Below are 249,078 nucleotides of genomic sequence, written 5' to 3'. Positions count from 1 at the left end.
TAGTTTATTGCATCCCAAAACAAACCAGCAACCCCTGGGTAATAAAAATGTACTATCTGTCACAGTAAATTACAAATATTGGTCTTTGCCTTGCTGCAGTCTCCTGATTATGCTCAATGGTCTGCCTCCGACAATTATGAAGCCATTAACACTGTATGTGTGTGTGTGTGAGAGAGAAAGAGAGAGAGACTGTATGGCTGCTCATTTATTTCATGAAATATGCTATCAGTTTTTTTATGGCCTTGAAGGCTCCAGTGCCTTACAGAATCAGCCTTGTGGGCTCTCAAACATCCAATTTACATGTTTGCTGTGTGTCTGTCTCTAAGTGCCGCACAAAGCCTGCGCCTGCCGCTCTGCTCCTGATGTGCAGCAGCGGAATAAAGACAGCGAGGAAAAGACAGGAGAGACTAAATGAGGAAAAAATGAAGATAAGTTGCTGTGGAGCAAAGAATGTTGACAAAAGCCAGTTTAGCTCCTGTGTGGATCATTACTGAGCATTGAGACAATAACAGACACACACACACACACACACACACACATACACAAACACACCGAACACACACACACACACACACACATTTTGGGTTTAGAGGGGCAGCTCCTTTTCAGGGACCAGATGAGGAGAGGATTATGAAAGGCCTAACCACCAATCCCATCCAGCATGGCATGTCCGCTAAGGAAGACCATCAACCGGATACAGAGGTCCCAGGAGACTGGATTAGGAGTCGCAACACACACACACACACACACATACACACACACACACAAACACACACACAAACACACACACACACACACACACACACACCCATTCACACACACTAACGCACCTTTGTTGAAACCCTGCAGGGAACACCACTCAAAACACACAATCTGGGCCTCATCTTCTATTATGATTTCGGCGCTAATGACTGACAGAGCAGTGGCTTTATCTAACATGATGTTCCTCTATTTCTGTGTTTGTGCTCAACAGTCTTTATTTATATCTCAGTAGATATATCAAAATATAAAAACGATCATTGTTTATAAAACGCAACACAATCTAACACGACAATTGTGAGTTTAGAACGTAACTGTGTTGTTGTATTATGTACTGTTGTGTCATATTTATAGCGCTATATACTGTCAGCGTTTTTTCTTGTTTTCTGAATAACTCTAATGGTGAATGAATAGCACGAAGTAATGCAATGACCATGGAGTTGAGGCAAATATGTTATAGCAGTGTAAGCTTGGAAAAGGTAGGTAGCAAGCTTTGGTTACTTCTTGCATGGATGTTGCACAAGCTTGCATTGGATTTTACTGGTCTGTCCACCCTGGAGAATTCAAACAAGTGACTGAAGGAGTGACAAAATACCACAGAGGTTTAATTAATGCAGCGTGTTTTTAACATGTTCTATTGTGACCACACACTGGGAAATAAAATGACAAATTAATTCTCTAATACAACATGACGTAGACACTTTATTGCTCAAGATTCAGCTGTAACCAACGGCACAAAACGTTCTGTCGGCTCTGTGGGTGCAGGGATATCAGTGAGTCATCCACTCTCACACGTGCATAGAGCGTAACAGTGACCGCCCACTTCGTCTCTGGTTCCGGAAGTAAATTTCCCTTTCATTTTGTCCTTTGACATTTCCGAACATCCTCATTAAAAAAGTCTGGAACCAGGCAGACCAGCTAAGGGATTTATTGTGACCATAAAACATTTGATTCAGGGCAAAACAAGTAGAAAAATGGACCAAAGGCAAAGGTAAAATACTGTGTACAGGATTATTTTTAGAGTGATTGAACTACACATCCCATAAACCTTTGCAAATTATCCCTGTCCAGTGACTTCCATCATGCTTCTTGTTGAATTGAACCTTGTTGCAGAGATTTTCACCCCTTTGGACCGCAGCATGTTAGACAGACAGTGACGCTGAACCATCTTATCTGTCAACAGGATTTTCACCGCTGTGGTAAACATTTCCATGGTAACAGTGAGCTCCACCAATCGGAGACGTCGCCATTGCACCTAAAGATTAAGGGCAGTGTAGTAATTCTCCTTGACATCGCTAATAAAGCAGTATTTTCTTAGAAATGCAGTTGATGTGATACAAATTTGCAGCTTCTAGCTTGTGGTAAGTCTACATTGGACGGGTACAGTTCTATGGCTTATGATCAAAATCTCTATTTAGAAAATGAATGGGATTTTGACCTCTGGAAGCTGTTGAGCCCAAAAAAGCAAAACAATGACCTCCAGCTTTTCAAACAGTTCTGGATTTTATTAATTTTTGACCATGGTCTCAAGAATCCTTTCTAATATTTTATCCTCCATCATTTTTTGCGCTTGTGGTAAACATTTCCATGGTAACAGCGGGCTCCACCAAATACAGATTTTTCTCTTAAGACATTAAGACTTGTGGCTTCTAATGGAGCTTAAAACATCATTGTGTTGATCTACCTTGGACAGTCACATCTATTGACCGTCCCCTATTCAGATAATGAATGAGATTTTTACTTTAGAACCCAGGTTGTACAGCTCTATACCCCAAACCATTTATTTCCATGTTAGCAGAGCTCCATCAACCATTGGTCCCCTCAATGGTCCCCGGACCCTCGATTGGATAACGCTGCACTATAAGGGCATGCTCTTTGACGGCAGGTCTGGGAGGAGGCATGGACAAAACGAGAAGAAGAGGAGGAGGAGGAGGAAGAGGAGGAGGCGAGGAGGAGAGGAGGAGAAAAGCAGAAGAGGAGGAGGAGAGGTGAGAGGTTGCAGCTGAGTTGCATGGGATGCTGCTGCTGATGCTGATGCTGCTGCTGCATCGGCTCCATCGCTCCATCCCTCCATCCCTCCCCGGGTGAGAGTGGAAAAACAAGGAGTGGTTATGTGATTCCCATACGAGCAGGAGGAGAAGCGCACAGGAGAGAAAGGAGGAGAGGCGGGGGGCGTTTCCCTGCACAGTGTGGTCGGTTGTCACACTTCAGCATGGATACAATGTGCGGCGTGTGGAGCGGCTTCCTGCAGGAGGACACACAATCAAAAACAAGGTGCACAAGCGGTAAGTTGAATCTTTTTTCTTTAAATATATATATTTCACCACGAAAAGCGACGTGGACACAGTTCAGTGCGCGGCGCCGCTCCTGCTCCCATCACTTTACACTCTCCTCTTATTCACACATATTTGTTGACTATCCCTAAAGTGAAAAATTAAAAAAAAAACAAGATTTTAATCAGAGAGATCCGGGTTATTATTTGTGGAGCAGTGCGCATGGCACGGGATGGACGACCCGATCCATCTCTGGGCTTTGTGATTTGAGAACTGAACAGGTTGGTCCCATCAGCATCACCACCAATAAGTGCCTGCTTAACCCCGGGATGGAGAATTGCACCTGCACTTCGAGCCCACAGCGTGTCCGTCCGCCTCCTTTGTACAATAAAGACCCAACCTCCCTCCTTCCTGCTCCCTGCAAAGGGTTAAAGGCTCGATCCCCTCTGAACTGGGTCCTTGTCAGTGGCAGCGGATGTATTTACAAACAAAGAAAAGCTTCATATCCAAGCCTGTCACGTAGAGGACAGGTGGTGGCTATCTGCAATTTTACAGTGCCTGTCTGCTGTTATCTGGGCTATAGTAGGCCAACGAGCCTAAATGCATTTAATTGCAGCAAACATTAAGAAAGACAAAGTGGCTGTGTTAAGTTTATCACTAAAAGTTTGGCTCCAAAATGCAGGAGGGGGTTTTCTTTATTCTGCAACTTTAGGCAGAATTTGATGCCACCACTATCTTGTTGGGTTTTTTTTGCCTGGGTAGTGATTATTCGACTCCACAGTGTGGCCAGAAAGACTGGAAAGATTTGCTGTGGCAGGCATAAGCATAAGCATCCTCATAACAGCATCTTTAGTTCCAAGCAATTAGGCGGTAATGTGCAGGAGGCAGCCCCAGCGTCCGCTCGCTCTCCTGTCTCCATCTCAGTGTCTTGTCTTTCGCCACTTGCATTCTAGCTGACATTAGGTCTGAGGATTGATAAAGTCCGCGTGCGTCACGCATAACCACGGAACACAGACTGATTTTCCTTCATTAGGCCCTCCAGCTGGAGCCAGCTCACTTTCAATCAAGTCAATTCAGGAAATGGATTTTCTTATAAATGCAAACCAGATGTCCTGTGGCACCAGATAAACTTCTTATCCAATCTAAAGAAAGTATCGGGAACGAAGGTTTGATCATATATGTGAAGATGTGGACCAGTTTGGGAAAAGTATAAACTGTGGTGACCAGAAGAAAAAAAAAAGGAGAAGGCGGCTGGTGCACACAGTCGAGTCTGCAGCCGCAGGCACACCCATATGTGAGTGTCATGCTATCATAGCTCGGCTTCCACATACACAGGCAGAACCACACCGAAGCATGTCTTCAAATTAGACGGAGGCCTCCCAGTGACACCGAGCAGACACACACCGGCCCTGTGTGGTGAAGGAGGGCAGCAGCCGGGTGTATTTTTACACCAGATCTCTGACACCTACGTACATCTCTTCACAGCTCTCGGTGAGAACAGAAGACACGTCCACTTGAGTTGTCATCATCAGCGGCCCCAGACGTGGACAGGAGAGAGGGAGGAGGCCGAGGTGAGGAGAGGAGAGAGAGATGAGGAGAGGAGGATTGGAGGAGTGAAGGTAATGAGGACAGACCAGTGTCAGGATATCGTTTGACGTGAAGGTCCTCGGCTTCAGGTTTGCGTTACAACGGCAACGGGTAGTGAAGTGGACTAACCACGTTTGGGGCGTTAGTGAGTCAAATGGGAACTTTCCTGTGAGTGTAGGGTTTCAGGGTGAGCAGGTTTGCTAAGTGAGGGTGGGGGGGTTTACGTGTGTGATAACAATGCTAATCGGAGGATGACAAAGTAGGAAGGAGCGGCCGTAAACACACAGGGCGAGAGTGGGAAACAACCAGGGCAGGGATCACAAGCATCAGAGAGGAAAGGTTACGAGGAGAAGGCAGACAGTCAAGTCATGCTTGTACATGTCTGTGGTGCTGATGCAAACGCACCCCCACCCACTAACGCCCCCACCAACACCACCACCACCACCACCACCACCAACACCACTTCCCCAATGAATATCCCTCGCTCTCGTTCTCTCCTCCTCCTCCTCTTGTTCCTGATTGACAACTACTTGTCTCTAATTGGCAAGTGTGGATGGTGAAGAGTTGGGCTTATTCTCCATGGGACGGACCAAGAAAGAGATAAAGAGGGAGAGAGAGAGAGAGAGAGAGAGTGTTTGTGTGTAGAGGGAGAGGAGATGGGGGAAGGCCGTGCCAGGGAGTCAGTGAGACAAGGGAGAGGAGGAAGGAGATGGATGGGGAAAAGGAGGTGGAAAATGCATTGGGAGAAGGTTGGGAGTTGAGGAGGAGGGGATGGAGGTGAGGGCTGAACATCTGTTTGGTAACCGGGCTCTCTCCCCTCCGTGCAGCAGAACACACACTGACACCTATTTGATAATTGGTGAGCCGGCCCTCTCCCTCAGCGCTCGGCTAAATGGTTGCTTGATACTGGGGGGAGCGATGGGACTGGCTGTTGGCAGTGTAATCTGTTTACTTGGTGCAGCTCAGGTATACACGCTGCCTGTGTGTGTCTGTGTGTGTCTATGTTTGTGTGGCTGTGGTTGTAAAAGCTTACAATTGGGTTATTAGTCCAACAATGTGCTCAAGATGTGACTTGAAGCGCGCGTGAAATGTGCATTAAAACCTCCGAGCCACGCCGCCGGATTGCTATTGAAGGGTAAATATGATCTCTTTTGTCTGTCTTGTCCCAGGTGCTGTCCTTTAAGATTTGCCTCCACACAGACCTCCTCCTCTTCCACGCTGCAATCTCATTGTGCCGGAGCCGAGCGGATGCAGCGCAGAGGAAGGAAAGGGGGGCGAATGAGCTCCAGTACCGAGAGCAGTGGGATGGAGGGGAGGAGGTGGGCCTCTTTGCTCCGGTCTCGACCACGGGTATTCTTGGGTTGATAATACAGATGTGGATGTTATTGCTTGAGAATACGCGTAGTCGAGTGGAAGCTTTGTCATCTACACTGGACCAAAAGCAGAGCACTATTCAGTAGACGACAATGGCAGACACAGATAGATGTATAGCAAAAGCTGAGGAGGTGACACACACACACACACACACACACACACACACACACACACACACACACACACACACACACACACACACACACACACACTCACACACACACGGGGTGCATTTTAATTAAGCAACCAGAGGTGGTGTTTTATGGGAAAAGGCTTATTTTGTCCAATCAGAGAGGTGTTATTTCTTTAATAGAAGGCAATCAGGGCTAGCCAGGAGCCCAAATCAAATCAAGTCCCCGAAAAGGTTTTATCATTGTAGGTTTATCAACCATGTCACTCCTCACACCTGTGGAGGAAATGAGTTTTTACGTGGCCCGGCCATGTTCAGCGTCTCCTGCAGAGGCGCTGGTGGGGAAGATCTGCACCATGCCACTAAGCTAAACCCTCCCAGGAATTAGTTCAGGGAGCTTAACACAAAAGTCTCCCGACTCAGACGTTAATTTCAAACCTTCTTGATTGCATACCCTTGTCTGTCACTCGTACACACACACGTGAGCCCATAATCTTATCACTTCTTTCACAGTCCTTCACACTCGGCAGCCAACGGACATTTTATAGTTTGCAAAATCTGTGGCAGAAATGGCTTTTTTGTGGTTTTCCTTGGACGTAAATGGTTGCAATTCTACCTCTGCTACGGTATGTTAATACCGTGCATAACCATCATCCATTTTTTGCACTACAAACTACCCGTGCATTCCTATTTTTGACTCCCTGGCTCATGCTAAAAATATGTGAGAGTTCGGTGCCTGTAGCTGCAGCAACAGGAGACAGTAACACATGAGGACAAGTCAAGGCTTGCACCCGTGGCTGACATTTCAGCATTCGGCTCAGCTGACTGGCTGCCGTGATGGAGAATCAGAAGCACACACACACACAGTATATATATATATATATTTATATATATGTATATATGTGTGTGTTTGTATATATTGCATGAGAGTTAAAATGATCTACATGCCAGTCGAGAGTCGGGGGATTGATGGAGCTTATGAAAACAAGCAGGTCCCCGTATGTATAAAGCTGGGTTCACTGGGTCCATGTGCCGGTGGGGAAATAAGGGGCTGATTGATTTTATGGGTAACTATTTTTAGTCAGAGTGATGGATGTTTATGTCTTTTATTGATCAAGTTTAGGTGTGGGTTTGAAGAATTCTTGGACGTCAGGGCATGCTGATTAATCAGGCAGCGAACGAGCGAGAATAAAACATCCTGAGTTACATTTTTGGCACATTAGCATTATTGCTAAGTATTATAAATTAGAAAATCAACATTTCATTGCACATTCAGCAGTATATTAGCATCTGTTTGCAAATGTGCCCATGATAAATTACTCTCTTACAATTTATTATTCCATGATTTCTTGCAACTGAGTAAGCAAATCTCATATTTATTAGCACGCTGTATAATTGTAATTTATATGAATTTCACTCGAAGGCTGTGTAAACTTGTTGATCGGGCAAAGCCATTTCTGTGGCTTTGTGTGTATTTGTGTATGCATGTGTGTGTGTGCGCGCTTCTAAGCAACAAAATGACTATTGTGAGCACAGCTCCAGGTGCCTAGCAACCAAATCGCTCTGTTTCCTTGGCAACAGTTGCCTCGCACTCACTGTGTGGGTGATTGGCAGCCTTGACAACAGAGACGGAGTGACACTTGACCTCGCGTGCTGAATGGGAAGAGGAGAAAGAATGAGCGAGAAATAGAAGAGAGGGGGAGGCAGTGGGAGGGGACGTGCAGAGACAGAGGAGAGGCGAAGTGATAATCATTCTCCATTGTAATCATCCTCCAGCATGTTTCATAAGGCTTCGTCAATACCTCTCCAGCTGGGGTCCATCATCAAACACAATACGCGGTGCGGTGCGCGCATGCACGGACACACTCTTCCTGGGTGGAGAGCCCAGGCAGCACTCCACATCTCATCTATTATCACTCAGCGCTGCCTGGTGCACAGCCTCGCCACACTGTGTCTTCTTTCATTTGGGATCTGCTACATCCTGCACTCTGCGGGGATAAATGGACACTGGACTCCTAAAGATGTGTCACAGTCACAGATGCCACAGGAGAGCAGATCAGAAGCTGCACCCAGAGACGTTTCACCTTTGAGTTTAAAGTGCTGTAATTATTCAAATGGAGTTTAGTGGTTCTCCATATGAAGTCACCAGCTGGAGGTATTCCATTGTACTGGGGTTTTTATCAAAAAGAGTGTGCTTCTCTTCTGTATAGTGATAAATATAAACAGTACAAATAATAGCTTTTATTGTTGCATTGTCATTAAGATGGAATCCAATAAAAGCACGTTTGTAATCTGTTCTTTCATCTTGTTCCACCTTATATCTATTCCACACACCTCCTGTTCGAGAACTTTGGACGTGAAGTTAAATCATCTGTGAATATCAATGTTCTGCCTTTTCTTCTTCATTCAATCTCTGCATCTTTGACAGGTCATCTAAATCCCAACTGTAATATCTTTACCCTGAGGTTGCCCCTCCATTTGTCATCAGCTGGTGGTGCTCAGTGCTACACAGGACTTTTGTCAAGTAGGATATAATCATCACCTTTTGCTTCCTGTTCCCTCGTTTAAAAGAGAGAAAAAACTATTACATTTACAAACCAAATCAAGGACAGACATCGTGATCACAAAAATACAAAGCGAGTCATCTTTTGCTCACGATGGTGCAAGATTTATTTGGGATCATCTACTCAAACATGGTATTAAACACATAATAAAATAAACAATCAACTTTTACTAGTATCAAGTATTATTGCTCATTTATTTCCAACGTCACACCTTTGAATGTTTTTATTTCATAAAAAAAAACAAAAGAAAAAACAGCTTCCTCCTTTTTGGCCTTTGCATATGAAAATAAACTATATCACAGCTCGATTATGGGATAAGATTACTGTTATTTTTTTGTTTTTGTTTTTTTTTACATACTTGCTCTATAACAAAAGATGATTTGTACGTGTTGGACTTTTTAAATTTCTTTCTACGTGTAAGCAAAACACAATACCACATGAAATTCTGAATGGATTAAGAAGTTTTTCAAAGTGAATTCAGCAGCTAAGCTTACACCCTTCACATTTCCGTCCCTCTCTCTCCAGTGGAATGACCTAATGCTGTGACACGGCCGTCTGCATGAGGATGAGGAGATCTTTGTGATTGTTTATGACTGAACCCGTAACATCAATGCTACCTGAGGGCGATCAACAAGGATTACAGATCTGCCAATGACATAATACGTAAGATCAACTGGTGCATTCAGCCGTGTGACCGATGGCCTGAAATGTCTTCAGAGAAACACCAAGACACACTTCACCTGGTTAAAGATGATTGCTTTAAACAGTGTATGATGGACAATTTGTGTAATGGACTGTTTTCATCTTACTCTCACATCGAGCGGTCTCCTGTATAAAATTGCATTTACACAGCAAACAAAAGCAACTAAAACTAATTTTTTTCACAATCTTCAACATAAAATGTTTTTTAAAGGGTTGTCTACAAACGATCTAAAGGGTCTTTTAGATAATTCCAAAGAATAAAATCAAACAAAAGCCGTGCTCAATAATGACACACTGCAAATAAAGTACTAAATCAAGAGTAAAGGCAACACTTGGGCTGAACCATTCCTCTGAACCTCACTCTGCAGGGACAAATCACAGCTCGTTTGTGCTGAAGACCTCATACTGTAAATAAGACTGCTGTACATTTCAAGTGACCATACAGAAATATCCTCAGGGGAGCTTGATCCTACAGGGCACAGACCCGCCCGCCGCAACCTCGTCTTGGCTTGCAACTCCACTCGGGCTACTGATTGGCTGCTTCACAGGCATCTATCCAATCACTGTACACGTCAACGGCCTCTGACAGATCTGAGGAGCAGTGGGTTAAGGATAAACATGGTTCCGTTTCTTCAGGATTAAGAATTCAAATGAAGGCAGGATGATATACAATTGTAAAATCTACATACAGCAGAAAAGAAGAGAGTTTCCAAGTAAAGCTGCCATTTGCTGTGACACTGAGGCTAAGCAGTATTCTCCAAGTACAATCCAGTGATCACCCTTTTTGAAGTCCCTTTACAATCCAGCTTCTGTTTGACTAGCCTCCGTAATACATTTCGTTAACTGAAAGCACTAAAACTGATGTAATTTGAGCACCTCCTTCATTTTATAAATGACAATTCTTGTTAGAAGTAAAGCAGTAATATTTGCAATAAGTCTTGCATAATAATGGGGAAATAGTCTCATAGGAGCTGCAGCTATTGGAACAGTTTGACAGTATAATGATAACTATGGGATCACTTACTAGTTTATCCTGACACTGAAAACCCATTTCACAGGGAAGGAAGTCTGTGTAGGGACATGTGTGTGTAGAGAGGAGGAACCTTTACCCCTGTCGCTATTCAAAGATGAGAATTGGGATCAGTTGTGAATGTTCTCTATTAGTGCAGACTTTCCCAAAGCCGAGTACAAATCTTGGTAGAACCCCAACATACTCAAAGCTAGTCACACCTTCAACCACAGACATGGTCAGATTCATCCACCCGGGCGTCTGTGGTGAGAGAGCCATTCGCATTTGATACCAAATGCTGAGAGCACGCTCACATTACATTTCAATTTCAGGAAATCAACCAGCACTCTGTCCAGGGGAGTGGTTTCATCTTTCGGATGTTGGTAATAAATGCACGTTGATCAGAGCGATCACAGATAGAAAAGTGTTGAAGAGCCATGTTTTGATTTGAATTCAGTCAGTGTGAAACTGTATTAAATATAGTGATAAAAAACCCTGTGCCTCAGTGCCTCTATTGATCAAATTTGTGCATCTGCTGGGATCAAGATGATTGTAGGTGAACCCTGACCTTTCAATCTGTTGAACCAATCGTTTGTCTGTATTCAATGATTTCAATCAAAGGTTGATTAGTTGGGCGGCTGGGGCTCAGGAGGTAAAGGCGGACCGTCCACTAACGAGAGGGTTGGTGGCTGAATCCCAGTCTTCCCCATTGCGCATGACAAAGCGTCCCAGGATACCGAACCCTGATCTGCTCCAGACTGTGTGGACTGGGTGATAGAGAAAGTGCTGCACATGGATACACTGTTTAAATGTGTGTGTGTGAAAGGGAATGACCAAACTGTATTGTAAAGCCCATTGAGTGGTCATCAGGACTAGAGAAGTGTTATATAAATACAGACCATTTACCGTTTGTTCAAATGAGTGCAGGATTATTAACTGCTGTATGACAAACAGATGGTGAAATGAAAGGATACAGGTGATGGGCGTCTGGAACTCCTCCAAACACACCGTGCAGGAGATGATCCCAGTGTTTCTGCTTCTCTCCCTGTGGACAAAGAAGAGGAAAGAAAGAGTGGGCAACACCGATCTCACAAGTCCACCAGTGAAGAGCAGATCCTTGAATCGTGTGTTGATATTCCGCTAGTTACAATTTGACATCACACGACTTCTCGTGGTTGCAGAAGGGACAAGTGAACTGATTGTCCAGGTCCCCCGTCAGCTTCTTCTTAGTAGGAGGCTTTCTTTTGGACTTGCGACGACCCATTGCACCCGAACTGAATCTCAAGTCTGCGAATGAAGACACGCACACACACAGAGAAGTCACTCGGCTTGACTGGGAGGAAACGGGAGAAGACACCAGAGGACACTGGAGGAGAACACGACTCCAGTCCGCTTCGCCACTATCTTGGTAAGTTAGCATGCTAACGTTAGCTTGTTTGTTGTTGATCTTAAAGCCTCGCGATAAAAAAACACAAGTTACACACACTCCACGAGGAGAACCACTTTAGTTATAACACCGAGACGGTTCATTGAATGCATCGTCACTGTTGTCGACTCTAACTTTCTTGTTTACCTTTGATCGACGAAAACACACGTTGCTGTAATGAGGAAGATGGTTTCCTGCAAGGCCCGGCACCGGCAGCCAGGCGCCTTATATGATTGGAGGAGAGCGAGCCGGGGCGCGGTCAGCCATTGGCCGCCTCAGATGTCAGTTAGGTCGACGGGTGGTGACGTCAGCGCGTCCGCAACACTCAGCCTCTTCCCGCGCGGTGGCGACAGAAGCAGGTGAGCGACCCGAGCTTCTTCTTCTCCAACTCTCATGTTTCTGCTCGCTCCTTCCGCCCCGGACCCTTCAGACTCCATCTCTGAACACGCGTCCACAGGCGGAGGGATTCCGAACCGGCCTCTGTGTCGTGGTGTGTCTCTTGTCTCCAGGGTTCGTGGTGCACACGACGTGGAAACTCACAGAGCAACACGCAGACCGCTGCTCATCAATGTCCATTCACCTGAAGTGTCACGTCAGGGTTGGTTGTTGAACCACAACTTTATTAGATTTATTCTATCAGGTTTCACTCAGTTATACTTGTTCTGTATTGCAGTGTGCAGCATACATGTGCACAGTCTAATGGAACTCCCTCTGATATTCTTTCATTCATCACAAACAGTGATGAGGGAAAAAAAGGATTAATGTATATATTCGTAAAGGAGTGAGAAGTGCAAACTCATTTAATCTCACCTCTTCTCCATAAATCATTCATAATTGGGTCATTGACGTGACGCCTATATTTTCTGTCCGACTGCATTTTCTTCTGTTAAAAAAAGGTTTAACTACATAAAGAAATACCATATGTAGTACCTCTCCCGTACATGTACACACTTTAAATTTCCCAAAAACCATTAGTTATTTCAATATCATGTCGTGCGACCATCAAGAAATGACCCAAATTACAAGAAATGTTGAAATCCATTCAAAGACAGGAAGTGGCATCATAAACCATTTTGCCAAGGACCCGCGGAAGCAACAACAGGTTTGTAACCCTCTCAAATTTGGAAAAAAATTACCTTTTTCACAGCCTGTATGTAGCTGCCACATTTGCATATCATGTGGTATGACCTCAAAAAAACTATGAATTTTAAGTTATTTCTGAAAATATATATTTATACAGTCCTAGTTTGTTTTCTTTAGGTGGCCAATTCTGTGGCTGTGAATTTTGACTGAACTAGAAAAATATTGTGTGGTGCGACCACGTGTTTTACATGATAGATTTATGTCCTAGATTGAGAGTTTGTGGGCTTTTTTTATATTCAATTAATGATTTAAATACATAAAGTACTTTATTTTAGTATTATTTGGAAAATATTTCAATGCAATTGGAGTTTTTTTTCTAATATTTCAGAAACAATGGTTTATGCTTGATTTCTGTACAATTTCATGAATAAATACCACCCCAACATGTAACATGTTATTTTATCTCGGTTTTTATTAATTTAGTATTAATTTATTCTTTTTCTTATGTTTTTATTAATGTATAACATTCCACCAGTTCTGGTTGATGTGGATGTAGCACAAGAGACAGTTTAATGAAATGTTTGTTCACAACAATGTGTGCTGCACTTAAATGTTCTTGATGAGATTTTTCTTTAAAAAAATGAGATTGAGATGAGATTTTTTGCTCATGAAAATTCTATTTATATTTAAATAAAATCTCGTTTAAGTAACATTTTTGTATGGAATTTATTGTTTATTGATTTCTGTGGTTTTCATATCATTTGGAGCGACCACTCATCATTTGGTGGGACCAATAATACCAAGACCTGTATTAAATTTAAAGGAAAATATAATATTTCTGTGGCTGAAATATAAATGACTGATACAGTATGCTTAAATGAATGGTATTTTTTTTAACATTTTTATAAATTTTATGCACTTTCCTGGAAAAATAAGTCTGTTAACTACATTTAATAAGGGGACGGTTACATTATAGAACAAAAATATGAGATCATTATTTACAAAAACTCAAAAGAAATCCAACTACTTTGTTACTAATGACTATATTATTGAGAAATTGTAAAAGAAATATAAGCATATTAAGGAAATAGATAAATTACCGTTGCACCACATGACATTTGTTAAGGCCACGGCCAAGTTATCTGGATAAAAAACACTAAAATCAAATAATTAAATTTTTTTATATCATTTTATGTGTACAAAATAATCCTAATGTTTGAATAATTATGATAGATATTCTTTTTTTTTTGTATGTTAAAATTGGCCTGTTGAAAATCCTTATACGTCATTGACCCAATTATCTTATACCTAACTAGCCTCCTACGTATCTATACATATTTTGTTTACCGTTGCTCTATATTGTATATAATGTACAAACAATATATGTAATAATAAATACAAATAATAATAATAATAATCCTTACAATTTCAATAGTGTCTCATCTGACCTTTGATGTCAGTGCTCGGGCCCTAATAATAATTAGGATAGACATCTTATATAAACCCAATATTTAATATAAACAAATCTGCATTCTTATTTATAGCAAAAAGAGAGGAAGATAAACTAAGAAACAATAAGTAACCAAATAAAGAAACACCTAGTGATTGTCCAATCCCCTCTTCACCTCTGTGCCTCGTGAACAACACATCTTTGTACTTTATTTAAAACTGGGTTATGTTTGGACATTGTTTAAGCTCCACATTCAAACTGTTCCTCATTCACACAGATAGAGATACAAAAATATGCATGAGTATTACCACAACCTTCACTCAGGAGCAGAGGCATGAAGTTGAATTCAAGCATTTCTAATAAAAGTACACAGGACTTTGCATGATACCATTTGTTATCTTTGATCGTGCATGACATTAATTTGCTTTCTGTCTTTGAAGTTTTGTATGCTTGTTTTTATTTGTCCTTTTTGGTGAAGAGCTGTGTAGCAGCTGTTTTGAAATGTTCTATATACATATAGTATTCTCATTATTTTTATCCAATACTGATCATTACAAACTTCAGAAAAGTAGAATTATTGTATTTGTGGACTGGAATTTCAATACAGATGTTGAACAGGTACATTACAGTGATCTGCTTATAGTTTTTTACATTTAGTTTATCATTTTTGTGAGACAGACATGCATGTAAGCTCCCAAATGGACGACTAAACGGATTAACAAATTTCTTTGAGCACTAGAGCACACGTAGACAAAACAGAGAGTGTAATCCTAATTTTGCATGATACTGCCGTGTAAATGGACATAATCATGTGAGACAAAATCAATCAAAAGCATTTTCTGATCACACATAAAGATAAGTAAGTGCACATTGTTTTCAACTTGGTCCTTCAGCACTCATTTTGTCATGTGATAGATATCGATGATGTGGACAGTGAAGGCAGTTGGCCTCGGGGTGGTGGGCCTCTCTCTGAGCTGGGAGCTGTTTGCCTGGTTCCGCCGGCGCCTCAAGCCGAGACGAACCCTCCATGAGGTCCTCTTCTTCCCCTCAGAAACGGCCTGTTTGCAGCACATCTTCGTTCCCTCTTCACAGTGAGTGAAACACAACATTGAGTTTACGGAGTTATATTTTCTCAGTATCACTGTACATTTTCTTGTTATACGGCAACTAATGCAATTTCACTTGGAATAAGTGGATTTAATCAGTGCATTTGTTATTATTAATCCCCACTACTTACTCAGCATGAATATACTGCACAGCACTGAAGTAATTTCACCAGATGAAATTTATCCTACAAACCAAACCGTGATAGAATTAAGGCATTAACGGGATCATCTTCTTATTGCTCTTTTCTAGTCTTGATGACCACTCAAAGCGCTTTTCAGTGCAGTTTATTTCCATTCTCCCATTCCCACACACATTCATACAGTCTATGTGCAGCCCTTTTGCTATTAGGGGTTATTCAGGGTTCAGTATCAGAAGCTCTACCCCCTCAGCCACAGCCTTGGAGGCTTTGTTACACATGTTATTCAAAACTAGAATGACTGTTGGTAGACTGCATATCTCCGAATAGGCCAAATAATAATCCTTCATTGTGCAGTTCTTGTAGTAAATGTAGATATTTTTTCCATTTGCATTCATCTGCTAACAGACAAACAAACGACAATGAAAACATAACATTGGCGAAAGTAAAGAATTGATGCAGGAGGAATAATAAGTTTAACACATGAAAGACCATATGGATAACACAAATCTGTTTTCTGCTCCTCTAGCTCCTGTATGTGCCCATTGCCTCATGGCGTTGAGACCTCTTTCTCCCGTCTTCTCTGCCACATCCTCTCTGCCAAGTCTTCTTTGGACGTGTGCGTTTTTTGCTTTTCTAACATGGCTCTATGCAGCGCTTTGTTAGCGCTGCAGAGCAAGGGCGTAACCATCCAAGTCCTCACTGACAATGACTACACTGCCATCCCTGGCTCCCAGATAGGGGTCCTCCGCAAGGCCGGTAAGGGAAACAGATCTGTTGATTTATTTGTTTTTATCTTTGCGAGGTATATGTCGTCATGCAATGTGACTCAAGCCCTCACTGTGACAAAGCATCTTTCTGTTAAGAAGTTTCACAAATAGAGACCTAGGCGGCCCTATTTAGCTCATATGTTTTTTTTAAATGTCACACCAACCCAAATGGAATTATTATGGACAATACTACTTGAAATACGGGAAGGATGACTCAGGGGGTTCTCAACAAAAGGTGCTCACTCTGTGTTCTCGACACTGCCGGTGTCACTGTCATTAAGTCTGTCAGAGTGAAAAGGAAGACGATAGGAACTGTCTGGGTGAAAGGAGGTTTCCACTACAAGCTCTCCCTTGAGTCAAAGTAATCATTCTCTGAAAGCTCGGAAAGATTTTGTGTCATATGTCTGACTCACACTGTCTCACTTTCTCTCTCGACCCCCTCTGCATTTAATATATTACTGTCGGAGCATATTGTTAAGTAAGAATTAAGTAAGTAAGAACTTGGCAACCAGACAACAAATTTCATTAGGCAAAGTGTTTCTTGTGCGTGTGCGTGCATGTGTGTGTGTGTGTGTGTTGGTGTGTGTGTGCGTGTGTGTGTGTGTGTTGCAAGTAGAGTGCCTCTTTGATTCAAGGGACAGTCGCCTCCTCTTTTCATACAGAATCTTTTGTGTTCAGGTATTTAGTCATTGTTCTGCAAAAACATTTTGTAACGAAGCAGCTGAATGTGATTGGGGTGGTTGGTCCAGAGTTTGTTCATTCCTAAGTTTTGTTTTCAGTTTTTCACTTCACTCACTGCTTACAGGCAACATACACATCACTACATGAGACTCTTAAAGCTCAATTCATGCTTCTACGTCGAAGCTACGCAGTATCCTGACTACACCTCCCAAAAATATAACTACGCATCAAGGCGACACAGACCGCAAGAGCTGTGATTGGTCCGCTTGGTAGCATCACACCTGACCTGACGGCATTTTGAATTGAGTTGAAGGAACGAACGTGGACAGCGTCTTACTTTTCTACTCAACACCAGCATAGAAACTCTACTGCCACTAGCGTTTTGGCGGTTTAATTGCAGCGCGACTCACACACACCTACACACAACTAGGAATGCTCGGCCATGTGTGTAGGCCACGTGCATACCTACAGCGTAGCTTCAACACAGAAGCATGAATTGAGCTTAACTCTGGTGGCAACACACTCTCTACATGACTCTGGCAGCTCTTAACGTTAGCCTACAGTTGGCTAGTAGCTGCCTTACTTGAGTCAACACAACAACAAAAGGCCTAAAGCTAAACAGTCTGTCAGTGTAACTGTATTTCATGTGAGAGGATGCTGACACTGGAAAGTGCAGATCAGTTTAACATCGAGACCTAATGCATTGACAATGTTTCCAAGTATATCATTGCACTGAAACATGAAAGCATTTGGTGACTGTAGTGACAGTAAAGTCAATGACAGAGTCAAGAATGACTGAGACTGAAACTCGCCGGTTTTGGCAGAAATTGACTCATTCTGAGACAGACGGCTCAGGTAGGCGGCGCAGCCCACCTGGTTTCTCATGTGTTCATGGAGCAGAGAATCATACTGGACCAGCAGCTTCAAGCCATTCCCCTTGTACGAGAAGGGGCACCCCACTAGATGTCTCGTCTGCGTTGCCGGCCAACGGAGCCGGACGTCACCAGTCACCATATCTACATCTCTGACGTTTACAACAAACCAGACCGTTTCAAAATCGGTTGAAAATTGAGCAAGTTATTGTTATTTATCACTACCAACACAATGTTATGGGTAACAGCAACCTCTGGCAAGATGGCCGCTATGTAGTGAAGTCCGGCTCCGTCGAACGAGACATCTACACCCTACCTCCACTGTCATGCTAAAAACTTTTACTTTAAAACTCTGTGTTAGGTGGAGCCCATTACCGTTCTGCGCGTAAATTTGTTTGATCAAACACGCAGCAATGAAAGCAATTGAAGTGATTCCATGTCCTATAGCGCGCTTGCCACTCAGAAGTGAAGCGTCTCTTATTCTCATCGTATTAGAATCCCTGCTTGCTGTCTTTCATTGCAAGCTGGCATACGCAATTAGTGCTCTGCTTTGCTCAGGTGTGAGGGGTTTCTCTTTGGAAAAAGAAAGCCTCCACTGGATAATGCTCTTCAGTATTAGAGATTGATAAAGGTCGGTTGCCCACCTGCAGCTCTGCCTGAGACCGAGGCACATTGATCAGGGCAGTAATTGGAGGAAAAGGAAGATGCCTGTGCTCTCAACAGCAGTTGTTCATTGGCCAACCATCATGATCATCACGTTCATCACCAACACTATCATCATTTTCAAATCCAATAATAACTGCAGCTTTGATTTCCTTTATCTCGTCCTCACTGCCATCATCACGGTTTCCGCCTGCAGGTTGACCACAGGTAGGCAGCTGGGAGCGGGAACATGTGAGGCCACCAGATTGTTCCTGTTCTCTTGCTCTCTACACTTTTCACTTGTTATGCCCAGCTTGTTCTTTCCCCTATTTTAGTGAACACAGACAAAATAGTGATCTTTCACATTAAAGACTTCACTTCAAAGAAGTCACGTTCTATCAATGACGCACACACACGGAATGCCTAGAGGAGGAGAGATGATGTCACTTCACCTCTTTTTAAAGAGTTGTCAGAAACGCTCTGATCTGGACCTTTTCTTTCTTTCACGTTTATGGTAACAAAAAACAGCAAGGGAAATCGTGATGCAGCAGCCAAATCAACTCGGAGCAGCTGGGGGGGGGGGCGGGGGGGCACTATCAAGGGGGTGGCAACAACGACAGTCCAAAAAGGCCACAGGGCCCCCCCGCTGGTGATGTTTGCTATATACACCGCGTTCCACATTATTATGCAAATTGGATATAAGGGTCAAAAACATTCATTTTTTAGTTTTTGAATTAAACTCATGGATGGTATTGTGTCTCAGGGCTATTTGGATGATTGAAATCAATGTCAGACACATGTGATAATTAGTTTGCCAGGTGAGCCCAATCAAAGGAAAACTACTTAAGAAGGATGTTCCACATTATTAAGCAAGCTACATGTTTCAGGCAAAATAGGGAAGAAAAAGGATCTCTCTGCTGCTGAAAAGCAGCAAATAGTGCAATTCCTTGGTCAAGGTATCACAACATTGGATATTTCCAAAAGAATTGCGCGTGATCATCGGACGGTGAAGAAATTTGTCACTGATTCACAGCACAAGCGGGTTCGTTCAGACAAAGGCAAAATAAGGAAGATTTCTGCCAAACAAATGCGTAGGGTTAGGAGGGCAGCCACTAAAATGCCATTGAATAGCAGCAAACAGGTGTTTGAAGCCGCTGGTGCCTCTGGAGTCTTGCAAACTTCAAGATGAAGGATGCTCAAGAGGTTTGCAAGTGTCCTTAAACCTGTTATTCGTTCCTCTAAACCAAGCTCACAAGCAAAAAAGGTTGCAGTGGGCTCAGGACTACATGAAGACTAAGTTCCAAACTGTTTTGTTTACGGATGAGTGCCGTGCAACCCTTGATGGTCCTGATGGATGGAGTAAAGGATGGTTGGTGAATGGCCACCATGTCCCAACAAGGCTGAGACATCAACAAGGAGGTGGCAGAGTCATGTTTTGGGCCGGAATCAATGGGGAGAGAGCTGGTCGGCCCCTTCAGGGTCCCTGACGGTGTGAAAGTACGTAGAGTTTCTGACTGACCACTTTCTTCCGTGGTACAAAAAGAAGAACCGTGCCTTCCAAAGCAAAATCATATTCATGCATGACAATGCACCATCTCATGCTGCAAAGAATACCTCTGGGGCATTGGCTGCTATGGGCATAAAAGGAGAGAAACTCATGGTGTGGCCCCCATCTTCCCCTGACCTTAACACTATTGAGAACCTTTGGAGCATCATCAAGCAAAATATCTATGTGGGTGGAAGGCAGTTCACATCCAAGCAGGTGCTCTGGGAGGCTATTATGGCATCCTGCAAAGACATTAAAGCAGAAACTATCAAAGAACTCACAAGTTCAATGGATGCAAGAATTGTGAAGGTGATATCAAAGAAGGGGTCCTATGTTGACATGTAACTTGACCTGTTAAGATGTTTTTGATTAAAACCTTTTTTTGATTTCAGTAAATATGACCTCTTAATGCTGCAAATTCAACAAATGACAATTTTTAGTTCTTTACAACCTATAAAATATCTTGAAACTCAGAAACTCAGAGACTGCATAATAATTTGGAACACTGCATTTTGAGTTCTTTATTTTAAAAAAAAATACTGTTATCATTGGGAGGTTTGTTCAATAAAATTTGAATTATACTCTAACAGTTGATGACTTGAAAAATATACTGACTGGCTGTGCATTACTATTTAGGAAAATCTGAGCAAAGTGTAATCTGCATAATAATGTGGAACGCGGTGTAAGACGAGAACCCCTCAGCAGTGTGCAGGCTCATCTATGCTCTGCAGAACACATTGGTCGGACTTTCAGTTTTTTGCTGCAGTCAAGACACAAACAAACACTTTAAAACATTCAACTAAGCAACAACATCGTCTGTTCATTCAGGCAGATTCCAAGGTGAACCCAGGACAGCCGCACTCTCCACCTCAGCCCTTAGGGCCCAGTTGGGTCATGATCCTTGGAAGAGAAATACTCAGAAAATATATTCTTTAGAGCACCCTTCTGGTGATTGTTTATTGCTTCTTTTATACAGACGCGCACTTAGCTTTACAAGAGAGAACTTGTAAGTCATATATCTATCTGAGATCAGTCTGTAGTCGTGTATATAAAAACTACTGGAAACTCAAATCAGACACTCTAGCAAAGCAATTCTTCTGTCCAACGTGGTTAGAGAAATGTTATTCAAAAACATTTTATGTTTATGTTAACGTTTATGTGGTATAAAGTGTGAAGCATACGTATGCTCTACATTTTCATCCTTCTGATTACAACTCATCAGGAATTGTATTGTCCATTTAGAAATTCTGGTTGGGGTCTTAAAAAGTCTCAAATGTAATAATATAAAATAAAAGTCTTATGTGCATTAAGATAACACATACTAGTTCTTAACCATCTTAACTCTCATTTATCTCTAGCACCGTCACACTTTTAAATTAGCATCTGCCTGTAGTTTGTGGGATAACATGGCGTTTCGAAGGTTACTCTCTTCCAGGTTATGTCAACTTATCTTCCATCATGAGGACGTGTGAGTCACCTCATATCTGTAGCATTTGACCTAGGTCTTAGAACCTCTAGGAAAAGTAGGTCTAAGCTCTAGAACTTGTTGGTAGGTACTACCTCTATGTACGAGGTATTTCAGAGTTTCCCCTCTTCCCTCACTCCGTCTACCCTCTGCTCTCCAGGGATCTGTGTGCGCTGTGACGCGACCCCTGTGTACATGCACCACAAATTTGTAGTGGTGGACGGTCGGCTGCTCATCACTGGCTCCCTCAACTGGACGCTGTCAGCAGTGCAGAGCAACATGGAGAACGTCCTCATCACGGAAGAGCCCAAGCTGGTGCAACCCTTCGTCGCAGAGTTCAGCAGGTTATGGGCGTTCAACGATCCGGCTCACAACCATCCCTCAGTCGAACGAGAACCTGCTCGCTTTGTCTCTAGAACCTGTGACTAATAAGCTGTGATGGGTGTTTAATCAGAGTAAGTGAGGTTAAAGGTGTTAATGTAAAAACCTTGCAGTCAGCTTACCTCCAGAATCTCTATTGTCTTGTTATAGACTTGTTACTTTAAGTTCATGAAGATTTGTTCAATTGAAGATGTTGCTGTGGATGTTGACAGGAGTTGAAAGCCTTTAATATGTATATAAGAAGACAGGCCTGATTTTGAAAAATCTTTCAGGCAGAATCTGGTTTATTTTTTTATAAATTTTACATCACTGTGGACAAAAGCACTGCTGTAATCGTCCGCTTGCCACAAACCTAAGACGAGGATATTATCTCAGATATAATTTGGCCTGTTTAAAAAAATGTAATCCCATGTTCTGGTTAGTTGAGAAGTTTTAAAACCTTGTTTGTATTTGTAAATACTCTGTCACAAATTGAAAATATGTTGAAACAGCTGAAACAGTTTATTTTTTTTGATTTTCACTGGTGATTACATTGATCTTGTTCCTTCGTAGCCGTTACATGATCAATAATCTATTATTTCATATACACAGACTTGTCAGTTGTCGAGTTTTAATCATTTTTTGAAATTAGTCCACAATTCAGTTGGTTTACATTAGCTCTAGACCACACAGGCTGTAAAAACCCAGGATGTGCTATACTGCTGTGTCAGATATATATGCCAAAAAACCAACCTCTTTCACACTGCAGTTTTGGCAGGTCGGTTGCATCAATGCCCCACAGCAGCAGTTTTTCTCCTGCTCCAACATGATTCACTTAGTTTCATAGTCACCGAGAAGCCTCACAGCACAAATACGTGCTGGTACTCTCAGTGTTTAACAATACCAGCCTTTGTGGTTTGCCTGTGGAGTTGATCTGGTCTGGACATGATAAATGTGCCTGGGTGCATGACTGCAATACTCACAGTCAGGCCGATGCTTGTCAATAAAGACCATAACTGGTTTATCTAACTTCAGACTTGTAATATTTCTGCAGTTTGAATCTCGAAGTAAAGTGTACTAAATGGGGATTTTAGACTTCACAAATCAGCTGCTATACTTTATCCACGGTACACAAGTGATCAATTTAACTGAGAGGTCATGAGTTTGTGCATGTGCGTAATGGTGCGTAAATCCTGCACCAATAACAAATAACAGTAACCCCAGTTGAAGTTTACTACTGGAATTGTGTCAAGCAGCCAGCGATGAAGTGGAAATTCTTAGAAACGTGGTTATTTTTACTTAGAAAGAATTGTAGCACAGCTGGTAAAGCTGGGGTTGAACCGAATGACCTGCCTTGCGGGGATGAGCGGTGAAATCAATTTACAATTACAATTTAGCAAATAACGCTTTCATCTGCATTGTTTAACTCTGCAAATTTTACAAAACCTGGTAGAAGGATGCAAATTTTGTACATAGTATAAGGCATTTTCAGCATTTTCCTTGATTCTTAATTTTTTTGTCAGAGAAGAATTCATGGATCTTGATCAAAAAAAAATCAGGCATGTTTACTGCATTGATATTTATGATTATGTCCTTTTTTTTGTAGATCCAAATAAAAATCTGGATCTAGTTAATTTAAATGTAGTTTCACAAGGGAAATGTTGGGCCTTGCCAGAGGGATACGTTACACTGAGAATCAGACTTTGGGGTCAGGGAATTTTGGTGCAGATTTGAATCAGGGGGCAAATCCAGGGATCTTTCTTCAATTTCTTTAACATTGCAAGATAGTTTTTTTTTTAACATTTTCATTGAGAATGATAAATGGATCTAGATGCAAAAGACAGAGTGATTCATGAGTGTAATTCGGTGCAAAATAAGAATCAAGATCTATGTATGTACAGTAATGTAATATACGATGGTGCCATTACTTAATTACTAAAGAGGACGTTGAGAAGAGGAAGGACAAAAAGTAAGATGGAGTAAGAGTAAAATTCTGGTTTCGCAAGCCTTCGACTTTATTTTGAAAGTCCCTGCCGGATGTGTGCTGTATGCACGCCGTGTAAATTGACTGTCTGCACGGTGGATCTCTCAGTGACCGGCACATGCCCGACCTGTGGATCCGGGAGAGGAGCGTCCTGAGCGCAGATCACAGCCACCGGCTCCGAGGTCCAGGGGACAGACCGCGGGGGGGACGCGGACCAGGGACAGAGACACCGGAAGGGTAAGAAGACACAGACACAAGTTCACCGTGGAGAAGAGCGCTTGTTTAACTCTCACCAGGTTAGGTGGCTTGTCGTGTGGTGGGGCGGTGCACTGAGCAAATACAGCTGTTCAAACTGTCACTTTACATCTGGATTGAACAACTAGTACAACGTCACCAGAACACGTGTCCCTAAGTTAACAGCCATATGAAGTGCACACCCTTATTCTTTCGTAAGTCACTTGAGTTTAATATCCCTTATGTACTTTAAAACTTTAAAACCAGATGTCAACATCTGCTCTTTAGTCATAATTTGTATTTCGGGTTGTGTATTATATATGCAACTTGGGGTTTCTTCTGCAAGAGTCAATCCATCAGTTTTTTGGAGGGTGTTTTCATTTCTTTTGTGCAGGCGCATGCGTGTGAATGAGTGTTTTGATGAGTGTGTACAGCAGCATCCCCCCCCCCCCCCCCTCTTAATGATCATGGAAGTGCAATGCTCACCAGAGACGCCCAGCTCAGCATCTCTCTCTCTCTCTCTCTAAAAGAGGGCGTGTGGGGGGGTGATGTGTGGATAAATGGATGGCTCAGCCCCTTGATGATGCAGAGAGAGAGAGAGGAGGAGGAGGAGGAGGAGGAGGAGGGAGGAGGGAGGAGAGGTATGATATATGGATGGTTGACAGATGGGTATGCATAGATGGATGAATATGAGGGAGAGTGAGAAGAGGAAGATAAATGGGTCCGTGGGAGTGTGTGTGTGTTTAGGTGGGAGTGTCAGCGGGTGAATGAATGGTCAGACGCATGATGGATGAAATGTACAGGGAGGGTGGGGGGGGGGAGGAGAATCTATTGCCCCTTGCCCACCACTCAGCGTCCACTGATCCCATAAGTTTAACAACTCGAGTCCATGTGACAAATGTGCAGAGAGAGAGAGATGGTGAGAGAGAGAGAGAGAGAGAGAGAGAGAGATGGTGAATGATGGAGGGAGAAACAGTGGAGGGAGCACACCCTGGTCGGATTCATAGAGCATAGAGATGAGAGGGAGGAAGGATACAACAGTTTAAAAAGAAGAGTTTAGAGCAACATTAAAAGCTGCTTGGCTGAGGTTTGCACCTGTTACTTTCAAATTAGTTCTAGAAATATTAACCTCTGGGTCCATGTATTTATAATTTGGTACAAAACCCCATTTCTACTTTCATTGATAGATTGAGCTTCTGTGGAAATCCGTAGCTTTCTTACTACTTTCACTCTATAAGCTAAAAATGCCAAAACTCTTGGAGGGGATTGAGTCCTTGGGCCTGGAGGAACAGAGCCTTCAACTTAACTTGGTCCCATGACACACAGCCCTTCAAAATAATGTCACCGATCCAGTACTGTCCAAACTGAATTATAGCAAGAAAAGTGTTGGTGCGTACCTTCCTGTTCCCTTTGAATCCTCCCTATATGCATGACATTATTCCATAACCACTTTAAACATTGATACATCCTTCCGTTATGTCAGACCCTGTCTTTTCTCACGAATACTTTACATATTGTTATTTTGTTAATGTGCTCTGATACACTATTCTGTCAATTCAGGGACCAGGTTCCCTCTATAGGTATCTACCTACTAACCCTGTTAAAAGGGCTTTTCATTACCTCTACCAAACCTCTACCAAGGTGTTAGGTTTTCACCTTGGTAGAAGGATATGATACGGGTCAGGGAAGAACCCAGTACATTTCAGTGTTGATCCATGTATCTTTTGATATATTTTTACTAATTTTCCACAGAAAACTTCTCTGATCATATTTAGGGAACTGATTTCTATAGGGTTGCACTTTTTTGGCGCAGCTTGATGATATGCCATGCGTCTATTGGGCCTTGGTGGAGTCCTTATGTACTCTACTTCTGGTTTTTGTAGTTTTTTCTCCCCCTAGTTGAGGATTAAGAACAGAGGATGTCGCACCTTGTACAGATTAAGCCCCACAAGGCAAATTATGATTCGTCAATATGGGCTAAACAAATACAATTTGATTTGAATGATCCAACCTCTTGTTAGGGTGGATATACGTGTCTTGAAAAAAATCCTATAATTCTTCATTCTTAGAGGCTCACTATGGCCCCGCCCTCAGAGGGAACACCAGGTTAGCAGCACTCAGGAAAATCTTATTTGCAAGTTTGAGTGCTGCCAAGAAAACTCTAATTCACTCAAGGTTCTCCCTCTGAGCCTCCATCGATTATAGAATGGCTACATCATTTTAGCGATGTTGCTCTCAGTGCAGACTTCCTCTGTGGAGCTCAGGATGTCCTCAGTGTCTCAAATATTCATCCATAGGTAAAATGTGCCACCTCAGTAGAAGACCTGCACACATATTATCTAGTGTTAGGCTTTTCGATTTAATTCTTGTTTATCTAGTTAATAATGATTAATTTCTGGACTTTTTTCCATTTTCACAAGGCAGTGGTGATATGTATGTATGTAGTTGTGTGGGTTAAATGCTGTCAGTAGGCAGCAGAATCCTGAATGTCAGCAGATCTTCCTCCTGCCCTGATGAGTGAAAGACTTCAAACTTGAGCTGATCTCTCCGTCTGTTGTGTGACGCAACATCATTTCATTTGTGTAATGCATCAACATTTCTTGGACTAAGCTCTGTGCTCGTTTGCACTTGTTCCAACACAAGTTTTAGAGACATTTTTCAACATGAAAAACAGTGATAGTAAATCTGCTGTTGTCATTCTTTCTTTACATACCAGTAAACCACAGCACATAACACACAACAGGTTCAGCCTTGCATTTCTACTGAAGACATCCAAGTATCAGCCCAGTATCAAACGAGAGGACTCATTACTTGTAGAAAATGCTATCTCCAGGACATACCATCCATCCATCCCATATCTATCATGGGCGGAGGTGGGTCCCAGTCGGCATTGGGCGAGAGGCGGGGGTGCACCCTCAGGTCCCCAGTCCATCACAGGGGCTGACACATAGAGACAAACAACCATTCACACCACAAGGAATTTAGAGTCTCTAATTAAGTTAAGTTGCATGTCTTTGAAAACCAAACAGGCACAGGGACAATATGAAAAAAGCATTTTAAAGAGGTTTACGTTTTCATTACCACAAAATATTGGTGGAGGGCTGAGGTGTTTGTCAGAGGAGATCGCATTAAATCCTGGGGTGAATCCATGGTTTTTATTTTCATATAGATTTTTATAGCATTTTTCAACATTTCCTGAAAAAATCCGGACCTAGAATTTGAATGTGGTTTGATCAGGGCGCTGTTGGGCCTCGGCGGAGGTCAGCTCTCTGAGTAGTTGTTACTGTTCTCAGACTTTTCAACTCCACTGGGTATGTGTGTATACTTCATATATATTTACTCTTGTCGTCTTGAGTTGAATGTTCTCAGTAGCATTGATGATTCATCAGCTAAACAAATAGTCAACATACTTGTTGCGTTTAATAGTTCTATGACAAACTGGTTCTCTGTAGATGTAACCCCGTCCTGTGTGAGATTAGTCCTCTTGTCCTTTGCATGATAGACTACTGTTCTCAGATGGAGAGCAAATTGCATTTTTTTTTCATCCCTTCTCGCCCTGCTGCCTGCAGCTCCACATTGCAATAAGATTTTACCCAGTTGAAATAGTAAAAAGAAGAAAATCAATATGTGGTGGTCAATGTTGATATTGTGGCAGGCTGCCTCAGATAAATCAATGTAGGCCTCGGGGGAACGCTGTGATTACATCACATAATTTCAGCTGCTCATTCATGCTGTGACTCTAGTTGTACCACATCCCAGTGGTGTTACCACTGGATTCAGCCGTGGAGACTGGGGAGGTCACTGAAGTGCACTGAACTCATTTTGTCCCTGAAGTCAGCGTGAGAGGATTTCTGCTTTGTGATGTATCGCAGTAAAATGCAAGTAGCCATTAGAAGATGTTGCTCTGAGCCTTAAAGGGGGAACGTGATCAAACACATCAGAGAGGCCGCAGCATTCAAACCATGATTGACTGATATTAAAGGGCCCAAATGTTGTCAAGAAAACATCCCCCACACCACCACTAGCTGCCTGAACTGGGTCATTGGATTCATGCTGTTGAATCAAGCTACCATCTGAAAAACATCGAGGTTCATCGGACAAGGATACGTTTCCACTTCATGGCCGGTGTCCACTGCAGCCTCTGGTTTTTGTTGTCAACGGACAGCAGTGGAACCTTGATGTGGTTTTCTGCTGTTTTTGTTCATCCACCTCAAGGTTTGAAGGTTCACTGTGACCTTACAAATCCTTTAAATTCGCCAGAAATGTTTACTTAGGTTTGGGCCTCTTGAGCATGATATCTCTGCCTTCAGGGAATTTCTTCAAATTTTGACAAGGTCATGGTAACCTCATATGAGTCTGATCGACTGAAACTGCACTGGGACGCAGAGGCGTACAACTGTAGGACAGGTTTTCTAGTTTGTTTCGCTTGAGAACTGAAACTTTTATTTTCATCATCAGTGTGTTACTCGTTTTGTCATTGTCAATGAACTTACTAATTAGTTAGTCTGTGTAGTATCAGAAAATGTTCTGACCAACAGTACAAAACCAAAATAGTTTAATATTGTATCAAATACAGACAATCACCAAATACTAGAGAAGCTGGAATCAAATAGTATTTGGCATTTTCCAGATAAGTTATGATTGAGTCTCACAATGTCTTCATCAACTTTTCCTCTGTTTGATAGATGGCGTCAGCCAGAGATCATGGGGCAAGCCCGGAGCAAAAAGATGCAGCCGACCAAAACTTTGACTACATGTTCAAGCTGCTGATAATCGGAAACAGCAGCGTGGGAAAGACTTCCTTCCTGTTCCGCTACGCAGACGACTCCTTCACTTCAGCCTTTGTCAGCACAGTGGGCATCGATTTCAAGGTCAAAACCATCTACAGGAACGACAAGAGGGTCAAACTGCAGATCTGGGTAAGAAGGAAAAATAACCTTTGCATGCTGAATTTAATTCAAACCCTGAAGGAAGGTTAATCATATGTGTAGATGACTTAATATGGATAGAATCGAATATAATGGGTCTCTCTGTCTCACACAGTCAGACTATCAGTGATAAGTGTGTCTTTATGGCTCTGGACGGCCTCGATGTTTTCCGGTTGTTTGCACGTCTATCCGCTCATTACATCTGGCACAACTCACATGAGCTCATAGATGACCTGATTAGACCGAGCTGGTCTTTGGTTTCAGATTTGGCACACATGTTCACTTGCTCTCACTGATTAGCTTATTTTTGGCCACTTGATTGTGATATCTCTCGACCGCCGACCATCATTTGTCACTTGGACGCAAAGATGAAGTGATTTTTCTGGTCAAAGGTAAAGGTCCCAGTGACCTTATGTGAATACGGAAAAAAATTTAATAATGTAGAAATATGTAGACAGACCCTGCACTGGTTGGCTGAGGCATGAAACCTTGATTTTCTTTTCATGGATCAGTTTTTATTCAGCAAAAAGAAAAAAAAGCAGTGACTCTTGTTTTTAGATGTAATTTTGCAAAATCCAACATCATGAAAATAATCTTAAACCAGTCCTTTATTTTCCTTGACCTTCCTGCCTTGACGCTGCTTATCATCTTAGACACACAGTCCGGACTCCTGTCTACAGCAGGACGAACGGGTGGCGGGCTGGCAGATAAGGATCAGGGCGCACGGCGACTCCTCTTGACTTAAGCAAAGATGTTTGATCAGTGCAGAAGTCGATTGGCTGAACGCCAGACAAGAAAAACAAACCGTGTCCCTGTTTGACCCGATTTAATTCAAATTAATCTGCCGCGCAAATGTTTGTTGCTGTTTGTGAAAACCTGATGTCTGTATAGCAGGAGTTGTGTGTTTGTTTCCAGTGTGTAACAGTAGAGAGAGACAGGAAGGGAGGAGGAGAATGACCTGCAGTAGATGATCAGGAGTCAAACCTGCTGCTTGAGGACACGTGTGCCCGTGTTACACCTTAATTAATTCATCACCAGGTCGTCCTGAATCTTATGGTTTTTCACTTACCTTGCTCTTGCAGACGTGCTTTTTCAAGCCTTATTTCTTTCTGAACCATAGCCCAGTGCCGAGTCTGTTTGACCAAAGCAAAAAAAGTCATATAATAATAACCTACAGCAATCCTGTTTGCTTTAGATTATTAATACACTAATATTTTTGCAGCAAACATAGAAGCCATTATGGACCCTTTATTAAATTCAGCAAAATGAATATGGTGGGTAAGCGGACGTGACGTTGGCCCGAAGGAAGAACTCATTACATTTGGTCAGATTCCAGGAATAATTGTTTCACTATTTTGCATGACGCCCTGTTTTAAAAAGTTTTTTTTTATTTCTCTGAGAAAAATTCATGGATCTTCGTGCTCCCTGGTTAAATGTAAGGGAACTGTTGGGCCCTGGTTGAGATATGTTCTCCACTGAGTGCATTTCTAGTTTCTCATGTTTTCTTGAAATGAAAGGGTTATTAAACCACACACTGATGCATATATGATCATTCAATTCAACCAAGAGGGAAACAAAACCAAAAATCTTTGTGCTTGATATCTGGACAGAATCCTGACTGAGAAGAGTCAAACCTTTCCTAAGTTAGCTTCCCAGGATGAATAGTCTCGCTAGCTTGTTAGTCAAAGGTGACATATTAGAACGAGCTGTGACTCACTGAGGTCTGAAATGCTCCTAATTATCTCTGATAGACCGCCTAAGAGTCTTATTCCACCCTAATGACAGATTAAAACATTTATAGTTGTACAGTAAAGAGCAAACGGGCCTGACAGACAGTACATCAGCAGAATGGTGCAGTCTCTTTAATGTACTCTAATCTACTGGAGATAATTAAAGGCATTTATCTGAGGTGGACAGCTTCGAAACCCCAGCTTTAACTGGAGGCAGAGTCGAGTGGTGCTTTTGAAATCACTGTTGCACAACGCACACTGTTTATCCTCTCCCCCCCCCCCACACACCCCGTTCCCCAGATTGCCCTCTTACATGCTGCTGCCTGTCAGGGATGTGGCATAAACTGATTTCTCACACTCCGGAGTTAATGACAGTTGATGTTTAACATGGTCCCCAGACGGCAGGGTTCATGAAAGATGCATGGGCTGGAGCTGCCGGGGCTGAATGTGCTTACTGCGCAGACTGACACCAGGACAGATCTATTACTGAATGTTAGTGGAAGGCGAGGACTCACCCACAGATTATTATTAGAGGGATGTAATACGCTGATGTTCTTTTAGCTTAATGAATCTATTCAGCATAGTGTGGTTTCTGTGCGCAGCTAAACAATGATACAGTTGCTTAATTTTACACGAGGAAGGTGCCAAGTAAAATACTGGCTGCTTAGCAGAATGGGTTTCACGGGGGCGTTAAAACAAATTCCACTCATTTTATAAAGCCCTGCACCAAACCAGCGAATGGTGGTAACATCTCCGCTATAATTTACCGACAAGACCTGGATCTCCAACTTTAACGTACCTGAAGTTAATATAATAGGCTCCGTGTCAGCAGCTGACATTTAATCCTGTTTGTTTATTGATGCAGTTTTATTGGATCACCGTCATCCCTAAATATTCTAAGCAGATTTCATAATAAGGAAAGAGGAATAATTATTAAAGAACTTATTCCTGTCCCTGGAGGCTTCACAAAAAGCAGAGGCACATCCTGGAGTATTTACAGGGTGTGGCAGCATCAAGACAAGACATGAGGCGTGAAGACATTGGATGATTCACCCTCCTTTCTCAGTGCAGACTAGTTAACTCTTTCTTTTCCCATCTCAGCACTAATGTGATTGCAAGTGTACGTCTGTAATATGAATTTGAAGGATTTTACTATGTTTGTTGGACTTTAATTTCAGATCATTTGCCAGCAATGTTTTTTTTCCTTTTGACCCACTCATAATGTGGCTACTGTGAATTCCCAATTTCCTTTTAGGTTCTTGTGTTGTACCGAGTATAAGTAACTGAATCCTGAAAAATCTGAATCCAGATTGTGTCAGACGCTGTGTGTGTGTGTGTGTGTTCGTTTACAGGACACAGCGGGACAGGAGCGCTATCGGACCATCACCACAGCCTATTACAGAGGAGCCATGGGATTTCTGCTCATGTATGACATCACGAGCGAGGACTCATTCTGCGCTGTTCAGGACTGGTGGGTAGAACGACCTATATAAATCTATAGTGTCACACTGTTAAATCTGCTGTGTATATCAAAGTAGCAATACTACCCTCAAAAATCGTCTCTTAAATTTGATAGTAAATCATGAAAATGTTATCAGCAAAAAAGTAGCAAAGTAAAAGTATGTGTTATTACAAAATACAGTATAAAAATGTAATATGTTTAATAAATTGATCGTTTGTTTTGTGTGTAAAGTTGTACTTTCCAAAGTAACTAGTGTCTGAACCTTTCAGATGAATGGAGTGGAATAGAAAATAGTATTTGCTGTGTTAAATAGTGTGGAGCAGAAGTATAAAGTAGAATGAATAACTATTGAAACAATTGAATAACTCAATTACATGTATTTTAAAATGTTTTTAAAACGTTAATGTACCTTGTTGGTTACTACAACTGTCTCTAAACACTGCTTGATGCACCAATGTCAGAAATACATACGACACTGGTGCATTTATATACATTTTAAATGTATGTTTTGAATAAATAATTTATATTGTGAAGAGACACAATGTCAGTGCAGCACAGACGCTTGTAATAATGTGCGGTTGGTGTTTCCCAGGGCAACGCAGATCAAGACGTACTCGTGGGACAACGCTCAGGTCGTGCTGGTGGGAAATAAGCTGGACCTGGAGGAAGAGAGGCAGGTTCAAACTGAAGACGCCCACAGACTGTCTTCAGAGCTCGGTCAGCACGCAAACACACACACACAGGCACACACACACGCAAACACGCACTTGAATCTATTATCACATGTTCAGCAAGAACAAACAAACCAGCATTATTACTCATAAGTCATACTGTGTTCTCTCTCTCTCTCTCTCTCCCCCTCTCTCTCTCACTCCAGGCTTTCAGTTCTTCGAAGCCAGCGCCAAAGACAATGTCAACGTGAAGCAGGTCTTCGAGAAGCTGGTGGACGTCATCTGTGAGAAGATGAACGAGAGCGTGAACGGCGATGCCAGCCCGGCAGGCGGCTCCCAGGGAGACGGCCTGAAGGACACGTCCCCCGGCAGCCAGGGGGGCTGCTCATGCTGATAGCTGACAGTGGGAATCATTGACTGCGGTTTCATGGCTTCACACACACACTTAGAAACACACACAGAGAAAAAAAAGAAAAAAAAAATGCCAAAAATCTACCATTGTGAATGTACCGTATGATACATTACTGCAATACTATCATGGATGCTTGGCTCCCTTCTTTATTTCTTGTTCTCAACTTGACGCCGGCGCTTCCTCATGATTTGAATGTGACTGATGCCAAAGAGCTGTGTGTGCTGGAGCTGCTGTGCCTTCTGCCTGCTTGTAGGTTTTTTTGTTGAATGGGTTAGGAACACCTGTTGCAGGTGAGGCTGTGAACAAAAGGCATGAACCAAATCAGCATGGCATGGTGGGTAATTTACTTGCCTTATGCTACCCCCTTGTGGGTAACTTGTGAAATTGCATCGCTGTGACTCCCTGCCCCACACTTCACAGCATATCCTGTCTGTCACTGTGGATTCACGTGCACCTCGGAAAGTACCATTTGCCAAGCTGAGAGGTCGTTACCCTGACTTTTATGTGTTCATTTGCTTTGAAGTAGGAATGTGGAAAAATCATGAACGCTGAGAACAAAATCTTTCCAATATTTACATGATTAGAAAGAGCAAAGAAAAAAGGAATAGGTGTGACAGGCATATAAAGATATAAAATATGCACGTTAATCAGAAAAACAGCTTTATTGGCTAAAATAAATCTGGTGTCAGGTGCTTGTAAGAGATGAACATACAGTGTCTAAAGTTCAACTGTTGACAAGTTCACATCTAAAGTTTATATTTAAGTTGCATTAAGTTTTTCGGTTATAACCGATTACGTCAGCAACTTGTGTACCAGCATTGTCACCGACTTCTTTTTCCATCTTGAGGTGGCGGTGACGTAAATCTTCCCAGCAGCAGTTCAAATTTTTCCGATTATTCCATCAGCACACTATCTTTATAGGTCAAACACACCTGGAATGTGCTGTGTCATTTCAGCTGAATGCGTCTCATTCCGTCAGTCTTGTTATTACTGTTTTGTAGGGATTTTATTTTAATTTATACTTTTCTTATTGTACTTGTATGTTAATGCCAGTCCAATATTTCATTTGCCAGGTTTATTCTGTTGTTCTAAAAGTTGAGATTAAAAGATATGGATGAATACGATATCTGTGTTTGAGTTTTTGTGTGTGTGAAGTCATTCATTTTTTGAAACATTGTAAAATATGGATTTTAGGAAAAGTTCCCACAATTTTCCTCTCAGTTTTGGCATTTACTGTTTAATCATTATAAAATTAAGTTTTTCTTTTCCATCTATTAGAAAGTAAAAGATTCATTAGGTATTAATAATTTATTGATAATAGAATTCCACAGATCGGTTCCTCTTCTGTGCTCTCTCTGAAAAAGTCCCAAATCCTGAGCTTTGGGTTTGATATAAGAAATCATTGATGAAACATCAATATTTTATCTTGACCGTATGATGGTTGTAAAGTTTCAGGTCATAAAAGTTCCTATTTTCGAAGGGACTTTGGACACTGGGAAAGGCTTCCCTGGAAGCAGAGTCAGTGACGTGTAGGGTATGAACTCTCTTTTCCATATATGTGTGTGTGTGTGTGTGTGTGCGTGTGAGAGAGAGGGAGAGACCTGTGAGAAGATAAAGGGGCATGTGAGAGCCTCGTTGAGCACACTCCTCATCGATCAGACCTCGGACAGACGTCCCTGCAGTACAGGTAAGGGGTTTCCTGTTTTCTCACACTTTTTTAAATGTACACATCCAAAAATCTATATGTTCAAAAACTATAGACTTTCTATTTAATTATTATTCATTTATTTTTAATCTAAAGTCTTATTGTCGCAAGTGAACATCCAGGATGTTTATATTCCAAAATTAATCTGTGTAGTAAAAATATGAAAATAGATTTAAAAAAGTTGAGAATAGATTATTGAACAATCATAAATGATATTCTTACCCTTTTGGAATCAGATATTTATCTTTCCAAGTGAGGTTAAGGTTACCATTGATTATATTTTGTTTTGTATCAGTGGTTGTCATAGATAACCTCTCACTTGTTATAGTAACACTATAGAATCACCACTAACAGACTGAGTAAAGTATTGTTAAGTAAAGTATTGCTAATTTCTCACTTCTCTTTAACAGTATATATACAAAATAAAACACGCTCACTCTTTGAGTTCGGCCCTGAATGTTCTCACTGACTGTTTTTAAAGGCGCATTAAACATTGTTATTTGTCCTGTTTTGCTGCCTCAAGCCTGTCGTCTAGTTTATTAAGATAAGCAACATGTGATATCGCCTTGAAATTGTATCGCCTCTTGGAAACAACGTGACTGCTGCCAAGCAGCTTCCTAATTTCTATTATCGTCAAAGCTGCAATAAGGAATAAAAAAAAGGTCAATAACTGTAAAGCTGATCTCACTGCGCGGATACACAGAGACCTTGGTGTTTGGGTGTGTTTTACGAGTCTGAGCTCATGACACTGTGGCTTCACCATAAATGATGAGACTCATCAGCGGAGTTAGTAACAGACTCATTTAACCTGTATTTCATAGATTTTATGGCCCAGATAAAGCCATTTGAACACAGGAACAGTCTGGGAACGTCACTTTTATTCTCTGCTGACACACATGTGGGTTATAGCCTGTAATGCAACATTGATAAGGAGTTCCAAAGTATGACCAACCTGATTCTGCACTTTGACAATGAAGAGAACAGAAGATACTTCATGATCCTTTAAATAAAAAGTTTAGTTTGAAACTAAAGAGAGGACACAAATCAGAAGCATAACATTCTTCAACCGAAACCTCTGGTTACGGCAGCAAACATTTGGAGAGGATCAAGCCCTCTTCCCTGCCATTTACTGTGGTTAATGTTTAACCTAAGCAAATGCTGGTTGACCCTGGTTGGTGCATGATTGTTGGAATCAGACGCACGCATCTACTTTTACCTATCGGTGAAATGTTTTCCATCCAAAAGTCCTTAACAATAAAAGAGGGAGTGTGATTAATTATAGTTCTTCTTCAGTTTTCAGTTACACTAACACACACTTTTCTGATCTTTTTCCAACAGTGTGAAGAGGAAAAAAAAAAGAAACGCCAAGATGTGTTGCTCCAGCTTTCTCAAAATGATGATGTTTATCTTCAATGGCGGCATCTTCGTAAGTAAAAAATGATTCTGACTTTCCTGTTTCAGAGAGCAGAGTCTAATCTTATAACATTACAGATAAAAGTGGAACATGTTACAGCTGTGACCTTCCTTTATTCAGTGATGGCTTAGAGGAATAGTTGGACATTTTGGGAAAATACACGTGTCAAGGGCTCGATGAGAGGATTTATTATCATTCTCATACGTGTAAGTTCAATATAACACTAGAGCCAGGAGACTTAACTTAGCTTAGCTTAGCATAGAGACTGGAAACAGAGGGGAAGTGTAAGCACAGCTCCATCCTGAAGGTAACAAAGCACTAATGGAGTCTTTGCTGGAAAACTCACCATGGCAACGAGGCACCAGGAAGTCACTTCGCCCACACACTGAATATATTCAGAGATATAAACCTGTTTAAATCACAGTGTAACAGTGACCACCCACTTTTAGATCAACTCTGGTTCTGGAAGTCAATTTCTTATTCATTTTCTCCACGGACAATATTATTGAAAAATGGAAAAAAACGTAAAAGGATAGAGAATGTGTAAATAAGTATATCAAGAGGGCATGAACTACATATCCCATAAACCATCGGCAATGATCCCTACCTGCATCACGCTTCCTCTTGAGCTTAACCTGGTTGTAGTCCTTTTGGACTCACTATTACACCTGAGGATTGTGGGTAGTTTGTTCTTTAAAACGCAGTTGACATCCTGCAGACATTTCACAATCTCATAGCTTGTGGTAAATCTACCTTGGATGGTTGTGTGGCGGTTGAAGGGACGTGGAGAATGTTGAGGATCTGGTTGAGATTAGGGGAGGCCACTGGGGAGAAGGAGGAGGGTCACAGCGAATCACTGACATGACAGCTGAGGAGAACAGATTTAAAGTTTGGCAGGGTGAACTTGATTGGCTGATTGAGATCCTGGCAAAGATCTGATTGGATTGCCATAAACACTTTGCTTAGAGGAGGCGGTGAGAGTGGGAGAGAAGAGCTTCATGGCCCAGCAAAGGAATGAAGATGTTAGAGTTTTTCCATTAGATTCCATAACACTATGCAATTCCTCATTTGAACATTTATTTTCTTAGTCTCTTAAAAATAATATAATATTTCTGAGGGTAAGTGTCCATATTCTAGGACAAACTGATGTCCACTGCAGCTCCTGCCTTAGGACAAATTAAAACCTTACATCATCATAACCTGGTTTAGATTGACAGACTCTCTTCTCAAGTTCTTTCCCTAAATTTCTAGTTGTGGTCTCTGCCGTATAAAAGCTTTTTGTTCGTTAGAGAGTTCACTTGTAACGTGTCAGAAGAAACCATGACTCTTCATCTCCCGAGTGGACCTTCCTCTTCTCTCAGGCTATTCTGCCATTGATGTTCTGTTATTTCTAATGTCACTCCTGTCTATTCTCTATCTTCTCAATACTGTTAAATCGCTGCTCTCCTTTCTTGTCCTTCCCGTCATGCAGGTAGCAGGTGCAGCCATCATGGGTGTGGGAATCTGGGTGAAGGTGGACAGCAGCTCTCTGCTGGGTATACTGGACAACCTGCCTGATGCACCAGATGGGTTATCGCAGCTGGTCTATGTCAGCTACCTGCTCATAGCCGTGGGGGCTGTGCTGCTGGTCATTGGCTTCCTGGGCTGCTGCGGAGCCATAAAGGAGAGCAGGTGCATGCTGCTGACGGTGAGCCATGTTTGATCAATCTATGGAGTATACACTGAGTTTAAGTATAAAAATTTTTTAAAAAAGGCTTTCATTCTTCCGAAGAGTTGGCTCAGTAATAGTGATTATTCTTTTCAAGCAGTAAGTTCTGTGTGTTTGAAATGGTGCCACAATGTTGCACCATTGTAGTAGGATAAAAACACTTCTTGGAATGGGATTCAGTGGAGCACGTATCGCATCTTAAATTCAATCAAGCTGCTCCAAATTGCAAACACTTATAGATATCAGTCCCCTTAATAAGTCTGTTTCTTTTCATCAAGATCCATGAATTATTCCCTGTGAAATTGGTTAAAAAGTCAAAAAAAAGTCACTCTATCTCACAATGTAAAAGAAAGTAAAAAAAACAAAAATCCTGGATGTGGATCCACGCCAAAATGTAATAGGTAATTTCTTGGCCCATGTCTGAATTTGTTCATTAGATTTTGTGTAATTCTGCTGACAAACAAATCAACCAACAAACTAGAAGTGGAGCACTTACCTCCGCTAAGTCTCAGGGTGATGTCACATTGTTTCTAGCTCTGAAAAAGTCAACCCCCGTATGAAATCACTTTCAATTCCACTAGATCAAGATTTAAAAGTAGATTTTTATTTAGATCGGCACAGAATGATCAAAAATCAATTAAAACATGTAAATTCACAATGTTAGAAAAGGAAAAAAGAACCTCCCTCTAAAGCCCAGGGTCAAATAAATTAAAGTCATCGGATTTAGGTTTTTAAGTAAAGTGAAACTTTAAACCTAAGAGATCAGATGATATGACAGTTAATGTCCAACTTTTTTATGACGTCCTGATGAGAAGCTGTGTTAATCACTTAGCTTTTGGTTTGATCTTTCAGTCTATGGTTTGACTTTGATCCCAGCGGTGTTGCCTGTCTTTTTACATTTACAGCCTGTTTCTGACTCTGTTGGTGAGACTTGATTTTACAGCTATACAGTGCAACTCCCAATCAAATATTTTACAGTGAAAGTCATTATTTATCATTTCCTCTCCCCGTAGTTCTTCATTATTGTGCTGATTATCTTCATCATCGAGGTTGCAGGAGCTGTGGTGCTGCTTGTCTTCAAGGATGTGGTGAGTGGCCTCTTGAAAAAGATCGATCTTGGCTGAAGCTTCCAGTGTACACATTTAATATCACAAATATCACAATGGCTTATTGTCCTTCTCAGGCTAAAGAACTTCTCCAGGATGTGGGGACGGCAGTTGAAACGAGCATTGAAGAAAATTACGGAAAAGATGACGGTTTTACCTCGATTTGGGACACTACCATGACGGAGGTACTGTGTTTCTCACTTGAAGTTCGAGTTTTTAGATGTGACGCAACGTTTTAGATGAAAGTAGTGGTTCTGTGAGTACAACAAACAATTCTTAGATTTCATGAACACAAACACTTTGGATCAACTCACTCACCTCTGTATGATTGTTGGTGTAATTATTTCCAAAATGTCTTCTTCTACCATACGTCTCACGAATAGACCATTTTCCTCCACATCACGCTCAGGGAGGGAAACTCAAACGTTCTTATGAAGTGAATAATGTTCTACTGCTGTGATCCAGGTTTATAAGTCACTAGATTTAATTTGGTTTTACATTTCCGTAACTGAACAGCCTGCACCGCGCCACACACTGTAGCATCATTCTGCGCAGAGCGAGACGACTGAATTGTTTTTGTTGAGATGTGACGTTAAAACTCTGTGGTTTCCTTCCAGTTCAAGTGCTGCGGATTCAACAACTACACAGACTTCTACGGCTCCCCTTTTAACAGCGATGGAAATGCGTTCCCAATCACATGTTGTAATTCAACCAAGGGGAACTGCACTGAATACCAAGTGGAATTCTCGGTACGAGACCAAGCTCACTTGTGGTTTGACCTCACACATCACCATTAGTAGCAGCGATGAGGTGCCTCTGTTCAAACCTGTGCTCTCTCTCCCAGGAGGTGGATGGCTGCTTTAACAAGCTGCTGGCGCTGATCGAGAATAACGCTGTGGTCATCGCAGGTGTGGCTCTAGGAATTGTCGCTATCGAGGTACAGAAAACTCCACACGTTATTCACATCCTTCTCCAGCAGCTCTGTGCTGCAGTGTCTTCTTTGGTCGAAGTTAGTTTTATAAAATAGGATAAAACTGACACGTGTTACGTTTTACTAAATGTCGCATATTATTCCCACTCACTTATTTTATCAGCATATGTAGACATGCTCATAAATGACCCTAAATCAAATCTAAACCAATAAAACAAACAATATGTCATAGTTTTCCACAAAGCCAATAGTGTACTGTAACACCATCCTACCATCTAAAGTGTCTGCATATGTATCTGTGGACACATATGAGTTAAGACTTGTTGTATTTTGGAAAACAAATTCCTATTTTATGGAGCAGAATATATCAAATGTAATTCAAGTGAATATATTTTAATCATAGAAGGTAATTTTATTTCACACTGTTGATGATGCTTCACCAGGGAAACTTGAGTTATTCTACTTCCTCGTAGTCTTCAGATTCTTCTTCTGTGAAGTTGGCTTTCAAGTTTTCAATTCATGGTTTTATGTGGCAGGACTAAAACTCTAGTCAGTGAAGTCATTTAATAACCATAATCCACCCTGTTGCCACAAGACACAGTAGAACTTGATCAAGGAGGTTTTTAATTTTACTTGATATAATGGATTTTGTAATCTGAGCCTGTGTTTTTCATCAAACCAGTTTTGACAGTGCATGTCTTTTTCAACAGGTGTATAATTCTACAGATTTTTTATCAACTTGTCTTCAGTCTATAATCTGCATCTCAGCTGCTTTACACTGTATTTTGCCAAATACTGAAGTGCTGGTGTGTTTACAGATCGCTGCCATGGTGGTTTCCATGGTTCTCTACAAGGACATCGGCAGCAAGTGATGTTTCCCGTTTGAGATGAAATGCTGACTTTGTAATTGGTTGGAGAAATTTGACTTGTAAGCAGTTTTCTTTGTATAAAGTTTTCCCTCTTTTCTTTAAAAACAATCATCACAGTCAGATAAACTAAGGCGGGTGTGCATTATAGGCATGTAGGGCATTAAAACCAAAGATGGAGAGGCAGTCGGTTGAACTACTGTGTTCTTCATCTATACTGAGCACATTTATACTGTGATTTATTTATATATAAAGAAAGGGCTGTTCAAGTGATGTGGCATGTGCTGAAACATACATCTGGTGATTTGTAATGATGCACAGTGCAGAGAATGATCTGCACAGGCCGTGTCAGTTGTTTCTGTCCCACATATTCACTGCAATGAAACAATGAATTTATTTTTGTATGTTTGATCATATATAGATAATAAATATCGCAATCTTGCCCTTTGAACATTATTAACAAGTTGATCTTTGTTGTTTTATTATCCACATAAAATTCATTATATCCTGAAAAAAACATTCAAGACACTAAAGCGCTGTCGGACTGTAAAATGATGAAATATATGACAAATTGATCCTTCAACAAAAAGTTACTTTCAATTAAATACATAAACATTTTTCATCAGTGCTGTTTGCTGCAGTTTTCCTGAGCACACGGAGGAGAAGTGATTTGGTTAATATTATTCCTTAAGATAAGAGCACAATAAGACATTGTTATCACACCAGTGGAAAATGTACTTGACCTCAACAAGAATGGCCCTGACACTGTCTTTATCACCAGTTATATTAGTGTCATATTAGCTCATATACTTTATTGAATGAACTGCTAATGACTGGATGGTCAAACATTCAACAACCTACAGCTTTGGAAAATGCGTATATAAGTGAGTAGTAAAAATTCTAATTTAATCTTCAGCAGAATACATCTTCTTTCCTCAGGGTCATAAAATGTTCAGGAACAAGTAAATACGTTTAGAAATAATTTCTACACAAAATATCAGATATATTAAATCATGTCTCTTTAACCATATTGAATCTGTTTAATTGACAAGCATGTCCGCCTTAAATAAATTGGCGGAATTGTATCTTAATTTGAAGCCACTGCCTTCATCAAATGAATGCAATGCACTGCTTTAAATAGGAAATGGGTTTATTCGTCAGCGTTGCAGCTTATTTCCGTCAGAAAGCTAATTTAACACAGGTTTAAAGGAGGAAGGAGAAAGAGTCACTCATAAATGATAAATGCTCTGTATTGGTATAGAGCTTTTCTAGTCTTGATGACAACTCAAAGCACTTTACACTACAGTTTCTTTTTGCCATTCACACAGTGGTTTTAAAAACCTCAAAACTTCAACACGTGATCACAGACAGACTGTTTGTTGTGTTTTGGGGGTATTTCGTTGTATTTGCATAGAGTTCTGCATGTGTGTGATATAATAGAGCGTACTAATAAATACTATCAATGAACACCTATTTAGTTCTGCCTGGGGAACAGAAAGTTCTAATGATTATTCCTATGGTCATAAATACTTTACTTCAGTGGGTTAGGGTTAGGGTTAGCCGTGTACTTTACACAGGGTTGATTTTAGTGTGCGTGTGCGTGTGTCAACCGCTTATTAACACACACAACCGCACAGCACTTCTATACGCAGCACTTATTCTATCACAATATTCCTACACAATTTGAGGTTCAGTGTCTTGCCCAGGGACACTACAGAATGCAGACTGAAGGAGCTGGGTATCAATAAATTAATTCATTAATTAATGTGGAAATATATTTAAGACATTTATTAAGACATTTCTGTTATTAACTTATTTATTAATGTATTTCTGTATTAATTTATTTATGTATTTATTTATGTATTTATTTATAAATTTATTTATTTATTTATACTTAAGTCATGTATGGTCCTCTATACTCGATGGCAGAGCACAGTCGATGAGACTGGTTCCTTTTTTTAAAGTTCCACCTTCATGGGTCACTTTCCTGAGACGATCCAGAATCTGCACATATTGTTCCCTGACCAGCTCCTCATAACCAGTGAGTAACTGTTCAGGGAACAATATGTGCAGTCAAACGTCTTTTTATTTGGTTTTATTGACACAGTTTCTCTTGGCTACATTACCAGCAAAAGCAGGAAGCGGAATAAAGTCAACAGCTGGGATAAAAAGGTTTCCCGCCTGTTTCAGCTCATTGCAGAAGACATGACGGACTAAATGGTTTCTTAATTGATTTTCTCATGTCGGCAAATTGGATTCATCATCATTTTGAAGGCCTCGACAACTGCCACATTAAACTCTGTTTCACCCCACTGAGGAGCTGCAGCAGTTTATACAAATCACTGAGGATTTGCAATTAATTAAAAATGCAAAGAATCCCTTCAACACAGCGGACCTGTCCTGTAACGTATCAGTGTGTGGAAGAAACAAAGTGGAAATGCAACAATACCGATTTTGAATTGTAACAGGCCTCCTTATTGTAAATAATGAGAGAACAGTGGTGTTTGCAGAGACAGTGCTTTGTAAACTGTGCCCCCTGGTGGACAAAGCTTATTCTGCAGCTGTAGAATGGGATTTTCCCACAAAAATACTGAACACACAGTCAACATAACACACTAATATTTCAAAAGCTCAGTGAAAATGGCACTGCAGAACTCCCCCCTACTGTGTGAATGTCCCAGGTTAGTGTAGGTGAGAAAGTCTTCAGGTTAAACCTCCGCGGGTCATTTACTCTGCTCAGACTTTCATCTGTGGACCCTGTTTAGTGGCGTATGGGAAACAAGACGTATACAAGTTCAAATAGAGAAAGGTTCCTCTTAATACCAATGTCTCTGTGAGGAAGTCAAACAGCCTGTTACAGCACATGATCACACAGTCAGGCCTTCAGCAGTAAGTGTTTGATCAGGTCACGGGTGACGGAGCGCAGTGAAGTCTAATGGTGTTATGATGGGATGTCGAGGGAGAGACTGACGAGCTGCTTCATAAACTCATTATTACTTTACAGCCAAAGGTTACACAGAGACACCTACTTAAAAAGACAGGATTTATTGACCACAGCAGACGTCCTTTTACTGTGGGATCCAGGAAAGTGTTTCTTAAGTGTAACGTGGTTTTCCTGCTGAGGTTTGGTCTGAGCTGCAAATTGTGAATCTATGACTGTGCTGAAAACTAGTTTCTTATATCTCCATTTCTAAGATGACGAATGTAACAAAAAATAAATACTAGATAATAGATTATAGAAATAATGTTTTGTATTGATTGTGGTTATAAATAAATATAAGAGAGGATAACTCTTTGAGTACCATTTCAAAATTATATGATGATAAAAAGTCCTGTGGCTGAAACCAGATCTCAACCAATTGAGCACCTACGGGAGGTTTCGGACGGACGTGTTTGGCAGCACTTTCCACCACAGTCATCAAAATAATATAATGAATAAATAAAAGGAAAATGAGCAAATATCTGTCGGAAGAATTGAGTTCCTACTTACGGCTATGATAATAACAATAAGCACATTGACTGTGAAGAGCACATTTCATAACAAAGTCACAAAGTGCTTCACAAGAGGAAAAAACGACAGTAAAACAATAAGATTAAATACAGGTTAAAGTTGAAAAATGCAAATAAAAGTGAATAAAATAAATTCAAATTCACCCAAAGCAGAAGCAGATGTAACATTTCTGATCTCAGCTTGTGCGTCACTGCAGAGTTTACTGTAAAAAGCACACAGCATCCCCAGGTAACTGAAGAACATCACTATCAGCTGATCTCAGATGCTGTGCAGGCTCATTCAGAGGCAATAAATCCTTGATGGTCTTGGTTGTGTAAAGCCTAAAATGTCATCAATCAAATCTTAATATCAGAGCAAAACCAAAGAGGACGCTGTTGTGTCGTCATATTTCTGAGAACCAGGAATAATACTGGCAGCAGACTTTTGTAGGAATAAAGGCCATGCAAGGCGGCCTGAGTTAAACCCGTGTAGAGGGTGTTACAGAATCTCGCTGAAAAAGTTCAAATCCTCAAATGTTAAGAAGGATTTAATCTTTGAAATAAGCTTGATTTGGAAACAAAAACAGGATTAGACACATTTATTTCCTTGATCCACAAAACAAAGGCCAGAGTCAAATATAACTTCCAGGTTTGATTTCAGCTCATTTAGTATATTTTCTTGGTGCTCCCTTCGTTCCTATTTCTCTGTTTATGCTAAGATTCAAGTTCTTACAGATTAAAGTTAAATGTTCTGGTGGCTCATGGTTGTTTTTACTATAATTTTCCATCCAAAGAGAATTACACTAAATTAAATCTCCATGGTTAAACTTGTTAAGTAGAAGATTGTCTGGAATCAACCTCCACTATTTTGAAACTCAAAGATCACAGAGATCCCTTCAGACGTGATGTTTTTATGACCATGGCTTTAACGTTCACCTTGAAACTGAAATCCTCTCCGGCTGGCGACCATCCACGACCTGGAGCTTTAAGCTTGGTGTGATGTCTGGTCTGGTGTGGGAATTGTGACACCTTCTATGCATTGAGACCCAGGCGAGAACTGGCAGCTGCCTATATAAAAGACTCCCTCCATCACACTGACAAAGTCCCGACAGCAAGGTTGCCATTTGGAACCTTGAACCACAAAACCAGACAACTTCTTGTTTAACTTTTTTCTTGTTTTTCGTCAGTTTTTGAAACTAATTGCATAGATTTTATTTCTTTAATCATCGATTGGTCTTGAAGCAGCATCTCTCTGTGAGTCAAACCATGGCTTCCCTCGTCACTTTCGTCATTTTGTCCAGTTTGACGACTCTGGCTTTTACTTTTCCTCCTAACACGTTTGAGAACATGTTGAAAAGGTCACGGGTGGATTTTGAATCCTCCGGCAGCGGACCCGAGGAGCCGATCAGAGGAGTAGTCCGGGTGGTTCAGCTGGACCAGCGCGCTCTGGCCCAGTCCGGGTTCTTTAGAAAGGGAATGAGCCCCAGGACAGCCCCCTCCTTCCGCAAGAGGTTGCCCTTCCCTGCCTTCTTGTCTCAGGGAAGACCAGGTCCGGCCCCGGCCTCCAAGGCTCCAGTGAGTCCCCTGCACCACCTGCACCCAAAAGGCCCCACCGAAAGGGACCTGAAGAAGAAACAGGGGCTTCAAATGTGGCAAAGAGCCATGGATAAAGGAGGCAAGTTGTCCCTGCCGGTCAACCTGAAGGACATGAAACAGACGTGCACTGCGGTGCCTTTCACTCAGGTAAGAGGCAAAGATTTAAATGTGTTTAATCTGCTAAATGGTGAATAGAATTGACTGATTGTTTATACAGTAAAACAGAAATAGAGGAATTGTTGATTGTTCGTTAGATTTACAGAAACACGATGTAGTTTTTTACATGGTAAGAGGTAAATCATCATCTAATCTTCTCCTCCTTTCCCAGCGTGTGAGCGCAGACGGATGCGAGACAGTGACGGTGCACAACAAGCTGTGTTTCGGTCAGTGCAGCTCTCTGTTTGTGCCGTCCGAAGGAGAGTTTGCCGGGTTGGGCACCGGGACGGGGGCCCTTCACCGCCGGGCCCCCTGCTCGCGCTGCGCTCCGTCCAAAACCCAAACCGTGACTGTGCCCCTGCGCTGTCGAGGAGAGGTCCGGGAGAAGCGAGTGATGGTGGTGGAGGAGTGCAAGTGTGAGACGGGCATCGAGGAGAGAAGTGCAGAGGCCGCAGCGTCCATGCAGCTGTAGCTGTGGGGACAAAACTACATGACGTGACTGCTGTGATTATTCACTGACAGTTGAAATAGAGGAACAAGGAGACATGAACTTTTCACTTCAATTGACACCTGTAAATCTCTGTCAAATCACTTTGTATCTGTAACTGTAAGTGTACTTTATTTGTATATATGAGTCTGAATGTGATTTTCAGAGAAAAATAACCTGGTGGCGTATTCCACCTCTAGATTGTTGACAAAATGACCTGTTTCTTCTGGTCATGCAGTTTTCTGTTGCAACAGATGAAGCTGTCCATACTGGACGTGTGTAAATGCATCAAACCGTGTTTAGATTCTTCTAAACTGAAATATTGTGATGTTTGACACTTTCATTAAAACTGTCCCATTTGTTCAAATCCCTTTTCCTGCCTGCCTGCCTCCTTGGTCTCCTGCCAACACTGTTAGATTTACAAGTGCAATTTAGTTTGCATGCAAAGCTCAAGTAAAAACATGAGGAGCATTTGTTGTTTTTTTTCCACCCACTCTCGTATTCAGGCGCTCGAGTGTCAGCTCCTATATTTTATTAAAAAGCTGTGTTCCCGCCGACTTTTAGCACACACCACTTACATCTGAAAGCACCAAACTAGAGAGCAAACGAGCTATTGAGCGCGGGTACTTAGCGGTAAGCAAACATAATTGTTTCAGCATGGACCCCTGAATTATGTATAGGACCCACCTATTCTCATGCCCAATCTCTTTTCAGAGTAGTTGTGGGAATTTGAGCATCATTCACTACAGATGCACTTGAGGGAGCGGGGTATGTGTGATTATGTGTGCATGTGCTTTTTTTTCAGTTAGGGCCCATAAAACCTATTATTCATTTATATCCTGGCACCTGGGCCTGGTAAAGTGAACTCATCCCACACATCCTTACATACATTCCCAGAGGAGCATAAAGAAGGGGGCTCTTTACGTTGCCTTGGCATGTTGTCAAAATGACTGTTTAGACAGCCATTTGCATTCACTCGAGCTTTTGGAAATAGTGAAAGCGTTCATTGCACTACGGGGGTGCATTGAGTCCCTCGGATTCCATTAGCATGTGATTAACATCTTGGTTTGATGGCTATATTTTCCAAGATTGATGGGACAAATATTTGCCCGTGTCTTAACTATGAGGAATTAAGGGCCACTTTTAATCAGGCACTTGTTTTCTCTAAAAATGCAAAAAGTGGAGAGGGTGCTGCGGGCTCGTACAGCTGTGCCAACACTTATGTGCTCGTTCGACTCCACCAGTCGAGATGAAGGTTGCTCATAATCCGCAGAATCCTATCAATTAATAACCGAACCATCTTGTTTAGGCATCCGTCATTAGGCATGGGTGCGTTTGATCTCTACATGAATCTCCCCACTGCCCTGCTGCTGGAGGAGCGGGGACACTCGCGGTGTTTTCGAACTTTGCACCAACTCTTCTTCGTCTTCTTCTTCGTCTCCCATCTTTTTGCCCTTTCTTCTTGGAAATAAAAAAGAATGAGAGAGATAAAAAAAAGAAGAAGAAAATGGGCACAGCGGGGGGAGGGGTGGGAGGAGGGAGCAGTTGTTGATTGAACAAACAAGGTGCACAAGAGAGTGCGCCACTTAGCAAGACAGATGTCAGCCCCCTTTGCATTGTGGGAGCCGGCGGAGCACTCCTGCGTCATTAAGGATGGCCTGGTTCCCATGGCGAGGGGGGGTGGAAGGAAGGAGCGAAAAGGAGGAGGGCCCGCTGCCAAGTTCAGAGCCTCGGGGATCAGATCAGCGTCACGGGGTGCTAAGTGGCCTAGTTAGCGGTTTAAAACGCACAATGAGCTGCCTGCTCTTTCTCTCTCTCTGTGTGTGAGTGTAGGCCTTTTAACTGTCAGACATGGAAGTGGTTGGGAGGTGTGTGCGATGGACGGGGGGGTCCGAACGATATCGGTGTGATCCAGGTGTATTAAGGTGAAACTGAGAAATTTAGGCCTATTTTTTGCCCAAACTTTTATTTTGAAAAAGTTTTTCTAGACCAGTACAACTAGTACTGACACCACGTCTGTATGTGGAACAAATAACTCGTGAAATGTTCAACTTGTCAGCTTCACACTTGGTATGTGTATTTCTAATGTCCCAGGGAAGTGCAGTGTTGAATTTGGTGCGGTTTACACACTCATACTTTCAATATTCAAAAAGTTGGGCCAGGGCAGTGTGTCTCAGTCTGTGGACAGGTCGTCTTCTACGTAACAAATTAAAAAGCATAAACATTTGTTTTGTTTATGTAAAGCTTTATATCAAGCTAGATTACTGAGCTTTTATTTGGAAAAGTTGTGACTGTGGGTCTGAAGATTGTGTCGCTTTCCTAAAAGACCTCTGAAACAGCCGACATGCAATGTATGAGAAACACCAGTCAAGTAAGTAATTCAAACTTACATCCGTGCTACACATGTGAACAGAAATGAAGCAAATTCTGTTCGATTTTTTTAAAACCCTGACTGTAAAATCTTCATTGCAGATAAACCAGGTAGGATGAACACAACGATGTCTTACTTCACTCTGTAGACTGTTTATAAAGACCGTCATGTTTAGAACGGGCACTGCACTAGTCCAGTTCATTACCAGTGAGGTGCTCATCGTGGTTGGGCCTTATGGGTTTTGGCGAGAAGACAAATATTCCCTGGGTTGATTCCTCTCATCCCTCCCGTCCTGTGTGGTGTTCTGAGTCTCTTGCTGTGGCTTCGTAGACCAAACAGTGCTAAGCTAGTGAGGTAGCTGAATGCTGCTGGAAGTGGAAGGTCTGCAGGATTTTCTTCAGCCACTCTGGGCTCTGCAGCGGTCGTGGTAGATTTGATCAGGCTCCGAGATCTGGCTCCAGCGTGTGAGAATGAACAGAGATGCCTCCTCATGCGCCCTCTGGAAGTGAATCAGGACGATGGCAGGAGGAATACTCTGAAACAACGGGATGACCTGTTAAGTCATAGACCAGACCGAGTTCTTTCACCTCAGTCCCACCAGTATGTGTCAGACTCTGGGTGTGAGGGTGTCTGGACCACGGCTAACATTTACCTCCCCACAGATACATGCCCGCTCTGTAGTGGTGTTAGTCTGGACCAGCTGGTCAGAGCTGGCTTTGCTGGAGCTGATGCCCCCGGGCTATGCCTGCCAGCCCACTGCCACGCTGCCCGGCTGCCAGCCCGCCTGCCAGGCTGTCTGCTGGGGGCTGAGAAGGACAGAGGAAGGTGTAGCCTGCGGATCCTAACAACATCAAAGTTGTGTTTGGATAAGATCCGGCTGTGGTTTCAGTATCTTACACTGCTGCTGCCTCCTCTGCTGCTGCTCAAAGCAGATCGGAATTTTATTTGGATCTGCACCAAATTTCACACAGTCATAGATATCAGTTCCCTAAATATAAATGAACAAAGGTTGAGCCTCCTCTCACAAATCTGGCTCAACAGGACTCGACTTGATGATGATTAACTAAGACTTTGTCTAAAAGTAAAGATGTTTATAAAGTTTGACTCTTGTATAGAGGTGACATCAGGATCTGCACCAAATGTCTTAGATAACCGTTCCCTAACTATGCCAGATTTTCTTTATATTTTTCTCTGAGAAATAAATTAAAATTTTGCAAGACCCTCTATCTTTCAATGTCAAAGAAAGTTACAACATATTCCTGGATCCACACCAACATTTAGTGGGTTCTGGGATCCTCCCTGACCCATAGCAACTACTAGCTTTTGCGCAATCCTGCTAAATAACAGACAACATTGAAAACACAACCTCCCAAGGCCCAACAGTCCCTTCAAATTCATTCAAGCTGCACCGAGGTCCACACACACATATCAGTTCAGTAAATGTGCCGGATTTTCATGATCCATGAAATATTCCCTGGGGGGAAGGTGAAAATGATGGAAAGGCCCTGTATCAGAATGTTAAAGAAAATGAAAAACAAATTCCTCGATCCGACCCTTGATCCAGATCCAAAATGTTGTGGGTTCTTATTTTACACATACCACATCCTTCCACCAAGTTTTGTGGTAATCCCTTTAGTTGTTTTTGTGTAATCCCCCTGCTTACAACCAACCAACAAAGAGGTGAAAACAGAACCTCCTTGGGTTACTCTTTATTCATATGTGTACAGTAATCATCTGCATGTGTTTCTGTTCCGAGCTTTTTAAAGTCAGGTTCATCGGTTGGGGTTGATTTTTTTTCCCATAACACAGGGATATAAATAAAAAGCACAGATTGGTCCTCCTGTCAAAAAATCTGGCTCAACTCCACTCAACGATGATTAACTAAGACTTTTGAAGTTTGACTCCGATAAAGCGGTGACATCAGCTCTCAATCGGCTTTTTGTGTTAGAAAGTGTTGAACTAATCTGAGCAGGTTGTTAAAAACTGCTGCTGAGGTGTAGAATCAAACATTAGTTCATATAGTGCACTCAGCGCAGCAGGAGATCACATGACATACAAACATAAAAGCTCAATAACACATTAAAGCTGAAGTGATTGCATCATGTTTCATATTCACACTGCCTGATGCATCCAGAGGAACGACTTGTGCATTTGTCGTGTTTTCGTCTCTTCTCTCCGAGTCTTGCCGTTGTGACCATTAGGCTGCACATTACAAGTGACTATATGAAAATGTTTGTGTGTCTGCTGTGTATTTGTTTGCGCTGATTGCAGCCTCGGAGTGGCAGCGTTAGTGCGTTGGAGTGTGGAGCTGTCAGAAGCCCCTCGGCTGGAGTGTGATGATGATAGCAATGTGTCTGTGGCAGGTGCGGTCCTGCGTGCTATGCAGGTGATGTCTCTCATGCTCACTCAGCTAATGACTCCAATTAAAGTAATTAAGAGCTGGCACGGTGAAACCCTTCTAACCCTCCCACTGCCAACCCATCCATTCCCCTTCCTCTCCACTGTAGCACACACCAGCGCCCACCTCGCACCGCTGTACATGCCATCGTGTGTTGCACTTCTTCTGCTCTCCTGCCCTCCCTCCAGGCCTCCCTCACGGACGCCGCACCCTCCGCTGCACGCCACGGCCATTCTGCGCCTCTGTGCCTGCACGGGCCTTTAAAAGAAACATGACGACGCTTCAAAATCAGCTAAACGCTCCACTTCAGAAACACTTAAGAGACTCAGTCCAACTTATTGTCACACACAAGAGAAGAGTGAAGGCTGGGTCCGGCAGGAGGAAGGGGGGGAGCTGGGGAGGGAGAGGGGAGGCGAGCCAGGTCCTAACGAGGGAAGAGATAATTGTTTTGTTTCGTTCTGGGCCCTTCTTCAGCGTGGAGGGAGTTGAAATGACATGCTGCACATGGTTCTTTGGACGGAGAGGGCGAAAGGGAGGGGTGGAGGGGTGGAGGGGTGCAGACTTGGTGAAAGTGAGTAGGAGAGGATTGCGGCACAGGAAAGGAAATCGTATAGAAAAGGTTTGGCCACAACGCAACGTCGGAATCTGCTAAGTGTTTTCTCATATACCCACAGATTCACACACTTACATGAAACTTTGATGACGTCTGTGCACGTTGTTGTCTTCCACTCGCAGGAAGATTTCCAAGTCAAAATACAGACGAATCGCAGAGTGGTTCAATATCACAGCTCGCACATTCCTAAATATTGGGAAAGACCAGAGCTTCGCTGGAGACGCAGCCCTGGCCTCCAGGTCTGGTCAGATTTATCCAAATTTACGATACGGAAAAAAAATATGAATCCCTGGTGTCTTGGTGTTCTTTCAACACTTGGATTCCCAGACTGACAGACGATGTGCGTGGATTTATAGCTGGCGTGGCAGAACAAATGCTTTTCCAGGATCTCATCACATTTTCTGTGAGAAAAAAAAGACTTTGATGTGAACCCGGGTTTTCACCTCGTCCTTTTCCCTCTCATGTGTGCATCTACAGGAACCATTTCCTTTTCCTTTTCTATTGCTATTATTATTATATATACTGTTGCTGCCATTATTACTATATACTGCTATTATATTGGTATAATTACTATATTATATATACTGTACTATTTTTATATACTGTCTAACAATAACATTACCATCATATCATCAGCACTATTACCATCATCTTGCCACTGCACCTTATCTACCTATTTTATTTTATTTTATCTTGTGCTTCTGTTTTTTATTCTTTCTACCTCAATATTTTTTATTTTATTCTATTGTATTGTATTTTATTGTATTCAAATATACCGGCTGCTATGACAACTTAATTTCCCTTCGGGGATGAATAAAGTAATCTATCTATCTATCTATCTATCTTTTTAGTCGTCTGTAGCATCTGACCAAGGAGAAAGTAAGAAATGTGGTGCATGAAATATGCAACAATACAAAGATAAGCTGCATCAATTTCACCCTCCCGCCCCCAGCATAGTGATACACCAAGACGAATCGCCGGTGACATTCGAAACAGATTTTCCTGGTGAGCTGAAAATCCGAAGTCTACCATCATCAAAATTACAGCTGAGCACACTTTGGTGATCTGGCGACTCACGGCATCAAGCAAATTATCCTGGTGGACGCTCTCTGTGAGCCAGGCTGAGCAGATCACCTCCAGGAGCCTGTCACCACTTCCATGAAGATAAATGGTGTCATTACACAGTCTGATCTGGAATCTACTCCCTGCTCGAAAGTGGAAATAGCTGTGGATTATTCTCTCGGTTATCGGATCTCGGACAGAATGCGCGACAAAACGTTGCTCATCAGGACGCTGTGCGGGACGATTTAGTGACCACACAGTTTGTTAATTTCTCCCTTTGGTGAATCGCGATTACGAAAACGCTAACTCCTGCTCTGTCTGTTTACAGGATCAATACCAACACAGATGCAATTTATCCGACTCATTCTGCCAGTGTCATGGATATCTGTCCACAAACAGTCATCCTCGCAGTGGGCAGAGGAGGAAGAGGAGCATGCCAGTGTGTGTGTGTGTGTGTGTGTGTTTGTGTGTGTGCGAAAGAGAGGAAGAGCGACTGAGAAAGAGACATGCAGATAGGAGGTGGGGGCAAATGGGGGTGTGGGTGGATGGTGGTGGGGGGCAGTGCGCCAGTGCTGGAGAGAGATAGGCCAAGAGAGAAAGCGAGGGAGTGTGTGCGTGTTTGAGTTTGTGTGGAGGGGTACAGAGGGGGGGGGTGCAGGTGGCATGGAGCTGGCGCCGGCCCGGCCCACTGTCCCCTGGCAGTGCCCGGCTCCATCTGTCATCAGCAGGAACATCTGCAGCCCAAGGTGCCCTTGTCACCCAGCGTTAGAGTAACGAGTTTGGCGTTTCCATTAGTCCAGGGCCCTCGCCCGCCTGGCCCGGCGCTCGCCAAAACCATGGCATTTTGGGTGTGAGCTTGTGTGTGTGTGTGTGTGTGTGTGTGTGTGTGTGTGTGTGTGTGTGTGTGTGTGAGCTTGTGTGCATCTAGATATGAAGCGGAGAGATGGAGAATGAGGGAGCAGGCCGGGGGTAACTGGATTGGTTTGTTGGTTTGTGTGTTTGAGCGTGGGTACGTGTGTGTGTGTGTGTGTGTGTGTGTGTGTGTGTGTGTGTGTGTGTGTTTGGAGAAGCGAGTGCCAAGCCAAAGCAACATGGCAGCGCCGAGCGTTGACCCAGCTGGGCTGAGCCGGCATGTCGAGTCATGTCCCCCCCCCCGCCTGATGTGAGCGTGCCCAGTGCGCTCCAACCACTGCCAGGCCCAATCTCTGCCCCCCCTCTCCTCTTCCTCCTCCTCCACTCTCCATCACTCTTTCTCCCTCTCTCATCTTCCTGTCTTCCATCTGTGCGCCTCCCACTTATCGGCCCTCTCTCCCCGTGCCCCTTGTAGTCCCCCCCCCCTGTACCCGGCGTCCTCTCACACCCTCGGTCTACACACACATTCTGCCTCAGAGCGCCTCTCACAGTTTTATCTTCCTTGTCCCTAAAAAACAGATGGTTACCGGCTCCCTCTTTTCATCCCTCTCTCTGAGTCTCCCCCTCCCTCTTGTCCTGTTCCTTTCCATCCAGTCGACGAATCACTGATCCTGACTGGCACTCCACCTGTTTACCCCCCCTCCCCTCTTCAGTTTTAATACCTGAATCATCTCTTATGTCTCTCAAGGGCAATAACAGGATTTCATTATTACTTATTGCACTTACTTTGACAGACTGAACACGGCCCACACAGCTTCCACCTCCACTCTCAGGGACATGGCTGCTGTTTGAGTTTGCACCACATGGTGGCTCTAACGAGCAGCAATCTGTCTTCACATTAATGAACCGAGCTTTGGCTGCGATCGTGTCAATTACCCACAGAATACTAATCAGACAAACATGAGCACATCAGAATGAGATAAGATTGATTATTCCTTCTCGTTTTTTTTCATCTTATGTATCACATGTAGGCGTGCATCATAAATCAGATCTGACGGCATCTGTGAAGTCAGTGTTTACGCCTGAAGGTCCGAGAGGAAATTAGACACCACTTAATAAAAAGCCCCTCGTCCAGGCCTCCAGCTCAGTTGGGCTCTTCCACAGAGTTTCTGACACACACTCAGATGTTATGATGATGGCTCTTCGTAAAAAATATCTAAATTAAAGCTGCAGCTCTCCCATTTGCCATCCATTCAGTTCCTGCAAGAGTGAGAGAGAGTAGATAGGTTTTCCTCTATAGTTAAGATTTGTTTTGCCATCTTCTGTATTGTTGGCCTGTCCTACAAAGGTTCCTCATCCCCCCTGTCAACACATAAAAGTGAGAGGAGATAGAGTAAATGAGGCAGTAAAGGAGAGCCATAGTGAGATAAAGAAAAGGGAAGCGACAACTGCTAATCAATAAGATTTCTCCAACCTAGTTTTTTTTTTTTTTTTCTTCTCTCCCCCCCCTGAGGCCTGCGGCATTCAAGACGAGCCAAGACGAGCTTGGCATTGTCGAGCATGCCTTAAAAAGAAACACCTGCGAGGTGGAAGACTTAAAAAAAAAAAAAAAAAAATCCTGCTTTTCGCAGCTCTTAAAAATGTTGGCAAATGTTCCATGGGTTTTCTGGGAACAAAACAGTAAAAAAAGAAAGCGCTCCCATGCAAGTGAAGACAAAAGAGGATGGTTTTCCATAGAGATGGAGGTGTCATTACACTTGAGACGGTTGCCAGATTTGGACTTATCTTCTCCACACCTCCCCACCCCCCACACGTGTCCTTCTATCTATACCATCTGAGTTTATTATCGGCGCCCGAGCAGCGTGGAAAAACAAACGATGAATGGTAATATTGACAAAATATGTATGTGGCTTTAGAGGGGAGCTGGGAAACGCGGGAATGTGAGGGGAGACAAAGATGGAGACAGACGAAGAGGCATGGGAGAGCGGGAGAGGAGAGGAGAGGAAACTGGAAAGGGGGGTAACTCAAACAGATGGCACTCTTGGCATCCACCTCTCTCTTAAATCTGTTTCTGCTGTTTTTCTCATGTGCACGAGGCTTTAACCCTGTGGTAACCTGTGTCCCAGCCTGACCCCGAACCTAGCTGCTGTATGTAACAAGCCTGTAGTGTGTGTTTGTGTGTGCGTGTGTGTGTGTGTGTTTGTGTGTTTATCTCCGGTACGTCTCAGTCCACACACTCATGTAATCGGCACCCAGTGGAAGTGAGCATCAGCAGCTACACTCTCAGTTACTCCACCTGAGACGGGTGTTCTCCAGTTTGGAGCGAAGGTGGTTTTCAATGATCCCACTGTTATCTGCAGCTCTCAGATTAAAGTCGACCCCAACACGCTGAGATTCTCACACTTATTATCTCCACTATTTCATCAATTGGGCTCATTTCTGCTCTTTTGCACATGTGCAGAATCAGTTTTATGATTTATAATCTAGTGAATGTATAAATACTATACTTAACTGCAGTTTTGAGTTATTTATACTCTATTTATACTCCTGCACATGAAGTAACTGCAGTTATTTTTCATATGAAGCCATAGAAAGCCTCCATGTTCATCAGGAGAAATGCATTTATAATTGTTTAATTAAACCAAATATTGAAAAGACATTTATCTATACCAGCTGAAATGTATAACTATGCTCACACACTAATTAATCTATGTTAATAGTATCTACATAATAAATACGTTATATGCATGTAATACTTAGACATATAACACTGACCACTGACAGGAGCCATTCTTTTGTGCATATCTTTTATTATTATTTTGCCACATATTATTGTGGATATTTGGTAGGCTACTTTTGCTGAATAACATGTTTGGACACAAGAGTTTTACTTGCAAATCATTATTTTATGTTTTATTACCTTTCTTCATGAGGTCCAGTTTTCACCCCTGCCAGTTTGATTGTTGGTTTGTTTGTATTTTTTGGATTGTTTGTTATCGAGATTACAAAAACCTGACTGGACAGATCATTAAGACACTTGGTGGAAGGATGTCTTCTGGGTCAGGGAGGAATCTACTCCTTTTTTTATTATTTTTTTACAAATTTTACTGATTTCCCAGAGAATAATGAATGGATGATGAAAATTCTGGCATAATGAGAATATAAGTAAAATGTAGTGCAGCTTGTTGGGCCTTGGTATTGTATGAGCTCCACTGAGCTTTTCTAGCTACTACTTTTACTTAAGTAAAAGGTCAGATTACGATACTTGCTTAAGTACATTTACTTTATACTTCTACTCTATGGAATTTATGCACGTTGTGATGTATTTTTTGACTCTACTACATTTATCATATTCTTAGTTCCTTCTCTTAAAATATCTTTTGGAAAAAAATAATGCAAAGATCACTTGTTAGAACACACTGCATTATTTAGATTCGTTATAGATTCACATGAAGTAGTTGTTGATTGTGTCCACACGTTATACTATGGTGTTGCTACTTTTACTTGAATCCTTCTTCCTCTGCTGAAATGAACAGTCCTTGTGATATGCCGCACATTTTTCGAATTTACTTGCTCGGTAAATTTGTTCCAAGCAACATATTGTAAGTGAGCTTCCATCAGTCCATTCACAGCTGCTGCGGATCAGATAATCTTTTATTTTCTCAGCAGCGAGTCCAGAGATCCGCCTGCAAGCATGGGACATATTTTTGCTGGTGTAAGCAGAAATCTTTCAAAACATATTTGAGGTGAAAGACATTTTTTACTAGTAGGGAACAATAAAGCACTGAAGCTCGGAACTAACAGGGAGAAAATACTCTGGTTCCAACACCTGGGACGTGGACTGTGTATTTAGGCCACATCCGTCTCTCAGTGAGAGGAAACATTCATGCGCTGACTCCCATGCATGCTCCCATAGACATGACTGCGGATTGCTGAATGCACATCACTTATATGTGGGGTGCCGCTGTGGTGTGAGCTCATTTGCATAATCTCCCATTTAAAGAGGGATGTGCTGGAAGCCGGTGGGGGGTTGATGGTAAGGGCTGGGGCGGGGAGGTGGGAGGGTGTACAAAGTGCCCATTGTGCAGTCCCAGGATAGGGAAAATGCCCTGTAGGGCCTGGTGTGTGTGAGCGCATGTGAGAGAGTGTGAATGTGTTTGTGATTGTTTATCTATGTGTGTCTGTGTGTGGGAGCCACACCTGTCGGGAGAGCCTGAGGGAAGCAGTGAGACCACTATAATGAGTGTGTGTGTGTGTGTGTGTGTGTGTGTGTGTGTGTGTGTGTGTGTGTGTGTGTGTGTGTGTGTGTGTGTGTGTGTGTGTGTGTGTGTGTGTGTGTGTGTGTGAGAGAGTGTGTGTGTGTGGGGGTGTGTGAAGCAGATATAGTTGAGAGGGTTTCATTAAGACAGACAAGAGCATTAAAATATGTGAACCATATCAATCTTTTATGTCCTAATTGTTTCCCTTTATTAACTTGGCTTGTTATCATGCCATTTTCTCTTTCTTGTCACCGACACACACACACACACACACACACACACACACACACACACACTCACACAAACACACATGGTGACACATTCTCCCACTCCCACTTTCTCCCACACTCAGCAGTAACCAGCGGCAGCAGAATGATTCGATTACGTCTCTCCATCATGCCAAATCATAATCTACCCAAGACGCAGCAGGCCGATAGGATCAGACTGGAGGAATAATGGTAAAATCAGATTTTTTTTATTTTTTTTTGTGGGAGAGGGGGGGGGCTTTTGAGGAAAAGCGCCCAGAAGTGCTGAAATAGCTGGTGGCTGCGTCTCTAATGGTAAAACGTAAATGCTCAGCAATCTGCTTAATATCCCCTGCCACGCTCATTAGATTAGTGAACATTAAGGAGATTGGAAGATTTGCACTCTATTGTTTTACTACGGCTGCACAGGGACACAGAGCTCCACGGCTAACGATGAGGAGCAGGAGGGCACACGGGGGCCGGGAGGTAGACGAGGAACTGTCTGGAAGCTCGGAAGGATGCTGGAAGTGAAAATGTCTCACATTCAAATCCTCAAAACGAGCCATAGGGAGAGATTTTAAGAATTCCAAACACATGCACCTACTGAAACGTTTCTAAACTCACCCCCCCACAACATCACAAAGATCATTGTACAATTATATTCTTTCTTCATCAGCATGGGAAACAGTAGCCGCCTGAATTTGTCCCCCTATTAGGGACTAATTCCTCGGCTTGGTTTGGCTCAGGGCAAGACAGAAAGCAGTGTGTGACCACCACCAGTAAAAGCAGCGTCGTGCTGGGATTCAGGAACGTTATCGGAGCTCAAAGTCCTAATTCCACACTGGGAATTCTGCCATCAGTAACATAATAAGTCCACTTTGGCTGTGAGGGAGAGAAAGGTCTCCTTTTTTTTTTTCTTCTTTTTTTTTGCTCTGTAGTCTTGGCTCCTTCGGTGGTAAAGTTCCTCAGGCAGGCGTAAACAGATCAACAGAGAAACAGCTATTTTATTTTGCAGGCTCCCAGCAGTTGTACAAGCTAATAAGAATAACTATTAAACTCATGCTCAGGGGCCTGAGGCAGGGTTTTCTTCAAATTATATGACCTGAGCTCTGCAGGGTGTTTCAAACTGCTCGGGTGTGTTGTGCACAACATATTTAAGATTGCGACTGCAGAATTTTGTTAGAGGCTTATTTCCAAAGCCTTTAAAATCCTCTGTTCCCCTATTACCGGCCTGATCTCTGCTCACATCTCACCCAGAAAACAGAATTTGTCTCATTCGCAGGAAAGTTTTACACCAACATTTTGTTTTTGGATCATTATTAAATATATGAAAGATTATTTTATCCCGGCTTATTTTTGTAACGCAGTGTTTTCTTATGTTTTGGTGGGGACTGAGGCAAACTTTGGCAGAGCCTGAGATGGTCCACATTCCTTTTCGCTTGGAAAAGGTCACACAAAGCTTCGAAAGAGCACAAGAGGGACAGTGAGCTCAACGGACGCAGGACAGATGGCACCGGTTCTGTGGAAAACACAAGATTATATGAACATTTGCTTAAAATTTAATGAAGGTGCTTCTCTTTATTTCCTCAGTATTTTAAAACTGATTCGGTAAATCCTCTGTTACCTCGCGGGTGTTTACAAAGACCATCAGGACCTTTTCCTCTGGAATAAGCAACATAAACTCTGGCTGTTAGGCCGCATTTGGAGCTTTTGGTTTGAAAAACACGATCTGAATTTATTTAGGGATTTAATGTGGTCTGTTGGTGTTCTTTAAAAAAAAAAAACTAATTACAAAAGTACTTTCTCTCTAAGAGTTTCAGCAGGAAGCAGATTTCAGGCAGAGTTCTTTCTTCATTTCTTTTGAGAATGATTTAAGGATATGACTTTCTTGTTGGATGATGATGAAAACAGGATTTTTGTGGCAGATTTTGGTATTAATAGAGCGTAGGATTGAAGCTACGGTTCTGGTTTGTAAATGTGTAATGTGATGTGCCTACTCCACCACTGTAGTTTGTGCTCTATGAATCAGGAGAGCATTTGTGTTTTCTTTGCAGAATAAATCATATTTTTGAATGTTGTTGTTCAGTGTGCATAGATCTATATGTAGCCCATGCCAGGTGGGATGTTTGAAGAAGCAAAATTCTGCATTCACTCTAATTACAAAACATATACTGGCTCTAAGCATAATCAATACACTGACAAAATGTAATTGTTCACCACTTTTCAATAATACTTAATTGGATACACACAAATAAATGAGTTTGAAATTTAATATGAAATACTTTAGTGACATTAATTTTTGTGTTGCCAAGCAAAGTATTTTTTTGAGAAACTTAGGCTCCCGGCTGATTAAGTGAATCAATTGTACAAATATTGAGGAAACAAATTTGAAGCCTTTTTCTAAAGTTTGATTCATTTAATTTTTCTTATAAAATGGTTCATTGGGTTTATATATTGTCTGTGATGATTAGCATGTACTACAGAACGTATAGTATTCGTATGTAAGTGCATTTTGGATACAGTTGTGTACAGGGTCCAAAGAATATCGTATGACATGTATTTTCACAGCAACATCATATATAAACCACTAGAGGCCACTAGAGGCCCTGTCCATAGGATTGCATGGCTCTACTGAGCTTATGAAGGCATGTTGTCCCGAAGAGGTGTTCTACAATATTTCCTGTTTTAAGACATGATCGTGACGGATGATTTAAATTTAATTGACTGGATATTTGAGCAAAGAACACATTTTTACCACTTTTGTTGGAGTTGCAGTTTATATCCACGTCAGTCCAGACTCATATAATTTATGAAATGAAGACTTTGAAGAAAAAGAATGAAGAAGAAGTAGGACATTAAGTATATTGGGTCAAATTCAGTTAGTCACAGTGACCTTTGACCCTTGACCACCAATTTCTCATAATTTCATCATTGAGTCCACGTGGATGTTTGTGTGAGATGTAATGTAATTCCCTCCAGAGGTTCCAGTTATAAACCTCAGAGACGGACGTGAGGTCATTGTCTCTCTTTGACCTTTGACTAATCAGTTTATCCTTTAGTCCAGAACTGTGATAGAGTCAAACACATGTTCTTGACTAAACCCTTTTCCCTGTTCTCCTTGCACAACTCAGTGAGATCAAGAACAGATATAAACTGAGAATTCATGAGAATTAAGGAAAAGATACCCAAGTGATAAAATAAGCCTGCTGCACTTTGACTAACTTGTGTAAATATGCCAGATTTTATTGACATGGAAGTAATTCCATGTAACTGAATAGTGAGGTGACATTGCCTCCTTTCCTTTAATAAAGTATGGTTCAGTTTGCATTATGCTGAAGGAGATAAGACAGGAAGCAATGAAGCACCTTTCCTCAGCGTTTAGAGACTTCAGCCAGCTCTCTTCATCGCTGCAACTCAGATAAATCCTGTTCATTTCATCCAGTTAGACCCCTTCTGTAGCAATAAAGCCCCCCCAACACATCCCCCAGAAGGAAATTCACACACACACACACACACACACACACACACTCACAATGCATCGTAGAGTAGGAAACACATACAAACTTTGTTAAATCGCTGCCCTTAAAAAGAAGGAAATAAAATTCTAAAACCAAATTTTCAAATAAATAAAACAAACCTCAATAAAACCTCAATGTATAAAATGTATGGATAATCAGTTGCATGTGTGGGGCAATAATCAGCAGTGATTATCAGCAGCAGTGACCCACTAAAGTACATAAGTCCGGTTTTGGCTGTCATCAGACAGAGGGCTTTAGTTATTACACAATTTAGAAAAGGGATAATTTTAATTAAGATCAGAAATGTGTTGCAGTCGCTCACAGCTCCCATTCATTTCATATGCATGGAGGTTGAATTTGGCTGAAGTTTGCAACGACAACAAAAGTCAGAACCACAAAGTTGTGTCTTTTCATTCTAAGCAAATACAACTTTAATGTTGAGGAATCATTTAACCAATTTGGTATAAATTCCTTAAATACATAAACACACACTAGGATTATTATTATCATATAGTCATTATGATCCTAATTATTATCGTCATAGTTGCTGCAGCTCAGACCTTTATATTCCTCTATGCTGAATTAAACACAGTCAGTCTTGTTTATTTCTGTTTGGGAATTTCAGGTTGTGTCTGCACTCACTGTTAATTATTTTGGATGGTTGATTATGAAAAGAAAGACGCTCACTCACACACACACACACACACACACACACACACACACACACACACACACACACACACACACACACACACTCAAACATTAGCAGAATTAAAGAGAGATGCCAGAATGAAAACATTAAGCATCCGTGCAAATCCAGAGCCAATTTTAAAGTTAGCTCTTGGATTTGAGACTCTCTGGAGTAAGTTTAACCAAAACAAACACAGAATGTACTTGAAGAAAATGCATGTACGCTATTTGCGCTCAGCCAGTACTTCTGTTGTTGAGTTTATTAATCAATAATGTGTCAAAGCCACAAAGATGTTGTGCTATTTTAATTTCAGATTCACAGATATACATTTTGAAAAGAGCCGAAACATTAGTGCAAATGCAAACTTACAACCTGGATATTTTAATGTAGTAATCTGCCTTACCATCAATAGAACGGACTGGAATGCAGTAGGATAACAGTGTGTGTTGTGTGCATGTGTCCGTTAGCATCCACAGGGAAAGTTGAACTCTGTCGCTAGCGTTCCTGCAGTCCTGGGTTTCCGCCCAGCCACTGTCTGAGCATTTAGCTGAGATGGACACAAGATGCCCATCACACACACACACACGTACACAATTGTATGCTTTATAAGGTGCCCACCGATGTCATGGCAACCCCATATCCTCAGCAAGAGGGAAGATGCCGTGTGCCAAAAAAATGCCATGGTAACTTTTTTTTTTCTTTTTTTTTTGTGAAAGCCACGTTGCCCAGAAACATTTGAAGCCTATTAAGTGAAACCAGTAGGGAGACAAATGGAGAGAGAGAGAGAGAGAGAGAGAGAGAGAGAGAGAGAGAGAGAGAGAGAGAGAGAGAGAGAGAGAGAGAGAGAGATGGAGATGGAGTGCATGCGTCCTGTTCTAGGGCCAAAGTGGGTCTTTGTTTTGGGAAAGGGAACGTTGTGAACCTGCAGTGAGGAGCGGCGGCTAGCTTGCTAACGGTGCCTTCAGTTAGATTTACTATAGAGATGTGACCCTTACTTATTGTTGCTATGACGATGCAGTGAAACCCGCTTATCAACAACATAGATGTTGAGCTCACTCGGTTTTATCTACTTTAAAAAGTTGCTCCGGTGTGCGAGCTGTCATTACGTGGTGTTGGCAAGAAGTAGCTGAAGTAGTGCTGCTGGTGTGTGTGTGTGTGTGTTTATGTGCATGTGTGTGTGTGTGTGTGCCTATGCTTATGCTTTCCAACATTTGGCGTATTGCACTTTTGCACATGGGTTATGTAGGTGAATGCAAAGACGGTATATGTGCATGTATGTCATCTTCCCGCCCATGAGTGTGCAAGTGTGTGTGTTTGTGTTTGTGTGTGTACATGTGCCCTCTCTGTGTAATTAAATCAGTCCATTTCTCCTTGAGTTAGCTCGCGGCGCCAGCGGTGCTGCCCAGTGAGACAGTGTCAGGGTCTGCCAGTTTCATTAGCCCTGATGGATGACCTCATGACAAGCACTACACACACCTTCACTTCAAAGAGAGCAAACGCAAACCAACTTTGGGCGAGTGGAAAAGGATGTGTGTGTGTGTGTGTGTCTGTGTGTGCATGCTGGCATGTGCCAACAGGGACAGCAGCAGGAGTATTTCATTTCATGCCCCTGTGACCCTGCAAAACACCTATGTGTGTATCTCACTGGTGTAATTATGTGCACATGTGAACAGGCTGCATTTTCGTTCTCATGTTTGTAATCATACAAACATGCGAGTGTGTGTGAGCATGTGCGTGTGTGATTACAGTGTGCAAATCACCATTGTGAGTCGAGTGTTGCTCCTCTGGTATCAGTGTGTGTGTGTGTGTGTGTGTGTGTGTGTGTGTGTGTGTGAGCATGCATGTGTTTGATAGCATCTCTTTGCACATGTCTTGTGTGCACGGGCTACACCGTGCACCAGGGGCAGGGCTCGGCGCTCAGTTGGGATTTTTTGGTGGCGATTTCCATATTGCCTGGGGTCATGTGGGCACCGTGCCCACTCCTGGTGCTGTGGGTGCCCGCTGAGGCGTGGGGAGATTAAAGCGGGCGCACGGTGCCACAAAAGGGCCTGTCTAGTGCTTTTTAATTCCCCTAAATTAGGGCACGGTGCCAAGGCAGCTCCCTGCTATGGCAAACACTCCATAACTGGAACCACAACTACTGCTCAGCAAGACACAGAGAGAGAGAGAGAGAGAGAGAGAGAGAGAGAGAGAGAGAGAGAGAGAGAGAGAGAGAGAGAGAGAGAGAGAGAGAGAGAGAGAGCGACGCTGAACTCTCTCTTTTTCACACACTTGAACACACACGCTTGTATACTTGTAATTAGCAGTCTGTAGCCTCTCTTAGCTTGCAGGGGACTATATCCTAGAAGTTCCCTATCACTCACATCCCCTCGGTCCTGATGGTTGCTTACAGGTGAAATGATTCACCAGTGGAATGTCCATGCTGATGTGTGTGTGTGTGTGTGTGTGTGTGTGTGTGTGTGTGTGTGTGTGTGTGTGTGTGTGTGTGTGTGTGTGTGTGTGTGTGTGTGTGTGTGTGTGTGTGTGTGAGTGTGTGTGTAGATCTGCAAACCCTAAGGGCAGTGGCATGCTACTAAAGAAACAGTAGGTGGACGCTTGGTGGGTATTTGTGTGTGTCTTTGCATATTTGTGTGCGTGTGTGTGTGTGTTTGTGTGTAAGTGCGTGCATGTGTGTGTGTGTGTGTGTGTGTGTGTGTGTGTGTGCGTGTGTGTGTGTCTGCCCTCAGGGTAGTGGCATGCTGCTAAAGGCCTAGTGTACGGACACTGGGGTTTGTGTGTATGTCAGGTCTCCCAGGTCCTGTTCTCTGTCTGCCTAATCCAAATCCACTCTCTGAGGTGCAGCGTTGGCATCAGTGCATCATCTCCGAGCACTGCCAGGTTGTGTTGGTTTGCCATAGCATCTCTGGTACCTTTGTATCCCATCTCATACATTTCGGTGTCTGATCCAGCAATTTATTAATGTCATAAAAGAGCGTTCGTGGGTTAAGAGTGATGGAAGCTGATACGGTGGCGCTTTGTGAATTTGTTTTGATGAAACTGAAGCAGTAAACTATTTTCTATGTCTGTATCGTACTTTATGTGTGTGTCTAAGAGTCGCTGACTGTTTGGTCAAAACATACGACAGAAAATTTGATTTTGAAGTATGATGCAATATATGGGCCCGCAGACTGTTTTGTGTGTGTTTGTTTGAGCGTGTATGTCTGCATACAAACGCTTGTGTTAATCTGAGTCTGTCCCAGCATCTGGAGCCTTGACACAGTTTAAAGGGCTGGCTTTGTCCGCACAGAGCTGGGCCAGTGCTCTCACACACACACACACACACACACACACACACACACACACACACCCAGCCCCACCTCATGATGCCAAAGTGGGCAGCCTCTGCCTTGGCGTTGCCTGGGCCTTCTGGTGCCCTAGATAGCTGCATGAGTGTGTGTGTGTGTGTGTGTGTGTGTGTGTGTGTGTGTGAGTGTGTGTGTGTGTGTGTGTGTGTGTGTGTGTGTGTGTGTGTGTGTGTGTGTGTGTGTGTGTGTGTGTGTGTGTGTGTGTGTTTGTGTGCGAGCGCTGGCGCTTTGGGGGTAGAGAGAAATGGCATGGGTGCGTGGTAGGTGCTGGGAGAGAGGAGGGGAGAGGAGCGAGCAAAAAAGATGGGTGGGGGTGAGATATATGTGTGCGTCTGTGTATGTGTATATGAAGCCTGCAGGGTGGGGCCTTTGGCGGCCGGGGGGGCACCTGGCATGTGATAATAACCCTGGGAAAATGCCCACTCCCTCTGAAGGGAAAGGTGCAGAGCAGAGGGAGGTTGGGTGTCGTCTCTTCGTCTGTGTGTGTGTGTGTGTGTGTGCGTGTGTGTGTGTGTGTGTGTGTGTGTGTGTGTGTGTGTGTGTGTGTGAGTATGTGATATAGATATTGGAGGCTCTAACATAGAGGCCTCCATCGTTGTGTTCTCATGCTAATGTCGTTTCTGTCGCAGCCCGGAGGACAGGTGTCACTCCTCTACCTCTGCTGCCCGTACAGACAGGATAAGAAGTGATGCCTCCTCTTTTGGATTCACAATTTTTCTCTTGTCTGTCCCCAAAATACCTCTCCACACTTCCCCATAGACCCAATATTAACCTCTGAAACTGTACAACACACTCAGACACGAGCACATATGTACCCATGCAGAGACAGGACACCATCTCTATCTCTTGACGCCGTCTCCACCTCCTGAAAAACACTCCCCACACCCTATCTCGTCTCCGCAGCACCACAGATGCCCATGTTGCCCTGCAACAGCTGTCTCACCATGTGCCCTACCAAGTGTTGCCACCCAATGGAGGGGAGAGGAAGTGAGGAGGAGGGAGGATTTGGGTGGGAAGGGAGGGAGGGTTCCGAATTTGGATGGGAGGGACAGGGTCATGAATATTCATTGTTTTCTTTCTTTTTTTTTTCAAAGCAGAGTTCTCATGGTTGATATGGCCATGGTGATTTTTTGTTTTGTTTTCATTATCAATATACATTATCATAATTCTTCATTGTATTCTCACTGATTCATTATTTGTTTCTGTTTCTGTCTCCTTCTGTCTGTCTTTCTGTCTCTGTCGGTTTCACTCCCTCATTTAGGTTCTGGATTCGGTTAAGGTGATGGCCAGCGCCCATGTCCCCCCCCCCCCCCCCCATCCCCTGGAAGCAGAGAGGAGAAGGAGGGAACGTCAGTCAGAGGGCAGCGCTCCGATTGGTGCGGCGGGTTAACGACACTTGTGGTGACCAGTAACCGGAGGAGAGGCGCATAGTAACAGCGGGGTACGTTGAGAGGGTATTTTCAAATGCTAACACTGGTCCAACAAGTCAGGTGCAGGATCCAGACTCCATCCAGCGAGACGACAAAATGGAGGGCCGGGATGGTGCGCCGCCATTTTGGGGCAAAATATTTTCAGCATGTGTGCCATGTCTCATAATTGAGTAGAAATAGGCGATTTCAGACTGCAGTGCAAAGCCGTGGCAACGAAATGACCTCGAGCGTTCATGTTAATTTGCTGAAAATGTATTTAGCACATAAACAATGAATGAATAATAAACAATACATTTTCGCCTTGTTTGGAACACAATGTGATTTAATGTAGCCACAGTCAAGACTCTCTAAATACACAACAAATTATACATTTCATTCAATGACAGATATCTGTGGCAGAGAAAGCCAAACTCGGATTTTCATTTTCATTTTGAAACTGGAAAAGTGAAGCAAAGGGTTTAAAAGATGCCAGTTTGGATGGACCTCGTGTTGGGTACCATCCGAGAAATTGATGCCGCATATACTTCGCCATAAATGAATGCATTTGGGGGTTTGAGGCGCCCATTACAACAAAAAAGAATGAGAAACAAGAACACAAAAAAAGTAGGAGAGGAGTTGTGAGTGAGTGTGGCACACCCGACTTGTGTATTTGTTCATTTAATTTTGAAGGGATGAAAGCAGACAGGCATAAAGAGGGGCAGACGTAGAGAGATCACAGCATCGTGTACCGTATTGGTGGGTAGCGTGCCACACAGTCTGCCTCCTAAAGCAATAAATCTGAAACAGCATAATAGATAAACACAATTCAGAACACAAAATACCCTGTGAGGGAAAACTAATAAAAAACGGAGTGATTAAGTGGAATCAGAGCTCTTAGGCAGTATCTGGAGATGGGGGCTGTCGCCATACAAAGACCAACGCGGGCCAACACAACAGATGAGAGAGCATAGGGACAGGGGGCCGAGAAAAACGAGGGCTAAAAGCAGAGGGAGCGAGAGACAGATGATGGGAGTGAGGAAAAGGAGAGATGGAGGAGAGAGAGAGAGAGGGAAAGTGAGGGATGGATGGGGCAGCAGATCAGAGGGAGCCTCTAGTGTGTCTTGCTCTTCCTTTAAAGAAGAGCCAGGAAAACAGATTAGGAGTCCTCTTTTCTCCTGGGGGAGCACACACACACACACACACACACACACACACACACACACACAACCTCCATTCAAACCCCCTCTTCAGAAAAACATAAAACTAACTTTTACAGTGGACCCGTCGCTGACCTGCCCGGCCCAGAACAAATCCACCCGGTTCTGAAGCTGTCCGCTCACATGGAGTGGGTGGAGATGTGGAGACCTCACATCAGTTCACGTGGATGTGTAACTGTGTGCGACACAAAGAAGAAAGATGTGAGGGATGATCTGTTCTCACAGGGAATCTTCACAGGGACTTCACAAGGATACACAATCCTTATAACTGCAGCCGGTCCCGCGTCATTGCGCGTCCTTGAGAGTATGTGTGTTCCTAAAGACAACAACTCTTATCATTATTACATGTCTTGATATTATAATTATTTTAATCATTATAATTATTGTAATTATTATTGTTGTTGTTATTATTAGCATTCTTATTCTTATTATATTGCTGCAACAAAGGTTATGTTAATTTATGAATGAATCATCAATTATATCATCAATTATTTTTTCATTAATGAATTATCTCTTAAATTTTATAATATTCTTATATTTTTATAGTAAAATGTGCAAACAACTTTAAAACCACCAACCATAATTTATCAATGTCGTCAAAAAGTTTGATTTTCCCCATCAGCAGTTAAAAATCCAAAGATTAAAAAGCAAATATTTAGCATTTGTACACACAAAAGAAGATATGAAATTATTTTAAGAATGTTAAAATATATCATATTAATTTTCTGTTGATCAACTAATCAACCAATCATTTCAGCTCTGATTTATCTGATTAATATTATCATTGTTGTCGTGTGACTAATCAACGTTTTTTCTCGTACAAACTATTTGATTCATAACTTAGCTCATGCCTCATGAGTAAAACTGTGTGTGTGTGTATTTATTTGTGTGTCTGTGTGTGTTATCAAAGTTGAGCCTTATGCCAGCGACTGATAAACCATTGCACCCGCTGAAACACAAAGACACACACACACACACACGCACACATCCATCACAGCAGAATACTTGGAAAGATGAGATCTCTGTTGAGAAACACAAACAGCTCGTCACGTTCCTCACGTCTGATCAACTCCGGCTCGTGACCTCTGTCACTGACCTCTCACTGTCAAAGGCAGTGAATCAATATAAATATCTTAACTTAAGGGTAAAAGTAATAAAGAGACAATATAAATGTAGCAAAATGTAAATTATCAAAAGTAAAATTACTCAAAGGGAGGACCTGGGTTAAATTATTAAATATTTCTGAATTATTATTATAGGTCCAAGGTAATATGTATGAGCAGCAGTTTAACAGAGCCATCCAATGACTGCAGCAAAATATCATTTGTTTCATCTTGTCAGTCTTTTATTAAAGTCTTCTATTAAATGATTAGTTTAACTAGCTAGTTTTAACTATTACCTATGAGCTGCAACAAAGGATCATATTCATCTGAAATATTGTGGAGTAGACGTGTAGAGCAGCGTACAATAGAAATACTCAGGCAGTGTACAAGTACCTTAAAAGTGTACTTGAGTAAAGCACTTGGGAACTTTTGTTACACATAATTCGCTCAAGTAGACGAGGGACATGAGAAGATTAGTATTAATATATTAATTGTTGTCAAATTAAAGAAACTGAGGAGTTTTAATGACATTGTCAGATCCTCAAGGCTCATGAAAATAGACGTGACCACCCACACGTCCTTAGTACCTCATGACATCACAAATGTTTCATTGTTAGCTAATAGAAGGCAGTTCATGTGACGTGATGTGTGTGAGCGGTGGCTGGTTCATCCTTCCACAAACACGATGCAACACCATATATTTAAAGCACCTTGCTTGATTTGCTGGCTTTCTCTGCTTTCAAGTGACAAAATCAAAAAATATCATCTTCTAAAAAAGGCCTGAGCAGATTATTTCAGCACCTGTTAGAAAGTTCAAAGCCCCTTCTGGAAATGAAAACACATTTCAGAAACTACGTTGTTGTTCCGCAGTGGGAAAACTCTCCCGAAGGAAACTTTTTTCAATATCTGTAGGTTAAAAAGTCTCCATGACTCTGCAGAGGGAATGTGCTCGGCTGGCAGCAGCAGCAGCGATGTGAACATACTCCACCCTCCGTCCCATTCTCCTGTGCCAGGGCCGGGCATTCCTCACCCCTCCAAAGGCCGCTTAGTACTCCCTCCTTTTCTCCTCCCTTCTTGCACACAAACACACACAGACTTCTCTTCTTTTTTGTCCCTATGCAACTCCTTCAGACCAACCATTTCCTTCCTCCCGTATACTTGCCACATACATTTCTTCATTACCCCTTCACAGCCGTCCTCATCCCTTCATTCTTCCTTTAATTTCCCTTCCTTCCTACCCTCTTTTCCCCCCCTCCTTCAACAACCCTCCATCTCCAGCCCTCTCTCTCTCTCTCTCATTTGGGTTTATTTGCATGGCAGAGCGTAAAGGCAGGAGGCAGACAGAGCGAGGCAGGGCCAGCATGCAGAGCCCTCCTGCATGTGTCCATCCAGGCCAGGGCTGCAGAGATTTGTAATGCTAGACAACGCTCGGCAATGCTGGGGATAAAAACCCTCGGCCGCCGCAGACAAAAAGAGCCTTGTGTTTTTCTCCTTTCCACTGCTTATTGCACTTCTCGCATGGAGACGCAGAATTCTGCGGGCCATTTCTCTCAGCGGGGGGAGGTATGAAGATTGTAGAGAGGGGGAAAAAATAGTTCAACAGAGTTTGATCTATGGTTTTGGTATAGAATACATTTTGTGTAGGCCAAGGGACCGTTTCATTTCCCTCTGACGTCAGTGCAGCACAGCCACAGTGGGACTGCGGCCTTTTATTTGTGTGTTTTTTTGTTGCACTTTGTTGCTCTGCAGTCTGGTTTCTAGCTTCTTTTGCTTTTCTTTTATTTCCACATCTACTCCACTGCTCCGCTGTCGCTTTTGTGTATAACTTTGCTTATTGCCAGTGTTTGTGTGTGTGATTTTTCCTTAAGTTGCAGCGTGAGCTATAGGGGAGCCAGGGTTGAGGATATACGTTTTCATAGATGTCATGATTTTGCAACAATAGATCATCACTTCACACACAATTAGAGAGCTGTGATTTATGGAGCACACATTAACTTCACAGCACGATTAGACAGGTGTAGCTTGTGTGTGACTGGTTTCTAAATTCCTCACAGCCATGATCGTTCTTTGTGGTTGCACGATATTGACTCAAGATGTTTCTTTTATATTCTTTATTATAATTTGTATTATTTGTGGTCGTTATTTATGGTTTTTGATGAAATGTTTCTTTTGTGTTTATTATGAGGAACTCTTTTCGGCGTAGTTCAGGATTCACAGCTAAATACTTTCTGTGCGGTGGTGTTCTCTTGAAGCCTGAAAACTATTTAGTTTTTTTTTAATGTTATTTTCCTTGTTATTAACCTGAATATTCACTGATATCTTTCAAATATAAACCTGTTGATTTAAGCTTGCACTTTGTCTGCAGACTCAATTTCTGCACTGTTTGTACTTTTTTTCCTCTTTTGAGCCTTTTGTAAACACGTGTTGGGGTCATGTCCATGTTTGAGAAGGGAACATTTATTTATCTGCCGCAGCTTAACTCAGTGCCATCCACTGACCGCAGCAGTTTAGAGCATTATCTCTCCCCACCATCATTTGTTTCATCTCGTCCGTCATGGCTTCTTGCAGTCTTATCCCTGCCTGCTATGGACAACTTGTAATTTGGGGTGATTCATATTGGGGGGGGTTTCACAGACAAGAATGTGGGTCCTTGCATGTTGTGTGAACTTTGTCTGCCCGAGCCCACAGTGTTCATTTCTCCTCTCTCCGTGAGGTTTGGGGAACTTAGTGCCCACATGATGCTGGGTCTTTATAACAGCGTGGTATCAGAGCCACTGTGGTGTGCAGTAATGACGGGTTCAGGGGTGTGTGGTGAGACTCAGCGCTCAGGGCTTTCATTCACCCACACTTCAGCCTAATTGACGCTCATAGGTTGCCTTACATGATCAGGGTCATGCCAGTTCCTTCAGTTTTTTTTTTTTAACTTTTAAAACAAATTATTTGTCTTATTTTTTTCAGAATGACTCAGAACGTTAACTTTTCTGTGGGTGGCTGATTTCATACATCTTGCTTTAATATGTAGAAGGTTTGTGACAAAATGATACGGATTATTTTATTTCTGTCAATAATTTAACAGTTGTGTTGATTTTGATTTATCAAACCAAATAGTTCACGGAGCATGAACTTAGACCACATTTCATTTGCATTTTTTTTTTTAAAGAAATACATGAGAATGATTGTGTGATTTAAATGAGGTCATGCTGCTACAAGCATATGGTGCATCAGCATCAGAAGGAGGGAGTGTACATTATTATTTCAACCACATTAATAGACAAATGCAAGTGGGTTTCTTCTAGTGATTCAATGAGAATACGATGAGTATAGATTTGTGATTGGTGAAGAATTCAGTTGATTCTTAATTAAGTTAAACAACTTTTATTAACAACATTTATTCCATATACTTTGAAAATAAAGACCACTGTTGCTGTTTTATTCTATATTTGTATAATTTGTTGCTTTTTGTTGTATACTAAAATATGTAAATGCTCTTCAACAGTGTAATTTTAGTTTAGTTTAGTGTATTTTGCTATATAGACCCTTTTTTTCCCTAAAAAAAATGCAATCTTTAAGTAAACTCCATGCATTATTACTTTTTAAATGACTTGACAACATGTTTGTCTTTCTTTTTTCCAGCAATGTTGAATTACAAAGGTGTGTTGCTGAGAAAATGTATTTCAAATTTTTTTCTGCAGTATTTAGATTTTACAAATATTCTGTTTCAGGGCCATTTTACAACAAAAAAATATTATTTACCTGAAAAAGCTTTTTCACTGCTTTGGTTGGTGCTGAGTCTATTTTCGAATACACAATCTGTTTGTGTGACAAAGCATAAAGAATGTCTAGTTGTACTAATAAACATTTTTTCTCGGTTGTAAGCAGAATGTTGTAAAATCCAGGTGTAGATTATTTTTTTCGTTTTGCAAGCACGTTTTTCTCGATTGCATTGACATGTTTCAGGAGCAGGTTTCCAAAGAATCAGTTTGGCCTGCACCAATCTTCGGACACATGGTGGTCTCACTCAACTGTTCTACTTGTAAATTGAATGAAGGGGGTTAAGACGTGGAAAAGTCGTGTAGTGGGATTATTCGAGGGTTTAGAGGCAGTTTTTTTTTTTTTCCAATCGTCTGGTCATTCTCCAAACAGGCTGTCAGGCGTGTGTGGGCTCCAAGCAGCATCTGTACAAAAAAAAAGACACCGGAATTAATATTCAACCAAACGAAAAAACACATTTTAGAAGATTGTTGTATAAACTTTGAAAATTATATACCAGGCAGGTCATTTAATCTATGAATCAACAAAACCTGTAGAAATATGAATGTGGCTATTATTATTGTCATTATTACTGTTGTTGTTAATATCATATTGTTGATATTGTTATTATTATAACTGTTCATGTTATTATCACAGTGTTTTACAATTAACATTTTAAAGTTAATGTGACATTTTTCTTTTTCTTTTCTTATATTCCATCCAGCCTTGCGCCAGTTCATATTTCATGGTAGTCTTGTGAGTGCCAGCATTGTTAACGAGTCACTGCAGCAACATGTACTTTGTATTTATTTTACATTTAATATTACAATATCAATAGCCTGGTAAAATAATAATAATAATTTGGGAAGATGGGTTCAAGTTTTTTTTCACCACACGTGTCACAGAAAAAAGCACGTGTGACAAAATAGTCATATTTAAGCACGTGAACATTTATTTACCCACTTTTTTCAAAGTAAAATGAAATTGGCAAAGTAAGTTTTTTTATGTATTCAAAAAAAATCGAAATATTGAAGAAAATGTATTAATCCATTACAAAACATGTCTTATAGCAGTCACTGGCCATGTGTCACTATAGGATTAAATTGACTTAAATTGAGGGAAAGTACATTATATTTGAAGTAGGCTACTGCAAATTACTTGTATTTTTCTAATGTCCAATTTACAAAACTAGGGTTCATCAGAAGAGTCGCTGTTGATTTCTACGTTAAACAAAAACTAGAAATCATCGTTGAGTAAAAGGCCAAATGCGGCCTCCCGTATATTAAAATATTTGAATTAATGAAAAAGATAATAGTAATAAAATACACTTCCAAAAGCCATCGTCTCGTTAAACCGAATCTCCCGAATTGGACTGAAACAAACAAATCACAAATTCAATTACAACTGAATAATGGATGAGGCCAAATGTGTGGGGAGGTCAACATTTAATTATTGATAAACCGTCATGTTGGAGGAATGTCATTAGACGTCTGATTTAAAAAAAAAAGACAGATAACGACACACGGAACGAGATTTTACAGGCAGAAATAAATCTGGTGCTGGTTTGGTGTCCGGACAATGAGGACCAGCGCGGGCACAGTCACATGAGGCGGCAGCAGATGTATTTATCATATGCAAATCAAATGATTATATTTGTTTAGGAAAGTCTGAGGTTTGACACGTTGGTTATGAAAGAAGAGAAGAAACAGAGGAGGACTTTTACATGGGATTATATCGTAAAGGTGCAGAGCCAAGAGTTGCGCACACGCCTTTCAAAGCCTTTCCTTTTGTCAATTTCTAAAATGTTTGGTTTGATGAAAACATTTTGATTTGCTCCTATTGTTTTTCTTTTCCCTCTTGCTCTTATTGGTGTCTCTCCTCACGTCATTCCAGGACACGTTGTCTCCCTAGTCGTCAATATCTTAAAATGAAAACACCGCCGACTTCTTCAACTTCCCTTTGGGCCATTTGTCTAAATAATCGCATCATGTCCACATGTGTTTTACTCGTGTCTGTCTCTTGTCTCATGTTGGATGTGTTGGACCTGACTTCTCCTGCTGCTGCTGCTGCTCAGGCCTCCGCTCCCAACCCCAATCAACACTTACTTCAAAAAAAAGTATTTGCTGTGTGTGTGTGTGTGTGTGTGTGTATGTGTGTGTGTGTGTGTGTGTGTGTGTGTGTGTGTGTGTGTGTGTATGTGTGTGTGTGTGTGTGTGTGTGTGTGCGTGTGTGTGTGTGTGTGCGTGTGTGTGTGTTTGGAGTTAGTTCCCCACAGTCAGATTCTTTATGGCTCACAATATGTCGGCACTGTGTGGCATCTCAGACACATTTAATCCTGTTGCTTCCCTGCGTCATTCTGTTGCGAGACTCAGAGCCTTAACGTTAAGACTCCTTAACTATACCATTATAATGAATAGCATTATTAACAGAAGGCATTTAACCTCATACACGCACAAAATACACGATGTATAAGCCCTGCTCTCATGAACCATCTGAGACTCATGCAGCAACATACCTTTGGATCCAATGACAGTTTTACATCTATATAATCAACTGCACCACAACCCAAGAGTTCACCGGTGCTATTACTGACTCCTCTCTCTTCAAATGGACCCATTGACCTTTGCGTGTCTTTATCTCTGCTGCACATTGCAACGTCAAAATCGAGGCTGCAGGTCCGAGGGTCGCGCAGTGTCCACGCACGGTGCCATGCAGTCCGCGGAGCCGTCAGTACACGCAGGCGGAAGGTAGGAGCCAGTGCAGACCTAATCCCCGCCATCCGTGATCCAGCCCCTGGTCCTCCTAATGCTCCTAAAGCCGCAGCTGCTCCCGTGGCCGCTGCGCTGTCCCCGCGACAGACTGCACACCGTTCGCTTTATTAATAATTCACCTTAATAATTCACCAGCATCGGCCCCCCCACCGCCACTGCGAACAAGTGCCCTAATTCCCCGTCTATCACTGTGTGTGTGCGTGTGTGTGTGTGTGTGTGTGTGTGTGTGTGTGTGTGTGTGTGTGTGTGTGTGTGTGTGTGTGTGTGTGTGTGTGTATGTGTGTGTGTGTAAACAGGGCGCACTCTGGTGAGGTGAGCTATTTAGTGGCTGATATTTTTGGGGAGCGGAAGTGTTACAGGCGATCTGCCGGAGCGCACGGAGAGCTTCCATTTTTACGCACGGAGCGAGGTAAACCCGCGGAGCCTCGGTGCAGCTCCGGGACCTTCAGGGTCGCTGTGCCGGCATTCTGCATTCTGCATTCTGCATTCTGCATTCTGCATTCTGCTGCCCGGGCTGGAGAGAGGCTGGAGAGGCTGCAGCCATCTGAAGCAGGAGCGAGAGAGAAGCGCATGAAGCCTTCTCTTTCATCTCGTCAGCTCTGAGGAAGAGGAGGAGGAGGAGGAGGGCGGCGGCGGCGGCGAGGGACCCCGGGTGTCCCCCCGTTTGTGTGCGTAACTCCCCGCGTTTGTGTGTGTGTGTGTGTGCGTGCGCGTCGTGTGTGCGTGTGTCTGCGTGCGTTTGGAACAAGAGAGAGGAGAGAGAGTGGAAGAGAGAGAGAGAGAGATACGAGGGGTAAAACAGATCGGACGCGCGGGGCGCAGGAGACGCTTGTGGACACGTTTTGGAGACAGAAGCTGCCCGAGTGAAGGCTCACTACGGAGAAGAAGAACAGAAAGAGAACTTACTCTGCATCGCGCCCTCCCGTCCACTGATTTCAGCGAGTTGTAAATATTATATCGGGGAGTTTTTTTTTTTTTTTTCCGTAGCAGTCAAAGTGGAGAAGTTGAGCCGCTGAAGGACGCACCTCGGGACTTTTGACGCAGACGTCTCCCCGCTGGACATGGACGCGTCTGAGGCCGAGCAGCCGTAGACGCAGGGCTCGGAGCTGCTGCTGTCCTCCTGTCCTCCTGTCCTCCTCCTGTCCTCCTGTCCTCTAGCACTTGCAGAGTGGACCCACGTTTCAAAGAGCGTGTGTGTTTTTTTCTATCTGGGCCTAAGGCCGACTTGTTTAAAGGTCCCGTTTTTTTTTTTGCTTCCGGCAACAGCGAAGAGACCAAGTCTTCCTCCCTCTGCCCTCACTCCCTCTCTCACTTTTTTTGGAAGGCGAACTTTTAAAGGAAAATGGGGCATTGAGAGGGTTGGCAGATCTCCCCACGCTATAATGGTACGTGCTGTGTAACTCAATAGTTCCCCTCTGTCGGGTCTATAAGGGGGTGAAGTCTGAAAATACACTGTGCTTAACCACATCCCTGTAGTTTTAGGTTTTTTATAATGACTTTGTAAAAGATCTAAAGTTTTGATTTGGCCGCTGCAGTGAGAGGCCACATGATGACGAGACGGCAACACGCCTACGTGCGCGGGCGTGTGTGTGCGTGTGTGTGAAGCACATTGACCTTGCTTTCATGCCAAATTTGATAATTAGGGATATTGTAAACTCACCCTAATTAATTAAATTCGTATCCATTATTTAAGCATTAAATCTAAACTAACCTGTTTATCGTGAACCATATGCTACTTTATGCTTTCCCTTGCTAAAATATTTATTTTTCTTGCATAATATGAAGAAAAATCTGTTTCCTATTTCACCTCAGTGTTCCCTCCGTGATGGGTTAACAACGTCTGACGTATACTGGACAGATATACATTATAGCCCAGTATTCACTCATTGATAAAATGGAGCCTGATCTTCCTGCAAACAGAATAAAACGCGTGGACACAGAATGAGACGATCTAAGAGGCCAGTGTATATATTTGTATTTATTTATATATTTATTTATGAATGAGAGAGAGTATTTATTGACTTATTATTATAACTTTATAACTAAATATCAGGGGGATAATATTCTTCATCACATACAGATCTGCTGCACCGTCCTTTGGTTTATACCCGGTCTGTCTGTGCTGCTGTTTTCTTTTTTTATCAATGGGTACTTCAGTTGCGTAGTTGATGACACTTTAGCGACTGTAAGAGGTTGGAGAGGTGAGGTGAGGTGACACTGTGCGTCTTGTGCCCGAGAGCAAGTGCTGTGAGAGCTCGTAGCGCACGAAGCACGAATAAGAGAGACAAGAACCATGGTCCCCTGTGATAATCAACTCATAATCTTTTTTTAAATTGGTATAATTTACCATAAGCTCCTATTAAAAACAGATTTGTTTAAGGTAATTTAGTTGCAACTCAATTATATTTTGCACATAGTATCAGAGAATAAACTTTTATTAACAATATGCATATTGCAGTAACAATGCAGCTCTTTAACTGCAGCTGATCAGAAGCTTCACTCTGTTACACGGACAAGCTTTTCATCGGCTCTCGGCATTTCTGAGCTTCGGACATTTGAGACGCTACAAAATAAAACACAAATATTTCATAAAGACTGAAACATTTGGAAGTAATTTGGAAATGTCTGTCTGTGACACGTAAAGACCATGTCTCGCCAATACAACAGAAAAAGCAAAGGCAAAAAGAAAATATGTGCTCAACAGTTGAAACATATGTTTGTTGCAAAGCATTTTGTTTCTTGTATTTAAAAGTGCAATACAATTAAAGTTAATAATATTTATGACTTATATAATTGAAAACTTAAATCCTGATATTTAAGAGCTATTTATACATTTTTTGAAATGACACATTACCCATGTTACACAAGTTACACAAGTTACCCAAAGGATTTATTTTCATTTGTTTTGCCAGAGGTGTAGTGTGGTGACATTCAGAGGGTTTTAATTCCACTTCAGGGTGGTTGTGAAATGTCTGTAACAATAAGAGTTGTTTTGTTTGTGTGTTTTTTTTACTGCATTAATATTTAGAGCATTAGTGACAAACTTAAAATGTGCAACTATGTGAATGAGTAAGATTTGAGAACCTATTTTCAAGTGTGTGTGTGTGTGTGTGTGTGTGTGTGTGTGTGTGTGTGTGTGTGTGTGTGTGTGTGTGTGTGTGTGTGTGTGTGTGTGTGTGTGTGTGTGTGTGTGGGACAGCAGATGTGACACCTCACATCATGTACCTGCACAACAGCCCAGATATCAGCTCCAACACCCTGACTGCAGCTCCCATGTGATTTGCGATGTCAGCTGTTCAATTACGTGTCTTTAGTTCTTAAGGTGAACGCATCAACAGACAATGCTTGGTAATTGGCAGTGATATTACTATCTTCATTTTGTTTTTATAGCCGGCCTATAATTTCACAGTCAGTTGCACGATGGTTGTTGCCGAGAAAAAACCTGCCAACCACAGAACCTGTCAGTCAAACCCAAGCCAAGGCCGTTATTGGTGCCAAGCAAAGGGGAGGGGGCGGGAACCTTAGCATGCCTTTTAAGTAAATTTTGAGGGGTATCATTTCAGTTGAGTTGGAAGTGGGTGAGATGTTTGAAATGAGCTCAACGCGCTACCCCTACTGAGTCATAATGAGTGTGTGTGTGTTTTGTAATGACACTCCATGCTTCCTGGTCTTTGTGGTGAACTCTGCTGTAGTAGAACCATAACCGCAAGAAAATCTCCCCATGGATCAGTCCTTGTGTGACACAAAGGGCTGATTGTACCAGCCCAAACCTCATTGTTAGAAGCACTTAGCCGGTGAGGAGGCTGGGTCTTAGCTGAGAGAGTGCGGTTTGGCTGTTTCAAAAAAAAGAAACTACAGTATAGGGATCCATGTCGGAGGGGACGGGCTGCCAGTGGCTTTGGGTTACCTGTAGGCCTCATTGCAGCGTGGCATGCAGGGAAAATACCGCTGCCCGGGAAGTTCTGTGTTACAGTTGGCAGGGCCCTGTCTGAAGGCCGCAATCCAGAGCCGAGCCTGTCGAGCAGGATCGCTAGTCGACAGGCGAGGTGCGAGGCCAAAGGAGTGTTGGGGTGTGTCCCCCTGTGTGTGTGTGCTCTGTTCATACTTGTTTCATTGTAACTGTTGCGGTTGTAGGGATGTATTTTTATTCATCTTTTTTTCGATAGGCTACATAGAGCTAGGACAGGTATTGTCAGGGCTGACATAGTTTCACACCTATTACTCAGGCATTTCAAAGTTTCATCTCACCCAGCTCATTTGCATATTCAGCAGGAACCTTTGATTTGAGCTACACACACACACACACACACACACGGTAACGCACACACGCACGATTGACTTTCTGGCAAAAGTCAAATGACTTTCTGCTGAAGTCATCTGAAATTATTTTTACACTCTCGCCTCCTGCAGTCAGGCCTCCTTAACAGAAACTGTTCACACCGTGCGCCTCACGCCGTCTCCACAATCCCACCGTTTACTATTGTGTTAAAACTCAACTGCACAATTAAGCCAAATGCAATCTTCAGCACTGCGTGTTGGCTGTGCTTCAGACCCAACAAAACCTTCAGGACTCACAAGTGGAGTGAAATAATTAGCCCCACTCTGCTCAGCCATCCATCCATCCTTCTTTTTATAATGCAGCCCTTCGGTTTCTCATCTCCTTTCTTATTCTCCCCCCGTTTTGCTCTCGCCCTCCTGAGATAGCTGTGTGAAAAATCACATTTTTCCAACATTTTTTCCCTGAGGTAGCTTTGGCAGGGACTCACACAGCGGCCATCTCTTCCTTTCATACACCCCTCACACACCGTGGAACAGATCGCCGGTGCGGCCCGGCATCTTTGAAGTGGTTGCCATCTCACGCAGGTTGGCTGGACTCTCTCTGTCTCTCTCTCTCTCTCCCCATCCCCCCATTTTCATCCCGCGCCTTAAACTTGGCAATGTTATTTTCCGCCACCGAACCATGATGATGAAAACACTTTAAAGACACAATAGCGGTGGTAATAATCATGGTTTTTGAAAAGATATAATGACAACGATGATAATAGTTGTGTTTGATGATTTTGCAGCCGCCAAAATAAAATCATTTTTTGAAACAAGGATAGCGCTGCACAATGTGTGTGTATGTGTGTGAGCAGAGTACGTTTTTGTGTGTAGGTGGCAAATTTGTGTGTGTGTGACTGCTAATGTGAGACACAGGGAGACAGAAAGACAGAGAGAAGCATCATTGATATGTTGCCATTCATGTGCTTTAAAATGGAGCCATCTGAGAGCAAATTCCACCATCAGGGCCTTTCATACACAAAGCTCTATGGAGGTGTGTGTGTGGACGTGTGTGTGTGTGTATGTGTGTGTGTGTGTGGACGTGTGTGTGTGTGTGTGTGTGTGTGTGTGTGTGTGTGTGTGTGTGTGTGTGTGTGTGTGTGTGTGAGCAGGTTTTGGAGATCTCACCTCCAAAGAATTTGGCCATATGGTCGTCAACACATATAGCCAGAGAGATAGAGCGACAGATAGAGAGCGAGCCAAGGAAAGACTTTGTGAGCTATAGTGAGGGAGAAAAGTGAAAGAGAAGTGTCCTCTTTTGTCGGTGGATGCAACAAGAAATTCAGATTAAAAGAGATCCTATAGCCCTACCTTAGATCAGATGGCTCGGACAAAAAAAAAGAAAAGAAAAGAAAAAAAAAAAACCTCCATCACATCCCCTATGCCACATATTTGTGGAGTGGGAAAATCTGTCTCAATTAACACATTTGCACTGGGCGATGATGGACTCCAAATAGGTCACTGACTCAGTCTCCCGCCTCCGAATCTTCCCTCTAAAATGTTAATTAAGAAGGGCTTTGAGATTTTTTTGCTCAGGGCTGGCCATATGGGCTGGGCATATGTTCTGTATATATAGTACAATATATAATTCATACACTGCTGCAGGAGAGAGCGTTCAGGGGCCTGGAGTTTTTTTGGGATTTACTACAAAGGGAGTCAGCATGGCCTCCCCAGTGGCAGGTACAGAGCTTAGCCTATTCATTAGCTTCGTGTTATTCGCCCTAGCACAATGGGATGGCGGTTCATCAACACTTGTTTCTGTGGCTGACAACATAAAGAGGACGGTTACACTCCTCTTTGTTGGCTGGTTAATATGAAATGAGAGCAAATGATCTATTGTTGGAGGGTGGTTGATATTTTTCTGTTTTTACATTGTTCCAACGAGCTCCTCGGGTCAAGTTAGTAACACAGAGATTTGCCTTATGTGAAGGGCTACATATGTACAAAAGATACTCTCAAATACTCACTATGTTGTCTCGCACAGTCTCAGTTGAACCAGTTGTCCCCGTGCCATCCACTCAGACACCCATTCACCAGCAGAATGAGGCAGTGGCAGCCAATGAAAACAGCCCTTTCCCACCCGCAGCTTTTTGGGCCCGACTCAACCAATCAGAGGGGGTTTGCTCGTGCACCTGATCCTGTTTCTGGCCGGGGACAGCCAATCACAGAGGCTCCAGCACACCTGATGCATTGTGGTCTGCTCGCTGGTAAAGTCGGCAGACTCTGCCATGGTGCGGACCCCCACACAGGTGCGGTGGATCCTGGCCATTATTCCCTCCGCCGGCCAATCGGATGCATCGTCTCATTATCAGACACATGTGGCCTGGCAGACTTAGAGTGTTTGCATTTTGGTTTGTATGTGTGTGTATGTGTTTGTGTGTGTGTGTTTGTGTGTGTGAGGATGGCAACGCATGCATGCATCTGAGGAACTCCGCTACCCGATTCCCATAATGCTTTGCTGTCTTATCAGCAGGCCTCTCTCACTCCGTTCCTGGCCTCATCCTCTTCTCGAAACTTAACAATAGGCACTGTGTTGCCCCCTCAAGGAGCCGAGGGCCCGGGCTATAAAGTGAGACTAAAAGTAAAAAAATAAACATGTTTATGGACTAATAAAGATGATTAGAAATCGCACAATTGCAGGAAAATGGAAGGTTTGCGAGTGCAGATTATCTGTAATAAAAAGCTGAGGGGAGAGACGGTGGAGAGAGGGAGAAGGAGAGTTAGCTGTACAGACCTCTCATTGCGAAGGATATGAATAGCCTTTGTTTTCACCACAACTCAGGGCTGTGTGGTCTGCCAACGTCTGGCTCTTATTATGGGGTTTGTGTCTGTGTGTCTGCGTAAGTGGCATGCACGTGTGCGCTGGTGTGTGCGTGCGCTGGTGTGTTGTCGCTGTGTGTTTGTGTGCGAGGCAGAGAGCACATGGAAAAAAATGTATATACTGTACATGCAGGTGATTATATTTCCAAGAGGGTGAGACTATGTGTGCGCGTGCATTTAAACGTTTCCACACAACCTCCATGCACTGCTTTCTCTCTGCTCCCGTTCGGGCTAAATAAATGTGGCATGGGGTCTCGGGGCTGGCACATGCATGTACGTGCACGCTTTTTTATCCGTTAAAGTTGTGAAATGAAATAGGATTTCACAGAACGGCACAGCGGCTAGGGGATTTGGGCTCCCTTCGGCTAAGTAGAGTGGGATAGGTTGATCCAATCAATGGCAGAACTGCAAGGAGAGCCCATTTCACAGCTCCGGGCCCTGCCAGAACCCTGCCTGCCTGCCTGCCTGCTTGACTTAGAATACAAATGAAGCTCCCTGAATGCACACTTACAGACACACACATGCATGCACACTGGTACTTACAGACAGTCTGGCTGTGGATGTATAGTGCAAGAGTTGTAAGCAGGTGCTGTGCTCTCTGTGGAGAAATGAAACAGGCAGGGGTTATGAGGTTGTCTCACACAACACAGGTACATTTTAGTCATGTTGTCTTTCAAAGAGGAAGCAAGAAAGAGACGTGGGGGATTTCAGGACATGACAAATGTTTCTCCAGAATTTTATTTGTGTTTTTTTTAATTGTGTTATTTATTGAGGCTCGTTTTTGCAGTCAAAGAACAGCAAATGTCACTGTCTGTTAAATTTAGGAAATGTAATTTGTCAATTGTCAATGTCCATCGTGAGTTTATTCTTGTAATAGGAGCCTAAAAGGTTCAAGTAGCCATTCAATTAACAAACTGGTGACTTGCCGTTGCTAATATTATGGCAAAAAAGGGATAAGAACCAAGGATGTTGCATCTTCTACAGATTGATAAGATGCAAATTGTTATTTGTGAATATGTGTTATACAAATAACTGTTGAATGAATGATTAATTGTAAATCCTTTCCCTGTTTTTTTAGGCAACTGACACCTACCTGGTAAACGACGATCCTGCTAGAGGCCCAGGGATGCCTGAATGTTTCCTCGTCTCCGATACATACAGGGTATAAACACACACACACAAACACACACACACTCACTACAACAGCTCTACATCTGTCCTCCTGATTGTATCAATGTCCCAAACTTTGTTTCCTGGACACACAAACAAACCCCGCTCCATTAGGAACAATCTCCTCGTTCCCCCTGTAAAAGTTTTACTGCGGCTGAGAGGAGGAGGGAATTCAGAGCACAAAAGACTCAGCGGAGCATGCAGCACAATCATTTTTTACACGGTCACACTTCACCATGGGGACGTTAACCACAAAATGATGTTCATTCTCTGACATCTTGAATCAGAGGTTCTGGGGTTAATGTGTCCAGGAAATACATCAACATTTTTGAGTGTCGACATTCCGCTTCTAGCATGCTTTTATATCCACTTCCTGTAGAAATCTCCCACATATCATCATGGATGTCCTGAACTCATCTGTCAACTGCGCTCATGTGCGGTAACACTGCTCCGAGAAAACACTGTGTGATGCATTCCACTTTTCTGTGACATGTATTTTTCTCACACAAGGTATTATTTGCTCTTGTCAGAAGTTTGGCTTTGCTGCAGAGTCCGGACAAGTTTTATTTACATGGAGGACGAGGCCAGCAGCCAGTTAAAACAACATGAAATGCAAAACATTACCAGATTGGAGATTTTTTTTTTTCCAGCACACTCTCTGTTCATGATGTGTACTGCGTTAGGTCACTTTGACGACTTTGGAAAAACATTGATTTTCAGGTTGAGTTTAGAGATAACTGTTGGACTGCCTGCACAATGGTTCTTTTGGCCCGTGTGCTGTAATATGACATGTTGCATTTACAGCTAAAATTAAAGAATGAAAACACCAAGACTAGGAAAATAAGTCTATATGTTTTCTTCCTGTTAAATACAAACATGGCAGAGACGCAGTAATCCGAACCAGTCGGAGTAAAAACGTACGAGCAGCGACTGCACACAGTTAATACACACACACACACAAAAAGCAGCAGGCGTAACACATTGCTCAGCACACACACACACTCAGATTGCTAACAGATCCATAGAGTCTCTGGGATCCACACACTGTGTATGATATGCTTGTCAGCCATAACAGCCAGTCAGCCATTTCTTTCTGCTTGCATATGCCTGTGTGCATTTGACTGGCGTGCTCTCTCCCAGAGCACACATAAACAACTCACCCGAACAATATTGACACTGTACGGTGTAGTAAACGGTACGGCAACGCACAGTTTTCCATTTCACATTTTTGCAGCCTTTAGAAAGGCGGCCTCGACCACCTGTCTCACACATTTAGCATGCTAATGGCAGTATCAGTATGCTACATCACTTTCAATATTTAATGGCCTAGCCACAGGCGATGGTAAACAGCAAGTATATGGGCAGTGCTGCGTTTGTCAATGGAAGACCACAACAGGCTAAGTTTAGACACACCATATGGTTTTCTCATGTGCGTTCTAATGGCAGACACGGACTCGGAAACCACCAGAGTCCTGCAGTGTGCTCCAGGGGATTTCTTAGGTGATGGTCAGGCTGGCGTGTTCGTTCATGGGCAGAGAGAGAGAGAGATTGAGAGAGAGAGAGAGAGAGAGAGAGAGAGAGAGAGAGAGAGAGAGAGAGAGAGAGAGAGAGACAGAGAGAGAGAGAGAGAGAGAGAGAGAGAGAGAGAGAGAGAGAGAGAGAGAGAGAGAGAGAGAGAGAGAGAGAGAGAGAGAGCGAGAGAGAGAGAGAGAGAGAGAGAGAGAGAGAGAGAGAGAGAGAGAGAAAAGTATGAAAAGGAAACCTGGGCGTCAGTGTTTTGCAACTCCTGCCGTTGCTATAGTTTGTTTGTTACGGCCAAGCCGAGCGCCGGTGTTGAATGCTGAGATGGACGACTCAGGCCACGGCTGAAACCCGGGGACAAAGACGAAAAAGTCTGCGATTAAGACGGTTAAAGCAAAAGATTATAAGATATAAAAGGGGCGAAAGGGGGTCACCAAAAAGAACCACTGAGAAATAGGAAAAAAAGGGGTATAGACAAAAAGAGAAAGAGGGAAAAGCTAGGCAGCATACAAAGGCTTTAGGGTTTGGGCCTGTGCCGTGGTGGGGTGTGGTTTGGAAAGAGGAGAGACTTTGGGAAAGGAATAGACTACACCTCAATATGCCTCACTTTCTTTCACTTTTATTTAGTGCGTTCCTTCTTTTTTTTCACTCTAATTCGTTTTTATAGGTGCTTTTGCCAGCATATCTTTGACCACAGGACATTTGAGGCTGTGTGTGTGCGTGTGTGTGTGTGTGTGTATGTGTATGTGTGTGTGTATATACTTGCACTTTATATGCACGTGCGTCTGTGGTGTGAGTATCTAAGTATCCTACACAGGCTGAGGTCTCGTAAAGCTGCACAGCTTCATATCCCCCTGAAAAACTTGGCATTCAAGCACTGGGGTGACTTCAACCCCTGAAACCGCACCCTTGCTTACACACACACACACACACACACACACACACACACACACACACACGCACACACACACACACACACACACAAACACACACACACACACGCATACACACACACACACACACACACACACATTTCGTAAGACTCAAACACACATTCTCAGGAATATGCACACACACACACACACACACACACACGCACACACACACACACACACACACAAACACACACACACACGCATACACACACACACACACACACACACACACACACACACACACACACACACACACACACACACACACACACACACACACACATGCACAAGGCAGGGGCTTATGTATAATTGCAGGCACTCTGCCTGCATATATGAGTTTGATTAGGCTGAGGAGCAGGCAGCGGGCGAGGATAAAGCCAAGCCTGATTAGAAACAGAGTGTATCACTTCCATACAATAGGAGTCACAATGAGACTGGTTTAGACCACTTCCCCCAAGTTCAGGTATCCTTTGTCTGCATATGCACTCACCATATACACCAGTATATGACTTGGGTTTGGTTGAAAAGGAGAGGAAGAGGAGTCCAAAAGGTATCACGGCTGAATAAATACGTCAGATTGTGAACTTACAACTTGCTGAAATAACTTTAGACTTGTTTCGTTCCTTAAAGCCCCGCTCATATGCAGAGGGGCCCACAGAAATATGAAAAATACCTGAATGATCTTGCTCTTGTAAATATTTAAACTTTCAGATGAGGAGCTCCTCGTTATGAAGTGAGCAGAGCTGAAAAGTTGAAAAAAATATATACTAGCATATTTTGCAGATATCTGACCCTGACTGTGTAAACATAGGAATATAGCAAGGTCTTTTTTTAATATAATAGATAGATAGATAGATAGATAGATAGATAGATAGATAGATAGATAGATAGATAGATAGATAGATAGATAGATAGATAGATAGATAGATAGATAGATAGATAGATAGATAGATAGATAGATAGATAGATAGATAGATACAAATATTCACTAGTAATACTTGTAACACAATAATACTTAATTGTAAGGAATATAAAATATATATATATATACAAGAATAATAATTGAATTAAACTAATACATACAGCATAAAGACAAGAAAAATAGCTTGAGAATATAATAGCACAGTGAATATTGCACAGTTAAGATAAATGCATGTTAATAATTAACAAAAAACAGGAATAATATAAATGAAAATATAATACAATACTCATACTTAATACTTAGAATTACAAAAAAAAAAGCTTTACTTTAAAAATACAACGTGGTGACTGAGCTCCGCACTTTAGTACCACTGCAAACCACCAGTGCTTCAGGAACACGAGCCAAGCCCAGAACAAGTCACAGCGATAGAGAGACGATCATTTGAAAAAAAATATAAACACATGAGTTTGTGTCGATGTGAGGAAAAAAAAAAAAGGTAGCGGGTAGAGGAAGAGAGAGAGTGGGGTGGGGGGGTAAGCAGAGAGAGAGAGAGAGAGAGAGAGAGAGAGAGAGAGAGAGAGAGAGAGAGAGAGAGAGAGAGAGAGAGAGAGAGAGAGAGAGAGAGAGAGAGAGAGAGAGAGAAGGGAGGGGAGGGAGAGAGAGAGAGAGAGAGAGAGCAGCAGAAACTTTCTCCTAAAGTTAGTGCGGAGCTTCCAGCGTGTGAGTGAGAGAGTGAGGCGGGGTTAGAGCTGGACTGAGCCACCGCGGCTTTGCAATGCGGCACCGCAGCGAACCTCCATCCAACTTGATCACCGGCCGCTCATCTCTTCACCTCTAGACACCAACATGTACTCTCCGTACTGCCTGACTCAGGTAAGCCGAGCCGAGCCGAGCCGGGCCGAGCCGGGTGTTTCCACGCTGCTCTTCGCTGCAGCTTTTCTATTTTTCCGGTGTCGTGCGCCCCCGGTCAGTGTGCGTGTTGCCCACCGCTTGTCATTTGTTGCGTTTTAGGGACCTCTCTCTCTCTCTCTCTCTCTCTCTCTCTCTTTTTGTTTCTTCCACCAGCTCCCCCCCCCCTCTCCCTCTCTCGCGCGCTCTCTCTCCCTCTCTCTCTCTCTCTCCCCCTTTCTCTTTAGTGGCACTCCTCCAGCGGGCTTTTTCTTGTGCGTCTCATTGCGCATGGGTTTGGAGAGAAAATGGCGCTTCTCCCAAATCTATTTGATATAAAACGGGACGCTGGGAGAATGTAAGGGGGGGGAGAGGGGGCTTCGGATCCCGGACAGTTGTCGGAAACTTAATTGCGATCACCCAGAGGCAATGGGTGTCGACAAATATAATAAAGCAACACACCGGGTTCATGAGTTGTGGAACAGTTTGGGGTTGGGGGGTTTTTTTTACACCCGGGGAGAGAGAGGGGAGGGGGCTTTGACTCGCGGAGGGTGCGGAGGGTGCCGGTGCTCCGCCACGGGCCTGTAGTGTCCCCCCACCGCGGACCCATTCACAACCGACCCTCCGTTATCTGCCTCCACGTCTGGAAATAAGAAGCGAGTTTGTGGGCACAGTGTTTGTGTGTGTGTGTGTCCGAGCTGCTGCACTGGATTAATGACTAAATACAGCTGACCTTTAAAGAAGCGACTCTGCCACTAACACTCGGGTTATTCACACAAGCTGTTGGTTACATTAAAGACCACGTGGGGGGGGAGTTTTTTAACACGTTCGCTTGGTTATTGTTGATAATTATAATGATAAAAAATGAGTCAGTTTCCCCCGGTGCGTAATTTCCAGAGGCCGTTCGGGGCCATGGTTCGGTTAGAGGTGACTTCACTGATTTGACTTGTTGTAAATTAAAAACATGATTATTCGTAAATATATAGTATAGAATATAATCACAAAAGTATTGATTTTGAATATTCAGCCCATGTTTTTGTGTTTAAATGCAACATTGCAGACTCGGTTTTGACCTTTCAGGCCTCGACTCCGTGCGCACGTCTGTTGCCATATACACAGAAAAAAGTATTTTCCTCAGCCCCTCTTAAAATTGTTATATTTATATTAAAAGAATATAAACTAATGATAATATGTCATTAATTAAAGCCTCCACGTTGAATATCCACAGCAAATGAACCTTTAAGCCAATTTGAGAAGAATGAGATTAACCCTATACCAGTTCATTCTTTCTTTTTTCCTTTGTCTTTATATCAATATATTTGTGTGTGTTGAATTTGCGTTATCGTTTTAACACGAGTTGTCGACTTGTATGTACAGATCACTTCTCAGGATTGCAAAGGTCAAACTATACATGACCCTTTTTTTTTTTTTAAGGTTCCCTCTCTGATCATATATATATATATAAACATAAACGTGTTCCCATGATGTGTTTGTAAAGCAGCAGTGCTCCTCCCGGTCGGAACCCGGTGCAGTCACTGCGGAGTTAACAGTGCAGAGCCGCAGCTCCGGGCCGCCGTGTGTCCGTGTGTCCCTCCGCCGCTCGACTCATCACATTAAAACACATTAGAGTCATTTGAACGTTTCAGTATTTTCACTAATCAAGTCCTCATTTAAAGATCAGGTTGAATATGAAGGTTTTCTACCAGTATTGTTTCTTTCTTTTCCGTCTTTTTTCGAATGTGAGGTCAAAACGTTCAGTGAGTCGGGACTTGTGTGAAATGCATGACATTGAATCATCAAGCGTTAGGATTAGAAACATAAAGTACAACGTGAGGTAATTTTGCTTTAGAAACTCACAGCTGCTCGGCCTCATGTCGTGGGTTAAAACTTCCGTGGATCCAGAGAGGTCACGGCCTCTCTCCCTACATGTGGCTGCTTGAAGGATTTATAAACCTTGCACCAGACATGTAATACGTAGCCTATATATTTTTCCAGAAATGTATTTGAGCTCATCCCAGAGCTGCACAGCAACAGCAGCGATGTAGCAGAGGAATTAGAATCATTCCTTTCCTTAAACAGCACAGTGGAGCTCCGTGGAAAACACGCAGTGTTATTTCAGGCCTTTTCTGAGCAGACCTCAGTGTAGCCTGTGTTTCCTCCCACTCCGTTCACTTCCACAAACAAGAGGACAGAGCTGATCAGATGCAAAAGTAAAATTTCATCACATTTTATTATGTTCTTTTTTTTTCTTCTGTATTACAGTAACAAAGCAGGAGGCCGCGTCTGTGCCACTCCCGTCACTTTAAATGCGTATTCTCCCTGTTCGCCTCCTGCTCATTTCTTCCGTTGACCTCTCTGACAGACATGCTCTATAATCAACGTGCTCGATTTGATTTCGCTGCGTAAAATAAGTCCAACGTGTCCTGCTCTTCCTCCTGCTCCGGCGGCCGCTGCTGCATATTTAGTAGGCTCCAGATAATTTTCCGAGCCTGGTGGTATGAGGCAGAGGTCCGCATCGAGTTTCCTATTTTCTTTCCATTAATTAAAATTAATTGGCAGCAGATCCTCTCGTACGAGCGCCGCATGGACGCGTGTTGCCCATATGCGCGATCCATATTGATCTGCTCAGGCTGCTGTTAGACTAGTGCGTCTCCACTGATGCATATCAAGCGGGGCTGATTTGTTTGTGTTTCCCCTCATATCTCCGTGTGTTTGTGTTGCTGTGTCTGGTGGATATCAAGATAACACCCCGCAGCCAGGAAGCAACTTGGAGAGGGGGGGGGGGGGGGGGGAAACGCATCCTGACGTGACACCTGCCAGTTTCACACCTGTAATTAAAAGTAGATCTAAACGCTAATGTGTTTTAATTTGTCTGTGATGATCTGCGATGAGAGGCGTGCGTGATCCTGTGACCCCCATCCAGTCGCCGGTCCTCGATCTTCGGTCACGTAAATAATTCACCGACCACTGAAAACACGCAAAACTCGTGTAAACAATCCACGATGTATTATTAATGCTGGTAAAAGCTTTGCTGGAATGGCCGCGCACGGTGAGGTGACGGACCCGAGCAGCCAAAGTGAAGTGGCGCACCGCAGCTTCCGTAGCCAAACTTGCACCGTGCGCATTGTTTCACAGCCCTGCGACGGAAACGCATTTGCATAAACTTTTAATGTGCTTTGAAGGTCGCGGAGGCGTCGTTAATTAAAACTTTTATGCGCTGCGTTTTTTGGATTCAATTATTTCAGACTCCCAGTTAAGTCCCGCTTATCCAAATGAGATGTGGGCCGCTAATATACGCAGCGTGTCTCACAAACACTGCCAACTTTTTCCTTTTTTTTTTTTCTTCCCTCTGCGAACTCAGAGATCTTTTAACACATCATGTGCGGGAGATTGTTTAACTCTTTCCCACCGCACAGTTCACTGCACACGCAAAGAAAAAAGAAGTTTTATTTGCTTTTCGACTCTCGCTCACAAGCGCTTCGTGTCTGATTATTTGCAGATCTAAAGTGGTTTTTAGATTTGGAGATCAAATGAGTCCTTGAAATTCACTCAGCCGTGCAGATTGGCAAAGCACTTGACAGCTTCACTACATACTGTAGCCATGCCACAGAGCCATAGCAATAGAACATAAATAAAAAGCGTGGAGATTGTGCAGACAGTATCTTTGGTGATGGAGATAAAGGCCTCTCTTCTGTGGCAGTAGCGGCTGTTTGTGGAGTCCAGTATGCACAGAAAATGGTCTTGATGACATTTCTAATGAGATATTGTGAGTAGCTTTCCATTCCACATCTTGTGTGTTCCTTCTTGTAGTCCATTTTTTGTGTTTTTTCTTCTTTGTGCTGTTTGATATTGTGTTGTTTTTTTTGTTATAATCTGCCACAAGACTAAAAGGAATACGATTAAGATTGAAGATCTAATCTGTCAACAAATGTTGGCTTTTTATGTTTGAACGGCATGTACAGTCCCTTATAAATATACAAACATACAGAAAGAAAGAAGGATACAAAAATATATTGTCTTAAATATCTTCTAAATAAGAGCTTAGTTCATTAAAACTCTGAATTTCAAGACTTGAATCCACACCATTCCTTGTAGCTTTCCGTGTGTGTCTGTGTTTGTGTGTGTACGTGCATACAGTGTTTGTGTGCTTCTACTCCTTCCCCTGTGATGGGTCGATGGCTCTCCTGTGTCAGCCCTGGGTTCTGGTTTCACTGGGACCGGACAGTGACGGCCGTGGTACGGGTGTAAGCTGAGGTGGGCCTGCATGATCTGGTAACATACCAAACCTCACTGGTGTCGCTTTGTACCACACGTATACACACACACACACTAATCCTGCTCACGCTGAGTTTGTTGGTAGGCCCTGCACAGGCAGCGGAGAATAGGTTTGCTGTAGTGGACGATAGGCAGAGTAAAAGTGGCCTGCCAACTGTGCCAGGACGGCAGGCAGCTAGGCAGAACCCAGGGGTACATTGTGTTCCTTTTACTTATTCATCCTTTCTGCTGGAGGCAGACCAGTTCCACCTTACACTGCTGGGCCCGGAGCGAGAGCTGGTAGGCAAGGACGGAGAGAGGAGATGGAGGGAAGAGTGCAAGGAAGTGTTAAATGGCACAACTTGTCCATGCCCATCAAACAGTGTCTGAATAAAATCAGATTATGTGGAAAGAAAAAAAAATAAAGTGTATTTGATATTTGCGAGGGACAATAAAGTTATATCTTTGCTTTTTGAATTTTAAATATCGGCTGTCGGAGCGGCTGTGAGGCCCGGAGCTCAACATTGAGGTTTCCTCCGGACACGTCCTCCTGTGCATTAGTGTGTGAATCTGTCTGGGGGGGGGGTTAAATCCAGTGTGGCTCTGCTCATCCCTTATCTGTGCACTCTTCCTGACTGCCCATAGAAAATGGATTTTTCATGCTTAACTGAGGCAATTGGCACAACAGGGTAATAGGTGGCTGTACCCTGGGTGGATGGGCCTTTGTGTGTGTGTGTGCGTCCAATATATGTGTGTTAATACATGCAGCCTCCCGCCTGTCCTCTTCTGCCTCCTAGTGTGGATTAGGTTTAGGCTGATCTGTGGCCAGCAGAAGCAGGCGGCCCCTATAGCGGTCTCATGTTGGTCTGTGATATAGTTGTGTTTACCAGGCCATACGGTGTGCACTTGGATGTGCACACACACAAACACAGTTACACACTAATCTGAAATCAGTGTGAACACTCGTGCAGATAGACAGAGAGATATGTGGCAGAGGAGCGGCCGAGTCGAAATCACTCCAGTGCCGATAGCGGGAACATCTCCCTCAGTTTGGCCTTTCCAGCTTTTTTCATGAGAGTAGAGAGCACCCCCAAACTGGAATGTAGTGCATACCTCCGTAAAGGCCCAATAATACTCCCCTTTAATTCAATGAAGCTTTCCACACACTCACAGATATCAGTCCCATAAATAAGCCGTCTTTTTCTCTCAAGATTGATCATTTATTTCTTGTGAAATCAGTGAACATTTCCCAGAATGCCTTCTCACCATGTGTAATAAAGAGATTCAATTAAATCCTGGATCTACAAAATTGTATGTTTTTTCCCCTGAACCATTCCACCAGGTTTCATGTTAATTCATAAAATAGTTTTTGCGTAACCTTGCTTACAAGAAAAAAACACAAACCAACCAACCAACAAACAAACGGTGGAAAAACAATCTCCTTGGCCGAGGGAACTATTTTCAATTATACTGCAGAACCTTTGTGCCCGCTGCCTCGTATAGTTGTATTTGGGGTTGGGGGCTTAGACTAAGGTTCATAATATGAATGTGTGATTGATTAATAAAAGCACATCCCTCCTGTGCAGCACTGTTTTTCTCAGGATTGAGAATCAAATGTGCACCAGCCGTTCATCTTTATTTAAAGTGAAAAGGCTTTGGCTTTGGCCGCGAGTGATGACATGATCTAAGAGTGGAAACGTGAGTAACTCTGAAGGAATGGAGAGACAAGAAGGTACAATAGCCGACGCGCTGCACTTTTCTAGCAGCTGCCTGGGAGCGACTCCCCTTCACCTTCACCCTACTCCTCTACCTCCACCCCCACCGCCTCCTTAATTAGCTCCCTTTAAAAGAGAAGTAACGGTTAGTGAGAGATGTGCATTGTTCAAGGATGAGCTTCAGTTGTTGTTGTTGTTGTTGTTGTTTGTCCCCACCCCCCCTTCCCTCTCCCTCTCTCTGTCTTTCTCAACCCTCCCTCCTCCGTCACCCCTCGGTGTGGTTTTCGCTCTTTTTGATTTTCTCAGAGGCTTTTTTGTGGGGGTAACCCCACTGAATGGGACAATGCAGCCTAGCGTGAAATTAAAGCTCTTAGTTAGTTTGGAGTTGCTCAAAAGAGGATTTTACACATGCATGCATTCATACACTCTCCCATACGCTATAGATATAGCTAATTAGAGGAAGTACACCCTATGTCGAGCATCAAGAGCCCAATTAAAAGAGTAGGGGAAACCTCTGTGTGGAAGATCTAGGCCAAACCAGCGCCGTGAATGCATTTCTCTGCCTTGTGTGTGAACAGTATGTCTGCCTTCCTAATCCAGGCGGGAGAATATGGACACGGCCGATATGAAGTTTCATTAACATATGCATGTCACGTACTCTGTAAGTAAACCAAGAAAACAGTGGGATTGATCATCCTGACAGGCGAGCGTCTGATTCAAAACAGATTGGGCCGCTCTCGCCGACTCTTCCAAGTCTCAGTTTGGAAGTAGTCTCCAATGAAATGTCTGTCATGCATGCACATTAGAGTTTCTGTTGTTCATGTCAAAGGCATGGGTTTGTGCAATTTCCCGTACAACGCTGGAGTCTGATGACAGTTTGTCAGATAAGTTTGCATGCTCGCAGAACCATAGAGCATTTAAAAAAGTTTAGTTTTACAATAAACACTAACTAATTAGACTGTGGTGCATGAAGTTAGATGAATCCTTAAATTGTTGATGGAAATACATATGAGTTAGCGTTAGCCTCCCTAATATGTTGAATGACTACCCAAGGCAATTTATTATTTGTGTGTGGATGTGTGTGTGTGTGTGTGTTTGTGTGAGTGCGCCAAGGGAGCCAACAAATATATCTAATACTTGATGCAAATGCTGTAACAATCTCATGATCGGCAATCACCAACAATCTTTGACTCCCATTAGGATTTAATAACTCAGACACACACGCACACACACACACACAAACTCACACACACGAAGTGTAACTACCGGTCAAAGAGGCCTGCCGTCAGAGAAGCAGCCAGTGAATCCAGTTAGTGAGTCAGACTTTGTGGAACAAAGTGTGCTGCTCTCTGATCAGCCCCCCCCCCCCCCCCCCCCCCTCTCTCTCTCTGCGTGTGTGTGTGTGGTGTGTGTTTGCCTGTGCATGTGCGTGTATCTCAGTAACTCTCTCTCTCTCCCATTGAGAGCACTGGCAGCCTGCCAGGGGTGGAAAAATCTATAAGCCATTGCGTAATATACCATATCTTTACCTTGGTTGAACCCTGCACAAGATCCACAGCTGTGTGAGCACGCAAACAGAAATGAATGTGTTCATGCCTCAGTGTGTGTGTGTGTGTGTGTGTGTGTGTGTGTGTGTGTGTGTGTGTGTGAGAGAGAGAGAGATAGAAAGACACAGACAGTAATAGACAGAGACACAGAGTGGCCTCTTTGTGGCTAGTTTTCCATGTGTACCCTCATATAAACAGTATCACACCATTTTGATCAAACGCTGCTGACCAAATATTTTTCAAAGTGGATTGAGCAGGGCGTTCCGATCACTTTCTGGAGCCTTGCGCCAAGAGGGAAGTTAAACTTCGGCCAATATAAAATGTATCTGCCTCTGAGGCGGTAGGTGTTAAAAGTGGAAATCAAATAAACCTAATGTTTTAGCCTTTAATGACACATAGAGCCCATGGCAACACCTCTGTATATATCCAGAGCCAGTGGCGTAGGTAACATCCTCTACTGGAGTTACTTGTTCTCCATGCATGTCTTTAGAAATGGAAATGAATGTACAAGGCCGTAGGCAGGGCAGCGAACAGGCCCTTCATGTTTGGCGCTCGTCTTTTTATTTGCAGATTCAAAAAATTGCGTTGCGTTGTTTTCGATGTGGTTGGTCGGTGCAGAGCCTGTCTGCACCTGAAGCTTCTCCGGGAGCTGTGCAGAGTTTGAGCTCCCGAGGGAGGGAATGTCATGTTTTTATTGGAAGCCTTTCTATAACAGGCCTTAGTCCCTGGCTTTCATACTTTTCTGCTGAGTGTTTTGGTCCTGTAAGTTCAAAGGTGTTGTCGCTTATCTCGCATACAAACAGACACACGGAGAAACACACACACACACACACACACACACACACTAAAGACAACAGTAGTCTGCAGCTCACAAACTGTTGTGAATCCCTCTCTGTGATAATTGAATTGAGATGAAACGCCAAACATTCTCTAATCAGTTCCCATCTTCACTAATATGATCCACTCAGCCAGTGATATTGGCCGTCCCAGTGTCACATGCTCGGACTGATTCCTTTTTGATGGCTGTGATTATTATTAAATGGTCTCTAATGACTGCTGATAATCCCCATATGCAGCCGAGTGTGCTGGATTCTCCGGGAGGCGGCGGTTTGTTAATGCACTGCTGCTGCTTAAAACACATACAGATGTGTCAGTGTGGGACCAAACCGCAAACCCCACTGAGATCCAGCCCATTGTTTCGGTGCATGCTCGTGCTTAATTTTTACCGACTTGCTTATGGAAATTGTTCAACAGTCTTGTAACTTTTCAGCACAGGGCCACTCAAATGAAACCCACTGTACTTTCCTCCCCTGCAGCTACACAGTGTGAAGGGTCAAACTGTTTTTGTGTGGTGACGGTGGTTATGGGTGGGGGGGGGTGACAGCTGTATGAGGGTGGCAGCTTCAGTCGAGTGGGAGAGGAACACAGCATCATTTTTCACCTCACGCACTGTAGCCTATGTATTTGTGCGCGCCTGCGAACGTGTGTGAGGCGGACTGCTGATACGTTTAGTGTTTATTGACTCAGAGAGACGGGCCGTGGCGGCGCACACAGTGTTGTACGGGTGGCAGGGGTCCAGGCGGGGGGGGAAACGTGTGTGTTTAAAGTACACACAGGCCTAATTATGCTGATTTAAGCATTCTTGCGGTCCTCCCTCTGGCTTGCGGTGAGTTAACTGGCACAGGGGGCGTCCAGCAGAGAGAGAGAGAGGGTGAGAGAGAGCTAGGGTAAATATTAAGAGGAGACGACAGAGATAGAAAGTAAGGACATTCATTTTAAAGAAGAAGATAGTGAGCCAGGTTGGAAGAGAAAAGGTGGTGGGGAGGTGCGGCGCACTGAGGGTGACTACAGTGAAAAACTATGTTGCCCCAGACACGAGGGAAACAGAGGGAAAACATACACGGCCGTCAAACTTCCCAGCAGGTTTTTTTCCTCCTCACATTTGGGTTTTTAAGAGCGCGCCCCGCTCTTCGTATTTATTTTTATATTCAGATGTTATGGATTGCTCCGGGAAAAGGCTGTACCTTTTCCCAGCAAGAGGAATTAATACTGTTTGAATTGTGAAAAAAAAACCTGACCACTGCTTAATAAACAAACTAGGCATGATTAAAAAACGGACCCTTGTTTGTTGACTCTCTGCTTGTTTCTGTGTGTGTACGCACCTGCCCCCTGTCTTTCTATGCACATGCATGAACCAGACTGTCAACTGAGTATGAATGCAGAAAAGTGGGGAACGAACAGTGTGGGATGTAATATTTACTAGTTACTAGTTACTTTTCTATGCATTCATGTGTATCTGTACTTATTTCTTGTGCACTTTTACTCCACCTTAAATATATATTTGGAAGAGGCCAGTCCAGAAACTCAGCCATCAATTTGCATTTATTAATATAACTGTATTATTCTTAACTAAATATACAGTGTAGGTACAGTTAATGATGTGGTTGATCGTTGCTTTACATTACATTACATTACATTTAGCTGACGCTTTTATCCAAAGCGACTTACAATAAGTGCATTCAACCCTGAGGGTACAAACCAAGAACAACAAGAATCAAGACAGTAAAATTTCTTCGAAATAAAGCAAAACTACAGAGTGCTATAAGTAAGTGCCATTTTAGTGCTACCAAAGTGTTAGTTTTCAAAAGTGGTTAGTTTTTTTTTTTTTTTTTTTTTTTATTATTCAAGGTACAGTCGGAAGAGGTGTGTTTTTAGTTTTCGGCGAAAGATGTGTAAACTTTCAGATGTCCGGATGTCGAATGGGAGCTCATTCCACCATTTAGGAGCTAGGACAGCAAACAGTCGTGATTTTGATGAGTGTTTAGCTCGCAGTGAAGGAGGAACGAGTCGTTTAGCTGAAGCAGAGCGGAGAGAACGTGCTGGTGTGTAGTGTTTGACCATGTCCTGGATGTAAACTGGACCTGATCTGTTTACAGCATGGTATGCGAGTACTAGTGTTTTGAACCGGATGCGGGCAGCCACTGGTAGCCAGTGTAGGGAGCGGAGGAGCGGAGTAGTTTTAGGGAATAGACACCTCTCATCAAGTATTTTTAATATTTATACTTAAGAACAAATACAAATTAACAGGTAGAAAACTGAGTGTGGTTTATTTGTGTCAATATATTTGTACTTTAACACATGCAAAAATTTTCCTCCCCCACTGGGGCCGAACACATCAAACAAAGTAAAATACTGGTTAAAAAAAAATTAGATTTACAGGCGAGCTTATGTGTGTGTGTGTGTGCGTGTGTGCGTGTGTCCTGCACCTCATCACGACTTTGCTGCCTAAACAATATCCCAAACAAAAAGCCCATACGGTTTCTCCCTTCGACACAGCAGAGCAGAGATTGATGATCGGCTCGTGTGTATTCAAGCCGACTTTCACTCAGGTGATAAAATCCTGTCGGCCCGGGCCGCTCTGTGTCGTCAGGTTCATTTCTCCTCTTCCTCTGTACGAGACGGGATCACCCAACACCAAAGCTCACGTGTGACCTCATCTGAGAATATGCTTGTCACTTTCCTTGCACTTCATTTCTGTCTTTATTTCCTCCCTTTTCCTGAGCGCCTCCCTCCTTCTTTTGCTCACTTATCTCTGTTTTCTCCATCATCCCTCGCCTCCTCCTACTCTTTGTCTCATTACATCTTTTTTAACTTCAACTGTCTCCCCCTCCATTTTTTTTACCTCATTCTTTCCAGCCCCCCTCTGCTACTCCTCTCTCCTTGGCTCCCTGAGGAAAGAGCCTCGGTCTTATCTGGGATATGTTGGATTTGGTGAGCTTAAAAGCCACTTCACTGACTCCCTGTCTGCCTCTCCTGAGAGCAGCCTGGACTATCTTAAACAGTTTGAGCGGTCACCAGGCTTTGTCCGCGGGAATTCCTCTCATCAGGCAACTTTTTACTCCCCACCACCTCCTCAATGCTAATCGTTTACCTGACTCCAACTCCAACCCCCCCACCCCCCTCTCCCTTCCCTCTGTCTCGCTCTGCTTCTTTTCTCCTCTTCTACTGACTGAAATGCTAGATACACACATATTGGGTTTCTTTGGTGATGTGAAGGAATGCTAATGTATCATAACCATATTACAGTACTTAGAGGAGGCAAACGGTGCCAAGTGCTATCTGCAGAATCAAATCTCTGCACAAGAGCCTTTCTCTAGGCTTCAGATTGAAAAACACTGTCCCCATTTTGATTTTCCTCGCTGGAAATACATAAAGCTGAAAGCCCCTCTAAAATGTGCAGAAACAATGGCGTTGTTGTATTCAATAATGCAATTTCTGCAGGAATTGGAAAGCCAGCCTAAATAAAGATGAGGCCAAATCCTATTTTGCATCGGATTCTTCTTTTTTTCTCTTTTTTGAGGCAGCGGAAGAACTTGAATTTCCCCCCGCAATGTTTCCCTGTGTAGTTGTGTGAAACAGCGGTCGGAGGACACTGTATATTGCACAGTTGTCACAGTTTGAAATACATCGATTTCTTAGGAATAGCAATCAAATACTGTTTAGAAATGTGGAAGAAGAATTATTTATTCCAATGCTTCCGGAGAAAGAGTGTAACCAGATGACAAGTGCAAACCCAGAAGCAATCCTAACATGATATAATCAGATGCAGGGCAGAGTGGTAACACAGTGGAGTGATGGATTTTTATTTAGGGGGCGTGTGTTGATTGATTGAGCGCTGCCGTCCGTGTTGACTCACAGACAAAGAACTGACGAGTGGCTGGTCTGAGCAGGGGCGTCATGACTCCAACTCCCCTAAACGCCACTGCAAAGGCAAACCCTTCTCTGTGTGTGTGTGTGTGCATGGATATGTGTTTGTGCAGGTTTGTGAATCGCCGCATGTGCAGTCCATTTTGCGTCTGCATGTGTTTGCGTGTCTCCACTGTGTGTAAGAGTGTGTGTGTGTGTGTGTGTGTGTTTCAGTCCTGACGGCCAAGAAGCCTCAGCAGCATCTGACGTGGCAGCTCTTGCTGCTTTCAGTCCAGCTCTTTTCCTCCTGGCTCACTTCTCTGTGATACTATCTCTTCATACAATCACATGTTTATAAATGGAGGCTGACTGGTATGTCATACAACACCGGTTTCACTGAGAGTTGATAAACACTGCACGTTTTGCCGCAGAATGACTTGGCGAAGATTTATTGCAGTTTAAAGAAAGAAAAAATTTCAGCGGATATCGAGTACAGGAGGAAAAGTAAAAAAAGAAATCTGGCATGATTCAAGCGGAGGCCAGCGAGGGCACGGTTACACGTATACAGTATTTCACATACATGCTATTCCATCTCTCAGCACAAATGGGAGGGATTTCAAGGTAACTAAGGGCCAATAGAAAATAAATATAAACATACCAGATGTATGTCACTAAGAAGTGTGGAGCATATGCTATTCTTCTATTTTTAACAAATTTGTGTATATATTCACATTTTCTGATAATGTTTTGAATGAAAAACATTCACATATTTGATTTTAAATGCAACACTAACCAAATGTGAAGGTTTGATTATAGATGCAGCACAAAAATTCGACTTTTCCCTCGCTGTCCTGTTTGTGAGATGCCTTTTTATCGAGGTGGGTTTCCTCCATTTTACGTCCCCTCTGAGGACATGTACTTATGGCTGTCTGCCTGTGGTCCTGTGGTGCTCCTGAGGTCTGTGTGAGGTGGTAGTTTGGGCCGGGGAAGCCAGCGAGCGTGGTCACAGAGGAGATAACTGCACACACACTTGCCCAGAGGCGCCCATCGTGCATCTGTCTGTCGGTCCTCCGCCCCCTCGCTTTGTCGGAGGATTCTTCTTTAAAAATGGAAAGCGCTAGTTTGCGACGATAAAAGTTTCAAAAATGATTTAGCTGTGGTGTGTCTGCGCACGCGTCTCCATGTGTTTTTGTGTGTGTGCGTGCGGTTGTGAAGGATCTTTGTTTTCTCGCCTTGCATGTGTTTGTGTGCGCCCTCGGTTTCTTCCACCCTGGCATTGTGTCTGCCCTACAGGGAATGCCACTCAAAATGGGCAGAGCGACCTTTAACCCTCACGCTGCCAGCTCAGCGTCAGGCATAACTCTCCGTTGTGTGCATGGGCCCGTCTCCCTTTAACCCAAACTCTGTCAGGCATAGCAGAGATTAAGACCCAGGTCTCAGGAAGCCATTTGGAACAGACACCTTTTAACCCTAATGGGATCAGAGTTGCATAGGAGGCCACTTGGAGCAGCCACCCACTCTTAACCCCTATAATGCTACCAACTCAGCACAGACAAGGCAGAGTGCACAGGCAAAAGCCCAGCTCATATCATGCCACAGGGAGCGGGCAACGTTTAACCCTCGCGGCGCCAACCAAGCGCAGGCAAAAGTCCAGCTCACATGATAAGCAGAATTAAATCCGCAAGCTTCAGTGTCCCTGATAGGGAGCTCACTGGTGCAGAAATAGGATAGTAATGTAACAGGGTTGGTTTCCCATCTGCAAAGAAGCATGCCGCAGACGTTTGAGATGTTCCAACTGCAAATGACAAAGTGTGATCAGTTTTGTGCTTTTATTTAGAGAAAACAATACATTAATTGATTTGGAAAATTATTTAATGAATTATATACTACATATTTTGAATTATTCAGGAACACAACATCCAAAAAGTATTTTCTATATCAAACCCCCCTTGTTTATGTTATTTCTCCACAAATGTTAAGTTTTCAGGAACAAATTATTTACCGCCGCGATGAGTTCTGAGTCACAGTTTTAAAAGTTTTTCACAAAGCCAGGTTTTTATCGAGCCTCATCTCACGGTTTAATGATTCTTCAATCCCAAAGTTTGGAATCAACAAGATTGAATACTTATCCTACCGTGCTTTTCAAAATAAAACTGGCTGCGGTCAAAGCGTGTAAACATGACCCAACACATGTCGAAACCACTGCACTTCTTGTGTTTCTTTCCTGTGTGAAGGTTAGACTGTTTGTGTGCTCTGCCAGGGCCCGGTTCAACAATCTAGGAAGCGATCGGTCACACAAAAGAAGGGAATACGTTTACAGGGAAGTTATGGAGAAACGTGCCAAGTGGCCCCTTGCAAATGATAAATGTAATACTAAAGGATGGTTCCGAATATAATTGTCACACAAACTGTAGCCCAGTGAGAAACTTTCCGTTCAATTTAAGTACCAGGGTATGGGCTGCAGCATGTGTGTGTGAGAGATTGAAAGAGCTAGAAGAAGTAGAGAGAGAGAGGGAAAAGGGAGTTTCTACACTTGCCTGTCTGGCACCGGCCGAGTGAACGAGTGCACAAGTTTCAGTCTGGGTGAGTCAAGCTGTGTGAGAGAGAGGCAGCGTGAAAAGGAGGGGAGAGGGAGTTCCATGGTGAAGGGAGCGCGGGGGGGGGAGGCGAAGCGAGGGATGCTAGAAGATGGATAGCAATTGAGAAAGAGAGAGCACAGGCGATTGGTAAAAGCAGAGGGGGGACGCAGCAAAAGGCAGAGGGAGGGATGGTTGAAGTTCAACAGCATCACAGGCCACAGGAAGCGGAAACCCAAGTGTTAGTGCGGGAGAGAGGGAAGTGGTGCAGAGTAAGAGGTGAAAGAACTAAATGAAGGATAAGGAGGAATAGGTGATGGTGGGGGGCACAGAATGAATGTGCGAGCCGGGCTTGTGGTGAAGAATTTGCATAAAGGGTGAGGGCACTCTGCCCGGCTTTTGGGGAGAGGTTGGCATCTCGCCTCGCCGACTGGCAGAACGAGGATCGGGGAGAAATAAAAGAATGAGGGGGAGCGAAAGAGTGAGAGAGAAAGTCTCTCAATAGTGCATCTCTTGTGTGGGGAGAAGCAGGCCTTGGCTGCTGCCGGCGCAGGGCATGGAGTGGGGGGGTGGGGTGGATATCGGGTTTCATTATCTGCTTGATTCCTGCTGTATTTGCTAACCATGTGCTTCAAAGCCCTCGCTGCAGCTGTAGGCACGGCAACCGTGGCCAGTGTGCGCCGCTGGCATGTGGCGACTGGAGCGCGGCTGGAGGTGTGTGCAACGTGCGCTTCGGTTATAAGGGTGAGACAGGAAACGTGAGACAGGAAGCAAGAGACAGAAAGTGTGAGACAGGTGCTGTACTTCTCTGTGGCTGCAGCACAAAGCTGCCAAACTGCCATCACCCCTCTCTCCCACACACACACACGCACAAACACACATACACTAACACACACACTCTCTCTCGTTGTGTATCACACTGCCCACTTGACCTTATCAGGAATGGCTGCCCTGGTCGAGGGCAAATGCTTTACTCTCTTTTACTGTCGGAAAATGCCACGCCACCAGTGTGTGTGCGTGTTGTTGTTTGTGAGGTTTAAGTGTGTTTATGTGGCTGTGTGCTTGTGTGTGTGCTTGTGTGTGTGTGTGTGTGTATGTGTGTGTGTGTGTGTGTGTGTGTGTGTGTGTGTGTGTGTGTGTGTGTGTGTGTGTGTGTGTGTGTGTGCATGCCATGGTAACGCTACACCAACCGTTGTAATCTAAACACACATATGAAGTCGTCTCCATGTATTCACTTAGTGTATTCCTGCATGAAATCCTATACGGCCCCATCTCGCTGCGGCCACATGTTGAAACGTTTTTTATTAAATCATCGTTTGTTACATGCTGCGCCAGAATCTCCTAATTTAGTTTGAAAATCCATAATTTTGCCCAGTTTTATTTATACTCTGATAAGATCATCCCTGGGAGAAACATTCTTTCTAATTGACAGCACCGTTATCTAGATTAACAGTCAGTTTCGCATCATCTTAAATAAGAGTCAGTATTATATTTCTCTTCAGCTCTCTTTGCAGTTCCCACAACACATTTTTGTGTATAAGAGTTAAAGTTTTGAATGCCGTCCACCCAATCTATGCCAATAAACCTCAACTGTATTCAACAACAAATGATCATCCTAAAATGTTTTCTCAGTAGTCCAAATTGAATTTGGTTCTCCAAATATTTGAAGTATTTTCAGGACATGAAATGGGAATCCTACTCACTTGTGGGGTTACAGTTATGTTTATAATTAAGTGTATAAGGTGGAATTCATGCAGACGAGCCCGAGTCGTTGAAATACCACACAAACCTCAAGAAAATCCTGGCTGAATTCATTTTGGATGCCTGAAAAAACCCCAGAACGGGCTCTCGATCTGATCCTTGTTGTGCTTACATCTGAAGCTGCAGCAGTCTGCCCAGACAAATCCATTGCACAATCTTGGAAGTATATTTGAGTGTAATATTACCCAGGTCTGCAGTCATGTCAGAAGCCCCGGCTTGCTATCAGTCCCCGTGTCTCTGGAGCTGTTTAAAGCTCGCTCGCTCTGTCTTTCCCTCCCAGCCTCATGCCACAAATGGCTTCCAGACTTTCACACATAGTAATGCTTCAGTGTGTAAACAGGCGTAATTACAAACGATGCACAGACACACTTTAAACATCAATCTGTGCTGATGGGAGAAAGAGGGCAGAAAGAGGGAAAGGAGTTTTTTCTCTTCCTCTTCCAGGGAGGAGACTGGATTGAAAAGGTTTTTGAGCTGGATGGAAACGGAGAGACTGGCGGTGATGAGAAGTTAAGGAGGAAATTTTAAAGAGGAATAATGTGGGTCTGTTTGTGAATGCATGTGTGTGGGCTGAAATAAGAGAATAAGTGAATGAAAGAAGGAGAAATAGGACACTTTCCCCCCCTATTTCCTGCGAGTTTCCAGGGAAATAGTAGTTTATATTAACTTAACCGTGATTATTTTATATCCCTGAGGCTCGTGAGGTTACAACCCATCACCTCTTAATGGCAGGGTGTTACTCACCACTACTCAGGCCGGCTCAGTCCTCACCTTACCTCTCTATTTTTCCTGTGCTTCGAACGGAAAGAAAACATGGAAACTTCGCTGTGCAGCCCATATAAAATTATTCCTCTTCCACTTCCCTTCTCTTTTGTAATGTGGACATAAATAACATCGTGGCCATGCTGCGTAAAAAAAATCCAAGCTCCCTGTTTAATATAAAGTTACAAAATATTTAATACATAAATACATATATTTTTTTCACATCTTTTTAAGTGCAAAGTAAACTATAACGCACAATATTTCTTTCCAGCTCAAGAGATCAGAGTACACACACACACACACACACACACACACACACACACACACACACACACACACACACACACACACACACACACACACACACACACACACAGTCAGAGGAAACATTATTTAGATCTCTCACAGTCTTTCCCTTACATCATCATGTCAATAAGTGATTTTACACAGCAGATGTCAATGACGAATGACTCACCCTTACACACAGTGTCATTCATAAGCTTGGTGTGTGTGTGTGTGTGTGTGTGTGTGTGTGTGTGTGTCTGTGTGTGTCTGTGTCCCACCCTTAAAGAACATCTTGATCCACCTGACAAAAAACTTGACAGTCAGAAAAATAAAAATGACTCCACACGTATCTGGCCTTCAATGTCACACTTATAGCAGTGTCTAAAATGAAGAGTCTTATTTCGGTAGAATAAAAATATTCACAGGGCAAAAGGCTCATATGTCGATGGTTTTCCTGTTGTTCCAGCAAATAATAATGATGATAATTAAAAGGATTAAAATTAGTAACAATTATTATAATTATTAAAAAACATTTGAAATATGTATAACATTAGGTATAATTCATAAACATATATTTTAAAGCGATATGAAATTATTATTATTTCAAAAACGTTGAATTTTCAGATTAAACAGCAAAATGAAATGTTGCTAATTATTTAAGAATGGCATTTATAGTTTTAATAAATTTACATTTGCAATTCTTTATAGGCTTCAAAATGTAACGGATTTTATGTAATGAATTTATGTTTGAAAAAAATCAAAATTTTTAAACCACCAAGTAATATCTTTTCGAATGTTTTGTTATTTAGGTCATGTTGGTGGTACATATATATAACATAATATACTGTAATATTAACAATAAATAAAAACAAGGTGCATTTTTTATATAATTTAAACGAGATTTTAAGACTGCCTGGACATTTTGATGAGGATGGATATTAATTAATTTTAAATGTGTGTGTGGTTGTTTTTTTTTGCTCTAAAGCTTTTTTAAAAAAATATGATTTTGTGTTTTATTAAAATGAGAATGGAAAAATAAAAGAAGAAACCAAATAATTAGCCTTCATGTGTGTAAATAATATAATATTAGAACTCTGGTTGCCTGCAGCAGTCCCACATGTAATGGCAGGTGACTCATCAGGATGTGGCATCAAACCACCTTATCTTTTTCGTGCCTCATGTGTACGTGAACACTGACATTTATTTGAACACATAACATTATTAACCACACACTCATCTCAGGTAATTGCTCATTCTATCTTGTGGGGATAAAGGCCCAATAGGTCACAGGCAAAAATTACAGTTTGCGTATATAATCAACCAACAGGAACAACTAGATATATTTCTTTAAACACACATGAAGGTGTTGTTAATAGTCAATTTATAACGTTCACATGTTAAGTAGGCGACATGAATAAATATGCTTTCACTTCAGGAGGAAAAGCTGCTTTTGTGCGGTTGATCGTGTTTACTCTGGTGGATGTTTGCCTTTGAACAGATATGAACAGAGGTCGCTTTCTAACGCTGCTCTGTGTGGGTCAGCTCCACCTGTTCTCCACATCCACCTGCTTGTTCTTTTTTCACTTTGACTTTTTTTAAGGGATGAATTTTGACCCTTCTTGTTTGACGTAGCGTGAGGGACTGGCGGCGGAGCGCAAGCTGGAGGAAGAGGAGGAGAAGCCTCGTTAGATTTGAACTTATCTCATATTCACAACGGGTTTTACGCTGTTATTTTTAAATGTATAAATAGAAGAGTTACTGGGAGATGGACGAGTGAAGCGTGAGCTCACCGTACGTAAAGGTGAACGGACGTAATGGCGGCCGGTGTCCGAGCGAGTGACGGAGCTCCCCGGTGTCCGAGCGAGTGACGGAGGTGGGTTCATATCTTAGTTCTCATCTCCTGGTTAATATCCGTATTTTAAACGCGTAGACACACAGTGTGGAGGCCGCTGTGAGCCGAAGGGCAAGCAAAGCGGAGGAAAAAGACTTTTACCCAAATGATAATATAATTCAGGTTAATTATTGTTGTTTGATGAGTCGTTTAACTATCTGGAAAGCTGGCATCACCTGCCCCGGGCTTGAATCATAAATTCTAGGCCTCCATCTTACAGGCATCTTGTGTCCTCCACGTCCGGGTTGCTCCCTCACCAGGTGGAGTTACACTGGCTCAACACACAGTTTATGGTTTAACCAGTGGTGTATAAAGTACTTGAAAGCAATACTTGAGTAAAAGTACAGATATCTTACCTGAAAGTGACTTCGGTAAAAGTAGAAGTCACCCGTCAGAAAATGACTTGAGTAAAAGTCTTAAATTAGCTCATATTAAAAGTACTTAAGTATCAAAAGTATCTGGTGTTGAAATGTACTTAAGTATCAAAAGTAAAAGTACAAGTACCACAATTAAAAATGCAAAGTGCTTTTTATAGTAGGCCTATACAGACACATAACAACCCAAAATGTTTCTCCTCAAGATTTATCTCAACTGACTGAAAAATTATAACAACGCTATGAATATAATGTATATAATGTAGAATTTTACAAATTTTGAACCCTAGATGAGAGAGAGAGAGAGAGAGAGAGAGAGAGAGAGAGAGAGAGAGAGAGAGAGAGAGGTGCGCCGTGCGTAGAGGAGTGCTGCGCCAACCTCCGCTGCTCAAGTAACGAGCCAGTTTGAGAATGTAAGAATTAGAAAGTACACATATTGGTGCTCGTCAGGAAAAGAAGTACTCAAGTAAAGTACAGATATGTGAAAAATCTACTTAAGTACAGTAACAAAGTATTTCTACTTCGTTACTTCCCACCACTGGGTTTAACACCACCAAGCTCCTTACAAACAGCACTCTCAGTATTTTTTAAAGTGTTTCCCCTCTTTGTCTTGTGTTTTTGGCAGTGGCCGCTGCTCCCAGCTTTTGGCCCTGTTAATAAAAACCTGAGGTGGTGTCTGTAGTGTCTGTGCTGCTCTCTGAGTTGTGGCCTGTAAGGGGGCAGGAGTGTGTGTGTGTGGGGGGGGGGGCACACTTGTCCTGCCCAGTCTGCTGAACAAAGGTTGTAGTTCCTATTTTTCTTTTCCCTGGAAGAAGGAGATAAGCTGAGGTGTTGCTCAGATGATTCTACCTGCAGAGTCCAGTGGCAGAGACCTGAGGGGGGGGGGAACTGCCCCACAGCCCTGGCCTTGCCCCCCCGAGGAGCTCTGGGCAAATATGGGTTTGAAAAGGTCAACAAATATATATATATAAAATATTAGTCTGGAACAAAGACTCGTTTGTTTTCCAACGTCATAAAAGAACTTGCCGTAACTGGATGCTGTGCCCGGACGTCAGTGCCCTGGTTAGTGTTTGCTGCAGTATGTGATCATCATAGGCCTCGCGGTGAGTTTGAAGTTATTTTTATTTATGGACTTCATGTTTCGTAGAATATTATAAAATGAGGTCTTGCTCAAATTATTGCAAAGCGGATTCCCACACAGTGGCAGAGGCCGGAGCCCAAGACACTTTGTTCTGTCTGCCATGAGCTAAAGGAAGTGTGGATTTGAAAATGTAATATAAAAAATTGGATATTAAATATCAGGACACAGTGAGTTTAAAATTATATTTATTTTCATGTTTTCAAGGATATTATAAGATTAGGTCTTTCTGAAATTATTGAAGATCAAAAACCTGCCTTCGTTTTGCCCTGAGGAGAACCCCCCCCCCCCCTCCACTTACAATGAGCTGAATGAAGTGTAGGTTTGAAAATGTCAAAATAGGGACATTAAATATTATTATGATATAATAAACATATAATATACATATAATATATAATAAATATAAGACACAGACCTATCTCTTTTCCAAAATGATACAAAATATTGTCTTAAATGGATATTATACACCAATGTCAAAGTGTTATGTGCAATTTTGTATTAAGTCCAGTTTATGATCATATTAGGCCAGACAATGAATTTAACTAAGTGTGATTTCTTTATGGATTTGAATGTTTCATATAATATTGTAAGCTGAGATCAGAGCAGATACCGGCAGAGTCCAGAGGCCTTAGAAACGGACCTAATAACCTTCACTCTTTCAAGAGGAGAACCCCCCCCCCCTCTCCAATGAGCTGACTGAAATGTGGGTTTGAGAATATGAATAAAAAATGGATATTAAATATTAGGATGCAAGACAGACATTTTTTTTCAAAAATCATAAAACATCTGGCCTTACCAACGTCATGCCCGTGTTACGCTCTTGTCTATGATTTGGTATTTGGTCCGGTTTATGATCATCTTACGCCTGGCAGTGGATTAAATTGAGGTTCTTTTTACAGAGTTCATGTTTCATATAAATATTATATTGTTTAGTAACACAGATTAATTTGTAGTCTCATGATAGGTTTCTTTCACATTTCATTTTGTTGTGCAAAAGAGATGATAAGAATTAGGTTACTGAGAAAATGTTGCAAGACAAGAACAACAAAAGCAAATGTGTTGCTGGTTCAAATAGACAAAGAAGTGGTTTGGATTTCCCTGATAGTGCTCTCCTGATTATTATCATTGTGTCAGTAATGATATGATAGTGTTACAGGAAGTGACAGTAATACCTGTCATATATGACTCCTTCTCTTTGTCAGTGGCCCATTAATCAAAAGGTCCAGTGATAAACACACCTCCATTATTATTCTTCATAAACACACACGTCTCTTAATTCCATTTCCTCATTCTTCATCTCCACCCATTCCTACATTTTCAGTGCTGCGTATGTTAGCGTGAACAATCGGCACCAGGCCCGGCCCGGCCCGGCCTGGTCCAGATGGGGTCGGCAACCCCCCCCAGCACTAGCAGTGATGAGCCAGTCGGCCAGCCAGGCAGCCATCTAGCCAGCAAGCTACCCACCCAGGTAGCCAAGCAGTTATTCACCCTGCCAGTCATGCAGCACTTTCAGCCAACCTAACAGCCAGGTTGCCAGCCAGTCAGTGGAGCAGCCAGTCAGTGGAGCAGCCAGTCATCCAGGCTGCGGACTCACTGTCAGACGCTGACAGGGGGAAGAGGCCAGGCTAAATCTGATGCTCCTGAAAGCCAACCAGAGGACTCTGGCCTTTGTAGGCCGTTCACAGACAGCCTGTCCCGTTGCACAGCAGGGGGCTTCATCCCACAATCAAATGGCCAGGCCCTCAACTTTGCCACATGACAAGTTAGCTTTTTGTGGCTGCCCGTTGCCGAGATTCCAGATTTGACAATGTCTTCGTGATTCCTGTGAGCCTCGTCGTTTATTTTCTATTTAACTTGGACGGCGTGAACGAGCAAATGTCGTCTTTTTTATGTAATCTGGAAGCAGGGCATTTAAATACCCTTCTAATGGGTATGTATACGTATGTTGTTCAGGCCATTAAGGACATTATTTTACTTACAAATACATCAGATTATAGTGAATTGATCCTCAGTGGGAGCCTTTGTCTCTCACACATTTCTCCCATGGTGCACTGGGCACAGCCTGTCCCTCCGAGGTCATGCGGGTCAGCCAATGAGGACGAGACAATGTGCTTGCCAGGGCAGCTATACTGCCTGGTGCCCGCTCGCGTTCTGCTGCAGTTCAATTACGTGTCATTGTGTCCTTTTCCATAATGTAACGAGTGACAATTTAGTGACTGCAGGAGGAGACGATAATTCTTTTCACCAGCACAAAGATTACCATATCTGAATCTGAGAGCATTAGACTAAGCTTTCTGAATTACAGAGAAGCGGAATAGTCTGTTTTTGACAGATTTGATATCCGCTTGCCCTCGGTGAACAGCTTTACGTGAACACGCGTCTTACATGGAGCCGTCCGCCGCAGCACTCTGCAGCCGGCACTGTCCGCCGAATCACACACAAACGGGATTGCTCTCGAATTTGGTAACAGAAACTTTTAATGTGTTTCTGTGTCTGTGCGCGGCCGGTGCCATTAAAGCAAAGTGGAAAAAAAAAAAAAAAAAAAAAAAATAGAGAGAGGGAACGAAGGGGCCAGTTTGGATTGGAGAGTACATTTTGAAACAAGAGAGCATTTTTTTTTTTTGGATGGTATTTTTTTTGTTAGGGGGGCTAATGGGCATTTTCTCCCCCCTCCTCTCTTTGTTTGTGTGGTAAATCCAGGAGCAGCTGCTGGTCCCAGGGTCTAGTGGGATTTTGGGCCTGTGTTTTCTCATGCCATCCCATGCCAAGGTGGTGTAACGCGAGTAGCGAGAGAGGGAGAAAGAGAGAGAGAGAGGGGTGTTTTCTGTAGGGGAGGGTGTGTGTGTGTGTCTGTGGAGGGGGGGGGGGTTGCAGTTGGAGAGCTGGTTTGTTGGTAGCGCTGTGACCACGCCGGTGACGAAGGCGATGTGGAGGGGGGGGGGGGCAAGGCGATGTGGAGGGGGGGGGGGGCTGGGGGGGATTTAGGAGGCGGGCGCTGTCTGGATTGGATGCATGTAAAATTAATATCCTCTGGACTTTGCCTTTGCACTAGATTGGAAGTCGTCTATTTGGCTAATGACGTGCCTTCTGCCTGCACCACACACAACCCCCCCTCCCGCCTCTGCCTCTCTCCCGCTCTCTCTCTCTCACCATCTCTCTCTCTCTCTCTCCCCCCCTCCACTACCAGCCACCAACCAACCAACAAACCACCCCCCCCACCCCCCCACCTCTTTGCTTCTCCCTCTGCCATCGCTCTCTCTCTCTCTCCCCTCCCTTTCAGTGTTGGGAGCGCGCGTATTGGCTGGGCTGTTTGAGACTCGGTGCCAAATAGGTGGGCCCTCTGCGTGTTGGCACAGACTCAGTCAATGGTTAGAGAAGGAAAGTGGAGAGGAAGAGAGAAAGAGAGGGACAGAGTTGGAGAGAAAGAGGGGGAAAAAAGAAGCTGCACTCGGGTTTGCCAGCGGTCGTGCACACTCTTCCAACATTGATTCGGTCCTCTTGTTTTTTTTGTTTTTTTTTTCCTCTCCTTCTCCTCTGTCTGCACCCCCCTTCTCCAGCTCTCTCTATCCCTCTCCGTGAGTCTTATGCAGATCCTACAGAACTGAACCAATAGCTCACGCTGCTTTGCCAAGCTTTTTTTTTTTTTTATTTTGTTTTTCATCAAGATCTTTTTTTTTCAACATATTTTTGCAAACAAACAAAGAGGCTTGTTGAAGTTTTTGACAGTTTTATCCTTTTGTTACGGCCATATCTGTTTTATTTTGGTTTTGCACGGTCAGCGCTTCAAAAAAAAATCCTTTTAGAAAGAGAGATTGCTGAACTTCTACACTCTCCTTCTGTTGTGCTCTTGAACAGCACCTCTCCTGCAGCTCCTGCTACAGTACCTCCTGTGTTCCTGTGCTGGTATTACACTGCGCCCCTTTGGCCTGCCTCCTCTTTCTCAGCTTTTCCCCCCCGCTGCTTTTGTTGGACAGTTTCTCAGCATCTCTTTTTGCTTCATTTTTTCGCCCTCCTCAGCCTTTTGTTTTCTAAATTACGCTGCATTACCCCAGCAACTTTTGACTCTTCACTCCAGTTTTCTAAACTGGTGGTGCATTTTTAGTTTCTTTGCAATCGGCGGGTGAATTTAGGATGAGAGAGCAAAATGGTAACTACCATGTTATTCTTGTTTTAATTACATGTGTTTTGCTATAAGGACTTTTCAATACAAAATGCAGTTATGTTATAAATGCACAAATATTTAATGTTGTGGCCTTTCAATGTAACGCTTTGTTTTTTCAATATTGAGATATTTTTATTTTGACTTTTCAAGATTATTTCAGCATTGTATTAAATATATTTCAAATTATAGTTTTTACAAAATGTAGATATAACATTTTATTGGTTAATAGTTTTTCCAGAATTAAAAATGTTTTTGTTGTAGTTTTGTAATTGATAGAGGCAGAGATATTTTTCATTCTTGGCACATTTAAAATTTTGATATTTATTTATTAGCAGGCTCATGATTTTTTGCAGCAATATAATTTTAAGAAAACCCTCACAGTAAATACTCGAGATATTTTTTCCTCATCTGTTAATTTAGTCTTTCATTGTGTTATGTGTTTTGTAAAATGTGTTCAATGTGATGCGTGTCAGGTGTAGAGTATCTCTTTCTCTGTCTCTGTCTCTGTCTCTCTGTCTCTCTCTCTCTCTCTCGCTCTCTCTCTGTCTCTCTCTCTCTCTCTCTCTCTCTCTCTCTCTCTCTCTCTCTCTCTCTCTCTCTCTCTCTCTCTCTCTCTCTCTGCCTGTCTCTCTCTCTCTGAACCCCTCGCTCATTCTCTCCCTCCGCTCACACAGAGCAGGCGCTGCTCCTCCATGCTGCGCGCCGGTGCTAACTGCCTCTCTTCTCTCTTCCCTTCCTCACCCCCACTCCCTCTCTCCCCATCCTTCTCTCCCCCATTCTCCCCCTCTCTCTCCACTGCCTCCTCCTGCTTCCCCCCACCCTCTCTCTCCTCCACCCTCCCACCTTCTTCCTCCCTCATCCAGGATGAATTCCACCCCTTCATCGAGGCCCTGCTGCCCCACGTCCGCGCCTTCGCCTACACCTGGTTCAACCTGCAGGCCCGTAAGCGCAAGTACTTCAAGAAGCATGAGAAGCGCATGTCCAAGGAGGAAGAACGCGCAGTGAAGGATGAGCTGCTGGGGGAGAAGCCAGAGATCAAACAGAAGTGGGCCTCGCGCCTGCTGGCCAAGCTCCGTAAGGACATCCGGCCTGAGTTCCGTGAGGACTTTGTGCTCACCATCACGGGGAAAAAGCCCCCCTGCTGCGTGCTGTCCAACCCCGACCAGAAGGGCAAGATCCGTCGAATCGACTGCCTCCGCCAAGCCGACAAGGTGTGGCGACTGGACCTGGTGATGGTCATCCTGTTCAAGGGCAGCCCCCTGGAGAGCACGGACGGGGAACGGCTGGTGAAGTCACCACAGTGCACCAACCCTGGCTTGTGCGTCCAGCCGCACCACATCGGAGTGTCCGTCAAGGAGCTCGACCTCTACCTGGCCTACTTCGTCCACACGCCAGGTATGTGGCAAAACTTACACTCATAGAGAGGGATGCCAACACATATAGACTCCATACATATGCACATACTTGTACACACACATTTACATAGTCATACGCATGTACACACAGAAACACAATTACACACTCGTGTGTGTGGTATGTAATTAGATAGAGGGAATAGCAGAAAGAAAAAATCAATAAAAACTGGCTTGTTTTTTTAACTTTAAAGTTTCAGAAATATTCTAAAAAGGTATGTTAATAATAAGTAAATACTTGAAATAATAACAAAGATACCTGATAAGGATAAATGCAAATATTTGAAATAATAACAAAGATACCTGATAAGAATAAATGCAAATTGAAAATTCGAAAAGTGTTAATTTAATAATATGCATTTTTTTGGAGAACCAAAATATAAATCACCTCTTGCTCTTTATTTCCTAACAATCAGCAAATATTTTTGCTTTATGCATGTTTTTATATTTTTTACAAAAAAAGAATATGTTAGTGTCTGTCAACGACATTCATCCAGCGTGCCCTGGCAAGTACATATTCATTTCTTCTGAACGAGGAATTTGCGGCTTCATATGGACATATAGTTTGTGTTTTTTTATAGGAAGTAATTTGCATGCCTGTGTTTGTATATATGTGTGTGTTTTTATGAGATGATGACCACTGTCAAATTGTGTATTTTTTGTGCGACGAGTGAGAGTCACTATTTATAAGATTGTACTCAGTCGGTTGAAGTGTGTGTGCCATTGTAGCCAAAGAACGCCATTTGGCCAAAGCCCAGGTTGTCTGAGTGTGTGTCTGCGTGCGTCTGCCAGTGTGTGTGAGTGTGTTTTGAGGAGAGAAGCAGCAGAGTCGCGAGTCTCCTGCTCTCAGGCCGCAGGCTGCTGTCGCCTTCACCGTCTGCCTGAACGCTAGCACCCCGTCGGACCTGGCTGCCAAACACACACTCGCACACAAAATGCCAGTGCTTACAGACAGCCAGTACTATTGCAGCCACCTTCACACCCATACACACATATACAAACACAGCTAAATAAAGATGCACACATCCGGTAAGAAAAACAACAAAAAAAGAATAACAACTCTGTCATCTTTGTAGCACACTTTCACACGTAGAGCCAAACATGGTTTTAGTCACGATTACGTACACACACCCACACAACACACACACTCGGCCAAGCAGTATCATAGATACAGTTTGATACAGCCAAACATTGTTGTATCTCAGCCACCATCATGGATACACATACTCACACCCGGCCAAACATTGCTGTAGCCTCCAGTGCACATACTCTACACACATCGCCAAAACACTGGCTGTGTAGTAGTTTTTCCCCCCGCATTGCAAAAAAATAACTGTTACAGCAAACACACGCACACAAACACACACACACATGAAAGACATTTCACAGCCAAATCCTGCAAATACACACTACCTCACCATTCGCTGGCTACGTATACAAACACATGCTCATGACCTAATATTATCTCAGCTGGAATTTTCGGGAAATTTCAAACAGTGACTCAACCAGCTTCACACACACATATATGTATATACAGCAAACCTCTGCCCAAATACACACACACTCTCTGCTCAGACACAACTCTTATGGTAGACGCTAACAGGAGTATAGCCAAATGCTATCACAACCGCCTCAACCTCTCTCTCCCTCCCTCTCTCTCTCTTGCCGACACACACACAAACACACACACACGCTCTCAAAGTCTCGGTCCAGGCCAAGCACCTCACACGGCCTGAGCCAAACCCTGGCAGTGGCTCGGTCTGTCTGTGTCTGTGGCAGTGACAAAGCGGAGGGAGCAGGTTCTCCTGACGTCGACTGAGATAATCTCTTTGACTGTTTAAGTTGTGATTTTTTTTTTCTGTGAATTTGTTTCTCAAATATAATTGATTTTATCAGTTCAATGGCTTGGAATTGATTAAAACTGAGACTGTGCTGCAGAAAAAGAAGAATCTCGGTCAGCGATTTAATCACTTTTAACATTTAGCACATAATAATATTTGTACATGATGCTCTACAAAATTATAGTTTTTTAGTTTTCTTACCTCGGTGTGAACAATTTAAATGTGAATGAAAGAATAATGTTAGTAAGATAATACCTTACCTTTTCACTTTTGTTTTATAATAAATTATAAATAAGTAGTTTTAAATTATGTAATTAAAACAATTACCAAATTTCCATATTTTCACAATTTGAAGGCACAATGGTCCATGAACAAAATCATCATTAAATATTTATTTGTGATATCATATAAGTAATTTAAAGGTTCTCAAAAAACTGCTGGTGGTGATTGAAATAGATTATTATGTTGACAATTTCATTTATGCGATTGAGGTAGGATGTTGAAATGGGGAAGAATTTGTTTTCTAACATTTAGTCTCAAACTGAACGCATAAGATGTGTCATGAAATATTTTTTCTTCCTCACTCTGACATCGTTAGCCGTCCAGTTGTTGGATTTTTGTTATGCTCAGTTATTTACTTCACAGCACTTTAGTAAAACACACAACTGCTTGGAGGGGCTTCCCAGTGCCGCTATTCATAATGTGGAATCACTCTCTTATCTTAACTGGCTAATACAGAGCGCCTCTGTACTTCTATCTGCCTGCAAAGAGCCAACGCTCAGTTTAAGCCCTGGTTGGGGCCTAGCGGGAATAACGGAGGGCAAACCACTGTCTACAAACCTCTGAGGGTCACCTCTGTGACCTCTCTTGGCTCTCATTTACTTTTAATTTACAAATGGATATATGTGAGCAAACAGATGCTGTTACAATGATTGTGTGGTTGTGTATTTTTTCAGTCACGTAATGAATGACAAGATTCTCTCATTGTTTGTTTTTGTTTGGTTTGCATTTTGTCAGTCTTTAGCATCTCTGTCTTCCTCGCTCCTCTTTGATCCCGTGCACACTTTTGTTTTGTCTCCTTAAACATCGCCCTCATTGTTGCTCTCACAGAGGTAAAGCCTCCGCTGATCTCTTTTGTTTATATTGTAGGAGACACAGAGAGAGGCAGAGAGAGAGGGAGAGTGTGTTGGAACGGAGGAGAGGCTGCGATAGTGATTGTTCTGTTTGGCAGCGCCCGGGCCCCGTTGGTGTGGGAAGAAGAGAAAGACGTCTTGTGTTTTGTTTATGACAGAGTGGCAAAAGCTGCCATGGGGAATCTCTGGGCTTGCCGTCAGGCTTTCTCAGGCTGTTCTGCAGCCAGCCAGCCTTTGAGATCATCTCTGTTACGGGGCATAACGCACACCGGAGCCGAAGCAGAGCAATCCATGCTGCTACTACACACAACCTCCCTGTTTCTCAGGCACCTTCGATAAATAGCAACAAAACAGACAGGGCAAATGTATCTTGGACTCTTGTCACTGAAATACTGGCAAAGAACAAAGAAGAGGAGACGAGTGGTTGAACACTGGCTAGTGCATTATTTTTAGTGTTTTATTAAGAGTGAATGGCTGGTATTATATTGGAGATAGTGATCTTTTGGCCCTGAAGTGCCAAAGGTCTGCCAGAGAACCACAAACTGGCAAAGCGCCTTTAATAACCAACCAATGGAGTTTGTTTTAATAGACTTATTCCACAGCTCAAGTTTAGATATAGTTGTCACTTCTGTTAGTCTGACTACCACTTCGGTGGGTCCACATATAAACCATCTGAGGAGAAATCATTGAGCTGCTTCTCATAGTGTTCAGTGGACTATTTGATTTATAATCTTTGTGCTGTTTGAGCTTAAACTCCTCACATTTCTGATTTATTTAAGGTTGGAAAAAATAGAAAGTTTAAAAAAAAAAAAAAAAACACATTTGTCAGGTCCAAAGTTAGCTCACTGCACTTAGTCAGACTTTGGACCTCCTTCTTACTGCTTTTCTTTTCTCTCTCTCTCTCTCTTCTCTCTTTTGTAAGCTGTAAGTGCGATCATGAAAAGATCTTTTAAATGTGTTTCCAATCAAAAGTGCAGTACAGGAAATTTGCAGTCACTCCGAGGGAGGTGTGAAATGTGCTCGCCGTGCCATTTCTGCCATGACCGCTCCACACACCACGCTCTGCTCTGCCAGATCCCGCCTCCCTCTCGCTGTAGCAGTAGTCATGTCTTGGACGACGCTGTGAGAAAGCCCAGAGAAACCCTAGTGTGCTGCGGCCAGCTCCCCCCCCTCACTGACCACGGGAAGGATTCACAAATAAAAATCCCACTTGTGTTCATCACTACGGAAAATTCCCTGAGTATCCTGGATTTATGAGGGAAAAAAAGAGCTGAAATGTGGGAGAAAGAGAATAGAAATAGTGCAACAGAGAAAAAGAGAAGCATCCCGACAGCCACGGCTGACATGATGAATGGCTTGCAACGTATTAAAAGTTGACAGGGTACTGATGGATTCCACAGGTTCCCACTGCTCCGCGGCTCAGCACTTTTTTTTGTTTTCCTGTGAAAATAATCTGTTGTTAATTACTTCCTGGATCTCTTCTCAGGCTCCCATGACATCACAAGGGCCGGGTGGACTGTCCTTGTAAGTGTTTTTGTTTGTGTCTGTGTGCGCGCACAGCTTATAGGACGACCCTCAGCGGTGAAGTGAGCATTGAGTTTTGATTAAATTACATCTCGACTTCTGAGGGGGGGGTCAGTCAGGTCTGTGTTTTTTTTTTTTATTGTGTGCGGTGGGAACGGGGCCCACAATGGCTAAGAAAAGCTCTCCACATGCAGAGCGGGTTTGGCATCAGTACATGTTCGCTGAAGGCTCTCGTTTAGCCGTGTCCGCATCTTCCTCTGTCTGTCTGTCTGTCTGTCTGGTGTCGTGGGCACACTGAGGTGGCTACGTATCAAATCTGAAGGGTTAAGATAGAGGGAGACCCCCATCACATTAGAGAGGCAGAGCGAGCGGGTGTCTTCTCACACTATTCTTGGCTTCGGGAAAAAGTCTGTGTATTTGGATTGCTAATGGTATCGGGCTAGCCAAAGCCCTGTTGTGTGCTCATTTGCTCCAAAACACACACACGCACGCACACACACACACACGCACAAACACAAACAAAAACATGAGGCAAACATTGGGATGTCACAGACTTACGTAGATTGATCCAAAACCGCAGGGTCTGCATTTATCTCAGGAGACCATGATGACACAAGCAGACTTGAGGGAAAATAGAAAAAAAGAGCAAGGCAAGTCAAAGGCAATGTTGTTGTTTGGTCTTCTCTTAAAATGACCAGTGAAATCTGGCCTTATTCGTGATGCAATGCCTTTGTCCTAGAAACACCTCCCTGCTTCTCTGGTTTTCACACAGCGATCATAAGCCTCAGTTTTTTTGGCTGCGACTGACTAGGGAGAAAGTGAAAACCCCCTGAACATTTCTGGTCGTCCCGCATCTGTTCCCTTTTGTGTGGAGAGTTTCAGTGTGGTAAATAAATTATTCCAGTGAAATCGAGAGACCCTCATTGTCGCGGAACAGACAAAATGAGGCAGTTTGTGTTATTTGGCTCTCTTATCAGTTTTTTTCTCATACTCTTTGTCTTTTCTTTTCTTTTTTTCGAATGAACTCAGCCATCAGATTTGTTCTGTTTCCCCTCAGGTGAAGCTCTCAATTGTAAAGACACAGCTGATAGAAAAGCAGCTTTGTATTTTCTTTTTTTATGGAACACAGAAATCTCATTGTTAAATTAGCGATCGCATGTTATTCTTTTCTTTTGGTATTCCACTTTGATACAGAATGTATTATTTTGAATGACAATTTCCTTTGTGAAGTAATTTTAATTTCCCGAAAAATTATGGTTTTATCAATCACTGTAAGATTTAAAAATTTCAAAATGAATTATAACTTTATTAAAGAAATCCTAATTTATATTATTATATAAAAAAGTATACAGTTAAAATTATAGCAAATTAATACATTAATAAAATAATTTAATAATTTATATAATATATACATACATATATTTGTATGTGACTATTCTGTCTAATTATTGAGCTTTACAGGAAGGTATTTACAAATTTGCTTAGTATTTTTTCCATTTTGTTTGAAGGAAAAAAGGGCGTTTTCACACACCGCTGAACACAGCATAATGCCTACTGTTGAGATTTAATTACACATTAAAACACACTAACGATTGTCATATAAAAATGGGTGTGGGCTTAGCTAAGCACGCAGTGATAAAAACTTTATTCTTTACTTGAGCTGAGTTGGCTTTTTTAACATTTTTTTATTTGGAAAGAAAACCTCGAGAGAACAAGATGAGGGGAGAGAAAGAAGAAGAAGAAGAAAATAAAAGAAAGGGGTTATTGAGAAAGGAGAGAGTCAGAAGCAGCGAGGGGGTGGTATTGTCTGTATTAATACTGTGTCATCCCAGTGCCGGGTCTCTTTTCAGGCTTTTGTAGAGGCGCCAACCATGAAATGTGTCTGTCCCCAAAAACCATATACCCACTCAGGAGGGTTTCCCGACCTCAGAGAGACAGAGAGGAGGAGGAGGAGAATAAGGAGCAAGAAAAAGAGTGCAGTGGCCAATGCTCACTATCAGGCACGCCAGCCAGAAAGGAGGGCGAGCCAAGGAGCATGGCTTATTCACCGGGCTGCACTCACAGCGAGGCTCTGGCATCAGCTGCTTAGTCTGGCTAACAGTGCTATTCAGCACCATGCAGCCATAGTCATGCAAGAATGAGAGTCACAACATCTTAAATCCAAAGCATCATTGCTTCTCTTCTTCTTTATTTTAATTCGGTTTTTCCGTTAGTTTTCCTTGTGGCTTTGTTTCTTTTTTGTAGCTGCCAAGAAAGTGACGTAAAGTCCGATTTGGAATAAACAGGTACAAAAAAACCTGTTTCTTTTTATTTTTCACATGCTGGTGGAAGAAGACATTTATGTGGGTGAAATTTACTGAGTGAAGGGGTCTGATGTTCAGAAAGTGAGGGGAGGTGTGAGAGGAGTTGTGTCGGTGGCTGATTTTGGCACGATGCTATCTCTCTGTATGGAAGACGCCAAATTTTCATACACAGCTCCTGCCAACCTCCTCCCTCTGATCCTCGCTTTCTTCTCTTTTCTTTTCTTCCTTTCACTTGTTCCCCTTTTCTTTTCTTCCTCTTTAGGGTTCAAATGAATACCCTCCCCTAGCCTCATTAGCACCCCGGACTCCTGTTTGCAGCTACAGAAAAATGTATAATAACTTGTAAGCACAAACATTTTAGCGCTCAATAGGACCATTATCCTTGGTTTTCATGAAAGCAGGCCATCATGGGCTGTGAGCCTTGACTGTGAGTTTTTTTTCTTCTTTTTTTTTCATTAAGTATGCATAGACGCTTTGCCACTAACCATTCGGTTGATAAATCTTTACAAAGACTGACATTCGGTCTTTTTAACGGTATCTTTGCATTTAATTTTTTGCACTAAGTTGATAAATTTAGATTTATTTTAGTAGCATACATGGGAACACGGTGGACTTGACCAGGTCATGAATGTCCATGCCTCAGTTAAAATGTCTTCCCAGTGCCGCAGCCGACCAGTCGTCCTCCTTGAGAGACAACCTTCACAAGGGCATTGTTTGGGGTGTGTTACACCATGAGAAGAAGAGCAGTTCAGAGAATTCAGAAAGCGGGATGGGGGGCTGGCGGTGGGGGGGTGAATGAGGGAGCTCGCTGAGAAGCACAACAGAATGCAGAGAATCAAATTTGGCATGCGTCTGTGTAAGCGAGTAAGCTTCAAATCAGTTTGGACACAGATCTAGGACACTAGACGGAGAGAAGAAAGCAGGATGAAACGGGATAGGGAACGACATGGGATTGAGAGGGGGATAGTGTGTATATGTGTATGTGTCTTTAGCGGACGGGGGGTGTAGATAAGTAGAGGATGAGATGGGGGTAGGTGCGTGAGTTGGGGGGTGGGGGGGGGTGTTTGTGATTGTCCCTCAATGACGACTTGAAAAACAGGCCGGTAAATAAATGGAGTGGCAGTAAACAAGGCTCGGCGCTTCATCAAAAGACTCCATTCATCTGTGAACAGGAGAGTCTCTCTTTTCTCTGAGGAGACAGAGAAAGGAACCCACTGACGCTTGTTTAGATAACAGGATGAGTTTGGAGTGGAATGGTTTGGAGGGGGCGCTTAGCAGGTGGGAGGTGGACACAGTCTTAACGAGTGGGGTAAGGTGGGGGAAGAGATAGTGTGTTTTTGTTTGTTTTTTATCACCAACGCGGATTCAGGGAAGGATTGCGTTTCTTTGGTGTTAGAAGTGCGAGATAGGCCGATGACGGTATGTGTTTTTGTGTTTAGTACAAAGCGGCGTAGGGAGTAGTGCGCTCTTTGGCAAGGCTTATGTGCCTGTATGAGCAGTTTTGCATGTGTATATTAGAGTGAATATGAGCATATGTTTCAGTTTGCAGACCATGTTGTGCTGTATTCTGCATTATTTATTTCCTAAGAGCCATACAGTGTGTCTTTTATTTAATACGACTTTTAGTTTGGAAGGAGCAGAAACTTGGGGTCTCAGGGACACTGTGGTGAACTGGCCACAGCACGGTAGTGTGCACTGCTTACTCCATCAGCTGCTCCATAATTCAGCCTGTCAGCCGTCGACCGAGGGATCCAAGTGTGGTCTAAGTGCTAAAAAGTAATTTTGTGCATTTCCATCATACAAACTTTTTAATTAAGAGGAGATGATTTTATGAATAAAGAGATCAGGATGAAGTCACCTCCAACCACTTAGTGGATTATGACTGACAGAGAAGCCAAATGCCACCTTTCAAATGCTTTAAATTAGCTTATATAATGTAACTCGATCGTGAACGTTAACAATTCTTAGCCCATTTTAACTGTCTACTAATTGTTTGAAAGCATATCTTGTTTGTCGACGTGGCCTTGCACTGTAAGCTGTTCATCAGACTGCCGCTTTAACTCCACTCATTTGTCAGACAAACTCAACACTTTTCTGTTTCAATTTCAGAGTTACATTGACCTTTTAACACATTTTCTCATGAGCCTCTTTTAAAAAGCCCTTTGTGCAGATTGTCAGCTGCATTCGGCAAATACACTCTTCATTTTTCTGTTTTAATTTCCTTCTATTGTAATATCTTTATCTGAGCATACATTTTTAATTTGACTCCTCTAAAACAACAGGCTTGATTTTTAGATTACAATAGCGCTCAGAAACCCCCCTTTTCTTCTCTCAAGCCTCTGTCTTGCCACCCCAAAGTCCCCCTCCTCTACCCGCCGCCTGTTCGCCTCACGTTTATTGGACCCAAATTCGGCTGGAACCATGGCAACCAAGGCTCCCTGGGAACCTTGCCTGGGTAGAATCCAAGGTGGCTCCAGGGTGGCACTGACTGGCGACGTCGGCGGGCTGTCGCCGCTGCAGGTTGCCACGACGAGGCCGACCTTGCTCTGGCGTGTCACAGCAGCGACGGGAGTGGTAGCCCGCTAACCTCCGTTAACTAACTACCAGCTAACATGACCCGCCGTATCTGGTGACATTAGCCACCACTTCCACTGCTTCAGGCCTCGGCAACTGCAGCACGGGGGAGAAGCAGGGGAAGCGTTTCACCAGTACGCATATTGATGTGGCATGGCTGGGTGCCCAGTGCTGCCTCCCACATGAGAGAGACAGAGAGAGAGAGAGAGTGAGAAACACAGAGAGAGAGAGACAGGAGAATGAGAGGGAGAAAGACAGCATAGAGATGCATTTTCGATGTATAATGTATGAGCATATACGTATTTTTTTTTACAATGCCTTTCTCCTGTGTAAATATTCAGCTGCACATATTTGGCTCAATGTTTCTTGCTGTAACGGGTAAGATATTTAAATGCATGATTATGATGTCCACAGCACTGTGCATCTGTTGAGGCAATATGGTTTTGTGACTGAAAGTGGAAACCATCAGTGAGCCGAGGCTGTGAACGTGAGAATTCATTCACAAGATTTTGATTGTTTAACTGTATTTTTCTACAGATTCGCCTTTTTTTTTCTCTGCATAGCCGAGTGTGAGAGTGTATGGTTTCCTGTGTGAAAGTGAATGTATGGTCAACTGCCTCAACCTGTTTATTTGGAAATGAAACAAGCAGGTGACACACAGACTCCTCATACATACTGTGATGATTATGTTTGTGTGATACTGATTGTATCCTAAATAGAAAATACACTTTATTCACCTCCTCTGGATACTGTAGAAACCCTGCAACACTTTAAGGTAATGGATTAACATGTGGTTCATCCATCCACCTTTCTCCACCCACACACATAAAACGGAAACATGGCTAGCCCCTGGTTGGGCTGGTAGTGGTGACCATGTGGCACTCATTGGGCTTTCCCTGCTGTGGCACAGAGAACTCAGGAGAGTGGAGCTTGCCGGGTTCGGCTGACTTGGAGCATCTTTATTCTATGTTGTTTCAATTTTCTCCTGCCCTGATATTTGACGATTTAACTGACCATACTTGGCCAAATCGGAGTGGTTTTGGTTTTGATACGGCACATCATTTGGGTTTGAACATCAATAGTGTTGTCATTATGGTAATAGATAGATACTGTAGCAGACTGCCATTGTTATAAAGTGTTATATAGCTATGAAAAGTAAATAGAGCAGGTTATCAAATGGTGATTGACATTGTGGGTGAAATTCTTAAAAGGCCCGTGATTCAGTTTTTCTTACTGTCAGTAAAGAAGTGCAGTTTAGGCAGCCCTCTTCCTCCCTCCGACAGAGACTTGACGCTGTAGCGTAGCCTGACTAAAAGTCTGCTGCTCCCCGTTCAGTGCATTCCAGATTGTAACTGCACAGAGGGTGGGTTGGGCAACACATTCACTCTGCAGGGAAGGAATGGATATCTCATCACCCTGCTTTCTTAAGCTATGAGTCAGTATCCGTAATTGGTCACGGGCCAATCACTGCTACAGTAGGTTTCCACTTGATTAAAGTAGCAGTATGCAATATGCCTGAGCCTAGGTTCAGATCGACGAGGTAGTTTGTAAAGGGATTTATGGACAGTTTAATCCGAATCTAGGGTTGTGAGTGTCCTTTTTTTAAACCACTCATTTGCCTCTGTGTTTTTTTTTTCCTCTCCCTCTTTGTGAGGACAGAGTCTGTGTTTCTTCCTCTCTCCTGTAAGCGAGTTCAGCCAGTGGCAGGTAAACCGTGGATTCGTCATGCGAGGTGTGTAAGGAGATATGGTGTGTGATCCATGACGCTGCTGGCGGCAGTGTGCACGCTGAGCGCTGCCAGCCAGTGTAAAGAGGCCAGAGGTAGAAAGTTGAACACAGGGAGAAAAGTTTGAAACTACTGTGTGAACAAGAGATGGAGGATTATTAAGCTGCTCCATGCTTGTTTGTCTCTTCTTTTTTTTTCTGCTCCAGTCCCTTTCTCTGTTCCTCCTGACCTGAAATTGGGGGTTAGATTGAGGATAGTGACGGACTAATGAGCCCCCTTTCCTGCAATTACCCTCCTCTCTCCTATTCTCTCTGTCTCTGTTTCCATCTCTCTCTCATATTCTGTTTCTGTCAGCCCCTCTCTCCCTCTTTCTTCTGTTTCTCCTTTTTTTCCCGCTGTCGTCGTTAAGAGAGTAGTCGTAAGGCAAGGTGGCACTTTTTCTTTAAAAACAATGTGATGGTCAATTAAAAAAATCTGGTCCTAATTTGTGGAAGATTGCTATCTGAGATGTTGGATGGGAATGCAGCTTTTTTATTAAAGAAAACATGGAGAGCTGTGCTCCCTTTCTCTCTGTTCCCTCCTTTATTTTCATTTGATCAGGGTTTTTATTTTGGCTTTCTCTATACATGAGTTTAAAATAGTTTAATCACAGTTTTCTCAGAATCAAGCGTACAGTTTTCATTATGTGTAATGAGGTTTGGAAAGTGTATTTTGCTTTATACTGTACATGAGTCTTGGTTATTGGGTCGTTGGCAGTGGCTCCTGGTATACAGGCTAATTATTTCTTTCCATTCACTCACTTTGTGGTCTAAACTGCTTCTTGAACACAGGACTTTTGTGCATGCGTACCAGTGTGTTTAACTAGAGGTGTGCATGAAAAAGAACATGATTTTTTTTCCTTTCATGGTGTCTGGCTGCTGTTTGTGTTTAGTTTGGTTGCTAGCCTTCAGTGTCTTCCTCCCCACTGTGTGCTGGACATGAAATGGAGCAGATTCGTCAAGGGTTTGGTTGCCCTTGATACTTTTTATTTCTTTTGGCTTGATGTATTCGTATGGACTGAATACCCCCCAGCCCTCAATGAGGATATACAGTAGATAGGTGCAACGGGTGTAAAGTTTCCTACACACTCTTTTAGCAAAGTCTGATTATTACGTTAAAATGTTTTTCATTTCCTTTATTTCCTTTTCCTTTTTGTCGGTTTAAAAATATATATTTTTGTCCCTTTCAAAACTTAAAGCTAGTGTTGGTAAGCCTTGAAAATCTTGTAAGAGCAGGCTGCACTTTGAAAAAATGCAATCGATATATATCGATATATCCCAGCCTTTCCCATTGGCCCTCTTGTCAAGCTACGCCCACAAAACACATGACCGGCACTACCTGACAACTGCTAGAAGCCAACTTTTTTGTCAGTCAGCTCCTGAATTCTGGCTATCGTCTCTGATTCAGCGGTGTATATGTCTCTTCTAGTTTGTGAAGGATTTTATTTTCAATCAACAACTTTTCGACAACTTTATTTACTGATGGTTATCGGGACATATTTAAAGAAACAAGTTTAAATGTGTCACAGAAACAACATACCAACCCTAGCGTTAATGATTTTTGTTACTCAACATTTTCACTCTCACCTTTCAGCTTCATTGGCTCTCGGGGTTTAAATAACGACAGGGTGACTTAGTGAGTCAGGCTGAAGCTCTGGTGGTTGACATGTTCCAGATCTGATTAATTGGCCTTGAACAAGACATAGAAACCCCACCAGCACCAGAGGTGCGAATCTGTAACCAGCCCTAACCTTTGACCCCCCTGAGCATGTTAACTAGAGTAAAGAATTTTTACAGGGCATCAATGAGGTATCACATTATGAGTAACTCCTATGGTAAATGCTTTGCACAGGTGCTAATGGGATGCAACCTTCTGTTCTAGCACCAACTGCTTCACATCCTATCTGCCTGCCTTGTGCCAAGTAAAAGTCAGTCTGGATGCTAAATCCCCGCCTATAGTGCACAGTGCTAACAAGTCCCAATCCAGGCTAACTAGCACACAGCTGCCCTCCATGTGGCCTGGTGTTACTGTAAGGTCAGCCCCGTGCCCGCCTGGGAGAGAGGAAGATGAGGAAGATGACGGATGAGTTCTGACTGTATGTGAAGCATGTGTGGCTGTTGTTGATTAAAAGTTGTTGTTGTAATTGCGGGGCTTAACATGCCAGGTGGCGGATGTGTCCTGTTAATCCCCTATCTAATTTCGAGGTCCAGGGGTGAAGCTCTTAATCCGAAACACACGCACAAATGCGCTCGCTCTTAGTCTTGCACACACATAAACACACATATGCACTTTCACAGATCCTCCCCATAACACACATATGCCTGTACACATGTTCTCAGTCTTCTCTGTTCAGCTCACTTTTTTTGAAATGCTCCAAACATAACATTGCACATAATACAGTGTGTAAAGGTATAGCAACACAATGCATTACACACATGAACATGTAGCTTCACGAGTTTGACCTCACCCCACGTATGCATTTTGAACTGTTTGTTTGTCTTAATGGACTAAGCATACACTGTATGGCTGTTTTCATATAAGATAGCTTTAATTTCTGAAGCATGCTGTCCTCATGTCGGATAACTACATGCACACACACACACACACACACACACACACACACACACACACACACACACACACACACACACACACACACACACACACGCAGAACTATTTAAGTCTAGGTGATTATTTTTCTCTCTTTCTCAGTTTTTCTCTATCCTTTGTTTATTTGTATGACTTCAGCAGTTTAGTGTGGTTGCTGCCTCTCACTCAGGCCATGTACAGGTACACTTAAGATAAACGAAAGTGTCACAGTGACTGGGAGATAAGAGGTCTGACTGGCTGCTCCACCCTTTACCTCAGTTCACCCCTGCTCTTCTGCGCGCTACTGTATGTGGGTCAAGCACACATAACTGCACACAGTAGATAGCTACAGTATAACATGGGGAGGCCCTTATTTAGGAGGGGGGTGGGCGTTAGAGGTTTGATGACTTTGACATTTATTTTAGCTTACTTCATAATGGCTTCTGTTTTACTCAGGCTTTTGTTAGGCTGTCTTTTTGTCCTTTAAGGTCTGAGGTTATGTAAACCTACAGATCTTTTTCACCATGCAGTGACAGATAGCTTTCCTTTTCGTACTTAATAGGCAGTATATGATTTGATTATCACCAGCTCTTCTCCACTAGTCTCCTACTTTCCATGTCTTTGTCTTTCTTATAGCCTTCTGCCTCTTAGTGGCAGGTGTGGCGGCCATGTGCTTTAAGTATGTGTTGTAGTTTACAGCCTAAGTTAAGAAGGGTAGGAAAGAGGGAGGGAGGAGGAACCGCCTTGCCCTGGGCGTAGGGTCATCTCAGGTGAAATGTCTCTCTGGGTATGTGGGCATGGCCTCAGAGAAAGGGGAGGAGTCATAGGAGGAGTCATATGACTAATAACAAGATATAGAAAGTTTGTTGCAGGGGCAGAGATCAGTACAATAACCAATTATCTCAGTACACACTTCCTGGACTGTGTATGCAGAAGCAGCTCCTAATAAAGGAAAAATATGCTTCTGAGTTATACATTCAGCGACACAGACAGCATGAAATGTTGTGAGTTCTCAGTTACAGCAGCGAGATGTGTGTTCGAAAAAAGGTACCTCATCAGGGGACCTCTGTCAGGGAAAAAAGGGGGGAGCGTTGAGAAGAAACTTTCAGAGAGAAGGAAGGAGAGAAAATATAGTTGGGGAGGGGGTGACAGATGACTTCCAAAGTTCAGATATGAAAAGAGGGTGGAGAGAAAAATAGAAAGGGAGGGAGGGAGTGAAAGAGAGAGACGGGGAGAGAAGTGGGGAGGTGGCAAGAGAGAAGGAAACAGAGTCGGCAGAGAGAGAGAGAGAAAGAGAGAACGAGAGGAGAAGAGGAACGTAGGAGAGAGAGAGAAAGCGAGAGAGCGAGAGAGGGAGAGAGTGAGCTCTGCAGGGCGGGTTTCCTGAGGTCACAGTGTGGAATGCTGAATCGCTGCCAAACCAAACACACCGGCCCCACCACCGCCGCCCCCAATGGCTGTCAAGGGCTGCTTTATGTACACACAAAGACACACAAGCATGCAGTCATATATGTGCATGAGCATATACTGTATACAGTGGAGTCACACAAACTGCCCAGCACACACTGAGTTGGCATATTCCTGCACAGCCCACTGACACTGACCATACAGACACTTGTAGAAACATCCACGCTGTCAGCACCTGCAGAAGATGTTATTTTTTGTAAGTGTAGTTGACGGCACAGACCTTTAGTGATCAGAGACCAAGTGCGGGTACATTTCTCTGATTACTCGACTGGGATATTCTTGTTCTCAAACGAGTGTTCTTCAGAAATATTTTCATTAGTCTGTGTGTGTGGAGGGAATATCATAATCGACCATGACAGCATAGCTGAAATGCAGGGAACTGTAAGTTATTACAGCTGTGACACACACACACACACACACAAAAAACCACACACACATATAGACACGTGCATGTGCATTTGCACACAGAGTGAATGACTCATTCACCGCAGGCTGGACAAACATGTTAAAACACAATCACACATAAACTGCTCCTGTGACTCATACGTCGTGCACACACATGCTCAACCAGCATTTGATATTTTGTCAAGGACTTAGGTTATATCCGCCTTCGGCTAAAAATAAATGCAGCAAAGATTTAGAGGGGAGATCACCTTTGAAGAATTTCGCACAAGTGATGAAAAGAGAGAAATAGATAAAGTGCTCATCCGAGGGCCAAGAAACTCGTCCGATTGTCCTCAGTTTTTGTGCAAAGTCGAATGAGAATCATTCCGAACATTTGCAATTGATTAAGTCGAGCTGAGATGCTGGGATACAGACGTTCAGACTCAGACAGGTTGAACAGGATGGAGGATGGGCTGCGCCGGAGGCGAGCGAAGGGAGAAGACAGGATTATCTGTGTGGCTGTTTTTAGTATTCATATATGAGTCTTCATGATTTACTTGTGTGTTCCTGCTCACACGTCCCTATAAAAGTTAACAAGATAAATTGCTGCATCTCACATTCAAGTTGTTTTTCTAGCTGTTGTAAATTTAGAGGCTGTAGTGTGTATCCCACCCTTTTCCTTGTATGTGCTTGTGTGTGTGTGAGTATGTCTTTCCTCCTCCTCCCCAGCCCTCCCTCTGTCTCGGAGCATGCCAGGGTCAGAGGTCATAACAACTGAGTCACTCTGTCGTGCTTTGATGTGGTTCACCACACAGATGGCGTATGTGCACATACACATGCACACACACAGAGACACACGTGCGCACGCAGGCACCGAGGTCAAGTCAAGACAAACAGCACTCACACTTTGGGCCCTTGTGCCTCCGTTTGCTCTCTCTCAAGGCGCTGACAGCCCAGGAGTAAAAACAAGGCTGTGGTTTCTACAGCGCTTGTGTTTGTGCTTTGATGTGCTCTCATGTTTTCACATGCACATGAGCAGCTTTTGACAACAGCCCCTTAGGCACAGGAAGAGGAACATGCTTGCAAAGCTGATGCACAATGTGTCTGCATTAAGAACTGGGATATTTTGCCTGTAAAGAGAGAGAATGTGATATAGTCAGATAGGAAATAATTACACAGATCTTAGATTTATGGAAAACCCCCTTCCCTCATTTTCTGTCTGTGAGATCAGGCCATGATACTTCATCATAGGCAAGGTACCAATCGTCAATAGCTAAACATAATTATCTAACTTTTTACTATAGGGATGAGTATATCATTAAACAGTCTGATCAGTGGATTTAAAAAAAAAATAAAAGTAAACCTAAAATGAACATCGTTATGCAAAATTCATTCTGAAAAATAAGTTCATTATATATGCGCACATCGGCTAACATCAACTGTAGTACCAATATGTCTGTGAAAGGCTCATATCGGCTGATATTAACGCCCAACCGATATGTTGGTTGGCTCTACTTTCTTTTTACCAGTAGCGCAGGTGTATTTTTGTATAAAACTGTAGTGCTGGAAAAATGGGACGCCCCACTTGAGGTCTGCAAACAGACAGCAGTCCAGATGTTATCACACGTCTAGGATTAAAAAGGTAGAGTGAAGATGTGATTTTTTAATCAGCAAAAAAACTCTTCAGGAACATAGAATTTTTGTCCCTCGTTAGTTGCGATCAGTCGTTTTCTAAAAGAAGGAAGGTTCTGTGCGGGTTTGTGTGCTTTTGTTTACACCACAGGAGTTAAAATGAGCTCATTTAATTTGCACAAGTGTTTGTATGCACACATATGTATTTGTTTATGTGGTTGCTCACACATGTACAGCCAGCGGCCATGTGTGTGTTTTTCATTCTGTCCACACCCTGTCATCTCCCTCCTTCTCTCCCTCTGTCCCTCTGTTCTTCCCCTCCTTCGTTCGTAGCTGTGCAGTTGGGAGAGGCAGGCCTGGAGTCAAAAGTGCAAGTGTGCCGCTTGGCTGATGAATCACAGAGAGGCAGCTGTCCCCCCACTGTTTGTAAATATGTGGTTACCCTAATTGAACGCAGCTCCAGTTCCCAACAACTTTCATTTGTCCTTTTTCTTTGGTGCGTGTGTGTGTATCTGTGTATGTAAATGTGTGTGAGAGCATGGCCACAGCTGGAGCAGCAGGAGACACATGGCACTGGTACATTCAAAAAAATCACACACACAAAATCACACATTACAAAGGCACACACATACAAATATTCACACACCTTGGATTCAGTTGATTGTGAGGAAAAGGATGTAACACAGACACACACACACACACACACACACACACACACACTGAGCGACTTTAACTCCTCTCCATAATTACAGGCTTTGAGATCCCAGTCTAGAGGCTGTGGTTTGGCTGGCCCTCCTCTCCCTCCATTAAGACACTAAGCAGCGTGTGTCACTCAACACTTGGACGGCTCCTCCCCAGAGGTGGCAGCAGGGGGCCAATAAATGTACACTCTCACTCTCACACACACAAATACACACACGTTCCTTCCCTTTTTCTCACACACACACACTCACCCACGCAGAGGTGTTAGTAAAGGGCCAGTAAATGTTTTCCCTGAGGGCCCTGGCTGGGTGGTACTGGCATCGCCACTGCCAACAACCACAACTCATCTATGTCCATTTAATCTGAGCTTTGATGCATTTTATTTAAATATGTAAACTTCACTTCAATTCAGAAAGCGCCAACTTCATTAAATTAATGTATTATCGATGTAACCAAAGTAACCTCAGTTAAGCTTGCATAATCTGCCCAAATATATGGATTCCATGTCGGCCTTATACTGTTTCCTTATCAAAAATATAAATTATGTAATTATTTCACATTTTACTTTGCACAAAACTTGAAACAAATTCCTAAAAAGTATGAAGACAACAAGTTTAGGTAATGAACACCACCAAATGCAGTAAACTGCTATTTTGACCCTTCGACCCAAATCAAGCCCATAACTAATCTGTTTACGTTATCACTGCAGACCCAGAAGTACCCTTTGCTAAATTCATCTCACCAACTCAACACAGATTTAGAAAATTAACACATTTGGGCTCATAAATGGTTTTAATAGAACTAATTAGATTATGTCCGCCTCTACAAGCCCAGCAGCTCCCTGTACAGAATTAGACTTTATTTTAAACTATTTTGGACTTTTCTACCTGTTTTTTTTTCTCTGTAGTCTTGACTTAAGTTAATGATTCATGAGCCTTCCAGTAAACAAACATGACAAGTTTTTTTCTCCCAGATTAAACACACACAAATCTAGAAGGTGGTGACGCGTGGTTACAAATCTATATATTTCACTCTCACATTACCTGGAACTATAAATCCTGGCTTTAGTGGGAGCTGAGTGCTTATGGGAAATATACTATCTGTACCTTTATTGAGTGAACTGTGAAATCGTCACCAGGTTGTTTTCTCCCTGTTACCCACAGAATATTTTTTTTTCTAAATCTGAGGGATATTATTTGAAGTTTTGTCATCAGACCACAGTTTTTCGGCTGTGAGAATCAGCCTCAGTCTTCATCAATTTAAGCTGCAGTTAAATAAACAGAATGCATACATCCCTAAAGACCCCCACCCCCACCCAAAAAAAAACATTAAAAGTTCTCTTAACTGTTTTTTTCAGAACAATTAACTTAATTAATAACATAAGGTAACATCCACATATGAAGTACAGAACATAAGAACATAAGCTCTTAAAGATGTAATTCTATGACTTCCTCACCCCTTCATGACCCCATTAGCCTTAAGTGCTTTGACGGTCACCTGCTGCTCCCTCTGTGCACATCATTTAACTTGTTTAGTTCCTTAGTAACCTAAGTCGAATTTGATTTGATTGACCTTAGTTGACTTTTGCCTCAACCAAACATTTAGGTTCACAGCACATCCAGTCCCAGCAGTGGTCTGATCTCCTTTGACCCTGCATGCTGCCTGACTTACCAGTGTGTGTGTGTCAGAGCCATATTAGCATTAGTCTCTCAGGCCTGGCGCAGTAATGGCCGATTAATCGACTGGTGACAGTATCAGAGCTCCCCTCAGTTCCAAAGCAGCTTAGCCTCTTTGCCCAGGACAGAACACCCTGTCTTGCACATGTGTGGGTGTGTTTGTGTAGATTTTCCCCATCACAAAGTACACAAGGGAAATAGTTTACCTACCTCATTACATTTATAATACATTGTGCTTCAGCCTGCAATATGATCAGTGGTATGAAATCGAGAAAGAGTGAGGAGAGTTTGTGGCTGAGGGAAACCGATGCAGCTGTGCAGAGACACTTGAATCAGCATGCATGCACACACACACAATGGCACAGTGACAGTTAACACAGTTTAAATCCACTCAGGGATTACAAATCCACTTATAGTGGGTCAACTTGAGCTTGTCAGCTGCAGATTCCACAGTGATCCCGCTGCCCTTCCACACCACTGCATTTCATATACTGCATTTGAAAGAACAAATATGAATATGACAAAAGTTGGTTAGCTGCAGCACATGAGGTATGTAAGAGAAACACAAATAAACACGGCACTGACTGTAGTGCCTGATGGCATCGTACTCTTTGTTGGTGTCTCAGTGTTCAGACCTCACAGTTCGTTAAGTCCCAGAACTGTTTGAATTCTGGGTTAAGGTCTTTGCACACAAAGTCTATATTATTCATCTGAAGTTGTGCACGTTCAAAAAGAAAAACAACTTCAGGTTGTGACAATCCTATTTACACACTGACTCCAAAACTTTCATCGGACATGACATTTTTAGCTTTAAAAGTCTACCTACATGGCCGATAAGGACGACCAAATGAATGAGTAGCAGCAAGGAGCAAGAGCTTTTGTGCGTGTCTGCTTTTGTATAAGTGTGGAAGACGGGAAGGAGTACAACATCTGAATGAGTAATGACACTTTTGATATTCACTTTAATCACATCTGTTAATATGATTTCATCTCCCTCCATTCCCATTGGACCTCCCCAGGTTCTTGGAATGAGCCCTGGACTGGTCTGCCAAAAATAATAGCTTGTTTGCTGCTATTTACTTAAATCTGTCAAAGAGGCCCTGTTGGAGCCCGTGCTGTTATGGTTCCCTCTTGTGCTGTGTGTGTGTGTGTGTGTGTGTGTGTGTCTGCAGAGTAAACAAGGATCTACCAATGTGGGTAATGTCCTATACTGTTCTCTTTGTTGTGTGTGAGAGTCTGATGTACCCAAGCATCCATGGCCAGTGGATGCACTCTCCTTCTTTTCCCTTCGCTTTTTCTCTCTCTCACATAAACACACACACATACACTCGCACCAAAGCCAGCCAGCCAGAGAGGACGAGACGCCTCAATATCTCTCAGTGTGTAGAAACCTGGCAGAGGCACTGGGTTCATCTCAACGTCTCTCTGTGTGAGACCAGAGGCCTGTGAAAAAAAAATACACCCTCAGAATATAACACACACACACACACACACACACATATATGCATAAACACAGCACCACTGAGAAGTGTCAGACAGTGGTATTGGGGGGGTTTGTGTGGTTTGGATCTTTGCCTTCGTCAGATGAGCGATGTCATTTTTCCTCCTACTTTATGAAATACGAGGGGGGGGGGGGTGAATGGTCAAAGAGCATGCAAGGTGAAAAGGATGCCAGGCAGATGTCAGCTCACACCTTCCCTCCCCTTTTCTTCATCTTAGGTGCTGTCTTCAGCCTCTGTCTCTGTCCCTCGTCATCAGTTCTCCTAACCCTCTCTCTCTCTCTCTCTCTCTCTCTCTCTCTCTCTCTCTCTCTCTCTCTCTCTCTCTCTCTCTCTCTCTCTCTCTCTCTCTCTCTCTCATCTTTTCTCTTCTACTCTGGGGTCTGGAAGCATCACAGACCGCTCCCAGCTGGAACGGGGTCTGAAAGCATCCAGGGATATATCAGTTATTATTAAACCTGCTCTCCGATTGCCAAATACCTCATCACTCATGTGTACACACAAAACGTATGCACACACGCCACCTGGCAGAGTGAAGCAACCGCTCTTCTCACAGAAGATAGACATAAAAAAAAAAAAACGAAGAACAAAAAATACCCTTCTGATTAGAAGTTGAGGAGATTGTCGTAAATCTTCTTCTGTGTGATGGCAAAATGGTAAACACATGTCAGAGCTGTCTTCCCAGAATGCAAAGCTCGCAGTGTCTCTTTGGAAGTCTTACAATAATGATTCCACCACACCCAAGGGCCCGCGATCCTTATCCAAACTAGACATTTACAATCAATCACAAATTGATTAAATGCCAATACTGACTTCTTTGATTAAGACATTACAAAATTGGGTGTTACATGGACTTTTTTAGACTAGTTGAGTCAAAAATAGCATCATGGAAGTGAACTCTTGATTGCAATAATCCACCATCTATTTTTTCATTCTGTTTTTAGGCTGTTGAGGTAACTGTCAAGATTAATAAAAGACAGCAGATGTTCATATAAGAAACCATAACTCAAATACGCTGTTCTGAAATATTTTAATTCGGTCCAGATCTGTCTGTCATAACCCTTTTTTGGTTATAGACTTGCACTGCTTCCACCTCATCCCCCCACCATTCGTAATCATGTCTGCACACACTCTGTTAAGTTGTTTTTCTTCTCTTCACAAGAAGACATTTTGCTGCCATCTTATCTTGAGCAGGATGAAAAACAACTTTCACAGAACAAGATAGAAATACATCTGTAATGGTGGACATGAAGCCAAGCTGTCTGTTGTATTTTCTCAGACATTATCATTGCACCATTATGTTGTGGCGCATCTCCCTTTTTACTGGGTGTTGATTCTTAAGATGTTGATATTGAAAACCTGTGACGAAGAAATAACCCAGATATAGAAAGCCCTGCCTGCTGCACCTTTAGACTGTGATCTTTACATAGAAGTTCATTCTTTACCATGAAATGTGGTCCACTGTGGTCTACCCTACTGAGACCCATTCTGTTTCAAAATTGGATTACCATTGTAGTATTTAGTACTTCCCTAAATATACTATTTACAAATACACATTTCTAAAAAAATGTAAGCAGCCCTCACATTTATATACTTTTTATTGGTCACACGATTGGAAAATCTTACATTCCCCAAGAGAATCATTTCAACTAAAAGTTCAAGTTCTTCCATTGAACTTGAACATGAACTTGAACTTGATCCTGAGCTTGAACATGAGCCTGGAAAGGCCCTCTCTCTTGATTTGTTGCTCTAACTCTCCCTTCCTCTCTTTCTCTCTCTGCCCCCTCTTTCCCGCCCCCTTCCCTCTGTGTTGGGATTAAGGTGCGGTGGCGGCATCAAAGGCCTGTCACCACTAAAGTTAATGGAGCATCACACGTGTTCACTAACACACACAGACAGACAGGTCCTGCAACTGGAGATGGGGGTATTTGGAGATTTAGAATGTGGGTATTAACAGCAAAGAAAGGCAGGAGCAAATGTTACAGTAAGGTTTATAAGGCAGGGTTAAAAAAAAGCATGTGTGAAAATGAAATGTCTGGTTTTGAATAAGTCCGGCTGTGTGTGCGAGTGAAAAACCTGGAGCAAACAGAGGTCGTGTTTAGAGGTTAAATCCTTTAAGAGACCACGGGTGAAGTTTGTAGTCATAAGGAGCAGTGAAGAGAGGCACTTGTTCAACATAAAGCTGAATGTCATGCTTGCTTTAACTTCAAACAGAGAGCTTGCACGCCCGCTGGAGAGAAATGAATACGGTTATCAGACACGCACACGCTGCAGGCAGCCATACATTATATACATTGTCACACACAATGATGTGCAACTTCCTGAAATATATAGTTTCACACACATACAGCAGAATCTGGCTAGCAGGGTGCTGTTCATGTTGCTTCCCCTGATCAAACAATGGCAGCTCTATTACAGGCCTAACAAGCTACATTGTGCCAAGGGAGAGAGAGAGGCGGACGAAAAAAAGAGAGGGACTAGGACAGGGAGCAGACAGAGAGATAGAAGGGGCAGCAGACTGAAGAAAAGTAGTCAACAAAACAGGCTTGGCTGAAAAAAAAAAAACTAGGCTGAGAAGGAGAAAGAGGGTGATCCTCTTACATACAATCCTCCAGGGTTTTGCCTCCATAGAAGTTGCGACACAGAAACTGTATTTTATTACCTGAATCCAAACTGCCACCTGCAAGGAAAACCCAAGACGTGCGTGTAATTGCATGTCTGCATTTGCATTTGTGTTTTGCGCATGAATATGAGAACAATTTGGTTTGTGCTTGTCTGTGCATAAGTCCTTGCCTTGTGTGTGTATGTGTGTGTGCGTGTCTGTGTGTGTGCGTGTGTGTGCGTGTGTGTGTGTGTGTGTGTGTATGCGCGCTTCTCTCCAGGGTGTTGTACATCAGGAAGTGTCCAGCTAGTGTTTTGTCCCCCTCTGTTTGACACTAGCGTGTACAGAGCCCCTGTAAGGACACAACCTCTGCTTGGAACAAGCCACCCCTGTGTTTCCCCTCCTCCTTCTCCTCCTCCTTCTCCTTCTGCATATCCTGCTGGCCCCGTCTCTCCAGGAAATGCTCCTCCTCCTCCCTTCCTTCCTCCCTCTCTCCCTCCTAACCCCCCTTCAGTGCTGTCTGGGCCTTTATCACTCCTTTGCCTCCTTCCTCTTTCTATCTATCTGCTAGGATGAAAGAGTCAGTGAGGGAGCACTTGTGAAAGAATGTTCCTTATGTGTATAATTTTCTGTGTTTGTATGTGTGTGCACCTATCTGGCTTTGTGTGTACATGTGTCTTTGTCTGTGCAAGTGTGTCTTTGTATATGTGATTAAAATTCTGTTGACACTAGCAAGCTAGCTGTGTGAGGGCTTCCATTGAGTCAGAGCAGGTGGGCTCCTGCCACTACAGTCCTGCTAATCACTCCTTCCTCTTGGTGAGGACTGGGTCAGGCAAAGGGCAGAGGACATACAGACAGCCCACTGTTGATGCCAGATTAAGTGAGGAGATGTCAATTGCTCATGATGAGACACCTTGTATAATTGTTTGATTAGATTGAAAGGCTGCAGCCAGTGAATTTGTTTTGTGGTGCTTCTGTTGCCTTATAGTCTTCTGTTGACAGAAGATAGCATTCTGGATTTTAAAAGCAAAGCAAATGGCTTTACAATATTGTGTATGCAATACACATACAATTAGTGCAATATTAAAGCAGTAGGATGTATTATTCACCACAACCAAGAGACTGCAAGAGTCTTATTCCAGCACTGGATTTATCCTGATTGATACTGAAGTATGGGGTGTTGCTGCTAAAATTAAGTTCAAACTTCTGAACCCAAAGCAGCATAAAAAATGCACAGATTGTAAAAGCTAGTCTGGACAACGTGTCGGACTTAATCTCTTAAATTGAGGATTTTAATACATCTGTCTTGCATTGACACCACAGATATGACATTGCCACGTATCCTACTCCATAGCCTGAAATGCACCTCCCTTTAAATGTAAATGCACGTTGCAGATACGCAGACTGCAACGTCAGTGATTCGTTCCCTTGGTAGCTTGTGTTCTCCATATGTTCACCGGACACGCATTCAAAACTCACCCTCCTCCTTTTGGCCAAAGGTCAGATAAGCTTCTGTCGTGTAGTGATAGCCAGACAGTCAGCCAGTCAGCCAGTCAGCTTATTATCCCTGTGGGAAGACTGACTGCATCTGATAGCTGGTCACTCGGTCAGGTGGTTTATTGGAATCTGTGGAATGGTCAGACTTGACGATAGATTTTTAGGAAGGAGTTATAGGAGTGACCAGGAGTTTTTGTTTAAGGTCTCAACCTTACTGTGCAAAATGCTTTGAATTAATGTATGAAGTGAATTGAATATAATATAATTTAATTATTTATTTGCTCAATAAGCAAATGAAACCTTGTGTGGAGCATCCAATTTAATGCTATGAATGAAAACTTCTTTCACGCCATCGACTTTTCTTGGTTAACCTTGCGTGTGTGTAAATATAGTGAATGAGAGTGCATGGTGAGATGAGTTTAGCAGGCATCACATCGAGGGCCGTCCAACACAGCTGCAGAAAGACACACTGAGACACACTGATGGCCCAGAGCCTCTTGATGGAAGAGAGAGCGAGTAAGAAAGAGAGAGAAGCTGCATTTACTTTTGTCCTTGATCAGTCAAAGGTCTGAACAAGTGCGTGGGAGCTGCAAACCGAGGCTGGTGAATAAAGTGTGTGGTTGTTTCAAAGATGGGGAGCCCTTATGTGGTTTTTGTGGGCATGTCTTTCTTTCTGTCATCTATGCCTATGCTCTTCTGCCCCCTTAGGTTTTTATTTCTTAACAAGTGGCAAGTAAATTAATGTATTTTTAGACAAGCCTCATGGAAAGCAAATGTAACATTTAGAGAAATATTTAAAACAAATAGCTTAATTTGTGTCATGGTATGTGCTTAAATCCTTCAGTTTTCATTAATATTTGAAGGGTGATTAAGATGAAACATACTTGTGAAAACATCAATAGGATTATTTTATATCAAATTTCTGTCACTAGATCCCTTTCCCCTAAATCTTACACTTTGGACCCTTAAGACTTGAAGATTAAAAGTCTACATGTGCATAAATTGAAATATCTGATAAAATGCAAAAAAAGCTGAGGCAGAGCCATTTAAAACAAAGATAATCTCTTGCGTGACTTATAATGTATATACTGAGATAATGGAAGTTTAAAACATTGGTCAAGTGGAGGCTTAGGTCAGATGTGTATCTATGTCTGAAGTATGCAGCCATATATTTCTAAGCTGGACTGCTGCCCAGTCCTGCCCATGGTTCCTTTCCTGGCCTGCATCCAGTGTAAACTACAGATGCACCAATAAGACTGGTCGGAGCATTAACAGTGAAAGGAGATCACCTCTAATCTCTGATTTTCAAAAAAGTTACATAAAGTATTGTGAGCTCTGGAGTATCAGCTACCTTGGCTAACGACCAATACGTTCTTAAATCTGGCAAGGATTGCGGTGGAATTCTTCTTTTCTTTGCGTGTCCCTAGTGTAGAAAGTACAGAGGATTCATTGTGTCTTTTTCTGTCTGGGTGAGGAGGGGGAGCATTTGTGTGTGCGCAAACCAGACAGCGTGTACCTTCCCCAAAAAAACCTGCCTAAGTATGTTGTAAAGCGGAGATGAAAGTCAGAGTGTTAAATAAAATCCACCTCCTGTTTCTTCGCTTCTTCCCCTCCCTCTCTCCCTACTTTTCTCCATCCATCTCCTCTTTTTCTCCAGCATTGGTATTTTTTTTCCCTCCTCCCTTTCTCCCCGTCAGGCTTAATGCCTGCTTACAGCTCCATTTAGGCTGCATGCGTGGAAATTGGGTAGGGGATCTTATGGTTTTGTGTCCTTGGAGATAACCAGTGTGTGGGAGGTGACAAAGGTAGCGTAAGCCGTTAGAGTGTGTGCAAGTATGTGCCTTCATGTATGTGTGTGTGTTAGAGAGAGAGAGAGAGTCTGCTTTAAATGCAGGAATAGATCTCTGACAAATGGGAGTGCGGAGGGGTATGCATCTGTCAGCGTTGTTTGAAAAGCCAGAGGAGAGTTAATCTGAGCGAGTCACTCCACCTTGTGTTTGATCAGCTCGCCGTCTCAGCTCGGCCTGCGTGTCGCTGCTGTGTTCTGACTCGAGTCGTCAGTCGCTCCTCTCCTTCACTGAGCATAATTATATATTTGGCTTGTGCAGACATAACAATGTCTATAATTAATCAGTGATAAATATAATTTTGCACCTAAAACATTCAAACTTCTACATAAAATATTGTCTAATTTAAACTTTATTTAAATCAATAAATATCAGATCAAAGAATAAATTAACAAGACAAAAAATTGAATGATCAATCACATCAACAGACAACAGCAACAGCAATTGATCATCTAGTTTTAATAAACGGCTGAACAGCTCTTTGTGCAGCAGAAGCAGTCCAGTAGCCATTCTTTGGCTGTGGCTTTATTACTGCAGGTCACGGTTACAGTAGTGTATTATGGTTTAGCATGATGCCCAGCCCTAACAGAAAGATACTAGAATTAAGAACTAAATGCTTTAAACCCCATACTGTATTTCTTTCCCTCTGCATCATTCTCTCTCCAGAGTGTAAATCTCTATCCTCTCTCCTGTTTTCTATCCCAGCGATGATCAGCTTGGCTCCATCATCAGTATCACTCCCGCCATCGTCATGGTCTCCACATCCCCACGAGTTCAGTCAGTAATCCTCTCTGAACAATCCCTCATAACCCTGAATCACCATTAGCTTGTCAGGAAAGCCCAAATAATCACCATCAACTATTGAGGAGCCAAAGCAGGATCTGCTGCTGTTAAAGCAACTCTAGAGCTAATGATAATAATAATAATAATGATAATGATAATAAGGTTCTACTGTGCCTCATGCTCCAAGTTGAGCTGTGTGATTTCCCGGCTGAGCACTGACCACCAGCCAGCCTGAGCTAAAACAGTCTGACACAGGCTTATTGATCACGCACATCGATTAGAGCAACTATGACTACTGATGTACTAACACTGTGAGAATGAACCCTTCTCTGACAAACACTGTATGTCATAAACTTCTTTCCTTCTTTTACATTGACCATGCTTCCTTCCTCCTCCTCCTCCTCCTGTCTCCTTCTCTGCCGGCTGTCTCCCATGAGAGAGCCAATCAGCGAGGGCGTCAGTAGTTTCGCTATAAAGCCCCCGAGTGGATTACATCACCACCTCTGTTAACGGTGCTGTGTGTCACAGGCCATCAGCACGCTGTTGACTTCATGCAGTTCTCCACTTAACTTTATTGTAATATTGGAACCAGTTGTAACCGGTCATCAAAAGACACAGGCTTGACCTGTTATGTCAAGACCCACTCCTCACCGAGATACTTGGGTTGGATTGTGATCGTTTGCAGTGGTTTTCGGAAAGTCACTGAAGTTTTCAAGTTTCTTTCTTTCTTATGCTCTCTTTCTCTCTTTTTTTTCTTCTTTTAATATTTTTTTTTCTTTCTTTCTGTCTTTTTTATTCTGGATGTAAACAGCACACATCTGCAGGATTGTGAAACAGGATGTGGAATTTCATAATCTATCTATGGAAACCATGGGACACTTGTATTTTCATTGCTTGAGTCAGCCAGACTTTAGGCTTGAAGAGAAAGGGTGAGCCGGCTTGATATTTATAAAAAATAAATAGTGAGTATTCATATCACATATAAGGAGTTTCTGTTAATGTTTGCGTGTAGCTGAAAGAAGGAGTGGAAAGTCCCTTTTCTAGACATGGTATTTGGAAAGGATACAGTACATGGCATTGGCTCTAAGGTCAAATGACTCTGTATAGACACAGGTTTTTATCGGCTCGGCCATGAACGGTTGTGTATTTATTGTTGTTTACATCTATTTTTTTCGTCAAAGGAAATAAACCGAGGAATTGAGTGAGAGGAAAAGAGGAGTAGACAAAGCTGAGCGGTGATTGAAGGGGAAAGAAAAGACTTAAGAGAGAGCGAGAGAATGATGGAGAGGAAGGGGGAGGATAATTGCAGGAAAGGGGGGATATTAGTTCGTCACTATCCCCAGCCTAGAGACTCTCCGACCAAGGCCGTGGATAAGTGAAATCATATGGCTGTCTCATCACAGAACACAGGCAGAGAGTGTTGATAAGTGCACACGGTTCCATTGTGGCGGTAAACATCCATTCAACAGCACTCATTTAAACAGCCAACTTATTTATCCTATGGCCCATATGGCTCTGTGAAGACGTGTGGAAGACTGTATGTGTGTCTTCTCTCTGATGCATGATCTTTTCTTGCACAGTTTTTTTTTATTGAAATCAAGTGGAAATGTTGTGGTTTGGAAAGAAGTCGCAACATTCAGTAATGTCTTTGTGAAATAATTGGTATCAGTGTTTGATAATGGCAGTCGCTCTGTTGCATGTTGCCAGAAGAATACACCTCTTGCTGTGGTGAACTTCAATGTGCATGCAGAGTTAAGAACCAATCATGTAGGTAGTTTCATGATTTGGGTTTGGAAAAAATGAAAGTCTGAGATAAAAATGACAATCAATCCTTCATTAAACAACGAATCCCCCACAAATATGTCAAGTGCAAAGGAGGTCATGTTTTCACCTATGTTTTTTTTTTTGTTGGCAGGATTACAACAAAAAAACTACTGCAAATGTATCTGACTTTGCGGGTGTAGTAAATATGATGAGCATGATACAGGAGGGGTTATATTTTGACTTGGTGCAAACATTCATCTTTGCCTGGTACAGGAAGAACACGCAGTCAAGATTAAATTAAATGATGAAGCAAAACAGCAAAAACAATAATAAATCTGACTACAAAGGTTTCGTCTTGGTCTTGACAAATTTCTGCTGGCGAACCCTGATTTATTGGCCTTGACAAATTAATGAAAAATACAGAAAATGTTGGATACTGTTTGTTCAGGCTCAACCTCCAGCTGTGCTCTTGTGAAGTCGCTTCTTTATCGCCGTCTGTGATCATCTCCTCTTTACTCAATGTGAAGGTCCTCATCTATAAATCGCCAGAAGAGCAGCACAGCCGAAGATAACACTAATGCACTTGTAAGCTCGAACCAGTCACTTAGCTGGAATATTTACAGCTTTCTAAAGAAAGCTTCGCCTGAGGGAGACACTTCAAAAACAGAGCTAGCTGAATGGAAGAGAGTAATGATGTGTTTGATAGAGATAGCTTGAGCCGCCCCAGCGTTTGAGGCGATGCAGAATGTTGCATCTGCAGTGGTTTTCCTCAGCCCTTATTTAAGTGGGCAGGTTGACTGATGATGTGTTTTTCTTTTGAGGCACTGGCCCGGACGAGTATGTACAAGTGGAGGGAGCGTTTAACACACCTGAGAGCTGTCCAGCACAACCACAGCCTTGTACTTGTTGATTGATGTGTGGGGCGTTGTGGTGAATGAGTGCCATGCTAAGAGGACAAAGCTGGTGACAGTCTGTACTTTTCTTACTTTCAACACAGCCTACGATTAGTTTATTCTATGGAAAAGTATTGTCTGTGTAGCGAAAGCATGATATACAGTAACAGTATCATACTGTTCTCTTTCATTATTTAACAAAAGTTATTGAAAACATGAATGGACCACACTGGCAAACTATGTCCCTTCATTATGGCTCATTCTCACATAAACCAATCTGCTATTGTAAATACAATCTCCAGGAAGAATAGATAAATTTTTATCCTGCGGAACTCTTAACGTGACCTTGTTGTTATCATGTAAGAACAAGAGATTTCTGTAATTAAATAATAGAATTATAACCGCAAACTTTTGATAACTTTTAAAAGATTTGCATCCTCAGTAAGGACCAAGGGACTTGTCACAGAAAGAGCAGGAAAGTGAAAAAATCAGAAAATCTTCGTTCATTGGATTTGTTGATAATTGGAAAAGTAAAAATAATTAGTATTCTTAGATGAGTATTTTACAATAGAGAAATGCACATCAAGGCATCATTGAGAACAAAGTCTTTTCTCTAAATTGACCATAATCCTCGACTTGGTTGAATGTGATTATGCATTATTTCCCAAATTAACTGCTGGTAAAAGTTTTATATTGGCTCACCCGGTGCAAAACCACAGTAAAACCTCAACACTTACGCCATACACACAAAAGGGAAAAAAACAGCTGGACCTCGCATCAATCCGAAAACTTTTCCACATTCATTTCAGTCACAAGACTTTCAAGGCCTCTGGTCATCTCACACCTCCCCACAACCGTCTCTCTGTCTTCCTCCGTCTCTGTCTGTCTGGCTGTCTCTCTCTCCATGTCCTCAGCCAACCCCAAACAGCTTTATGTGAGGGTTTGGTGGTTTTGGGAGCCGCTTTGCACAACATCAATCCAGGCTGGACAAGTGAAATGCCTTAAAATGACTGAAATCCCCCTCAAAGCTGATAGTACAGGGATAGTACAGGCTTATGTGTTCCAGTGGGATCTAGAGGGAGTTACATGGAGTGTGAGACGAGAGGGGAGTTGTTCCACTGGAGGGCTCGATTGAAATGAATGCAGAAGAATCACATGTGTTTTACTACATGTGCACTACATGACTTGAGGCATATGATAAATGACAGTAAAGCCATGCTGTTGTGGATGAAAGCAGGAGAGACAGAAGGAAGGACAAAGGACAGGAAAGAGTAATATGGACTTAGAGAAAGAGAGAGGGTGGTGGTGAGGTATCAAGAAATGAAAAGCACATTTTCATTATTTAATTCCGTCACACTGACGCACCATTCTCTCTTTCTCCCCCGTTCCCTCCATCTGTCTCCATGCTCTAACTCCCCTGTATGTTTATTTTCTTCCCTTCCAGCTTCCCTCACTCGTCCATCCATCTCTCCTTCCTCTTCTCCCTCCCTCCCTCCCTCGCTCTGTCAATTAGCTCATGTAAACTTTGCTTTCCCTCATTGTTTTTCCAGGGGAAAGTGCCTCTGCTTTTGATTAAGCTCAGGGCCTTACTTTAATACCATGCCCCCCTCTCCTCACCCCTTGCCAAACACACACACACACACACACACACACACACACACACACACACAGTACCAACATCATACATCACATCTTGCTTTGCTGATGAGGAGCATAAGATTCAGGCTTTTCTAGTCAGATACCGATTGACTGTGTGTATGTCTCTGTCTCTGCAGAAGAAGAAGCTCTCTCATATCGTTGACTTTTGTTTCTCCATATTGACACTGAGCGTTAAAGGAATACACAGTTACCATGTACCAGTGTGCACCTTCACACAAACACACACAGAGGCACACACCGGCGCTGGTTTGGGAGTTGGACTGTAGCACCTGTCTGGCAGCTGTTTGTTATCCCTTGGGGGTGTCAACCGTCTGACTGACAGGTGAGGAGGCCCCGGGCTGAGAGCTACAACACAGCTGGCCTGGCCCAGATGCTGAGGAGGGACAAAAATCCTGTGTGCGTGCGTTGATGTGTGTGTGTGTGTGCGTGCATGTTTTCCTTTTTTTTGTAGAGCCTCATTATTCCTGTATCCCCTCTTTTTGGAGTTTTGAATAAGTAGGGGTTGTTGGAGTGTGGTTGACCAAGGATTGTGAACAGGTGAAATTGACAGATGAAAGCACGGCCCTTCATTTCCTCCATTTGGTTTATGGCTTTTTTTTGGCTTTTTCACTTTTTTAATATCTCCGAAGCCACCACACTTTGTCATTCCTCGTCTTCCTCTTACTCAGACTACACTTATAATTTCAACTCTACCCCACATGTCACTCCTTTCTTCTTCCCACTTTCTCTCTTCTTCCTCTCGGTCTCTCTTCCTCCCCTCCTTCCTCTGACTCCTGCTCTCCTTCCTTCCCTTGTTGCCTCTCTTTCTCCGGTTCCCTCCATCTCCCCTTTTCCACATAAAGCTGTTTTTCATAGAAGCCCATGCAGCCTGGAATAGCATTCCCCCGGGCGCTGCAGGGTGAAACACTAGACTTTTCTGAGCCCCAGCCAAACAGATGCTGGCTCTTGGAGTCCCACCAGAAACAAGCCATCATGCTTCTCTCTCGCTCTCTTTCGCTCTCTCTCTTCTCTCACTTCCATGCTTTTTGTCTCTTTCATTTCGTCTTCCCAGTCTTTCTTTCTGGTCTATCGTTCTCCTGACACTCTCACTCCCTCTCCCCTCCTCTCTGTCAAGGGCAACATCTTAGTGTCCTAATCTCTTCATGGGAATGTCGTCCAAACAGCCCGTTGTCTGGCCCTCGAAAGTCTGCTCAACCTCTGCTTGGTCAAACTTCCTCAATCAACATCGCTTTGTCAGGTGCCTGTTGCTTTGTGCCTCCTTTTTTGAAGACCAGCCCTGTACTTGGAACCAAGTGAACTATAGTGGAAAATGGTCTTTTATCCCGCCTAAAGTATATATTTTCCTTCCTGGCTCTTTGCTGCCTTTCCTTACAAATCTCAACCCACCTCATCCCTACCGTTTTTTTTTTTCATTCTGGCAGAACTTGCTAGCCTGCCCCCCTCTTTCACCCGCCCCATATAGGTCCTTCCTCCACTCTTTTCTTCCTTGCTTGCTCAGTCTTTAAATTTCCCTGAACCCAGGGACCCCGTCTGTTACGTAAATGGGTTAAACACAGACACACATGTGCTCACATACTGTATGTACACACTCATGCCTGCACATACAAACCCTCTTTTCACCGCACATGCACACATCCGCACGCACACACACACACACACACACACACACACACACACACACACACACACACACACACACACACACACACACACACACACACAAGTGCTATAGGGCCAAACTTGGCTTTGCAGCTTTTGGCAGCCGCTCAACTCTCTCTCGGTCTCCACTATCGCTCGCTAGCTGATGCAGTGTTTACATGAGCTGCCAGTCACAACCAAATCAAAAGCTTTTCCCTCTGAGCTAAGAACAGTTGGGGGCCGAGGAGGTATGCTGTTGTGAGTGGGTATGTTAATACTGATTTGACTATAGCCATTTTGGCGGCTGAATGTAGCTGTTTGTTTCAGTGCTGCTGCTCTGCATCTACTCAACCTTAGTTAAGTCAGGTCCTCTTCAAAGTGGAGGTGCATAATGACTCTTGACACGTTTTGAATATACTCCATGCTGACTGGAGGTACTTGAGTTTTCTTTCTCATAATCAAAATAGCAGTGAATGGTGTGAAATCTTCAGAGCCAACAACCTGAAAAAGTTTGTTTGAGTAGTTCATCAGTGATTCATGAGTTTTTTTTATTGTTTTATTGTACATCTGGTCATGACAACACATCCATTCATGCTCAGAATAAACCCTGTGAACCCTAGGGTACGTAAGCCTGTTACAGGGTTATATAACATATTATAGTGGCTGCACCAGGCATTACATCACTGGTGAGATTACTGGGGATCAGGTCTGCTCCCACACAAACTCTGCCCTGGTATACACACACACATCACTTCCCTTTTAATATCTCTATATAGGCCTAGTGTTGATAATAGCTCATATGTCTGTTAAATGAATTTAACTAATTTTGGGATGAGAATAATAAACAGTGGAATGAAATTTGTGTTTGGGTTTACGTTCTTGTGTCATAATATCAGGTTTCAGAGGATCAGGTTTGTCCTCGGGGAGGCCTCACCTGTATATTTTGGCAGGGTTTGGATGTGACGTTACACGAAATTCAATTGGTCAGGGTCCTAGTCTGAAGCAAAGCAAAGCACTATTTATATGGATTAACTATACAGCACAGTGAAGTACCGCGGTCCACTTGCCATGTGGTCAGTCAGATATTTTGTGTGTGTCTGTAGCTTAGCTGGGGCCGAGTACAGGGATGATGTGTGGAGTGATTGCGATAAGGAGGTGAATTAGATTTAGAATTAGAATTAGAGCAGAGACGTTAAGCGGGATGGGCTTACAGGCTAAGCGTTACGAGGTGGTGGGCGGACGTGATCCTTACATAAACGCACGGGCGCATACACGCACACACATACACAGAGCAAGATCAATCAATAGATGTGTGCCGATCTGATCTGATTGGATGGAGGTGTGTCTAGAGGACTAGTGAAAAGTAAAGGGGGGGGGGGGGACTGAGAAGAACAGACAGACGTGGAGAGAGAGACCCACACACACATATGCAAGCAGTTTAGTGTGTGATGTTTTGAAGTCTTGTGTTCTGTAGGTACACACATGCTTTGTCTAAGATCCAAACTCTTAAAACACTGTCGGCCTCTGTTGTCTGGCGGAAGCCTTGGAGTTGCCTGCTGTCTTCTGCCCAGACAGAATGCTAGACAGAGGGTGACAAAAGGTCATAAGAAGAAAACAGATCTGGTCAAACTAGTCATGGACACAAATCTCAGGTGTGTTTCATCTTCATCCCTCTTTTTCGCCGTCTCTCTCAGACACACATTGACCATATGTGGAAGCGATGTGGCTCCCCAGTGAGTTCCTATACCGCCAGACAGATGGTGGTCTGCTTTAGCGCACATCTACGTCCTGATTGATTTATCTGCCTGTCTGTGTTGGTGCCATCACTTGTTTGTTCGGAGTCCAAGCTGTTCTGATCTATCCTAGCAGTGAGGGTTACCACCATCGCCGTTTGTTGAATTAGCTCATTGACATTGTTTTTTTAATTGTCTTTCCCGCAGAGTTTTAAAGTATTTTTTTATGTATGGTCCCTTTTAATTCCCTGCTCAATTAGCAATCCTCTCTTTCATCTAATTTCTACTGGCAAGTGCAGTGCCCGTTCTAAACATTGTTTGGAATGGGTTGTTTGCTTGGCCGGTGATAATGCAGGTTGCAGCTTTTCTTTTTGAAACTGTAAAAGTGACTTGCAGTAATTGAGCCGCTGCAAATGAAGACTCACACGTGTCGCATACATTGAAGTGTCCCAGCTCCTGATGCTACATGTGTCCAAATCACACCAAATTTGACGCTTGACTTCCTCAGGGCCTTAACGATACACATGCCATGTGTGACGCCACTCAACATCAGCATATGCTGCACATGTGCAAATGAATACCCTCCCCTCACCCACTCTGAATGATTTTGTTATCGGCAATTTTTTAATTTATTTTTACCCCGCGTTTAATGGCGTTTTCATCAACACCTGTGTTTGGGTGATGTAGTAATGAGGCATTTCCTGGTTGAATGTTTTGCTGTGAATGGTTCTGCCAGCTGTTCATTTACAGACCTGTTTCTTTCCTTTTTTTTCTACATACATCCAAGGTTTAGAAATGAACCCCTGTTATCTGTGCTGGTGGCCATCAGCTGCATCAAAAATCAACTCCAAAGACACTCAGACACATCCTCGCAGGGCCCCCCCCCCCCCCACTTGTGATACTGACTACTGGGTTTACTTGCGGCTGACCATCGCGCCTGGCTCCAGCTCCCTCACATGACCTCACCCTTCGCCTCGTGGCACTCTCTCCATCTGCCCTTAGGAGGCCACACAATGGACAATGAGGGCCTCGAGAGTGTTTGTGCTTATGTGAAAGCCTATGAATATGACCAAGCAACATGACAGCCATTCATCTCTTACAGTATATTGTTTGGTTGAGCCAGATATCTTCCTCTCCTCTCCGTTGCACACAGCATCCAACGCAAACTCATATTGACAGGGCTCAGAATGAGTGAGCATCAGCCCTTTCTTAACCTCGACAAACTTTGCTTTCATTTGCTCATGCGATCTGACTTCGTGGCTATGATTGGCCAATGCTCACCCACACCCCTGTGTACACTCAAACACACTCACGTACACACAGGCATAAGGGCGTTCAAACACACTGTTTGCTCTATTTCCTGCGTTGAGCCGTCTGGCTGGCATCATCTCCTGCTACAGTGCCAAAGGGTCAAAGGTGACCACCACTTGGCAGCGCAGGCTCCATGTCCTTCCGCTCCTCTGTGGGCATGTGCCTTTCTGTGTGTTTGTGTGTGTGTGTGTGTGTGTGTGGTTGTCAATGTGACAGCGTGGCCTCTTTGATCAAGCTTGCTCTCCTGGAGTTTTCTTCCATGTATATATACAATATAATATACACAGCCTTTATTTGTTTTTACTCTCCCCCTCTTCTTGCCAGCAGCTTCTTTCCTCTTCTCCTGCTAGCATCCCTGCTCCTCCTTTTCTTTTGATTCCCTCCCTCCCATCTCCCACAGCCCTCTTACTTTCTGCCTCCCACCCTCCCTCTGTCCTCTTGGCACGGATTGACAGGATTGAGTCACTTGGATTGTCCGCACTTCACAGTGAGACACACATTGTGTCAGTGTCCAACCCACTGAGTGCTGCACTGTATGTGTACAACACAGCAGGGAGCCACACTGTCCAATACCCTCTGTAAATACCTGCCTGTGTCACTGTGGAACCCGAAGAGCCACAGACTTAAACACAGTCTTTATTATATGTTTACACTTAACTAAAATGACACAGATCCAAGATGAATTACTTTTGATAAATGACTTTATCATATTATACCGCAAAGTTTTTTCCCCAACTAAAACATTTTGATAATAACTTTCCTACATTCCCAGCAGAACAATCATTATTTTCAGATTCATTCAAATGGATGGATTCTCTCTGTACTTTAATCATCTCGGCTCTCAGGGGCAAAGAACTTACGAGTTCCTCTGTAATTGGGTCTCTTGCTTTCCAGTTCAGCACATTCACCCAACTGACTTATTGAGGTATTGTTATGTTCATAAAGTGGCACATTTGTACAGAATTTTCATTGAAGTGTTCCTCGGGAGAAAAAGACTTGGCTGTAGGAAGAATGTTTGTTATCACTGTTATCTCAGCGGTGCTTTTGGAGGAGTTGGCAACCTTGCTCAGTATCACTTTGTGGGTGTGTTTGCGTGTGGATGTGTCTGTGTTGAGGATGTTTTCTCGCGCTTATCAATGTGTCCTTGGCTGTGCAAGTGCACTAGCTTTCTATTAGTGTAATTTACTTTCTTTTATGTATCTTGTAAAGAAATGCAGAGAGCTGGGGGAGATAAGTGAGCAAAAGTAAGCACCAGAGTAAGGGTCCGGAAAAATGAACTCTCAGAAAACTATAATGTTAAATAGGGTGGAATAGGACAGGACCTTTGTGGCCAGAAAACAAAAGTAAAGATACGTTGGAACCGGATAGATTAATACAGGTAAAGAGAAAATTAAAGGTAGAAAAAGAGAATGGAGAGAATGACAGTTGCAGCTCTCCAACATGGAAGAGGCTTACCTTAAAAAACCCCACTGCTGGCCAGACAGGAAGTGTATGTAACAGCCTCAGCACAAAGACCCACAGTGTGTATCTGGGCCAGCAGGAAGAGGGACCGAGGGAGGAGAAATCCAAGTCTTAACACAGGCCTTCCCCTCGCTTCGCACTTTCACAGTTCTGTATTATACTTTCTCTGCAACATTTGCAAAGCTGCGCCCCAACTGCAACGGGACGACTTTACTCCAAGTCTCTCAAGCTTTTTTCTGTCTTTAAAATGTCCTTGGTATACCCTTGACCGGTCTTGTAAAGCTCAAAAGTGTATCTGTTATAGATACTGCAAATCTTAACTCGGAACGAGGCACACTAATGTACTGTTTTATCTGCTGTCCCTCATACTCTTTCCCAAATTCCATGTGCTTCTTAGTTTTTTCAACTTTTTCTCATTCTTTTATTTTACTGCTGTTTTCACTCCATGCTTTATTTTTATTTTTTCTGACTACACTGTTCCCTTTTGCAAATGCACATTCCATTTCAGTTTTCATATCTTTGCACTCCCGGGTTCGCGCCTCTCTAACGGCCTCTTTGTCTTAATAGCGCTCTGCTCCCGATGTTGCGAAGTGTAAGGCATTTTGATTTGCAACACTTTCTTTTGAGCATAATGGTGTGTACACTATGTGTTGGATCCTGATATCTGAGGGCAGACTTGCAGAAGGGATAAGCTCCTACTCACATCTCAATAATATTCACAGCTCCATATTTCACTTTGATTTTATTCACATCACATCTCTCTCCCTTTTCATCTCTTTGTCTGCCTTTCTCCGCGCTCCTGGCCTGCTTCTCTCTACAGTCTAGAGAGTGAAGTCTGAGCTAGCTGAGACGCTTGGCCCAAGGCCTTGTTGCTTTATTTGCATTTCACCATGCTCCTTGTGTGCCAGGAAAATGCCACCTTGTGGTGATAACCCTCTACTGCAGCAACCCCTTAAGCAAGTGTGTCTGTTTGTGTCTTGTGAAAGCGGCATTGGTAGCGGATAGAGTAAGAGTAGCCCCCCCTCACTGCTCCCCTCCTTCTTCCTCCTTCCTCCTCACTCCCCTGTGTTCCCCATCTCTTTCCCCTTCCGGCCTTTGTGCAGCTGTATTTATTTGGGCTGGAGCAGGGCTATGCAGAGACACTGGTCCTTAACACGCTGGGGCCCCCGCCCCGGTTGACTCCTTTAAGCTGACTAGAGATGGAGGTTGACAGGGTAATAATGCCGGTGTCAACACCACTTACAGGACAGTTATATCAGTATCAGCTCGGCGGGGGGACGTTCACACTCTGTTAGGCTGGGTCGTGAACCGTGCTGGGGGCCCCCTCAGCCACACACACACACACACAGACACACACACATACACACAAATCAAGCTAGATCCTCTGCTAATAAAGCAGCTCAAATGTGTATGCATGCAAAATACTCAAACTCATGCAGTTAAAACAGATTTATCAACATGTACAAAAGTGAAACTTCTTTTTCATTATGTGTAAGTGCACAATTTAAGCAAATTCTTCTGCTCATATTTAAGTCTGTACATTTAAATATAATCAACTAATTCAGTGACTTTATCAAAACCATTTGTCCTTCTCTCGCTACCACGTGTTCGCTTAAAGAATACAATTGTAGGCGTATGTATGTGTGTGTTTGGTTCGAGACTGTGTACGTCTCGTCTGATTAAGTAGGATTCTCGCTCCTTGAGCCCTTGTCGTCCTTCTGGACTTTTTGAGCTGCTGTCCAAAAGCAAATCTTGTAAGCGTGACTCAAAAGCACAGAATCCCATTTACACTTGACCATCCATAATATTTATGGAAATGAGTTGTGTTGGAAGCCTCTGTGACCGCACTGCATAACAATGATCACAGTAACCAAATGGAACACTCCTTCTGCCAGGGTTTATTGTTGGAAAAGCTCCATATGCTTTAAAGGAAATAAGAACATGTATAACACCGTAAGATCTTATTTATGTTTCGCTTAGGGGTCCTGAATTAATTCTAGGTTTGTTTTTCGTCCCGGATGCACTCAAGTTTTTAACATACATTACCACCAAACAGAGAAAACCCAAAGCATGGATCACTAATGTTTTTAACAGTAGCAAATAGATGGTTTCCAGACTCATTTTCAGACTCATTATCACATTTGTAAATCAAAATTAATACTTTATGATAAGAACTATATGGATCGGATTATATCAGTGTTGCAACAGCAGAGAGTTTTATATTTTCATTCAAACATATGTGTACAGGATGTGTAAGTTTACACATCCTGTACTTCAGGTCACAATCTCATGGGAAGTTATTTTACACCCCTAAGCTTTTGGCATTTGGCTCAGTTTAAATGCCACGAGTGAATGAGTTACGTCTTGATGTACAGAATATATCCTTTCCCTTTGAACTCTTTCAACACAAAAATCAGAAATTCTTTTTATTTGTCATTTTTACTGCACACAGTAATGAATGACTTAAAATAGGGGTAATTGGTATAACTTGGCTGAATCCAAGGGCTCAATTTTAACGATCTAAACGCATGGTCTAGCACAAGTACATTTCAGGAGTCTAAGGTCATTTTTGTTAGTTTAACAGTGGAAAAAAGGGCACCATGCCAGGCTGGTTCAAAAGGGTTACACTTAGTCTTTTAATTAATCATGGGTGTGTTTTGGGTGTAACATGCAATAAACAAATCAGAGTTCCATCTCCCATTTCCTTTACAAGCCAGGTGTGCTTGCATTTTGGTGGGTTGCTATTATAAGGGTAGATTTTCCAGGTAGTAAAAAAGAAGGCTTCTCTGCAGAGGAAAGTTTGGAGCATACCATCTGTGTGTGTAACAAGCAGAGCAACAAGCATTGTTAATATAATAATATATAACAATAATAGCAATAAGATACTGCAAACCGACGTCTTACCAGTTGGACAAAAGTGCCATTGCTTTCCAATACATCAAATAGCAACACGCCAACAATATAAACAACGTGGGCATTGGATGGGAAAATCAAAACTGCGTCAGTTTAAAACTAAGAAGATGAAGATAAGACTCTTTCACCTTCCAGATTTATTCCTCACTTAATTTACAAACACTGTGATGTGTTTACCATCATCTAATCAAGTCTACAAAGGCAGGATTTCATAAACCTCAAGTTGCTTTCAGTTGTTTTTGTGAAAACGTTTGATCACTGCTACACATTCTTCTGATCATCATATATCAGCGCCTGTTGTCATTTTTCCGCAATTTTGCTTGGCACTTCCATTGAGGACTTCAAGAAGAAAAAGCATTTGATTACCTTTATTTCCTGCAATTCTCTAGATTTCTATATCAGGATGTAATTTACAAGTAAGAGTAATTAAATCAGTGAAGTGTGGTGAAGACGGCACCCCAAGATGACTGTTTGGAAGTCTGCAGAAAGTCTTCCTGAGGCTCCTTGTAGTCTAGATGAATTGTGGGTTTGGACAGACTTCAGCACTTTCCAGGAACACACCAACTAAGCCAAGGAGTCTGCAAGTATGGTGGACATTCAGCCCTTGGGTTTTCATGCTCTCACACTTGGAATTTCCCAAAATTGATTTTTATACACCTTTGGGTTGACTAATTTGATATAATCTCCCCCGTTTGGGGATACTACCTCTGAGCCTACAGCCTATTTAGCCAGCTTTTATTGTAACAGCTTGGAAATACCCCAGTGACTTTACAAAGCCAACAACTTTGGATAAAACATGTCTCAAGAAAGACTCAGGGACAAATTTTTAGGAGGCTCATAGAACCCAACCAAGAGATGGAGAAAAATCTAAAATACTGTGTAGCTGTGTCACACAGGTCCACAGTAATCTGCGGTGATGGAGCCAAGAGGTGATGGTGGGGGGGATAAGAGCATGAATGGAGACAGCGAGGGACAACGGGAAGGAGTGAGGGGGATAAAGAAGGAGGGGAATTATGTATGGGCATCCAGCCAGTCACCCCCCCGCCCCCCACTCCCACTACTATCGCCCACTACACTCATTCCCTGCAAGTTCATGCATACCCTCTGGACCCATAACCTCCTCCCTTTCCCTCTCCCACTTTACTTTGCTTCCTTTTCTATCCTCCATGCTCCCAGCCTTGTAATCCCCCTCCTCCTTCACTCTTTGCTCCTCCCTCCCTTCCTTCCACCTCCCTCCTCTCTTCTCCTCCTCCTCCTCTCCATCGCTCCCTTTCTTTCCATCCTCCCCTCGCCTCTCAGCCTCCCTCTCTCCTGGGTCTTCTTGCTGTGGTGCGGAGCTGTTGGCAGAGCGTAGGCGCAGGCGGCACACAGACGGGAGCACAGATGGGCAGCAAGCTGCGCAGGGCGGCCAGGCACACCTGCTCCACACACACTCTCTCTCACACAAACACACACACACACACACACTCATACAGAGCCCATCTCTGCCACCTCGCCACACAGCCTGCCTGCCTGGCACAGTGATACAGGGATACAAGCACAAATACACACTGACACACATTCATACATACTGTACATGCATACATACATTCATTTGTACATACAAATGCTTCTGCATACAGGTTTTTACATGCAACCAGTGCACATGTCACACACATAAGGCATAATTTCATCATATCATTTTTTTTAAATTTTATCTGATGTATTGTTTTCTTTTTTTATTTACTCTTTAAGATAACAACAAACTCATAAGTTTTTACTTTGAACGGAATAAGCATTTGAAAAGGTCACATTCACACTAATGGGGATCTGGTGAACATAAATGCATTACTGCACACACACATTCACCAAACAGTCGCAAGGATAAATACTTCTTAACACTGAAACAGAAATATACCCTTGTATGACACATAATTAAATAATTTAATAAATGAAACAGAAAAAATATACATAAATAAAAAGGGAGAAAAAATTATAAAATAACGTCCAATAAAAGAACTGAGTGAACATCTGTGTGGGATAGCCGGGGGGATTAGGAGGGTTTGGAACATTTTAAGCGCATTAAGGATTAAAAAAAGGTCAGAATGTTTAGCAACATACCGATAAACCTCTTAAGCGAAACCCAATTGGGAGGCTGTACCACGTTATCCTGTGTTTTGGGGAGGAGAAGAGAGGAGAGGGGATCGAGGAGAAGGAGGGGGAGAGTGGAGTTGACATTTTTTCCAACAAGAGGGGGAATATGTGAACCAACAGTCTGTGCGCATACATGTAGTTAAACACGTGCATGAGGGCACATATGGACACACAGTGGTTTGATATGGCTACAGAGTACATTAGCTGATTTCTTGTTTTTTATGTTGGTGAATTTAGGGGTGTGCATGCCTGTACTGTAAAGACTCACAGATGACCAGCACTGTTGATGCACTCTTTGTTGTTAGTGAATTAAAAAACCAACATGTAGCAATTATTCATTAGAATGTCTAAAAGCAACTAGACCATTTTGTTGACTTGCACTTGCATTATCCAGAGTCTTTTCAAACAATCCCAATTTTCCAATTTTGTTCAAGGTAACGAGACATTTCATTTTGAGTGCCTTTTAATTGCAGCCTATCCGCTTAACCCGTCTCTGCTCGAATTGTCAGGGCAAACTAGGAAAAAAGGAAAAACACGGCTAGCCAGTCTACTATTTTTTCCTTCCACCATTACATACATTACCTCATCCTTGAGTCTGCACACGAGTCGCTTCAGGTATATTTCCATATCCTGTTGTGGTGAAGACAACAACTCCCATAACCCCATGCTGCTTCACAACGTCATCACACTAGGTATTTTTTTATTGTTTTACTTGAGAGTCCCCTGTGCACATTGTACATCAAGAGTGACTCATGCACAGAAACATTTACAGTCAATTTTGGTCAGCCAGTGTCTTCTATGTTTGGTTACAATGATTATTCAGTTTTATTTGCAACGATTGTAAAACATAGTTGGATATCAAACAAATGATCATACCTCCATTTATCACCAGTCCACACTTGTTTTTTGATGTGTGTAGTTGCTTTTAATTCACTGGCTGGAGGGTGGCTATATGTTTGAGGTTAGAGATGAGGCTGCTGGCGGTGGAGGTGGAGGGGCATCTGGAGGGGGGGCTGCAGGGCTATGATTGGGGTTGCTGAAGGGAGGGCTTTGGGGGGCTGCGGTGGGAAGATAAGGCGCTGGATGTGGGGTTAGGAGGCTGGAGGGGGGGTTCTGCTGTTGTAGGCTGCAGCTGGCAAAGCGGCGATAATCAGCAACCAGACCTGCTGTCTTACCTCCCCACCCACTGTATTCCAGTCTCTACCAAACTATATGATGCACTGTTGAACTCAACAGTGGCACTGATTTCCAATGAGTGATGTAGTGCTGTGTTGTCAGTGTTGGTTGGCTGAGGAGCCTGAGCTCATAAAAGTAGAGCCAGAGCCATTGAGAGCTTCAGTATCTAGCCAGGTCATCCCACTGTAAAGGTTTCCATTACTTCAAGAGCTAAATACAGTCCTTATTTTTAGTCAGCAAAGAACATATGATCCCAACTTCTCATAAAATTGAAAGTAGAAATTATTATGGGTGTCGGACCAGCCCCAGTGCAGACACCCAGGGAGCCATGCATAGCTCCACCGCTCGAGGTAGAGCGCATCGAGCCAAACTGAGCGCCCCCATCTCCTCGAGCTCTCCATACATTGACTATGTTTGCAAATGATGTTTTATTACCCATTCTGACTTTACACATGTGTCTGATCACATTGTTTGTATGTGTGTCTGGCTGTCTGTGTCAGCAGGGGAGAGAGAAAGAGAAGGAGAAGTGAGTGTCTGTGTGCACGTGTGCTGTTACCTTTCCCTCAAGATCTGGGACTATCATACAGAAGCTATACAATTTTTTTTTTATGGAATTGAGTACAGAATGAAAGCTCTATTCGTTTCTGTATATGTATCTAAGGTTGAGCATAACGAGAGACTGTATTATTCAAGTGAACACGAAAAAAAACAAAAAATGGTGGGTACACCTCTGTCCCTTCTATATTGCTGATTTTTATTTTTTACATTCATGAGTAATAACTGAACATCAAGTGCTGCAGGTTCTTCCACGTTATTGTGGATGTGTGTGTGCATGCACGTTTTATCAAAGTAGGAAGCAAACACTGTAGAATCTTGTATCCTGAACCTCCATCTGTCAACTTACGCTCTCTTGAAGTTTTGCGAAGCTTTGTGGCAGCAAATCATCCTCTGCATCTCACACTCCAACACTATGAGATACATATCTCTCAAGCATACTGCACATACAGTAAGGTGGCTGTGTATCCCACCAGTACAGAGTATGGTGTGGGAAATAGAGTGTTTACAATATAGTAGAGCCCTGTGGTGAAATACTACACGCCAGTAAAAAGTTCATTGAAGTCAGGTTGTTTTCTCAACAGCTTTCATTGGCCATCATATATGTTTACTCTGAGTGTGTGTACCTTAGAGTGTGTGTAAATGTGTGTGTGTGTGTGTGTATGTGTGTGTGTGTGTGTGTTCGAATGTGTCTGGGTGCGTGCACGGCGGGGGCACAGCCTCGTATGTTTGGAGTGAGTGCCGTCAGTTAGCTGGAATGTGGCGCTACCGCCAATGCTAAGATGGCTGCCAAGCTCTAAGATGGCTGCCAGGATTACACCCAGCCAGTGAGAGGCAGAGAAGTGTGAGAGATTCTGCATGCGAAGAGAAGGGGAAAAGAAACTCTCTATCATTCCTGTTCTCTTTCTTTCTCTGATTCTCGCTCTGGTCTGTCTTGCTCTTCTCTCTGTGGATAAGCAGTGCTTCGTAGGCAGAGAGACAGGTCTGTTATTGTTTCTGCTCAGTAATCTGTGGCTTAGTGTGGCTGCGAGGCAAGTGCTGCTGGCAGGAGTCTGTGTGCTCTGTTATCACCTACAGCCTGCAGATAAACACCTCCTTTAGCTAGATAGCTAGCTAGCTGCAGCCTAGCAAGGCCTGAATGGTTGGTCAATGGCATTAGCCCCCACACCATACACCAGACCTGGAAATGGGGCACAGGCTCATTCGCCAACTCGTACATGTGGTCATACAGGTTGAAGAAATGTGGACAGCTGACAAGCATGTGTTACGAATTCATAAACATATATGCATGGCCTCATCTGACACATTTTCTTCACGACCTGGACAAGAATGCACCCCGACTCTTCTCAGGCCTCATGTTACAAAACCTCGTCCTGCAGCCTCTTTCTGCCTGTAGCTCCTCCAGGTCTAATTGTGGCCCTTTGCTGCCAAGACTTGGCATGTTTGTGTCTGCTCTTGTGAGTGAAGCCCCACTGCTTCCATAGACCAGTCATAATAGGTGTGTGTGTGTTTGTGCACAAGTGTTTGTGTGTGAATGTGATTGCACTTGATCCAAATAGGAAGAGTTTTGAATCAACTTTAAGATACACTGCATGACATCCCTTGGGCATGGGCATGCTTTTTCATAGGGTGTTTGTGTTTGTGTCTGTGTGTGTGTGTATGTTTGTGTGTGTGCGTGGTTGTGTGTGTGTGTGTGTGTGTGTTTATGCATTAATGTGGGTGTGTCCAACAAAGGATTATAACATGTGTTAAAGTATGAAATGACAATTAGAGACTGAAAAACAGATTGAGAGAAAGTGTGTGTGCATGTGTGTGTTTGTGTGTGTAAGGTGTTCTGTTTACGCAGACTAAATCCCTACCAGCAAGAAGGTATTAAATGGGATTAGGTTGAGGGATATGATTGCGTGGTTAGATACTAAATAGCATAACAGCTCACTGTAAAGCATTGCACCTTAAGTCAGGAGGGACAGAGGGAGACAGGAGAAAAACATACAAGACTGCCACGCAAAAATATTTCAATTCACACACACACTCACACACACAAACACATACAAGATGTATACCATAACCCAGCACATGCTGCAAGTTCCTCTTATTTCTTTTCACACCTCAAATATCACAGTCCTGGCAGCATGGATCTGTGATTCATCAAGACGTACACTTACCAGTATGTTTTTCATTACTTTTTTTAGCATTCGAAGCAGATCCTAACCATTTGTCTTTCTCCACTCCCTCCTCCTTGTTTCTGTTTCTGTGCAGACTCCGGACAATCAGACAGCTCTAGCCAACAGGGGGACACAGACATTAAACCACCGCCCAATGGTAGGTACACACACACACACAAACACACACACTGCCGCGACAGCACACTAGAATTGATTTCATCATACTTATCAGTCTTAACATGTTCCAATTATGGCTCCAATTAGCAAACACACTCACACAGATGTTGGTCCACAAATATAGTTGCAGATGGTCGGCCTCTCAAAAGCCTTTGATTTTTTTTTAGGATTCCTTCCAATTTTTTCCCCAAACACAATTCCATGAATCTGTTATGTTGTGGTCTTTGTTCTCCCTCTGAAGCTTCTGTGTGTCCTGACCACATCCTTGTCTGTACAGGGCACCTGAGTTTCCAGGACTGCTTCGTCACCTCAGGGGTGTGGAACGTGGCTGAGCTGGTCAGAGTGTCACAGAGTAAGTAAATCACAGCACACAGAGCTGTAGGAAGTCTCCTGATTTGAACAAAACAACCACTAACCGACGTTATTTTGATTTGATGTTTACCGACGGCGCGCAGTGGTATCCAGTGTATATAAGTGCCTGGAATATATCTGCTGTAATTATACCAACTCATCCACTTTCTGTTATTGTTCTCCCTGTTAGCTCCTGTAGCCACAGCGTCGGGTCCTAACTTCTCACTGGCAGACCTGGACAGCAGCCCCAGCTACTACAACATCAACTCTGGGGCTGCTCTGGCTCTGGGGCGCCGCTCCCTCACCTCCCCTCCCTCCACCAGGTACACATTGTGAGCTCTAATTTCATACTTACAAACAGTAACTTACAGGTGTATACTGCTCAGGAAACACCAGTGACCGTTATACAAGTCCAGCTGTTTGCCATTAGAAGAGTCCCCGTTGGGCGAAGGCAGCATTTGGCTTTAGCATTGCTACTCTGGCACGTGGCTTGCTACGATGCCAATGGCAGACTAGAGGGAAGTGTGATGTCACATTAATGTCTGCCAACGGTATATCGCTTCTTCTTGCAGGAATGACTTTACTGGCAAGTAGTATGCCATTTCATTGAGGTTTCGTGCTGTGAAAGATGTTTAGTACTGGAGCCTATTTCCACTCTTGGAATCTCTCCTGAATCTCTTTACTGTATAGATGTGTGCGTCTCTCTCTTTGGTAACTGTTCTCCTTTTCATGTGATGTGTGATAGCAATTTCTGCCTTTTTCCTCTTTTGTGTCTTTCTTAACTTGTCTCTTTCTTTCCTCTTACCTCGATCAAATGCTGTGGTCACTATAGGTCTGATGTGGAGTTGTACGCAAACCTTCCACGGAGGTAGTTATCAACACCTACAAAGACACAAACAAATGAGACACGTGCACAGAAAAACACCATGACACACACACACTCACACACACACACACACACACACACACACACACACACACACAGTCTTACTGTTTCGCTCTACCTTCTAACTTTTCTTTCTGTTTCCTCCTTTTTGATTCCTCCTTATCAAATTTATTGTCCTTTATGTCAATTCTGCTCCAAGGCCTTGTAATTGAATTAATGTTTTTCAGTAAGATGCAAAAGTTGAAGCCGCTTAAAAATTTCAAAAGCATGTTAATGTGATTACCATCTAGATATTATGTTTGCAGAGTATTGTTTCCTTGATCCGTTATGTATTTTGTTTTAATCTTGTCTCCGCCGCCCCCCTCTTCCCTCCCTATGCCCTCAGCTCCAAGAGGAAGTCATTAGATGACAGTGAGCTGGAGAGCCCCACAGATGATGTTTTCTACCCTGGACGCTCACCTGCCGCCAGCTCATCCCAGTCCAGCGCGTGGCCAAATGACATGGATGCAGGTAACACCCCAACCCCCCCAATATCCCACCCCACACCTGTCACCCACTAAGAAAGCATCGTGAAGCTTTTTCACAAGGTCAACAATGATGCCTCCATCTGGCTTGTCTCTTCTCCATACTCTACCTGATCAGATTTGTCTCATTCTGACAAAGACTTGAGGATACCTGCCAAAACAAAGGAGACTTGGATACACATTATACATTACACACCACTCTTACATTCGGGTTATTTGGGAAATTCAAAGTTTAAAGGAATCAACATGTTTTAAAGTAAACTGAGAATGTTTAACCCTATTACCCCACAAAGTTGAATAAAGCTCTGATAGATTGTGCTAAATTCTATCTGAATCAAGAGTGAATTGGCATCTTTAGTGTTGATATTTCCCTTGTTTTGGCAGAAACCTCTACCTCTGTGATTCCACTTTAGACATTATACTCTTCTTTCTATTTTATTTATTCCCCCAAAAAAGCCAATATTTATTGTTTCCTTACCCTCACTTTTAAAGCCATAGTCACCCTTGGAATTTTTCCTGATTTTGTGTCAATCATCTGCGATTTATACCCCCCATCATACAGAAATGTTCACTCTTACTTGCTCCCTTTCCCTCTCTCTCCCAATCCCTCTATTTCTCTCTCTCTGTGTCTCTCTCTCATTGTTAACAATACCCTTCTCCACTTTCAGTGCAGCACCATTTGGCGAGTGTGCAGGAGAGGAAGATAAAACATGAAAACGATGGCGTGCAGTTTCCTTACCATGGTTAGAACAACAATGATTACACTCATATATTTGCTCCTTACCAGCCTTTTTGTAGCTCAATCATTCCTCTGTGTATGTGTGTATATATACTGATTTATGTAACATTTATACGTATACACTATATAAACTGTAGGTGCTTGTGTTTGAAAGTGAGTTGTATGAATGTCTGTGGTAAAGACAAATATACCGTACACAGAAATGGGACTTCACTTGTTGCTGATTAAAGTTTCATTAACAGTAATTACATTTCTTGTGAAAAACAGCAGCAGGGTTGTCAATGATTAAACATTTCAGGCTTTACTACTTTCTCTTTGAAACATAAGGCTACATGTTGCTAACAAGATGAAGTCAGTCCTCCCAGCAGATGACACACATGCAAATATACAGTACTTACACAGACACCCCGCCACACACACAGCGACTCGCACACCTCCAACTCCCCCACCTCATATGCAGACGTTCACACATTGAAACACACATGCTTATCATGCTCCCCACCCCTGCAGGTGTTCAGGTGCCTGCCTTGCCGCCATCCCTCTTTCGCTCCATCCCTCCCTCGCTTCAAATCCCCATTAAGACGCTTACCGTCTGGATCAGAGGTGTAAAACCCTTCCTCCTGCTGCCTAGCTCTAGCTTCAACCCTCCATCCCTGTCTCCCTTCTGTCTAATTGAAAATGTGTACAGCAGGAAGGACCCTGGGGAGGAAGAAAACATGTCAAAGGATAGAGGGAGGAGAGAGAAGCAGAATTCTGGGAAGTGGATGGGAGGTGAGAGAGGAGAGGACTTACATGGTGATAGCTAATGAGAGAGAAGGTTTGTCAGGATGTGAACTGAGGGAGCCCAGAGCCCTGGTTAGGTCTTGCCCCAGTCTACTCTCACTGGAAACTCAGCGGCTGCTCTCCTGCTCCTGCTCCACTTAGCTGTAAATGTAATTAAGAGGCTGCTCATCAGAGCCTCAACAGAGGATGCTACACGCCTTAGCGCACCAGAGAGCCTCGCCTCCCAGCTTGTTTCTGTCTCTCGCTCTCCCTCTCTGTGTATGTGTACCACCCTCTTACTCTCCAAAGTGCAGCACATAGCCTTGTACACCTCCTAATGAGTTTGGCAAATAGAGGTGTAGAATAGCATGCAAATCTGGACCCTCTACCAATTAATTTACAGAACCCAAGTGAAAAATTAGGAAGCCAAAACGTTCTGCAATTATCAGCGTGTTTTTTTTTTTTTTAATTTCATGTGGGTTTAGAAATAAATTTAAACAGTAGCTAGAACAAAATGTATTTCACACTTGAGAAACCAAGGCATAAAGGAGACACTGATGGGAACGGGAGAGCAAAGATGAAGCGACCAGAGAATGTGTTATTTTTGGTACAGTGTGTATCCAATTTCCAAAAGATCCCACCTGCCACAGGCAAAGCTCACCTGGGAATTCCTGTCCAGGTTGGGGGTACGCAAACAAGCGAGAGCGCGCACACACACACACACACAAACAGACACTTATGAACAAACTAAGGGGTGTCCAAGAAAACAGAAAACACACAGGTGTGCCTCAACGTCTGTCCCCTGCACCACCTACTCCCACTTGCTCCCTCCTCAACCAATAGTACACACACACACACACACACACGTATGAAGATGCATTCATACATATACATCACACAAACACGGTTACATTCAGATACACTCATAATAGATTTCTATACACATATCAATCACACACAAACACACACACACACAGACACACAGACACACAGGCACAGCTGAAGCATGGTCCCAGATGGTGTTTCCGTGTGTGTGTAGCCTTGGGATCTGTGAGGATGCTGGAGACATCTGCTCCACAGGGCCTAGAAGAGGGGTGGGGGGAGGTTAGTGGAGGCAAACAAAACAATCATGATTTCATATTAGTTCCGATGATTGTGAAATTTTTTCTGAGACACCAGAGACTTATGGTGGTGGTGGTGGGGGCCTTGTTTGGTGCTTTGAGTTAAATGTTACAGGCCCCTGGAGGAACACGGCTGGATGTACATATGTGCTTTAAATCACTGGAGAGGAGAAATCCCTGACTTTGCTTCACTTGTTTAAGCCACTATCTCCTGTCTTTTCCAAGTGTGTGTGTGTGTGCGTGTGTCTCTGCCTCTGTGTGTGCTTCAGAGGCGCATCTGGTGGCAGGCCTGTTAGTGCAAAGAGACAGAAGGGTCATCATGGGAGCGCTTGATTGGTTGCCAGTAAAATACTAAGGCTTTGCCAGGAGAGGAAACAGTGCATTTGTGTCACACACACACACACACGCACACACACACACGCAAAGACAAAGACATACACATACTCTCACACATAAACCAGATCAGACCATTGCAGACTTTCTGAAAAATGTCCCTTAATGTGACCTCAGTGTATTCTGTTGTCAGTCTTCATCTGATCTTCTGTGTTTTCTGGCTCAGATTTTTATACCTGTCTTTTTGAGGTTAACTTCCAGATGAAAAGCACATAAGTACCTCTTCAACTCCATAACTCCTTCATCTATATGGTTCTGATTTATTATAAATCTAATTCTTCCTCAGCTCTCCCCTCTAGGTACCGTCCCTTGTTTAGGTCTCTGTAGACTGCTCTTATTTCCAGTGACAGTGTCATAGCAATCACTGCTAACGATTGGTGTCAGAAGTGGGATCGGGCTTGTTTTCATGCTTGGAATTTGTCTGACATTACAATACGCCCCCAGACTCCCGCTAAAGCGGGGGGAGGAAGAAAAAAAAGAAATATATGTCTGCTAAAGACATAAATGGTTCACACATATTCACTCCCACCTGCTTGAGACTTAACTCTTTCACACAGGGAGGGATGGTTTTACACGCCCCCACACTCCCATAGACTTTCACACATCTCCAGCTGGAGAACTGAGGAGGAATCGTATTTAATGCCTTTTTTGATGCGGAGGGGCCACAGAAATAGACTGCAAAACAACAGTCTAAAAAAAGTTACAAAATCAAAGCATTATCACATTACTCACCCAGGAAGATTAGAAGAAAACTTGCTGAGGAAAAATACGTGTGTGTTGTTTCATCAGTTAAATGCGGTGGTGTGGTGCTACGGGCCTTTAGTTTTTTTTTGTGATGGAACATGTGCTTTTGCTTTCGAGTGTGTTTAGACATCGTGTGCGTGAGTGTGTGCGAGCGAAAGATAATAACCATATTTAACATCTTATGACATTCCAATTTCATACTTGTCGTCAGAGCAACGCACTGAAAAGCAAGACACTACTGCATTTTTCACAGGTTCTGCTTTGCTCTCCCGCTCCCTCGCATATTTTCATGTCTCCCACGTTCTTCTCGCCTCCTTCTCTCACTCTCTCTCTCTCCCTCTGTCTGCTCTCTCCGTCCGTCTGCTTGTCTTTCGCACTCAACAGCTGCCGTGTTCATACTGTACAGTGTGCTATTTCTGAATGAAGCCTTCTTCTCATGCAGCCAGCCCGTGAGCTTCACTGAAGCCCAACCACAACTAGCTGACTGTGGCTGTATGGTGGCCATGCTCATAGACAGAGACAGAGACTGGACTTGGCTCCTTAAAGAGAAGAGAGGAATGGAGAAACAGAGATGCGACAGAAAAAAAACAACAGTGGCACATTAGAGTTTATAAAGCCATAGATTTGCTTTCGCTCTGAAACAAAGAACAGATTCAGATTGGCTTGTGCTGTTTTTTATCTTTTTTATTTAGAAGACACGGACTCAGGCTATGATTGATTGCTCATGGGAACCGTATAGTGTTATTTTGAATAAGTTATTACAGATTAGGGGCAGCAAAACCCCATGATTACGATCAAAATTTGTCAGGTTTCTCTGATCGACTCATTGATTCTGTCGATTGTGAATGACCAACAACCAAGGATAGGACGCAATGCACTGCCATCAACCAGTAAAGAAATTTATAAAAAAATCTAATCATAAGCTCATGGTTGTTCAAGTCCCCTTTAATAAGAATGAAAGAAATAACCTTTTTTTTAGTGTAGCCAATTAAATAAGCAGCATTTTATTGATTAAAACCACCTTTCTCTTTTCCTCCCCCTCCCCCCTATTTTTTTTATTTTTTTTTTGTTGATCCCATTTTTTTTCGCCAGGACTGTCCTCGCCTGGTTCACTTAAGAAGCCGGGGAAGTTTGATTTCAACGCCCTGACTTCCCAGACGAGGTCCCCCCGCATGGCGTTCACACACCACCCGCTGCCCGTGCTGGCAGGAGTGAGACCAGGTGAGAGCCCTGCCATGAACCCAACAACCCCAACCCCCCCACTTTTATAATCTGAAAAAGAGAGAGAAGGAAAGGGAGTGTCAAACTTGGTCCTAGATTTGCCATATATTTATTCCTTAAAAACGTCCCTGGAAACAAACCAAAAATTTGGCAGTCGAGTGCCTGAAAATGAAAATGCTAAACGTACTTGCTGAGAAAGCAATTCCAAACTTTCCAGCTCCACAGTTGCAACTGAGAAGCAATATGCCTGCAGAGTTTTACCTGTTCAGTGTTACTGCTATCATCATGGCTTGGCATAAATTTCTCTCTCTCTTTCAGCATCTCTCCATCCATCCATTTTTACCACCATCTCTGTGCCTGTGTTTGTATTAATATCGTCATTGCATGGTACCATTGCTGCATCCATTCTTTTGTGATTGATTTTTCTTACAACTTAACTGCTTTGTGCATTTGTTGGAATGTTCTTTTAGAAGTCAATTCTTGCATTTTAACTGACAAAACTGTTTATTTTGATGTAATGAACTCAACAGGTTGTATAAACTTACCAGTTGGAGCTATAAACTTAGTTTAATTTATGTTATATGAAGAACAAACTCTTCATGTCCCATGCATGAGTGCAGAATTGTATCTCTAAATGGTCAAAACAGCTGCTGCACCAAGAAAATAAATCGCAATGACAAACCGTTCGAGGTGGAAATAAATCATCTTTATCATAAAGGCAAGAACAAGACAACAAAGGTATTGGACTTGTTGCTTTTCCACAGTGTACCTCTATACCTGAATATAGAGCAAATACAGGTATGAGAGGCAGAAAGAAGAAGTAGCAGACATTCATACAGAATTTGAACCCATGCAGTTGCAGATACAATTCATTGTGTAACCTCCAGTGTTTCCAAGTTCTTGTTCCACCAGAGTCACTGAGGACAAGTTGTCCTCATAAGAGTGTTTTGGTCCTATAGGATAACCGACATGGTTTCTCCATCTCCAGTCTGAGAATTCCCAAAGTCTCAAGGATCTCAAGTTTGCCAACAAGTCCCTCTAGACTGGTCTCACTTTTCAGGAGGAATAAATATGTCCTCCTCGCTCTATCTCTCCTTCTCATTCCATTTGTCTCTCAAAGGGATGGTTTGGTCCACAGCCAAACACGGCCTACCATCTAAAGGTCATTTAGACTCATTGCCCTCCATGTTGACACGTATTGAATTTTTCTTGCGGAGCTCCCTGCAGTATATTTAGAAAATTCAGCACAGGCCGGATCTTGCACCATTAAGCCGTGTTGTTTATCTGCACAGAGCAGTCCTGTCCTGAACCCCCCCCCCCCCTTGAGAACCCAAAACACCAGATTGAATTCTGCTTTTGAGTTGATTTCAGAAAATTTGCCCACCAGTTTTGTTGTGCGAGTTTAAGAGGTGTGAGGGACCAGCTCAGGTTTCTTTGTTCCCCGACTAGCTTCTCACACTCTTCAAACCAAGTGTGTAGACAGTTGGCTAAGAGGTTTTCATGTAATAGAGAGGCTGCAATGAGACGATGTTTAGAGATTGTGTATGGGTGCATTTCAGCATCTACTCACACACACACACATCGTGCATGTGTAAATTTACACTCTTGCGGAGGACTCTCTGTTCTAAAATGGCTGCCATCCAAATGGAATGTCCCTCGGAGGCCTTGGTTCTATAAAGAGACTGGGGGATGATGGGAAGGAAGGAGAGCGAGAGAGAGATGAAAAGAAAAAGGGGGCTAGACACTGAGAGGGGGAAGACACAGTTAGTAATCACGGCTTGCCTTGGATAGACTGGAGCGGTTGGTTCTTGTTGTATAGGTCTAGTGAGTGCTGGTGAGAGGACTGGATGGTTTATGTCCTGTTTTTGGCTCAGGGCTGATGCGGAGAGCTGCCAGGTTGCCAATACTAGTCCGGAGAGTCCGCCATTGTGGCAGCAAGTAGACACACACATACACCAATATTTGTACAGACACATCAAAGCAATAAAGACGTAGCATCACCTAAAGACAGAAAACAAAAACATATAACCTGAACCATTAGACACTGAAAATTCACTCAACTACACACACACACAAAAACACGATACCACTAATAAAGAAAAACTTAAAAGTTTGAACAAACAGACACTTGTGTATGGTGTATACACAAGAGATTGTAGGTGACAGACATAATCACAGATGCTTGTTCGCCAGGCTCCCCTCACCTAGCAGCTTGCCTCTTTAGTTTGGTGAGCCAAATTGCCAAAGCCTTAGAATCTCAGCAGACAGGACAGACATTGGAGCTGTGTGTGTGTGTGTCTGTTTGTGTGTGTGTGTGTGTGTGTGTGTGTATTGGTGTGTGTGTGTGTATTGGTGTGTGTGTGTGTTTGGCTGGCTGGCTGGCTGATTAATGTCTCTGGGAGGCGTTTTGTGGTCGGCTGGGAGCGGAGGGTACATTCTCTCTCAAGCTTCAAACTACAAGGCAGAACCACACAGCAAGGATTTGCTGCTGATTGATTACACATCACCGACAAGCAATAAAACAAAAGTGGGAAAAATCCTGTGTGTGTGTGGTTGTGTGTTTGAGGGAGAAATGGACAAGGAGCATTCGGCAGAAAATACTGTAACACACTCTAGCTTGTATGGGACCGTGATCGTGTGTGTGCATTTGTGGCGATGCCAGGCCAGAGTGGTACAGAGAAAGCTAGTGGCCTGATTTATAAAATGATTGAGACCAGATGTTGCCCACTAGCCGAGGATAATGCCAATCATTTGTAAGCAGAAGCAGCTTCAGTCAGCCACACGAGAATGTCACAGCTATTTTCTGCATTTTAACAATAACAGGCCTAAGCAGCAATGTGGTCCCTGATGCCAGCTGTGTTGGTGCTTAGTTAAAACATATGCATGTCTTATATACTGTCATAGGTGTGCATGTTAATGTACTGAATGTTTCACAGTGTGTGTAGTCTTATATATACCTAATAAGTGTGCCGTATGTGAATGAGCTCAGCCTCATTGTATTTATTCACGTTCTTGGTCTGTCTTACATCTTCTCCTAACTTTTCTCCTCCTCCTCTTCTGCTTTCCCTTTTCCCTTTCCGGTTTTTACTTTTTCCTCCCCAGGGAGTCCCCGTGCCTCAGCCTCAGCTCTGCACTTCCCCTCCTCCTCAATCATTCAGCAGTCCAGCCCATACTTCACCCACCCCACAATACGCTACCATCACCACCAGGACCCGCTTAAGGAGTTCGTGCAGTTTGTGTGCACCGACGGCACAGGACAGCCCAGCGCACAGGTAAGTGATCTGTGGGCTCAAAGAAAGAGGACTTGAAAGTGGGACAGTGTGCGATGGAAGCTGACATAACAGAAAAGTTAGAATTCAGTGTATTTTTGTGGAATTTACTGAAGAAAAGAACAAATCGCATCATGATTAGAGAATTTCCTTCTACATGATTTTATATATTTTTTATAAACAAGTGCAACAAGGTCAAGTGAGTCTAGAATAGAGAATATATCTTTATGAGATGACAACTTCACCAGGGAGGAGGAAAATAGCTTCAGGGAAAATGTATTGACGTGAGGAGGCTGCCAGATGTGCTTAAAACATCAATTAAAAACTCAGCTGGACAAAGGAACCAAAACCATTTTGACTCGTCACATGTTCATATAAGGTAGGAGACCATCTTACCTGTCAGGTGTGTTCAAGAAGAAAAGGCGTTTGGGCAGATGGGGCTTTAGGGAAGGGAGAGTACCTAGAGGAAAGTAAGGCTGCAAACAGAGGCCTGTCTTGGATTTGTAGACAGACCGATATCAGCAGTGTTTGGTGAGTTGGTTATTCAGGACGGAACCTGAAACAGACTCCTGCTGCTGAAGACTGATGTGCTGTTGTTAACAAGCCACTTTCATTCTTAGTAATGTTTTACTCTCAGTTGTGGTGTTTGGGCAAATCTCAGCCAGTCTTTTCATTCCTCTGCACAATACATTTTGGAGGATATATACAGTTATAGTACACTAACATACTATGACAAAAAAGTTAGTAAAACACACCAGGTGTCAGATGAAGCTGAGCAAGAAACTGTCCAAGCTAATGAGGCACAGAGGGGAGAGCTCTTGGGACACTTTGTTGAGCTGTCATGGGCCTAATTCAGAGAAACACCAGTGCAATGAGGTGCCCCTTTAATAACCCCAATAACAAGCCTGCACTCATCACACAGCTAGAGTTTCCAAACATGAAAACGTAGGCACATTACACAGCTGACTGTCAGCTGGCCTTCTTGGGATATTTCAAAACCTTTTGGGACACTTGTAGTGAGACGCTCGGTGCTGGTAAAACTGTAAACCTCTACTGTAAACTTGGCCTTCTGAGCAACTTTGAATACACTTATCAAACCCCTTACTCATTCCCTATTGTCGTTGTTCTCATCACTCCACCCACCAAACACACAGTAAAATCTTTAACATATAATACTGCACACTTTCACACACAGAGACCATTTTTCACATTGCTGATTTCCCCCTCTTTGTTTTAAAAGTCTCACATTGCACTATAGCAACGTTCCTTATGACAGCTCAGTATTTCTTTTGCCCCGTGTGTGACAATGTTTTTCACTTTTCTTCTTCTTATTTACCTCTCTACTTTTGTCCAGACTGTCTGATATTTTTGTGTTTTTATTTCAAAGCTGTGTGTTTGGGGATCTCTTTTGTCCCTGCATGAAAGAGCGTGCGTGTGTGTGTGATGGACTACTTTTGTGCATGCTGTTGATTTCTCTAAATATAAGTGTCTTACCCTCATATGGGACTGTGTGTGCGTGTGTGTGTGTGTGTTTGGGGTGTGTGTGTGTGTGTGTCTGACTCCCTGCTGTGCACTGTATATTCTCGGGGTGTGTCCCTCTCACCCTGTCTGTATGGTCCGTCTGCAGCCTAATGGAGGTGGCCAGAGCAAAATGCCGGGCTCCTTCCTGCTGCCTCCGCCACCCCCGGTGGCACGCCCTGTGCCCCTCCCCATGCCCGACTCTAAAACCATCAGCTCGCCCAATGACGGCGGACTCAGCTCACCCGCATCTCCGTGTAAGTCACCCCCCACTCCCACTCCCCTCCACAAAACCCCCATTACTGCCCCCAGTCTCCCCACAGACTTCTTACAGAGGCCAGTCCAAACCAGTGTTAGACTGATTAGCTCTTAGCTGGCGGCTACATCATGTCTGTTGTGCTAGAACGTAGATAGTCATTATAGAAACCTTGGATGTATTTTCAGTGTAGCTACACAATGAACACTGCATAGTTAAGCTGGTTGTCTGCTCCCAGTGAGGATGCAGTCAGTTCAGTCCAACACTCAGCAGCCCTGGAGGCTTCACTACTACTTCATCCATCACCTTATGAACTGTACGCCACAGTACTGTACTGTACTGTATCGGCGAGATCAATTCTGACGAGGCAGAAGCCACGCCTTTGCCAAACCAGAGAACCTCTTTCAAGCTCTTCTTTATCTCTTGCTCTCACCTGCTCTGAACTTCAGCCTCTTTTTCTGTCTTCGTATCTTTGCAAGCCTCTTTCCTCCTCCCTCCTCACAATCTTTTGACTCTCTTTTTAACTCTTTCTCTGGTGTTGGGTTTCCTGCTAGCACCACAAGAGGCAGTATAGTCTCTCTCCCTTCTTTTTGATGTGTTATGCAGTTTGGGGGGAGCAGAGCAGTGCAGGGCCCTATGCACGTTGCCTCTGTAGCCGAAAAGCTTTGATCAGTCCAGACTTTGCATGTCTGTGATAGCGGGCAATACAATCTACCCCCTTCTCTCATTTCCTTTTTTGCTTTGTTCTTTTCTTTATTTGATATATTCTCATATCCTCCTTTCTTTGTTTCTTTTCCTTTATTTCTCTTTTTTTCTTTTTAAAGGGAGCAAAATTAGGGCAGTTGGCGTGGACTCCAAAAAAAACATCATGCCCCACTTTACTCACCCAATCCCCTCGCCGCTTTCACACAAATCTCACAACAATTAAAAATTGAGAACAACAAAAAACATGAAAATCACAGTATAACAAGAACAACCCAGTCTCGCTAAACATGAATGATAAAAATATAATCAAACCTGTCTAATTAGCACTATATACTGGGGAAGTGGGAGAGAGGAGTGTCATCAGGGAGTGGTGAGGCTTTGGTTGGTTCCACTGAGACAGGTGCAGTGCGAGAGTCGGGCCACGGGAGAGGCACACCAAAAGGGGGCACTGGACGGAGCAACCTCGGCACCTTCTCCTCCTTTTGTTTTAACTTTTTCTCCTCTTCCTGTCCTCTCAACCTTTCCTCCCCTCCCCCTTCCAACTCTCTCAGATTAACGTGTCACTTTTTTATTTATTTATATCAACATCTATATAAATAAAGATCGCAATTTCCGTCTCTTTTCTCATTCCAGTGACTGTTATCACAGCATTTTTCCCCCCTCTCTGATTCTCAAGATATCGTAATTACAGTCATGAGGAAAACACACACACACACACACACAAACATACATATGGTACAAGCTCACCCTCACTCATGTATCAGTTTCCAGCCCTTTCACTGTCACTCCCTGAAACATCCCCATCCCCTCAACCTCACTCAAGTCATGCACAGCTAAAGGCTGACTACAGCCGCCATGTTGGAGTCCAGTGAGCACAACTGCCCTAAAATTGATCCTGTGACATCACTGAGTGATGTCACTATGTAGGCAAGATGCTCCTCGTAGCCTGTTAAATTAAAATAGAGCACTAGTCATGATTAGAGTTCCTCTATTGGTCCACAATAACTCTTAGTCCTCAGTGGTTTTCTATGATTATGATGGATTTTTACCAAGGAGCACCTGTGAACAATAGCACACTTGTTTGTGGGAAGTAACTTCTTCATGTTCGAGCTAATCAATAGACACTGTACATATCCTTGGTTACCACTGATTAAATGGCCAAGTGAAGGAAAGTAACAAAGAATATGCCTGAAACATGAACAAATTAACTCATGTGACTAATAGGTCATCAGTACCCCTGACCCAGTAACTAATTGACAGTGATACACAGACCTGCAGTGAGTTAATATTATAATAAAATATATAGAAAGTCTAGATGAGAGCATCAAAAAATACTATAAGCTCAGTGTGTATGCGTGTGTCTATAAAAGCATGTACACACTTGTCTCTCTCTTTATAGCATACTCCACGCCAGGCTCAACAGCTCCCAACCGGTTTGTCGGCATCGGAACACGGGACAACTTTCTGAATATCCCCCAGCAGACTCAGGTACCCCACCAACCTCCCTCATTTAATTGACATCCACCCATCCTCCTCCTCCTCTGTTTAAATGTCTCCTCTTCTTTGTTCCCCTCATTACTGACTTCAAGAATGACTGCTCAGTGCTGTATGCAGATGCAACTCCCCAGCACAATGTTAATCCAGACATGTTTGGGTTCACAGGGTCAAACATGCCATTCAGAGCAAAGGCAATGTTCATTTAATGATTTAGCCCTCGGCACCAGTGAGCAACTCTATAAATATTTTTTGAATCTTAAAAGTTGAGATGACACAGGAAGCCATCCATAACTGTTACTAACATCAATTAGCTAAATCAGGACTTTAGTATTTTGAGTCCCAACTAAGGTTTGACTTCTGAGGTTTTTTTCCATAATTATCACACAGTCATCAGCTGCCAAATTCGCTCAGTTTGCTTTTTTTGTATCTTATTAGTCTAACTAACCAGGCTCGGTGATAAATAAGTGGAACGCCACTTTCTTTTTCAACTTCAATGTGGTCTGCACTAAAGCCAACACTATACCAATGACTTCATGAACTTGAGAGGGTGTAACGTTGAGGTAGTTGTCCCTCATTGAATTGACACATGGCAGTGGACTAAGTAAAAATGAGTTCTTTAAATAAAGAGCATTTTCAGATAGACATCCAAAAGAGACATCGTAAATTCTGAGTCGTCCTTTTATTGTGATTTGGTCAGACAAAAAAGGGTTTTGCGTAAATACTTTTTACATTTTTCAAGACCTAGATTCTGGGAGAGGTTCGTAATTGAAGGCTTCAGGCCGCAGGTTCAGCCCTTTGCTGCGTGTTTTATAAAGGCTTTAATAACTAAATCTGTATGAACTAAGAATTTAAAAACAATTAACTAGTGAACTAATTTTTGTGTTTTTTTAGTTTGGATGTAAGAGATTAAGAATAAAGGTTTCAAATAAGATAGAATTAATTTCAGATACAGGGTTGATTCATGAGGTGGTGTGGACAATCGCGGCTCCCTCGCATCCTGGGCTTCAAGGAACGTGAGAGTTAATATGAGTGGGGGGGTGTTGATTCATTAAGACTCATTCATCTTCATGTAAACAGGTTCCAGTTATACAGAATAAATCAAGGTAATGATCCACTATCAAATCCTGACTAATGAGAACTAAGATAACATTGATTAAATATTTAACAGTCCACATGTAATAGTCCGATTCAGTGGTTCTCCAGTAGACGTTGTCTTAATAAGATACACTAGTTGAGCTAGAGTGAAATTTAGTGAGTAGCAAAACATCACGAAACAAAAAAATTCTTACTGCAACACGTCAGCCCACCCCTGGAAAATGCTAGTAAGTCGACCTTGAGTTGGGATAGTGTTGCCAAACTAATATTTCTAAAGACGTTTACGAGCTTATACCAGTTTTAGAGCCTCTTAAAACTTAAAAAATGTGGAGCTTGTTGGAGTTGACATTGTGCTTGTCCACATGTTACACATTGCCATCGCATAAAAGCTTGATTATAATGGACAGGAGGTAAAAAATTATGTAGCAAAGAGCAATTGTCGATCATTCATTTGTAAATGTTCCCACCTACCCTGACACAAAGTGTTGCCCATGTATCAAGGCCTTTAGTTTCAGTATTGGTTTACAGTTTCAGCACCACAGTAGTTTCCCTGCAGAGAAAAGTAAGCGGTGCCAGTTAGTTTCAGCTCCAGCAGTGTTGATTTATCTCCGCTCGGCCCCACAGTGTGTGCTCGTGCAGCGTGTGAGGCCAGTAGTGCACTACATTGTGGTTTCAGCTTTGGCTGCGCTCTGCCACTGGGCTGCAGTGTCTTGGGCCTCCTCCATCACCAACACAACTTTTCTCATTAGGGGCTAACCGCACCTGCCTGCAGCCAACTCGGCTCTCCTGTCCTCCCCACACATGGAAACAATCTGCATTCCTGCTCCGCACAGCTTTGCGCGGCTGCCACCGCCCCACCACCATGCATCAGCAGCCCACCCTGTCTCCCCTTCTCCCGCTCTCCTCCTGCTGCTCCTTCTAGTATTTTCAAGCACCCCACCTGCACCACTCTGCCACAGATGTAGCCCTGGCACTGGGTGGACATCTACACACCATCCAAATGTGTGTCAGTGCCTGTGCACACACACACTCTTCAACTCTGTGCCAGAACTCTTGCCCCCCATTTTCTCCCCTAAAAAACAACAGGGCTTTTACAACAGTGTGCATCTGTTCAGAGCACTTATTATCTCCTGTGATTGCCTATCGAATATTATTGAAAAATGTCTCCGTTGAACACATCTGCCGGGTTTGCGCCACGCACAGCAAGAACCAGGGCACTGGTATCGACTGCTCCCAGTTAGCTGAGCCTAGTAGGTCAGTAACAGCCTCGGCCAGAGTGAGTAACAGAGGTCCCTGCCTTTCCTGCTGTTCTCTGGCATATGGAGAGGTGCAGACGATGGTCCTGCCAGCCCGCCTCGCCGCCTGCTAGACAACTAGCCAAGACAGAGGGAGAGAGTCTTCTTAGTGCAGAGGAAAGCATGGACCGAGGAGCTCTCTAGTGGTGAGACCTCAGCTCTGCAGGAGGAGCAAGGGAGATAGGGGAGCGTGTATGAAAAAAGTACAAGGGACTGACAGAAAGGGATGGAAAAAAGCGAGAGGGAGTTAGTCGAAGCTCGCTGCACTCCACAGTCACGTCCCGGCTGTCTGGTTGCCCGCAGCAACCAGACATGATGTCATAGGCGGTTGAACTTGGACTTGGAGGGGGGGTTTGTGAGAGGGGGGGGGGTCACTTTCCACTGCCAAGGATTACATTGGGAGAGCTGGAGAGGGAGAGGAAAAGACAGAGAGAAGGGGGTTAAGGGAAGTTGGAGCCAGGAGGAGGAGTTAACTACAAACGCTAAAGAATCATGGGTAGGAAAGCAGGGGGGGAGCAGAGGTGGTAGAGGATAAACTGAGGTTGACGGGGGTTAAAGCTTCCTCTGAGTTTGCTCGAATGAGGGGGACAACAGAGCATTTGCTGTTGAAGATGGGGTGATTCGCAGGCTCTCCCCGGGGCCGAGGCCTGTGGAATGTCAGACGCAGCCAGAACAGCTCCGCCTGTGCCAAAGCCTCCACTCTGCCCTCTTATCAAACTGAGAAACCGGATCCCGAGAGGAGCTGCCCTCAATAGCTCCACAGTGTAGCCTGAGACCACTAGGACCCGCAGAGCACAGATATATTAGGAGGATCACTTTACATGTAAACTGGTAGCACATGACAGAGCAGTCGTAGTTTTGTGTTTGCTCACTGCAAAGCCGTGTACACAGATACATAAAAAGTGCCGCTCTCGTGCTATTTGTAGGTCTGTCACGACACAAGTGTTTTTATTGGACGAAAGGCCAGAGTTAGCCCTCCTAAAAGCAGCCAGTAGTCAAGTTGAGGTAGTTATTTCTCCGACAATGTGTGAGACAGCCGAGTTCAGCAAGTACATGTGGGCAAAAAGGAAGGTGAAGGTGGCCACCTAGTGGATGAAGCATAAACTCTTTGTTAGTGCTTGCACATGCATTCTAGTTGGGTGCCCACGGAGGGGAAATTATCCAATAATTCCGATTTTTAATTTTTTTTTTAGAAAAAGTTAAGAGGACTGTGTTAAACAATCCTTTTTTTTTCTCTCTTTTCTGGTTTCTGTCCTATTAAGCAGCATGCACCCAGAGGTGTTGTGTTCTTTCCTGTATTTTCCACTCCAGCAGTTCAAGGCTGGATCTTTTTGTAAACCTGCTGATGTTGTGTAATAACTAATTACCTTTTTTCTTATTTCCTCCACAGTCCTGGTTCCTCTGACAAGGCCTCTCTGAATCAACAACTAAAATTGTGTCATGAAAATTGGAAATTTGAGAAACAAACACATCACTGCTGATTTAAGAACAGACTGCTGACACTAAAAAGGTCCTTCTCTCTCGCCAACACTATTCAAAGTACTACTACAGAACCCCGAAAAATAAAACCCCACGCTGTCCCCCAAATCTAACACGATTTGAACAGGAATGTTCGTACCCCTACGTCCAGAAGACTTCAATGACATTGGGTGGACAGCCTCAGAATGCAAGGAGGAGGAAGATGAGGAACTGTCTCACACACCACGAAATGTCAGAAAAGAAACGCAATATGGAAACTGACATATGACCAATTATACATTTTTGTTACGTTTTTTTTTTATTTTATTTTTTTATTTTGTTGTCTCCACAATGAAACTCCATGCATTGGCTGGGAGATCCAAACAAGAAAAATTAGTAGTAAATGATGAAGTCAGATGTGCAGGTTCGAAAAGATTTCCACCCAGATCGCACGGCTCCATTTCTTCGTATTTCTCTCCTCCAGGGCCACATGGTCAACACCCAACTCACCCCCCCCACCCCACCCCCACCCCACCCCCCACCCACCTCACCTGGAGCTCAGTGCTGCTCAGGGTCCAGACGTAAACCACAGCCCCACGTGCCTGCGTGCGTCGCCACCACTCTGCCGCTTCATTCACTCAGCCCTGAGCCTCTTTCATTTCTGATTGGCCAATCATGGTGACACCATCCAATGGTGTGACATATATGCACTAAGTGGCTGGTCTTTGTTTACCTGTCAAATATCAGGGGCGTCCTGCTGGGGGAGAAGTGATAGCCATGAGGCGAGTGCGAGCGAGTGAACACACGACAGACAGTCATAACACTAACTCTACATGTGCTCTTTCGTCCCCTCACCTATGCACTATTAGTTTTTAATAAGGGATGAACAGTATTGCACATCAATGGTCAGATGAGCGATTAGAGAGGTGAATGGAGGCTGGTCGCCGCTGCAGGAACGTGGCTTTGCTGACACTTGAGTCTAGGCCCTGAAACACACAGCACACACACACACACACGCAAAGACGCTCTCACACACGCTCACACAGGTACACTTGCTTACAGTACATACAGACCAAATTCTACAGAATAGTCTGTCTCACAACCACTCACAATAGCATCTTTGTTTTATTCATAGAAGCAGATTTGGATTTGCAGGAATGCACAGCATTCACTTCATATTATTAGCTTTAATTTTGTGTTGTGGGTGTTTCTTTCAAACTTTTATTTTTTTGACAGATTTGGTTTTGGTTTTGTCTCACTTGGATTGTTTTTAACCTTCTCTGCATGTCATAATTTCTTTTTCTTTAGTTTGCAGTAAGACATTAAGTATCATGCTTGAATTTACAGCTTCACAGATTTCAACAAAACAGTTTCTCAAATCTCTCACGTATGGACAGCACTGTAGCATCAGCTCATCACATGCATCCCTTGCATTGCTTCGCCCGGTTGCCCCCTAGTCAAGTCACAGGTACACCCAGAGGAAAACACACACACACAAACACATAAAATGCACACTAACACCACCAACAACCTGACATAAACTAATAAAGGGAAGCCTTTATATTTGGTTCTCCAAACTGCCTTTGTTAATGGTTTTTCATTTACTTAAGATTTGTCTTTTTAATTTGAGATATTTTTTTCTATGTAAATGTTCACATTGAAATTTCTCTCGGTATTATTTTCATCATGACACAATCTGACAAAAGCCGACCTCACAAAATAACTGGACTGCCCAGCTGTTGGTTCTGTTTTGCAGGGATAGTAAACAGGGCTGAGACCCCGTTCTCAGCCCCTCTAGTAACATTAGCTCTATGTACTAAACCTTATATCAAGACTATAACATTATATGAAAGTGCCTCTGTATTCCCTTCATGCAATTAGTAATAAACTTGACTTCAGGTTCTCTTCCCACATATAAGCTAAAGCTACGGGGAATGGTAGCGTTGGTGCATGTGGAAACCATTGGCCTAGGACAGATCTTTATAGAGGACTGCAAACTTTTTTTTGTAAAGACAGAGAGAGAGATCTTATACATATATATTTATGATATATGCTCCTTTTTAACTTTTACTACATGAGCTTGTTGGCAGTCTAGTTATTTTCTGAACTTTCACCTCCCCCACACAACTTGTTTTCAGTAACATCACCTTACTGTTACCAGTACGAATCGAACGACACACACGCCACCGCCATCTGCAGCGCAGCATCATAATACCTAGATGAACATGTCAAAAATCGACAGTAGGTTTGAAGAAAAAAAAAGTGTTTGTTTTTTGATGGAAAGTATTATTATTGAAAAATATGTGTCGATTGAGCCACGTGCAATGCATTGGGTAGATCATTGTGTTTGTCTGTTAGAGATTTTTAAGAAAGCTAAGAGAAAAGTGAAAAAAAAAAATATTTGTTTCAAGTCCATAAGCTCCGGGACTCTAAACTAGAGGGCCATGAAAAATCCTAGTCTTTGTATGTTGGGGGTATTTGTTTTTATTTCCTTTTGTCTTTTTTTTTAAAATGTTTTACGTGTAATCATTTGTTTATAAAAATGTGGGAGGGCTGAAGGAAAAAATATCTACACAACTTCAGATAAAAAAAATTCTCTATCAAATGAAAACTGGTGCTTTAACACTATAAAGTACATTCAGAATTATTATAAATGAATGGTAATGAACAAAAATAACAGACCATTTAGGAAACAGCATTATTCCTCTCTCTATTTGTATTCTTCTATTTGTACCGAGTGGGGGGAGAGGTTCCTATTCCGTAAGGTTGTGACACAAAAGGCATTTTGGTTCAACCTTTAGAAGTAAAAGCCCCAAACTGTCAAGCCCTTGAAACTCTTCAGAAAACGTTCCCATGCACTGCCTGAAACTCACCAGCAAAAACTAAAAGTAGTTGAATTCATTATTTTTTCACCCACATTGGCATTAAAAACATGACAAGTTCCTCCAAGTGCTTGAGGGAGATGCTTCACACCCACAGATCTTTTTATCCCCATGATCATCTTGATATGTTCCTGAATCCAGACCTGGATAGAAGCTCCGCAGGTTGTGTTTGGACACACACGGTACAAAGACCTTTTGTCTCCTGTACACATCAGCAGAAAATCGGCAACAAAAAAAAAGTAGCTTAAAAATTGGGCAAAGATACGAGGTCTGAACCATTTCTGAAACGGACAGCAAGGTGAGCCTCTCCCCTGTTCCACCCCCTCCTCTGTAAATGACTCTTATAGTGCTTGTGCTGTAGTGTATAGTTTCCCAGCAGTTAAAGGTTGTCCCTTAAAAGTGCCTTTTGTTCACAGAATCCATTTTGTAATCCAGATCGCACCTTTTTTTTGTCCAAATGGCTGGAGGTAGCAGGATGCCCCTGAGTGCTGTGAGGAGGGAGAAGGTCGTTTCCCATTCAGCGCTCACGGGCAACTTTTTCCTCCAGCTCAAAATGAATCCCCTCCATTGTACCTCCCCTATATCCTTCTTCCTTTTCGAAAGCCTACATATATGTATGTTTATATATATATATATATATATATAAACATGTATATATATATACATATAGTACAAAAGGAAACTGGTGTGAATTAGTTCTTTACTTTTTATTGATAAATAATGACAAAAAAATTTGAAAAGGCAAAAAAACTTGTTCTCGTTCAGCTCTTGCTTTTTTCTTCCCCTCTGTCTCCACTGTCTGTTTTCTCTTAGACACTGGAGTCGTCTGTAACTATGTGTCCGTCACCCTCCTTCTCTCCCCCCCCCCCCCCCGCCCTCTCCGCTGTTGAAGAGGGCGAAAAAAATATTTGCTGAAAAAAACTTTTGTCTGAGCAGAATGCAGTTAGCTCACATGTTATTCTTGTCTGTATGCTTCACATTGTATTACCATACCCATCTTCTTCAGCTTCTCCATTCAACAGCTAATGTAAGTGAACAAATTACGCTGACGGGCTTTTGGGGGTGTCCTTGGGTGGGTTTGGAAGGGATGACAAGGGTTCAGGGGTTGGGATTGAAGAGGTTTACAGGGAAGACTAATGGGGTCTCAAGGGCTGGATGAACTGCTTTGGGATGTTGGAAAAGGGCTGCTTGGACTAGGATAAGAGTTTGATCTTTTGCTTTTAGATATTTATTTTTGGCTTTGTTTTATCCCCCTTATTTGTTTCCTTTGAATTTGGATTTCTTTTCACATTTGCTATCAGGGTATGCTGTCATTGAGGCCCTCTTAGAGGACGCCTTGGACTGTAAATGAAAGCTACAAGCACCTTATGACCGGACTTGTCCTGCATGAGGCTAAAAGAGGGGGTGTCGCATTTCCACGACATATCCCACATCCATTCAAACTTCAGTCACTTCAAGTGAATTATTATCACTAACGGCGGGATTCACACAGTGAAGGCCTTGCAGCAGTATTAGCAATTTACAACACACCAACCAGACAAGCTAAAAGGCCAGCATGAACCTGATTCCTCAGATTTCTGAGGATTCGGGGGAAGTCCCTCCATTTTTTCCCCTCTGACCACCTCATGCTGGACTGCTCCGTGTCTTTGTTCTGTTCTTTATTTTGTTCTTTATCTTCTTAAGCGTGTAAGGTTAATCGGTGTAATAGGCAGCACCCTAGGCCCCCTGACTCCCAGCTCTTCTATGCCTCTGTCTACACCCTCAGCACCACTTATTTGTGAGAACACCCCCAGAGCTCTAGGTGAAATGCATGTGTTAATTACAGTTTCTTTTCCATAAGAAGAAAAACACAGTTTGAGAAGAGCAGCACCTGATTGAATAAAAAGGATGTTCTTGACTGTACCATCTTGCTGTGCCATGTCTTTCTTTCTATGGACTTACGCCTACATGAAGAATCAGCTCTTCAACTGGACCATGTTCTGCAATAATAAAATCATATAGCAGATATTGGGATATGTAAGGATCTAGTAATGTGGTTCCATGGAAGCCAGTGTTGTTTGTTGATCAAACTCTTTGGTCCAGCTTTTAAAGTTTCCAAAGTTTTCACTCATTTCTCTTAATATGTACAGTATACCTCAGGTTTGTGCGCACTCATGGACTTTAAAACAGGTTATCTAAATATGATTTTAAAACAATTAAAAAATATTATTTCAATGGCACATAAGTTAAATTCTGGTGTCAGTATAAATTAAGTTTTTTTTATTTTTGTATCTGCACAGTTTAATCCCACAACCTCATGTCAACAGTTTGACAGTATCAGTTTCACAAAGTGGAGCCAGATCAACAGTTATATCAGTCAGGCTTAAAAAAAAAGAAAAGATAAAACTGTATTGATCCACACACTGAGGAAATTCAGTTATTTCACCAGCAGGCAGTTCAGAATAAGGTAGACAAGAATATAAATACATTTTAAGTTGAATATTTTTTATTATATACACCTTTCACTGTAGTGGTTTGTATAGAAATGTTATAAAGTAATGAGCAAGACATGATGCGTTATTATCTTTAACAAGAGAAAAAAACAAATAGAGATAAAACAGATGTTTTCAGATCCAATAAACTTTAATGTGTAACGCAAAGAAAAACACATTTAGGCCCAAATGTGTGAGATGATAAATTCATGAATTTACACACAATATGATGTCACAATACTTTACTAAAAGTGGTTGATAGGTACGTAGACAACAAGTATCACGCATTTTTCATCATTCATATCATATGAATCTGTTGATTGTCTAAGTTGAATATTTATTTTTCAATAACACATTGTTTTATAAGCAAACTAGGAAGAATACAAGTTGCTTTTATTTTGAATGTCCGCCTGTACGAGCTCCCACATGACGTGAGTTCCGGTCTGTATTTTGTTGTGTTTTTGTTTATTTTTCTTCCACAAACAGAAAACGTCAACACGCTACAGCCACGTGGTTGTGTAGCTTCGTGCACTTTGTTCACACACTCAAAGATTCCGCCTCGACCGGTCGCGTCTTCCCCCGATGACAACACACATCCAGCTAACTGCTAAGCTAAGCTAACGCTGACACACGACAGCCAGCTAGCTTAGCTCCGGCGGACCCGGGACTGGTGAAGCTTGGGGCGGCTCTTCATGGTGCTCTCAGCCCGATGGGGAACTGTCTGTTCGGCCAGGCAGCGGACGACCTGTCGCTGCTGAACGAGTCGGAGGGAGGCAGTCTGCCCGGGGAGCCTCCGCCGCCCTACGAGGTGAGCAGCCCGGGGCGCAGGTCCAACACACCCCGGGGATTCAACCCGTAACACACAATCTCTATAAAGTGTTATCATTTCATTAGGTCACGTTTCATTTAGCCGAGGCTTTTATTCAGAGCGATCACCACTGATGAGGGTGATCTGCTGAAGCTCAGGATCTGGAAAACTACAGGAAGTGAATGTAACAATGTGATGGGTCAACACAAAGTGGTGATTTACAGTGGTGTATAAAGTACTTGAAAGCCATACTTGAGTAAAAGTACAGATATCTTACTTGAAAGTGACTTCGGTAAAAGTAGAAGTCACCCGTCAGAAAATGACTTGAGTAAAAGTCTTAAATTAGCTCATGTTAAAAGTACTTAAGTATCAAAAGTATCTGGTGTTGAAATGTACTTAAGTATCAAAAGTAAAAGTACAAGTACCAAAATTAAAAATGCAAAGTGCTTTTTATAGTAGGCCTATACAGACACAAAACAACCCAAAATGTTTCTCCTCAAGATTTATCTCAACTGACTGAAAAATTATAACAACAATATGAATATAACGTATAATTTTACAAATTTTGAACCCTAGATGAGAGAGAGTGAGAGATAGAGATAGAGAGGTGCGCCTTGCGTAGAGGAGTGCTGCGCCAACCTCCGCTGCTCAAGTAACAAGCCAGTTTGAGAATGTAAGAAGTAGAAAGTACAGATATTGGTGCTCAAATGTAACGAGTATAGTAAAAAGTCGTCAGGAAAAGAAGTACTCAAGCAAAGTACAGATATGTGAAAAATCTACTTAAGTACAGTAACAAAGTATTTCTACTTCGTTACTTCCCACCACTGGTGATTTAGTCATGTTAGCTGTTGGAGGTGGTGTCACACTGCTGCACAGTCAGTGCCTTCATCTAACTCTACTTATAATGCGGACATCCCATAAGATACATTTTAAAGTGTCAAAAAAACAAAATCACAGACTAACAACATGGTGTCATCCATCACCACACGTGAACTGGTCAGTGTCCTGTGATGGATTGTGGTGTTTTCACATTAACACTTGAAAACTGACCAAAGTCACACTATCGGTTTATTATGATTATGAATTATCAGCAGCAGTGATGTATTGTCTGTTTTAAGATGCACACTGATGCACACTAGAGGAGAATCAGGACGATTTAGGACCCGATTTGTTCTTCTGACAATCGGGTGGTCGTTTCCCAACCGGAGGTCAGTCGCTGCCGACCATCTGCCCAAATAATCCTGAAGTTTTAGGGGTTTACGAAATCATCTTGATGCCACCGATTGAGTTGGAGCCTCCCCGATCTCAAATCAGAAATATCAGACATACTTGATATTCACTAAAGGATCCCAATCTCAGTCCATGATGTGGAAACCAGGATTCCTTGTATTCTCCTTTAACATATAGAGGTAGACAAGAATATAAACACATTTTAAGTTGAGTATTTTTTATTATATACACCTTTCACTGTAGTGGTTTGTAAAGAAATGTTATAAAGTAATGAGCAAGACATGATGAGTTATTATCTTTAACTAGAGAAAAGAACAGATAGAGATCAGAAATATCAGACATATTTGATATTCACGATAATCAGCTCCAACAGAAACTCGCAAGAGCCAATGAGAGCCAGCGTCCCCATCCCGATGCAGACCACAGACTTAATGACAGATTTAACTAATTACAGTACACAGTTCATTGGTTGATTCATCTCACATTAATCGGTCTCTTCATAGGATCCCAGTCTCAGTCCATGATGTGGAAACCAGGATTCCTTGTTTCCTCCTTTAACATATTTAATGCAAGTTTTCTCTGTTTCTTCATTTTCAGGAGCGCACCCAAACGGGGCCAGTGTACCATCCCACCCCGGGCAGGAGTCGTCTGGCCAGCCAGCTGACCGAGGAGGAGCAGATCCGCATCGCCCAGCGCATCGGCCTCATCCAGCACCTGCCCAGAGGCCTCTTCCACCTGGGCTCCGACCCCTCTGACAAGAAGGTTAAAGAGTGAGTCTTAAACAAAACTCTTCACAGTATTTGGTTTTGGCTTTGTCTTTATTTCCTTCATTTCATGTCCATGTCATTTTGATGGAATATAACGGATCAGATTCATTTTAGAACCTTTTTTAAATGACATCTTAAGTGAAACCTGAACTGCTTAGATTAATAGGTTGTGGTCGCCTCAGTCATTTGAACACGATAAGCTCATCATGGGAAACGGTTGGTGTGTGTGGAATTCAATTTGAAACTCTATGAAATGTTTGATCAAAACACGGCCGAGCCTGAAAGAAAATCAACCAAGCTCGACCCAAACCGAACAGGCTTCCTTTTTTTGTGTGTCAAAACCTGATCCGAGCCCAATGTCATCCTCAATTACAGGCTAATCTTATTTCAAAAATCAGTTTTCTTTTGTATTTCTCGTTTTTTGCGAACAAAAACATATCAAAACACTGACCTCAACACATAGATATGTACCGAAACTTGATTTGTGTGTAACATTACTAGGGCTGCAACTAACGACTATTCTGATAGTCGATTAGTCACCGATTATTGAAACGATTAATCGACTAATCGGATAATGAATGACACAAATTCTCACTTGCTCTTATTTAGAAAACAGCTTTTAAATTTAGCTTGAGGTTGTTCGAGGCATGTGAAGACTGAAAATAAAGGCAATAAAGATTGATTCTTCATTCAAAAAAAATGTCTTTTAATAAACTTTGTTGCATATAAAGTGCAAAGTGCTGGTAAAACAAATAAATTAAAAATCAAGTATTCATTTTTCCTGTTAACAAAAATGACAGGAAAAGTAACAGCAATAAAAACATCAACAAATGAAACTACAGTCTTCTTCTGACTAAATAATTATGATTAATAAAAGGAGTTTGTCAGGCAATAGGATAACATTTCGCTTTTAAACTCTTTAATAAAAAGTTTAAACCATATTTTTGTAATGAGTGCTAGAATCCTGCGCACAGGTATATACGTGTATATATAACATCTGACAGAGGCGAGTCCGCATCGTCTCCGTTACGATGTCACACGTGACTCCTCCTCCTCAAATGCGCGTGTCCTGCTTCCATGGAGAGCAGGTCCTCTGTACAAATACTGCAGGTAGTTTTTTTCGGGCTGTTAAGAGTGAAGTTCCCTAGAACTTTTTACTTTCTGGTGCGCGATGCTGCTGTAGCGGAGGCCGCATTGGTCCGTGTTTTGACGCTATTGCACATGCGCAACTTTCAGAGATAGGAAGGAAGCGAGATGGCTCACTCCTCAGCTGCTTTCATCAGCACCTCCGGTAAAGCAACGTTTAGTTCAACTGCACGGCACGAAAAACACGTGTTATGACGTAACCAACGAATCATCGACGAGTAAATTCGTCGGCGACTATTCTTGTCATGGATTTTTGTCAACGACGTCGACTAATCGTTGCACCCCTAAACATTACTAATCGTACATGTTGTCTTAATGTTTTGATATGAAATAGAATGATAACAAGTGTGTCTCTCCTGCAGGTGCGTGATCTGCATGTTGGATTTTGAGTATGGCGATCCCATCCGGTTCTTGCCCTGCCTTCACATCTACCACGTGGACTGCATCGACCCCTGGATGATGCGCTCCTTCACCTGCCCCTCCTGCATGGAGCCGGTAGACGCAGCCCTGCTGTCCTCCTATGAAACCAACTGAGCGGCCCCCTTGTGGCTGCTCCTGCCTAAAAGTTACTGCACCTATTATTAGCCAAAACTGACCTGTAGCTGTTCAGACAGGTTGCCGAGGTGATGTGGCAATATGCAGATGTGTGAAGGGCGTGTTAGGATGCAGTCAGATGTGGAAAACTGCAGATCGTTGCATAGGTCTGACTCTTTGCCTTTAAAAGTCGGCCAAATCAAGCTAGATGAACATGATGAAACGCTTCACCAGTAGCAAAACGCTAATGCAAAGTAGCTTCACTTTTTTATGACTATCAATGCATTTTTAATCAGTGGATTTTTATTTTAATTAAATATACATCACCAATGCCATTGACTTCCCCCTTTCAAGACATGAAGTGCAATATGTTATATCAAAGGAGAGAATGCAGGATGTTTGTCTCACACCAGAATACGAATGAGAAGATGACTGGGAGTAAATGTGTTTTTCAAATGAATCCATGGCCTTGAATGTAACTGGACACACAGGCCTCTCTACTGGAATGTAATCAGAAAAAAACAGACAAAAAGTTTCTCTGAACAAAGATATGTTAAGATATATCATCCATGAGCATCAGCATTTCAGCTGTTGAACACTTCTGAAGATTGCTTCTCTTTTGGGTTTGTTCTCTCAGTATAACTGTAGCTTTGACTTTGATGCTGCTTTTATAGATGTGACTCTGTTTTGTTGTTGTTCTTCCACAATGTGGATCCTGTCCTTTGTGCTTTGCCTCGGGTTTGTCCTCTTGGTTCTGTTATAAAAAAATTGAAGTTTTCAAAGTTTACTGTCAGTAACATTTGCAAAGATTAGATAAGCTGGGCAGTATTAGTATCAGATGTGCATCCTCTCTCTGATACTTACTGCTTAAGGTAAAGCACAAACTAGCAAGCTGGTGAGAGAGAAGGACAGGGATGCATCCTGAATGTGAACCATTATTTCAACTTTTTAAAGTTTTAGACAGTCAAAGTGACAATAAGTGGATATGTCTGATTTCCTCAGGCTGCTGTGCCTTTGAAGGTGGAGCTAAGCTAACTCCAGTGAAGTACAATCATTTCTGACATGACTGGTTTTTCATTCCTCAGTCTGGAGACAGACACCAGCACTGCAGTGATTAACATCACTGTCAAACAGGCTGAGGGGGAAGCCACAAGTTGTGTATGGCTGACGATAACAATCATTTTTGTGTTTAAATTTATAATGTGTGCTACCAGCTCACAGGTTTTACGAAAAACATAAAAACATGATCAAAGTGGAAACCAATCTTTTACACAAGGACAACGTGCTGTTTCTTAAATATGTATTAAAGAGGAAAAGGTCCCTGAGGAGAAAGAGAGAATGGTCTCCTTTTTATTTGGCCAAATCCTATTTTCTTTTTACCTTATTCGAATGCCAGCATACATTGGTTGTGACACAACATAATCACACAACATGTGGAACACTGTGTAGTGACTCCAGCAACCACAGGTGATCAAGATAAGGGCTGTGACTTACCATTCCCAACCTATTGTAGCATTTTACTGTACAGTAAGAACTGGACAAAACTGTATTTACAGGTCAATCCTGGATATAATGTTGTATTTGACTCCATGGATAATAAAGCTTTTCCTAATACTGACATGCTCTCCTCGGAGTTGCCACTATCGAATATGTACTAAAGGTTTTTCTGTCTTCAATTTGTCACCGAGTGGATTGACAACATGAATCTACATTTGATTTTATTATCAAATGTCTAATTTATCACAAAAGATGAATGAAAGAAAGGGTACTTGAGAAATGAATCCTAAATAATAACTAGAATAGGTCTCAGTAGAGGTCATACCACTGCCAAGGTCCAACAGTCCCCTTAAATTCAATCAAATTTCACACTTACATTTGTCAGTTTCCTAAATGTTTCTCATCGAGATACATAAATTATTTCCTTTGGAAAATGTTGAACTAACCCTATATCTCATAATGTTAACCAAAGTGAAAAAATAATCCTGGATCAAGATTTAATGGGTTCTTCTCTTCACGTACCACATCCTTCCACCAAGTTTTGTGGAAATCTGTTCAGTTCTTTTTGTGCAAACTTGCCAACTAACAAACAAACCAACAGACACACAAAACACTTTGAGGTAAGAATCAGAAGCACCAGTGCTCATTTCATTAAGTGCAAGTCTGAAGAAAAGAGAGTTCAAATAAGTCTGTGTGTATTTCTGTTATTGTGTGATCTTATGAACAGGAACCAATACATGACCAAGGGCCAGATGAGCAGCCGGCACATAATCGGATGCAAAAATATTAGAAATGTCAAATCAGCTGGAGGATGAACAACAGCTCCATGAAACCCGTCTGACGAAGCACAGACAACCACAGGATTTTCTTTCAACAAATATTTTATTAAAAAATAACGTTGACAGTATTGAGGTAATACATGTTTAACACATGCTTTGTAAATGTTGCAGAGAAAGACTATGTACATAATTTAATTCTGTTTAAACTAAAAAAATATTCCACAGTATTTTGACAAAAAATCCGAACAGTGTTAGTATGATTGTGTATTGTCTCTAAAAAGCGTAGACTCCCATACTGAAAGTAGCCAGAACCACAAAGAGTCCCAGCACAAGCTTCAGTAGAGGGGAGATGTTCGCGATGGCTCCAGGGATCTGGACCGCCGTCACTAGTTTGGAGGGTGTGGAATTGTTCTGCTGCTGGTTTCCAGTGACACTCAGAAGCTTCTGTATATCATCAAATACCTGGGAAAAAAAGGGGAAGAGGGTCGGTCAGCTGTTTGTTACTTACACTGCAAGGACAAAGGTTCACTTGTAAAGATGACGTTTCTGCTTTCGGTGTTCTGACTCTGCTTCAACCATCCTTTGCCCTCACCTGAATGTTTAACTCGAAGGATCTGACAGCCTCCTCCAGCACGCCGCTCCTCTGCTCCGCTGAGTGCTCCACGCTGTTCATCCGGCTGCGGTAGAGCTGCTTGAACCGGTTGGGGCTGGAGACTCCGGGGAAGGTAAAGAACGACAGACCCTCGTTGCTCTTCAGCCCCATGGACTTCTGGGCGATCCGACCCAGGACCTGGCCGCCAGACAAGTCTCCGAGGTACCGGGTGTAAGCGTGGGCCAGTAGAAATTCAGGGTTTTCTTGACCAATCTGAAAAAAGATCATTCAAGTCTTATTTATATTATCAACCAGCAGGCAAGAGGTGAATCTAACCCCACAAGGAGGTTCTGTGTTTGTTTTTTTCTGACGGATAATGCAAAAACTATACTGGACGGATTATCAGGACATTTGGTGGAGGAGTGTGGTTCAGGTCAGAAAATAATCCATTGAATTTTGGTGCAGATCCAGGGATTTGTTTCCACTCTCTTTAACATTGCAAAATAGGCCGTTTTTCATAGGTTTTATTTGATTTCTCAGAGAATAATTATTGAAAAAGTCAGGCACATTCAGGAGACTGATATATACACGTTTGGGGAATTTGGTGCAGATTCAAGTAAAAATCTGAATCTAGTGAATTCAAATGTGGTTTCAGTGAGGAGCAGACTCTTTAAATGTGTATCTTTTTGTAGGTCTATGGTAAAAAAATAGCACCAGCAACCTGTAACTAACATCAATATGTAGCTGAGAAACCTAACAAGGCTTGTTTTAACATAAGGGGGCTGCTTGGCCTTGTCGGAGGTGCTATGTGCTCCACTGAGTGGGTTTCTAATAATATAAATATAAACAAAGAAGTGTGTGTAACATGACACAGCGAAACATACCTGTCGGAGTCTGTGGCAGTATCTTTTGGTGGCTGCAGGTACAACAATCTTTTCTCTCCAGTCGTGGCCGTAGAAGAATTCCAGGTCTTTCTTGATGGACTCCAGCCTGGCCAGTTCTGTGGGGAAGTAAATTGGTGCGACACCAGGGTGGTTGCAGTTCCTGTCCATTTCTTCCTCCAGCGCCAGGTAGATTTCATACAGCGAACACAGAAGGAGCTGAAGAGGAGACAGACGAGGAGATTTGGTGTCAGGTCAGTATGAAACAGTGGAGGGACCATAACATTTGAGCTGCACTGCTGCGTGTTACCTTATATTGTGCCGGGCTGACTTGTCCTCTCTGGAAGCTCAGCATCATCTCTGTGCTTTCTGCCCTGACGTGACTCTCCCTGGTCACCTCTTTGATTTGTTCAGACAAGTCACTGCAAGAGGAGAGGAATCACAATCAATACAGAGAGCTCCAATGTGAAATTGAAATAAAAAAAACAGGTTCATTGTGAGCACACGGATGATTCATTCAGTTTTTTTTCATGTTTGGCAAGATTGACAAAAGATAGATAAGATTAAGTGAGGTGCAGCGACAGTGTGTGAATGTTTGAATTACATCCCTGTACATGTAGCATAGGCAGTGTACAATTGATTAACTGTACAGAGTCTGCACGTGCTGTTCTAGAGACCTAGATTTGGATGTTGCAGGAGATTTAATCAATGTAAATATGATCAACAAATTCTAATGAAATCATTAAAAGTAAATGCAGTTTGAACACCCAGGATGTCACAGATGGATAATAACCTCCAGTGAAATGTTATTATTTTATAACATTTGATAATTTTACCTTTCCGTCATCTGTTCTGCTGCTGTCTTCTTCTCTGTTTCCATTGTGGCCCTGAAAAATAATAAAAATGATTTTATAGAACAAAAACCATCTTCTGCAACAATCATCAACACAATGTAGTGATTGAAGAGGGTTTAACCATCAACACAAGGTTGTAAGATTCAAAGTTAGTCCAAAGCATTAAAGTAAATGTTGTGTTTTACTCACCAGTAAGTTTGAGGTCCTGTAGGTTTGGTAGTCCACAGTGATCCACTGTTCTCTCTCAGGATGTCCTGCTCTGTGTGTGCCTGGTACACAGTCCTGTCCCTGTTTTATAGCAGCCTGCTCTGTCTCCTCCCTCCAGCAGCTGAAAGAAAACAGGAACTCAAGCAACACAAACCACAGCTAAACATGATCTGTCAAGTTCAGCCATAAGAGTAGGAGGGACTGAGAGTTAACATGATGCAGCAAATCTGAGCAGAGCAGAGCTTGGGAAAAAAAAGTGGCCAGGGAGGAGCAACAAAGGACTCTAAGCATGAGTCAGGAACTTTGAGTTGTGGAGGAGGGAAGAGGGCTAAACATGACAGAGCAGCTTTGCAATTCCAACAACAGGAGAGGAGGAGCCAGCTGAAAACATGACTGTGTGTTCCTGAGAAAGGGGGTAGGGAGAGCTGAAACAGTGACTCAGAGGAAAACAGACAATCTGAACCAGAAGCACACAAAAGCAGTTTGCACTTCATGAGGAATATGTTTATTCACATTACTAGATCACTGATCAGACCAAAAGAGTTCAGGGAGTGTGTGGGTCGAGCTACACACATGCACAGACACACTACATGCAAATGGGGGAAAGTTGTCCTCTGCTTTTGACCCATCTGGTGGACAAAGCTGGACACAAAGAGCAGTGGGCAGCCATGCAGGGTGACCGGGGAGCAGATGTTGGGGGAGGGAGGTGCATTGTTCAAATTTGGTTTTGTCACTTTGTGGAGTAGAACCCAGTAGAACCAGAGAGCTTCCAGTCTGATGTCCGTAATTTTCTGCCCCGGTCCTATTTTCTGCCACTACTACAACGCCTCTCCATCCATGATATCAGACCAAATGTTATTCTTTCGTTCAGTTATTTTGTCCAAATAACTCTGCTACTGATTTAATTCAATAACAGAACTTTTAAAATTAGGTTGAAAACAAATTCTGTAGGTTTCAAATTTGTAAGCAGTGCTTGTATGTAACTAAGTCCATTTACTTCATTACTACTCAAGTACATTTTCATGTATCTGTACTTAAAGTTGATTTACTTTTAGGCCTTCACTTTAACTCCACTACAACTATCAGCAAATGTCTGTACTTTTACTCCGCTACATTTTTCAACGCATTTCATAACAGGTTCACGTTGTTGTTATTGAACAACAACGTGAACCTGTTATGAAATGCGTTGAATATCAATAACAACAATGTGAACCTGTTATGAATTTCATTAAATGCATATCATATATATATATTTAGGCCATGGGGCTTTATTTTAAGTAATCAACAAGGAGAGGAGGAACTGATCCACTGCTCCAATTAGAGCAGGCTGGTGATATCAGTCCCTGTGATAATCAAGTGTTTTCTGTAGCATCATCTGCAGCATTTCTTCATTAATATATTTATATGACAAGTCCGTACTATTTATTTAACAGAATATACAATAAGCAAGGATAATGAGGTAGTGGAATGCTGCATTAGGGAATAGGCTTCACCTAGCAAGTCCTTTAAAAAATAAGTAAGTATATCTAAAAGCAAGTACTTACTTTAAATCAAGTACAATGTTTAACTTGAGTAAAGTTGTGCTATTTATTTTTTCTGAAGTAGAAAGTTTGAGTACTTTCTCCACTGCTGTTTGAAACTATAAACTATGACTATGTCAAATATATTTAGAAATGGTAGCATATATCATAAATGTAGAAGTAGCTTGATTGAAGCCTATAAAATGCCCAGTTCAGTTGTAAATCTTTTTAAAGCAGATCTTGTTTCGAAGTGTGATGAGACATTAGAGTCGATCTTTCCAGTTTATATTGCGGTCGATCATGAATATGTCCACGAGGTCCGTTTAAAGTGAATCATGAAATAGAATCTAGACTTTTTTATTTTACACTCGGTCAATCCTGACGTCATGACGAATTCATGCTAGGAACTATCAGAAGACTGCGCTGATTGGCCAAATTATATCACATGCCTGTTTTTATTATTATTACTGACTACTATACAGAATTTACAATAACAGCATATATACCCAAAAAACCTGCCTGTGCCAAGAAATAAAAGTAAATAAAAATAAATATATAACTAAATCGTCAGTCCACGTGTAGGCTTCTCTTTCACCCCAGACGTAAACGAACAATTTGACGTGAACTAGCATCATGGCGGAAGAGGAGCGTGTCGGTGGTTCGCTTTCACACCGTCACAGATTTGTTTTAAGAAGTTTTCTGTAAACTTTGATCGGAATCAAACTTCCAACAGAAAGCAGCCAGCGGGTATGTTTGACTCAGGTGTGTACAAACCCTCAGAAACACGTGTCACTGACGCTTTGTGGAGAAATACACGACACAAACACAACACGATGTAAACTCGTGATCGAGTCTGTCCCGGTCCGTTCTACTGAGGACGCCTTCAAAGCTGCGGACAATGTGGGATTTTTGATCACTTTACCCCTGAAGCTTTTCAATGTTTCTAGTTTCCAGATTCGGCCATTAAAACTATCATGACATGTAAATATTCAGAGTTGATATGGCAATAATATATATTCAATACCTTTCTCTTGTGTTGTGCGTTTTTCACATGACTAAATAGTAAATACAGGTAATGTCAAATTATTGCAAAGGAAATGCACGAATGAGGAATATTATTTATCTTATAAGGTGTCCTGTGCTGATTAAAAATGGAGAACCAGTGCTTTACATTATCAGATGCTGTCTCAGGGCAATGTTCAGTTTTAAATAGTGTAAATAGATTATGTCCATAGGCTGGTTTTAGTCTGCATATTCTCAACTGTAAATTTCAAAACATTTTCTCTGGTTGAAATCGCCTCAAGTTCACAAAAACAAGACCAACCAAAAAGCAACAAAACAACCCACCCAAAGACATTGTTAAATAAAAAACATGGCTGGTTTGCATGTTCATCCACTCTGGCAACACTGCCCCTACAGCTGTCTATTTCTCTGCACCTTGTTTTGTCCAACAGTCTAAAAACTCAATAAAAGGCTTTTAAATTTACTCTCATTCATGACAGAGCATTAAATCCTCACATTGAGATCAACACTTGCACAAACTAGAATGGCACTCAGTAGAGTTCATATTCACTAAAGGCCCAACATTCCCCTTATGAAACCACTTTTAAATTCATTAGATGTTTTTGGATCTGCAACAAACTCTACACACTTATTATTATTAGTCCATTTTTTTTTAAATCAAGATCCACGAGTTAAATGTTGATAAATTCTCCATCTCACAATGTTAAAGAAAGTGAGAAAACTATTCGTGGATCGACCCCCTGATCCTGACCTGCACCAACATTGAATGAGCTCCTCCCTGACCCTCACCCCTCCTCAGGTAACATGGTCATCTGTCCTGTAGTGTCTGTGTCAACCCGCTGACTAACAGACAAACAAACACAGGCGAAAGCATCACTTCCTTGGCCAAGTTAATAAGTGTACGGCGATGAAGTTGTTCATTCCTCAACAGAATAGTTGACGTGTCATTTTCTGTTAGTTTACTAATCAAGTGATCATTGCAGCTCTACTTAATCTCAACTGGAGCTCATTCTCTCCAGCCACGTTGCACTCAGTGAAGCTGCTGTCCCACTCTGCCTCTCATAGCTGACTGTAGTTGGATGGTGAAGCAGGCCTGAGCAGTTAAGAAGGAAAGAAAAAGTTGCACAAATCGGTTTTGATGGAGGGACCAAAGCCAGATGTTGAGGAGCACGACATGGAGGTGAATTTCTCCTTCATCTGCAGATGGATTCTTAACACTGAGCTGTGACGAGACAACTCGTGATGCACACACAAGCTCTAAACCTGACTGATGCACTGTCAACAGTATTGTGGTGTCATGTTCTGCTGCTATGACAACCGACCTTTGCAGGCCTGACTGCAGACATGTAAACTCTGAACTGTGCTGCTTTATTGCAGCCTTTGGTAAGTATATGGCTGTGTGCTCATTACTACACAGTTCAGAACATGTTGTGCTATCTCTGCTGATGGTGTGAATATCTTCAGTTAACTGATGCATGAAAATGGGAGTGTAGGGTTACGTTAATCCCTCTCTGTATTTATTAAATAATTTAAGAAAAAAAGACTAACTTTATCATAGTACTATTGCTGATAGGTAAATATGAGTGTATTTACTTTGCTGCATTAACCTTAAATATGATGGGTTATTGTTCGACTCTTTCAGGAACCGAAAGTCTCCGTCAGCAAGATGACACAACAGTCTGGTAAGAAGGACGTGTGAAGAGTAAAGGTCCGTGTGGTTATGAAGTAACTTTTATTAAAACAGCTCAGAGCAATCATGTGACTCCAGTCTGCAGAGAGGGAACATTTCATTACATTAGACTGAGTGTATAATGGGGAAATCGTGTGAATACATAGCACTTTGCAGAGATATCGTTTTATCACAATATATTTACTTGTATAAGTGATCTGTAGCATAGGAATTATATCTTAAAAAAAAGGATATTGGTTTAAGACACATTTCTGTTTTCTCACCACAATCTCCTCTGCAGGTGACAGTGGAACTGAGCCTGATCCTTATGGAGCGGACGTCCTGTCTGCCTTTCCAGTCTGTGAGCCCCATGACAGATGGAGGGAGGGAGGAGAGGTGAGAGAATGTATAAAAGGAGGCCTGACCAACTTTGGACCGATGAAACTGATGTTCGTCAAAACTTAATCCAAACTTCATCTTGTTTGCTCTGAATAAATATAACCTGTCTGACAAAGTGTTGCATTTATGTTGCACAGCAGGGGGCAGCATTGTTCAGAAGTCCAAATTTGCTTTCTATTTTCACTTCCACTCACAATTTTTCTTCTGTTGCCTCTCTCAGGCAAGTCCAAGCTCCCTGATCGAGTACTCCATCCATCTACGTGACCAGCACCCCACCGCCACCCCCCCTGTCACCCCACCAGCCCAGAGGCCTTGTCCATTCACACCTCCTCTCAGTTCGGTGGCTGCTGCAGTTAACCCTGCAGAAGATCCAGCTGTTTCTGGCCCCATGACTGGAACCTGCAGTCCCATTTGCTCAATGTGCAGTCCCACTGCTTCAGACTGGGACTCTCTCAGATCCACATCCAGGATTCCCAGCTGCTCTGATGGAGATCCTGTCAGTGCTGCTGCTCACCTTCACCTCCTGGGGGAGTCCTTGTCCCTGATTGGACACCATCTTCAGGAAACAGATGTAGGTCAAACATTTCCTTTGAATACAGCTCAGTGGTGCTTTGTTTTATAGTGTCATACATCATTAATGGACTTAACCTTCATAATGGGAAAACCATACTGAATCTGTCAAATCATGATGAAAGTCTTTGTGGAACCCAGCTCATACAGTTGGAGTGAGATAGGCCTGAAACAAGTACATTGTTTAAATATCTATGTATAGCTATATGGATGTATATGCATATTTTATATATATATGGATCTGCTTGTATTAAAGCAGTCTCTGGCATCATCGTGGAAAGACAATTTTAATAGTAAGAGATTCGAGTCCTTGACTTTGAAACACATATTCTGTGGTAATGTGTGTTAATATGTGTTTTCTAAATTCCCTCTGTCCAAATTGTAACTTTTACAGGATTTTACAAGCGGTTGCACTTGTCATTTGGCTCCTGGAAAAACATGCAGCACATTCACTGACTGAAGGAACCTTTGTCGTCTCAATGTGTCTCTATAGAAAATGTTGAACGTGTCCAGCAGCTTGTCTCTGCTCCTCGACTCTCTGCTTTGTGCCCTGGCCCCAATAATCTGCCTCAACGCACAGATACCAGAGCTCAGGAGCTGCACACAACACACACTGGTGAGAGACGCACACGGACACCACACACTGTCCACACGTGACACTACTGTTCTGTCAGTATTTGATGACATAAGGAGGAAACATCATGTCTCTTTTTAAGGCCTCTACTCTGGAAAACATTGCCTATATGATGCCTGGGCTGTGAGTGATGATGGAGACCACAAGGGAACATGTGCTCTGATAGGTTGAAAAACACCTCAGTTTAGTTTACATAGAAAAAAGTAAGAATCAAACCTATTTCATTATAAAATAATATTGGTTTGCACTTTATATTTGTGTTAATTGTACACATTAGTTTACGTTTATGTATTGGTTGTTTAATTAAAAGACATATTTGATATATATATTCACTGTTCTTCATTTGAATATTGACACAGACTTCCTGTTTCTATAGCTTGGTTCACAGTGTTGTCCAGCATCGCAAACTTTTGGTGTCTTAGGTTTTTACTTACTTATTGATGTTACAATTTCCACAATATAATTAGTTTGTATTAGCACAGGTATTGAATGCTGCTGTATCTTCTCAGACTCCTGGCCGATGATCATTTGATTGCACATTAACAAGAAATAGTCGAGGTACTCAAGCAACTTAATGAATTCAGTTCTCATCTTAATGTGTTACTGTAGTCAACCATGTACGATGGTAAATGTTAAAACAGTGAAATATTTATTTATCCCTTTGCCCGTTTAAATAATCATGTATACCAGTGAATCATTTTCTATATGGAAGCACAAAGCTCACACAAGCTCAAACTGACCAAACACCTCAGCTGTAATATATGCTGAGAGATGCAGGTAATTTCCTTGTGAGTTTCTAACCTGTGCTTCTTACTGCAAATCCTTCATTTGATTAATGGCACCTTGGCAGATACTATGAAACTTAGTGGGGGAGGAAGTCTGGGTTAAAGAAGAACCCATTCATTGTTGTTGCAGATCTGGATCAGGGGGCGTGTCCATGATTTTTCTTTTCCGCTTCCTTCAACATTGCGAAATTGGGCCTTTTGATCTGGTGAATTAAAATGTGGTTTCACAAGGGGACTGTTGGGCCTTGGCGGAGGTTTGAGTGACATTCTACTCACTTATGACTCATCACTAATTTCAACACCTGGGATTTAAAGAAAAGTTGCATACTCAATCAATCCAACCCGAGACTGAATGATTCAGTTTGAGGCTCTGATGGTTTTATACTCAGAAGTATTTCACAGGTTCCCATCAAACACTGACTCACAGTACAAGCAGGGAGAAACTTGTTCTATTTACACTGTAAACCTGTCCCGTCGTTCTGGGACCTGCCCTCCGACCTGCTCTGAGGTGATGACTGCAACAGATACTGGGGGAAAGTTAGTAAATCATTTTACTCAGGTACTGGACTAAAGAACAATTTTAAGATACGTGTACTTGTACATTATAATAATTATTGTCATCTTCAGCATCAGAGAAGAAGAAGTGACATAAAAGAAAGGGAAACTAAATAGACTATATACAACAATATAAAATAATAAAATAAAATCAGGGTTATTATTTTCACTTTATGCTACTAAATACTTTCACTTTGTGAAATAAAGTATTTAATCTTAGTTTATAACTTTATTTTACAGGATGAGTTACTACTTCTCTAATGACAACTTCAAGCAACATCATAATATTTACAGGCGTATTTGACCAGTTATTCCCTTTGACGACTGCAGACCAGGAAGGACGGCTCATCTCGACAGATTTGCATGAGCTCTGACACTTCACGGGTGTGGCAGATTAAAACTAAGAAAGATTTACATCCGCCTTGGGATACACCTCCTGCGCCCCATCCTGGAATGCTTAGCAGCCAGGAAACAAAAGAAACTTGTTGTGCACGACAGAAAAAAAAAGACATGTGTGCATGTGTTGAGAATTGGGAGTGGTTTTGAGATTGCGAACCTCACCTGCACTGGCAGCTTTTTGGGCAGTCAACAGGTACTGAGGTTGAGTGGATGAGCATCGTCATTCAGTGACAGCTGAAGAGACGGAGCAGTGAGAGAAGACGATACATGAACGCAGCAACAGGGACATTACACAGCTGAGTGAGTATATGTTTCCTATGGTTTTGATAATGAATGTATAGATACCAGTGAGTGAGTTGTCATTGTCATTTAAAAAACTACAATACTAATACAGTTTACTATCACTATTAGTTTAGAGTTTAGTTAAGTTAGATTTTTATCTCTGTGTCAAATACAGTCTTTGTTAAATAAGTCACTGTCTTTTATCATAGGGAATTTGCAATGGATCTTATTTCTGTGTGCGCTTGTACGTGGATGTGGTTTGTACATGCCTGCATGTAATTGGGATTATTAAAGTCCTGGTAGAATGTAGTCGAACAGGGCGGGCAGGGTGTGGCTGGGATGCAGTTAGCAACCTAAGAAAGAGTGAGAGAACGGCCTTTAGTGAAAACCCTTTAGATCTGGTTCACTCAGGCGCAACAGGTGAGAGGAGGAAGTGAACAAGTAGAAATATGAGGATTGGAATGCAAGAAGTGGACAGATCTTTGACTGTGGGACATTTAGAAAGAGATCAGAGAAGGAAAAACAAACCGTCTTCACAAAGTTCATGTGTATTTAAAGATCACTCATCCTTTCTATAAATACCGGATTAGATTATAATAATAAAACGTTTTATTTATATAGCTCCTTTCAAAACATAGTTAATCATTAATTAAAAGTGACTGGGGGACTTCCTGTCCAATGATCCAAAAAAAAAAAGTTAAAAAGTTTTTAAATCTTCAGGTGACCTGAAAGATGTCCCCATCAATCATCAACATCTGATCACCTGAAACTCAAAGTGGCCGTCTTACAGGGGGCACTATGGAGCCCATTGGCTTTGCCCTAGCAACGTAAACTTTGTGACTTTCACATTGCCTGAAGCCACATTAAGTGAGTTTTCCAGCATCCTATGGCCCTCATAAATAGGCTCTTGCAGAATAATAATAATTATCATAATAATAATAATCCCCATCATCATAATCATCATTAAAAACAATAGGTCGCACCTTCAGAGCTCTGGGCCTATGGACAGAATAGAAGTACAGTTTGAGGGACTGCCATAAGTGCCTCTATAGATAAAAGAATTTCAAATGAGCAAACAAATAAAATAAAATCCAGCTGTTTAAATACTCTCTGAGGTACTTCTACCGTATAGATCAATTAATTGAAATAAAATAATCAAACTATAGATAAAATCAGCTTTTGGGGCATTTTAATAAGGAACTTAAAATGGGAGCCTTATATCTCCCAGGGAAGTCCTGTCTGAAAACAATGGAAAGTTGTTTCATGAGCTTCCTCAGATGTATGAGAATGCATCATTATCAACGTCTCATTATCAACGTCTCATCTTTTCCTTCTTTCCAGCCATGAGTGATCACCTCAGAAGTAGCTACTCTGGGTCCTCAGCCCCGGAGCTGAGGCTCATTCTTCTGGGGAACCTTGGATGTGGAAAGACTTCCTCAGTCGACACCATCCTGGGCCAACTGTCGCCCGTCTCTCCCTCTGCCTCCAGGAGCTGCCAGCTGCGACGGGGCTTCACCGAGGGCAGGAGCATGACCCTGGTGGAGGCGCCGAGATGGTACTGGAACGGAGGGAAGATGGAGGAGAGCGTCAGGAAGGAGACGGAGCGAGTGCTGGAACTGGCAGAACCGGGTCCACACGCCATTTTGCTGCTGGTGCCAGTGGGCCAGTTCACAGAGGTTGGTTTACTGCTTCAGTTGTGCCTGAGCTTTTTGGAAAATAACTGTTTGGAGAAATCGTTTCAAATGTCCGATTCAGTCAAACTACAATGAACAAAATGAAGCCAGTATGAAATGTAAATCATTTTATTTCAGTGGATTTAGCAATATGTTTTTCTCTGGTGTTCCCAGATGGAGGGTCGAGTACCTGCAGAGATGGAGCAGCTGTTTGGGGAGGAGTCACTGGATCACACCCTGGTCCTGCTGACGTGTGGGGACTATTTGATGGGAAGGACAGTGGAGGTACAGACATGTACACCTGTCCCCTTTCAAGTCATCTTTATTTGAGTTTATTTAACTTTGGTACTGTAAATTCACACAGAGCAAATTGTTTTCCACAGGAATACCTGCAGAAAGAGAATCCAGGCCTGCGGCAGATCATTGAGCGCTGCGGGGGGCGGTGCCATGTCATCAATAATCGTCAGCGACAGGACAGGGAGCAGGTCCGCGAGCTGCTGGAGAAGGTGAGACAGACAATGAACAGAGACGTGTCAATGCAATTCAGAATTAAATCATTTCACAATTTTATCTTATTTTGTGTGTACTTGGAATGCTATCCAGGGGATTTTTTTAGATATTGTCAAGCACTTTAGTTTAATTGAAAACTTGAGTGCTTTGTTACCTCCTCCAAAGAGGTTATATTTTCAACCCTGTGAGTTGATTGGTTGGTTGTAATAATAGCTTGCGTTTATATAGGGCCTTTCAAGAGACCCAAGGACGCTTAAAGCAAAATTACACAAAAACTACTGCATGTATTTCCACCAACCTTGATGGAAGGATGTGGTTCAGGGAAGGACCCATTACATTTTGGTGCTGATCCAAGAGTTCTCTTACACTTTCTCTGACATTGCGAGAAGTTAAAGGTCCTGTGTAAAATATTTAGGTGAAAGGGATCCATTGAAAGAAATTGAATATAAAATAATCATTTAAATTGACAAATTGTCGTTTTCTTTACCCTAGAATGAGCCCTTTATATTTAAGTACTTCATATTTACATACTTTATATTTACATCGGGAGCAGGTCCTCTCTACGGAGGCCACCATGTTTTTTTACAGTTGTCCAAATTGGACAAACTAAACACCTTTATTTTGGATGGGGAGGGTAAGGCGAGGGGTATTAAGCTGCAAAATGCTACTTCACCACTAGATGTCACTAAATCCTACACACTGAACCTTTAAAGACAGTTTTGACAAAAGAATAAGGATTTTTTAGTAGACTGATATTTTTGAGTGGGTGCAATTAGGTGCAAATCCAAATAAAATCTGGATGAGGCGTGGTTTTAAAAGGGAAATGTTGGGCCTTGGAGGAGGCCCAACATGACAATGTAGTTTGAATTATTCTGTCTGAGCACGCTGTAGGTCCCAGCAACGCCCTGTTTTCCACTCAATCACACCCAGCCGTGGTCAGAACCGGTTTGGTGATTAATGATTAATCATTAACGCTAACTTTTACTGACCTGGAAATTCATCCTACAATGCAAGTTATAATAAATTGTGACATAATTATATGTGTGTAAATGTGAGTTAATGTTTGTTATTTATATAACAGGTGGAGAATATGGTGCAGGCAAAGGGGGTGTACCACAGGAAAACGGTTCAGGAGCAGGATCTGGAGAGACGAGTGAACGAGAGACGACAGGAACTTATGGAAAGTTACAGAGCTCAAAAGGAAGAGCGAATAGAAAGTAGAGGAGAGGAGGGCGGTACCACCTTGGAGAAGTGGAGGAGAGAAGAGAGAGACGAGACGGAGAGAAGAGCAAGTGGAAGTCAAAGGTCCAATGGGCTTCATTCAACTCCAGCGCCAGAGCCAGAGTCGTATTCATCTTATTCACAGATGCAGGATGACAGGCAGGTGAAGAGGACGCCCAGCTTCAGACTGAACCCAGGTAAACACCCATAGACCCAGTATGCATCCACTTTTGTTTTATTTCACAATATCTTATATTGAGGAAAATATGAGCAGAAATCGTGTAGGACTTCTATTTATTGTTTTGCTTTCGTAGATGGAGCTGTACTCTCTCAAATGTCTGAGGTTGCATCATCTCCGAAAAAGATTACAACGTGTAAGTCACAGGACTTCGTTGGCTTTTATAATATCATTTAACAGTTCACTTATTCATTGATTCATGTTTCATTATGATTGACTTTTTTTATTTCTTTACTAAACTCTGGATTTTTCTTTCAGTTCATCACAGAATCAACAGCTTTGAAGAGAGATTCCCGGAGGCGCCTCCTACTTCCTCTCCCTATTCACCCGTCTTCTCCTCCTCCCCTTCCTCACCGACCTTTGCTGCCTCCTCTTCCACACTCCCCTCATCCTCCTCCCCCTCCTCATCTACTTTTGCCTCCGCCTCTCCCACGTCATCCTATTCATCCTCCTCATCCTCTTCATTCCCCTCATTCTCCTCGTCCTCCACATACCCCTCATCTTATTCAACCTCCACATCAACTTTGGCCCCCGCCTCTCACACATCATCCTCTTCATTCCACTCATCTTCCTCATCCTCCACAGTCCCCTCATCCTCCTCATCCTCCACATTCCCCTCATCGTATTCAAGCGCCCCATCAACTTTAGCTTCTGCCTCTCGCACATCATCCTCTTCAGTCCCTTCATCCTCCTCAACCTCCACAGTCCCTTCATCCTCCACTTCTTCCACATTGCCCTCATCTTATTCAACCTCCTCATCAACTTTTGCCTCTGCCTCTTCCACCTCATACCCCTCATCCTCCTCACCCTCTCCGGAGCTGCGTCTGGTGCTTCTCGGGCGCTCTGGAGCAGGGAAGAGTGCAGCCGGCAACAGCATCCTCAGGGGAGACGAGTTCAAGTCGGACCCGGACAGCCTCACGTCTGTCACTCAGCAGTGTGAGAAAAAGAAGGCGCTGGTTGAAGGACGAAGGGTTAGTGATTGTTATTGTTGTTTGGCTCACACTCATATTCAATTTTCCTTTCTCTTATCCCGCCAAGTGCCCAAATCCCAAATTGCTTTTATGTGACACAATCATTTTGTCATAGAACAGTCGAGGTCTCCCATGATCTGCCTGTGTTTTTAAGTTGCTGTATGTGTCTCCTCTCTATCACCTGCAGGTGGCAGTGGTGGATACCCCAGACTGGTTCACTTCAGAGCGAACTCCAGATGAGGTGCGAGCTCAGATCTCCTCCTGTGTTGCTTTGTCCAGTCCCGGCCCCCACGCCTTCCTCCTGTGCGTCCCCTTGGACCAGCCCGCAAAGACCGAGCTCCAGGCCCTCAAGACCCTCGAAGTTGTTTTCGGCCCGGACGCAATCCAGAAACACACTCTGGTCCTTTTCACTTACGCAGATCGACTGAGGGAGACTGGGAAGGCAGGAAACAACAGCATAGAGGAATATATTGCCAGTCAGCGGGGGGATTTCTTAAACCTTGTGGAAAAATGCCGTGACAGGTTTCATGTTCTGGAGAGCGGATGGGGTCAGGAGGAGATGAGGAACGTGGCGGAACTGCTAGAAAAGGTGGAGCAGACGGTGCGGGAGGCCGGAGGACAGTGTTACTCTTGTCCTGCTTTTCAGGAGGCTGAGAACCGAGTGAGACAGAGACAGGTAGAGATAGCGAGAGAGAATAGAGGCAAGAAGCTGGAGAAGGAAAAATCAAGCGAGGTTGCACAGCTTAACTCAGAGAGGCGGTTAATCTATCCCTTCATGCAGTCTGTGGCCGAGGCAGAAGAGGAAGTGAGAGAAGATGAGATAGAGAAAACACGGCATGAGGCAGAGATGAGTGTAAGCACCATGGACATCGAGAGCCTTCCTGCTATTACACTTTCAGGCTTGTCGCCTTCATTACTTAGTTCCATTATGGAGAAAATGGAGTCTAGTGCAAAAATGTTACCCAAGCTGTTGTCAGATGGCTCCGTGTGGGCTGGTGAGGGAGCTAAGAAGGTGAAAAGTAGCCCAGTGTGGGGGACGGTGGGCACCAGAGCACAAAACCTTCAGAAGATGATGGCTGATAGTTCAGTTTGGGGAAAGATGGGAGCTGGCGCACAACATGCATCCAAACTAGTAGGAGATAGAGTACCCAAGGTGGTGGTGGATAGTTCTGTGTGGGTGGGATCTGGAGCAAAAGCAGCAGCAGGAAGTCCCATGTGGGGGAAAGTTGGTTCCGGGGCCAAACTAGTGGCGGACAGATCCATGCTTGTAGGGTCCGGGATCGGATCTGGGGCCAAGAATTTGGCACAGAGTCCTATGTGGGGAAAAGTAGGATCTGGGGCCAAGAGCGGAGCTAAACTGCTAGCTGACAGTTCTTTACGAGTCGGAGCTGGAATCGGTGCCGGTGCAAAGAAGGTGGCGCAGAGTCCGGCGTGGAAGAAGATGGGCTCGGGGGCCAAAGCAGGGGCCAAGGCAGGGGCCAAAATGGTGGCTGAGAGCCCAGTGTGGGAGAAAACCGTGACCACTGTTAAAGAGGTGCCCAAGGTTGTTTATGCAGGCGCACTGCTGGGTCTCCTGCTGGGCTTGTTTCTGTGGGGTCTCCTCGGCGGAGCTGTCGGTGCAGCTGCTGGATCAGTGGTAACTGAAGTGGGCAGACGGAAGCTCAGCAAGAAAACCACGTTAGAAAAGACGAACGAAGCCGTCAAATCTGTGGAGAGAAAAGTGAACGACAGCGTGGACTCACTGGCAAAACAAGGAGAGAAAGTTCTGAAAACTGAATGAACGACTGAAGGGAGTGTGTTTGTAAAGTGCTTAACATTAATTAAGACATTGATTTGTTTTGATTTAGTACCGTCACAATTTAACTCAAAATCAACTTCTTATTTATTCACAGAATTTTTAGATAAAGGGTTTATTTTAAAATAAAAGATGTTTACAACTTCACTTTTTTTTCCCGCTAGTTCAAGAAAGTGGGTGTTTGTGTCTTTTAAGAAATGTTGAATATTACCCACAGTAATTGTTTGATTGATATTTGTCATTCAAGCATCAAATGTCTATATATGAAAAGAATGTCTACATTTGGCCACAATAACTCAAAGTTGTTAGGGCACATTGCACAAGTATGTAGGTACGTGTTTTATATACAGTTTGCAATCGGCTTCTGTAAGAAAAACATGAAATTATTGTAAAATAATTATTAAACTTTATAATTATACTTTACACTATGATTTTGCCAAATTCTTGCCCATCACTAAATGTAAGTAGTAGAGTCAAGGGGAATTTAAACTTGATTTCTTTGTCTGTCAACACGTTACATTACAAACTCTACACAGTACAGTGCATCATTCACTGAGCACCTTCCCCTTATACTTTATTCTCCTGTACTTAATTAAAGAAAAATGCATTGTTAAATTATTGATTTTGTGTCTCTTTTGAATGATGTTGTTGCAAATTGCCAAAAGTAATGTTTTACAAATATAATTAATTATAAATATTGTGTATTGTAATGTATATTTGTACTATTGATACCAAATTGACTTAACATTTGAAAAGCCTGGCAGCTTCCTAAACCTGTTTATAACAAAGCGCTGTCCTTACTTTCCACAAGCCAAAGCTGCGCTAAGACCATCAGTACCACTCCTCACATGCACGTTTCTGTACGTCATGGCTGAAATTGAGCTTGGTGCATATTTGTACATGTGGGTGTGATATTGAGAGGGGCAGAGTGTTGGAGGGAAAAATGGGAGGAGGCGAGGTCATTATCTCTGAGTCCCAGCCTGACCTGCTTCACCCTGTTTGACCTCCTGTATCAGGACAGAGAGGATATAACACCCCAGCACGCTCAACTGCTGTTAAGGTTAAAGTTTCATTTTGGCCTCTCTTATGCGTCACTGCAGTCTGACTCTTAAAAAGTGCAGTTTAAAAAAACAGGCAATTTTCTTCCAAAGGCCTAAGGCAGAAAAATGTGATGTTTTGTAGATTTCGGTGTCTAGATCTGAATAGATAACAACATGGGTTAAAAGGAGGTTCCTAAGATGCTTACCCTAAATGGATAGTTAAAATTCAAATTTATGAATTTATGAATTGTAATGAATTAATGTGAAAAAAATGTATATTTACATTTCCAGCAGTTCCCTAAACAAAACAAATTTAAATTCATTAAATCCAGATTTTTGTGTGGATCATTTACAGATGAAATTTACTCATAAATAACTGTCCCTAACACATGTTTGATTTTTTTTATTTCAAGGAAAGTTATCCAGATCTACACCTAAAATGCATACAGTCTATGCTAAAATGTAATGGATCCTTCCTCCCTGACCCACAGCACAACCTCCCTTCAAGTTTTGTGTTAATCCATCCAGTAGTTTCTGCATAAACCTACTAACCTTAAGACAAACAGACACATATCCTTCCTGGTGAAGGTAAAGTTGGATACGGAGAGTTGGAGGATATGATTAGATCAGAGAAGGTATGAGAGGTTGAGCATGTTTTTTTCACGGACGACATATTGTCATGTTCTCAGTAGTAAAAACACAGATCTAAATTATACAATGAATGATTCAGTTTCAGGGCCCTGGTGTTGTTCATGACTCACTGTCTTTCTCCCTGCAGCACTTGAATAGAACAGAGCCATTGTTGTTGGTGAACACTTGAGCTTTTCCTACTATGACAAGTCTGAATTCCTGCTGCCAAAAAGGCCCGATTAACTAGGTTTCACTCTCGACTACATGTCTCGGATTCTTGAAACATGAGGAAAAAGGAAACAAATATTTTAAAGGTGTTCCTGTTAGGTTTTCAGATCTGTCTGAGTCTGACCTGTAGCACAAACACAGGCTCAGATCCAATCACATGATGGGCGTAGGTGCATGTGTTGCCAGCCTGAGCTGATTCCTGCAGAGCCGGTACGCTGGCTGTTTGTTCTGAATAAATACACACTGCAAAACTGTCGAATGTGCATCGATACAACACAGCACATGCGACATATCATCATCTAAGTTGCTATGATGGACCTGTGCAAACAATTTGTACATCCAGCAGCTAAGGAGCAAATCAACTTTTCATGTTTTTGACCACATGACTATTGTAGCTCCATGTTGGGTCCCTACCAGCTCCTGAGAGAAATATCTGTCCCTTTAACTCTTTAATGCTCCACTCAATCACCAGAGAATCTCTTAGTTTTTCCGTCTGGTGTTTGCAGCCGAGCAGCTAAAAGCCAAAAATGAAGCTATGAAAGCTTTGAGAATGAATCAGAACATTAAAGCTAGGGTTGGTAATCCTAGAAAAACTAGCACAACATATGAAACAGAAACGTCCCATCAACCCTCTCTTAATAGCTACTCCCCCGAAAGACATTTGCGAAAGACGACTGCCAGTAAATGTCTTTGCCGTGACTCGCTTGCTTACTTGTGAAGTCTCGGATCCTTCACCTTGAGATCATGGGCAGGCAGGTCAGTTAGTGACTGACAGGTACGCTAGACAATCATTTAATTGTTTTACTTTTCAAGGATTTCCAAAAATACGCTGAATTAGATGAAAATTTCTATGATTCTCTATCAACTTTGATGAACTTCAGATGCCACATTGTTTTAAGGTCCATCAGGTGTCTCAGTTTGTAATGACAGTGAGTCACACAGTGCCAACACCGAGCCGGCTCACCTAAATGGAATGCAGACATTTTTAAAGGCACAGCTGTGCTTTTCCTGCTGTGTGAGCCAAACTGTGCTGCTGCCGCTGCAAAAGAGTCAACAGTTATTGGTTTAATACATCACACTGTGACTCCAGGGTGACTATTGTGAGTTTGTTGTTTGTGCTGCTACTGAAAACGAGCAAAAACTTTAGCATGTGCCAGTTGTTATTTGTATTTCATGTGACCCTGCCTCTGTTTTTAATGGTCTCTGTGGTTTCAGGGCGAAGCAGGGAGGGACGGAGCAGCCTGGCACAGCAGAGCAGACACAAACAGCCGGAGCAGGAGTTGTGAAAGCAGCTCTTCCTGTTGTGTGGTCCCGAAACAGGGTGTACAGGGGTTCCCAGAGCATCCTGGTGGCTGTTTTTCCCCACTCTCTTCCCCCGTGCAGCGGTTGCCACCCCACATGTGCAAAAATCCATCAAACACACACACATGCAGCCCACACCTCCACCGCCCCCCCACCAGGAAACTCGTTTGCCGTCAATGAGACAGCTCTAACTGAAGGCGTTTCCTGGCCACTTGACGGTGGAGGCACGCAGGCTAAAAGACAGCAGCACCAACGCACAGCTGCAACGTACACCCCAAACTTTCACTTATACAATCCCCCCCAACGCGTGGAGCCCCTTCTCTAACCGCATCCCACATCCACACGGACCTTCCTCACACAAAACCACCCACTATTGTTGCTGTTGCATCAGTCTTTTTTGCAAATTTTTCTCCACCGCATCCACTTCACAGCTTGCACACACGCGCATGCACACAAGGTACAAACATGTAGAATACATACATGTGCAAAAGCTTCTTCAAATGCAGTGACAAATTAATACAACCCTTTTTTCCCTTTTTTTCAGTAAATAATGTCACCTGGTTTAAGGGTTTAAAATCATTTAGTATTTTTTTAACTAGTTTTGTGTATGCCAAGGAGGTTTTTTCTTTGAATGCTGTTTGTCTGCCCTTTTGCAGGATTATACAAAAAAGATTTGGTTAAATTTTTGTGAATTTCTGTGGAAATAATGCAGACATCTTGATTCAGGCATATTAAGAGGACTAATGTCTGAGTGTTTGTCATTTGGTGCAGTTCAATTACATTTAATAAGGAGTCTTTCGGGCCTTGACGGAGTTATGATGTCTACTGAGCGCCATTGTAGTTGACTTTCCAAAGAGGTTATATTTTCAACTGTGTTTGTGGTTAGTTAGCAGGGTTAAGCAAAAACAACCGCACAGATTGTCAGGAAAACCTGGTGCAAGGATGGATCAGAAAATAACCTGTTACATTTTGCAGAATCAGAATTTCTTTTCACTGTCTTTAACATTGTATTGCATGTCTAGGGGACTGATATTCATGAGGTTGTGCATTGTGTGGCAGATCCAAATAAAAATCCAGACATAGTGAATTTAAATGTGATTTGAGATGGAGATTGTTGGGCCTCGGCAGAGATATGAACTCTACTGATTGACATACTATACCATCTCTCATCCTCTCCCATCCACAATATGACATGCAGCTTGGCTTTTGCTGTTTAGCCCATGTACTATGTGGCAATCATTTTTGTGTTGAGTTATAAACACATGACTGCATTTTATTGTGAAATATGAACGTTCAATATTAATGAAAAGATGTACAGACCAATATCTATCTCTCATACTTCTAATTTACTAGCATTTCACTTTTCTAACTGCATCTGATGGTCATCGTGCTCATCACTAAACTAAACATTTGAGGATCCACACGTAAGTTCAATGAACTGAAAGCAACAGCACATTTGGATGCTGTTGAGAAATCGTGCTGACGAATAGCCGTCTTAGTAACGCAGTAAGAGGATGTCAAATAAGGAACAGCAAACTAAGACGCACTTTATTTCTGTCTGGTACAAGTGTGTCACAATGTCAGGGCGGGACCATCGGCCCTGCTTCTCTGACAGTGAAGACAGCAGGAACGTCCAAAGCTGCAACACTAAAATGCTGGAATGCGTGTTGTGCATTTCTTCACACGCACAACAGAGGAGATGCTGGTTATTTACATAAAAACACCTGAGGCTGCATTTTCACTGAAAATCTTTTAACCCTCTTTTTATAGGGTATATATCAGGACATTTTCTGAAACTGAAAAAAAGGCGTTAAAAGGTTACACAATGTTCTGATACGCTGAAAAAAAAACCACTAATCTCTGCCATCGTTATGTACTATTTGAGTTTCCCTTTTTCAAAACTGCAGTTCTCTTGATTACAGAGTTTTTACAACACATTTTCAGAGTCTTAAATGTATCCCTGTTCTTCAGGAGCATCAGTTTGTTTTCCTGCTTTGAAACCTTGTATGTAATCTGAACAGAGGTGAATGTACAGGTCTGAAATGTTGAAACTTGAATTTTAAAAGGACAAATATCTGTTATTTAAGAGTTAAGTCTACAACATGCAGTTTTTCTGAGATTGCCACGCTCATGAGGTTTGCGTATCACAGGATCTTTACCAGTGTTGACCTGCAGCTCTGATCTGAAACTCTGAAACTGAGTCAGGATCCTGGAGGCAGAGGCATTTGCTCCTAATCTATAGTTTGCTCTCAGTTGAAGTACAGTCCAAGCATGTCAATCACATGGAATCAACAGACTTCTCCAGCAATGGAGCTCAACATGGAGGAAGTTAAGATTCCCATTCATTTTTTGAGTAGATATTTTAATATGCTTTCATTAGATTATTTGATTAAATTTAATTCCAAGCTGTTAAACACCTTCTCTCACTTTCAGAGGGTGTCATGATAATCCCATATCTCTTTAGAGATTCTACATTGTTGTGGGGTAGACAGATTGGGGATTCAAGATCCTGATTATTAGATTTTTTTATTATTAAAACATATAAGGACATTAATCCAGCCTGAAATATTATGTAACTATATTTCCAGGATTCTGTTTTGCATAAATCATCCGCATGATGAATTTCCATAGTTAGACACTGTGTTGTAATGTTTACCACAGAACACTGTCACATTATTTTGGAAAAAAACAACAGAAAATAGAATTCATGTCTTTCAGCCTCCTGCAGACTTTTTGAAAACACAGAGCCTTGTAATCAACCAATATAGAGACAATTAAAATGGCAAAATATCACCAACAGCGAGTCTTCTTCTTATTCACATGATTTGGGAGGTGATGCTCTCAGACCATATCGTCCTGTCTTTCTCCGTCAGTGTGGTAGTCAAACTCCCGCCGGCTGCTCACTTCTTTGTTTGCCCCCCTCCAGTGTCACCTCTCATCATTTGTGGCAGCCACCATTCTCATCTGACCCTTGACCTTTCCCAGAATACCTTGGGTCAACAAAGAGGTCTTAGCCCCAAAGCTTTCTTCACTGTCCGTGTCACCATAGCAACTGGATGTTACTGGGGAATTAGCCAGGGCAACAACTGAGTCTGTTGAGTCTCTGCGGGTTTTTGCCATGATGGCTGAGGGCGGCAGGACGGCGCGGGACCGACAAGGGGAGTTCAGTTTATTGCTGTCCGAGCCTTCTGCCGTCCCTTCATCCTCAGCCTCCTCCTCAGCGGAGTCTGGGCTCTTGTCCTCGGCCTGGTCGTTGAGCAGAGTTACCAGGAAGTTGATGTACTTTACTGCCAGACGCAGGATTTCATTCTTGCTGAGCTTTTTGTCAGGCGGGTGAGTGGGAATGAGTTTCCTGAGCTCAGAGAAAGCCCCGTTCACGTTCTGCTGCCGCCAGCGCTCACGACTGTTGGTGAAGACGCGGCGAGCGATTTTCTGAGGGGGGCCTGCTGGAAACACATAAACAGTACAATCTGTAGAATGACACTCAGTTGAGCGCAAACCTCCAATCAGACCAACTGCATTTACCTCGCAATAGTTTTACGAAATAACGCAAAAGTAATTCTCAATAAAAATTCTCTTTGTGATGGATCAGAGGGCGGAGCCAAGATTTCTTATGACTTTCTTTAACATTGCAAACGTTTTTCAACACTTTAGTTGATTTTGTCAGTTTGTAATTCATGGATCTTGGGGAAAAAAAATTGACATATTTAGGGGACTGATATTTATGAGTGTGTGTGTTAAAATGAGCATTTTGCTGCAGATACAATTAAATAAACAGATCCAGTGTATTTAAATGTGGTTTCACGAGGGGACTGTTGGACCTTGTTGGAGCACTTCTAGTTTATTTTAAAAAGTCACTTTACACTAAGTGCTGCTGTAAATCCTCATTAGAGTGATGTGTATTAATCCCTGGCTGAAAATAGACCTCTAACACATGTACCTTTTACTGTGGAAGCCTAAGATGCCCACAGGAATTAGGGTATTAAATCACCACCTTAAATATAGTCAGTATATGTGCTTGAGATTCATTTTTAAAGGTCAGGTACATAGTCTGCACTGAAAGCCACAAAAGTGTCAAGAGATAAATGAAAACATAGGAATTGATGATAAAGAGAAACAAGCAATTTCCAAACGTCTCCTTTAAAATATTACACCTGACTCTCATGACTGTCGGAGGTAATTTCATTGCATCTGTGTGAAACTCACAGTCATTGATCTCCATCTCAAAGTGTGACGACGATCTCCTCTTGATGCGGCTGTTGTTGAGGACGCCATAGTTTCCTCCTGAGGGACCCAGGTACGAGCTGGAGACAGACAACACAGCACATTGTATGTGAGTGGGACATTTTGGTAATTGCATGCAGAATAAGCCAGATTTCTTTTTCATGCAACTGTATATATAACAGTTTAAATGTTTTTAATGGTAATTTATTTATTTGCTCAGGTAAAAAAGTTACAAGACAAGTACTATAGGGTGCAGGGGAGAGGCAGAGAAACACAGTGGGTGAGTTTGAACCCCTAAATGAAATTTCTTGAAATTACAAAATACAAAATTAATGACATTGAATTCAATTCAAGAACTTTATTGTCATTTCTAACCAAACAACAAAACTGTGCAGTATAGAATGAAATAGCGTTTCTCCAGGGCAGTGCAATTTCAATAGTAGCTTAAAAACAGAAAATGTAATCAATACATACTATATGTTAATAATATATAACACAATAATATTGATCTGATTATAGAAGCAAAAGATGTGTGTATATGATGTGGATAAGTGATGAGTGTCATTCAAAAGTCATTCAATCAAGACTCGGCTCCTCTAAATCTGAGTGAAAATTGACCTCTGCTAGTGAGAAATATCAGGAGGATCTGAGGATTAATTAAATAAAAGTTAAGCTGTAAATGAGCTTTTCAGTAAGTCTTAAATTGCTCAGGAAAATTATTTTCAGTTGAGTGTGTGTCTAAAATAAAAACACATATTCTTACATTTCCTAAGTAAACAAACAAGTTGGGTCTTTGCAGCGTTTCTCGTTTTGAATAACACTGAGCAGAGTGGCTGGGGAAAGCAGGAAGACGGTGGTGTGAATATGTTTCTGCCGTTGACTGAATGTACGTGCACAGTTTTAGCTCGGTCTCATTAAGCCTGGCTACTGGCTGATTCTTCTTCAGGAGGATGAAACAGACCAACGCTTCCTTCTACAAACAAACCACAGAGAAGTGGGGAGGCGATCTTATTCCCACACCTCCATGACAGATGGGGAAATCATTGATGTAGCCACAGTGGGGGGGGGGGGGGGGGAGTTTTTTTCAATATAGCGTGTGCTCCTTTGTTGCAGAAAGAAAACTGTGTGGAAAATCCTTTTTGGAGTAGAGAATAGATGAACAGTAGGAGGGCTTTATAAATTCGGCAAATTAATGCCTTACTTCACGAGTGTAATCTACGAGGTGCCAATTCCTCAAACCCAAAAAGAACTTTGTTTGTCTGTTCGTCAGTTCAATTTCTAAATTTAGCTGCAACTAAAAGAATAATGTAGAGTTTTAAAATGACAGCCTGTACAGGTTTCTGCAACAAAACGCACAACCACAAAAGCATTAAATAACATTTCTCAGTAAATGTAGTGTGAGAAATGTGAGGCTCCTTTATAACAGCACACATCCTGCTGTCATGTCACAGAGCAGCCAGTATGAAATCCCAGCAGTTGAGGTTTTATGTGAAACAGAAACTTTAACATCTCCCAAAGCCGCATTGTATGCAATTTGATAGTTTAGTGACACACATCTGCTTGTGTTCCTGTTAGAAAAATACTGTAGACGGAGGAGCCTGTGACATGGATTTGTCTTACTTAATATATGGCAGGATATTCTGTGGGGAGCGGATGCTGCATCTTAGAACATATTTTTATCAGAAAGTGTGTCATGCATGATTTTTACCTCATTTTAACGGGTTTTGTTTGTTTTCATACATCTACATTTAGATACAATAAATGCTGTAAAAATAAAGTTTTATTAATTTTATTCTTATTCCTATTCCTATAGACAGAAGTGCAACATCCTGCATTATTTGACTTTTTATTAACAGGATTATTTAATCCTGGAAAAGATATAAGAGCAGGCCTTTTCCTTAAAGCGAAATAAAATCAGCAGGGACGGCTGTGGCTCAGGAGGTAGAGCGGGTCGTCCATTATCATGTTGGTTGTGTCAATAGTCTATGAATCAGTTGTATGAGAGATATAGAAGTGCTTTGAGTGAATGTGACATATACTGTAAAGAAATTTGATTAGTCGCTAAGACTAGAAATGTGCTAGATATTACTACAGCCCATATATCACTTATTCTGTCTGTTAATATTGTGGATCTTATGACTGCACCTTGTTAGGCCCTCCAAAATGAAAAAATCCCTGAGGGGGAAAAAGGCAATGTTGAGTATAGCAATATTTTTTGTGTTCATAAGGTAAATATGCTTGAAACACTGTCAAAATGGATGAATCCAAAAACAAAACGCCAAATTTCACCTGCTGAAGAAGGCGTGTGCAGGCAGGTACTGTTGAGGCAGCAGGGACCCCGGGGAGTGGGCTGAGGGGCCTCCAGGACCTCCAGTGCACGCCACAGTCAAACAGGTCTGATGGCCGCGGCGAATGCCCCCATGAGGCCTGTGCAGGAGGCCGGGGATGGGATGGAGGGCGGTCAGAGGGGTGTTGGGCAGCGGCAGAGGTGGCTTGCTGTGACCGAGACTGATGACCGGAATGTAGGGAGGAAGAGGAGAGGATGATGAGGATGATGATATAGCGGTTGGAGGTGGGAGCGTACACGGAGATGTCTTGGCGGGAGCTGGGAGGAGCGGAGGAGGAGAAGAAAGAGTTGGGGACCTGTAGGAGGTAGCAGCAGTTGTTCTCTTTCCTCCTTCTTGCTTCTCCTCCTGCTCTACCTTGGTCTCCATGGCGATGGGCTCAAGCGCAGCAGCTTTATCCGCGCAGTGATTGGCCAACGCCGTTGTTGTGCTGATGGAGGACTGAATGGAGACAGTGTTGGGGAAATCTGTCTGTCCCTTGGGCCCTGTCTTCTTAGCAGGACACGGGCTGCTTGCAGCTGAAGTCTGGTTCTCCGAGGGGCTGTGCTGCTCCAGGGACGCACACGTGGGCGAGGAGGCAGAGAAAGAGGAGGAGGAGGAAGAGGGTCGAGATCGGTCCGGGGGTGAGGTGGGTGGAGTGGCGGGCTTTAACTTCTCCATCATGATGGTGAAGCCCCAGAGGGAATCCCACAGTCTCGTTCCTCTCTGCTGCCAACGTGCTGCGACCGTGCGGTGTCTTTATTTGTGTATGAGAGTTACTAACATGTTCCACCTGCAGCTAAAGCCTTTTAAATCGCTCACAGCCCAACCTTTGTGAATTTCCCTTAAAGGTGACGGGAAATTCTTTATTTCCTCTTCCTTTGCTCCACTTTCCTGCAGAATGTGCAGCTTTATTCTTGCTCTAACATATAGATTTGTCAGTTGGTCTTTTTGCCGCCACACAGGGTCAGCATTGGAGTCTTCAATCCATCCCCCGCTGGATGATTATAGAAACGCAAATGAAGCAAAATATATTTATATCTGTGTTGCAGTCATGAATGAAGAGCTTCTTCTGTCGTGTTGTCTGTGGGTGCGTGCAGCGCACAGCTGAAGTGGGTTTTTTTGGTCAGATTTGAACTGGATGACTCTATTTTCCTGACAGTACATCCTGAGCGGCGGATTCAACTTTTCGGACGAGTCTCCGGTGGCTGCTCTTGATGAGTCCTTCTGTCTATATGTCCGTCTGCGATTAGTTTGAGGATGTGAGTCAAAATCCTTTAAAGTATTCAGAACATCCCAGACCAGGGAAGATTGGATTGGTATCAAAGAGTCTGTTGAACAAAAGAAGAAAAGCTCACTCAGGATATATAGATATATATGCATGGTTTATATTAACGGAAAAGATGTGGAAATGTGGTCAAAGGTCAAAGTTTGCACAAGACCTTGAACTAAACTGTGATGAAGTTGTTTTAGGTGAATTTTAAACGGAAGTTGTTCTACTGTTTGAATCTGAATTTACTTTATGGAAGATTTACAGATTCTGATGAAGCTCTGCTGCCGTGTCTTCAGGGAGACACACTCTGCTCTGCGAGGCGAAGACATGATGATGTCCTAGGTTTTGCAATCGCAATTGTTCCTGTTTTATCTTTTCTCGTGGTCGTGACTTTTTGCTCGGAGTGTTCCGTTTTTTAATGATGATGTGTCCGGTCATCGTTCTGAGATAGAGTCTTCTTTTGCAACAGTTTGATATTAATTTCCATTTAAATACCCTGGTTAAAAGAACCGTTAGAGAAGCTGACAGAATCACTGATGAATTTCTCAAAGGGGTCCGTGTAAAATACTCATCACTATAAGGTTAGTTATCCTGAAAGAATAATCTGTGGCAGTTATTTTTCAAAGAATCTAAGAAGCAAAAAGTTACAGATTTATATTTTGTAGAGTCGATAGGATATATTTTATATTTGTTTATATTAATTTATTTATTATATATATTTAATATTTTGTCAAGTGGAGCCTGTGTCCACAGAGAGGTTAACTAAACGTTTATACACAATTAGCTAATAACAAATACTCAATTAAACTACTCATATCAAATATTTTTGGATGAATTTGCTGAACCTTTATGCTTCAAATGTCATTCATGACATTTATACATTGGTTATTGCCTCACAATGCTGATTATAGTGTATATTTAAATAAAATATATGATAATTTCTTAAGCAGAGCACTTTCCAACCCACAACATTTTTTCTGATGATAATAATAATTTTATTTTGCTTAATGTAAAAACGAGTAGATGACATAAGAACCAAAACGTCTGCTTTATATTTATTGTTCTCTTATTATTATCAATATTAGTTAAAATAATTAAATGCAGCAAACAGCTCACATACTAAAACACGAGTCAAGTAAAATAAACGAACCGTCTAATGATGTTTAATACTCACAGACACATGATGACATCCATCTGTTTGTCCTGTAAAATCCATCAGAGTTCCAGTGATGTGTGATCGCACATGTTTTATCTCCTCAGTGTTTAACGTCTTTCTCCTCCTGCTCCTCCTCCTCCTCCTCCTCCTCCTCCTCCTCCTCCTCCTCCTCCTCCTCCTCCTCCTCCTCCTCCTCCTTCAGGTCGCTCACACTCCTCTGCAGTCTGTCACTGTCTGTCTGTCAGTCTCTGAGGTCAGAGATGAAGCCAAACTTTCCGTCACCACTCAACATAACTCCTCGTGCTCAGGTGAGACCCCTCTGAAAATGTATTCTTTGAAATTAAATTATAACAGTAATTATAATAATAAAAGTCCAGGGTATTCACAGACAATCGAGACAGAATGAGACGGAACGCCGTTTATATTCGTTTTTTTTAGTTGTGAAGTTGCTCCTCCGAATGAAGACAAAGTCAAAGCCCGGGGAGGATGGAAGGTGCGGGGGTCCCTCTTGTCCATATGTCACTCTCCCCTCTGTCACTCTTCTATCTCATTTTCACTGTTCGGTCTATCCCTCACGCTCTTCGCCAAGAAGACACAATGCTCTAGTTGGTTGCCAGTCGCAGAGAGTCTGGTACAGGCAAGTGTGAGGTGGGAGAAAGAGAGAGAGACAAGGGGGAAGAGAGAGAGAGAGGGAGAGAGAGGGAACCATGTTGCAAGGAGAGTTTTCCGCTCCCTGCTGGACAAGAGGATGTGCTCGTACAATGTGGTGGCTGCTGATAAGAGCCTCAAAAGCTGCCTGTGGCCTGTAGATAAGGAACCTCCACCAGCCCCCCTCCCACCCCTCCACCACCAATACCAGCACACACACTTCTCATAACACACACACATACACACACACACACACACACACACACACACACACACACACACACACACACACACACACACACACACACACACACACACACACACACACACACATTCACACACACATTAACACTGGTCAGTCCCAGACTTTGAAGGGACCTGGACTGCATCCAAGAAAATATCTGCAACTGCCCTTATATCACAATATAATAAACAGACAATGATGAATTGTGCACACGTGCATGTGCTCATCCGTACAAACACACACATACAGTGACCGTGCTCGTATAGACAATGCCACCAGTAACACAATTGCTTGGGGAATCACCCAGTGCGACATCTTTGTTTAAAATTATAAAGTTTGTTTTCATGTGTTGATAAATAAAGAATATCTCCAAAATATTTGTTTGTAGCAACATTACATAAACACATTGAGGTTATTTGAGTAACCATATTTGAGACAAGTTAATAAAAATGAGTGGAGAGAATTAAAGCTGTTTGTGTTATGTTTACTCAAATCAATTGGTAATTAAATGATGAGGTGGCCCTAACACAAATCAACAGATAAATATGTGGTAAATGATTTATCATGTAAAGTAATGTCAAGCAAAATTGGCTTATGATTTTCTTTATCATCAATTGTAGAAAATGTTATATATTCAACGTTTAAGTTAGTAAGAATATGTCCCTTCTGGCTCTTTGAAATCATAATCAAACTTATTTTAAGATCACTTCTTCTGACATCAGAGCACACCTGTGTCACTGATGACCAACACACAAGTCGTCATCGTGGTAACTTTCCTCTCTGAGTGCTCCCTAACTTCCTTCCTAAATCTGTCTCTCACCCTTTCTCCCTCGTGCCCACCAATTTCTATTCACTTATTCTGTGTGTGTGAGTGTGTGTGTGTGTGTGTGCGTGTGTGTGTGTGCGTGTGTGCGTGTGTGTGCGTGTGTGTGTGTGTGCGTGTGTGTGTGTGTGTGTGTGTGTGTGTGTGTGTGTGTGTGTGTGTGTGTGTGTGTGTGTGCGTGCGTGTGTGTGTGTGTGTGGCTGTGTGTGTGTGTCCCGATCTCAAGGTCAGCACCTCTTTTTACGTTCCCCTAGTAATTTCCTTCTTAGACAGACTGAAAGACAAACATTATAAGGGCTTTACAGTTACGTGGCCTTAAAGGTCCTGGGAACGAGGAAAGTCTGCTGAGCAACTGCTCGACAAATCTGTCGTCAACTTCACCACCACCACCACCACCACCATCATTGTCATCATCATCATTGTGATCATTTTCAAAATATTGGTATAAACAATAGTCTGCCCAGGGCTCTGAACGTGCTGACATTAGGAGCAGTGTCTGTACAATCAGAGCGAAGACAGTGTCATCCATTGGTCTGTCACACTCGTGTGCGTCCAGCAGCAGCTGTGGTTCCGGTTGATCACACTCTGAGTGTGAGAAGAACGTTGCAGTGGCACCGTGACGCCTGCAGATGCTGCATGAATTTGCCTGAAACATATAAAAAGCTCCACGAGGGACAGAGAGAATTCCTTTGGGATTTTAGCTTTTTCCTGTTAAAAATAAATGTAATAGTGTCCCTTTTTTTTATTAAAAGTTTTGAAACGTCTTTGTTTTGTGCTTGTTGTTTTGTGGGGATCATTCGAAATATAATCAACAGAAATGCTATTGAATTTATATGATTGTGTAACAGCTTTATTTCTGCTGTCACATTGAAGTGCAGTGAATTATTGCATTAACTTGAACTAAAATGTTATCTAATATTTCCAGTGGTTGGAATAGATCTGAGTCAAAGCTCTTAATGTGCACATTGACTCATCATAGTTGTATTAATTAGATTTTTTTCAGCTACATTTGTGTAAACAGGAAGTAGTGGAGGAAAACTTTCAGCCCTCCTTCACTTCTGTAATACTGGTGTGAGAGATTATTACTAAATAAGCTTGAGTCTCCTGAACAGGTTTATGAATAGACAAAAAAAAATGAGTGAATTGAGTTTTGCTCCATCCAAAATTAAATAACAACTACAATAGCATTCATTAGCATGCAAACTTCCACTAAGGCCCCAGTCCCCTTCTGAAACCACATTTAAATCCACAAGATGCAGATTGTATTTGGATCTTTGCATTTCTACCTATTAAAACAAACTTCAAAGTTAGAAAATACATGTTTCCACCCCCTGATTGACCTGCTCCAAACTCATTTTGGTCCATACAACATCCCTTCACCAAGTTTAAATAAAATTGGTTGAGAAGTGGATTTTGCCAACAGTCTAAAAGCTAGGACAAAATAACATCTGTCGCTGAGGTAAGAAGTTCACAGTAAATGATTCAAAAGGAACCGAGACTCAGAAGATGCTTGATTGCTTTAACCAATAAACTGTGTGTCATAGTCTGGAGCCATGGTCCCTGTTGTGTTATTAGGTGAGTCAGATGAGACCCTGTGAACAGCTGGACAACTCATTAGTGTACATTGTGGGGTTTACCCCCTGTCCTACTGTAAAGCCCTGACCTCTCAGCCGACAGTCACTGGTTTCTGAAAAGAAAAAACACACACACTCGCACACACACAGGACAAATCGTCGGCTCTCTCATTTAAAGCCCCGTGTGAACACCCAAACTGTAAAGGGGAATAATAATAGAAACACGCGTTAACAGACAGTTTCCGCTTCTCCCTTGAGTGCGGAAGAAATCAAGAGAGGATTGTTTTAATCTCAGAGCCGCACCGTCACGCCCTCCTCCTGCTACCTCAAAACACCCCACTCAATAAACTGAGAATCAATGTGAGAGAGAGAGAGAGAGAGAGAGAAAGAGAGAGGGAGAGAGAGAGAGAGAGAGAGAGGGGGAGAGTGTGTCCTCTCTCTCTCTCTCTCTCTCTCTCTCTCTCTCTCTCTCTCTCTCTCTCTCTCTCTCTATCTGTGTGTGTGTGTGTGTGTGTGTGTGTGTGTGCACTAGGTATTTCCCATGTTATCTACACGTTATAGGGACATTACTTAACAGTATAAGTAGCTTGCATCTCTATCTATCTATCTATCTATCTATCTATCTATCTATCTATCTATCTATCTATCTATCTATCTATCTATCTATCTATCTATCTATCTATCTATCTATCATCTAGTATCTATCTATCTATCTATCTATCTATCTATCTATCTATCTATCTATCTATCTATCTATCTATCTATCTATCTATCTATCTATCTATCTATCTATCTATCTATCTATCTATCTATCTATCTATCTATCTATCTATCTATCTATCTATCTATCTATCTATCATCTAGTATCTATCATCTAGTATCTATCTATCTATCTATCTATCTATCTATCTATCTATCTATCTATCTATCTATCTATCTATCTATCTATCTATCTATCTATCTATCTATCTATCTATCTATCTATCTATCTATCTATCTATCTATCTATCTATCTATCTATCTATCTATCTATCTATCTATCTATCTATCTATCTATCTATCTATCTATCTATCTATCTATCTATCTATCTATCTATCTATCTATCTATCCATCCATCCACCCACCCACCCATCCATCCATCCATCCATCCATCCATCCATCCATCCATCCATCCATACATCCCACGATGTGTGTTTGAGGTTTAGAGAACATGTGTTGATCCTTAAACGTTCACTCAAATTATTTCAACACCCAAAAATAATTGCCACTCAATTCCTCGTACGTTCAGACACACACGGCTCAGACGTGTCCGACCATATGGCCCTGGGTGTTCAAAGTTGTCTCTGAAGTTTTGAGGTTGTGGAATGAAGCCTCGGTAAATTGTCACTCTGACATGAAACTGATAAGGAATGTTGGGGCTCGGCTGGGAAGTTCTGAGGATGTGCAGGTTTGATACTTATCAGTGGAGCTCAGCATCCATATTTCAGTATCTGGAGAATCCAAACCAAACCTGGTCTCCTTTTTCCACTCCACAATAAATGAATGATCCCAGTAAACACAAAAGGAGTAATTCAGTGTCTCAGCAGCTGCTACAATAGTTCAACGATCTAACTATCACAAGGCGTCCATATTTAACTAGTGTCAGTATTACCACTCTTACATTTCATCTCACTCTCACACTTCAAATAAAGTCCTATCAACTTATAATTTAGTCAGCCACCAGGGGGCAATGGAGTGTCTTTAGCTTCAAGTCTTGGGAGCCATCATGTCCAGTCTATGATCTGTACGTGCAGTCTGTACTGTAAGGTTTGCTGATACTGTGAAATCATTTAAACAGTGGTTAAAGACGCACCTGCTTAGATTAGCTTTCAGGTAACTTATGAGCAACTAATCCACTTTACTGGACTATCATCAGAGAAGTCAGACAACTAAAGAAGGAATACATAGATATAAAGGTAGCTAATGTTAGCTACCATAAACTCATACCATACAGAGTAATGCTTCATTCATTTGGTGTCATTTGTAAAAGGAAGATTGTTTTATTTCTCATTTCAAGGATTAAGATCAACTGGAGTTGACAATATAGATTGAGGCAATATTGTTATGGCACATAAATATCGTCACTCAAACACCAACATACACTGAGCACTCAAGTACTCACACGAATGCTCACGTCCAAGAAAACAGACACACACTCCCCAAAGTGGGCTCCATGGCCACGTTTCCGCCACGTCGTGTAAACAGCATTGTGTGCCGGCTGATAGGGATCACTGGAACCTAATTGTTTGAGGCTCGATACACAGAGCATTTCATGGAGAAAGTGACAAACAATGCTGCAAGCGCTGGTCGGGACAGACGCTCTCTCTCCTCCACGGCTGCGACAGATGCCGACTCTGTTTATTTTTCCTGATTGTCCTGGAGACCAGCCATTCAGCCTTAGTACAGAGTTTCAGGGCTGAACATGAAGATGGATATTTACGATCGCCAGCCTGGAATCTGATATCAAACACCTACAGTTGCATGACATCAACTCAGTCTGTCCATCAACAATCAGCAGGGGAAGACGATTACTGGAAACATGTTGAATTGCAATTAAAACAGCTTCCACACGAGCGAAAGGATTTAATACTCCTTCCAAGGAGGTTAGGTTTTTAACTCTGTTCATTTGTGTGTTTGTCAGCAAGATTACACAAAAACAACTGAATGGATTTCAATGAAGCTTGGTGCAAGGATAGGGCATGAGCCAAGGAATAATCCATTAGCTTTTGGTGCGTGTCCAGATTAAGGAGCAGATCAGGAAAAAAACTTTTATTAGCATTGTGGGATAAGACCTTTTGTGAATTTTTCAAGAATTATTTCATGGATCTTGACTTAAAAAACAAAAACATTTTTAGGGAATCAATATCTATGAGTGTGTGAAATTTGGTACAGCTTGATGGAATTCAAAGGGCCTTAGCGGAGATGTATGCTAAATAAATTTTATGTAAGATATCATCAGATCACCTCTGAAAAACAAGTTTGGACAGTTAAATGCTTTTCTGGTGGTAAAACCTTAAGATAATTAGAAAAAAATAAAAAAAATTGTGTTGAGCACATACAATGCCTAACAGTCCCCTTAAATTCATTCAAGATTAACCAAATTTCACACATTTTCATTACCATCCATGAATTATTGTAAAGTACCTCCTTTCAAAAATTATTGATTTAGAATAAAAAATTGAATTTGAGTGGTGTCAATTAGAGAAAGTGCAGAATATGAAGAAAAATGTTGGTTCTACCCGAAAATGTAAGGAGCTTTAACTTTGATCCTCTTACTGTATTCAAAGTTCACGGTGATCCTGATTACTGTAATGACACCTCATACAGTGTCCGCCACATGTCGACGGTCACACATCGCTCCGTTCCCAGGATGCACCTGGCGAGAGGCGAGCGGGCGGACGTGAGGGACAGCTGTTTCCTGCGCACACTTCCTGGTTTTGCAGAGGGGAGGGTTGTGGGGAGGGGTGTAAACGACTGGATGAGGGTGTTTGGCCTTTTCCAAACAGGATATGTCTGCCACAGCCACAGGTGTGAGGGAACAGACACTCCGCAACCTCATACACAAATACATCTCTAAAAAGTAATTAATCTATAGTCATATCAGTATAACATGGAGGGAAGTTGGAAGAAGGATGAGAGACAAAGTGTTTGGATGGAAAAAAGTGAAAAAGACACGAAGAGGGAGAAGAGTTGACTCCTTTATCGTCTCCTGTACCTCAGAACTAAATTTCACCCTATTGGGAGTGAGAGAGAGCAGCGAGCGAGCTAATCAGAGCATAATGGACTCGACCAAGGATTTCCTTGATTACACAGACACTCTACATTCCACGGCAGTTCAACCGGAGCCAGAGAAGCTTCACAGTTTCCATATGTTTCCATAAAAAGCATAGAATAGACAAAGCCGTGAAGGTGTTTCACTGATATAACCTTTCTGAAGTATGGTACTGTGTTATCAAATCATTAACATTTGCACGTGTAGATAATGTTTATGCACCAGGAGGAAACTATCCCTGATGAGAGAGGTAACTAATACTGATCCATGAATACAGTCAGTAACTCAACATGTTGTCTGCAGAGGATGAGATTAAAACAGTGACTCCAACTGCAGATGTCTGGAACACTGGTGCATTTACAATTATTACTTATCAGATAAACATGTTGCAGTAAGTCTTCTTTTTGTTCCTGGTTGAACACAAAAAATTCCATTGGACACAAAATCTTTTAATTCCTGAATGTTGATTTAATTTATGTTCAGAAAGTGTATAGAATAAGTCAAACATTTTCAACTACCACTTTCCTGATTTCTAGTCTGAGTACAAGTTAAATCTAATACCCAATGCAAATTTGCTCTAAATCATTAAATTATATCTCCTGTTAAATAGATAGAGTAGATTGACAGTGTTGTTAGTTTGAGGAAAGGAAGGCAGGTGGAATAATACAACCATATGGTAAATGTACATAAAACCAAACCTGGAAGTATAAATACAAGAAGTTGAGTATAACAGTACATGCTTGGTAGTCAAGTGTGGTGATATTAGAAATATTTGTACCCTGTAGGTGATGAGCATTAACTATAATAATTATGTGGTTGTACTGTAGGAAGCTTTTCATCGTCATTTAAGTGAAGAGATAAGATCAGACAGCGGAGTCCAGCAGCTCTCACTGGGAGGACTGGTCAGAATCATGTGACCTTGAGGGATCAATCTGACCATTGACTCTGAAACGCCATCACCTGCGCAGGATTACGTGCAGAATTTTATTAGCCAACAGCGGCTTTTCAAACAGCCGACACACATCCACTTCCACTTTTGGCAACACAATCTCAAATATTTCCATTTGGCTCTACTCGCACTAATGCTGGCACGCTGTTAAATTGGTACCATCTACAGATTTGTACGACCTTGGTAAATGTAGGTTAGGGTTGTGATTAGGATTAGGATATCTCCTTTGCAAGAATATCTCCTTTGCCTATGGGCTGCTAAATCTAACCGTAATTGCAACCCTAACCCTTATTGCAACCCTAACACTGATCACAACCCTAACCCTAACCTACACTTACCAAGGTCGTACAAACTCTTAAGTGGTACCTACGGGCGTGCCAGCATTAGTTGGGGTATATGCCAACGAGTGTCCTCAGTTAGATAGCTGTACACACGTGTGTGTGTGTGTGTGTGTGTGTGTGTGTGTGTGTGTGTGTGTGTGTGTGTGTGTGTGTGTGCGTGCGTGTGTTTGTGTGTGTGTTTGTTTGTGTGTTTGCATGTGTGGGTGTTTACACATTTGTGTGTGTATGTTTGTGTGTTAGGGCGTTTGTGCATGTGTGTGTGACAGGACAGCCCTCGGGTCACAATGACACTGCGTGGAACAACAGCGTACTGTGTCTCTTATATTTCTCACCATCAGCACTGCCTCCATCCAAATTTCACAGGCGTGTTTGCAGCGTGGTGGAGGGACTCAGCCCTGTTGTCAACCCCCATCCTGCAATAATAGGAAACACAGCATCACTTTCCACTTTCTGCCTCACTTGTCACTGCTAATTCAAAATACATAAGTTCCTGTTTGGAGCTCCCTGGCTCTGGACCTGCTTGTTTGTTTTGGATAGACACTTCATACAGTTTCTTTTTCATCCAAAGTGCTTTTGTTTTACTGTGTATGAGTGGACGTTATTTGTAATGTAGCCCCCACCTCTTCTGCTTTTACACATGTACTATATGCCACTGTACACAATAGTCATAAGCAACACACCATTAAGTGTGACTCAGTCGGACTGACTCATGGTGAAACAAAATAGAGGCTCCTTCTTATTGATAGCTTTTTTGTTCTGTACCTTCAGAGTTTTCAGTTTAGTCTGAACCAAAATAACAGGTATGAAATGTTCCTCAGAGCACGGACGAGATTTACTCTAACCAAAAGGGTAGGGGGCAGTGCATCAGTGTCCACATAATGTCCATATATACCTCCACCAACAGTCCACTCATAAAACCACATTCAAATTCACTACATCGGAATTTTCATTCGCATCTGCACCTATTTTCCCATCCTCATAAGTATAAATTTCAATCTAAACATGTCTGTTTTTTCCAACAAGATTCATGAATTATTCTCTGAGAAATCGAAAGAAGATGAAAATAATATATGATATACGGTTTACTCCTGTAGTTCTGAAGCGTCTTCAACAGGATAAACTGAAATTCTACATATATTCTTCAAAGTCAATTTTCTTGTCCAATATATGCATGTCGACAATACTGCTATCATTCAAATAACACAACATCGATTTTCATTGTGTGTGTTTATCTCATCATGAAATGTAGCTCATCTTTCTCAATGTTGACTGTGCAAATATATATTTTTTCCGTGCATTTCTCTTTTCACCACTAGATGGAGACAAAGACTTATCATTTATCCCCTGCACGCCTCAAGACATTTGTTTGAGTATTTGAATGGATAGTTTTACATTTGCCAAGGAGGTTAAGTTTGAACTAATTTCTTGTTTGTTTGTTTGTTTCTATAAAGGATTACGCAAAATCGACTTCAATCTAGTTCCATCAAACATGGTGGAGGGATTGGGCCTGGGCCTAGTTTTATAAGCTTGAAGTTACCATCATTATGAGTGCATGGTCCTAAAAACAGAAAAAACTCATGTTAAACCAAGAATGATTCAACTATCTTGCAACTGTTTAACCTGTATATGTTTTACACAACATTACAATTTTAAGAATTTAAGAGTGTATTAAAAAAGGTGTGTACTTTTGATTCATTTTATCTCAAAGACTAACCAGCCTGAACAATGACATCCACTCTCTCAAAGACAACACACTGCTATTTTCTGTCCGTATTTCCACAAACCAGCTTGTGCCGTGCTTAAACTGAGGATTGCTGGTTAAGGGCCTATATAATTTTTACATTTACAATATAGAAAATTTTTGATTATTATTTTATGAGCTATCATAAATATATAAACAGAACTAACTCTATTTCTTTCTCTAATAATTCATACAAGTTTATTAATTTCCATTTTTTTCTGCATTGCAGTTTGTCCCCTGTAAATGCAAGAACAGTTCATGTTTTGTTGACATGACGTTCTGTTACACTGCTGTACACACACACACACACACACACACACACACACACACACGCAAACATACACACACACACACACACACACTGCTGGTGGGCTGCGGCTGCACCACTGGCTGAGTGGGTGGTCTGGACCAGGTGGAAGGGAGAGGGATTAACACCAGGCCTGCCCAGAGGAAAAAGAAGCAGAAAGAGATAAAGAAAACAAGGGATGGAGGAGAGGCATACATCTGTACGCCAGATGTGAGGTTTGATGGTTTTTGAGAGAAAAAGAAAGGAATGAAAAAAGGCCTTTGGTCACAGGCCTCAGTGACAAGTGGACACATTGTGACTGAAATAACACTCAGCTCCATTTACTTCTTCCTCATTCAAAACAGTGTGTGTGTGTGTGTGTGTGTGTGTGTGTGTGTGTGTGTGTGTGTGTGTGTGTGTGTGTGTGTGTGTACGCTCTGGTTGTCTGTCATTTGGTTTTATTCATATCATAAACACACACCCACACAAACACACACACACACACACACACACACACACACACACACACACACACACACACACACACACACACACACACACACACACACACACTTGCTCTCTTTCCATTTCTTCTTCAGTTCCCAAAGGAACTTTTGTCACTATACACTGTAAACCAGTGATGACCACCTGTCAAAACATGTCCATTTACACTGTGTGTGTTTGTGTGTGTCTGTCTGTGTGGGTGGGTGTGTGTGTTTTAGGAAAGGGTTGATGAGAGGGAATGACACAAAACAAAAGACACATTTTGATCCTCCTTTAAATCAATCAAATTGTATTTGTATAGCCCACATTCACAAATAACAATTCGTCTCATAGGGCTTTAACATGGTGTGACATCCTCTGTCCTTAACCCTCAACAAGAATAAGGAAAAACTACTAAAAACCCTTTTAACAGGTAAAAATATGTAGAAACCTCAGAGAGAGCCACATGTGAGGGATCCCTCTCCCAGGACAGACAGAAGTGCAATAGATGTCAAGTATAGGAAAACATCATCGGGATTAAAGTTTTTAGCAGCATCGATGAGGGTAAACATTTTTGAAGGATAACTTCAATACTATATGTCAAGTAGTCCTGCTGCAATCATAAAGTATGTAAAAAAAAAATATCTACAATTCCACCACAATGGGCTAAACTACAACTCTTGATGTAGACAGCTACTAAATTAATGTTGTGATGAGGTTGTTTTTCAACAATCAAAAATAGTCCTGGTCATACTTGTTGCCATACATGTGAAATTCTTGCGTCAAGTTAGCACTGACTAATCACACTGTCTTCTGCAATAGACAGTTTAAATATGTCAGATTTTCAACCCTCACCTCAGGATATTTGCAGTGTTGGATTTCTGCATTTTGCCAGTACACCACGTTTACAATTTACACAGTGTCCTTTGAGGTTTAGTTGAGAATCTCTTTTTCTCAGTTCCTATATGGATTCGCTGTTTATTTCCTTTGCTGAGTGTGTATGTGTGTGTGTGTGTGGTTTATGGCTGTTTACATAGCTAACAGTGGGTGAGCCCTGTTCAACAAGCCCTACCTCTGCGAGTCAGGCGTTCTGAACCATATAAAATGTGGATGAAAGCTGAAGCCAAATTAATAAAGTTTACAGTTTTTTTTCGTTTGCTTAAACACTAAAATCAAAAGTATTACACAATTATCAAAACCTTACACTCAAGAAGCATAACATGAGCCCAGATCTGCACCACTATGAGCAATATGTCAGCTTCACACTTTTTGCAAAACAATACAAACAGTGATTTGCAAAACACTAAACACACTTGTATACATTAGACACAGAAGTATATGAAGATGTCACTTCCTTGCAATTCCTAAGCACTGACTGTCAAATGACCACACTATGAGCCAATTGGTTAAACACAGCCATCGGGTGTGCAAACACATGATTGCTTACAGTTTTTCACAATTGTTAACACACGTTTTTCAAAACAATAACGGCTTTCTCAAAAATGCACACAGAAAACTCAAAACCTCACACACAAAATGTTAAACCCTCACACTCCCTTTGCAAGATGGCTCTTTGCCATCAAATCTCTTCACTGTTCACAAAATAGAACTTGTGTTTTCATTTGGTACACACAGCCATATTTTCAAATGACACACACATATCATTACCGAGTACACACTACACAACTAAGCATTTGCTTGCACACTTCCAAGCATTTACAGCACACTGAAGTGCAAAATTGAAAACACAATCATCGAAATGGAACACACCATATGAATGACAATGACTCTGGAGAATAAGCCATTTCTCCTTTTGTAAACTGTCTCAGTGTAGGCCTACTTTTTTCATAGTCAAACATAAAACAGCCACAAATATGCAGCAAAAAAAGGTTTATTTCAGTACACACAGAGAACAGTACAGTACTGACACAGACAGCATGAGAATGCAAGTTACAGTATGGACACAGAGAGGTCAACACAGTGGGCTACAGTGAGACACTGTAGAAAAGGAACAATATTGGATTACAGGTAAAATACATGCATGTGTCAGTGCTGAATGTTTGGTACTAACAAGCACAAACTCTCGCCGTAACTCCTTGATGCGTCTGTGTTCAGTTTGAATGGGACCCTGTTCACTTGTTTCATCCGCATGGCATTCCTATGAAGAATACAGTCTAATGTAGAGAGGATGGCGGTCTGGACTTTTCTAAATGTAGCATGGTCAGCCAGGATCCTAGTTTTTATTTGTTTGAGTGTGATAGCGTTGTTCTCATGAACCATATCTACAATTTCAGTCTCCTGTTCGGCTGTGAAAATGCGTGTTCTTCCTCCACGGTGTGGTTCTCTTACAGTCCTGCAAAATATAAATACTGTGAGCACACTGTATTCTATTCTATTCCATTGTTCATCAAACAAAACAGAGGCTGAAGGCACTTTTATGCTACAGTTCTGATTGCAAATTGCTCAACAGACCTGAATGTTTAGAGATTTGAGTATTTGTGTGTTGTAGGTTGATGCTTTGATATTTTACTTGAGAAGTGTGTGCAACAACTGAACATTGTGTGTAGTGTTTTGACAACAAGGTGATGTGTAATTTACATCAGAGTGTAAAGAAGGAAAGTCAGAGTCTAATGAGATAAGGGAGTGTGAAGTAGTGCCAAATTGGGTCAAGCTATTGGTACATGAAGTGAATGTTGTGCAAATTGTGGCGAATTTTTGCTTTTTGTGTGTTACAGTTTTTCACAATTGTTAACACACGTTTTTCAAAACAATAACGGCTTTCTCAAAACTGCACACAGAACACTGAAAACCTCACACACAAAATCCTAAACCTGACACTCCCTTTGCAAGATGACTCTTTGCCATCAAAATGGAACTCGTGTTTTCATTTGGTACACACAGCCATATTTTCAAATGACACACACATACCATTTATTGAGTACACACAACTAAGCATTTGCTTTCACACTTCCAAGCATTTAAAGCACACTGAAGTGCAAAATTGAAAACACAACCATCGAAATGGAACACACCATATGAATGACAATGACTCTGGAGAATTAGCCATTTCTCCTTTTGTAAACTGTCTCAGTGTAGGCCTACTTTTTTCATAGTCAAACATAAAACAGCACACAAATATGCAGCAAAAAAAGGTTTATTTCAGTACACACAGAGAACAGTACTGACACAGACAGCATGAGAATGCAAGTTACAGTATGGACACAGAGAGGTCAACACAGTGGGCTACAGTGAGACACTGTAGAAAAGGAACAATATTGGATTACAGGTAAAATACATGCATGTGTCAGTGCTGAATGTTTGGTACTAACAAGCACAAACTCTCGCTGTAACTCCTTGATGCGTCTGTGTTCGGTTTGAATGGGACCCTGTTCACTTGTTTCATCCGCATGGCATTCCTATGAAGAATACGGTCTAATGTAGAGAGGATGACGGTCTGGACGTTTCTAAATGTAGCATGGTCAGCCAGGATCCTAGTTTTTATTTGTCTGAGTGTGATAGCGTTGTTCTCATGAACCATATCTACAATTTCAGTCTCCTGTTGGGCTGTGAAAATGTGTGTTCTTCCTCCACGGTGTGGTTCTCTTTCAGTCCTGCAAAATATAAATACTGTGAGCACACTGTATTCTATTCTATTCCATTGTTCATCAAACAAAACAGAGGCTGAAGGCACTTTTATGCTGCAGTCCTGATTGCAAATCGCTCAACAGACCTGAATGTTTAGAGATTTGAGTATTTGTGTGTTGTAGGTTGATGCTTTGATATTTTACTTGAGAAGTGTGTGCAACAACTGAACATTGTGTGTAGTGTTTTGACAACAAGGTGATGTGTAATTGAAATCAGAGTGTAAAGAAGGAAAGTCATAGTCTAATGAGATAAGGGAGTGTGAAGTAGTGCCAAATGGGGTCAAGCTATTGGTACATGAAGTGAATGTTGTGCAAATTGTGCCGAATTTTTGCTTTTTGTGTGTTAACAACTGAGAAAAACTGGAACAACCGAGAAAAACTGTAATTGTAGACACACCAATCAGGTTGAGGCACTATTCAAATGCAGTAGCTGAGTTCACCTGACTTCAACCAAAATGGAGCTCGTGCTCAAAAAAGAAGAAGAGTGAGGGTGAGAGGGGGAATCCACGGAGGATGTTGCATACTGCACATGTAACCTTTATAATGTAAATGTACTGTATACCAGACCTATGCTGAACTGCACAATCTTGTCTTTCACTGTATTTTGGAGAGTTTTACAGATGGATGCTGAGGAAATCCTGCATGAATTCATAAACACATGAGGCAGGGTTCAACCTGACATAAGCAAGTAGGAGAGGCAGAAATATAATTGGCTACGGGGCTATACAGTAGTCAGTGTCCCAGGGCAGCGGGGGGGAACATCACCCTTTGGGCTGCCATTACACAGAATGTGGTCCTCCTCTGTCACGCCAGTAGGGGCCCTTACAACACACCTCACATTCTCACATTTTTGGACCGATTGCACATCATCGTCACAGCAGTAAACCACAGGCACCAGATGCAATACACTGGCATCTGGGACAATGTGTCATTCCACTGGTCTGCTCTGGTCCAGAACTGGTTCCAACACCATCCACAGTTTACAGTACTATACCTTCCACCATGTTCTCCCTTTCTAAACCCAATCAAAGAGTTTTTCTCTGCATGGGGGTGGGGTGTTTACGATCTCCGGCCCCAGGCTCAGGTACCCCTCATTGAAACCTGAACTGGTTTCAATGAGGGGTACTGAATTTTCTGCTTGTCTGATATTTGCTGAGCTTACAGTGTTATGCACACTCCTGTAGTAGCATGAAAACTGGGACATGTTTTGTTTTGATTCTCAATGTTGACTGATTTGGGAATATGGAGAGAAATAAATTCTATTTTCATGAGTCTGCAGCATTGGTGTTGTGTAGAGTTTGGTGAATTTATTGTCTATTTGCACTTTATCTGTGTACTTCACTTACAGGACTCTAATCACTGAGAACTGGAATTGCTAAAAGTGTTTTAGGTTAGCAACAGCAGTGTGTAACTGTTTCAAACAGAATTAAGTCATATGAAACGTGTGTTTCATATGGTAACAAAATATGGTTTTGACAAATTAGTGTATAGTTTTTACAAGAGTGTTTCATTTTGCAAAGGATCTGAGGTGTTCTGCTGTTTGGGTGTGTGGTTGTGCTGATTGTGTGTAGTGTTTTGAAACACCGTGCCCTGTTTGGAAAATCGTGCTTAAGCAATCGAGAAAAACTGTAAATCACAATCTGTTTATAAAAATGCATTAAAATTCAACTAAAGAACTGTCATAAAAACTAAAGCCAACATTGCAAGTTAAATGTTATTCTGCTCTCATCAAATGACCAACAAAAACGTGTATGTAATGTCACCCTGCACCATTGACTATTTTTATGCAGATGTAGATAACGTGCAAATAATGCTACTGTCGTAGGGAGAACCGCCTGTACTTGGAGCGAATTAAGAAATCTGTGCTTTGGGTAATTATTACTTTTTTTTGTCTGGATATTTCCAAGGAATTTTCTTCAGGAATCATCATGTAAAATGTTGAGATCTGTTTGGAGATTTATTGGCAAATTATGGTAATATGAAAAAAAAACTCATGAACATTTTGGAACATTTCTGGGAAAATACCGAAACTATAAACTAAACTAAACTTTACGAAAATTCTCCTGTTATTTTTCAATATTAATAATACAGTTTAGAATTTTTTATTTTGGACATTTTATGAAAATGTTTTAGACATTTTTGGGTGAATTTAGAAGTCTTCCAAGATTATTTCAATAAGATTTTCTTGGAACATTCTGTTAACTTTATGAAAATGTACCAGAATTTTTTTTTTAATAGGTATATATATCCATATATTTTCGGTTATTGTCGGTAAATGTTTGTTTATTCTGAGAGAAAAGTCTTGAACTCTTTACGTTTGTTTGCTTTGGGAAAGAAATCCGAGTAAAAAGTAGAGTTTGGACTGAAGCATTGATTTCTGACCACATTAACAAAGACTGAACATAACGTGGAAAACAGCCTGAGGATCCTTCTGCTCCACCACAGCAAAGGATGAGCATCAGATTCCAAGCATGTATGACTATAAATGGAGCTGTCCATCAGATGTAACACAAACTTACACACACAAACGTACATCACTTCATGATGCTCCTCTCATTCATCCCTCCTTACCCCAAAACCAGGAAAGGTTGTATTTATGCTGGAGTTCTGCTACAAATCTGGAGACCATATGCTGGGACATCCTCAGCTTTAATGTCTTTCAACTCAGTTTTTAGTCGTATGAAAGAGTCTGCCCAACGCACATGTGAATCCATCTTACCTTGTATCCCTATTGTTTTTTAAGTGAATCCTAACATTGTGTGGTTGCTGACAGTGCTCTCTCAACATAGGGGGGAGGAACAAGGTGAGACAAACTCAGTGCAGCTTTATATGAACTACTTTGGGCTTGGGCCAGATTCTGACACAAAATACAAAATCCCTGTCGAGTTCTGTCGGCTTTCTGTTGGGTGCGTATGGTTGAAAGGGGCGGTGCTGAGCTACAGCATGACTCTGCACATTTACTTATTCCTGTTACAAGCTGTGAGCAACAGGGGAATTTAACACAGAATGGTTTTTGTTTCCTGGTTCAGACATTATTCTTACCTTTAAATGTTTTTGCTTGTTTGAAATGTGGTTGCGGACGTGACAAACCGGATGTTGGGAGCGGGTTCTAGTTACAAACTCAGAAAGCATTCTGTGATGTCGTTGGTGTGTCAGCCCATCATCAGAGTCACTGTGTGATGACAGTATCGTCACATATCTCAGAAAACACCTTGTCAACCTTGTCTGAAAGTTTGGCTTTCCTCAAAGAACCAAATACAGATTCTAAAAAACGTCTCCTCCCTATCTGGGACTGTAGTGCAACTCAAACTGTATAAATCCTGGTGGATGCATCATGTAAGATCACAGTGAACATCCTCACCTCTGCAGTCACTCACATCAAATGGGTTATGGCCTCCTTCTCTGTCTGCTGAGTTTTTTTCATGGAAAAGTTTTTGTGAATTGTCGCAGACCCTGCGCTCCTGCAACTGTCAAAGCAAACAGCCGGTTCCGAACAAAATTGGCTGCCCAGCCACAAGTAACTGTGAGTGATGTGAGTGTGACATAATTTTTTTCTTGAATTGCAGGAGCATCTTTACCAACTCGCAAAATCAACATGAGGCAATGTCTCCGTTTCACTTCCCCTGCTATTCCTGGTCCCTTCTCCGCCCTGCTGCTAAGTTAGCTGAAAGTTAATGAACTGAAACTAAGCTTGGGCGTATTCTACCGCTTTTGTTTCCTGAAAAGCAGTTTAATCTGGTCATTCTGAAACCAACAGCATCTGCTGATGTGCATGTTTTTGGAAAATAGTCCATTTTGAGCACCCGTGCTTGTTGTATAAACTCTGCAGAGCTTATTATTATAAAGACTCAAAAGCAACTCCAGTCTGAGAATTTAATTATTTCAAATCTCAAGATGAATTTCCATCACAAGAGCAACAGGGCAGAGTGGTGCGGAGCAACAGAAACAAGGGAAATGGGAGGAGGAGAGGAAAGAGGGATATTTGTGATGTTTACGGGCTGCAGGGTGGTGCTGTTTATGTTCTGGCTTCCTGGTCATACTCTTGCTGTTTTTGAATATTATGTAGTCGCTCTACTGCATACGCCTGAACAATGATGACAAGGGCAATATCTCCATATGTTTTAAACTATTTTATTTGAATGTCGATCTACACGTATAGTTAGAGAGGCTATAAAGAGGAAGCTGACCCCCAAGACACAAAACATCCAATGACCCTGAGGATGTGTCTGACTGGCGTTTTAAGAAACTACTCAAAGATAATGGTTGAGAATCTGTAAAATTTGTTTACATTATCAATAAAAAATATAAACAGGCCAATATGCAAATAGGGCTTAATTCAAGATTTCATATTGACTATTATTTTTTTAACCAGGATCGAAATTTATACTTCTCAGGCATAATTCGGGTGACACATTGTGTTAGAAAAGTAAAGAATCTTTTTGATAAATAGAAAGAAACTTTCAAAAAGCTTTTGGCTCTGCTCCAGCTGGGGAACTTCCTTCATCCTCATTTATCATCAGCTGACACCTTAATCAAGTCCCCTCCCTCACTCTATAAATGCAGCTGCAGACGTTGATGATTGTGAAGAGACACACATTACGAGTCTGTCTTTTCTCTTTAGAGTGACTGTTTTATACGTGTAAACCCAACATGGGAAACTCTCAGAAGGGACGTAAACCCAACATGGAAATGCTAACGGTCTCTAACTCTCAGGAGGGACACAAACCCAAAAGGACAACGGTCTCTGACTCTCAGAAGATACTGACAAAGGTCTCTAACTCTCAGGAGGGACGTAAACCCACAATGACAACGGTCTTTGACTCTCAGGAGGGAGGTGTGTACAGGATTCCTGCTCTTTGCTACAACAGCCAGAAGAAAACTCTTTTCGCCTTTGCAGAGAAGCGGAAGACTTCTACAGATTCCAATGCTGAATTACTGGTGATGAAAACAGGAAAGCGTAATGGGGACTCTAATGAGATTCAGGTAATTGCCTCAAAAGCATTCTTTTTTCTAATGGCTGAAATACATTACAGAACTAGATAGACCTTTATTTTATTATTTTATTTACACACCTCTGAATTGTGTCTTTTCTAGTGGTCGGACCTCAAAGAAGTGAAAAAGGCACATGTTTCTGGTCACCGTACCATGAACCCCTGCCCAGTGTATGAGAAGAGGAGTAACAAACTGTTCCTGTTTTTCATCTGTGTTCAAAATAAATGTACAGAAGAGATGCAGATAGATGGTAACTGCAACAAGGCTAAGCTCTGCTACATCACCTACGACGAAGATGAAAAATGGAGCGATGTGACAGATTTGACTCTGCACAAAAATCTGCACAAAAGAATCGGTAAATGGGCCACATTTGCTGTCGGGCCGGGCCATGGTATTCAAACGCAGAGCGGCAGTTTGATTGTTCCTGTCTGCGCTTATCCAAAAAAATAAAAAGGCTCCAAAATACCCTATTATTCACGTGCTAAATTTGCTCTCGCCCTGTACACTGATGGTCCAGAAAATGGGTGGCACTTTGGCAAAATGCTTAAAATCGAATCAGATGAATGTCAAATGGCAGAGCTCTTAGAAGACGAAGGCAACCACGTCTACTGCAACGCCCGTAGTAAGAGTGGCCATCGAGTGGAAGCTGTCAGTCGGAAGGGTGTCAAATTTTCCAACGTGACCTGCAGTATGGACCATGAGAACCTTTCTGAAACGGGCAAGTTCGGCTGTCAGGGGAGTGTGGTCTCCTTTCCAGCTATAGATGCAGGTACAGGGGCTGAAGACAACAGCAACAACACCTGGCTGCTCTTCACCCACACAAGCGATGTGAAAGAAAGAAATGATTTAGGAGTTTATCTGAACACATCCCCACAGGATCCAGAAAATTGGAGCGAACCCTGGATCATTAAAAAAGGAGCCAGTGGTTACTCAGACCTGGCTTATATTGGTGAGGGATTGTTTGTGTGTCTACTGGAGGGTGGGAAGGGGGAAGAAAAGGTGTCCGAGAAAACAGTTCACCAGATATCTTCTGTGATGTTTAGCTACAGACAGGTCGAGAAAGGCATTGTTCCACACACATGCACTCTAAAAGAAGGGCCAGAGCCGCCTCCACCTGCTGAGGAGGCTGAGGTCCTTCAGAGTGTGCAGGGCTCTCCTCAGGACTTTTTATGACTCTGTGGTGGCCTCAGCCATCTTCTACGCTGTGGTCTGCTGGAGGGGGGGTAGCACGGACAGAGACAGGAGCAGGCTCAACAGACTGATAAGAAGAGCGAGCTCTGTCCTGGACTGTCCTCTGGACTCCATTGAGGAAGTGGGGGACAGAAGGATGTTAGCCAAGCTGGCGTCCATCATGGGCAACACCTCTCACCCCCTACACAATGTGGGGTCCCTGAGCAGCTCCTTCAGCAGCAGACTGTTACACCCACGGTGTAAGAAGGAGAGGTTCCGCAGGTCCTTCATCCCGGCTGCAGTCAGGCTCTACAACACCAGCACCACCTGATAATGTTGTAGTCCCTGTCTATTATCTCTATCTCCACTCAACCTCGCACCATAGCTGTATTTGTATTTTTATTTTTCTTATTTATTTTTTATTTTTTACTCAGATCACTACTATGCACAATAATATTCAACACTTTACATCTATATTTATATCATGGTCACTTATAATGGTTAGATTGCAATATTTATATTTCCATTATGCTATCTTGTAGTATTATTTATATTATGGTCACTTACTTTTTAATTATTTTCTGTATCATGGTCACTACTGTTGGAAAATTACTTATAATATTTTTGTTTTCATTACAATAACACTCACATCATTCCACTTTCTCCCCAGTACCTGCTTTTGCACAGTGTCTGTTTTTGCATGTTTGTTTTTGTTTTTGTTTTTGTTTCTGTACTCTCATTATGTGTAGTTTAGTAGTGTACATATTGTGATCTTTTTTATTGTGCTTCGGCACTGTTATTTAAATTCTGTTTTCTCTTATTTTTGCTGTAACAAGTGAATTTCCACGTTGTGTGGATAAATAAAGAAATTTAATCTAATCTAATCTAATGATCAGTGATGTCAATTTCCGTACTGTTGTTATAGCCTACATAACATTTTGACTTTAAAGAGACTTCCAAGGCTCAATAGATAAAATGACTATTAAGTCAGGAGATCATAATCAAAGTTTAATTTATTAAAATGAATAAGAGCCACTATATTTTGTTTTATGCTCGCGTTTTGATTTTGTTTTGCTTTTGATTTCAGCTCGAACAACCATGAAAACGATGTGGCATTAGGTTATAACGTTCTTCTCCAATGTAATTCTTCTTTTGTTTCTGAAACCTTTTTTTTTTTTTTTAAGATTTGCTTGTGGCCCTCACAGGACTGTAACAAACATGACCAGTCATTTCATACAGACCAAATGGAATGATTGGCGGGTGTTCCTGTCTGTCACTAACCGACCTGCCTGCCTCCCAGTGCTCTCACTCTTCATAACTGCAGTCTTTAGCTGGCGAGACAAACATCGCTGAAGTAGAGACGACTGCCAACTAAGACCTAACTGTATAAGGGTTTGTTTGCATGTGTAAAGGAGTGGGGGGGAGAAGAAAGAAATTAAGCAGGTAGCCTCGTTGGTTTGTATCTACAACATGTTAAAACTTCTCTGTCTTTACAAACCATGACAATTGTGTAAATGTACAAAATAATGTGATTTCATTGAAGAGCAGAATGTTTGCAATATAAAAAACAATTAAAAGTTTCTTTTTCAGAAATGAATGTGCTTGTCACTGATTAACAGTCAAAATTGTTCCTCTGCAGGACTTCCAAAACACAGGAAACCGATCTGCCAAAATCTAAATCAGCAGGAAACTTATTTTTCCTGTTACCAATATCAATACAACACTGACTCCTGTCAAGTGAAAGGAAAGTCCCTCACATCACTCATTTGTTAAACATAACTATAGTCACGTAGACTTCAACCCATCTTTTTTTTCTCAGCAGACATTGACTTTAACCAGCTGGATATTATATTTTTTGTAATAATAAATATTTAAATATAAATATATTTTAGTTTATTGTAGGTTATATTTTTGTCTTGTGTTGTTCATTGGTCTTTCAGTTAGCAGTTTGAGCCATCAAGATATAAGCTAACAAGTATGCAATTAAGAACTTTTAAAATATGTAATTAAATGCAATCAGGTGTAGCCAGTACACCACTTTTACAATTTACACAGTGTCCTTTGAGGTTTAGTTGAGAATCTCTTTTTCTCAGTTCCTATATGGATTCGCTGTTTCTTTCCTTTGCTGAGTGTGTATGTGTGTGTGGTTTATATCTGTTTACAAAGCTAACAGTGGGTGAGCCCTGTTCAACAAGCCCTACCTCTCGGAGTCAGGCGTTCTGAAGCCCTATAAAATGTGGATGAAAGCTGAAGCCAAATTAATAAAGTTTAGCAGTATAAAGATGTGGCTTGTTACAGAGCGCAACATTAGAAACTGCCCTCCTAACTGACAGAAAACAACCTTGTATTTATGAGTTCCTGGCCATAGAACATCAAAGAAGATTGTGTGTTTGTATCCATTGCTATTTGCGTTTTAAGTTCTTACCCTCTCCCTACAGGGCCTTTACCTGATCCTTCATGTTTCTCCCACACTGATCTCAGCGCTCTCTGTCATAATAATCACGTAAGTTAAACCAATGAGCATTTAAAGACTAACACACATGGAGACCAGAACTTGAGGCCATAACCAAAGTTCACTCCAGCTAAGCAACCATGGCATGATGCATTACCTGGCACTGTTAAACGTTATTTTGGTTGATGCTCTGGTTATTGGCTGCGATTAGGTTTTATTCCACTTGGCAATGAAATAGTTGTTACTATTTCGGAAAAAAATGGTGGAACTTTTGTCACATAAGTTATTGACCAATAAAAGCTGAAAATAAAGTGCATGGATTCCTTTAAAGTGGACCTACTATGCTAATATTCCTATATATGTTTTTCTGGAGCTCCAGTCCAACAGCTTTGCTTGATTCACAGTTCAAATAAAGTCCTTATTTATCCCAAACTGCCTGGTAAGCAGCTCAGTTGAGCCTCTGACTGATAGTGTGTGACATAAAAGGTGCATTAAGTCCTTAAATCACAATCTGTTTATGAAAATGCCTTAAAATTCCAACTAAAGAACTGTCATAAAAACTAAAGCCAACATTGCAAGTTAAATATTATTCCTCTCTCATCAAATGACCAACAAAAACCTGTATGTAATGTCAACCTGCACCATTGACTATTTTTATATAGGAGTAGATAACTTGCAAATAATGCTGTTGTCGTAGAACCGTCTTTACTTGGAGCGAATTAAGAAATCTGTGCTTTGGGGAATTATCTCAAAAATTTTCTTCAGGAATCATCATGTAAAATGTTGAGATCTGTTTGGAGATTTATTGGTAATTATGGTAATAAGAAAAACTCAGTTTTTAGTCTTATGAAAGAGTCTTCCCAACGCACATATGAATCCATCTTGCTTTGTATCCCTATTGTTTTTTGAAGTGAATACTAACATTGTGTGGTTGCTGACAGTGCTTTCTCAACTTAGGGGGGAGGAACAACGTGAGACAAACTCAGTGCAGCTTTATATGAACTACTTTGGGCTTGGGCCAGATTCTGACACAAAATACAAAATCCCTGTCGAGTTCTGTCGGCTTTCTGTTGGGTGCATATGGTTGTAAGGGGCGGTGCTGAGCTACAGCATGACTCTGCACATTTACTTATTCCTGTTACAAGCTGTGAGCAACAGGGGAATTTAACACAGAATGGTTTTTGTTTCCTGGTTCAGACATTATTCTTACCTTTAAATGTTTTTGCTTGTTTGAAATGTGGTTGCGGACGTGACAAACCGGATGTTGGGAGCGGGTTCTAGTTACAAACTCAGAAAGCATTCTGTGATGGCGTTGGTGTGTCAGCCCATCATCAGAGTCACTGTGTGATGACAGTATCGTCACATATCTCAGAAAACACCTTGTCAAACTTGTCTGAAAGTTTGGCTTTCCTCAAAGAACCAAATACAGATTCTAAAATACGTTCTCCTCCCTATCTGGGACTGTAGTGCAACTCAAACTGTATAAATCCTGGTGGATGCATCATGTAAGAACACAGTGAACATCCCTCACCTCCGCAGTCACTCACATCAGCTGTCAAAGCAAACAGCCGGTTCCGAACAGACAGCTTATACAATGGACATTGGTTTAATAAGAGATCTATCGCTATTGTTGGAAAAAATTGGCTGCCCAGCCACAAGTAACTGTGACTGATACATAATTTTTTTCTTGAATTGCAGGAGCATCTTTACCAACTTGTAAAATCAACATGAGGCAATGTCTCTGTTTCACTTCCCCTGCTATTCCTGGTCCCTTCTCCTCCCTGCTGCTAAGTGAGCTGAAAGTTAATGAACTGAAACTAGGCTTGGGCGTATTTTCCCGCTTTTGTTTCCTGAAAAGCAGTTTAGTCTGGTAATTCCGAAACCGACAGCATCTGCTGATGTGCATGTTTTTGGAAAATAGTCTGGAGATGAGGGTTTTTCATTCATGAGCCCTCCATCTTTTTTTCTAAGGGTTGAAATACATGTGAATATTCAGAACTAGATTGACTTTTATTTTATTATTTTATTTACACACCTCTGAATTGTGTCTTTGCTAGTGGTCTGAGCTCAAAGAAGTGGAAATCGTCCCTTCTGTCCCTCTAGGGTCCCTGGCTTGGGTCCCCAGCATCTGTCAGCTCTACTTTTTTTTAATGAGCACCAGAGGAAGGAATGGATACAGTGTGTTATGGAAAATTCCACTGACCAGTGTCTAAGGTTGTGGAAATCCCCTGACGAGGTGTCTCACTGCTGTGACCTTGGCAAACAGGGAGTTTGCTACAGCGGACAGACAGAGCAGATAGACACAGAGGAGGATTTCATGTCTTATTTCATATTACGTTTTATGAAGCATCTCTTTGTATTAGTTCTGGCATGTCTTCTTCTTTTCATATTATGTGTTATCTAACGCCTCTTTGTATAAGTTCTGGCTTTTGTGAACTTGCGGCCAGTTGTTCCATTTTGAGCACCCGTGCTTGTTGTATAAACTCTGCAGAGCTTATTATTATAAAGACTCAAAAGCAACTCCAGTCTGAGAATTTAATTATTTCAAATCTCAAGATGAATTTAATCACAAGAGCAACAGGGCAGAGTGGTGCGGAGCAACAGAAACAAGGGAAATGGGAGGAGGAGAGGAAAGAGGGATATTTGTGATGTTTACGGACTGCAGGGTGGTGCTGTTTATGTTCTGGCTTCCTGGTCATACTCTTGCTGTTTTTGAATATTATGTAGTCGCTCTACTGCATACGATTTTTCCAAACTGACCTGCAGTAAGGAGCATGAGAAGCTTTTTGAAACGGGCGAAGAAGGCTGTCAGGGGAGTGTGGTCTCCTTTCCAGCTAAAGATGTATGTACGGGGGCTGAACTCCCCAGCAACAACACCTGGCTGCTCTTCACCCACACAAGCCATAAGAAAAAAAGAAAAGATTTAGGAGTTTATCTGAACAAATCCCCACAAGATCCAGACAAATGGAGCAACCCCTGGATCATTAACGAAGGAGCCAGTGGTTACTCAGACCTGGCTTATATTGGTGAGGGGTTGTTTGTGTGTCTACTGGAGCGTGGGGAGCCCAACGAAACATATTACGGGATATCTTCTGTGATGTTTAGCTACGAGCAGGTCGAGGAAGGCATTTGACAGTGATGTCAATTTCCATACTGTTGTTATAGCCTACATAACATTTTGACTTTAAAGACACTTCCAAGGCTCGATAGATATAATGACTATTAAGTCAGGAGATCATAATCAAAGTTTAATTTATTAAAATGATTAAGAGCCACTATATTTTATTTTATGCTCGCGTTTTGATTTTGTTTTGCTTTTGATTTCAGCTCTAACAACCATGAAAACGATGTGGCATTATGTTATAACGTTCTTCTCCAATGTAATTCTTCTTTTGTTTCTGAAACTTGTGATTTTTCTATGGCCCTCACAGGACTGTAATAAACATGACCAGTCATTTCATACAAACCAAATGGAATGATTGGTGGGTGTTCCTGTCTGTCACTAACCGACCTGCCTGCCTCCCAGTGCTCTCACTCTTCATAAGTGCAGTCTTCAGCTGGCGAGACAAACATAGCTGAAGTAGAGACGACTGCCAACTAAGACCTAACTGTGTAAGGGTTTGTTTGCATGTGTAAAGGAGTGGGGGGGAGAAGAAAGAAATTAAGCAGGTAGCCTTGTTGGTTTGTATCTACAAAATGTTAAAACTTCTCTGTCTTTACAAACCATGACAATTGTGTAAATGTACAAAATAATGTGATTTCATTGAAGAGCAGATGGTTTCCAACATGAAAACAAATTAAAAGTTTATCTTTCAGAAATGATTGTGCTTGTCACTGATTTACAGTCAAAATTGTTCCTCTGCAGGATTTCCACCCACAGGAAACCGATGATCTGCCAAAAACTAAATCAGCAGGAAACTTATTTTTCCTGTTACCAATATCAATACAACACTGACTCCTGTCAAGTGAAAGGAAAGTCCCTCACATCACTCATTTTTTAAACATAACTATAGTCACATAGACTTTAACCCATCTTTTTTTTCTCAGCAGACATTGACTTTAA

The 249,078-nt window shown here is 42.4% G+C and overlaps 12 protein-coding genes and 1 long non-coding RNA gene across 28 annotated transcripts; 9 read left to right on the top strand and 4 right to left on the bottom strand.

Moving 5' to 3' along the window:
* Window positions 1–8,769: 8,769 nt before the first annotated feature.
* On the bottom strand, window positions 8,770–12,027 carry LOC133020192 (transcription elongation factor 1 homolog). Its single transcript, XM_061086673.1, has 4 exons — window positions 11,972–12,027; window positions 11,547–11,685; window positions 11,373–11,443; window positions 8,770–9,980 (listed from the first exon to the last, which is right to left on the bottom strand). Exons 2-4 carry the CDS (start codon window positions 11,660–11,662, stop codon window positions 9,916–9,918), a joined length of 252 nt encoding a protein of 83 aa, XP_060942656.1. The 5' UTR covers window positions 11,663–11,685; window positions 11,972–12,027; the 3' UTR covers window positions 8,770–9,915.
* Window positions 12,028–12,053: 26 nt separating this feature from the next.
* Window positions 12,054–22,005, top strand: pld6 (phospholipase D family, member 6). Its single transcript, XM_061084891.1, has 5 exons — window positions 12,054–12,183; window positions 12,334–12,422; window positions 15,273–15,447; window positions 16,111–16,359; window positions 21,737–22,005. Exons 1-5 carry the CDS (start codon window positions 12,054–12,056, stop codon window positions 22,003–22,005), a joined length of 912 nt encoding a protein of 303 aa, XP_060940874.1.
* A 2,014-nt stretch (window positions 22,006–24,019) lies between these two features.
* LOC133021476 (ras-related protein Rab-3D-like) lies at window positions 24,020–34,481 on the top strand. Its single transcript, XM_061088339.1, has 5 exons — window positions 24,020–24,157; window positions 28,840–29,073; window positions 32,165–32,283; window positions 32,867–32,991; window positions 33,152–34,481. The coding sequence occupies exons 2-5, from the start codon at window positions 28,840–28,842 to the stop codon at window positions 33,337–33,339; spliced, it is 666 nt and encodes a 221-aa protein (XP_060944322.1). The 5' UTR covers window positions 24,020–24,157; the 3' UTR covers window positions 33,340–34,481.
* Window positions 34,482–34,934: 453 nt separating this feature from the next.
* tspan34a (tetraspanin 34a) lies at window positions 34,935–41,543 on the top strand. Its single transcript, XM_061088294.1, has 8 exons — window positions 34,935–35,044; window positions 36,401–36,488; window positions 37,948–38,163; window positions 39,198–39,272; window positions 39,368–39,475; window positions 39,908–40,039; window positions 40,135–40,227; window positions 41,040–41,543. The coding sequence occupies exons 2-8, from the start codon at window positions 36,432–36,434 to the stop codon at window positions 41,091–41,093; spliced, it is 735 nt and encodes a 244-aa protein (XP_060944277.1). The 5' UTR covers window positions 34,935–35,044; window positions 36,401–36,431; the 3' UTR covers window positions 41,094–41,543.
* Window positions 41,544–45,842: 4,299 nt separating this feature from the next.
* dand5 (DAN domain family, member 5) lies at window positions 45,843–46,821 on the top strand. The gene is made up of 2 exons (XM_061067475.1): window positions 45,843–46,319; window positions 46,501–46,821. The coding sequence occupies exons 1-2, from the start codon at window positions 45,843–45,845 to the stop codon at window positions 46,798–46,800; spliced, it is 777 nt and encodes a 258-aa protein (XP_060923458.1). The 3' UTR covers window positions 46,801–46,821.
* A 26,435-nt stretch (window positions 46,822–73,256) lies between these two features.
* Window positions 73,257–77,707, bottom strand: LOC133020576 (uncharacterized). The gene is made up of 2 exons (XR_009682928.1): window positions 77,325–77,707; window positions 73,257–74,072 (listed from the first exon to the last, which is right to left on the bottom strand). It is a non-coding gene; the product is annotated as an uncharacterized LOC133020576 (long non-coding RNA).
* LOC133020511 (nuclear factor 1 X-type-like) lies at window positions 77,094–181,317 on the top strand. 11 transcript variants are annotated; one of them, XM_061087102.1, is made up of 14 exons: window positions 77,094–77,803; window positions 84,637–84,720; window positions 115,009–115,540; window positions 162,871–162,933; window positions 163,231–163,305; window positions 163,495–163,636; window positions 164,137–164,172; window positions 164,576–164,700; window positions 165,383–165,457; window positions 169,566–169,694; window positions 172,797–172,966; window positions 174,591–174,738; window positions 176,842–176,930; window positions 180,720–181,316. In XM_061087102.1, the coding sequence occupies exons 1-14, from the start codon at window positions 77,801–77,803 to the stop codon at window positions 180,732–180,734; spliced, it is 1,686 nt and encodes a 561-aa protein (XP_060943085.1). In that variant the 5' UTR covers window positions 77,094–77,800; the 3' UTR covers window positions 180,735–181,316. The 11 variants fall into 11 exon arrangements, with proteins under 11 accessions (XP_060943085.1, XP_060943094.1, XP_060943101.1 ...); XM_061087111.1 differs by lacking the exon at window positions 164,137–164,172 and having other exon boundaries at window positions 77,096–77,803; XM_061087118.1 differs by lacking the exon at window positions 164,137–164,172 and having other exon boundaries at window positions 77,099–77,803; window positions 163,495–163,627.
* Window positions 181,318–186,591: 5,274 nt separating this feature from the next.
* Window positions 186,592–192,243, top strand: rnf11a (ring finger protein 11a). Its single transcript, XM_061086331.1, has 3 exons — window positions 186,592–186,948; window positions 188,776–188,948; window positions 190,454–192,243. Exons 1-3 carry the CDS (start codon window positions 186,850–186,852, stop codon window positions 190,623–190,625), a joined length of 444 nt encoding a protein of 147 aa, XP_060942314.1. The 5' UTR covers window positions 186,592–186,849; the 3' UTR covers window positions 190,626–192,243.
* A 742-nt stretch (window positions 192,244–192,985) lies between these two features.
* On the bottom strand, window positions 192,986–195,506 carry LOC133020384 (heme oxygenase-like). Its single transcript, XM_061086914.1, has 6 exons — window positions 195,418–195,506; window positions 195,211–195,261; window positions 194,685–194,796; window positions 194,378–194,593; window positions 193,494–193,766; window positions 192,986–193,363 (listed from the first exon to the last, which is right to left on the bottom strand). The coding sequence occupies exons 2-6, from the start codon at window positions 195,252–195,254 to the stop codon at window positions 193,175–193,177; spliced, it is 834 nt and encodes a 277-aa protein (XP_060942897.1). The 5' UTR covers window positions 195,255–195,261; window positions 195,418–195,506; the 3' UTR covers window positions 192,986–193,174.
* Window positions 195,507–197,588: 2,082 nt separating this feature from the next.
* Window positions 197,589–201,572, top strand: LOC133027398 (HMG box-containing protein 4-like). Of its 3 annotated transcripts, XM_061094398.1 has the most exons (7): window positions 197,589–197,717; window positions 199,044–199,158; window positions 199,621–199,660; window positions 199,949–200,043; window positions 200,267–200,617; window positions 201,110–201,232; window positions 201,333–201,572. In XM_061094398.1, the coding sequence occupies exons 2-7, from the start codon at window positions 199,117–199,119 to the stop codon at window positions 201,375–201,377; spliced, it is 696 nt and encodes a 231-aa protein (XP_060950381.1). In that variant the 5' UTR covers window positions 197,589–197,717; window positions 199,044–199,116; the 3' UTR covers window positions 201,378–201,572. The 3 variants fall into 3 exon arrangements, with proteins under 3 accessions (XP_060950381.1, XP_060950388.1, XP_060950396.1); XM_061094405.1 differs by lacking the exon at window positions 199,044–199,158; XM_061094413.1 differs by lacking the exons at window positions 197,589–197,717; window positions 199,044–199,158 and adding an exon at window positions 199,171–199,361.
* A 1,263-nt stretch (window positions 201,573–202,835) lies between these two features.
* LOC133027378 (uncharacterized) lies at window positions 202,836–210,294 on the top strand. 3 transcript variants are annotated; one of them, XM_061094386.1, is made up of 8 exons: window positions 202,836–203,289; window positions 204,761–204,947; window positions 205,119–205,229; window positions 205,328–205,450; window positions 206,536–206,872; window positions 206,990–207,049; window positions 207,172–207,884; window positions 208,072–210,294. In XM_061094386.1, exons 2-8 carry the CDS (start codon window positions 204,801–204,803, stop codon window positions 209,662–209,664), a joined length of 3,084 nt encoding a protein of 1,027 aa, XP_060950369.1. In that variant the 5' UTR covers window positions 202,836–203,289; window positions 204,761–204,800; the 3' UTR covers window positions 209,665–210,294. The 3 variants fall into 3 exon arrangements, with proteins under 3 accessions (XP_060950369.1, XP_060950361.1, XP_060950353.1); XM_061094378.1 differs by having other exon boundaries at window positions 204,613–204,947; XM_061094370.1 differs by lacking the exon at window positions 202,836–203,289 and having other exon boundaries at window positions 203,446–204,947.
* Window positions 210,295–214,481: 4,187 nt separating this feature from the next.
* lyl1 (LYL1 basic helix-loop-helix family member) lies at window positions 214,482–221,967 on the bottom strand. Of its 2 annotated transcripts, none has more exons than XM_061090939.1 (4): window positions 221,875–221,967; window positions 219,393–220,758; window positions 217,086–217,183; window positions 214,482–216,325 (listed from the first exon to the last, which is right to left on the bottom strand). In XM_061090939.1, exons 2-4 carry the CDS (start codon window positions 220,109–220,111, stop codon window positions 215,808–215,810), a joined length of 1,335 nt encoding a protein of 444 aa, XP_060946922.1. In that variant the 5' UTR covers window positions 220,112–220,758; window positions 221,875–221,967; the 3' UTR covers window positions 214,482–215,807. The 2 variants fall into 2 exon arrangements, with proteins under 2 accessions (XP_060946922.1, XP_060946923.1); XM_061090940.1 differs by having other exon boundaries at window positions 214,482–216,322.
* A 19,031-nt stretch (window positions 221,968–240,998) lies between these two features.
* Window positions 240,999–244,156, top strand: LOC133021465 (sialidase-2-like). The gene is given in 2 exon segments (XM_061088328.1): window positions 240,999–241,384; window positions 241,496–244,156. Coding segments are annotated over 2 exon segments (1,404 nt in total). The 5' UTR covers window positions 240,999–241,051; the 3' UTR covers window positions 242,567–244,156.
* Window positions 244,157–249,078: the final 4,922 nt, after the last annotated feature.

The sequence above is a fragment of the Limanda limanda genome, chromosome 2, assembly GCF_963576545.1.
Source record: "Limanda limanda chromosome 2, fLimLim1.1, whole genome shotgun sequence".
Taxonomy (NCBI): Eukaryota; Metazoa; Chordata; class Actinopteri; order Pleuronectiformes; family Pleuronectidae; genus Limanda; species Limanda limanda.
Note: the sequence above shows the minus strand (reverse complement) of the source record. Positions and strands in the feature narration are given on the sequence as shown.

Excerpts from the sequence above, each read along its gene's own strand:
- LOC133020192 (XM_061086673.1), bottom strand. The coding sequence starts at position 11,662 with ATGGGTCGTCGCAAGTCCAAAAGAAAGCCTCCTACTAAGAAGAAGCTG. Across the intron at positions 11,444-11,546 it reads AAGTCGTGTGATGTCAAATT|GGAGAGAAGCAGAAACACTG; the intron begins GTAACTAGCGGA and ends CTTTGTCCACAG. Across the intron at positions 9,981-11,372 it reads GTTCCAGACGCCCATCACCT|ATCTGTCAGAGGCCGTTGAC; the intron begins GTATCCTTTCAT and ends ACTGCTCCTCAG.
- pld6 (XM_061084891.1), top strand. The coding sequence starts at position 12,054 with ATGATTGGAGGAGAGCGAGCCGGGGCGCGGTCAGCCATTGGCCGCCTC. Across the intron at positions 12,423-15,272 it reads ACCTGAAGTGTCACGTCAGG|ATATCGATGATGTGGACAGT; the intron begins GTTGGTTGTTGA and ends GTCATGTGATAG. Across the intron at positions 15,448-16,110 it reads CATCTTCGTTCCCTCTTCAC|CTGTTTTCTGCTCCTCTAGC; the intron begins AGTGAGTGAAAC and ends GATAACACAAAT.
- LOC133021476 (XM_061088339.1), top strand. The coding sequence starts at position 28,840 with ATGGCGTCAGCCAGAGATCATGGGGCAAGCCCGGAGCAAAAAGATGCA. Across the intron at positions 29,074-32,164 it reads GGGTCAAACTGCAGATCTGG|GACACAGCGGGACAGGAGCG; the intron begins GTAAGAAGGAAA and ends GTTCGTTTACAG. Across the intron at positions 32,992-33,151 it reads CAGACTGTCTTCAGAGCTCG|GCTTTCAGTTCTTCGAAGCC; the intron begins GTCAGCACGCAA and ends CTCTCACTCCAG.
- tspan34a (XM_061088294.1), top strand. The coding sequence starts at position 36,432 with ATGTGTTGCTCCAGCTTTCTCAAAATGATGATGTTTATCTTCAATGGC. Across the intron at positions 38,164-39,197 it reads GCAGGTGCATGCTGCTGACG|TTCTTCATTATTGTGCTGAT; the intron begins GTGAGCCATGTT and ends CTCTCCCCGTAG. Across the intron at positions 39,476-39,907 it reads GGGACACTACCATGACGGAG|TTCAAGTGCTGCGGATTCAA; the intron begins GTACTGTGTTTC and ends GTTTCCTTCCAG.
- dand5 (XM_061067475.1), top strand. The coding sequence starts at position 45,843 with ATGGCTTCCCTCGTCACTTTCGTCATTTTGTCCAGTTTGACGACTCTG. Across the intron at positions 46,320-46,500 it reads CTGCGGTGCCTTTCACTCAG|CGTGTGAGCGCAGACGGATG; the intron begins GTAAGAGGCAAA and ends CTCCTTTCCCAG.
- LOC133020511 (XM_061087094.1), top strand. The coding sequence starts at position 114,838 with ATGCTGCGCGCCGGTGCTAACTGCCTCTCTTCTCTCTTCCCTTCCTCA. Across the intron at positions 172,967-174,590 it reads CAGGACAGCCCAGCGCACAG|CCTAATGGAGGTGGCCAGAG; the intron begins GTAAGTGATCTG and ends GTCCGTCTGCAG. Across the intron at positions 174,739-176,841 it reads CAGCTCACCCGCATCTCCGT|CATACTCCACGCCAGGCTCA; the intron begins GTAAGTCACCCC and ends CTCTCTTTATAG.
- rnf11a (XM_061086331.1), top strand. The coding sequence starts at position 186,850 with ATGGGGAACTGTCTGTTCGGCCAGGCAGCGGACGACCTGTCGCTGCTG. Across the intron at positions 186,949-188,775 it reads AGCCTCCGCCGCCCTACGAG|GAGCGCACCCAAACGGGGCC; the intron begins GTGAGCAGCCCG and ends CTTCATTTTCAG. Across the intron at positions 188,949-190,453 it reads TCTGACAAGAAGGTTAAAGA|GTGCGTGATCTGCATGTTGG; the intron begins GTGAGTCTTAAA and ends TCTCTCCTGCAG.
- LOC133020384 (XM_061086914.1), bottom strand. The coding sequence starts at position 195,254 with ATGGAAACAGAGAAGAAGACAGCAGCAGAACAGATGACGGAAAG. Across the intron at positions 194,797-195,210 it reads GCAGAACAGATGACGGAAAG|TGACTTGTCTGAACAAATCA; the intron begins GTAAAATTATCA and ends CTCCTCTTGCAG. Across the intron at positions 194,594-194,684 it reads TCAGCCCGGCACAATATAAG|CTCCTTCTGTGTTCGCTGTA; the intron begins GTAACACGCAGC and ends TCTCCTCTTCAG.
- LOC133027398 (XM_061094398.1), top strand. The coding sequence starts at position 199,117 with ATGGAGGGACCAAAGCCAGATGTTGAGGAGCACGACATGGAG. Across the intron at positions 199,159-199,620 it reads TTGAGGAGCACGACATGGAG|GAACCGAAAGTCTCCGTCAG; the intron begins GTGAATTTCTCC and ends CGACTCTTTCAG. Across the intron at positions 200,618-201,109 it reads ACCATCTTCAGGAAACAGAT|AAAATGTTGAACGTGTCCAG; the intron begins GTAGGTCAAACA and ends GTGTCTCTATAG.
- LOC133027378 (XM_061094370.1), top strand. The coding sequence starts at position 204,549 with ATGTATGAGAATGCATCATTATCAACGTCTCATTATCAACGTCTCATC. Across the intron at positions 206,873-206,989 it reads CAGCTTCAGACTGAACCCAG|ATGGAGCTGTACTCTCTCAA; the intron begins GTAAACACCCAT and ends TTGCTTTCGTAG. Across the intron at positions 207,050-207,171 it reads TCCGAAAAAGATTACAACGT|TTCATCACAGAATCAACAGC; the intron begins GTAAGTCACAGG and ends TTTTTCTTTCAG.
- lyl1 (XM_061090939.1), bottom strand. The coding sequence starts at position 220,111 with ATGATGGAGAAGTTAAAGCCCGCCACTCCACCCACCTCACCCCCGGAC. Across the intron at positions 217,184-219,392 it reads GCACACGCCTTCTTCAGCAG|CTCGTACCTGGGTCCCTCAG; the intron begins GTGAAATTTGGC and ends GTCTGTCTCCAG. Across the intron at positions 216,326-217,085 it reads TGAGATGGAGATCAATGACT|CAGGCCCCCCTCAGAAAATC; the intron begins GTGAGTTTCACA and ends ATGTGTTTCCAG.